This window comes from Brachyistius frenatus, unplaced genomic scaffold, assembly GCF_029030835.1.
Source record: "Brachyistius frenatus isolate BFR_SWC_R1_liver_20210118 unplaced genomic scaffold, ASM2903083v1 Contig_40, whole genome shotgun sequence".
NCBI classification, from domain to species: Eukaryota; Metazoa; Chordata; class Actinopteri; family Embiotocidae; genus Brachyistius; species Brachyistius frenatus.
Genome location: NW_027210639.1, coordinates 571258 through 859615, shown reverse-complemented (window position 1 = coordinate 859615; position 288358 = coordinate 571258). Strand labels below are relative to the sequence as shown.

Below are 288358 nucleotides of genomic sequence, written 5' to 3'. Positions count from 1 at the left end.
ATCAAGTCTCAAGTATTGCTCTATAACATTGAGTGTCAATGATACAACAATTAGCATTCAAATATATTTATCTCAGATTCAGCATTGTGCTCCCATAACATTGTCTGACGCACAATGGACAAAATAATTATAATTAATTCAGAGGAGACAGAGATATGATTTATTTTAGTCCACAGAGACTTTTAATTTTCAAAACCTGTTGCTTACCCAGAATGCAACTTCCAACAACATTGTTCAAGGACGGTGGAAAAATCCAAGGATCTAATTAGACTAATAATGGCAAATGAAAAAATGTTAAACAATAAAAGGAAGGCAGTCAAAGAAGCAGCAGAGATTTTATTCACTCAATACATATTTTTTTCCTCTCATAAGCTTACTGTACCATGAATATAATGTGTGTCACTGCCCATACAGCGATGCTACATTGTTGCCAGTGCTGTATAAGAGGATCACTTGAATAAATATTTCGCACCTTGCCCTACGTCCATTTGTTCCTATTGTTTCTGTTGAAGAGAGGCGATGGCGTCCCGAAGCTTGCTGGTGTATTTAGACCCTCCCCCTTAAGTAAGAGACCCTCTGCGGCTGTGAGTGTGACTCCACACCGAGTGGCACTTCATCACGGACTGGGAGGATGTAGACGCCGGCTTGGAAATGGGCTGCAGTGAAAGTAGCCTCGAGGTGCTACGCTCCAACAGGCGTGAGCAGCCAACAATAGAGGTCTGGTTCAGGGCTTCGATAATAACACTCCTGAAACACTTGAATGTCGGACCAAACTTTCTGGTGCCCTAGTTGCATTGTGGGGAATGTAGGCACAAGGTTTAACAAAAATGCATGCAATAAAATTGAAATATGGCTCTGCTCTGCTCTGATCTACTTTGAATCTAAATTTTAAAACAAAATCAAATATTATCCATTGTGATTGTGACAATGTGGGACAAATGCAATGCTAAATTGATACCAGTCTTGGATTTCTTGTGTCTGTTTCTTTATCATTTTTCTGTCTATGGCTTTTAGATACATTCATTACACTTACTTTGTGGTGCTAAAAAACCCTGGAAAGGTTTTCCTGGATTACCACACCAACTAATAGTTGGATTTCCCCCATAATTGGTGGAGATACATCTTAATGTTTGTCATGGCCTACTGATCTTATCTCATGTGACACCATGAAACCAAAGTTTCCACATTTCAGAAAATGAATATCAACTATTTACTGACAAACTTTGACACTTCAGGAGCCAACGTGATTATAACCAGTGTCAAATCTAATGGGCTCTATTGGCAGAAATAGAACACAGTAATAACAATTAGTTTTTTATTTAAACAACATAACACACGAGGGTGTGCCTTAATGTAATTATTGGCACCACAGTGACGCATCTGTGTAATAAAGAGAGTAATATTGCAATTATACAAGTTACTAACTAAATAAAATATGTAACCAAAAAGTATTTATATTGTGGGGCAATTTGCTCTCAAAATAAAAAACCTTTTGTTCATGCGATTACTGTTTCAATGGCAGTACATGGGGAATGGCTACGAACTGGAAAACTATCAGTCACTGCAGTGTAATGTTTACTACTCCAGGAAGTTAGCAACGACCCTAGCAACAGAGAGGATTTCTAGTCTGTTTTATTGCTTCTAGAGATGGTTTCTCAAACGGAATAAATACAGCACATAGAAACACTAAACTGCTCAGCTAGCTCAGTCTGGTAGTAACTAAGATATCTGATGAAAAAAGATATCGATGAACTCATGTATCATTAAGATTTTAGCATCATGTCATGTGAACATTGGCTCTAGATAGGGCCTATTTTTCTTGAGTTTAGTGGCCTCTAGGTTCTCTTACAGTCTCTGAGAGGGAGGGAGAGGGAAGCGGTTTCAGTCAGTTGCAATCTGCACAATTAGACGTGACTAAATCCTTAACACTGCTCCTTTAAACAAACATCAGTATATTGTAGGTTCTACAGTCCACAATATATTCAACTGGACCTATAAGTATGTCCCATCTCATTTGGACATGCTGAATAACATTGTGATAAAGTAAACCTGCACTGATCAGTCATCTGAGGTCACGTGAGGTCACGCTGCTCTTTTTCAGACGTGCCTCTAAAACTTCACCAGATGATGAGTTGGAGTATTTTTCTCTTGGTGTTAAAAGATCAGTCCCGTAGGCGTGGATCCACTATTGACTGCTCTGTGATCTATTTATGAGTCTGGGCTTTAAATCAGAGGTGGCTTTTATTTCTTTGTTATTGTGATTGAGTGCTTTATCACCCTTCTCGGCGTGTATTTGTACAGCATATATAAACTCGCGTGATTGTTGGTGCAGGCCTGCTTCTTTGTTGGCTCTGCTCTGTTTCAAACCATTTTCTGACAGCCTCTCAGTGCTCTGCCTGCCACAACAAGATAATCCCGCAGTCTCCCATAAGATGACGGCATCTGTCATCTATAATAATCGAGGGGAGCTGGCCGAGGAACAGTCAACAGGAGGCCGTGCGGATGGGGGGGTGTCAAGCCTCATTCCCAATGCAATAGCCAATTAAAGGGGGTATTATCTCCTTATGTGAAGAGGCTTTTAGCCCCCCTGACCGCCCTCCGGCAGGGGACTTGGAGGGGCTACAGGACTGGGGAGCAGCAACAGACAGCGCTGCGTGACACCGCCAGGACAGGAAGTGGAAGTAAAGGCATTATTTCTCCTTCATCGGGCACAACATGATAGCTCTTGAAGCGAGCCAAAGCTTAGGCCCGGAGGACAGAGATCCTCGGTGTGGCCTCATTGCCTCACAGTATTTTAAATTCACATCAACACTTCATAGCTTCGAGTGCAATGGAATTTCTTCACCCCTTATCTGATTGATTTTGCACATAGTGGACTGAAATGAATCAGTGCAGAGTGTGGGCATCTGTGTGTGTGTATGCAGCTCTACCTTGCACTCCTGGATGTTTTATCATTGCTAGTGTATCTCTCTCATTTCTGTGGCCTTTCCATCAGTTACTGTAGAGTTTGTTTGCAGAAAATGCTTCAGAGATCAAATGTTGCTTTATGTCAATCATAATATAAAGACACAGGCTTTCCAAAGCCCCTAAAGTCTATTTTCTGAGGTTTTTTACGAACACACTACATGTCAAAGGTACAATGGCACTGGCGGTTTAAATATGCTGTCTGAGCAGACCCATCATCTATTCACTTAAAAGCATTTAACTGTAAGTGTAAAAATAAACTGCAGTTATTCAACTGCAAAGTACAAGGTCGGGTTTTACTCATTTGTACTAGCAACTGTGTGTCAGTGCAGGATGTCACGCTTGTGAAACAGTTAATGACAAAACTAAACCAATTAGAGGAAACTATTAGCTTCTAACAACAATAATTTACCAGTGATGTATTTTAGAATGCTCAAACACTTATTTAAAATTCCGGATGAAAAAAATATTCAGTTGACTGCATGATAAAGAGGATTGTTGAAGTTGCGTGTCTGTTCTACGTAGCCAGCTGGCTCCCGTTGTCATCCTGTTGTGAAGAGAAGCTCAACTTGGGAATTTAAATGAGTACTATTGAGGATGTGCATCTGCCCCAAACACTGTGACGCTGTAATGCACGGTCCACACAGAAAGTGTTTCCGCAGCATTTCTGAGGCTGTCTGACAGAACATCGGACTTCTGTGTGAAACAGTACAACTGTCTATATCACTAACATAAAGGCTCACATGTCCCACGGACAGCCACAACCCACAACATACTTTTAAGCTTCAAGTCTATTTTTCTCTGTTTTACACATGTATTTTAGGGGTTGTATATTTTGCTCTGATCACTTCCATAACGTGGGTGACCTACGGCCAACACTGTACCTGAACACCTCTTGATATACTTTCAGTGTAGACACAGTTTAAGTCTCACTGTAAGGCACTAGTAGTAGATGCACTAGTATTGATTCCTAGTCACATGATGTTGTGGATGACCATTGTTGTAATGTGAGTGGCATGCAGGCAGTGATTTAAAAAACAAACAAAAATAAAGCACACAATATGATGCACTTGCCCTCTGCATACACATCAACATGGAGTCAAGTAAATTACATATTGAGAATGGAGGAAGTAGACTCTGTGTCACATGCTCTCCTTGTATCTCTCACTGTATTTGTTCTTTACAATGTTCTGGTGTGAAAATATCCCCATGATTAAGCACTGTTTTTTGACTTTTTTTTTTATCAATAAAGTCTACAGGGATTGTACAAGTGTAATGCAAATAATGGCAAATATTGTTGTTTGACAATGATGATGGTGTCGTCTTACTGTTACAATGAATAAATAGAGAACCAGTGATGAGGTGTGCTTATATTGGCTTCCTGTTAGATGAACAGGATGGAGCAAAACCTGGGTGGTAAGTTTTGTATTGTAAGTATTTCCTTTGATATTGGAGGGTTTTGATGGAAACAGCTCTCTGATATTCTTTGGAAAATAGAAATGATGGAAGGAAAAATATTCATTTGGACCAACGCATGAGAATGGAATGACTGTACATAAATTCATTAAGTTACTACATCACAAAACATTCAGTAACAACTGTTTCTCAAAGAAGGCAAATTCATTTTATCTTCTGTTCTGACCCGGCTCATTATCACTTCAATTGAAGGGTGTGTGCATACGACTCACACATCTCCATCATCACCCGAACACGACACCTGTCACCAACATGAAGGAATCTATTTGGAGATCATTTTATCTGAATTTCAGGAGCAGGACCACGGCTCAATCATTCCCCCACTTCCGGTCAAACGCCTATAAATATCTACCCACTCTAAGCCTCTGCCTGTTCTCGTTTTCCGTATTTGGGGCCACAGAAGGCCACTCAGAAAAAATAATAATAAAAAATATATATATATAAATCTTACCTCGCCTTAAACATGGATCTGCTGTTCCTCAGCCCATCTAACGATGATGCTCTTTTTGCCGATGCAGAGACCACCCATACATTCCAGGGCAACCCTCGATTCGCTGCCCTCTCCAAAAACACCAGGGATACCCACGAGACGCCGCCAACCGCCACCGGGAGCGCCAAGGAAGCTCAACGCAGCCAAACCCACCGATTTCCATCAAACCAATCAACCGCCCCCACCCACCAGAATCTCTCCATTCAATCCTATTATACGAAGATTCAGATCCACTGCCGTCCTCCAACAATCCACATCTCTGTAACAGAGGGAGACCAGCCACCCCCAGATGTAGACAACGCAAACAAAAATGCAAACGCAAACGCAAACGCAAATGCAAGTCCCCTCTCTCCTACTCCGCTCGTTCCAGAGCCAGCACTTGGGAACGTGTCTCCGACGACTCCGGCGCCCCAGCACGCCATGCTCAAAGCTGCCCCCTCCTTCCGTTTTCCCCGCTCCAGCAACTACACCCAGCATGCACCAGAAACCACATTTTTAAGCCAGCCAGTCTTCTCATTCCAACTTCCCCCTGTTCCCACCAGTGGCCAGCCCTTAGCAGTCCCAGACCCACAATCCACCGCAAGAGTGATCACACCTCTGGTCCTACCCTCCAACCACACACCCTGCACTTCTCCTTGGCGTCCCAACATACTGGCCCAAAAACCTTCTCCTGTCTCCACGAACCTCCGCCAACAGATCATCTCTGGTAAATACATTGGCTTGGCAGAACTCATTCTCCCTCCCCTCCACCAACACGCTACACCTCGGGCGATCGGCAGCCACGAGGGCCTCTTCATCATGCGTACCTCAGCACCAGCTCGCTCCAAAGAGCTCACCCCGCTCGAGTTTGCATACACTTTCTCCCTGTATAGAGATGTTCCCTGTGCCCCGTTCCCAGCTAGGAGGACAGAGTTAGACAATTACCTGTCCATAATCCTTGACCTGGCTCTCCGCTTCGGTGGATGAGGTGGTAAAACATGGTACTACATTCACTTCGCTTCAGAAGCCGCAGCCTGTCTCCTCCAGTTCAACCAGGCCACTGACTGGGGTACCCTCAACCAGGAACTCTCCTGCCATATCTTTGCCACCCGTCCAGCTCTCCCCTGCAATTTATGCGGCGCTCCTTCCCATCCCGCTACCGCTTACACCATCCCATCCAACCACAACCCCAAAGCCAACATTCAGCCAACACTCGCCCGCCAACCAACGGCCCTTCCAAATACCTAATTCCCAAATTTGCAGCGCCTAGCGTCAGCATGCCCCCGCCCCAGGGTTAAATAGGAAAGGCCGACCACTAATGCTTCAAAGGGGTAAAACAATATGCAACAATTTTAACGACTCCAGATGCAGTATGTCCCAGTGCAGGTACCTTCATACCTGCTCTTTCTGCGGCAGTGGCCATTGCCACCCAGCGTGCCACCATAATCCGACAAAACCATGACTATGCATGTCTGCATCAACCCCCATAAACGTCCAAGCGTTAAAATAAGCTTTTAAAAATCATCCAGATCCACGCTTCGTCAGTTTCCTCATTGCGGGTCTCTTAGAAGGCTTTCACCCAGGGACCTTCTCACTTCCATCAGTCTCCTTCCAGTGTAAAAACTCCAGTCTGCCCTGAGGGACCCCGACACAGTTGACTCCTTGCTAGCCACAGAGATAAAAGAGGGATTCATGATCGGCCCATTCCCACAACCACCATTCCCAGATTCCCGAATCAGCCCAATGGGCATAGCAACTAGGAAATACTAAAAAAAAGCTTAATTATTGACGTCAGTCCCCCATAGCGACCAAATCCCAAGCATAAATAGCTTAATCACCAGCGAAAGTTTCTCCCTAAAATATTCCACCATTAACAATGCCATTTCCCTCACCAAACTTGCCGGCAGAGGCGCCTGGCTTTCTAAAGCCGACATAATAAGCGCCTTCAAAATCCTCCCCATTCATCCAGATTTCCGGTTCCTCTTTGGCGTCCACTGGAAAAACGCCTACTACTTTGCCGTGAGACTCACTTTCGGCTGCAAGAGCACCACTAAATTATTCAACTCACTATCAGAAGCCTTGTGTTCGATCCTCATCAACAACCACAAAATTCCTCATCTGGTCCACCTTCTTAACAACTTCCTAGTCATAACTCCTCCTTCATCACCTCCAGCCCATGGTCTTTTAACCATGAAATTAGTCTTTGCTCAGCTTGGCATCCCTCTCTCCAAAGAGAAAACAGAAGGTCCTTCAAACATCTTGGAGTTTCTCGGGATTACTCTTGACATTATCCAATTCCAAGCTTCCTTGCCCTTGGAGGAACTCCACCGCATCATTATCCTCCTACAAAACGTTCTCCTTACTCCCTCTTGCACCAAATGGCAACTGCTCTCCCTCTTGGGTCACCTGAACTTCGCCCTGCGAATTATTCCCCAAAGGCTTCCCCAAACCGCTAAACTCTCACCTTGGCTCAATCTCCCTCAACCATTCCTCACTGCTCCAAATAACCAATCAAGGTTTGCGCTCGGCATCTGAGGCGTGTTCCTAGCTAGTGAAATTAATGTTTATGACCATTGTGATGAAATGCCATTGGGTCAGTTATTTTACGAAAAGTGAACAACTTTTGGAGACAGCTTTAACTAAGACAACATAACCTGTCATAAATATGTCATCAAAAGTGGTCGATGAACCTCCATCAGGATGTCGTGCAGCCATGTGTCTCAGCTTCGCTATTCCTGCAGATTATGGAAACTTTCTGTAAGACACTTGGATTATTTGTATCATCATTTGCTTACAATAATTGAGTGCTGTCAACTGTGTCATACACAGATTCTTCAATCAGTCCACGAGACAGGCTTCATCGGTAAAGGACTCTTTTCTGCTCACAACGTCCTCATCCCTGGCTGTTTCATTTCCCACCACCCTCCCCACCCCCCCTCTATCCCAACCACCACCCGCACCTTTTTCCCCGACATATTGAACTTTTTCCACTCTGGGTTTTCTTATTCGTGAGGCCACTGCTCAACCTCAATCCCTTTTGGCTTTCTCTATTCTAAAACCTTCACTGCAGACCTTCCTCTGTCCTCACACAGGTCAACTCAAAAGCCGTTACAGCACGGCTCCTCTTATCACACATCACACACATACACACACGCATCACTCTGGCTTCCAGCTTCTCCCGACCATTTCCTTCAGTTTTCAATTTTCTTTTACCTCCGTTCGTTTGTATTCCCTGTGACCCTCCCAATCTGCCTGTGTGTCCGGGGCAGTCTGCTCTCCACGTGTAAATGCTGCTTCCAACAACCCATCATTGTGTGCTTTTGTCTGTGTGTGTGTGGGGGTGTCGTGGGCATAGATAGCACTGAGATGGGTTTCTGGACCTCCCCACTATCTCTGCAAAACAGGCACAGGCAGACCTTCAAGTTCTAAAAAAATCTTCTCCCTGCATCACCTTGTAGTCTGCAACGTACAAAAAGAGAACCACACAAGCTTTTAGTTGATTTGACGGTAATTTCTAATTAAAAATAGCAGCCTGAAAGTCAGATGAATGTGTGAGGCATTAATGGCCTTGTGACTAATTCCACAGGAGGGTTCACTGTGCCGGGGCTCCACACTGCCAATATACTCATGAATTATGTAACAGCATTACTACAATTTGAAAACAAATGTTCTTCTGAAGGAATTTGCAGCTCTTTAAAAGTAAGGGGTTTTGGTCTTATTCATCACTCTGTCATTACATTTCTCTCTGCCCTGAAGTTGTTTTCACACAAATCAGTCTAAATCAAAAGTGCAAGGCTGTAAAAGATTAAATCAGAAGTGCTCCATCCCCTATGATCAAGGTGCAATAAAATCATCAAACCTCCCTACATCCCACCATCCTTTGAGACACAAACACCGTATTCGGTACCACCATAATGTTACTCCTCTAAGATGAATGAGGCATTCTAGAGAAGCTACTTTAGAGGCTTTCCCTGAGGAAATGCCCGAGGAGTAGTGTACTAGAAAGAGTATAACCCTGCAGGCACACTAAACATGCATGTGCCTCTCAGAGCAGCGCTGCTATTCTCAGCAGTGTGTGTTCTCTTGGTCAGCTGGGCGAACCACAGGAGGGACCACTTTTAGATCAAGTTCTGCAGCCCAACTTCAACGAAATCAAACATTGACAAATGTGATGACCTCCATGAGACACATCCAGTTGCTCTCTGCTGTTATTAACTGTATTTGTCCACACAGCAAATTTATGGAGTGGAATATCCTGGACTTAAATACAAAAAGAAACTCTGAAAGCATCTTATTCTCGAAATTAAACTCCAGCTTGTGTTCAGTGATAGTCTTGGGTGGAGTAATATTCTGGTGTTTATTCGCTGGGTGTTGAGGAGCATGATTCAACACTCCTTCTGTTTTTTTACTGTGCAGCTTTGTTGCTGTATTAACATTTCCCATCATGCCTTAGTTGTGTCTTCATAAATTTGAAGAATAAAGCAACCAAATGAAATATAAGTGATAGGCAGAAATTATAGTTACTTTTTTTTAAAACATGATGTTTTGGAACATTTAAATAAAGACATAATGATACGTAAAATGGGGTATTATTCATAACAATAAATGAACCGTTGAAGATATATGTTTATAGATTTGTAAAAAATATGTAGTTATTTTGTAGTCATTTCTATCTGAAACCTTTAAAGATTCATGAAATGTTAACTGCATAAGTATAAAATCATCCATGCAATTGTTGACTGAAAATGCTGTAAAAGAGTTCACATTAAAACAATTTAAGGTAGAAGTAAAATGTTACTCCTCATGGGATTCATGTTTTAACTCCCAAAAAGTTCAGAATAACTCCTGAAAAGTCTTAAAAGATCAACTCCTAGAAAAGAGTTACTTTTACTCTGCTTCAGAGTGTATTCGATGGTCTCACATGTACAAGCAAATAGAGTTGATTTATTCCAAAAAACTGATTTCCTAAAATTTTTACAAAGGGCTTAAATCTGCACTGATTATTATTTTAAACCATGTTCGTGTGATTGCTCAAGAATGGCAATGCTTGTCTAACAATCTGTTGAACCACCACTTTGGGCCAGACTAGCAACCACTATTCAATGAAATGTTAGACGTTGAGATAGATATGGATGTTGGTGATTGTCTGACTTTTCGTTCATCAGGTTAAGGTGTTCACATAGCCACTAATGTATTATCTTTACATCAGTTTAATGGATTGGTACAGAATTTAGTTCAGGCATTCATAGAAATCTATGAACTTTGGTGATCTCCTAACTTTACACCTAAGTTAACCTTGAGTTTAAGATAAAAAAAACAAAAAAACAAAAACAAACAAAAAACAACTAAATAACTGTTGGTTGGATTGACAGGACATTTGTTTCAGACTTTTATTGTCCTCTGAAGATGAACCAAAATAACTTTGGTCCTCTGATATTTCATCTCATGACACTAACAAGTAAAAATACATTTTTCTCAAACTTGAATTTAGTTCAATATTATTATGACGACATATATGCCAAACTAAAGAAATCCTCAACCTCAGCTATTCACATATTTCAGTCTGGCCATGTACTCAACATCTCCAGCTGAACAGAAAATATCTGAATTAATGTTGAGATCCATTTTCATCTACATGTACACATTCTGATCTCTGCATTGTATGTCTAATCTTACTCGTTCCACAGAAATGTGTCAGTTCAGACATGAAGATGGATGAATGGAGGAGTAAAATCTGCTGGACATAATAATTACACTTTTAGGAAATATTCTGTCTGCTTCTTTATAGGGAATTTATATTATTCATCATTAATAGAGGACAACAAGAACAACCCTAGGTTTATTTTCAGCACTGTAGCCATGCTGACAAAGAGTCACAGTTCTGTTGAGCCTTCTATTCCTTCAACTCTCAGCAGTAATGACTTCATTAACTTCTTTACCAATAAAATTCTCACTATCAGGGAGAGAATTGGGCCGACTCTTCCTGCCACCATCACTGATGTGATGTTAAGCACAGCAGCCCTGAAAGCAACTGTAGGACCAGATGTATACTTGGAAAATGTGTCTCCTGTTGAGCTCTCTGAGTTAACTATAATTATTTCTTCATCTGCATCCTCTAGCTGTCTGTCAGATCCCGTCCCAAATAAATTTGTTAAGGAAGTCTTTCCTTTAATTAATACTTCCATATTAGATCAGATCAACCTATCTATTGTAACCGGCTATGTACCGCAGGCTTTTAAAGTGGCTGTAATTAAACCTTTACTTAAAAAGCCGACTCTTGATCAGCTGTTTTAGGAAACTACAGACCAATTTCCAACCTGACGTTTATTTCTAAAATCCTTGAAAAAGTTGTTGCAAATCAACTTTTTGATCATTTACAAAAGAATGATCTGTTTGAAGATTTTCAGTCAGGCTTTAGAGTTCATCATAGCACAGAAACAGCACTGGTGAAAGTTACTAACAACCTTTTATTAACCTCAGATAATGGACTCGTCTCTGTACTTGTTCTTCTGGACCTCAGTGCTGCTTTTGATACGATTGATCATACGATCTTATTACAGAGATTAGAAGACGTTATGATGATTAAAGGAACTGCATTAGACTGGTTCAAATCCTACTTATCAGATAGATTCCAGTTTGTCCATGTCAACAATGAGTCTTCCAGACAAACAAGAGTTAGTTATGGAGTTCCACAAGGCTCAGTGTTAGGCCCAATACTTTTTACTTTGTACAAGCTTCCATTAAGAGATGTCATCAGGAAGCACTGCATAAACTTCCATTGTTATGCAGATGACACTCAGCTATATCTTAAAACCAGATGAAACTAATCAGTTAGTAAAACTTGAAGCCCGTCTAAAAGACATAAAGGCCTGGATGACCAAAAACGTCCTGCTTCTAAATTCAGACAAAACGGAAGTTATTGTACTTGGTCCTAAACACCTCAGAAACTCTTTCTGTAATCACTTAGTTACTCAAGATGACGTTGTCTTCGCCTCCAGCAAAACTGTGAGGAACCTTGGAGTCATCTTTGATGAGGATTTGTCCTTTTGCCACCATATAAAGCAAATCTCCAGAACTGCCTTCTTTCATCTATGTAATATTAATAAAATCAGGAAAATCCTTCCTCAGCGTGACACAGAAAAACTCATTCATTACTTCTAGGTTAGATTATTGTAATTCCTTGTTGTTAGGATGTACAAATTACTCATTAAAAACATTGCAGCTGATCCAAAATGCTGCAGCAAGAGTACTGATGGGATTTAGCAAGAGAGATCATATTTCTCCAGTTTTAGCTTCTCTTCACTGGCTTCCTGTGGAATCAATAATATAATTTAAAATTCTCTTGATGACTTACAAAGCTCTACATGACCAGGCTCCATTATATCTTAGAGATCTTATAGAACCATATAATCCTAGCAGAGCACTTTGCTCTCAGTACGCTGGTCTACTTGTGGTTCCCAGAGTTTAAAGAAGTAGAATGGGAGGCAGAGCCTTCAGTTTTCAGGCTCCTCTCCTGTGGAACCAACCAGCTCCCAGTTTGTGTTTGAGGGGCAGAAACCCTCTCTAGCTTTAAGATTAGACTCAAAACATTCCTTCTTGATAAAGCCTATAGTTAGGGCTGGCTCAGGTAGACCTGAACCAACCCTTAGTTATGCTGTTATAGGCCGACGCTGCTGGAGGACCTTGTTACATGCTGAGCTTCTTTTCTTTCCTCCTACTCTTTGAACTGACTCATACCTCACCATGTTTTTCTGTCCCATAGCTTTTTCTTACTGTCTGTTGTCTCCATTCAGTTCCCTCGCTCGCGTAGTTTCTCTTCTTTCTTTTGCAGATGTCCCGTCATGGAGCTGCATGTCTCTGCCCTGCACTTGTTGTCTCCACCAACAGTTCTTCTTTTCTATCTCTATGCTGTCCTTTTCTCTCTCTGCTCTCCTCTCACTCCAACCGGTCGAGGCAGATGGCCACCCACCTCTGAGTCTGGTTCTGTCAGAGGTTTCTTCCTGTTAAGAGGGAGTTTTTCCTTCCCTTTGTTGGAGGTTTTTCTCCCTTAACCCTTGTGTTGTCCTCGGGGTCACAGAGACCCAGGTCCACAGGTAACAGCGGCGAGATCAACGTGAACACGAGTGTTGTCCTCGGGGTCTCTGTGACCCGGGCACTTGTTTTTCTTTGCGAAGTGATTTTTACTCCATATTTTCATAGCACCACAGGCACCAAACTATTTTTTTTTTTTTTGCAAATGTGCACAAAATTGACCAGAAACTGATCAAAGTGATTCAACATATGTTTCAATATATTTCAGTAAATAATTTAATACATTAAGTATCAAAGTCAGGATACATACTTTCAGACATTCAAAACGTGAAAAACCCCATGGAAGGAAATAAATGAATAAATAAATACATACAATAAATATTTCAATAAATACGATAATGTTTTGCTAAATAAAGACATCCTGTAAGGTCACTTGTCCTTCCTGTGAGCTTGTAGTGACACGATAAGCCTGAGAGTCCCAGCGGGGGCAGCAGGCCTCACGCGGAGCCTCCGGTCCTCACAGGGCAAACGCATCAAAGAAAGTCTTCCCCGGCCCTGTCCTCCAGCATCTTGTCCTCTGTCGCTGTCCTCAGTCGGTCCCCCCGGGGTCCTCAGGTTGAACACAGCTCCCATGTACACAGCAGAGGGTTAGGCGTCTCGTTGTTCACAGTTTTTTACAAAAATAACCTAACCGTGCGATTGCCAGCTTTCCTCTCACTACCTGCTAGAGAAAACAAAAAATAAAACAATTAATAAATTAGAAAATTAATACATTAAAAAATTTAATAATTAAAGAATATTACAAAATAAAAAAAAATAAAAACATTACACAACCAAATGTCTTCTCTCCTCTCCAAAGGTTGTTGTCCGTTCCGTCAGTACATGCCCAGCAAGCCTGCGAAATACGGGATCAAGTCTTGGGTGACTTGCGATGCGAGATCCAGCTACGCTTGGAAGATGCAAGTCCACACCGGGAAGCCTAGCAGCGGCGGCTCGGAGAAGAACCAAGGGATGCGAGTCGTGCTCGAGGTGACGGAGGGTCTCGGCGGTCGCAACGTGACCCGCGACAACTTCTTCACTTCTTATGAACTTGGACGAGAGCTCCTGAAGAGGAACGTCACCATGGTCGGCACGGTGCACGAGAACAAACCCGAGCTTCCGCCTGCGCTGCTTACACCGAAGGACAGACGGGTGTTCTCGTCAAAGTTCGCATTCACGCCCATGACCACTCTGGTGTCCTACTTCCCAAAGAAAAACAAGAACGTGATACTCATGAGCACGCACCACACAGAGGCCGCTGTCAGCGATCGCGACGACAGGAAGCCTGCCATCATCCTAGACTGCAACTGCCACAAAGGAGGTGTGGACAACCTGGACAAGGTGATAGGGATGTACAGTTGCAGACGGATGACCGCTCGCTGGCCCCTGGTCGTATTCCACAACATCATCGACGTGTCCTCCTACAACACGTTTGTGATATGGAGAGAGCTTAACCCTACCTGGATGCCTGGTAAAAAGAACAAGAGGAGGGTGTTCCTGGAGCAGCTGGGCAAGGCGCTCGTAACCCTGTTCATTGAAAGAAAGGAACGTCTCCCTCGCACGGAAGCCGCCGCGTCGCTCGTGAAAGCCGTTCAGAGGTCCAGGTCTTGCGATGAGCCCGAGGATCAGCCCGCCCTAGCGTCGGCCCCAAACAGCGCGCCGGCTCTCGGGGCGAGTAAGAGGAAGAGGTGTCAGATCTGCCCACCGAAGAAGGACAGTAAAACTCACAGTGTGCTACGCGTGTAAGAAATACATCTGCAAGGACTGCACGCTCGCCTGCGTGTGCACATTGAGGCCGTAGATGGCGCGGGACAGTTTGACCTGAAGACTCTGCGTGTACACACGATATGAGATAATACTGGACGGTTTGACCCAGAGGACACTGGGTGTGTAGACAATACGGTATGTTACATCTTATGTAGCTGATGCTTTTTATTCAAAGCGACTTTTACAACACACCCACGGTACACCATCATCGGGAACAATTTTAGGGTTCAGTGTCTTGCTCAAGGACACTTGGGCATGTGGACAGGAGGAGCTGGGATTGAACCACCAACCTTCTGATTAATGTGCAAACCACTCTACCGACTGAGCTACAGCCTCCCAGTGTACACACTGTCCATACTGGTTATATTGTATGTGTGTAGCAGTACTTGTAATCTGTGTAATGACAATAAAGTGAAATGTGAATCTGAATCTGAATCTGAATGTCAATATGAGATCACGCTGCGCGGTTTGACCCGAGGGCGCTGGGTGTACAGACAATATGAGATGGCGATGGACAGTTTGACCCGAGGGCGCTGGGTGTCAAGGAACTGTGAGGACAACACAAGGGTTAAAGAGGAGTTTTTTCCCTCCTAGCTTATGTGGGAATTATTGAATTGTTGGGTTTCTCTGTATAATATTGTAACGTCTTGCTGTAAGGACTTTAATGTGTTAAGTGCCATGAAATAACCTGTGTTGTGATTTGGCGCTATATAAATAAAGTTGAATTGAATTGAATTGAATTCTTTACAACAAATTGCAGCATGCTGTACTAACATCCGATCAGAGCTGTAGTGTTTGATGGTGTGCTGACGGTGGGGTGGGTCGCAGCTGGCACTGTTTCTCTCCGTCTCCTCCATCCTACTGGACTGAATTACTGCTATATTCAGCAGACTTGTGTTTTCCAATGGTTTTACAAAAAAAAATCCGTGTCAGTTTCCATCAGGAATTGCTGCTTATCTCATTGTAGAATTCTGTCACAACATCCACTTGTAATCTGACCCTGCTTCTGGGCAGCTGCTTCGTCTGAAGATTTAACCTGCATTTGCTTTCACGCTGGCAGATTTCTACAAAGAGATTTGTGGTTTTGATTTTTACATCTCTATGTTTGTCCATGTGCTGAGTGTCTTCCCCCTGTGGGGCTGTGAACAGATGAAATGACTTAGCTCAAAGCGAGAGAGCATGACTGTGGTTGGCTGAAAAATGAGCTCAGTGATGTAGTGTAAAATGAAAACTAGGTAAACTATAAACATCCAGATCTTAATCATCAGAAATGTAAACAAACAGAAACACAATGAGAGCTTTGGCAGCAGTATTTTTTGGGGGTAAACTTTCCTTAGTACCACCAAGACTAAATGGTTTTCATTTTGAAAACTTTGAGGATACTTTTTTTTCTAAAATTATCACTATGCAGGGAAAATAATAACCTGAAATAAATAAGTATTGCATCAAGTTTTGTTATGAGGCGTGTTGATAAACAGACCCAAATGCAGACACACAGCAAAGTCTCTTTGGAACCAGGTATTTATTTCTCCCAGGCAGTGAGAGCAAACAGGAAAACACACCAAAAGTCTGAGTCAAATAGAGAGGAAGAAAACTCCTTCTCCTCCTCTGATCTCCTCTCCAGCAGAGAGGAGAAACTTCATCCACAACGTGGACGGCTGTGATCGCCAACACGAACCAGTCTCTGAAGTCCAAATGCGCATGTATGCGCTCCTCCAATCCGAGCCGGAAGTTGGCTCCTCCGCAGCGGGGGTGTGGCTTCACTGGAGGAATCCCGAGGTCCTTCTCAGCAAGCGACAGGCTGATGTAACTGGGTGGACGTAGCTTCGCTGGGGAATCCTGAGGCTTCTCCACAGCGAGCGGCTGACTAACGTGGCTTGGTGGGAATCCCGAGGTTCTCCACCAGCGCAGCCGATTGGCAGGATTGACTGTGTGACACCCGAAGATCTACACAGGATGGCCAAACCTTCGACAGCTGATCTCTGAGAAACGAGCTGGAAGGCTTCCTCGTACAGATGATATCCGAGGCTTGACACTGGACGGCAAGTCAGGGTCGACTGTGTGACGCTCGAAGCTCGACACAGGATTGCCAAGATTGCAACAGATGATCTCCGTGGAACGATCTGGAATCTTCTTCGTTCAGGTGAATGCCTGAGGCTCGACGCTGAACAGCAGGACACAGGAAACAGACGGGAGTCAGAACCGGAGTTTCTCAAGAACAGCGACAGAACAGACTTATGGGACGTGATGTCGGGTAGGTGGACGGATGGACTGACAGTGAGTTGACGGGAGACCGGGGTATTTAATCCAGCTGGAGGTGATCGGTGGAATAAGCTACAGCTGGATCTCTGGAGATGGGTGTGTGAGTGACGGAGCTTGGAGGAGGGTACTGCAGGAGAGACGAAAACAAACAGAAGCACATGGCAGACAATAACAAACAGACAGGGGAATGACAGCAGACATGAGGGGAGGTGATCGGGGGTAAAACAGAGGAAAACACACTAGGGTCAGACAGGAATCCTAACAAGTTTAAGATCTCTTTCATTTTATTGTCAGGCGTACTCAATCTCTTTTGCAACTGCATTATGTATTATTTTATTACAGAATAAATTATTGACAAAACATTTTATAGAGCACTTTTTAAAGTACTTCAAGGCTCCTTACACAAAAGAACAAATGAAATAAACTAAGTAATAGAGAACACACTAAAGCAAGACAAACAATAAAAGTCATTAGAGTTTGAAAGCAGTTCTGAATAGAAGAGTTGGGATAGCTTGGTAATGGATGTGTTTTAGGGGTGATCTGGGGGGGGGGGGGGTCATGGTCCTGTGCTGTTGGTGATGTAGGAAAGGGCCTCATTATGGAGGGCTTTGAGAGTGATGAGAATGAGTTTGAGTTGTGAATGAGAGAGCTGGTGAGCAGCAGAGTAGCAAATGCATTGCAGTTTGGACACTTTGAAAGATGAACACAAAGTGACACATCACGCTAATCACCACCACCTGCAGGTTGACACACCAGTTCCTGATCTCACTAATCACCTCCTGACAGCATATCTACCCCGGTCAAGCACTCCAACAGCGTCAGTCCGTACAGTTTACTCACCCTGGTACTCCGTTAACTCTGTCCGTAAGTTTCCATTCTTACGATCCCCGGTTCTGACCTCGGACTCATCAGGAAATCATTACAAACACTTCACCACTTTAAAACAACATTAACATACCTGAAAACGGGGAGAAATAATCACAAGAGTGATATTTCCTCAATGAACACATTTACTGGAATGAGGAGAACACCGTGAATTCCCCGGGTTTGCAGGTGAAGACAAGAGCAATCGATCTCCGGATAGCTGATCAGGCTACTTGGCAGATGATTGGTCAAAGCAAAGATGAACGAATTTTGAACACAAAAATAGATGGAATAAACAATGAATAAATCACTCAGTGTTCCAACCTATTTATGAATATGAATTGACTATTTTTCAAATGATAATAGATCATCAATATTTGCACTTGTCACATCTGAGCCAACATAATGAATGAATTATCAGGCAGACAGGCATAATGAATGAATTATCAGGCAGACATCAACCCCAAAATTCACCGACACCAACAATGTGGCGATAACGTCCAAGACGCTTACATTAGAAGCTCCACTGCTGCGATGCTAGTAGTTCTGGCAGGAGTCCGAGGTGTAAGTGATGGCTAGAAATAATATTTATTTTTAATAAAACACCCATTTATGGGATGCTCTATAACGATATATTAATCCAATAAAGGCTATGACTCAAGTCAAAACCATAACTGCACAACGTGGAAAAGTGGTCTCACTCAAGTATTGCATATGAAGAGGACACCATTATAGATCACTGCATGCATTAATGTTGTATGACATCGCCAACCTGGACTGGAGTGGTTCGCCTTACCGTAGCTTCTGTCTACAATGATTGATATATAGGCTCTTCAAAGTACGCATTATGTAACAAAGAAGTGCACATTTGTTTTAAAGTATTTTTATTTTTCAACACTGTCACAAAAGGATGCTAAGTGAGTTTAATTACTATTTACTACAGAGCTGTTAAATGGCCTTGAACACTGGTTAACTGGAGGAGGCCTTCAAGCTTCACCTGATTATAATAAAACAGATGAATTGTGTTCATAACTGTCATTAAGATGCAAGTCTGATCTCCATGTTTCTCTTTGATGATGTGAAAAGCTGGATGTCACAAAATTGTCTACAACTCAACTCAAGCAAATCAGAGAGTCTTGTAATTGGTCCACCACACTTCACCAAACAAATCCACCCATCTGCTGACCCGCTTGTAGAATACATTACACCTGTTGCAAAAAATCTTGGGGTTTGGTTTGATAGCAATTTGAGTTTTGAACACCATACCACAAAGCTTGTGTAGTCCTGTTTTTATCACCTTCGAAATATCGTAAAAATCCTTCATATCTTAACATTTCATGATGCTGAGACCATTATACATGCCTTCATCTCCTCACACCTAGACTACTGCAACAGCCTCTTCACATGCCTCAATCAAAAATCCATCAGTCAACTTCAAACTGTACAGAACTTTTACCTAAAACCAGGAAAAGGGGCCACATCACGCCTGTTTCAGCCTCCTTGCAGTGACTCCCTTATGTTTTAGAATTGATTTTAAGATTTTACTGTTGACTTTTAAGACACTTCACAGCCTCTCTCCATCCTATTCAGCTCACCTGATTGTTCCATAAAACCCTGCCCGTAGTCTGACATCCTCAGACAAAAAACTTGTGTCTGTTCCGGAGACACGTTTTAAAACTAAAGGTGACAAAGCATTTTCAGTCAGAGCCTCCAAGTTATGGATCGAGCTGCCTGAGGAAATAAGGTCAGCAGAGTCAATGACATCTTTTAAATCTCTTCTTAAAACATACTTTTATAGGAGAGATTTTGCTGATTTTAGTTGATTTCAGTGATCAATTCTTATTTCTTTTATACCCTGTTTTAATTTGCTTTTATGGTTGTTTTATATGATAAATGTGTTGTTAAGACTTGTTAGGATTCACTTGTTGTTTTGTTTTAATGGCTTATTTTATGTAAAGCACTTTGTAACTGAAGTTTAGAAATGTGCTAAACAAATAAAGTTTATTATTATTATTATTATTATTATAATGTACAGATTGTTTTATTACACAATGGACACAGTGAGGGTGTACTAATGAATTAGATTCAAACAACAAAGTGCAATTTGAACAGAAACAAGTCCAGGTTCCTCAGAAGTCTTAATTTGAAAATTATTTATGCCGGTCACCCCGCCCCCTTCCTCTACGTAGCCAAGATGGTGACCGTTTTGTGTGGAAAATGTCCAGAGTGTCACATTTCTTTTTTGGGGCATTTTGAGTGCACCATCCTGGTACTTGTAGTTCACTGCACGTTTCTGTACTTGACAGTGTAAACACACTGATGCACTCAGACTAGTGGGTGTTAGTGCACAAGTACGCCGCTTGGAACACTAAATGGGGCCTGCGGGTTTCCTTTCTGGGAGGCTGAACGTTTTCTAACTATTGCTTTTGTGATTGATTCAGACAGAAATCACTGAAATTCTTCTGTTTAGCTTGTATACCAGTGTAAGCAGTGATGCTGTCCCAATGCTAGAACATCATAAGACAAAACAAAGAAATTGGTAAATATTGTACAGTGGTGCAGTGGTTTGATTCCCGGGCCTGGGCCTTTCTGCATGGGTTCTCTCCGGGCACCGTCCAAAAACATGCATCTTAGGTTAATTGGTAATTCTACTAATTGCCCTTAGGTGTGAATGAGAGCGTGAATGGTCTTTGTTTCCGTCTGTGTCTGTGTGTTGGCCCTGTGATAGACTGGTGATCTGTCCAGGTGTACCCTGCCTTCACCAGTGAGCTGGGATAAGCTTCAGCCCCACCATGACCCTGTTCACGATAAAGTGGGTATACTGTAGATGATGGATGGATGGATAGGTTTGACTTACTACTTCGTTTTAATATGATTTCTCTTTTTGTTCATTGCTCTAAAGATAACTGTTTGCTGATTTTAAGAGATGGAAAAAAAATGAATGGAAGAAATAAATGTCCTGTAAACATTTTGTCGCTTTTCGGTATTCCTGTCTGTTAATAAGATTGTGCTGCCTCCCCTGTCCATCACAAAGGAGAACAGAACGAGAGTGAGAAGCAGAGAGGAAGTGAGTCAAGCTGCCACTAATGGGCCATTAGCTTAAATAATTTCCATTTAATACTTGATTAATCAAGCTCACAGCATCCCATGTTGTGTTTTGGGGGAGGGTTGCACACAGTGTTTCTAAATTGAGCGGAGGGGAGTGCAAGAAATGAGCTGGGGACTTTTTTTTGTCTTCCTCGGATAATAGATTCAAGCCATTACAATCCATTGCCTATTGATTTAATGTTGGCTGACATTAGTGCAGACTGCATCAAGCCAAAAGGTATCAAGCCTGATCCCTGTCTGCTGTGTACAAATGACACATGCAAGATGATCTCATCACTTGCTGAAAATAATGTTCCGATCTGACAAAATCCAGCGTCAGTTATTAGTTATTAGAAACGGGAATGTTAGCCTAACTCATCTGTGTACATTGGCTCGGCACTTTGAATCTCCAAATTCATCTGATTTGTATTTGAGAACTTTTCATCTAAATTTACGTTACGTACTAACAGATGAATAATCCCTGTCCATATACAGGCAGGCTGTTGACACCATGGTCCTCTGGTTCCATGAACATCAGTAAGATTAAAGAGCTCTGCTGTGGCGGGTGCTCGGCACCCGGATGCCAACAACCCTCTCAGGCTGGAGGGGGTTTGGTGGAACAGGTCGAGATGTTAAAATATATAGGCAGGGAGATCAACCACCAAATGTCCTATACACAACGTGTGGACATTGTCTATAAAATGGTCCAACACCCAGTTTCTCCTAAAAATGCTGAAAGGTTTTAATGCCAGACAGGAAATTTAAGCTGCAGTTTACCATCAAGTCAGTCTTCATATTCAGCATTACATCCTGGTCAATTTCCTCACAGTGGAAAGTAAGAAAAACTCATGAGAATAATCGAACATGTAACCAAAATCACCGGCACTACTCAGACCCAACTGAACTGAAGGGTCACTCAGTAAAAAGGAATAAAATATAAAAATAATCCTCTGTTGGCTAATCCTTAAATAAAAGACAGTTGTATGAGCTGTGTGTTCAACAACAGTCAACTATTAAACTTGAATCAACCCTATCAGCCTCATTCTTCAAAAATATCTTCTGTATCATTTTATGCAAGCCAGCTGTAGATGAAGTGATAATCCAACGTGCAGGCGATATATATATATATATAGATAAATCTATATATCTAAATTTATATCTATATTTCTAGTTATATCTATATCTATATGTATCTATCTATATACACACAGATATATAATAAACTCAAATACATCTTGTATTCATTTTCACCATCTCATCACTAATCTAATCTGCTTTAATATACTGCTGTAATATCCTTGAAAGAAAATGTCTCAATCATTGATCAGAGGTGATAATTACAGAATGAATAATCGTCTCCTCTGTAAACCTTATACACCCATTTGATAGTTTGGGTATGTTCTGCTCCATGTTGAGCTAATCACCAGCTCTGTCTCTGTCAGGGAGGACTGACTGTTCAGGTAGACCGTCACAATGACAGACGGGCCTCCAGGCCTCCACACCTCCTACATGTCATTTCACATTATAGAAACATTAATAAAGTTTAGAATTTCCATTAATAATGTTTTCCATCTTCCTTTAAGGCTCTTCATGATAGACAACTTGTTACAATATCATCGCATATGTAGGGATGCGCACACAAACCAGTCAGTGCCTCCTTTCAGATGCAGTCCTTAGTCATCCATCCATTACCAATAAGTTGAGCATGACAACCATTCACATTTCACATTCACACCTACAGTCAATTTAAAATCACCAATTAACCTCGCACACATGTCTCTGGACTGGAGGACCACACCTCTTCCAGGCGCTGGGAGAATGTGAAAACTAGACTAAAATGCCTCTAATGTTTATTGATTAAAACTATTTTGAATGAAATGACTACAAAAAGCCAATGTTTATTTTTGTAAATTTTCATTATATTACTGGTGTGATAAAGACTCTTGTATTCCCTCCAATATCAGTAATTTGTTGTTTTTATTGGTCCCAGTCTCCTTCCTTTAACTGTTGTGTATTAACGGTCTTGTATTACCAGCTTATTTAGTGCTACTTAATGTGTGTCATCAGACTGCAATAATTTAAATCATAATTTGTAAATGATATTGATGCAGACCTAATTTAGGTTGTAAGAGCTATACAAAGAGTTTGTTAAGCAAAAAGAAAGAAGAATGGGGAACAATGACCTCCAGTCAGCGGCCACACAAAGGCCAACATGCACCAAAAAACATCTAACACATCACATGCTCAAGAGAACACACTTCATCATGCAGACACATTGAAAGCACACACACACACACACACACACACACACACACACACACACACACACACACACACACACACACACACACACACACACACACACACACAGATGCAGACACTTTCACAAAAAGGCGCTCACTCTCCATTAAAACACTAACCTGCCTCCATAATTAAAGAGGCTGGTTGGTACAATTGTCTGAGGTGCTGTGGGAGTGTGGGATGAGATAATGCAGAATTGGAAGTGACAGTAACATTTTCTGCAGAGCATTCAAACACACTGCAGCTCATTAAAAATACATGTTGTTGTGTACCAACAGTGTTGGCTTCACAAAGCTCCTCATCAGGCCATTTCTTGGAGACCATGGGACATCACACAGACACACTCCAGAGTAGCACTCGTTTAATTTAATAGGCTCTCCGAGGTGTGCCCATACACACACACACACACACACACACACACACACACACACACACACACACACACACACACACACACACACACACACACACACACACACACAGTACAGAAAGTACCGGAAACAAAGACAGTGTTAAACTGGGACACATTGAACAGGATGAATTACAACTATACAGTGTATGCTTGAATGAGGTAATACATGTTTCGTTAATTTGGTCGATTTTCATTGGCTATTTCGTGAGCACATAAACTTAAAATCACAACATTAGTCATCTCAGGGCAGGTGCCGGAACCAGCAATTTAACAATTTCAGCAACAGCGGGAAAGAAAAAGTCCCTTTTAACAGGAAGAAAACTCTGGCAAACCAGGCTCAGGGTTGATGGCCAGCTGCCTCGAACGGATGGGGAGAGGGGAGGTTGGAGATGACTTAAGGAAACATCTGTTGAGGCTCCCAGGAAAACCAGAAAGATCAGGTGGTGATGTGGAGGAGGAGGAGGAGGAGGAGTGCGCATCAGGAGGTCTGAAAGGCAGAATGACAGAATTACGATAATATTATAAGAACAGGGATAAGAAATTAATTGGCTCAAAAGCGCGCGCAGACGGATTTTTGGGTAAGATCATGAATTTGTGATTTCACAGCATAGGAAAGCAGATGTGACGAAGAAATTGAGCATTAGGAAACTCGCACACACAGAGGAATAAAGATTAAACGTAAGGGAAAAGATCTTCCTTTTTTAATTTAGGCATAAGTTTCATTATATATTTGTGAACCATTTTTAAGATGAGGTTTTGACCAGGAACCAATTGTTTTAGGGCAGAGTGCAATAGACAAGGTATGGAGGTGGGAAAGTACTGAGACCAACACATTGCTGTTATGTCTTTACATATTAAATGCAAGCTGTTCTTTTAGCTAATTGTGCTTCCGTGCATCCTCGGCCCTTTGTCCTCCACCGGTATGTTGGTCGAGGTGCACCATTGTTCCAATCACTTAAATACTTCTTGGAGTCGATGAGGTGAAGAAACAAGACTTTCGGAGGAGTTTGGCGAGAGAAAACAATGGTGCTTTCATGTGAAAATTCCGCATTGGAAATCTGGGAAACCTTTACTGGTTGACTGTTGGGACTACAAAAAGGAGCTGCTGCAGTGGAAACAACATTGACCCAATAAGTGTCCTTCGATGACTTGTATACAAAAATTGAAATCTAATAGTTTTAATAAATTGGGCAGATATTTGTAATATCAGGGATAACACCACTAATGGTAGCTGCAAGATTCATAGTTTTTCATTACTTACATTATAATGTGATCTAAGACATAATTCAATTATAAAACAAAACATGATGTCTGGTCTTTCTTTCTTTCTTTCTTTCTTTCTTTCTTTCTTTCTTTCTTTCTTTCTTTCTTTCTTTCTTTCTTTCTTTCTTTCTTTCGTTCTTTCGTTCTTTCTTTCTTTCTCCAAATCGGATTGCATTAGTTTTTTTGTATTATACTTTGAAAGTGCATAGTACTCATTTAGATATAATAACAGGCCCATTATTATCCCATTGCAGCCACAGAGAAAGTTAATGTTACACATGTACTGGCTATATAATTTCTAGCCATGGCCCAAAAAGGACAGATTTACTACACTTGCAACCTCACCATATAGATTTTATGGACAGCATTTTATAGCTGTTTTCATTGCTGCCTCCTGTCTGTTGTGTTCTTTCAGTCATAAAGATTTCATTTGGGTGTTATTTCCTCTGAGTCACAGTCTATGACGCTGGCAATGGATCTATAATTTGTATTTGTAAGGCAAACAGAACACATTCAATTATTTATGGGACATCCCAAACTCTGTATTGATAATAATTTACATAACTAATCAAGTTACGATAGGAAGCTACACAAGTAACTCAAGACAAATAGATTTTCACAAAGATTTCCATATACTTTATTGCAGGTTTGTAAAGGATTTTCGATATTATCACTGCAGCCATATTCCTATAAAGAGTGGAGGTAAACGGTACACACTTGGAAGAGTGTAATCTCATATTAAATATGATACAGAACTCTAGTGGAATCAAATCATCTTTTACAATGAATCTAATATAACATATATTAATTTCAACATAATTGAACTTTAATATTAATGATGAATTGAATGAATGTATCGCTGAGATTTTACTTATTAAGTTTTTAAGAAACAAAAGCATTGAATGTAGTCAGAAATATGAAGAAGCCTTCACTTGAAGCTAACTTTGTATTGTAGATTATCATATCTGTGCAGAGGGCAGTATTAATTCTGAACCTCACTCAGCTGTGTGCCTTTATAAATGATCTCCGATCCATTCAAATACAAGTGGGTTTCAGTCGTGTTCTACACATCTAGGATAATTCAAGCAAACAAAATGCACCTGACGACAATTTGAAGTGCTGCAGCAAAATGGATCAATAATTTGTTAATGGAAGACTTCAGTTTTTTAATATTTATAAAATTGTAAAAAAAAAACAATAATCTAGAAACATTGTTTTCACTATGTTATTGTGTATTATTGAGTCTAAATTGATGGAAAAACATTGTTTCTGTAAACTTGCAATCAAATCTACAATATAATAAAGTGTGCAGAAAGTGAGGAGGCCCGAATACTTTCTGTATTGAGTGTATGAGCAAACTTCCCAGTATACATTGTTTTAAGGTGAACTCTGTATGTTGCAGGGTTGTAAGAATTGACAGGACTCAAATGCAGACTTAGCCGGGTAAAAGCACAGACTTCATTGAAGATGAAGTACAAAATATACAAGCGGTGCAGCACAGCTATAAAAAAAAAAAAGGGGTGAGGAAGGATTAAAAACTGGAAAGGAAAAAACAACAAGAATATCTTGGAACAAAAGGAAATAAACAGCTGGAATTCAATAAACTGGCACGGAAGGGTTGAAACACACAGGTTGTAATCCAAAGGATGTTGTCCACTAACACGTAGTACTCTTACGTGTTAGTACACTTGAATTGAATTTGAACAGCGTAATGTCATTTCATAATTTCTGTCTGCACTTTCCTGGAATAACCGTAGCATGTAAATGCATCATCTGAATGCTAATATTTTAACCCAAAATTAACATGTTTTTGTTCCCTCTGTTTAACACATACACACATACTAATGGCTTCTATCAAACAGCAGTATGGCGGTACTTGAAAACACTTTTGGGTGATGCACAGAAAATATTTTCACTACGTAGCCAAGATGGCAACCGTTGATTGTGGATACTGTCCAGAGTTTCACACTCGGACAGTTTTGACTGCACCATGTGGGTTCCTGTTGTGCACTGAATGTTTCCATACTTGACAGTGTGGACGCACTTATGCACTCAAAATAGTGAGTATTTGTACAAAAGTATTACATTTGGAACATAGCAGTAGAGTATATAGACATAAGGGAGGGCAGACAATTGGACGTGACTGCAAAAGACAGCAGAAACTCACATTGAGCTAGAAAGAAATGGGTGCTCATAAATTAGGTAAATAACATAAATACAATATTTCTTTGCTGAACCGAAACTGCGGGGCTAGAACTATAAAGTATGTCTGTCACTGAGTGACTGAGAGATCATAGTTAAACTGCAGTTCAGCTGAATGCTGAAAATATTAAAATAAAAAGCCCTACAGTTTTTGACAAGGTCAACCTTTATAACTTTTTCTAATGTAACCAAAATGTCAAATTGAAACAAGTTTCACTTAACAGTGCATTGCTATGGCTAATTCACAGTCCTCAGTGGGACTCGTTTTCATTGGAGCTACTCTCTATTAAAGTCGGAGGTTCTTCATGGGGACTGAAGCAAACAGACATAGAGCCATAGTCAATGTAATTAAAGTGAGCTCCTGTAGGAAGGAGAAACTTTAGGGATTGAGGCTTTTGTCAAGCCAATGTCCTCTCACATTTTATATTCCTTCTATTTGATCAATCACTTGCTACTTGCTGGATTGTGTAACATTGGTATCCACAGCTGTGTTGATAGTTTTGCAATACACGGTCTCCCCATTTTGCCTGTGTTAGTTGTCATGTGCATGCCTTTGCAGAATTCTGGGGTACACATAATATGAATAACTGCAATATTTAGGCTGCTTGGAATGTTTTTCCAGTGTGTGATTGGTGGTGTGTCTGGACTGTTCAATATCTGGCTATCAAGTCTTATTTTTTAAAGTTTGGTTGCTTTACATGTGCATTTCAACCTGTGGCACTTCTGAACACTTTAAGCCTTTGTTTGACAGCATGCTTTTATTTATTTTTTTACCCTTATATAAGTCAAAAACACAAAAGTGATGAATAATATTTGAGGTGATCCATCAGCACTTTAAACATTGGAGGAAAAATACCAGTTAATAGGTGACCGTGTAGTTATTTAAAAGTGGCCAAGCGGGTGAGAAAATAAAGGATTTGAAACAGTTGACCAGCAAATGGTGATGTGCTGATGCCATCATAGTTGATGATGAAGATTGGCCCTAAAATTCCACATTAGTTACTACTACAACTACTACTACTAATATTGGTTGGTGCTCCAGTCCTCACTGTGTGCAGTGAGTCATCCTCTAAACTCCAAACACTTGTTTACAACTTCTTCACTCAGTAGTTTGTTTATGCTTTTTTTGTATCATTGTTCTTCAAGTAAAGAATTCATGCATCATCCATGCACACATTCATCATTAATGATCATGGTTGTGAAAATTATTAATATAAAGTCTGTGACTTACAGCTCCAGAAGACAGTGGATTGCCAATTACCTATCTGTTGTGTCTGCCCAACTGAAACAATCTGAATTATAGTGTCACTCCTCATAAACCCAAACCCAATTATAGTGATTATTATCAAACTATTGGAGTGAGGACCACTGTCTGCTGTCTTCATCCCTCCCCTGAACCGGAATCTAAAGGTGTGAACAGCCCACGGTGCAGAAGAGCACCCCAGTTTGCAGCACACTACAGTACAGTGTGACCTAAATGTGTGTTTGTGTGCCTGACTTCTGTGCAATCGGCTGTGCGTGCTTGTGAATGTTTCCGAGTGCACACGGTGGATTGGGGGAAGGAGGGATGTGTCTTTTCTCCTCTGTTAGGTGCTCACAGCGAAACACAATTCAGATGGGTACAGCGTTCCTGAATGAGCAGGACCTATCCAGCCACAGAGAGGAAGCAGAGTAGCACACAGAGGTCACAGCAGGATAAGTCAGTTGCATCAAGGGGCAGCAAGGGAACTAGTTTTCTCCTCCATTTGACAATTAAAACTAATTTTATTTGCGTGTATGTAGTGCCAAATCACAACATAATACATCTCAGGGGACTTAAAGAAGGAATCCATCAAATCCCACATGAGCGACAGCTGCAAGGAAAAAACTCCCTTTCACAAGAAGAAAAACCTCCTACAGCATGAAGGAAAAAAACAAAACCTTTTAATAGCAAGAAAACTGACATCGCGAAGGAACGTCTCCCTTTTAACAAGAAGAAACAGTAAGCGGTCATCTGCCTCGACCGGTGGGGAAACGGGAGGTTGGAGATGACTGATGGGAACTTTGGTGGAGGTTAACAGGAACAGTTAATGGTCAGGTGGTGATGGCGAGGAGGAGGGTTGCACATCAGTAAGTCTTAGGGGCAGAATAACAGAATCATGTTGATATTTAAAGAACAAGGATGAGAAACTGGTTGAACAGAGAGATCATTAGACAAATATGGTGATGGCAAGATTATGAATGAGTGATTTGACAGCGTGGAGAATAAAATGGCACAGCAGGATTCATTCACAGATGTGGAATTAAACCAGGATGCGAGTTTACAGGTTGTCCAAATTGAAATTACATAAAAACCTCATTTAAACTTTTACAATTAGGTAAATTAGCTTATTTTATGACTGTTTCAAAATGAGAACAAAAATTAATTTGATCTGTTGTTTAATAATGATGATTGCATAAATAATTGTTTTCTTATGTTGGACAATGTCATATGGTGCAAGACAATCAATTTAATATTTACAATCATCAACAGCCTATGAATCAGAAAAGTCCATTTAAAAAAAATGATTGATAATTCTCAGTGCAGACTGTTACATTTAATGTTTATACCATCATATCAACATTGGCATCAAGATATCCATCCTCAAGAGTCTCGTCTGACCAGCAGCCTTGTATGGCTGCAAGACATGGACCCTTAACATATCTATTGAAAAGAGGTTGACAGTATTTGAGATGTGGACATACAGACAAATTCTTAAGATATCACACACTGAAATGAAATTCAGGAATTTTTTTTCCCTTGAAAGATTGGAACCAAACTAATACTTCCAAAAAAAGAGGAGAGAGGAAGCAACAAGTCTGACTGTCAACAGACTGCAGTGGAAGAAAGTGGTTGCCGAGGCTCTGGCAAAGTTTGGCACATCAGGACTACTATCATCTATTGTACACAGTGCAATGTAGAGTGGCAACAAACAAAAATTAGTCAGCATGGTAATCACTGATCATAATCATGTGTTCAAGATTAATGCATTGTATTTATTGCACAAATCGTGTACACTCCACTGGTTTGTGGTTGAGCGTGGGTAAACAAATGATTGTGGGGCTTTTCCAAGTAGTTCTGATTCTGATCAAACTAAACACTTCATCAGTTTGGTCACAGCAGCTGAAGGCCAAAAAAATTGGTGGGAGGGAATTAAATAAAATCTTCTGGCTTCCTAGTTGTAAATTTGTCCTGGAAAACTATATAACTGAGATTCCCTCATCAGTCCCAACTTCTGTGGGACGCTAATTGGACACACATCATCTGATGAGAGCTCTGAATCGCTCTCATTTCCATGCTCCTTTTTCTGCCTCTAAATGAGGATTCATAAATGGCACAAAGATTAATTCCTCCTTCTCAGAGGCCTCAGTTAGATCTTCATTTGTAGACCTGTTGTCATTAAATTCCTCTAATTTCAAGGAAAGTGCTGCTCCACACTAACCTGCCATATTACTGCCAAACAGACACACTTCAGTATCATTCTGTCTATGTTTGGACATTGTAACAGTGAGACAACACAGTTGGAAATAACAAATTGCTCGCAATGCTCATCATTATTATGGGCGGCACGGTGGTGCAGTGGTTAGCACTGTCACCTCACAGCAAAAAAGGTTCCGGGTTCGAATCCGGTCCTGGGCCTTTCTGTGCGGAGTTTGCATGTTCTCCCTGTGCTTGTGTGGGTTCTCTCCGGGTTCTCCGGCTTCCTCCCATCATCCAAAAACATGCACGTCAGGTTGCTAGGCGCCGCGCTAGTGGCAGCGTGTTGCAGCATCTCCCCCCTGAGAACCCCCCTGCTGTAGTGAAGAAATTTCCCCTCGGGGATTAATAAAGTGTATAAAATCAAAAAAAAATCAAATCCAGCACACTGCTGCTACAAAATCCTTTTATAACTTCTATAACACTAGTTGCCCACTTCCACATCAAACCACTAGAAGAACAATGCTTTCCTCATTTGACAATTTGACACCAGCACGTTGTTAAAGTCGAATAGTATGAAGAATTGAGCCGAGTACTTCAATTAAAAAGGAACTGACAGGTCTAATTATTGGTGGAAAAGGAACAAGCCTCAAATGCAAACTGGTCACACTCTCTGATTCTATTTCAGAGCCTGGAGTCCCACTCTTTCCCTCTAGCTGCTGTGTTTAGATTGTCCAGTGGACAATCTGAATAGTCTTTATGTGTGCTCTAATTACAGGAGTAGGTTCATGTGTGCAAGTGTGGGGCAGCTGCTGCTAATCATCCCAGATCACCTCCACTTTGAATACTGGGCTTCAACTCCACCACGCTGCCAGACTGCAGACTGAACTACTCAGTTAGTCATGTTCCAGTCATCATTTGTGTCTTTTACCACTTCCTGTCCTCAGCCTGCAGTTCTCTCTAGCCTGACTCCTTCCCCACGCCCTATTCCTTTTCCATCCCTGGAGCATCCCCGAGCTCTGAAGAGGCAGTAGCAGATATGGGCAATGCCGAGCAGGCGGCCGGTAAGAAAGCTGGTCTTCTCTGAGAGCCGACGCAGAATATCCAGGTGAGTCGACTGGTGGTCTCCGCAGACCGATGCAGTACTTTCAAGCGAGTCGACTGTGTAGTCCCCATGGACCTACACAGGACTTTTTGAGACAGGTGACAACTGGTGGTTTCCGTGGAACGAAGCAGGTCTTTTCCGTAGGTTCTGACTGGTGGTCTCCGGGGCCTGACCCAGCTCTTCTGAGGAGAGTCAACAGAGTGATCTCCATGGAACTCCTCAGGACTTCAACTGTAGATTTACTCTGGTGCTCTTCGTGAATCTACTCTGACAATAAGTGAGTGAACGACGAGGTTCAGGTCAGGCTGGCACGCTGGTAGGTGAACAGCTGAGCTGACAGAATGGACAGACAAAGGCGGAGTGCAGGACCGAGGTGGATATAGTGCCAGGCGGTGATTGTGAATGTGCCAGCTGGCCAGAGGAGTGGTAGTGAGAGGTGACTGGAGGTGGACAGTGGAAGAATCCAAACCCTCCAGACACAGACCAAAACGCAAAGCACATGACAGACAAAAACAAACACGGGGAATGACAGGAAAACACGAGGAAAGGCAATCGGGGAAAACAGGGAGGAAAAAAACACACCGGAAAAAGCAGGAACCCAGACACAATTCTTCTGGGACAACTTCCATTGCAGAGATGAGCCAAAACTGGATCCTCTTGGTAAGTCTCTATGTTCACAGACAAATGAAGGTTTCCAAGAAAAGTACACTACTAACTGTGAAACATGGAGGAGACTCTGCTTTGGGGCAGCTGTGGTGTGTCTGGACAAAGCGGCAGCCACCAGTAACGTCACACATTGGTTTGTGAGCGGCCGTTATGAAACCTCGTGTTTGGAATTTGACCCGCGCCATCTTTGGAGCCGGTAGTGACCATATGTGGGTGAGCGAGGGGGGAACTAGTGGTGGATCTGAATCGATCAGACTGGAAACCCAACGATGCTATGTCCCGGCCACCAATAGCTGTAACCTGACTGCACCGCAGGCTTGTCAATCAAACAGACACGCCCCCAAAACCCTGCTTTTTGAGGCCTATTTTATGACGGGATTATTTTCAGATGGACGGCCAGAATATTTAGCGAATGAAATGAAGAAAACCTCTGGAGAAATTTGATAGACTGAGCAATTTATGAGAGAATTTGAATAGGAGTCTATGGAGCCTGAGACTTTTTTGAGCCAACCTCTAGTGGCACCCGGTTGTATTACAGCTTAAGACACTTCTGCATTGGCCTCATTTTTCAGAACAGGAAGCTACGTCCACTTTTATTTACAGTCTATGGTCTGGACATGGTGCATTACTGCCACCTTCTGGCAGCAGTAACACATTAGTACCCGGTGGTGGTAAAAATGTATACGATGTATAAATGTTTTTAATTGTCAACGAGTTTTCGAAAACTATGACCTAAAACATACAGAACTGCACATTGTTGCTAACACGCCTCTGTCAAGAATAACTTGCCATCAGCAAAAGCTAACTTAGCTGCTCCAACAACTACTGCTAAAACATGGTTAATGGAAATAAACGGCTAATTTCCGTAATCTACCTGTGACCATCTGCCTCTACTTACATGTAATAATATAATCTATGCCTGCTCACTTGCAGACACACCACCAGAGCAGCACATTGATAACACATCTCCATCATCATTATAGCAAAACACTACAATCCCCTTGTGGCAGATGTCTGTAATGACAGGAAACTTTTATCTTAAACAATGCCCTATGTCTTGCACAGGAGAATGGAGAACAATAATTATATATATCTAAAGAATGCCATGAGGCAAAAGTATCAAAGAAAAACAAAACATAAAACAAAAAAAACATGTGTAGGAGTAGGTGACTCATTCATGAATTCACTATCCTGTTTCTTTCTGTCTCTGTGTAGATTCAAGATTAAAACAGTGTATCAACATCATTTTATGCATCCGCCCCCTTTAGTAGGAAGACACTGACCCTCGTGATACTTAGTGCCTCAAACACCTTCGTAATGTTGCGTCAATGCAACATTGTCTGCATTTTTTCTGAAAGAATGAGCCTCTAGTCAGCAGTTTAAGAAACTCAATTTATGTGGCTGCTGCAACCAATGAAGCAAACAAAAAAAAAAAGAAAGAAAAGGAGTCAATTATATTGATTCAGTGTCCATGCTTTAGTATCAAAGAAGAAAATGATTATTCAGACAACCTGGAAAGACAATATCAACATACTCCACTCGGAAAATATCAACATAATCCCCAACGTTGGTTTACATCTTGTAATATTATTTTGGCCTGAGGTCCAACATGACAGTTTAGGTCATAACGCCATGTTATGGGTTTATGGGTCATGCTTGGTTTGCCACAATTGACATGTCTTTTAATGAGTAGGGCTTGAGGAATCATCTTTAAAAAAGAAATTAATTTGGAATCACTGGAAGTCCACAGAAACGTCCAAGCACAATAAAGTCTTTCGTGTCTGAGGTGTGGAAATTTAGAGTGCCACACCTCATTTTTCTAATCTTATATGTGAAAGTTTTGTATCTTTGCACTCGGTATGTTTTAGAGGTGGATTGTTTTGGTACGCTATGTGGGAGCATTACAGGTTTACCATGACAGAAATAAACAGTGGCTAAAATGATGACTTTGTGCAAGCGCTGTGCAATACGTGTTGCTTATGCAAGCAGCAATAATTCCAATATTATGAACCATTTAAGAAGACATCAACCCCGTGTGTCCCGTCACCATTGCAGGAGGAGAGAGTGGGGATGAAGTCTGATGAACGTCTTTCTCCCTGCAGGATTGACAAAGACTCTCCATGCAGATTCACTCAGCGCACAATCCAGAAGTAAAGCATTGGTGATGTTTACAGCAAAACATGCAAAACATGCGACATAAAATGTTCAAAGAATTGTCCAACACAGTTTTTTTTTAAACTACAGGCACACAAACCTCGAGTGCTACTGAAAGCCACCTAACTGTGACTGCCCACTACATCACTGATGTTTCAACATTTAACGACAGACTCACATTTGAAATGTCATCACTATTTTGAAGGAATGACTATAAGGAAAAAAACAAGATACAATCTTTTTGGACATGTGCTAATTGTGTCTAAGTTTAAAGTGTCAAATATATGTGACATCTGAAAGTCACAAATGAGATCAGATTCACTCACACTACAGTGGTTTGAGCTATTTGTTCTGGGTATTCACCACACAGCAGATGATTCACAGGGTAAATTCAGTGTTGATGGAATAGTGCCTGCTTCCAAATTATATCGAAATAGAGGTACAGCAGAAGAGAACTAATCCGTTTACGATCTTCTTTGCGGGTGTGTGTCTATCTTCAACAATTAATGTGAACATACTCGAGGAAATCCCGCTGTCATTCATTCGGGACTTGTCATTACTCTACGACCCTGTAGTGGGTGCTGTGGACCATGCTACAGCATATAGGTGATCTGCTGTGGATAAAATGACAGGGAGAGCCAAATGTGATGGTTTTCATTCCTTTTTTTTTTACCTTTAGGAATCCATAAATTTCACCATTGATAATGATACGATTGTATTAACAAACGTGTTTCCCATCTTAACACGTTCGTGAAAATCGTCTTTTATAGAAACAAAAAAGAATACATATTTACTCAGTAATAAATGCACTGTGTTGTAGTGTGTTTTTTTTTTAGTTGTGTTTCTCCTATTGGAAAAGGTTAAGTTATCTGTAAGAAATGCATTGAGGTTTGTTATTGCAATGGACCAAACCCTCATAATGTCTCTGCACTGCTAATCAATAGAATGCCAGTCTAACTAAAGCGCCATCCGAATCCTGTGTGCTGCTAGCAGTGATGCCCTTGATAAGCAGCTCTCTTCTTGCAAGCACTTCTGTATTTACGCACAGACTTGACATGCAGCATTATACAAAGAAGCCTCCTGCGTCTGTGTTGCGCTACAACGAACAAAAGCCATTAATTGGAGTCAAAGTTCCCTCCAAGATTAAACCGCCTAACGGAGAACACTGCGTCTCCTGCATCCATGCTCCTCGTGGACTCGCCATTATAAAACATTTATTTGCAGAGATACCGTACAAGTGCAAGTGTATGAAAATAATTACAGGGACCAAGCAGTAGCAGTGAAGAAGTGCAGCCCCTCACAGAGGACTTTTCCCATTAATTGACTTTAATGCGGCATAATGTGGTGTTTTCCTCTCCCATGCTTCATAATGGCTGCCACCTGACTGCTGTACAGTCAATTAAAACATAATATAAATGGACTTAAGCAGTCAGCACTCAGTGATTAGGTTTCCTCAAGACTATTAAATTTGAGCGAGAAAGCAGAGAATGGTAATCCATGATAATTTTTTGCTTGCTTTCCTGCTGTCAAATTAATTCTGTTATATTTAATGGCATGCCACTTGTTACGGCGAGTAGCTCACGGATGTTCATAATCATCTAGGTGTCTTGATTGTTCTGTGTATATGCAACCGGGAGGCTATTCCCTCTGTAGTGCAAATGTGAAATGTCTCTGGTTGTGTAGCACCACAACTGATGGGTGTAATAACCCTATGCTCATATGCACATTTCCACACAACCCCCTCTGATGGAGTTTTGTCAGTATTATCTGTTTGGCAGTGATTGAGTGTGGCAGTAAAAAGGCAGTGAGAAAGACACAAGGATGTGGCTTCGCGGAGAGCCGAGGTAATTTCCCTCGCCGCCAACTCAACTCTGTCGTTTATCAGCCACCACTTGCACTGCTGGCAGCTATTGTGCCAACCGCAGTCAATCATGCAGCTTATGAATCCAAGCTGCAGTCGGTCGTCCTGCTTATGAATCCGAACAGCAGTCAATCGCTCAGTGGAGGAATCCATTGACACATCTGGCAGTTCCAGCAAGTCGCATGAATACCTAGCAGCAGGACATCATGGAGGCAGGCAGAGATTAAGTGCAACAAAAACCTCGCAGGAAAAAGATGGCTCAGTTTGACAAAAAAATATTCCCCATAATCAGTGGAGCTTGAAAATCCAAGACAGGGGAATTCACATGTTGGCAAACACTGAAACCAAAATATATCATATCTTTACAATGAGAGGGTCTGTAAATGTTTTGGCCCTGTGATAGACTGGCGACCTGTCCACGGTGTACCCTACCTTCGCCCAAAGTGAGCTGGGATAGGCTCCAGCCCACGCTGTGACCCTGTTCAGGACAAAGCGGGTATAGATGATGGATGGATGGTGTCTGTAATATATCTTTATTCTGCTTATCCTTTATAACTTTACACTTTTCGACTTATTTAAGATGACTCAATTTGACTTCAGTATTGCAGGCAAAAGGCTGAGGAGACTGGACCTGGTGGCCCTGAAAATAGTTAGAAGAGCTCCACTGATTGTAGTTTTGCCTTTTGGAGCTCTGCCAAACTGTCATGAATAATCAGTAACATAACCAGGATATGTGCACAAATAACTTTAGATGAGAGTAATGATCCTTTTGTTTTTAAATCTGTACACAAATCGAGGAGCTCAATAGTTCCCCCTCTTCATATCCACCATATGGCCTATTTCCTTCCCTGCAGTCCTGGAAATGTCTCTGAAGCACCAACCTCTTGTTTATACACTACTTCCTGCTTTCAATTATTAAATGAACACTTTTTCACTTATGTTAAATATCTAAAATAATAATTGATGTCACCTCAATGTGTACTATGTGAGAAGTTAAATGTGAGATATAAATCCTCTTACAAGTGAAAGATAAATTGTTTGAACTACTGAATGACTTTTGAATTACAGAAACATACCTGTCTTCCATGCAATACAGTGCATCTGGAAAGTATTCACAGCGCTTCACTGTTTCCACATTTTGTTGTGTTACAGCCTTATTCCAAAATGGATTACATTCATGTTTTTCCTCAAAATTCTACACACAATACCCCATAACGACAAAGTGAAAAAAGTTTGTTTCACATTTCTGAAAATCTATTAAAAATACAGAACAAATATATAACATGTACATAAGTATTCACAGACTTTGCTCAATATTGTGTTGAAGCACCTTTGGCAACAATTACAGCCTCAAGTCTTTTTGAGTATGATGCTACAAGCTTGGCACCTATTTTTGGGCAGTTTCTCCCATTTTTCTTTGCAGGACCTCTCAAGCTCCATCAGGTTAGCACAGCCATTTTCAGATCTCTCCAGAGATGTTCAATTGGGTTCAAGTCTGGGCTCTGGCTGGGCCACTGAAGGACATTCACAGAGTTGTCCCTCAAGCCATTCCTTTGTTATCTTGGCTGTGTGCTTCGGGTCGTTGTCCTGTTGGAAGATGAACCTTCTCCCCAGTCTGAGGTCCAGAGCGCTCTGGAGAAGGTTTTCATCAAGGATATCTCCGTACATTGCTGCATTCATCTTTCCCTCCATCCTGACTAGTCTCCCAGTTCCTGCCGCTGAAAAACATCCCCACAGCATGATGCTGCCACCACCATGCTTCACTGTTGGGATGGTATTGGCCAGGTGATGAGCGGTGCCTGGTTTCCTCCAGACATGATGCTTGGCATTCATTACATTTCATTTAGCATTCAGGCCAAAGAGTTCAATCTTTGTTTCATCAGACCAGAGAATTTAGTTTCTCATAGTCTGAGAGTCCTTCAGGTGCCTTTTGGTAAACTCCAGGTGGGCTGTCATGAGCCTTTTACTGAGGAGTGGCTTCCGTCTGGCCACTCTACCATACAGGCCTGCTTGGTGGAGTGCTGCAGAGATGGTTGTCCTTCTGGAAGGTTCTCCTCTCTTCACAGAGCAACGCTGGAGCTCTGTCAGAGTGACCATCGGGTTCTTGGTCACCTCCCTGACTAAGGTCCTTCTCCCCCGATCCCTCAGTTTGGCCGGGCGGCCGACTCTAGGAAGAGTCCTGGTGGTTCCAAACTTCTTCCATTTACGGATGATGGAGGCCACTGTGCTCATTGGGACCTTCAATGCTGCAGACATTTTTCTGTACCCTTCCCCAGATCTGAGCCTCGATACAATCCTGTCTCGGAAGTCTACCGACAATTCCTTGGACTTCGTGGCTTAGTTTGTGCTCTGACATGCACCGTCAACTGTGGGATCTAATATATAGACGGTGTGTGCCTTTCCAAATCATGTCCAATCAACTGAATTTACCACAAGTGACCTCCAATCAAGTTGTAGAAACATCCGATGGTCAGTCGAAGCAGGATGCACCCGAGCTCAATTTTGAGTGTCATGGCGAAGGCTGTGAATACTTACTGTATGTACATGTGAATTTTTTCCTTTTTTATTTTTAATAGATTTGCAAAAATTTCAAAAAAAGTTTCTTCACGTTATCATTTTGGGGTATTGTGTGTAGAATTTTGAAGAAAAAAAATGATTTAATCCATTTTGGAATAAGGCTGTAACAGAACAAAATGTGGAAAAAGTGAAGCGCTGTGAATACTTTCTGGATACACTGTACCTCACAATTCATTCCATTCTGTTAATTGCACTCATCTAATTTATTGTTTGGATTATTGCGTGGGACTTTTATTTGTCCGTCTTGCTAAAGGTGTTCACACAATGTTTATCAAACCTGTTGATAAATCCTTTTGTATTTTACAGTTTGCACAGTTTTTTTTACATCCTATGTCAGGTGTAACATTCCCACACTGGGCAGAGCGAGTGCACCAGAGGCTTCTGCTGGCCGATCTGTCTAACTTTGTCTTTCAACTCATTCAAACTAGAATGGGGCTAAAATAATTCAGGCATCAATTATGAATACTAACACACATAATAACTAGAAACAACAAGCCATATTGATACTAGGCCTTTGGACTTGTTTCACAAGGAAAGCAAGGACACATCATTGCTAAATAAGTAAAGTTTACTTGTAAAAGTGAAATCAGCTCTTTTATTCAGTAAAGCCACAGTAGCCCTGCTGTTTTGACTTAAATATATAGCAACATTTTCCACAGTTTGATTAATTAATCAGCCTCCACAGTCTCAGCTGGGAGTGACAAGGATTTTGGGGGCATTAAGACCAGCATATCAGATGCTGAGTTGGAAATGTGGATAATTGAACTCATACTTATTTGCTGTTGCATCACTGATTGAATGTCAAAGTGAACAAAGAACACTTAGCCAATATACTGATATCAGGAGCTGAAATAACGTTGAGGAGTGAGCGTAAGTTAACATACTCTTGGTTCCCGATGCAATTCATTTATTAACAAAAATGATAACGAGCAATGTGCTTGAAACGTCATTGCATCCCGTTGAATCGGGAGCTTCGAGTGTGCATAATTCACTCTTCAATCATTATTTACATTCCTTAAGCTGTCCCTAAGCATTTTGTGTGTAAATGATTCAGCCGGGATCATGTTGAGCCATGAAATTGACACAACCCAGAAAAAAAAAAAGCCAATGCTGTACCAAATTGGAAATATTCTATGATCCACACTTAGACCAACTTTGCATCAGAACAAAAATAGGGCTCTAGATCTGCAGAAATAAAAAAAAAAAAACATACAGATGAAATTGGTGTAGTCTACTGCAAACACTGTTGCAGGAAGCCATCATCTAATGGATAGAGGTGTCTTGTAAAAAGGACACCTACACTACACAAAATGGATGTTACTGGTATCCAATCAGCTGGTGAAGCATTAACGAACCAATAAAAGTTCTCCGCCAGAACTAATGCAATGCTGGGAAAAATAATTTTTAGTCAATTAAATAGTTAATTAATTTAATACACATTTTCCAAAGTGACCTTCTCTATAACAATACAAAAATCACAAACATAAATAAAGTTGAACAAAATGGCAATTCAGTTGGACTTTGTAACGACAAGATAGACATAAACAGACACTTAAATGCAGTAAAGAAACATACTTTGATTTAAATGGGTGGATGGGCAACCTTCCTGTGTGCAGGACACTACCCCTTGTGCCTCTAGGTGCACTGCTGTTGTTGTGTGAGGTTAATGATGTAGAAATTGGGGTGATGAGTTGGAGACTGGTGCGTTCTCTGTCCCGGGGAAACTTGCCTCAACCACCTGTTACTTCTGTGTCAGCCTGCTCTCCCGCAGCCTGCCTGTGGAGGATAACACTGGTCTGGCTGGCTTCCCACTGCAGTGGTTAGAGGTTAAATGGATTCCACCCTGCCGCTTTCTTATCATAACTGTCTGCCATTCTGACAGAACAGACCGCAAATGCAATTCCCGAACCCCAGGGTAGACCAACCAAGGCATCTGTTACACTTAATAACGTGCTGACCTAAATTTAACTCTGCACTCTGCTACTTATGTGGTCCAGGCAGACTGTGGAAGCAGGGAGAGGGGCTTCCTTTTGTTTACACGTGATGTACTCAAGTGCTTGTAAAGTCATCTGTTAGGACATACATTTGAAATAAAGCATGGGTTTATCTACACTTTGTGCAGGAGGGTCACAAAATAGTTCAAAGTAATTAGTAAATACATGCAAGCACATTAATCCTAGAAAGGCAAATAATACATCATAGGCAAATGTTTTATTTGTTATACTAAAGTTTATTAGAGTCACAATACCCCACCTCCTCCCCCCTTACTTAACAGCTGGTTGGTTTTCTATTAAGTGAACCCTCCAAACCCACCTTTCCTGTGTTAACAACTGAAGAAGACTGATAGACTTCAAAGAACATCCCGCTTCAGAAGATTTTTAGTCTCACTTTCAGAATTCAAAATAAATAAAAAGGCAGTGGCATGTGATTATTTCACTTGTTCCTGTGCAGCTTTGCATGTTTCTGGAAATGTGCCACAAACCCAAAACAAAAGAGAACACTGCAGGTCTGTGATATTAGAAAAACAACAACTTTAAAAACAAGACTAATAGAAGACAGTGCTGAGGTCAGCGATATCTCTCAATCCAGACTGAAATATCACATGTAATGGATGGACTTCCATGATTTGTTACATGTATTTATGTTGGCAACAAGTTGTGTTACAGTCCTGTCTGATTTCCCTCTATTGCCACCAGCAGGTACAAAGTATTCACTAATCTTTCTATTAACATTTACAGAATAGATTGGCAAAAGCATTCCTGGATTCCTCAATGCACCATTGAGGAATCCAATAATGTTTTTGCTGCACCAGCTTAATGAACAAAAAGTTATTTCAACAAAGTGACAAATTTCACAATTGGTTTTGAAGAAGTGACAATTTTCTGATTTGATGGCCCCCTCACCAGGAAACAACAAGACTGTTGCTCAAAAATCTCATGACAATACCATTTTTTTGGTCAAAATTTTGGATTTGATTAGGTTTAGACACAAAACTCCTTCATTAGATTTAGCGATGTTAGAACCACTAGGGTCTAAAATAATCAACAGTCAAACTCAGGTTGCAGCCAAAAAAGAACAAGGTTCATTTACAACCAAACAGAATATATTTCTGCCTCAAACAAAATGCTAATGAGCCAGCCAAAATGAACAAAAACAGGTGAGATCATTCAGTCCAAACCACAAAGGGCCGTCGGAACTGGACTCCCCTCTTACCTAAGGGAACCACAAAATTAAACCTCACTGAACAAAAACCATGAAAAAGAAACTGCTGGATCATCAGAAACAACAAAAACAACCATACAGGGACTCCAGATCCCTGCCAAGCAAAATGGCTAGTCCGTCATGCCCCTCCTTTATTGGCTTCACTCCAATCAGCTGATCAGGTACACCTGAGGGAGAGAGACAGACAGACCTGGGTCAGGGCAAGGGGTACAGGTATTGACCAACAGAGGGGGAGAATGTAGCAAACAACAGCTTATTGCTTTAGCTCAAATAAATACTATTATTGTTCGGGAACTTTAATGGTCATGGTTAAAAGCAGGACTACTTGGCTAAGGTTAAAGAAAACCATGATGATTATGCTTAAGGTGTAGCGTGGCAGAACAGTGCCTGGCCTTTTTTTTTTCTCTCCAGGTGAGGAAATACATTCTCGGTTCTCTTGATTCGGTTGAAATTCATTCACATTTTTTTGTGCTTGAGGATACAATATTTTGTAAATCATATCTCATGCAATAGGCCTAATGAAAACAAATACAGTGGTCAAAGTTGCCTTTTTGACATTAATGAAATGTTATTGTTTGAAATCAGACATTGACACTTTTGATAAGTAATCTATAACAATGACAATATTCTCTTACTGACTTTCCTAAATTAAGCTGATGGAAATATCCATCACTTACGTATGTGAACTTGTCACCATAGGAACAGTTGCTACACACCCTTTAAAAACATAATCGTGCTTGCCCTTGTGTGTGTGCACCTGCCCATGTGCTCTCACATCTCTCAGATGTGCCCTGGTACTTCATTAAGTAGCACTACACCTCTGATCACGGCTGACTGTAACAACAGTCACAACACAGAGCAAACAGTGAAAAAAAAGTCTCCTCCAGGCTGGCTGGGTTCACTCTTAGAGACATTTGGAGGGAGCTTGGACTACCGCTGCTGAAAGGAGCTAGTCGAAATTATTTTGATCAGGTTGCTTCCTGGATGTCTTCCAATGGAAGTTCTCTGGGCACATCAATCAGATTGGAGCTCCAGGGTAGAGCCAGAGTACATTAGAGACATCATGTATCTCTTCTGGCCTGGGATCGTCCTGGGATTGCGAAGGAAGAGCAAGAAAACTTTACTGGGCAGAGTGATGTCTGGACTACCGTTCTTAGTCTGATTCCATCGTGACTTAACTCCTGATGGTTGACAGGAAACGGACTGGTGGCGGGATGGCATTGTGCAGATGTAAGCCATATTTATTTTCAAAATTATAATTGATATGTAGGAAGAAAACAATTTCAAATACAGTAAACTTGTACATGCTCGGTTCTTCATGATGCCGGAACTGCAACAGCAGGGCCAGCCTTATAAACACAAATGTCCTGCAAATTCCTGGAACCATTTCAAATTAAAAGCCTGCATTTCCTCAAATTTAAAGCCCTCTGACATTTTCTAAATAGTCCAGGTTTAACCTGGTCCTATTAAATAAAACATGCAACAAGTCTGTTAAATTCAGACATTATAAAATTGGACCACTAATAGTATTTCTGAACAGTGTGAGACAGGGATCATTGCCTTCGTAGTCGGGCTGACCCAGAACTGTTAATGACCTCTCGTACTGCCTAATCAGGGATGAATCTGTATTTAATCCTGTTGGCAAAACCTGAGTCACACTGTGGCTGTTGCCAGATGAGGGCCAGAAACTCTGCCTGACCTTATTTAACACTTTCCGGGAAGAGGGCTTTGTTATTTGGACATAAAAAGATGTTGTTTTGACGGTCTCATGTCAATTTCATGACATTCCCTCCTTTTCCATTGCCAGATAATAAAAACTATTATTCACACCTGAAACTAAAAGCCAAATAAATGTAAACATTGGTCTCTTAAGACATGCAGTGATATTCTGCCACTGCATCGAGTCATCAAAAGGTTTATGTGTTTTGGTGCAAAGTGAAATGCCTTGTTAAAAGTGTTTTGCAGTGTTGCATGGATGATAGACAATAATTCTTCGGTCCATGGTATTACACACATTTTCTGTATATGTTGTTACAAAAACGGTTCCTCTTGGTACAAGTCACAATTAACCGGGAGTCTGATCCTGACATTTACCCTTCATGTGCTCTTTATAGCAAAGAAAAGGAGAAAGTGGAGAGAAACCTGCGGAGGAGAAAGAGCAGGGCAAAGAGCTTCCACTCTCCTGTGTAGATTTACTGATCTGTCATGACTTTATGTGGTTGAAATGGAAAAGAGAATTGGGCTATGTTTACAGCACCATAAACCTTTCTTTTAAACCCAAGGACTTGGCCACCCTGAAACTGTAGAGTAGCACCCATAAAACGGAGGCTAACACCGTCTTTTAAATCTGATGAAACATTTATCGATTCTTTTTAGATCTTGTTTTATTTGCTCCTCTTTTCCCACCTCTGGGTTAATAGAAGTGAATCAGAGGACAGCAGAGATACTGAGCTTGGTGACGGTTTGACTGCTAACAGAATGGAAGACTGAGGAAAAAACAGTGAGAAGAGGGAGCTGCTGCCAGGAAATAAAGTTCAGTTTGATGGCTTTACTTTGGTTAACATCTTTCAGCAATTTCAAATTCAATGCAATTCAAACAGTTAAACAATTCAAACTGTTTTTGATTAAAAAAAATTTGGACGAAACAATGTTGATTCAGTATTATATTTTGATACAGTAAAGATACATGTGATCCTCTAGATTTTTGTCAACCAAATGTTGAATAGCATCTGCCTTCTCTATCCTACTTGGCCTCAAGCCCATGGGTTCACACTGTAAATGTAACTCTTTAAAACAGTTTTATTTCAAATAAAAATGCTCCGTAAGTCCTTAAAACAGCTGGGAAATGTAGTTTTTAGAAAATATCACTGAAACAGTCAGAGATAGTGCTTTTGTTGGGGACTATTTTCAGCAGTGGATGAATACACAATTAGAATGGCAGTGAGTAGTTATTAGACTGGGGGACAGATGCAAACAACTGTGCTGCATCACACCTAAAACTCTGTGTACACACACGAGCAAATATATGCATTAACTTTTTAATGTGTTTAAATTGATAAATCTGTCTGTCAAAGAGGAAAAAAAGGAAGGAAGTTACACATTGTAATTTCACTGGGTTGTATCAGCAAGGTAGTCATTACATCACAGCACTTATATTATCGTTAATTCATTACCTAAACAAAACAGACAGCAGTGATATCACAATCATCATCAGCATCGTTATGAGTAATCTTGTTTTCGATGCTCAAAACGTTTTAAAACTCACAAAAGTAGTTTAAAAAAATGTTAAAATGGCATATGAACATCTAATACTTGTTGTTATGGCAGACAAAGCTCACATATTCCACACCCTTGTTTGTGTGTGTGGCAGGTAAGCATCACACACACACACACACACACACACACACACACACACACACACACACACACACACACACACACACACACACACACACACACACACACACACACACACACACACACACACACAAACACATACTATGCCTGTTGGTAGATACATTGATTGTTGCTTTTAAACTCTTACTGTCATTTGTTGAACTTACAAACTTGATGTCCTTTTTGCCCAGTGGATGAATTCTGCTGTCATTTACAGTTGGACTGTTGAGTAATGCAGGTCTAAATGTTAAGTTATATGTATCCATGTCGATTAGGCTAGTTGCAATATATATCTTTGTCGGCACTGATCAACAGTCAAATTCATGAAAAAAGACACCAACCATGTTCTTTTGAATTGAAGTTGATCAGTTCACTTTATTGGGCTCTGAAATATTAATTAAATCCACGATGACAGTGTGATGTTGGAATTACCTGATACATCCATGACGGTTACACATGACACAGTTTTATCTTAATAACTTTTTATAATTAGGACACATAACTCACTTGTGGAATATGGTGACATTACAGTATCAATCAAATACAGAAAAGTGACGTTTTTACTGTATGACATTCAAAGTTACTTTATAGTGAGGGTCACCATAGGACAGGCTTGTTTCAGGTTTTTAATACATTTTTTTTAAGTTAAGTACAATTATTAAAACACGTACTTAAATTTGCATTTACTTCAAATGCACAGAAATCCGTGGAAACCAATTTTTGATTTGGACTTTAATTATGCTGTTGTTTGGTGTGAATCTTCAAAATTTCACCTAAATTGGATTAATAAATAATAAAATTAAGGCCATTTCAGGTTTAAATTCAGGAATAATTTGTGTGTTTTGATTGAAAAAAAAAACTTAAACAATTTAACAATCAACATTTAAAAATGCATAAATTCATTCAATCTCTTTATTTATCCACTTATCATCCTCTTGAAATGACATTATTAATATACCATCTTTATTTCATCATTATTAAAGGGAAAAGCAAAGGGTTTCTAACAAAGGAATTTTTGATTTTATACTTCGTCCTACCTTCTTACCTCAGTTTGTGTTACAAAGACTCTTATTGCATCTCCCTCTCATTTCCCTCCCATCCCATTGATTTTGCATGCACTGCACGCTGCATTTTTCCTTCTCTCATTCTGTCTGAATAACAGAAGAGACCAAATAGAGCTGTCTGGGGAGGTTTGTTATGAGAAAGAAAGAGGCAGGAACGGGCTGTTAATTTCAAGAATTTCAGAATGAGTTTTACCGCTTCAGACAATTTATATCTCCCGGTCGTCTTCCTCTCATTCTCACTTTATCGTTACATCTTCACAGACATATATTTCATGATGTAGACACTAATAGCAGAGCTGTGGCTGGAGCTCCTGTAGTGAGCTGGTGGGCCACTTTTGCTTTTTTCTAATAGACTGCTTGATTCAATTTAAAAAGTTGGCCCATGTTATGAATGATTGTTCCACTTGAGTTTAATATTGTCTATTTGGAATATTGAATTAAATAAATAAAAGGACAACTACAAATCATTCCCTTAAAATATGTGATTATTTGTCTGCTCTTCACTGATGTGTGTGTGTGTGTGTGTGGGGGGGGGGGTAAAGTGCCCCTTTCCTTCCTTCACCTTTTGTTAAGCCTTTCACTCTTCACTACCACCCAACAATTAATATTCAGTTGCCTCAAAAGAGTGAAGGCCTCTTTCATTAAGTCTGAGTCATGTAATTTAGATTAGTATTCAAGCACGACAGATATGTGGGCACTGCTTGACTTCCTTTTTCGTCGAACCTCACAGAGAGAAAATTAGAAAGCCGCCTCGGTCCATCTGGCCCTTCATCCATCCATCACATGCCGCATCTCACATGCTGCTTATATGATGTTGTCCAACCTTAAGAGAATTATGTGTTCCAATTTATCTACTGCAAAATAATGATTGGTCCATGATTGGTGGGGCAACATTTGTGTAACTTTCTGTGTCAGCAGAAGCTCTTGGAAGCATTTATGAGAGTTTTATGAGACAAAGGTTTCTTTGCTGCTGACATTGAGGGATTAAATCATCCGAGGTTGTCACAGATGATAATCTTGCTGTTGTGCTGATATTGTATCTCCAACTTTGATGCTAAATGCTAATTGCCGTGGTGTTTTTTTCTGGATGGAGAACATTAAGTACTCGTGACACCAAACATATACATCTTATTTGGTCCCATCTTGATGGGGCTGTAAATACAATCAACTGTTGTCAACATAAAAGCTTACATTTCTTATTATTGAGTTAGAATCAGCTCCCAGTTTAAATTACTGAGTCGACAAAATCTGTGTTCAGACTGCAGGCAAATCGGATTTTTTTTCTCAAATCAGATCTTGAGGATTGACTGTCCGTCCTGCTATTTGCAAGTAAACATACCGAATTTGGTGTGTCCAGACACCACCAAATTGTCTGCATTGGTTGCTATGGTAACAATATACGCACATGGAAGTGGCAGCGGACAGTTTATTTCAGCCTCCGTTCTGGAGAGTTGTTATCGTTGCCCTTCACAGCGCCAAAATCTACACTTTCTGTTAGACCTGCCAGCGGTAGCATAGATTCTGTTCCCTCTGTTGCTCTGAAAATGACGTTGTCACCGTGTGTCGCGTTGCGAATGACACCAGGAATCCGATCTGAGCCAGCAGGGCGTCCGGACTGAGACGCATTTGCGCATTTTGCTGTTCAGACTTTCAAAAATCATTCCAGACACAGTCCGGATATGATTTGAGTTGGCAGTCTGAACACAGCCTAAATAGCTTGTGTAACAGCTTGAAAACTGACCATAGATTAACCATCTGAATTATTATCAAAAAAAACCTGAGCATTAGAACTCCTGTGATTGGGTTTTTTGCAGAACGGTTATATCAGACTACTTTTTTTTAAGCTTGGTGAGTAATTGCTTCTGGAAATTGTGTGGACATCCCATCTGTACGGTGGAGTAAATCTGAGGAGCGGCACATTTGCATGCTTGCTGACACTCACATACTCAATTTGAATTTTTGTTATTATTACTTCCAGGTCTGGTTCTTTAGTCAATTATTTGTAGGTTATCTAATGTCATATTTTACTGTGCTAATAAGTTTTAACAACTACATGGCGTATCAACGCACTGCATGTACAACTACCTCTGTTGCAATGTTTTAATGGGGGTCTTCTGGTTTTGCTCGTCTCTCATGCATGCACGAGAACACTCCTGCACCTGAATGATGAGACTGACATGACACATAATCCAGCTGACAGTTTCAAATCATGCCGCTGATCGGTAGGAAGGGATACTACCCAGAGTATTTGTGGTTTGTGCCTTAGGGACTGTTGTATGTGTTGAAATGCTGAAAAGCTCTAGACAGTGTGTCACCTGGTGAACAATGTAAACTAATGTTGTGGTCTCTGGCTTTGCTTCAAGGGGGGGAAACAGTGCTGATAGTGATACAGAGTGAAAGCACTAGTGGCCAAAACCTTTTCTATTAAGGTTTTATTGAAGCCAGATTGTTTGGTCTTTCGTGGAAGTGTATCACAGTTTGGATCTTTCTGCCTTCCACTTATTCCTGTAAGGCCCTTTTCATTGCCCCATCAGTGTCCTACAAGCCACGCCTACCTCACATGCTCCCAGTTCTGATAGCTTCATTCTATTTAGGTCCTAGAAATGCATGCACAACACTAAGGCAAGAAAAAAGGAAAGAATATTTTAAAAAGTCATTTCACTTTTGTATATGACATGACATTGTATACAAATTCAGGTGAGAATGTACGCTGTAAAAGGTAACCAGTTTAATTCAATTCAATTCAATTCAATTCAATTCAATTCAATTCAATTCAATTCAATTCAATTCAATTCAATTCAATTTTATTTATTTATACTTCAGTATTGCTGGAGGCCAAGACAACGTCATCGTGAGTAACTAAGTGATTACAGAAATAGTTTCTGAGGTGTTTAGGACCAAGTACAAGAACTTCCGTTTTGTCTGAATTTAGAAGCAGGAAGTTTTTGGTCATTCAGGCCTTTATGTCTTTTAGATAGGCTTCAAGTTTTACTAACTGATTAGTTTCATCTGGTTTTATAGAAAGATATAGCTGAGTGTCATCTGCATAACAATGGGAGTTTATGCAGTGCTTCCTGATGACATCTCCTAATGGAAGCATGTACAAAGTAAAAAGTATTGGGCCTAACACTGAGCCTTGTGGAACTCCATAACTAACTCTTGTTTGTCTGGAAGACTCATTGTTGACATGGACAAACTGGAATCTATCTGATAAGTAGGATTTGAACCAGTCTAATGCAGTTCCTTTAATCCTCGTAACGTCCTCTAATCTCTGTAATAAGATCGTATGATCAATCGTATCAAAAGCAGCACTGAGGTCCAGAAGAACAAGTACAGAGACGAGTCCATTATCTGAGGTTAATAAAAGGTTGTTAGTAACTTTCACCAGTGCTGTTTCTGTGCTATGATGAACTCTAAAGCCTGACTGAAAATCTTCAAACAGATCATTCTTTTGTAAATGATCAAAAAGTTGATTTGCAACAACTTTTTCAAGGATTTTAGAAATAAACGTCAGGTTGGAAATTGGTCTGTAGTTTCCTAAAACAGCTGATCAAGAGTCGGCTTTTTAAGTAAAGGTTTAATTACAGCCACTTTAAAAGCCTGCGGTACATAGCCGGTTACAATAGATAGGTTGATCTGATCTAATATGGAAGTATTAATTAAAGGAAAGACTTCCTTAAAAAGTTTAGTTGGGATGGGATCTAACAGACAGCGAGATGATCCAGTTGAATACATAATTCTAGTTAACTCAGAGAGCTCAACAGGAGACACATTTTCCAAGTATACATCTGGTCCCACAGTTGCTTCCAGGGCTGCTGTGCTTAACATCACATCAGTGATGGTGGCAGGAAGGGTCGGCCCGATTCTCTCCCTAATAGTGAGAATTTTATTGGTAAAGAAGTTAATGAAGTCATTACTGCTGAGAGTTGAAGGAATAGAGGGCTCAACAGAACTGTGACTCTTTGTCAGCATGGCTACAGTGCTGAAAAGAAACCTGGGGTTGTTCTTGTTTTCCTCTATTAATGATTAATAATATAAAGTCCTGGCCTCATGAAGAGCTTTCTTATATAATATTAGACTTTCCTTCCAGGCCAGGTGAAATTATTCTAAATTAATGGAACTCCATTTCCTTTCCAGCTTTCTAGTCCCCTGCCTAGCAGAGCGTAATTCTGAGTTGTACCATGGAGACAACTTCCTCTGGTTCATTACTCCAGGGTGTGGTAACCACGGTGAGTGGGTTTATTTACATTCCGAGAAAAGCCTATAGAATCTAATAATGAGCTAAAAGTAGAACTGAGGCTGTCGTTGTCCACGTCAACATGAATGTTAAAGTCACCCACTATCATCACTTTATCTGAACTCAGCACTAAATCTGACAAAAAGTCAGAGAATTCAGTTAGAAACTCTGAATAAGGACCAGGCGGGCGATAAACAACAACAAATAGAATCATTTTCTGTGCTTTCCAGTTTGGGTGCGAGAGAAGAAGAGTCAGACTCTCAAATGATTTATAACTACGTTTCTGTTTCGGATTAATTGATAAACCTGAGTGGAAGATTGCTGCCACTCCTCCTCCTCGGCCTGAATCTCTAGGAATATGATAATTAATATGACTGGGAGGAGTTGCTTCATTAAATAGTAAATCAATCTGATGATCAGTTATCGAGTCATTTACTAACAGAGATTTAGACGAGAGAGATCTGATATTTAATAGTCTGCTTTTAATTGTCAGATTTTTTTGATCCATTAACTTGGTAGGATCAATGTTTATTACATTTTTATTGATACATATTTTCTTGAGTTTTTTAAATATAGGTGGTCTGGGTACAGACACAACCTCTATAGGATGTTGAATGTTTTGGGTGAGTGACAGCTCTAAAGCAGCTGCAGAGGAGCGTGTAAGACTGCAACTCTGCATCCTGGCCTCAACCCTGGATGTCAGGTTTTAGGGCTGTTAAGAGACATGGCCATATTTCTTGAAAGAAGAGCTGCACCATCCAAAGTAGGATGGATGCCGTCTCTCCGGATCAGACCAGGTTTTCCCCAGAAAGTATGCCAATTGTCAATGAAGCCCATATTGTTAGCGGGACACCACCAGAGTGGTATTTGTAAACACTACCATGAAGTTAGTCGTGTAATACAGTATGACGATAGAGTGGCTATTCAAAATCTAAAATGCAGAACTATGGCCATATAAAATCTGCATACAAATATGTAAATATGCTTACAGTATTGCTTCATTCATAGCTGTGACTGAACTATTATATAATAACAGTTCTGAGTGATAATACAGTGTGTTTGTTTGTAATTACCTTCATTAGTAGGTTTGCTGGCAGGTATTTTTCACTGTAATCAGTATGCAAATGTGACAGCAATTCAAAATTAAGTAATATGATTTGTTCCAGAAAGGTTGATTGGGACATTAATTACTGTCTGTTGAACTAAATAAAGCAGTCTAAATTGGGATGTAATTATGAACAGTTCCATAATAAACCGTTTTAATGACACTGGATATATTTTGCCAAGAGCTTATTAATGTACAACATGATCATACCAGGAAAATGTTAGAGAAGTCCTGTTTGCGCCACACAATCTTAAAATAACTGTTTCAATGGAGACAACTACGTAAATTTTGACAATAGCTAAACCATTACCGTGAAGTTAAATAACCAATGTTTTACTAGTTGTTATTTGTACATGAGAAGTTGATTTATTTTAATGAATTTAGATAGATAGATCGATAGATAGATAGATAGATAATAGATAGATAGATAGATAGATAGACAGATAGATAGATAGATAGATAGATAGATAGATAGATAGATAGATAGATAGATAGATAGATAGATAGATAGATAGATAGATAGATAGATAGATGTACTTTATTAATCCCTCAGAGGGAAATTCAGTGTCAGTGGTGGAAGAGCCCTTTGATGTTGAGGGCTCTGTGTCCATACAGCTCACCAGGAGGGACAGACGGGGGAGGGAGGGAGGCAGCGGAGGTGTTTGGGAGGTGTGGTGTGTGGAGGAGACAGATGAGGGTGGTGAACTAAACCTGTTGAAGAAACAGTTTAGCTCATTGGCCCTCTCCAGGTTCCCCCTGGTTGTTCCTCTCCAGGTCCCCCCTGGTTGTTCCTCTCCAGGTTCCCCCTGGTTGTTCCTCTCCAGGTTCCCCCTGGTTGTTCCTCTCCAGGTTCCCCCTGGTTGTCTCTCTCTCCCTTTGAACCCAGTAATCTCCTTCATACCGGTCCACACCTCCCTCACGGTCCACACCTCCCTCACGTTGTTCTGCTGGAGTTTGGCCTCCAGCTTCCTCCTGTAGGAGTCCTTGCACTCTCTCAGCTTCTCCTTCAGGTCGTGCTGAACTTTCCTGAGCTCCTCCCTGTCCCCAGACCTGAAGGCTGCTTTCTTCTTAAGAAGCACTTTCAGGTCACTGGTGATCCACGGCTTGTTGTTGGGGAAGCAGCGTACAGTCCGAAATGGTACGGTGGTGTGTTCACAGAACTTACATTTTGTTTTTGTAATTCCCAGTGGTAGAAAGTAACAAAGTACTTTTACACTGTAAAATACTATTTAGTGTTGAAGTACTTGTACTTTACTTAAGTATTTTCATTTTATGCTACTTTATACTTGTACTACCCCACATTTTGTACCTTTACATATTTTGTACACATTACTTTCAGATTGAGGTTATTCATATAAAATATAATCAAATAAATGATGTATTGATGATGGTGATGAAATGATCTATTATCAATCAACATACCCAGACGTATATAGGTAAGGTAGATAGAGGCCATCTGTCACGGAGCAGACAGAGACTGGACTCAATATGCACGACTCAGACACAGGAGATCAGATCAAGAGACTCTTTGAGTCTCAGGCAGCGGTACAAAAAGGAGTTCCAAAATCAGTATCAGGTGATTAGTCTAAAAAAATACAAAAACTAAGCAATCGGTCTAACCAGGTGTGACACACACAAAAGGTATGGTTACGTTTTATTTTGTTTAAGTTGTTTAAGTGTGAATTTGTTTTATATTGATTGTTTCTATAACATTTGAAATGAACTGATTAAGAGCAGTGCTCTAATATGAGCTTATTTGAAAGTCTGCCCTAAGCTATGGTCAGTAGGCGGCAGTGCAGCGCTGTGTTTTCGCCTCGTGACTGGACGGTGTGTGTTCTCCTGCTTCGTCTCCTCATCGCTTGAGACGACATTGAACAAGAAAGCCACGCATCAGCATGTCTGATCATTTTATCCTGTTTTCTCAGGTTAGTGATGTGTGAAAATCCACAAAGCACCTTACAGATAACTTCAAGCCGAGTGTTTCCACATTACCTTGGTTAAAATGATTTTGTGTTGTGGTTTTGTCGTATTAGCAGCTACGAGCGGTTGTGTCTTGCCCGAGTGCTAGCTGCTTGCTCAAACATCATAACAGAGTATTCCTGTGTGTTCGAGAGCGGTTTCCTGACTCCTGTACATTGTTTTATTATAAAGAAGCAAATCGTTTCAATATGTTTAAAGGATGCATTTCATTTTAAGTCTGCTACGTTTGTGCTAAGCAAAATATGAGTTATGTGTTCTTTAGTCTATGTTAGCCCTGTCGGTAAAAGTATATATGTTCGCCATTTTGTATAATTTGCCGCCAACTGTATTAGTCATTCTCTCAGTAGATATCTGTTCATTTTGCAGTCTGTAAACAGCTAGTGTGGGTTGAATACCAATCTATCACATCAAGTAGGGTGATTTAAGTACATTACTACCACGCACAGGAATGGATGAAATAGCATAGTGTGAATCTGTATAGTTTTATTTCGGTAACCTTTGATTTAATTCAGTCTGGAGACATGTCCCACATATGTTTGATATAGGTATTTAGAGAGTGATTTTGCAGTTTGAGTTGTTGTTTACATTTGGAATTTGTTGATGTTGTTAAATAAATACATAGCTCAAGAGGACATTGAATAAGAAAGCCACACGTCTGCCTGTCTGATCATTTTATCCTGTTTTCTCAGCTACACAAATCTGTTCTCAGCCTCTCCCTGAAGGAGAGACCTGTAACACAGGCAAAGGTACATGAGGGTGTTGGCAAGAGGCAGAATCCAGGGAACAAAAGCACAAGTCATACACAATGAACTCAGTGGGAACAAAGACCGCTGGCACAAAGAGCTGTGAAACTACAACAACTGGCAAGCAGGAGGAGAAAAGACACAGGTTATATACACAAGAGGGCGGGAAGACAATTGGACACCGGTGGAAACAATCATGGCGGGGAAGAAAATCACTGACGTGGGAAAACATGAGGATCTGGTTCCCATTTTTCAAAACGGGGGACCGGAGAGTGTTTTCAATTATCGGGGTATCACACTACTCAGCCGTCTGGGGAAAGCTTATGCCAGGGTGCTTGAAAGAAGGCTCCAACCGATTGTCAAATCTCAGGTTCAGGAGGAGCATTGCAGATGCCATCCTGGTCGTGGAGCAGTGGACCTACTCTTTACCCTTGCAAGAGTACTGGAGGGGTCCTGGACGTTTGCCCATCCAGTCTATATGTGCTTTGTGGGCCTGTAGAAGGCCTTCAACCATGTACTTCAGGGGGTCTCGGGATCGCTTTCCTGTGGTCTGCAGATGATGTGGTCCTGTTGGCCACATCAAACAATGACCGCCAGCGTGCACTAGGGTGGTTTGATGGTTTTATGGTTGCAGTCGAGTGTGAAGCAGTGGGGATAAGAGTCAGTACCTCCAAATCTGAGGCCACGGTGCTCTACCGGTAACTGGTGGATTGCTCCCTGCAGGTAGGGACAGAGGGCCTGCCCCAAATGAAGGAGTTTAAGTATCTCAGAGTTGTTTACGAGTTAGGCTGGGATGGAGCGGGAGATTGACAGGTGGATTAGGGTGGCAGCAGCAGTAAAACAGGCGCTGCACCGGACAGTTGGTGAGGGGGAGCTGAGTCAAAAGATAAATATTTCAATTTACCGGTCGATCTATCCTCTGACCCTCACCTATGGTCACGAGCTCTGGGTAGTGACCGACAGAACGAGATCGCGGTTACCGTGGCTGACATGAATTTCCTCTGCATGGAGGCCAGGCTCAAGATAGAGATAGAGATAAGGTAAGGAGCTCAGACATCAGGAAGGAGCTCGGAGTAGAGCCGCAATTCTTTGCGTCGAAAGGAGTCAGCTGAGATGCCTCCAATGTGCCTTCCATTGGAGGTTTACTGAACACGATCAACTGGCAGGAGACTTCGGGGCAGACCCAGAATACGCTGGAGGGTATATATCTCAGCTGGCTTGGGAATGCCTTTGGATCCCTCAGGATGCCTTTCTTGGTCAAAACTAAGGACTGCAGAAAGACACAACTAAAAACAATTTTCCAGCACAACTTGAGCTCAGTGGTTGGAGTAGGCCAGTTCACTATCAGTTCAGCCATACATGCAATTACTTCCAGTCAAGTCCGACATGCCAGTAACCACATCAGTTTCCCGACAACACCCAAAATCCACCTGAAAACTAAACAAGAAGCATTGTTAAAGTGTGGATTCCCTGGGGTATTTGGTGCAATCAACTGCACCCATGTGCACCCATGTGTAGTTGCACGGACCAGCTAACGTGCCTCTCACTTATGTGAATTGAAAAGGAGTCCATTAATATCCAGGTGAATTCTCATGCAAACTGCCTTGTGACGTGTATGCCAACTATCCAGCATCTACACATGATTCATTCCTCTTAGCCAGTTTTGTCATTGCTACAGTATTTCAAAGGGATGTCCCCTTGAATGGGTGGCTGGTAGGTGTCAATGGTTATCCTGCTAGCTGCTCATCTGGCTCCCTCGGGATAGTGAGTATAGTCCTACACCATAACAAATTAATGCTGTTATGTTATGTTATGTTTTGTTTGGTTTGGTTTGTCAACCCCATACTCAAAAAGTGAGTTTTTATTCAAATTTCTAATGGCCCCCTTTTCCCTCTCCTTTTCCTTCCTTCTCCGATTCTCACCCTAAGGGACCACCGAGGACATGTCGGGCCTTGCTCAGCAGGGAAATAGAGGTGGTTGCTGCTAGGTGGGAGAGACAGACATTTCACAGCTGCTAGCCTCCTGTGGCTGGTGTCAACGGAGACCAGCACAGGTGGATATGACGCAGGCAGGAGTTGAGCAGATTTGATTGGCCATGATTGGAGTCTGCTGTGACACACCTTCTAATGATCTATTCCTCCTACATTGCCACTGGGGCTCCCACTGCCAGATTTGCATCTGTGCTTGTGTCCATCAAAATACCAAACAAGTTGGCCACCTCTATTTTTCCCTCGGTGCATCTGCGCCTGTGATGTGCCAAGGTGGATGAAAATAGGGCCCCCAGTATTTTGTGCTTATCTCTATGGTTTTCTTTTCTCTCTGCTCCACTGCCACCCACCTCTGAGCCTGGTTGTTTTTGAGGCTGATTCTTATTAAAAGGGAGTTCTTCCTTCCTGCTGTCACTCGTGGGAATTGTTAAAATGTTGGGTTCCTCTCTATGTTGTAAAATTCTGATGTGAACACCTGAGTACGTTGAGATGACTTGTGTTGTGATTTCGTGCAATGTAAATAAAAGTGAACTGAATTAAGTCTGGTCAAAGCACCAAAGGTCTGATTATACAAGACTCATTAGGAACCTGGTACATATTCAGAGGGCAGTTAGTGGGGATCCACTCCAAATTTTGTCCACTGGGATCCCTTAACAGGTTTATCCCATCTTGTTGGAACTTTAGATCCTGGTCAAATTTTCTTATTTGAAAATTATCAAAATAAACATCGAAAGAATCATTACAGTGGAGGTGGGCAAGACAAAGGAGATCTAAGTGAATGGCAGGAGGGATTGTTTGCCTTTATATGAGAGACAATCAAATTAATGACTAATCAAGGGTAGAAGAGTAGAATATGTATACACAATTCAAATTATAAACAAATCACTGCACAAAACAAAACCCTAACCCTAAGAGTTTTCAGAGGAAAGCAGGGAAATCAGAGCATATCCACTCCTGATTTGTCCCAAAATGGAATATGAAAAATGATTTATGTCTGGCATTTATTATGCTACAGGAGGTAATTTGTTAGATAGCAAATGCAAAGACATCCCCTTTGTAATTGAATCACGCAAAAATAATGAATATCCTATTTTGTTTAGTCTGGCTGGGTGTCTTTGCTCTACATCCTTTTGTTTGCTCCTACAAATTAATTATGCCATACATAATGCAAGTGCCTTTGATTAAACCCGAGTGATCATTTTACAATACATTTAACTCAACAACTTTTTGCGTTGTAAAACTGCAGAGAAAACATACCAGCTCAAATTCTAGCTGAACTGATGTTGGGTTCAGTTTTGTTTTTTCTCCTTTTTGATTCCTGATGAATAAGATTAGTATCCATAGAAATCCTCATGGTAGTCCCGTGTAAACTGGTCCCACCTGAGTCTCTGACATGACAGTACACGGAACAGAATGAGTTGTGTTCAATCAACCATTAATACAGGTCATCTTAGTCAAATGTAATGTAACTGTTACTGCAATTTGGGGGTGCCACCAATGTAACCTCACATGGTGGCTCCCCCACTTTACATCATTGCACAACAAAGAGGTATTTTAAAAACTCCACATTAAACTCCTACAATGATAATAGGAAGAATAGTAAATATTTGAGCATGGAGGTTCCTTCTCGACCTTGGGAACACATATCTATGATCAAATATTCTTATCTCTGAGTTCTTTGCGAGGCTTTTCCCAGCTCTTTCTAATTGTACAGCCTCCTTCAGCAAACCTGAGCAAGTTTTTGATGAATAAGATCATTAGATAGAGTCAGCATATCTTTGAACAAAAAAAGCTAAAAAAAAAATGAAGGCATAGGTGATAATAATTTATCCCAGAGCAGGGGGTTTAGTCGCAATGAAATTGGACTTTAAAAGAGAATAGCTTCAAGAGTGGTATCAGAGGAAAATCAGCCATTTACAGTTATGGAACAGACTGTCAGTTTCTCTCACTGGCCGTGAAAATGTGGAGGTTTTTTTTTGCGCTGTCACCCAAATGGAAGGGTTCATCGGACATGTGGTTATTACATTTTGGGCTAACCTTAATCATAGCTGCAAGAACTCGAAGGTCGTTGCTCTTAAGACGTGGGTCATGACCCAAGAGCATGTTGAGGGGTCATGTTCAGTGTGTTGCAAATGTGTGTGTGAAAAAAAAAAAAATACGTTGAGGGGGTAAAAAAGGAAAACTCTTATTTAGAATTTTACAGAACCTTTACTGCTGGGCTTTTCTTTTGGAAGAAATGATGGACCATGTTTGCAGTAGCCATATGGTGCCATGACACAATGCTTACTGACCAAAACTATTATCATCACATCCGTAATTAGCTTTCATTTGGTTTGGGATTTGAAACGTCTTTCTTTATATTTATTTTAAAAAAACATGTCTTTTTTATTGAATTCAAAGTTTTTTGACAGTTCTTTAAGTCCTTGTGTACTATTATATTAGATTTTGTGAAATAATTTGAGTGGCTAAAATTATTTTTGGTTAGCCAACAAATGACTGAAGGCTTGATTCCACCATTATAGACCACTCGCATTCCAGCTCCAACCCGGTCACTGGAGCCAACTGTGACCATTCGAGACAATGTTTGTGATTCTGTACTTTGACTTTCAGCATCAGGTTGAGCCATTTTCTATGGTGGCCCCTCTTTTTTGATTACCTGCCTGCCTTTTATTGGAAACTGCCTCTGCTTCGTCCCTGTGACCAACTTCTGTCCTGCTTTGAACTTTGTGTGAGCTTTGAGTAAAGGCTTTGAACTTTCATCCTGAGTTGTGCGTTTGGGTCCAGTCTGTGATTGCTCTACATTACATAACTTCTGACTGGGTCCTATCATGGCATGTCCTGCCCTGATTCATCACACACCAACATGTGACTTTTTTCTGTAAGAAAACAAAACACACCATCCATGACTGCCATTGGTTTTGTCATCATGGAGAACAAATTGCAGGCCCTGCTGACCTTGCTGTCTATGCTAGCAGCTGTTGTGCGGTTCAGTTTAGAAATGTATAATGTTACTAATGCCACAATTCACAGAAGGCAAGTTTTTCTTTTTCCATTTTAAATTTATTCTGGAGTGACATGCAACAGTTTTTTTTTTTAACATGTCTAGCAACGCTATTAGCCCTACAATGGCGCTCCAGTGAGGCATTGTGTTTGGTGACCCATCAGATTTGGTTGCTGCCCTGACATTCTTAGCCCAACCTTTCCCATCTCACTCCTCAGGCCTAAACCTAGCAACTTAACTAACACTGCAGGTCAAAGAATCTGCTTTTATCTGAAACGGATGGGATTATTGTTTTAAACAATTTTATCTTACTTGGTCTTTATACAGCAGTCCTTAAAAAAAAAAAATACAAAGTTGCATTATTATTATTCCATTTTTATGTCATGACTTTATTTCAAAGTCTCGGGAATGTGATAATCACCGACCACTGAGAGGGGTCTTTTTGAACATTTGTTTCATCGCTGTACGTTGCTGAACTGCATGAACAGCCATTAGCTCACTTTTTGAAAAATATCACGACAAACAAGGTCAGAGTTGAATCTGATCAAACTGTGACTCTTTGAGTGGCAAGGCAAAACAATCAGAGTCAGACAATGCCCCAGGCAGTGCTTCTATGGTGCAAAGCATCTTTGCTCAGCTAAACACAACACGATGACACACAGCAATTGTGCCACTAACCTTGTAGAGAAAAACCCACAGTGTGGAATTATGCTCCAGGGCTGCTGTGTTCATTACAGACCAAAATTAAATAACGTGTTACATGGGTTGAACAAAATACTGATTATAATTATTATTTGTTACTACTGCCCATTTCCCACAGGAAAGTCATGGGACCAATATAACCAAACCAAACGAGTTCTATCAAGAATCTGGAATCTGCCAAGGAAGGTCTTGACAATTTCCCTATTCATGAATAATACATTTAATTTGCAAATGTTACACTTTGGCCAATGTGTGGAACTGAAAAACAAACAAAAAACAAGAACATAATGTCTTAATCACAAATATTCAACTGCTGAGGAGCATAAATGTGCTTAAAAATGTATGACAATCCTCCCATTAGATATTTTATAGAACTGGAAGTTTTTTCAGCCAGGCAGTAAAAGCACTCAGCTACATCTTCTGAGGACAATAGATATATACCAGAAGTGAGATTTTCAAATATTTCTCATGTATGTCAGTGCTGCTCACATGGAAATCTCAGTCTGATTGTGGTGCTAAAGGAAATGTATCACTATAATATTCCTCTGGGGATTATGAAGAACAATTAAAGGATTTAAAATACTCTCTTTTATAACGTATACCTTTCTTAGACCAAACTGTTGACTTAAAAACAGTAGAAGAGGCCAATATCAGCCCTTCACATACAATTTTGTGCTGGCCAATTGCCAATGTAACCCAAATTAAAAAAATTATTACATTATTTCTAAATCTTTAAAGACTATTTGAATGTTCTCTTGTGGATGGAAACATGTTACATCAGCACATTCAGCCACCACATGAGAGCTTTACATATAGTTGTCGCTCTGTAACCAATTTACCAGAATTGGATTAGACAGAGAAAACTCCGCTGTGGATAGCCGAGAGATGCTATCAACATTCAACTGCTGTAAAACATCACAATGTGAGCTCTTCTGTGATTACTTTAACGCTATCAAAGCCCAGCTCCTTTTGAGCACAGTCTTAATTAGTACGACTTTAATTAAGGCCTGATTCATCCAGCAGCAAGTGACTGCTGAGTGCAGGGATGTCCACCGTACATTTAAAGCTGAGGATACCACAGTGAGAGAACCACACGGAGGATGTGCTCGCCGCCAGTTGGGAACGATTACATCCACTGTTGATTGACGGTGTGTGCAGCAGCTTTAGCTGTCTTTTGGTCAGATTACTGATCCTTACACATGAGTCAGGATTGGTTGTCAGAATCCCAGAAAGGCCTGTGATGATGATCATGTATCTCACGAGGGAGAAAAAAAATCTCATTAAAATGACACAAGGATTATTAAAGTGTTTTCAACATATACTGTGATACCAGATGTCATTTATCTGTAGCCTGTCTCCCTCCTCATCAACAGTCAGGATGAAGAAACACTGAGCTCTATAGCTGCACGGATAGAGATAAGACCAGCTTCTTTACTGATGTGTGTTGATGGTGTAAGCACTGATCATTTTTGCATCTGACTCTGGTTGATTCAATATATTTTGTATCACCTACGTGCAATAATTACCTTGTTTTTGTGACATTTCAGTGTATAGGTCAAGGTGTATTAATTGTTTTGTGTATATAGCATGCTAGTGTTTGTACATTAATACATTGTTGTTGTTGTTTTTTTTAAACATTTTTCTAAAAAAGAAAAAAGCTGTTCTAAATTGCAGTGGTTCTGTCCTGGGTTAGGCTTAAGAAGAAATACCTAAAGAGGAACGTAGGCTGACTTTACTAAATACAAGGCTTTAACCTCTCATGATCCACTGGGTTCTGAGTTTGGATTGTATTTTCACTGCTTTGGGATTTTTCCTCTGTTCTTCTGTCTGTGCACATGGTCAGGTAAGATACAAAGCAGTTTATTTAGCGGTTGAAGAAACGTGTGATTAGTGTTTTTGTTTGGCGTTGTTTGGGAGGATGGCGTCCTCTGAGACGTCAATCCGGCAGGGAATCCAGTTAGTTCCACCGGATAGCAGCGTTTCAGCAGAGGAGGTCCTGCTGGCTATCGGAGAACAGGTGGGACATGACAAACTTTCCTTTGCATCTAGCATAAATAAAGCTGTGGTTGTGTTCGTGACGAGGCTCATGTCCACAACCTGATAGAGAATGGCATATTTATCAGGGACAGTTTTGTGCAGGTATCTCCGCTCTCAGCTCCCTCCATGTCCGGTGTTCCGCCGTTTATACCGAACGAGCTGTTAGTAAATGAGCTGTGCAGATTTGGAAAGTTTGCAAGTTTTCATGTTCCTGGATTCACCTACACAAACATTAGAGGTGCCATTCATGGTTAAACACGGGGATAGCTCCTACACTACGCTAGCTCGGGACAGCTAAGGCAGCTACAGGTTCTGCAGGTGGAGGATCACACCATAGCCTTAGAGGAAGGACGGAGTGTAGAGGCTGTGTCCAACAGCCGGGTGTCTTGCGAAGGAGAGGACATGGAGTATGAGAGTGAATCAGATACTGCATGTAATTATGAAACGTGCATTAAAAGCACTGATCGGTATTCATTAGAGGAAATAAACACATTTTTGGATGTAACTTACAAAAGATCTGCAAAAGTGAGTGAATATTTCAGTGACATTGAGAAGTTCATACGATCTGTTGGGGTGGTGCAGAGACCTTTTAGATGAATGAAAGCACTTCCGTCTTAAAAAACACATCACAGGCCTGAGGAAAGTAAAAAAAAAAAAGGTAAAAGTGTTAAAAAAACAACAACTAAGTAAACAGTTTAACATGATCATGTGTCACATGGGACTTTCCATTTTCCACTGCTTATTTCTGGTCTTGTTTTGCCTCCTTCTATCCTCTGACCTTTCCATGCAGAGCTTCAATCTAGGATCTTTGAACATCAATGGTGGGAGGGACAGGCATACAAGAGCACTAATACTGGAAGTTGCAAATCAAAAAAGGTTGGACATCATCCTTTTGCAAGAAACTCACACCATTCCATCGGCTGAAGCAGACGGGGGTTTATAGTGGGAGGGCTCATACACCCTGAGCCACCGCACCAATCTTAGTGCTGGAGTAGCCGTGCTGTTTATAACAGGAGCCGATGGTGAGGGCAGAGATAGAGAGCTCGGTTTACTGTTTCGTGAACATATATGCACCAAATCAGGGGCCAGAAAGAGCACGTTTCTTTACTGCGCTGCAAAACAAACTGCAGAACTGCCATCAGGAGCAATTGATCATTGGAGGGGATTTCAACTGCAGTCTAGACTTCACCATGGACAGAACAAATGAGGAACTGCACCCACAGTCATCTCAGAGTCTCCACAACATCATCACGCACATAGATCTGTTGGATACATGGAGAGTAAAACACCCACAAACCAGGCAGTACACATGAGTTAGGGTCAGCAATAACAGGATAAGTGCAGCCAGGCTGGACAGAATTTAATACTCTCCCTGCTGCCCAAGAAGGGCAACCTGGCCCTTCTTAAAAACTGGAGACCACTGGCCCTGCTTTGCACTGACTATAAGGTGCTTTCCAGAGCCTTATCCAGCAGACTAAGGAGGACTTTCAGAAAAAGAACTGGGAGGGAGTTCAGGAGAAGGTGTGTGTGCTCGGTTGTCTAAATGGAAATAGTTTCTGCCCCAGTTGTCGTATAGGGGAAGAGTTCTGGTTGCTAATAACTTGGTTGCCTCGACTCTGTGGCACAGACTCATCACTCTGACGCCACTAGGAGGCCTCATAGCGGAGATACAGAGGTCTGCCGTGGACTTCTTCTGGTCTGGCCAGCACTGGGTTCGTGCAGCAGCTCTCTATCTGCCTGTGGAGGGGGAGGGAGGGTCTCATCGATATCCAGTCCAGGATCACCTCTTTCAGACTTCGGACTGCCCAGAAGCTGCTCTATGGCTGTGGCCCCGGCTGGATGGACATTGCTGGACTGCTGCTGAGGAGAGCTGGGCGGTTGGGCTATGACAAGCAGCTCTTTCTCCTCCAACCTGAGGAAGTGGACTTCGCTGGGCTGACACCATTCTACGGCTCTGTTCTGCAGGCGTGGCGGGTTTTTAACACCTCATGTGAAGCTGATGAGACTCCGGGCATGTGGCTGTTGGAGGAACCTTTGCTTTTCAGCCGCTTCATAAGAACTGAAACGCTGCAGTCTGCCAGCCTGCGAACGAGTCTCAGAGAAGCCGGCTGCACTAAACTGGAACATTTGGTGAAGATGTCATCAACAGCATCATCCATGGTCACCTTTAGACAGAACGCCAGCATCACGTCTGTCAGGCTGACCAACAGAATAGTGGAGGAGGTCTGTGCCGCCCTGCCACAACACCTGAAAGTGGTTGCAGGAAACTATACTCTGTCTGACCAATGGGATGAAGAGAGTGAGTACACCCCCCGCCCCCATTCTGTTCATTGCCCCAGCTGTGGGAGACTGGCAGGAGGGAGGAAACAAGCTGCTGATGTTCACAACCCCTCACCTGCACAATTTTCAGGAAGCAGGGAAAAAAAGCTATTTATGAAATCTGCGTAAAGGTTGTGAACTTGCGCTCTCTGGCGGGGTTGAAGGAGTCGAAGTGGATTGAGTTCTTTGGCCCAGATGTTTCCCTGAAAGGCAGCTGGAGGCGCCTGTACACCCTGGAACACTTGTTTGTTCAGTGTCCTCGGCTCTCAGCTCTATTTGAACTTTTAAAAAGATGCTTTCAGGGTCTTGGAGAGGACTGTTCTTTCATTTTATTTATCTTCAGTCCAAAGTATGGCGCAAAAAAGAAGGCTGTCCACACACTGGTGAACTTTCTATCCGGTTCTACCAAGCTGGCCATCTGGTTGACGCGGAAGAATCGGACTCGGGGTGCTGGTAGTGAGGTTCCGGTTAGGGTTCTGGTGGGACTGTTGAAGGCCCGACTCAGGGCGGAGCACACCTACTATCAGACTCTGGACAATATACAGGCATTCAAGGACAGATAGACTATTGGGAGCATTTTATGCTCAGTGGTTGCTGGTGGAGAGCTGGTGGTGAACTTAGGAACATAGTGATCAGTAACTGATTGTTTCTTTTTGTTCTTTGGTGGTTTATTTTGGTTATTTTAGTTTGGTTGATTTAGTTGAAGGTTTTTATTTTACTTTTTAATTTATATAGTTTTTAAGTGATGTTTTTATTGTTGTCTGTTTTCCCTGCAAAAGTGAAATAAAGGGACTTTAAAACCTCAAACTCCTCTCCTCTCCTTTCCTCTCCTTTCCTGTCCTCTCCTTCATACATTTGAATGTCTCCATTGTATCTGGTTAACTTTATGCTTTTCTATCCCATAGCTTTGTGCTTTGTTCTGCAGGTATCCCCAGTTCTGGAGCTGCATGTTTCTGATCTGGGGTGACTGTCACCTTGTTATGTTAAGTGCCCTAAAATGACTTTTGTTGTGATTTGGAACTACAAAAATAAAATAAAATACATTTAAAAATGGAATAATAATATGCATCCATCCATTATCTATACATGCTTTATCCTGAGCAGGGTCATGGGGGGGCTGGAGCCTATCCCAGCTCACTTTGGGGTGAAGGTGGGGTACACCCTGGACAGATTGCCAGTCTAGTCACCTATAGACAGGTGGCAACAACATGAACTCTCATTCACACCTCAGGGCAATTTATAGACTCACCAATTAACCTGAGGTGCATGTTTTTGCATGGTGGTGGTGGTGGTGGTGGGGGGGGGGGGCACAGGTACAGGGAGAGCATGCAGGCTCCACACAGGGGGGCCCAGGCCCAGATTTGAACCCTGAACCTTTTTGCTGTGAGGCAACAATGCTAACCACTGCACCATGGTGCCCCCACAATAATAATATTAATAATGATTAATAAAGTTACCACTGTTGTGCCACTTGTGTAAATGTGCATAGCTCCCTTGCTTTGGCTAGGCTCATAAGGATCCCACTGCTGTATGAAATTGCAAGTATTAAATAAATTACATCCATTCATGGTGGTGGGTCTCACTAATCAAACCTGTTATATGTGTTGTGATTTTCAAAAGGTCTGTGTGCACCTCCTTTATCTAAAGACATGCAAACTGCAAATTTTGCAAACAAATATTTGTCTGAAAATTGGTAAAAGATTTTGGCCTATGTGCAAAAAAAAGTTTAACATAATTTTTTTCATAAAGGCGGGCTTTGAGGTTTAATCTTATTTGCCGTGAGTTTAGTTTGTGCAGCGTGGGAGCACGAGACAGTGACAGAAGTATGTGTCTTACTCATATATGACACGGATATATTACAGAAATAGACAAACATGTAATTATACAAACCGTAGGTTTTTCTGTACAGCATAAGTACCATGTCTGTTCCCAATTGTTTTGCCATTGTTTGTCTTAAATAAAACAGAACAAAAACCAAACTAAAATGGAAAGGGATTTTGTAAGATAAATATTCTGTGGTAATTCATAATTATATAATTTCCATTCAAAAATTGGTCAAATTTTAAACTATTCATTACACTCACAAAATATTAGTTTTCAGCATATTCACTAAATGACAAACCTGATGGAGACTAAATACTCCTAATTAGCAGTTACAATTAGCATCCTGAGCCCATTTTGGTTACCAAGAGAGTGTTTTTGATTTGTAAAATGAAGCACATGAAAAGCTCTTTGGGACTTAGCTGATGTGTCATATTGGACTTTGGTACGCAAAAGAAAATTGGTAATCACAATTAACGATGATTAAATGATTCCAACTAAAGCAACGTGAGTCAGCCCAAGTAATCCGGTAAAGGTCGTTGCATCATTGCGCTCTTATGTTTCATAAAAAAAATAAGATTTCTATCACACAACAACTTTTTCTTTCCTTTTCTCAAGATCATTTACAATGTAATCAGGCTCACCTGATTCACATGTTTGACAAAAGTTACTCAATGAAAAATGCAGTCGTTCTAAATGCTCACCTTTTTATCACATCTCTCACACGCTAACATTTAGTTTCATTTTGTGCATTTTAGTGAAGTGTAGCAAATGGCACATTAACACACGACACATTACGGTTTGACACATGACTACACTTGTGTATGTGTTTTAAGTGAAGCGTAGACTTACGTTCAGTGCCTTGCAACAAATGCGTGCTTGCCTACAGACCAACACACCTGACCTACAACACATATCAGAAAAGATAACATTATAAAAGAAAAGCAGTTCGAAAGCATCTTCCCTTAAAACACTATTATGAGCAGGGATTCCTAAACTGTGGTCATCTCCACCTGCTGATACGTAAGAGCTTTGCTAAAAGCAGAGCTGTTGTATTCTACATGTTACGAAGGATACATCGTGTCCCCACAAAGAAAACTCCCAGAATGTCCTATTTAAGAATGCACAACGATATGTAAAAATATTGTTTTATGACAGAACTGATTTTGGTTTGAGTCACCAGTGAGTCTGAGTCTTTTTCTCATGTTCGCACACTATCTAAACTAATTTCACGACAAATAACAGGAAGCCTCCATTAAAGGAAAAAAAGTTATATGCAGTTTTTATATGATGTTAATCAGGATTTTTATTTTCTGAACACACGCTGCAAAGTTTGAATGTCAGGCTACAGAATGGGTCCATAGACATCACAAAGAGTGCAAAAGTTTGTTTGTCTTTAGTTGAAGGAGATACACACACACACACACACACACACACACACACACACACACACACACACACACACACACACACACACACACACACACACACACACACACACACACACTTCAAAATCCCAAAACCCCTTTAATGTAAGTTGAGTTGGCCTCACTCACATTGTTCCACAATTCCACATCAATTACAACCTGAAATGTCTGTTAAAATACAACTTTATTGTGATAAAGACAGATTATTTAACAGGTCAGATTAACATTTACCAGTATTGAATGTAATCTGGGTTTTGAGAAAACATTAACGGATTATCGAATTTTGTTTGTTGAGTCTTTCCTCTGAGTTAATAAATACTGTATTTGCATCTTCACGCACCAGCAGTGTGTCTCCAAAGCAAGAGAGTTGTCAGTATTTATGCAGGTGCTACAATAGTGGCAACTTCATTAATTACTTACGAATTATCCATGACAAAGGATCGATCAGGATCTAATGGCAAATGACAATGTGTCGTCTACTTCAGACAAATGAGCTGTCCCACAGTCATAATTCATAGGCTACAATTAAATTATTGTTATATAAAGCGTCCATCCTCAGGTTGATGCAGCATATTAAACTCAATTTTTAGTTTTATTTTACCGTGACTAACAGTGTGATGCATTTACAAAAGTCAATGATATGGTTTTCACAATTTTAGGTGACTTTATGGAAAAAACGTTTTTCCCCTTGAAATACACTGCAGACTTTTTTTCTGCTTGGCTATTTAAAGAGTAATTTTATCCAAATTTAAATTAGTATTAACAAATTCCTATGTATCCATTTGGTTTGCTTAATACGTACTTTTTTTGTTGTTGAAACAGTAGCCTTATATTGTTGTTATTTGGCCTGTCTGTGGGTATTGCATGGTTAAATCAGTGTGTGTTATTAATGGAAACTGTTGGTATTTGCCTTTTGGTATTTAGTGGTGCATGGTCTGAAAAGTTTGGGAACTTCTGCAATAAAGAAGCAGTGCTAACACAACTTAAAATAATAGACCACGAGGTCCTAATCACCTATTTATAGTAGTTAAAGCAAGTACAATATAAAACTTCAACATATTTGAGTATATCTCGTAAGTGTCACAATTGTGGGATATGTTAACACAATGCATCCATTAATGCTAGGTTACACAATAATAGCTAAGAAGACAATATCAGCTTATACTGATATACTGTGCATTGATTACACAGTATGCTGGACTATTAAATTTATATAAAATGTACCAAACTGAAAAACTCATGTACTATGTAACTTAACTTGACCTGAATATTTAAACTCTGTCCTCGTGTGCGGTTGAATGAAGCCCTCATCAGCAGTCTGACAGCCCGGTACTAATGTTGAATTGGTTTACTGTGAGCTTTAGGTCACATTAATTGACCCCACACCAAGTCTCTCACACAAAGCAGTGACTTCTGGCTTCATTAGTTCTCCCTTTGAAGCACAAAGAGGTCATTTTTCCTGACCTCAAGAGAATTGGCTGCTTGATTCATACAAATTGATGTTTGGCTCGCTGTCTGTTTCCCAGCCCTCACTAGCTCACGGCACTTTGATCATTTTTCAAAGAAATAAGGCTGCACAGAGACATGAGCCAAAGCTCTTACACAGCCTCTCGGATCCAGTAAAGGGAGGAATACTCAGATGAGGCAGCGGCAGTTTAAGGCTCGCGACTCTACCTATTCACTGCGGCAGTGTTACACTGATCAGAGAGCAGATGCTAACTACACAGCTGGGAGCTCCACTCCAGCAGAACCACTTGGATGTTTCCTGACTTAGCCAGAAACCCACACAGTGATACAGTGATAAATGTACTACAGCAGTCTGTCGGTGTGATGGATGGTGTGTATTATGGCTGTGGAGATGTACTTTATGATTTAAAACATGTAATGACTTAATGAATGGTTAATGACATACTGAAGTGTGGGAGAAAGATTTGGAACAGATCCTATGTAAATTAGAAGCAGTGATTAATATTTATTTTAATAATTTGACAAAACAATAACAAATGGTGTTTCGGCATGTTTGCTTTTATTACATAGTTTATTGTGAAGAGGCAGATGGGAAACAGAGTATGACAAGCATGTACCAGTCCGAGGTCTCGATCATACTTTGAATGTTGTGGTTATATGTAAGCATTCAGCGGCAGCTCCAAGATTTGACAAGCTTCAAGTAAAATCATCACCTCGTGGTCGAATGCCTCCACTGGCCACTCAATCGCAGTCAAGACTCATATGATACATGAATGAAACCTTACATGGCCAGTAAAGCAGGTGCTGACACAATGTTTTAGCATCACAGTCCAATTCGTTGAGTTCTTTTGAATAATTTCCTTTCTTCAGATTGAACTTCCCGAGACTTCTGGTTCCAAAGCAGTGTCACGTGTGGCTCATGAATGGGTTTATATAAGCTGTTCATGTGTGTCTTTAGTCTATTGGGTCGTTTGCTTTTTTTTTACCCAGCACACTTCCTGCATCTCACCTTAGAAGCTGAATGACACATTTTGCACTGAAGTCTGCAAGTTATGGACTGTTGTTGTGACTGTTGTTTTTTTGTGGTTGTTTTTTGGAGAGTTGTTCAGCTGTCCTAACTGTGAATACATTATTTTTGTAATGTTTGTTTTTTATTTTTTATTTTATGACACAATATTTTTTTCTGACATTTTTTTTATCTGCCATTCACAAAATCCCCATACAGAAGAAATTAAATAGAAGAAGACAATACAAATCGACCTACCTACCAACCAACCAACCATGTCACCTTTCTACCTTTCTTCATCATTCAATTCAACATAAAAAATGAATGAAGGAATTGTCATGAGACCAAAATCAGACCATTTATGTAATTTGTTTTGCTTGTTGTTTTGCTTTTTGACTCTGACAACAGAGAAGGACAACAAAGGCTTTTTTTTTCTGTTTGTATCTTCATTTTTTGTTTAAAACAGAACAAATAAGTGCCTGAACATTTACAGAATATTTACTTTGATCCAAATGATTTTCAATATTTATAGGCACAGAGAAAATGGAGAATGAGCCTGCTTCCTCATTTTTGGATTTAAAAAAAATGGGCCATTTTCTTGTTTTTTCAATTTTGGGGGTTTAGAGAGGAAAACAGATTATACTTTAGTACATGGACTAAAAACCCAGTATTGCGCACTTTATGCTTCCGAAGAGCAAAACTGTAATCTTTTTTTTTCCCATTGGACTGTTGGCTGTAATTGTTGACAGTTTTGCAAGATTTGCAAGACATGGCTGAAAGAAAATGTAAAACTAGAATTAATGAGTAGTGGTTATATTCCTTCACTAATTTGTGAAGTTTCGGTTTACATCTATGTGTGAATGAATTTAATAAAAGGTATTCGGTATATTTTTTTAGATGTATAATTAAAATTAATTAGACTTTTTAAAGCTTAGTTGTTCTGCTGTATGTCTACTATACAAAAAAAAAATAAAAAAAAATGTATTATTGTATAAAAAGTGTCCAGGAAACTATATATATATATAAAAAAATTCTTAATAAAGAAAACATGCTGTCTACTAAAACTAGAGTAATGTGAAAATCAAGAGATCTGGCACAGCCTGACATAGTTCCAGGGGCACAAGAAGTCCACAGACTGTTGGATGTGGCATCTGTAAAGCAGCCTAGAGACAGTAGCCAGCTGCCTTCGGTTATGTTGATGACTCCACAACCAATCCAGGAATCATCAGCACTGGAAGACTCAAACACAGCACAGCACACAAAACCCTAGTAGAGGCCCCTGGGGCCGTCACAGCCACAAATGATTGTTAATGTTAATGCTTCCTACGTATATATCATATTATATATTTGTTTGTAATTTGTCAGATTTCGTTTTTGTAGTTATGGCCACACATGTGTTTTGTGAGGTCACAGTGACTTTGATATTTGACCACGACTGGGGATGTATGGCTGTCGGACTGATGAACCTGGAAATATTTTCTCTCCGTCCACAGCAGTCATCAGTGCAGTGGCAAGAAAACTGCTTGGATTTAAGTGAAAAGTGACCAGCTGAGGAAATTCTCCTGCAGCTGAGGCAACACTTAGATCTAGTCAAGGGTGCAAAGGGTTTCATTGACATGCGGTATAAGTTGAAGTTTGATGTTATAATGATGAAAAAGAAATACATCGCTAAAGAATCAGAACAAAGTGTGTGTTCCTTCCAATAACCGGGACCCCTAAGATTTATTTGGTTATCAAATCTGACTGTCAGTAGAGGTCTCGGATTATTCCATAGTCAAAGATTATATTTTAAGGTTCATTAAAACATCAAACTGTCTGAGAAGTGGATTCTGTTATTTCAACACTTTTCTTTCATGGTTATTGACTTTCAAATCTAATAATAGTAGAAACCTTCCATCTTGTTTCAATAAAATACATTTTTCTCAAGAGCTGCTGTAACGTCACTGATATTCGTAAGGCTTACTTCCACTCTGCTGACAGTTAGCAGGACCGTCGCCAATCACAGAGTCCAGTCTCCTTCAGCATTCTGCTGGAAATCACTTCAACTTCTCTTTTGCAATGGAAATGAGGCCAGGGAAGAACTTAAAGTCACCTAGCTCTCTCAATAAATGCATTCAGGGGGAAAATAGGAGCTATCATAAAATCAGTGTTTGCTTTATCCCATCAGGGCTTTTAAAAGAGTGTGAAAATGTTGATGACAAATCCTGTTTCTTTGTGTGGAGGTAAGAAAGGCTTGCTCTTTGCAACCACACTTCTGCAGTTAGCGAGGGCAAAGAGCTGGGGAGGGGCAGCGCGGGAAGAGGTGCTCACCAAAGGATTTACAGTTCAGAAAAGACAGGCTGCTTCAAAAGCAAAGCAGTGCCATTGTCAGAGAGTAATTTCATTTCATGAATAAGCGCTTGACTGCTTACAGTGACAGCCTAGTCTTCATATTGTCTGCCCTAGCTGGCATTGCTCCCCTCCACCAGCCAATGACACAATGCTATTCGTGCCTCCAAAACGCAAAAAACAGGAGGACGGGGTTTATGTGCAAAAACTCAAATCTGTGCCATCCTAGCGGATGTTCAAAATAAATGTGAAAAGGAGAGGACTGTGTGAAGTCGACTTCCCCTCCACTCAGAGGGAACCAATTTGACATTTGCTCAGGATGTGAGTAAATTTGTGGAGGTTAAATTGCTCTGGTGAATATCATCACTGACAGGTAACAAATGGCATCCAGCAGAAGAAAGTACATGAGCCAGGTTCTGCTACAGCTCAAATCACATGCAGATAAGAAGAAAACTAATCACAGTGCTTTACAAAAAGTTTCATATACTGCCAGCATATGGCTTAATTGTTGCCATTCTTTTTATTTACTGCATACAATAGATGCATACTGCAAAGATCGTGTTTATGTCAGTGGTAATCTACCCCAGAGAATCATTGAGGCCCACGTATCTGTAATGCAGTCAGGGAAAATACCTACATTTTCTACAAGTGTTCCCTTTTATGCTACTTTGCACTCCTATTCTTCTATTGTGGACACATATACCTACAGGACTATTATATTCATTCAACAGTTACCAGTTACTGTGCAAGTCAAGAGTTTACATACAAAAATAACGGCCTTATTTATCCAATAAACTGATTTATCCTTCAGCCCAGAACATAAGTAAATTGTCCAGCCAATGAAAAAGGAATTTGTGATAATGTCATTGCACAGAATGTATTTATATTAACAATTAATTGGCATGGATGTGTCGATAACTGTCTGCAAAAGCTTCAATTAATCCAAAAGGCTGCAGCAAGAGAACCGATTGGATTGAGCAAGAGTGATCACATATCGGCCCAAAAGCTTCTCTTCAATGGCTTCCTGTAAAATCAAGAATAGGACTTTAACATATAAATTCTATAACGACCAAGCTCCGTCATATCCAAAAGACCTTAAAGTACCCAATTATCAAAATAGAGCACTAAGCTCTTACAGTGCCGGCTTACTTGTGTTGATTTCCCAAAAGTAGAATGGGAGGCATTGCCTTTAACTTGTAGGCTCCTCTCCTGTGGAACCAGCTCCCAGTTTGGGTTGGAGAGGCAGGCATCCTCTCCACTTTTAAGATTGAGATTAAAACCAATAGTTAAGGCTGTCTCTGGTGAGCCTGAGCCATCCCTTGGTTATGCTAATGGTGGACCAATATTGGGTGTCTGTGGCTCAGATGGTGGAGCGGGTTGCCCACTAATCGTAAGGTTGGTGGTTCTACTCTGCCTCCTCCTGTCGACATGCTGAAGTGTTCTTGGGCAGGACGCAGAACCTCAAGTTACTCACAGTGATGTACGAGCACTTTGCAGCTCTGTCACCATTTGTACATGAATGTGTGTATGAAAGGCAAATTGCAAAGAGTTTTGAGAGTGCTAAGGTAATAAGGTGCTTTATAAGTGCAGACTATTTACCATATATTGTGATGCACTGAACATGTCTCCTTGACTCTCTCACTTTCCATGCTTTCATACCATTCCTTCCTCATGTTGCCACATATTTTGTGAAGTACGCTCTGCATAATAATGCTGCCAAGACTGTGCTGCCACAAATGTGTTTTGTGAGGTCACAGTACCTTTGACCACTAAATTCTAATCAGTTCATCCTTGAGTCCAAGTGAAATGTCAGTGCCAAATTTTAAGAAACTCCCTCCTAAAATTATTTAGGACTGTGGAAAAATATTAGCAGTTAACATGAGGTAATCTGTGGTTACTGAGTAACTGATTAAACCATTTTGGCCACACCATAATTGTCTTCAATCGACTCTTGGCAACTCCAAAAAACTGTCACCACCAAGAAACGCAGCTGTGCATACTGAGCTCTACAGCCACTACTTTGCCTTTGTATACATGATTAGCATTGCCACTGTGTGTTGATGCCCGACCGAACAGTTATTACTTCCAGACCTTTCCATGCAGTCGCCAAGTGGCAAAGCATTTTGATTAAAACCGACATGTTAATGTGGGATGGGCTCGGGTGAGGGCTGAGCATCTGGTTAAGGGCCCCATTTAACCAGGAGTGACAGTTCCCAGTTTTAAAGATGTGGGAGGACTGATGCATTATGCATGAGTGACCTGTGCTCCAAGAGTCATGCTACTACACTGTGCACAGTGCAGCGCTATTACATCTCTACATCACACTGCTACTGACATACAACACATTTCCCCCTTCTCCCTCTGCTGTGCCTCAGGGATGCTGATATACGGAGTTACACTGATATACACATCTTTGCTTTTAAATCAGCAACATTAGAAAAAAAAAATCTAGTGAGGCTCAATATGTACTCATTATTTAGCAATATCAATCCAAAACATTTACCAAGGCTGTAATTAACCTCGAAAATGTATCCATATAAAACCCATAAAAGATCATCTTTATTCATGGAAAGGCATGTAAAATTAATCCAGTGGGAGTCAGTAAATATGTTTTTATTTAAACTAATGACATAAAAAGACACAGAGAACTCATAAAACCCTGCAGGGGTAGGCCATGTAAATGTCAGTGGAATCACCACTGTGTGTTAGCTTCTAGTTTAGTGAATATCAAATTCACGTTTAATAAACAAACAAAATAAACTCACTGCTGACTTTATTTCAGTTTATTAAACCATCTTAATAGGCCCTATTTTTGTGCAACAGCAGGTGTGCAAGTAGGTGTGGCCAACTTGTTTGATATTTTGGGGAACACAAGCACAGGTGCAACTCTGGCACAAGGCAGTTGTGAGGTCGGAGGAATAGATCGTTAGAAGGTGTGCCTCAAGCGACGTCAGTCACGGCAAATCAAATCAGCTTCTCTGATTCTCATTAAAAAACTGCAACATATTATCAGTTTGTAATAACTGAAGAGAGAGCAAACCGGCACCATCTTTGTGCAGGATTAAACTGACATACTTGTGCAGTAGGTTCAGGCTCTTAATCATTGAATTTATGGTCCAACAAGTCAGCTGATGATGTTAAATGTGCTTCGGAAGAGGTAATTGGTATAATAAATATTTCTTTCACTGGTATTATGAGAATCAGTTTTTTAATCAATTCAATGATACAAAACAAAAACCTGCGACTTAAAGACGCCAAACACTTGCATGAATTAAAAGTAAAAGTGAAGAAAAAACACTCATCCAACATAGTTAAATCGACTGCAAGAAATATTTTTTCCTTTTATTAGTACTCCCAGGACTTCCAGGGGTGGAAGGGGTGGAGTACCTCATTTGAGGCGCAGCTGACCAAAGTTGGTCGTTTTAACCCATTTTATTGTATCTTAATTCACTGACCCCGCTGGTTTTAATAGCTCTTTTATATGCGAGTTCCTCAATCATTAGTTTGGACAGAATTGTCATGGCTGATGATTTTAACATTTACGTTAATGATGCCTCTTGCAGCTTTGGAGCAGATTTTTTTTAGCGTCACTAAGTCTTTTAATTTTATTTTACATGTGTCCACTCCCACACACATCACACATAAGGGGCCACACATTAGACCTTGTTTTTACGCTGGGCTTAAATATTGACTCCATTTGCTCTGAGGAGGTGCACTTTACTGATCACAAATGTGTCTTGTTCAACATGTCTTTTAACTTTTACTCAAACAATGACTGCAATAGTTTTCTCTCTTTCTTTGTGGACAAAATAAGAGATGTCAGGGTTGGTATCATCCCCTCGTCCACTCCTTCCAACCCAGCCGCCAACTTTAGAATGTTTTGCTCTTATTTCCTTGCAAGACCTCATCGACCTGCCGGGCACAATAAAACCGTCTTCAAGCCCGGTACACATCTTACCAAATTCCCTCCTTAAAGATGTAATGGGCTCTGTTAGCCCCTGCCTAGTTCCTATTATAAACAGGTACCTGCAATCTGTCTGTGTCTCAGCTTACTTTAAGCATGCAATCGTCCAGCCACTTCTGAAAAAAACTAACCTCGATCCATCCTAATTACAGGCCTATATCCAATCAGCTCACTGTCGCTTTGACTGAACACCACATCTTTGAAAAATTACAGTCGGGGTTCCGTCAGAAACACTCCACCGAAACAGCTCTTCTGAGTCTCCAATAACATAATGATGTCTGCCGATCGGGGTAATTTGCTCCATTCTGGTGCTATTGGACAATTTGACACTGTTTAGCACAATATCTTAATTGAGAGGCTCAGGCAGTGGGTGGTACTGCCCTGGACTGGTTCTCCTCCTATTTGTTGGTTAGAGGTTTTGTGTGTCGCTGGGTCCCTACACGTCTAAAATAAGTGCTCTTCCCTGTGTTTGCCTCAGGGCTTTGCCCTGGGTCCCATTATATTTGCACTGTATATGCTCCCTATAGGCCAAGTTGTGAAGCAGTTCAAAGGAATCTCCTATCACTGTTACGGTAATGACATGCAACTTTAAACGTCTTTTAAACCTGACGAGACTTGACGTATTGCACAAATGTCGAACTGCCATCAAGGACTGGACAGCTGACAACTTCCTACAGCTTAATGTAGACAAGACTGAGGTCTTGATCGTACCTTCAGACGGTGTAGCCACAAAGGTTGCACAGCGCTTTGGATCCCTTTCCTCATCCATTCAGTCCAACCTTAGAAACCTTGGTGTTAGTTTTGGCCAATTCACGTTTTTTTCAGCAGCATGTCAAATCAGTCACTTGTACATGCATCTTTCACCTTAGAAACATTGCCAAACAAAAATCTGTTGTTTCAAAACTGGAACTGGAAATTATCATTCACGTCTTCATATCATCCCAACTTTTTATTGTGACTCCTTTCTCACATGCCTCAGCAACTCATCTCTGGACCATCTACGGCTGGTCCAAAGTGCTGCTGCGAGGCTCTTAACCAGGTCTAGCAAAATGACTCACATAACCCCCATTTTATCCTCCCTTCACTGGTTGCCCATCAGGTTTAGGATTCAGTTCAAAATCCTTGTTCTTACCTATAGGGTCAGGCCCTGGAGTATATAACTGACCTGCTCCATCATTATACAACCTGGAGGTCACTCAGGTCTTCTGATCAGGGCTTGCTGGCTGTCCCACGCACCTGTTAAAAACAAAAGGTGATCGCACCTTTGAAATGGAGGGTCAGACTCTGTGGATCGCTCTTCCCCTTGATTTACGTTTGGCAGTGTCTGTTGACGATTTCAGTGGCCTGTTGTTCTGTAGTGTGATTATTAGTTGCTTTTATATGTTGTTGCATTCTTCTGTTATTTCTACCGTGAAGCACTTTGTGACTTCGCCAGTGAAAGGTGATATATTAAAAGAACTTGACTTACTTACTTAACAATTAATAACTTACTTTTAATAACGTAATTGTATTTTTCTTCACTGATGTAAAGCTTGACTCTGATTCATCTACAGTGATTTTGATTTGTCTACAACAGGGGCCTCCAACCTTTATCCTCTGAGAGCTCTTTTGATCTACTGCGTAGATTGTGATATAATGGTTGGAGACCGCTGGTCTACAATAACCCAAGACCTGATTTTGACTATTTCCACAATAACTTGAAGTTTGACATGATAGTTATTTGATACACCTTTTTGTCTGTGTTGATTTAAGGCTTGACTGGGGTTTAACTGCAAAACAGCAACTGACTTGCACAACTTGACCTGTTCTGGTTTATAATGGTCAGGATTGACTTGGGTTTGTGTTCAATAACTTATGAGTTGATCCTTGTTTCAAATATCATGAGTATTCACTTGGATTGTTCTCTAATGTCTGGAGACATGAATTCAATTATTCTCTAATGCAATTATTGATTCAGATTTGTTACTAATGACCTGCCACTTTATGCATCACTAGTCTCCATTGTCTTAATTGCCTACTTGTGTCCATTGACTAAAGAGGTACATTCTGTAATAACTTGCAACCTGATGTTATGACCACCAAGGCCTAACATAACCAACAGTCAAAATAAGGTTGCAGCCAAACAATAACAGAGGTTTATTTACAAGTAAACATAATGTTATACATTTCTGCCACAAAGACACAAAATACTGATGAGGCGGCCAAAATGAACAAAAACAAGGGAAATCATTCAGTCCAAACCGCATAGGGTCGTCGGAACTGGTGTCTCCGCTCTAACCTAAGGGAACCACAAAACTAAACCTCACAGAACAAAAAATGTGAAAAAGAAACTGCTGAATCATCAGAAACAACAGAGACAACTACACTGGGACTCCAGATCCCTGCCAAGCAAAATGTCTTCTTCTTCTACTGCTGCAGGATGGGAGAGAGGATGGGAGAGCGGGAGGGAGAGCAGAGCGGGAGGGAGCGAGTCAGTTCACGCCCCTCCTTTATTGGCTCCACTCCAGTCGGCTGATCAGGTACACCTGAGGGAGAGAGACAGACAACATGAGTCAGGGCAAGGACCAGCCAGGTACAGGTCTTGACCAGCAGAGGGGGAGAATGTAACACTCATCTATAATGATTTGAATTTATATTTGGGCTTGTGTTTAATGACGACACCTGTCCAGACATACTTGTCTCTAAGTCAACTCAAGATCTGACTTGCATTAGATTCTGAAGACTCAAGACTTAACTTGTAGTGAAAACACCCCGACAGCTGCTTCGCAAACTAACTGACTTGTTGGGACCTATTTTCATGAACTCACTGCATTCAAATGCACCCTGGCCAGTTCACTGCTGTGAGCCAAGTACACGTCCGTATTTCCATGGCTTTTGAATACCTGTGGTGCACATGGAAGTGGTAGGAACAGAAAGACTACATTATCATATATTACAGGTTGGTTTGTCTGAAGTTTTGACAATCGTGGCCAATCACATGCGCGCTCTTCATCCCTCTAAAACACCGGGCTCCCCTCATCATGATGCACTGACAGTTTTGGAAACTTTTTCTGAGAAAACTTTTTTGTTTGAGATGTGCATTCAAACTATGAATACAGCTGCTCAAAAGTAAGATAAAGAGAGGATGATATCATTTTTAAGTAGAACTCATTTGAAATTGTTTTTATGCACATTAGCACACAACTGTATCTTCACAATGATTCATTGAATACCACTGTAGTGACATACAATAGATGTAGAAGACAAAAGCAATTCCAGATTTCTCATCTTGTATTCTCTGAAATTTGATTAAATTTAAGTTTCATTCAAACTAGATTTGAATGTGTTTAAGTTACTGACAATTTGGTAAAGATCTTGCCTGCGTAATTTTGACATTGCAACATAGAGGTGACCCTGGAAATGATCCAGGGTAATTTTCTGTATCTACAATTACACCAATGTGCTTTAAATGCACAATGCAGTAACGCAACTTGTGTGGCCAAACTGGTTTGAAAAGTGTTAAATAAAGTGTTATACTATAACTGTTTCCCCTATCATTATCTTGGGAAAAGAACAAAATACAACTGTACTCACACAACTGCAGTTACATCCAGTTACTACTATTTCTTTACTTAGTTCCTGTGCTCAGTATGAGAGTTGCGCACCCCTTTCTCTGTCACTACAAGTCACGCTATTTTGTGTGTTTCTCTGCACAAATGTTGTGGTCCAGCTGAAAATATGTATGTTATTTACCTAATTTATGAGCACCCCTTTCTTTCCACCTCAATGTGAGATTATCTGCTGTGTTTTGCGGGTACATTGCAGGTTGCACGAGGTAAAGTCCTCTGATTTCTGTGTGTCAGTCACCATGTTAGTCCATCAGCGGTGCGGAGCAGACACAGGTGGAGGAGGACGAGCTTGAGATTGTACGCTCGTTAATCAATCGTGTTAACAGCATCATTCTCGAACAGTTTTAGAAAATAAAAATGCTGAAATGGAACACCAAATATACTTGGTTGGCTGACAATGTACCTGGGTGGCCTGCACAAGTAAGTATTTGTGTGGGAAACACTACATATTGTTCAAACTTCCATTAGCTACTCAGAATTGGGTTGTGTTCTACTGATAGATCACCATCTACAGGTTGGAGACACCTGGTCTACTGTATTTCCTACCAGTGTGACTCATTGAGCGCAAAAAAGGAGCAAGGAGGAAGTAATATCAGGAAGTAATATCAGTGCCTTGCTGGAAAACTCTAGTTTACTGATTCAGCACTGCATTTTACGGCCTCCAATGGCACAAAAGTAGAGATCTTTATCTGCTGTCATTTAAATATTCTACTGAAAAGAGAGTCATTTCCATTTCTGGCCATTATGTTCTTTTGTTATTTATGTGCAAATCTGCAATGGATTTTTAGCGTTGGGAGATGTTTCCATTCAAACACTGATCTTCAAGCTTTAAACCATTTAGAATCCAGTAAAATGCATTATCTACCACATTTATAATATCTGTTTATATTAGTCACACAATCCACCTTAAATACATATGCATATCTACACGACAGTGATGCTGGGGAAGACGTATTGTATCGGGCATTGGGATATTAAGTCTGTCAACGTTTCAGTGCCATTTGTGTTTGTGTGCTTCTTTGCTGTTTGTTGGCAGGATTACAAAAAAACCACCAACCGAATTTAGATGAAACTTGGTGGAGTGCAGCATGGGCAGGAAGAGGCTGTTACATGTTTGAGCAGATCTCAGTGACGGGACAGATCTATGATTTTATTTTACTTTCATTAACATTGTGAGATCGCCTACTGAATGCCATACACCTTAAAATCACAAATTTGGCAATAAAGCTCAGTTATGGCAAAACAGGCAATTCTTCATATCACAATTCACATACATAGGTACTAACACTCCTCTGGGATATAGAGGCACTTAATCAAACTTAATAGAGCAAGCAGTTGTGTTGGAGCACTCTGGGACATTGGTTTCAGAAAAGTACAACCTGTATAACGGCTGAGATGTGAGACTTCAGCTAGGAACAGGTGTATTTGGACATCATTTTAATAATTTTAGAAATATATCCAGACAAATATATTGGTTACAGTTGCGGATCTGCATATCATTGGGAAGCGGACTGTTAGCCTTGGCAGAGATCTGCCCTCTATGAGTTCCCTCTTTTATTTGAACTTCCAGTGACTATAGTCTCGTGGTTTATAGGGATCAGACAACAGACTTAATGAACCCTCTCTGACATAAAATTGTGTCTGGTAGACTTGCCTTACTTGTGTCACTTTACATCAAAACCAACTTTTTTTCCCCCCCATATGATCTTACTTTATGGACCTGGTATACATTGAGATTTGACTCATCATTTCAGGGTCAGACGCTGCTGACAGAGAGCATTTGCTGACGTCATGATTTGAATTTTACGTGGAGGGGAAGGATAAAATGGCCCTGCTAACCAACCGTCCTTCACCAATTAAGTGTGACATGGGTTTTTGTTCCTGGTGTGGCTCTCCAAGACGGCAATTCAAAACTAATCAAGTGCAATGCCTTATCATTCTTCACATTGTCCTCCTGCTGTTCCTTAACAACCTCTCATTTCCAACAATGGTCTTATTTAGCAACCGAGGAGATTCTACCCAGCAGCACTTTGCATCCTGGGAGAAGCCGGAGCATCAATGGACAGAGTGACAACATGACAGAGTGGCGAGGCTCCAAAATGTGTCTATTGCCAGTTAGATAATGGGTTATTTTGGGCGTCGAGATCAATCTTCTACATCATTAAGTTGTGTGATGGGGATTTTTGCAGAGTGGCTAGCAGGGGGAGTCACTGAAGCTGAAATGAGGAATGTGACGAGAGCCCAGGCTGTGACATTCCAGTAGAGTGCAAAATGTGACTGCTGTCACACACCTATAGCACTATTCTCATCAGAGGCAGACATAGCTTTTTGTGGGTACGCTGGAACACCTCTGTTACACACTGTATGCTGTAATTCTGTGAGACTATGTTTTTATCTCTTTGAAGAGAGGGGGAGGAGAGATGTTAATGACTCCCTGTGGCTTTAATTAGAGTTTAAGAGGTTCCATTTCACATCTCTAAGGTCTCCCATTGCTGTTTAATGTGATTTCATAATGCAGTACTGTACATAGATAATGCGGCAAAAAGGAAAAACAAATAAAGATAGAAGCAATCACACCAGGGTATGGCAAATGTGGGTTTTTGTTAAACAGCACAAAAGCCTTATACTTTATGTGGATGGCAGTTCTTTATCAAAGGTGGACCCAAATATTTATAGATATAATCTGTTTATAAAATGTAATAATTGTTTATTACAACCAATTAATAAACCGTGCATAAAAAAAACCAGTCACGTTTATCAGGCAAGTTTATCTTATTCTCAAGTAAGATGTACAGTGAAACAAAAATGAAGTATTTTTGCAAATAATATTACAGTCAGAAGTGTAACACAGACTTTTTATTTAAAAAAAAAAAAAAGACTAGTAAACAAATATAGAGTGACAGGCAAGTCATTGGTTGGGGTTAGTTGGTCTTTAATGGATCTGTATAACTGAGACCTTATAAGAGATAACTGATTGTAAGCCTTAATAGTATAGCATAAACAGATGTTTGGTGCTATTACTTTTGGATTTTGTTAATGGACTTAATGAATTGATAAGGTAAGGCAAACTATTCAAACCCAAGGTGTTTACAAAGTTATATTGATAAAGACAATATTAGTAGCAAAAGCACACATGACAAGATTAACAACAACACAAAAATACCCGGTGTTAATTAACATTTGGTGATTTATGGGCAAGTAAAATAATGTTAAAGTTGATTCAGTGAGAAACTGGTAGCCAGTGTAAAAATCCAAGGACTGGAGTTACGTTTTTACATTTTTTTTCTGTCGTCTTAACATGCCCCGATTAGCCGAGAGCATGTCAAGATTACATAACCGAAGTTCGAGGACAGACCCTTGCAGAACATTCCACGTTGTTGGGAGACACCTTGATGTGTAGCTACCAATTGATACAAAATGGTCTTTGTCAGGAAGGTAGGACTTGAACCAACTCAGTGCCACACCACAGAGACCAAACCAGTGATCAAGTCTGTCTATTATTATCAAATGCAGGGTAGGGGGAATCAAGTTCAGTAGCACAAGGACTTTTCCAGAAACTATGCTGAGATGGATGTCATTTATGACCTTGATAAGGGCAGTCTCAGTGTGCTGGTGGGACCATAGACTGTATCTAACGCTTGCTCCTCTGCAGCTCCTCCAAATGTCGTCACTTCTAGCGCCAACGATGGACCTCCTCTTTTTCCCGCTCCAACTACTTAAAAAAAAGTTATAGTTAGGGAGCACTGATTCGATAAGAGCTACTCATCTTCGAAAAGGGTTACCTTCATTTCATCACGTTTCAGTTAAAAATACAATGCAGAGTTTATGATCTGTAATAAAATCCTTAATTTCAAAGGATTTGCCTGCCAAGGATCTTACATTCAGCAAACCCAAAGTGTATCGTATGAAGGGTGGGACCAGGTTTAATTGTAGTCTGTGAACAAGGAACGGCAATTAAGTTGGATAATTGTGTAGCGTCGAGATGAGTACACCCCATTGTGTCTATTTCTAATCAGAACGGGAATTGTACCTGGATTTGAGCTGCAGTGACGAGAAACGGCACTCGTGGCTTGTGTAATCAAATTAGCTTGAAAGGCATGCAGCTCCCGCTTGTGGAGTCAGAGAGATGATGACAATCACTGCAGAAGCGCAAGGTTGATTCAACATTCCAAGACAAAAGCCATGAACTTGTGTGATTGGGGTGGAATTCATCTCGTTTAGGAAGTTCAGGGAGGTTCCAAAGAAAAAGTAATCTTTGAGCCGTGTGTGCTGTTGCCTGATTCAGCTGAACCTGGGGGCAGTAGTGGGCTGGAAATTACAACTTGTATATTAGTTTTCCCCGGATTACTAATGCAGCTGGTAAAAGTTGAGTTTTTATGATTGCCTACGTTTAATGTCGAGCACACACTACAGTAGCAGACACAGAACGTTTTACATGAAGGAGGTGAAGATCAGAGGTTTTGATATCCGGGAGGCAAGCAGCTGGATAGCAGATTGTTAGGCACATGGATGTTTACAAGGCACGGACACCAGACCATAAGAACAGGTGGAGCGCTACCATTTTCTCGCTTGGCTATTCGGGGCAGGTGCCACGTCACCTGGGCAAGGTTTGGCTAGAAACCAGGAGGGTTGAGTGGGGAGCTGCCTGCCAGCAACTTCCCAGACAGCAAAGGACATACAGTACCTGGCCAGCGCCCGCCATAATATTCATGACAGAGGAGGCCGGACCTGTCTGGATGGTGGTGGGCAACCTATCTCTGGTGTGTTTTTGTGGTGAGCCGAGACCATTCATCTCCTCCAAGAACTGAAATTCGATACTCAATTCAAGAGCTTCTGGAGATGACAACAAGGACTTACTTTATTTTTTTTGCCCTTTGTAACCTTGACCCAGGACTGAAAAGTGTAAAGTGTAGAGCACGATAATGATTTCAGTTTTGCTCCAAGAATTTCCACTCGACATCCTTCAAGGCTTGGAAAGTGGTGGACACAATTGATCCGCCTCCAGTGGTCATTTATCCAGGCCACAGCAGAGTACAACGGAAAGAGCAGTACCGGCTGGGAGATCGGCGTTTCTGTTTCTGCCCAATGTTAAGGATCCCAGTGCATAGAGGTGTTTAGCCTGTGCTGCATCGACAAATGAAAGGACAAGAGCAAGTTAATATTTGCCTTTAAGCTCTTTACTCAGCTGCCTGATGCCATCGTGACATTGTAAGCATGCTGGCAGGCAAAGAACACACCCAGCCATAAAAATAAAGGTCCAGGTGTCCTCGGTGGTTTGCTAGCAATAGCAGCAAAGCTAAAAACAATCTTGGCAAACATATAGTTCCTAGATTCAAATGTTCACAATCCAGGTGTCAGGAAAACAAATGGGTTGCTATTAAGACAGCGCTGTTTAGTAAAAGGCTAATAAAACCAGATAAAAAGGTCAAAAAGCCACCAAAACAAGTAGTATATCTGTGTGTTGCTCTCCTGGTTACCTGGCATGATGGCCAGATTTAGACACCTTGAAACTCACAAATCTAAAAATGAAGCAAGAATGTTCACGTGCTGAAGCAGATCTGTATTAGAATAAACAAACACACACAAAATATACTACCGTATGTACATTGTAAATTCCTGAGGTATATATGTGTTATAATACATACAATACATATACTATATTATACCTACTATGGTGTATGTACATTGTTTATACAGCTCGATATCATTGCCTTCTGAACACTTGATTAACAGCAGATTCATTTATTGATTTGAAAGCTTTTGAATTATTGTTTAAATCCACTATAATGAAATAGTGCGGTTGGTCGGAGCACAACAAAGTACCTTTCAGAATACAAATGAACCCATGTTTGATTGACAGCTTTCTCAGCTACCCAAACAAATTGCACGAACCAGAGTTTGCTGAAAACAAACTAACTAGTTTGGGTGTACCTGTAGTGCCTTTTTTTAAAAAGTTTTATTATGCATTTAATACATGCATTACAGTGCAGTCAAATATAGCAGTGGAGCATTTTATTACATCAATGTCCAAGCTCGCGATGGAATAAGAGGCAAACAAACACAAATACTAACAAGCAAATTAATATGAACACCACATAACCACTCATGTATGCATGACCTTGTTGGGACACAAGCGCATTCTTACAATGCTCCCAGATGTGTGTGCTCATTTGCCTTGGCAGCCTCGAGTCAACTACAGTTTGTGAGTTCATAAATCAGTGTTTGTGTCTTTGGATGTGTGACATTTGATGCTCTTTAAGGGGCGATGGGTGGGCTGAGGAGCAGGGGAATGCAGCCTGAGAGGAGTCGAGGAGCTCCGAGAGGCATTTATCCAGATGTCGACAATAAGAGGCATCTTGTCAGCGTAACTCGGATTCCTGTGCCGGCTCTTGCAAACACAACATCCCCGTGAACGTTATGGAAACATTTCACACAGACGATCAATGCCCTCAGCTTTCAGAGGATCATCAATAACAGGCGGCCCCTCTGTGTTCAGATGAGATTTCACATGTCAGGTGTTTGATTAGCCAGGCTGCACTGCTGAGCTGTGTCAGATGCAGCACTGTCAGAGCAGGAGCTCCCCGTTAATGATGCCTGCTCTGCTCTTTGTTACAGCATGATCCCCTCAACATGGAAACCTGAACTGAGCCCCATGCAGGTGGCCTCTGTCAGTGCAGCACAGATGAAAGAAAAGACCATTTCAAATAATTAATATGGTCTATTAGGCTAAGTATTTAGCAACAGGACATTTTTATAGCTCTTTTAATGGTCTTGATATACTCAAGTACAGCACAGACACCATCAAAAACATCAAATCCCAGCCATAATTTATAACTATATTTTATTTTAAATTTGGAGCAGTTTACCAGATGTTTCTGTGATGATTCAAAGGCTTTATTCAGACTGCAGGTAAATCAGATTCATTTCTCAGATCAGACCTTTAGGACAAGACTGTCCACACTATTATTTGCAAGTGAGTGGATCAGAGTTAGAGGTACTTAACATATTTGTTAAAGCTCAGTAGTATAGCTTGCTCTCGAATTGCATTTCCCTCACACTGTTGGCTTTGTTGCATCCGTTTACTGGAATGTAGTTTAATGTGCTCAGTTATGCCCAACTTCAAACCGCAGCAGAGGTGTAATCAGCTGAAGTGAAACCACCTGTGTTGATGAGCAGACTTTTTAATTTTTTTTTATTAGATTAAACATAGTTTGGACAAGACTGTACTGTACATTGTTATACTCACGCAGTGTTTTTCAGTCAGTAATTACCTCTCTGGTAGCTTTCATTATTACACACTTTTCCTGTGCTGGATTCAAATTACCTTCATACCCATGAGGTTTTCACAGAAAAACAAGCAGCATATTTTTGTCATTGATAGAAGCCTCCCTATCTACTGAAAGCTCTCCTATAACCATATTAAATCTGGGTTGTTACTGTTATTGTAGCCTCAATATTTTCCCCTGCTGCAGCTCCAAGTGGTTGATCCATGTAGCAGAACTCTGCGACCCATATTATTAAAACACACTCACTATCCCCAACAGTAATTACAGGTACTGGCATAAGTATAAGGACAGAGATCTAAATTGAAATCAGATCACAGGTTGAGCAGATATGTTGGTATTTTTTGGGGCCGGTAAGGACCACCATGTATAGCACCACCACCAAAACTGTGCCTACAAGTTAAGATAGAAGTTGTGGGTGTATTTGACTGGACCAGATAAAGAGTTGGGTCTACCCAGTTTTTATGCACTGGTAACCTGCCTGTAAAACAAAACAAGACCAATGGATTATCTACCTGTCTTTGGGATTCTCTCAGGTCTTCCAGTATCACATAGCTGGCTTACTTTAAACCAAAATAGATCTCCATGGTAACTTGTTTTGCACAAATAACCTGTTTCAGAGCAGGTGAACTTATGGTAAGAGATGAAAACCTCTCAAGAGTCCAACTATTGACCAATTAGATCTCTGGAAATATAAAGTGATCATTCCTACACCACCCTGAGAGGAGCACAGGGGTTTAAAATGAACTGACAAATAATAAAGAGCAACAGATACCTTAATAGATGTGTCAAATAATTTTGCTGTTCCCTGAAGATGTGAATTGTAAATATTCCTTTGTGAGTAGTGAGTCACTGTAGCATCCAGGCAGTCTTCCCGAAACCATCCGATTCTGTGATGATAGTGTTGATTAGGTTGGTCAGTATTAGGCATGAGGAGTGACGGTACAAATATCAGCACAGGTCACAGAATCTGATGGGGGACAGATTTCAGTGTAACACAGCTGTCAGTTTTTTGCAGTTTGGTAGAATTTACATTTTCTCGTCCTGCTGTTAGTTACTAGTTGCTTTGTTTTTAATTGATGATTGTTAAGTTAGATTGCATGTTATCAGCTTGGTCTTAGAAGACCATGGTGGAAAAAAAACAAAAGGACAACCACTGAAAAAAACATATATTGACTGTTTTTGGAATGTTGTTTTTTGGTGCTTTCATATACTGCTCTAAAGTGGGTCTGATTTATCTGCTACATTAAATTATCTCAGGTTAGTCAATAGATAGATGATAAGCTAATTGAGCTTGTCATATCCAGCTGTGATAACAAGTCTGAATTGCATATCGACAGCAAACTAAACATATTAACACTGTCAGTAACGTCATACAGAGATGTACTATAGGAACCTCAACCCTGAACTCACCAGCGGGACCGGACGCCCCGCAGCACATTTTGAATCAGACACAGAGAGGACCCGCTAAAGAGACAGAATGCGGTGAAAAAAACAAACGATTAAGAGATCTAAAAGTCTCCTTGGTCCATTTCCACATGCTCTGCAGACTCCAGCCAAGGTCAGTATTTGTCTCCTATCCAAGATGCCATCGGGCTTCACTAACTGACCATGAAATACAAAAACACCACCATTAGAACATGTCTCAAGCTTTATCCTGTGCCGCAGAACTAATCTGGTGGAAGCTGATGAGAAGTTATTACAGATGAACCTCACTGGGTGTCTGGAGTTCTTCTGTCTTCCTCCATGGTGTTAGCCTATGACCTATTTGTTCACATTTTAGCAAATCGGTATCATGCTGTTCTGACGAGCAGCCAACCCTCTGTGCTCTGTGCAGCTAACAACCACCGATTTCTTTTGACACACAAGAAAAAGTCTGTTTATGAGACAATATCTGATGTCCGTAAGTTATAACCCTGCAAAAAACGACGTTTTTGACGGAGCCAATATATTATGTGACCATGTCTAAAGGATTTATTTATATTCTTTCACATTAGTAATACATCAATTTGTTAACCTTGTCAAACACAGACACACAGACACACATCCTGTTAGTTGAAATCAAAAATCAATGATAGAACTCCTGTGAAACTACAAGGTAGATGAAAGGAATCCCAAATGAAGAACACACAAACAGGGCAATTTCTGTCCCTTAGCGCTTCGCAAGTATGACATGAAACTCGAACACTCTGTCTTTGATGTTAGAAGTAACAGTAATATCTTTGTTTGGAACAAATTCCATTTCCTTTATAAGTCTGACCCCGGCACTTGGTAGCAGGGAGCATCGGCGTAATGATGTAGCCTCGTGTGGAGGAGCATGATGGAAGAAAACACCTGGACAGCCCATTAATGCTGACCGCTGAACCACAGAGACCTTTAATGTGCTGTCGCCGACTATCTGCACAACTTTGTCTTGCCAGCAGTTTCTCTGAAAAGATATAGCTCTGATTTGTAAGCAGATCGATATGCTATGATATGGCTGAATTACGGGGTAATCCATCATATGTTTGTACATGTAGACAGATCTCTTGCAGCTGTGATCCCAACTGTGCTTCAGTTGTATTTTGCCTCCACAATCAGTCCTGTAATGCTGTGTTAGTGTGCCATTAAGTTTCTGTAGATGGCACCATGTATACTCACTTACTTTACATTTCGCACTGAAGCATTGTCCTCCTAAAAATGTCTTCTAAATGTTATACCGTTCTTGCAGTTCTGTGTGAACTGTTCTGGTAACTTTTTAATTGTCCAAGTAAGGATCCATGATGCACTGATTTATTTCTTGGAGATTTGTGGCCTTTATTGTCGGTGTATTTTAAATGTGTTTCAAGTGTGTTTTTAGCCCTGCAAACCAGAACAAAACAAGTTGTTCAGCCGCAGAAATATTACCAACTACTGCCAGGCTTTTGCAACTGGATAATGTTCATAAAGTGTCTGAAGGTAGAAATCACTCTTGTCTCACTGACAGAATACAAATTGATATCAATCTTGTGCAAGAAAAAAACTGATGTAGTTATAAGATGAACATATTTTACCTTTTGACATGACAAAGTGTGAAGAATCAGCTTTGTTCTCATCATCTTCCAGCAACTACATTAGTCCATAAACATTACAAAGGGCAGAAAAAAACTCCCAATTCATCTGGGTTTAGTTGATGGGGAAGTGTATACTCTGACTGGTGATGTACATGAAAGGTGGTTTGTAATTTTAGAGAGGTCTAAGGTCACTCCATGACTTTTAATTTTTAATTTTAGTTTCTTCAAAGTAGTCACCTTATCTTTTGATAACAGTTTTGCACATTCTTCATTATTTCAATGAGGTCATCACCGGGAGCTTTCCCAACAGTCTTGAAGGAGATTCCACATACAGTGCATCTGGAAAGTATTGACAGCGCTTCACTTTTTCCACATTTTATGTTACAACCTTATTCCAAAATGGATTAAAAAAAAATTTTTCCTCAGAATTCTACACACAATACCCCATAATGATAATGTGAAAAAAGGTTTTTAGAATTTTTTGCAAATCTATTAAAAATAAAAAATGAAAAAATCACATGTACATAAGTATTCACAGCCTTTGCCATGACACTCAAAATTGAGCTCATCCTGTTTCCACTGATCCTCCTTGAAATGTTTCTACAACTTGATTGGAGTCCACCTGGTAAATTCAGTTGATTGGACATGATTTGGAAAGACACACACCGTCTATATAAGGTCCCACAGTTGACAGTGCATGTCAGAACACAAGCCAAGCCGTGAAGGCCAAAGAATTGTCTGTAGACCTCCGAGACAGGATTGTATCGAGGCACAGATCTGGGGAAGGGTACAGAAAAATGTCTGCAGCATTGAAGGTCCCAATGAGCACAGTGGCCTCCATCATCCGTAAATGGAAGAAGTTTGGAACCACCAGGACTCTTCCTAGAGTTGGCCGCCCGGCCAAACTGAGCGATCGGGGGAGAAGGGCCTTAGTCAGGGAGGTGACCAAGAACCCGATGGTCACTCTGACAGAGCACCAACGTTGCTCTGTGAAGAGAGGAGAACCTTCCAGAAGGACAACCATCTCTGCAGCACTCCACCAAGCAGGCCTGTATGGTAGAGTGGCCAGACGGAAGCCACTCCTCAGTAAAAGGCACATGACAGCCCACCTGGAGTTTACCAAAAGGCACCTGAAGGACTCTTAGACCAGGAGAAACAAAATTCTCTGGTCTGATGAAACAAAGATTGAACTCTTTGGCCTGAATGCCAAGCGTCATGTTTGGAGGAAACCAGGCACCGCTCATCACCTGGCCAATACCATCCTACAGTGAAGCATGGTGGTGGCAGCATCATGCTGTGGGGATGTTTTTCAGCGGCAGGAACTGGGAGACTAGTCAGGATGGAGGGAAAGATGAATGCAGCAATGTACGGAGACATCCTTGATGAAAACCTGCTGCAGAGCGCGCTGGACCTCAGACTGGGGCGAAGGTTCATCTTCCAACAGGACAACGACCCGAAACACACAGCCAAGATAACAAAGGAATGGCTTTGAGGACAACTCTGTGAATGTCCTTCAGTGGCCCAGCCAGAGCCCAGACTTGAACCCGATTGAACATCTCTGGAGAGATCTGAAAATGGCTGTGCACCGACGCTCCCCATCCAACCTGATGGAGCTTGAGAGGTCCTGCAAAGAAGGATGGGAGAAATTGCCCAAAAATAGGTGCCAAGCTTGTAGCATCATACTCAAAAAGACTTGAGGCTGTAATTGCTGCCAAATGTGCCTCAACAAAATACTGAGCAAAGGCTGTGAATACTTATGTACGTGTTATATTTTTGTTCTTTATTTTGAATAGATTTGCAAAACTTTTAAACACATTTTTTTCACTTTGTCATTATGGGGTATTGTGGAAAAAGGTATGGGGTATTTGAGGAAGAAATTAGGTATGGCATGGGTTATTTGAGGACAAAAATTAATTTAATCCAGTTTGGAATAAGGCTGTAACATAACAAAATGTGGGAAAAAAATGAAGCGCTGTGAATACTTTCCAGATGTACTGTATTCTGTGGATGTGTTGTATGTGTTGATTGCTTTTCTTTCACTGTGATAGTGGAGGCCACGGCATTTGACGCCTCCCTCTGCTGATTGGTCAAACAGCCCTTCGAGGTATGTTTGGGCTCACCGTCCTGCTGAAACAACTAATGATTGTCCCACTAAACTCTGGCTAGATGGGATGTTGTGATGCTGCAGGATGTTGGAGAACGATCCGGCTGTGGCTTTTCATGATGTTAGATATCACATTGTTGGTTAATCGTACAAACCCGTCTTCTGCATGTTGTTCCATGTTGTCATCAGCAGGAACTGGACTCAAACACACAACTCAGACACAGTTCAGTTCAATGATCTTTACTGATATAATCAGAAAAAGTCACAGCAGAGGTTTCAGAAGGGCAATTCACAATCAGTGTCACAGTTCATTCCAATAAGTCCAAAATCAGAGATCAATCCACACGGCAGAGGTACAGATGAGGGGCAGGCAAATACAGATCCAGAAACAAACAGGCACAGGTCATACACACGGAAAACACACTGACATGGAAACGCTGAGATGAAGAGCTGAACTACGACAAACTCGCAAAGATGAGAGGAGGGAGACAGGTTATATACACTTGAGGGCGGGAAGACATTTGGACGCAGCTGGAAACAATCGGCGCAGAGCAGACAGTCGCGGGAAGTCACAGAAGCGGGAAAGACAGGGGTCAGGAAGTAAAAGGGATCTGAAACGAGACAAGAAGTGAGTAACAAAATAAAACAGGAACTAGCAAAATAAGAGAAAAATAACTTGAACGACAGGATGAGATGAGACGTGTTGGGTGTTCAGTGAGATGAGCCGCAGCTAGACCTTATTGGCATCTGAAACCACACCCACCTCACAGAAAGCCTCCTGGTCTGCAGGCTGCGGCTGGACCTTACTGGGATGTTGTGGTCGTCCTGCCTGATTACATGTTGCCTTGAGCTCTGAATACCTCTCCTACATTGACAACAGCAAAGCTCAAACGCACCTCCTTCTTTATGCTGCACGGGGGGAACCACACACCATCCTTTCACTTTCTTTGCATCTCACCGAGATACGGCAGAACCACACATTTTACCCTTGGACCAAAGTCCAGATTTCCACTGATCTTTTGACCATTCCTTGTGTTTTTTTTAGTCAAAGAAGTTTGTTTGATTTCATCGGTCTTTCTCATTCATGTTTATTTTTTTTATTTGATTTGTAGCCCAGTTCCCCCCTAAAAGCGGGAGAGGAAGTCGGCCACGGTCATCTGTGCCCCTGGCCTGTGGACCACCTTGAAATTAAACGGCTGTAAAGCCAGATACCGAGTGATCCGGGTGTTGGTATCTTTCATGAGAGCCACTGGAGCGGAGTGTGGTCCGAACAGATGGTGGATGGGAGTCCCAGGAGGTAGTAACGCAAGGAGTGGACTGCCCACCGGATGGCCAGGCACTCCTTCTCCACCATACTGTACCTGGCCTCCCTCTCTGATAGCTTCCGGTTGACGTACAGAACAGGGCGGTCAACCCCCACACCTGCTGGGACAAAACGGCCCCCAGCCCTCTGTTCAATGCATCAGTCTGCAGGGTAAAGGGAAGAGAGAAGTTAGGTGTGTGGAGGAGTGGTTCCCCATAGAGAGCCTGTTTCACCCTCTCAAACGCCCACTGGCACTGCTCCGTCCACTGAACTGGATCTGAAGCACCTTTCCAGGTCAGGTCGGTCAAGGGACTGGTCGGATCCGCAATGTTTGGGATGAACTGTCTGTAATAACCCGCCAGCCCCAAGAACCGCCTCACCTCTTTTTTTGTCTTGGGTCGCGGGCAGCCTGTGATAGCAGCAGTCTTGTCCACCTGAGGGCGCACCTGCCCGCCGCCCAAGTGGTACCCCATATACCGTACCTCCCTCCGCCCAACTGCACACTTCCCTGGGTTGGCGGTGAGCCCAGCCTGCCTCAGGGACGGTGCCCACATGCTACACATGCTCCGCCAGGTGGTGCTGTGGATGATAACATCATCCAGGTAGGCGGTAGCATATGCAGCATGCGGACTCAGCACCCGGTCCATGAGGCGTTGGAAAGTGGCTGGGGCACCAAACAACCCAAAGGGAAGTGAGGTGAATTGGTATAAGGAAGCAATACAAGTACCTTTGCTCCCGGTGTGAATTGCCTCAGCCTGTTCCCTTGATTGTACAGCCATTGTTGATGGAGCAAATTCTCATGTGACATCTGACCCAGTGTGTGGAGTTTTGTTCGCAGGTCTCGGACGTATTGAGCCATAGGGTTATAGTGAGCCGCCTGGAAAATAATTTCCCGGCAGCTTTTCTGCACCAACAACTGGGTGTTCTCCTGTCCCGTTACCAGTCTAGACTCACTCTATACAGCCTGTCCCTAATCACTGAAAAGTGCGGATATGACTGCGCTGTGTCAGGGCGATGACCAACTGACCATCAATTCTTATCACTTGGTCAAAGGCAAAGTGTAGAGTATCATTACGAGACTGCTCAAGTGGAAAATCCTCCATGGAGTGTAATTTGGGAACCGGTGGAGTCTCCCCGGGAGGCTCCACCGGTTCACCCTCCCCGTCCGCAGTGTTGGACAACCTCGTGTCACCGCTGAGCACAGCTCACATATTGCATGAGCCTGTCTGCCGTGAACACACCCCCGCACACTGCTCCATTGACTTATGGAACCTGGTCCAATCTGTTCCCAAGATTAGGGGGTGCGTAAGGTGGGAGCTAACCGCAACCTTCACACTATGCTTTTTCCCCATGTATCTAATTTCCACTCACACTATGGGATACTCATGAACATCCTCATGCACACATCTAATCTTCACCCACAATGCCTCCACCAATGCCCCGGGCCGAACCAGACTCTGGTGAATCATAGACTGTGCACAGCCAGATTCCACCATTGCCTGATGTACACCCCCTGGATCCTTACTGGAACGCGGTATGTCGCCCCTGGACCGGGGGAGGGTGTTGGAGGACCGGCAGCCCGGATCATCCAGGAGTGGACACTCCTTCCGGCAGTGCCCTGACGTCTGAGGGGCCCCCTGTAGGTTGGGAAGGGTGCCTGCAGCTGCTGGGACTGGAGGGAGAGGGTGAGGCCGCGCAGATGGTAGCGGCCGAGCTGCCATTGTGACCTTCTCCGAGGGACTGGAGCCAGCGGGCGCCCGCTGTCTTCCTGACCGCTCGAGTGGACAGCGAGGTGGTCCTCCGCCAAAATGATGGCGGTCGCCAGTGACGTGGGACGGTGGCAGCGTACCCACGTTGATGTTTTGACCGGCAGCCCCCCCACAAACTGTTCCATCACCACCTTTTCCAGTAAGGTCTGCTCTCCCGCCAAGCTCCCCAGCTGCAACCACCTGGCCGCAGCGTCCCTTCGCCACTGGGCATGGGTGAAGGACCAGTCCTCGGGCTCCAGCCTGGCCTCGCAGAACCGCCGTTGATGCTCCTCGGGCGAAAGGCCCTGCCGGTCCAGGATGGCTTTCCTCACGTCGGCGTAGCTGTTTCTGGCTGCCGGTGGAAGCCCCGTTTGTGCCTCCCCTGTCAGTGGTGGCAAGAGCCGGACCGCCTGCTCCGCCCGCTGGCCAGCCACACACCTCCGCCACTGCCTCGAACATGCCGAGGAATGACTGCGCATTGTCTGCTGCCGACATCTTTTGTAGGTGCACCCCCGCCAAAGTCGAAGAGGGCAGCGGTGGCGGAGCTGCAGCCGACCGTTCGAGCGCCTCCGCTTGCCTCTCTGCCTGGGCCTGAAGCGCCGCTAGGAACCCATTGTTGGCCTCGGCATGGTCCTGTTGCATGGCCGCGATCTCCCCCAGCATCAGGACGATGACCGCCAAGTCCCCTTGCTGTCCGTCTGTCATCATGCCGGGCCCCACATTGGGCGCCAGCGTGACAGACATGTTGCCGTTACCTTGTGTTCTTCCGGTACGAACGCACAACAACTAGCCCAGTACAGCTGGTAAACGTGTTCATTCAACATAAATCATATTTTCGTTCGCCTGTGCTCTCCTGCAGGGCATTCGAGCGTACGCCACACGTCCTGTCCGCAGCCAGCCTGCCGTTCTGTGTCCTCAGGAGTGCGAGCCATCTGGTGACCTGCTAGGGCTTTTATCTGGAGAGACAAATCAGTGATTCCCTGCAGCTGTGCCAATTAAGCCTCTCCCAGGCACCATTCCCTGAACCACTCCCCAAATCAGTCCCTCCTGCAGCTGAGCCAAACCACGCCCCACTACCACAGGTGTCTTTTACGCACAAAAGTAAACTGTCACCTGTTGTGTCTGGGGCATTCTAAAAGCCCAGAATGAAGTTCTGAACTTACACGTTGTCATCGACAAACTGTATATTGCAGAGCTGTTTATATTGTGACATCTTGGGGTCCAACAGTATTTAAGCCAAAATATGGGCTTTGGGATACTTTGGCTCCTATTTGTCTGTGATTTTATTTCGAATTTTGATATAGGCAGTTATTTAAGTAAGGATAGTGCACACCTCTTCAAACGTCAGCGGCCATTCCAATTAGCAGCCGCCCTCAGTGGGTGTCCTTCACACCCCGGGAATCGTCTGCATCTCAAAAAGAGCTGCAGCATCTTTTTCGTGGGTTGTCTGTTCTTTTTGCGATGGCCTCAGATAGCAGCGCATTAATTGGAGTTGTTTCCAGTGCAGCCAATTTTTGAGTCACATCTAAATGAGACTTCACGTGGTTCCTCATCTTGGAAAAGCCTTTATTTATCAAAGAGGAACTGTATGTTTCGGACACAAATTTGCTCTTGATAGCTCACTCGCACACATGTATAGCTAGTTTGTGTCTTTATTGTGCAAACAAAAAACTAAAATAAGTTTTAGTCAAATTTTCAGAGAAGATTTTTCGCATTGCAATCAAAAGTCGAGTTTCGAAGTAAAAATGTACGAACTAAGAATAAAATCATTTGGATTGTAAACAAATTCTCCGTTACAGTTTCAGATTTTTGCTTGTCACAAAAGGTTTTTGTTGCAAATCAGACCTGTGTGTTTGCAATTCAAAAAACTTTTGTTTGAAAAGAAAAACACCTTTGGTTGTGAGTGTTGGATGTAGTGGGCGGGACCTACGCTCATGGAGGAGACAAGAGTTTCTATTGGTGGGTTTGACTGAGATCCACTGTAGGGCTGGACACACACATTTCTCCCTCTCCAAAGGAGAGGGCTGTGTGTTGTGCTCCATGGTGGTCAGTTCAATTGATGCTGCTCTTTTCTATTGAAATGTTTTAAAATGTGGCAGCTCATCAACATTAACATTAGTCTTTGGACGTTCAGCAGGTCCTGAGTTTATTTTGGAAAATATGTTCCATCAGAATAAGTTGATTTCACAAAGTCCCTATATATATTCAATATCCTAAGTTTAACTGCAGGTTTGTGTGTATGTTATTCATCAATGCATCATTTTATTACACAAAAGAAACTAAGTGAACATATAGTGGGTCAGGTTGATTTAGAAGCAGCTGGAACTTCAGGACTTCAGCTGAACAAAGGAGTGAGTTGTTGTGTCCCTACTCTTCTCTTGTTGAGAAGACATCATTTTGCCCAATATCAGGCCAAAAATGAAAGATCATGCCCGACAACATACGACTTTGAAAAATGTTCTTGATCTGATATATCGTTAAGTTGACAAGTGTTTTAAAAGCTTTCCCATTCATTATCTTCACTTTGTAAGGTGTGTCAAAGAGTGTAGCCTCCCCTCTGGGATGCTGTTGATTCAGCTTATGTTTGTAGAGATTTACATCAGCATTAACAGCTACAGATTCCACAAATAAAAAGTTGGAATATTATTTTACTATGCTGTAATATGTATATGGTTTTATTCTCCTCTACACTCCTATTTTGCAGTTAAACATCATTGTGTTGTTTTGATGACAGAAGTGGAGCGTCTGTTTGTCCATATGAGGATATACGAGGAAGTCACTGTGCTCTCAGATACAGTAATATGTTTCAGCTGTGCGGCCCATTAAGAAGCCTTTAATTTCTCGCTGCAGAGCTCAGTCTGATCCACGGAGCCCCGAGGAGCTATAAAATGTTGATTTATCTCTCTCTCCTACAGCTCTGCACACTGAGCCTGGAGAGGAGCTAATGATGTACTACCACAGCTATTTAAACCACTGTTTGAACACTGGTTTAAATATGGAAAGTGAAGTAAGAAATTAGCAGCAGTTTTTCCACTGTGATTCCAGCCTGCCATCTTCACCCCAGACTTCCTGACTTGTACTTTCTTCAGTCGGCTTTTTAAAAGAGCAGGGAGGAATGGAACTTAAAAAGAGAGAAGTTTGGCTTACAGGGAGCATTTAACTAATTAGAAATAATGACTTCATCTGCAAAACATATGCAAATCTGGTTTTACAAGCACTTTTTAATGTTTATCAGTTTAAAAAAAGTGAAATAGTTTTAACTTCATTTAAAACTACGCTGACAAATGGGAATAACATTTTCCTATTAAAGTGAAACATTATCTTTCTAATACAATTTGCAATTATTTATCTTCATCCCGACATTTATATAACGTTTTGTTTTTGCCTTTGAGATTGGAATTGTAGGCTGCTGACACCACAGTATAAAGAGGTGTGAGGAGACATTGCTGTCATTGGAGTTGGTTGCTTTGAGTTTCAAAATGTCAAATATTAGTCACAGATCAAAACATGGTTGGTGAAAAATTGACCAGGGGTTGTACAAGGTAGGTTGAGGGAATAATATTCTACTACCGTCATTATGTATCATCAGTCCCCAAATTCCTTTTAACCATGCAATTATATACAGGATACAGCACGTATGATTGCCAGTGAGTTTTAGGGGTGTTTGCAGCAAGGATAGATTATGAAACAAGTGGTCACTGAGCACATCCAAAGCCCCCTGTCCTTCCCTCATAGAAGCCAGTAACCTAAACTGAAATATACAACTACAAGAAATGCAGATTTGGTTTTCATCTCATCCTCGTCTTTTTAAATCTCTTGATTGACTTTCCAGCCAGAAATGTTAACAGTCGCTTCAAACAAAGGCTCCCAAACAAGCATGACCCACTGCCCAACCCCTAATGTGGAAGAAAGCACCAACCTCGGTCATAGAGCTAGCAGGCTACAAAACAGAAGAAAACCTGTGGTTGGCCCGGTTGTGTGTCACTCAGACGCAAAACAGCCTTTTCATGGGAGAGCTCCAGAGAGAGGCTTTGGGTAGAAGATGTGAAACCATATTGAGATGGTTTTAGGTTTGTAAAACAACAAAACAATCTTCTAATGGATATTAAGACTGCAAATAAAACAGAAAATGTGTGAAATATGAGACCTTTGAATGTTGAGCCATTCAGTCTTCATCACATAGTTGAATCCCTTTAACTGTTATTGATATTAAGCCATAGCTCTTGATATATCAAGCATTAATTCACAAATTATACTAGCATAAATCAGTATTTAGTGAAGCATGGAATATATCTAGTTTTAGGTAAAGTGATGCCATATTGTTTCCTTAATTCTCATATAAAATCTGCATGACAGGAACATCTGATATTTTATATACACCCATAGGCACAAAGGCCAAACTTTACCTTCCTTCAGCCTTCAGAAAAAACCTAACTGGTCCTGCATGCAGGCATGATTAAAATTCATGAGTTTCAAAACAAGGAGAGGTAATGAGCTCAGTTGTTTTTCGCTGCTTTAAAATGGTGCTTCACTCAGAATCCTGATCATGAAAGAAAAGCAACTCTCCAGATTTACTCGTCCATTCCACTCAACCGATACGACACCAAGCCTAATGAAAAAGCAAAAACACAAAAAACAGTGCATTTCCTGACAGACCATTCATACAATGTGTATTTTTTTCTATTTCAATCAGGAAAGACTCTCAATCTGAGATAATATGTAGTGATGAATCACAGGGCTCTGAACACTGTAAGGTCCTTACAACAGAACTCTACAACATTATGAAGAAAAACCCAACAAAAGCAAAGCATAGATCAGAAACATTCAGCTCCAGAGCAGAGACACATGAAGAAGAAACACCAGCTGCAGGAGATGGAACACATGAAGTTAGTGAGATGCAATAGTGGCATATTAATCCACGGACCGGGGATGAGAGGGTGCTGAAGATCTGGATATGATGAGGAGTGGATTCGGATTAGCTCGACCTCAGCATTGAGTATGAAGACTGGAGGTGAATAGGATGGAGGTGGGTTGCAGCAGATTCCACGGACACAACGGCTGATGCAGAAAGGATATTTCCTTTGCCGTTCTTGTGTCATACCAGAAGTGAGTCCAAAGGTCATTGCAGCTGACAAACAATAAAGCAGAAGAGGCTTGGCCTGCTCCTCGAGCGATTTCGTCCTACTCAGATCGTGAAGCTGACTCAGGAGCAGGCTTAGGATTGGTCGAGCAAGGAACAGGAACTGGAGAGGTGGAGAAAAACAGACTGGGGTTCTCTGATGGGTTGACACAGTTAATGAAAGGGAACAAGCCTAACTTATTAGAGGCAAACAGACCACAACCATGGTAGTGATATTTTTACATGAAAATGTAAGACATTTTAAATATCATAAACATAACATTGTAAATATGATGATGAGAAGCTCTGATGAGATGACAATTACACTTTCGACTGAATGACTGTTGAATCGAATCAGTTTGAGCCAGTTTACTGAACATAGGAGGAAAGTGAAAGGACAAGAAGGGACTTATACATATTTTGGTTTTTGCTGGGCCATGCACCAAATCCTAGGTAACATTTTTTTTTTTTTTTAATTTGAGCTGAAATCCTTTATGGCTGCATGCTTTTGGAAGTGTACCTTGTCTCAATATACAAAACGAAGACAAAATAAGCTGTATCACAATGAATTATAGCTGAAGGCTTTCAACTGACCATCACTATAGTACGGGAGTTGAAATAATTTGTTATAAAAAAAAAAAAAAGTAAAGCCACCTCTTTCTACAGCAAAGGGCTTCTCTTTTACCAACATCATAGTCCAGTAATGAGAAAGACCTGCAGCCTGTTGTAACAACACATCACCACAAATAAACCTTTGTTAACATTCCAGTCAGTGACTAGAGGTGATAGCGGCTCTACCTGGCTTTGAAATTCCCCTCAGCCTACAGTCCCCTTGTTCACGCTGTATTTACAGAGGCAGCAGGCCATCAGACAGTAAACCGCTGTGAGCAATCAAGACCAGGTTAGGTTTGTCCAACAAGCTGCACAGAATTAAATCTAGATACAGAGCCCCAAGGTAAGGAAAAGGCTGACTTTGATTGCTTCTTCAAATATTTGAAAAATGTTTTTGAACCGCTATAGCCCTCTTATTATTGCTGCATATTCAGTAAATGGGAAAATGCAGGGGAATATAACCTTTTAAAGATACCTTCCTCTGGCCTTTCTCTACAAAAAGAAACACAAAAAATAAAATTAATTTGCAATTTTTATGTTACTCTGTGCCTGAGACAAAAGGAGAACTCCAAGCTTTTTTTTATGTCTTTGTTTCTTCTCTTTGTCTATTAAAAACTCTATTAAAAATGAAAAGCAACAGTGATTCAGTGTGGTTTGAGAAAAATATTACTGATTGAAGTGTGTTGGCACTTTCAAAGCCTGATAATTCCAAAACATGAAAAGAGGGAGCGAGCGAGAGAGAGAGATCAGCAATGATGGACAAATGTGAGAGAAAAGCAAACGTTTTCGGCACCAGTGGTGAATAGTAAAAGATGACTTGACCCTACAGCACAGTGTGACATCATGCTTATCTGCAGACAGCCCTTGGATCCAACACAGAGCCCGGAGAAACTATCAAATCAAATTAAGCCTATTACTTTCTCAAGAAGACATTCTGCTAAGAATGTAAGGAGATGAAGACGAGAGGAAAACTGTCTGTCTGACTGATGCTCCGAGCCATCAGAAACCTATAACATAAGTCCCATGTTTCTTACTTTGGTGACTGATGGTATACGTGTGAGCATTTACTGTGTGTATGATGGATGATTGCGTAACCACCATCTCTGGTTCGGGTTTCCATTTTATTATCCCCCGTCTGGAGGCACATTTTCAAAAATTTGAGGACCATCAAACCATAAAATATGGGCTCATAGGTCTATTGTGGAAACAGCTTATGATGAGCTATTATGATGATTGACTGTAACAGTGTCCTCTATTGGCTGCAGTAATTATGACTGTAGGAAAAGATGAGGTCTGGTGATGCTATAGAGGTGCATAGTCTGCATAAGATGGAGGTCGGGGTGGATGGATGGGTCCAATGTTTGACTTTTAACATGGGGACTCACCGTTAATTCCCTATCATCCCTAACCACTCTGTCTTTTAAGCCCGACCCATTCACATCCTTGACTGCATATTCATAATTGTAACCTTTACAATGTACTTATTTTAATGGAAACCACAATCTTTCCCTAAACCAAGTTGTTTTTGTGCTGAAACCTGATAAAACCATTATCATTGCATTGTCACATTATGAAGGGTTTAGTTTAATCTCTTTCTCCTGCCTGTATGCTCCAATGAGTCGAATCAGATGGGCGGGACAAACAGTCATTCAGGTTGGAGGACTTGTTCTAACGCGAAGTTCTGCTCAATAGGTGATGTTAAAGTTCAGGAGCTCTCAGCAGGAAGCAGCAGTATTTAAGTACACTGAAAAAAATGATACTTTGGACCAACTTAAAAGAAGTTGCTGTAATTTTTTTACAGCTAAATTTATTACTTTTTCTCAAATTGCATTTTTTATTTGATTTAAACCTAAAATATTAATTTAATATGAATACAAAATATTTATTTTACCCGAGATAAAAATGTACTTTTATACAAAGTAAAAAGATTATTTTGTATCAAGACCGTACACCATTTTTAGCTTTGTTACAACTTGATTTTTTTTTTCATTTTGGAAAAACCTAGTATTTAATATTCCATCTAAGTAAAGTTTTGTACTTTAGTATAAACTAGTTAAAATGCTGTAATTTTTTACACCAAAATGTATCAGCTTTTCTCAAGTTAAATGTCTAATTCAATAGAAACTATAAGTTACAATTATACCTTCATTAATACATTTTCTTTAGTCACAAGCAAATACATCACTTAATGTACTTTGTACAAGTGATGATACAATGTAGTCCAGTAATGTAGTACAATTATATGTAGTACAATTATATGTTTTGTTTTTTACAAATACAATTTCACAACAAACAGTATTTTCTGTGATATGAAAGTAGAATTTTCACTTAAGATAAAACTGAAAACATTTAGTCACTGTCAATGTTTGATCTTGTTTACATAATACAAATACAGACAGGAAAATTCTCTTCAAAAGACCTTCAGGTTTATTGTGATGGCTTTTAAAAAAAATGCATCACCTTTGATCAAGTACTCAAAATAAATATATAAACTAAAACATACATAGATAAAACCTTCCATTTGAAGCCCGTAAAGCTAGCAGTATGTGTTCCACACATTAATAATTAACAACAAAAATAAAAAATAAAGTAAATTCTGGTCTTTTTATCTGCATTAAGTTTCTGCAACAACATCCACATAAATGCTAAGATGTAACAAATGTTTATCTCTCAAACATGTAACATGCAATGTAAAAGCCACAACTGTAAAATGGTGTTTCCAAAACTGTTAAAACTTTTCAATATGGTATTTAAACCTTTTGCAACTATTCTGTTATGTTAACCACAAAACTGATAACATGTAAAACTGGTATGTAAATCCCTATTATGAAATATGTAATATAGCCATTAAGTGTATGAACATTATTAAAACTTGGCTGTCCTTACATAAAAGTTACGACACGAAATGTCACATTATATTGAACCATTATAAACGTGAGATCAATGGATCAAAACAAGAACTGGAAAAATACAGTTCAATTGCTGTGGGACAATCTATGAGCAAAGGTTAGTCTTTTGTGAACAATTCAGTTCAACAAGAAATAGTACCACTACTGGTACAACTGAGCTGCAGGTCATTGTCAATTAAGCATTATTCACAGTGCTAATATAATACCTAAATATTGGTACCACAGACAGATTTCTGTTCAGAAAAAAAATCTAAACATAAGCCAATTTAGAGGTGACATCTGTTTCCATCTTTCATATACATTTAACAACTGCCTGTTCCATTAACCAGTAAGATATTTGAATCCAAGTTATAAAAACAGAACAAAGAACATGCTGTATCCAAATGTCTTTTGTGGGTTATTCTAATGTTCAGAGCTTGACACTCAGACTGTACACTCTGCGTGTCATCTTTTTGGGTTCTATCTCCATAAATATTTTCTGCAGTGCATCAAAAGTGTACTTTAGCTCACTTGGATAGCTCAAGTTTAGAGCATAGGTGAGACCAAATAACATGGCACATGCATGTGCAACCGATGGCAACTGATTAAGGACTTCCACACCTTCAATAACGATGACCCCGAACAAACAAGCTTTACCATACGACCACAATTTTTTCCTTCAGTGACATTACAAATTTAACTACCAAACAAAATTCACTTTGCACTTGTGAAATTGAGGCAACTACAGCCTTGCAGTTTGCATGAGCAAGCAATGCTAATAGCGTGCTTTAGCTAGCATTTGAATGGACATGAGCAAACCACAAAGATAGTCTGCAAAGTATTTCTCCATGCTGCCACTAACCATACATGTTAACAGAAAACACACATTTATCTTTAAAAAAAAAAAAAAAAAAAAAAAATCGACCTCTTACCTTTTTTTAAAGGAGTTTTTTTTAGTCCTGCAGAAGGTGCTCAGCTTCCTGAAGCCTGGTAATGGCAGCCGGTAAAACTTGAGAAGGATGATTTGGTGACGTCATGTGGTCACGTGACATGAAAACCTCCAGTTTAAAGTAAAAATACCCTTTAGGTAAAAGTATTGCTGTTCATTTACTCTAGGGGGCGTATGCTTTAGTTTTAGGCAAACTGAAAAACCCTGGTGTAAACCGAAAATCACAATTTTCACTTGGACTAAGGTACAAATTCACTTTAAGTCATGACACCGACGTTTGACTTTTTTCAGTGTACTGCACTGAAGAGTGTTTCAACATCCGGGTGACATTTTATTTTAGAATACCCAACGTGTGTTTGGCTGCATTGTTCTGCGTTTGTCTGTGTTGTTGGCACAGTGCTGTGTTGAGTAAAACATTTTCCAACGATGAAAACTTTTTCCATGTAATCACATGATTACCCCTTGTTGCGCCACTATATTTTCTGTTATGACAAACAACAACAAAAAAGTTTTCTAAATTAGGTACATTCACTCTCACTTCCTCCTTTTTCCTTTATCTTCTAATTCAGTAGGCCAGGCAGGGAAGAGAAAAAGGGCTGCAACTTCAACATATTTGAAATGTCCTGACAGATGCTCCAGGCTCTGTGAAATGTATCAGTGGTGTGAGAACTTGCCTGGAGCTGCCCTCACACGTTAATATAAAAGTGAATATATACTGTACAGTATATCTGTATGGTGTCACTTTTTACATTGTAGTCTGTATGATAACTGAACTCTACTCAGCACACTCGCCTACAAAAACAGTGCATACCTTCTCAGTGACATTCAGATTTGTTTGAATCTTATCGGCTGTTACAGGTTAATGTTGTTGGATTCTACAGTGAACAGGTTCCTGTAGTGAAAAAAGTGGTTAACTGTAAAACAATATCAGAGTAAATGAGAGGAAATGGACAAAAGATGTATTTCTGCAGGGAGACAGTGGATAAAAAAGGAATCCAGCAGTGCAGATGTGTCAATGAACACTAATTCATTACCGAGTTGCTACTGACGGTTCCCCGTCAGCATTGTAACGATGCTCCGAGGCTACCTGGATTCAGGTGGAATGATTTGGTTAAATCTGAGCCAACAGTCAATAGTTTATTAGAAGCTTTAAACAGAAGTGAGAGAGGCCTTTGGAGTCTGATACAGGATGCTGCCATGCAAGAATAAAATAAGCAATGTGAAAACGAGACTAGAAACAGTAACAAAAGTATGGTGACATGAAAGTAAACATTCATGCACGTAGTGGTTCTTGGTACAGATGCTGTATGGTTTCCTTCTTTGAGGCAAATGTGTAATTTTTAGCTCTGTCGATAAATCATGTTCATTTATGATCTGTGAATAAAAACAATAAGTTTATATATTATATTTGATGTCAGATTTGTGCAATTGTATGTCCAACACCCTCAATATAAATCATTGTATTATTCAATTTACTACATTAGGATGATAATTTATGATGTATTTATTTATTATGTATGTAAAGCAGTGTTCGGTTTTTTTCAGCAGCAGTCATCCTCAGAATTTTGGACTTGAAAAGGCTATGTAATATCTAGATGGAATAAAGTTGTATTGTTGTTTTTATGTCATCAAATTTACAAACAAAAAGACACACCTGTGTTTTGTTTCTTGAGCTGTCAGCAGAGAAAAAAGGAACATAGTTCAGCTATATGTAATACATTGTTATGAGATGTGTGTCTGAGGACCCAGTAGCAGATGCACAGTAGACGTGTATTGACGATAAAATCTGTTGTATTGTAACAACGAGTTGTGATGTGATGTCGTGTGTGAACCTCCGACTCAGTCCAAAGTTCAGCGTGTGTCTGAATAAGGTTCAGAGTCCTTCGGCATAGCCGAGACGGATCGACACCTCCTGGTGTGACCTGGTAGCGTGGGGAGGGTGGATCAGGCTGAGAGAGGAAGTCTGTGCTGCCGGTGAAGCATCCCCGAGCGCTGAAGGTGGGCAGCACACATCAGGACGGTGCTTCGCCGGCGGCCGGTGAGTCAGCAGGTTTCCCTGACGCAGGATTTCCGAGAGAGTCATCAGCTGGACTGCGTGGACTGACGCTGGACAACAGGTGAGTCAACGATGTGGTTTCCATGGACCTACTCAGGACATTCAGAGGCTGAACAAGACCGGTGATCTCCGTTGAGCAATGCAGGTCTTCTCCGTAGATTCTGACTGATGGCGTCCGTGGACCAACGCAGAGCGTCCGTGCTGAGTCGACTGGGTGATCTACGTGGAACTACTCAGGACTTCAACTGTTGCTTTTCCATGGATCGACACAGGCAGCAGGTAAGTGAGCAACGAGGTTCAGGTCAAACAGACAGGTTGGCACGCTGGTAGGTGACAGACGAGCTGACGGAACGGACGGACGAAGGCGGACTGCAGGACCGAGGTTGGTACACTGCCAGGCGGTGATTCGTGGAATTGGACGCATCTGTGCCAGCTGATCAGAGGAGTGGTAGTGGGAGGTGACTGGAGGCGGACAGTGGAAGAATCCAAACCCTCCAGACACAGAACACATGACAGACAAAAACAAACAGGGGGAATGACAGAAAACACATGAGGAAAAGCGACCGGGGAAAACAGGGAAAACATAAACAGGGGCAGAAATAAATATATTGTAGTTTTGTAAATATGAACCTGAAAAAAAGGAATTGTAGCTGTTTTCTTGTTTGTTTGTATATCATTGTGTTGTGAGAAAAAACAAGTGTTTTGCAATCTCGTCTTTTGACACTCAAGTGATGAAATCAAACAGTTAAAAAAAACACCTGATGGTTAGAACTTTAATGTTTTAGAAATAAATAAAAAATTCCCTGATCTCAATACATTTAGCATCAATCAAGTTTAAAAACTACTTTAATGCTACACTGTATGTCTAGTCCTAGTAAAATCATGAACTAAAATTTAAAATTCATAAATATTTAAACATTCATTTAGATACATGTAGAAATAATAGATATTTTGAAATTTTATATAAAACACAAACAAAGCCACTATATTCTTCTTGCCGTCAAACGTAGACTTTTATTTTGGAAGATATATTTAGTCAAACAATATTTACCAATATCAATAAATGCCTCAATGTAATAGTGATTCAAGTAAACTACAAGCTGATAAATAAGAAGCTCATTTCAGTAAAAATACAGAGAAGAAAGGGAGCATACACAATAAAGCAGTGAAGACGGTAAAGCTCGAGCTGCCGTGAAGCTTCTCCTCCACCTTCATCTGGTTTTCTGATAAAACACCACAGGTAGGAGCTGAAGGTTTGCGATACAGAGCAGTGACCCTTCACATTCAAGACAGGAAACACCGAGCTGGTGCCTCTGATGTCATCACAAAATTCACATCTGAGACTTTGATCCTAACATTCAAGTAACTACAAAACACTTATGACAGAAAAATGAAAAATGAGCACAATGATGATTAAATGAGATGCTCAGATGTGTGTGTGTGTGTGTGTGTGTGTGTGTGTGTGTGTGTGTGTGTGTGTGTGTGTGTGTGTGTGTGTGTGTGTGTGTGTGTGTGTGTGTGAGAGAGAGAGAGGGAGAGGGGGGGGGTCATCCCTAGTCTGAGGCTCATGTAAACAGAGCCAGAGTTGATGGAGTTGAGATGTTGTTGCGGGGAAGCTCCCTCCAACTGAAAAGCAGCTGCTCGGGTCAGGGATCAGACTGGGCAGAAGCAGCGCAGTGACGCTGTAATGACAGCAGCTACCTGTAAAACACAAACAGAGCAGACAACGGACATCAATCACCCAGCAGACACCACCGCTGTCAGCCTCCCCATCACAGTACTTGGGCTTGTTATTCCCTTTCATTTGTGAATTATTAATTGGTAAGAAACCAATTTGTTCTTTTATTCTAAAAGTGTCACAGGTTGTGGGAAGTAATTTATGATTTGTGGTCAATGGATGAGTTTTAATTAAGTCCAGGCCAGAGTTCACAGAGCTGAAGATGGAAGTGGTTCATTAATCACCAACGAGCAGACTAGCCTGCAACACGAAAGGCCAAAGCGCATCACTTTTATCTGAATTACAGTTAATAGTTGTCCAACAGGAAACATGTAAGTGAATTAAGCCCTGCAAGTACAGAGAGAATTCTGAGCATCATGTCAGTGTTTGATTGTCAGGTATGGGTTTAATCTGTTAGACACTGATTCTAATTTAGAATCAATTCTGGAAAAAAATCAATGCTTTAATTAATGTCATGGCATCAACAGAGATAACAAACTATGACTAATGTCTACTCTAAAATGAAGGGTTTGGTTGGCCCTGGTTTATTGAGCCTTCTTACAATCAAGGAGTGAATAAAAAAATAGCAATATTTCTGAAGTTTTTGGTAAGTTTTTAGGTTGATGTTTTTGTTAGTAAGTGGATTTTACTCATGATTCAGTTATTCAACAAAGGGAAGTAATTGAGTTTGGCCAATGTCTTCCAAATTAACCAATAAACAAGGCTACAGTGAACTATCGCAATGGACCATGACATCAGGGTTGGTGGGGGTTCGGGGATCAGCTACACCGCCGGCCCCTCACACTCACTCTTCTAGTTTACCAGTTAGGCGGTTTGCTGGTAGCCTGCATAGCACAACTAAACGTGTGTGAAAGCCTTTGCTCTTCAACACATCAGCTATCAAAACCAGCGTCTGTGTTTCTGCTTAACCATACCGCTGTTGTGGAGGACCAGGCACATGAAGCCCGAGCTGCTGTTGTTTTCACAGACACTTGGATGTACGAGTTGCTCAGTGGGTTATAACACAGACTGCCAGCTCAACCTGGAATGCCTTCCAGTTGGGGGTCCCTAGTGCACCCTGAGCTTGCCATCAAAGGTGTTCATGTAGGTCAGGCTCCATCTGAGGATGCTGATCAGCCTGTGGTCCTCAAACATGAGGGCCATCAGGGCCAACTTGCTGATTAAGTCAGCTGATGTGAAAGCCGCTGGCTGGTATGAGCAGCACCTGCTCTGAGGAGTTGCTCAAAGTCAACCAGCTGCAGGAAGTGGATGCTTGGCTCAACTGCCCCAGGTCATCTAGTTTTCAGATTTATCATTACAGACGGGGTGGACAGGGGCTATTATGTTCTAGCCAAGAAACTGCTGAGTTATGACAAATGGCAGAGAGCAGACAAATGTGTTGGCTCTCTAGCAGTCACGAGGAAAATGAAGCAAATGTTCTGCTGCTTCTGCTTTTATACAGAAATGTGCTACGTGATTGACATGGTTTGTAAGTCTGTAGTGTATTTGATATATTTACAGTATGAATCTTCATATAACTGAAATGTATCCTGTATTAGGAAATACAGGTGATTCAAGAAGACAATATATTACGTTTTGTTACAGGTTATTGAAGGTAAGTACAGTATCCTTATTATCATTATTACGATTTTATTATTTAAATACAACAAATAAAACCACAATAGGAGATAATGGTAAACGCAAACACATACAGTGTAGTACAGGGGTGAAATTAACTGCTTATCAATTCAACTTTTCATTTGTTATTTATTTTTTTCAAAACCATGTCCGTCCACTCAATCCACAATATATACTATACGTTCATTGGAATTGTATTTCCATTCTAAACAGTGAAATATACTTCTTTTTTTTGCAGGACTTCTCTAATCCAACTAAAAATCCAATTGAAATCTTCTTGATGCTGCAGCAGCTTGACGGCCTCTTTAAGAGAAAGAGTCACTTCAGGTTTAGATTCCCCAGTCCAATTAAACCCCACAAACCACAGATCAAATAACAAAAATCAAAAGAATAGCAACACAAACCTCAGCAATTAAACATGCAACAACCAAAGGAAACACAACAATGGAGCAAGGAGCAAACACACACAAACACACAATAATTTAATTAAAATTCCACACCATGAGGCTACCCAATTACCGAGTGGTTGGAGCACACACCACAGGGGCCCAAAGGCTGTCAGGAGTGAGTCTCTGGCTCAATTCCCAGCTAGACAGACCTTTACTGCATGTCATTCACCCGCCTTTCCCCTCATCTCCTGTCTGTCTTTTAGTAGACATACCTGTGACTTACAGACCTTTATCGTTTGAATAGCCAGAGCCACTGAGTGTGTGTGTGTGTGTGTGTGTGTGTGTGTGTGTGTGTGTGTGTGTGTGTGTGTGTGTGTGTGTGTGTGTGTGTGTGTGTGTGTGTGTGTGTGTGTGTGTTGGCCATGAAGTGAAAAAATAGCTTCATTTAGATAGCATGATGCTGAATCAAAAAAACAAAACATGCCTACATCTTCACCAGGGGCCAAACCAGAGCAATGGGTTCAATGAAATTACATTTTCTTTACATTTTGAAACATCACAACAAGTATCTAATCGGAATACTTTGCTTATCATAAAAAAAACTCTCAAATCTAGCTCTTCATTGCATGTTTTGATAATGTATTTAATTTATGTTTACAAGTGCTTCACAGCCATTGATCCCGATTGCCAACTCGCTTATTGCAGTTCACTTTCTCAATGACGTGAATGTGCAAACTAAATATTGTGTGGCCATATTCACAAACATATAGTTGCCATTTGAGAAGTGAAATCCTGTTTGCTGATGGTGCTCGGTGGATTAATAAAGTGGTCATTGCCCCATTGTCTTATGCATCTGTTTTATACACATTTCCTTAAAATTCCAAAAAATCATGTCATGTCTAACTCAGAGCTCACAACTTGAATGGGGATTAAAGGGGTTAAAAAGTGAATGGCTCTTTGCAATTTGAAGTGGTAGCGTGGAGTGAACAGTCACTTAGATTATCACAGTGGAGCAATGCCTGACAATCTGATTACCTACAGGCTTTTCCACAATGGAAAACACACCCGTAAGTTAACTTGTAGCTGCTGCCAGAGGTTTGGTTTCTGCTTCCAAGACCTCCAAAGACTTCAGAGACACGTCCCTCTCTGCAGGTCCCTCAAGTTCTAGGAACTGAACAGGTGATTGAATGTTCAAGCTGCTGTCACCCAGGAATCATTAAACATGTGTTATCACAACACCACAGCGATATTGGCGATGATTGTTTTAGCTTTTTCTAATGAGGAACTGTTGAGAGATCTGCTCACTACCAGGCTCCTCTCCTGTAGAACCAGCTCCCATTTTGGGTTCAGGAGGCAGACACAGACTCTTCTCTTAAGATTGTAGGCTTATAACTTTCCTGTTTGATGAAACTTACAGTAAAAAAAAAAATGATTCAGGATCACAGTCATGTTGTTTTAGGCTTTCATTTTTTTGTCAGTGTTATTTGGTAAGGTGTTGTGGGACCATGAGGCATGGTGAATTTACCCGTTAGTGTAATTGAACTGAACTAACCTGAACTGAATTTAATTGAATTGAGACCTCTTTTTGGACACATGCATAAAAATTAAACCATCTGTTTTCAATGATTCCATTTCTTTCACGTCAACTGAGACCAACATTGGACTATTAGAAAAAAAGGAAAGACACCTTTGGAGTGAGAGGAAATTACTTAATGTGATGCAGGAAAGGTGAACATGAGGAGGGGAGAAAGCAGCGAGAGAGAATAAAGAGAGCTGTAGGGAGAGGAAGAGTGATGAGAGGAATATGAAGTTTGACAGGAAAATGAACACGACTACACTGCAGAGCCCGTCCATGAAAAAGCCTGAGGTGTCCGTCAGACTGGTGATTGTGTGCCCATCTGCACAATGTTCCAATCCTGACCAACTGGAAGGACGCCAGTTTGGGAGGAGATAATGTGGGTAGAGATGACTTGTATCAAAGCACATCTGTGTGTGTGTTTGTGTGTGTGTGTGTGTGTGTGTGTGTGTGTGTGTGTGTGTGTGTGTGTGTGTGTGTGTGTGTGTGTGTGTGTGTGTGTGTGTGTGTGTGTGTGTGTGTGTGTGTGTGTGTGCGGAGGCGGGTGGAGGGGGGGGGGTCTATAAAGACCGAGAGAAAACAAATGTGAAGATAGTCCTTTATAGAGATCAGAAGCCATTGGATTATGGTGTCTGCCTCGCTCAAACAGTGAGAGGGCACTGCCAGTCATGGCCACATCAAAGCTCTGTCTGGTCTGCCTGCCACCACAAAGAGCACCCCCCTCTGCTTCCGGAAGAGACACACACACACACACTTGTATGATGATTACATTCATTCCTCAAACTTCTCCAATACTTGTTCTTTGTCTTAACCTTAACCTTTAACCTTGAAGGAAAATTCAGGTTTATAAAACGATTATGTTCATGGTTTTCCACATGATTTATATTAGTAATTGCCGAGGCACGTCTACAATAAAAAAATAATCATGAGAAGAACACCAACCACCAAACCCATTCTTGCATGTTCCTGTACCAACACAAACATGGACAGATATTATCAGCTTGCATTGTTTAATATGAATGGTGATTTGACCTGAAAAAGGCCAAATAATTAGCTGTGGGAATTTAGAGTCTGCAGAAGGAACTGGAGTCCACTTTGTAAAACTCAAGCTAACTTTGGGTAACAGTGTTTAATTAGATCTTCCTTTGCAACAAACACAACGTCACTGGTTGTCAAAGTCAGTCGTAAATATCAAATTTGTTTAAAAAAATCTTTGAGAGTGGCTGACTGTGCCTGAGAGACTTATCATATAGACATACTTGTTCGGGCCGCCCAGGTATATCGACGGCTGCCCAAGTACAACCTCATTTCCAAAAAAGTTAGGACGCTGTGTAAAATGCAAATAAAATACAAAATGCATTAATTTGCAAACCTCATAAATCCATTTTCATTTGCAAATAGGCCAAAGACAACGTATCTGATGTTGAAAGTGAGAAATTTTATTGTTTTATGAAAAATATATGCTTTTTTTTTTTATTTGATGCCAGCAACACATCTCACAAAAGTTGGGACTGGGGCATGTTTACCACTGTTTTGCAGCACCTCTTATTTTCACAACACTGTAAACATTTGGGAACTGAGAAGACCAGTTTTGGGAGTTCTCGAAGTGAAATGTTGTCCTATTTTTTCCTAATATAGGATTTCAGCTGCTCAACAGTTCAGGGTCTCCTTTGTCATATTTTAATTTCATGATGTTCTACTGCGAAGCCATGCTTTTGTAATGCATGCAGAATGCAGTTTGGCATTGTTTTGCTAAAATATACAAGATCACAGTCTTCCTATATTGGATTTCGCCATTGCCCCCTGTGTACAGAGATTTCTCCAGATTCTCTGAATCTTTAAGCGATATTATGGACCATAGATCATGAAATCCCCAACTTCTTTGCAAATGAGAAACAATACTTTTAGGTTGTTGCCCTATTTTACACACAATATTTCACAAAATGATGAACCTCTCCCCATCTTCACTGCTGAAAGACTCTGCCTCTCTGAAATGTTCTTTTTATATCCAATAATATTACTGATCTGTTGCCGATTAACCGAATTAGTTGTGAGATGTTCCACCAGGTGTTTTTTTATTTAGAATTATACAACTTTTCCAGTCATTTGTTACCGCTGTCCCAATATTTTTGGAGACGTGTTGCTGGCATCAAATTCAAAATAAGCTTACAGAATTATAAGCGTGCAACTCACTCGCTGGTATGATACAAGATGTGTGTGTGTGTGTTGAGTATCAATATGTTATTGTTCACATAAAAGAAGCTTATTCAGCTAGTTTGGGTGGAGCTCAGCTAAGTGAATAAATATTACTCAACATGAGTAGCTGTCGGACACTTTTATTTCGTCAAAGTAGCTCTCAGAGGAAAAAGGGAGTCTTTGATGTAAATGCCATTCCTGAGTCCCGTGCAAACACTCACCATCAATCCATGAAATGGGTCACCCTTCGTAAGGAGGTGGTCTGGGTGAATGCATAGAATTTGCATCTCCTGCAACATTTAAGCTTTTCCTAAATTGCTCAATGTGATCAATATTTCCTCTTCATTTGGAGGTGCAAATTTATTCTATTTGACCATTAGCGTTATCTCCTCCCCTAAACTGCCATATAAGTTCTGTTGTTTGTGGATACACTGATCAGAAGAAAGATAATCTAACTGTAGTAACAGGAAGCATTTGGAGGCCTGTCATCAGAGCAGAGCATTCTGACACAAATAAAGGAAGAGATTTTTTCTCGATGTAACTACTAAACTGTAGCCCATAAGTTGCCGCGATATATTTGAACCTTTCACAGACTGTTGTGTGATAGCAGATTGTAGGTGAGGAGATGGAACGGATTGAGGAAAATGGGGTGCAGGACCGGGAGTTGATATACAGCCAGGCGGTGATTAGTGGAATCAGGTGCAGCTGTGCCAGCCGAACGGTTCTGGAGGCGGGCAGTGGAAGAATCCACACCCTCCACACACAGAGCACATGGAAGACCAAAACAAACAGGGGAATGAAAGGGAAAAACACAGGGTCAGACAGGGATCCTGGCACAAACTTATCGAGCCATGATGCAGACAATGAGGTGTACGAAACGATTATATTGCATTAACTTTATTTTTGTCATTTATTGATTCCTGTAACATTTCATTTATCTAAATCTTTACGATTATGATTCTTAATTTAATGACGGGTCTGAACGACTAATACAATTTGTAAGTATGTGAGAGAAAAGTTTCATTCATTACACAACTTAAATGAAGTACTAAAGAACAAATCTGTCTGAGTGGTTCTTGTACGAGGCTCATTGTTTCCATTGTTACAAAATAACATTTCCTACAAAAATATGTTTGCTGATTTAAATCAACCGTATTGGAACATAACTTTTACAAGACAGGGCTGGCTGCAAAAATAGACCACAAAACTACAAAATCCCCAACCTAGTTTATAGCTGCTCACATTAAGGAACACTAAAAAGTGGAGTCACGTCATGCTATTAAAGGTCTCAATCTAGTCCAGATCAATACAAGCTCATTGGGTGGATTGGCTCTGTCCTGACCATATTCCACAGCACAGTGTCCAGGTGTATGACACTAATAGCACATATCAATCACAGCCAAAACTAGCTCCATGTCACCACCATTGATTGTCAGCAGCAGGATGAATGGCATCTCTGGAAGGTTGTGGAGACCGAGCCAAGTTGGTCTGTGGGTTGTAGGAGGGAAACATCCAGAGGTCCTGAAAGCTTATTGATGAGTGTGTGTCCTCGATCAATAGCATATTGAAAAAACTAATACAGGAGGGGCCGCGCAGACACACTATAGTTAATGTTTTATTATTTATTTTGTACTTTATTATTAACAACTAAATAAAAATGTCTCTTTAATCACAGAAATTTGAAGAATGTTGTGTTGTGATTGCATTGATTTATTTCACGTCCTTTTAACCCCAAATTGTATCTGAGGGTTCACACGCTTATGTAATGTAGCAACTGACCACCATGGGGCGGAAAGTTTCCAAAAGAAAGTGATAGAAACACTATTACTATGACCTACTTATAGACTGTATATAAAAATGGATGTAGTCTTTGGGTATGAAAAGAGAAGCCAACGTGTCACTACTTTTACGTGCAATACCACTGATGGCCACTAGTGGCTAACAAAACTCTTGTTCCATTCAAAATATGTCCTCTTCTCTCGTGAAATATTAAGTCAGTGCATTTTTTTCCTTCAGACAATATGGTGTCATTAGTTAAATTCATTCCTTATGTTCTTTAAAGTTTATAAACCAACGCATGACGTCGTGGTTAGGAATGGGAATTTCAAGCAAAACTCCTATTAGAAATTCACTCTGCACTATTTGATTTTTCTTTGTATATTCACCCTCCTTTTTCAAGCTGCTTTTGGAATCACTGAACCAACTAGTGACATGTTTTTTTTATTTGCAATGGCTAATGGGCTTTCTGCTCCAAAACAATCCCCCTCCTGCTTCACTTTTTAGTCTACTACCAAGATGGAACTCAAAAACACAGAAACATATTATTGGAGTGATTTCAGGAGCACTCAATGCTCCGAGCTTTTAAAACCAACTGATTTTTTTCAGTTCTCCCTGGAAAGATGTAAAATGAGATTTCCTGTCATGTCACTGGCAGTACTTATTTTTTTCACTTCAAGATGCATATCAGCAGTTACAGATTGAAGGACTAAACTGTAATCAAAGGCTGTATCATTTTCACCGCCCACTAGCCACATGCCCCATCACAGCCATGTCTTTCTGCGGTTTACTGTGTCTTCTTGTTTTTGTATTTATGATACTTGATCTCATTTTGCATTCTTTTTTCTTTGTTTGTTTTGTCATCCACCCGCTGTGATGTCTCGAGGAGGAGCGTCAATAATAATAATAAAAAAAAAAGGTATTTACATGAACTAAGTCAAGCCTGTAGCATGATTATTTTTACTTTTTTGTTTTACATAGAACAAAGAAACAAGACTGAAACAAAATGACAAATATGGCTGGAAGTAATACTAAACTAATACTAAAAGCTTTCACTTTTTCCTACTTGGCCAATTGGCATGCACATTGTTCATATAAGGTCAGATTTAACATAAAGTGATCTTTCTACTACAGTTTATAAATGTTCACTGTGATGCTGGAGGAAATTCACAGAATGTCCAGAAAAACACGGAAATCTCAAACTTGAAGAAATCCTCCAGGTTAAAAAAAACAACGTTGGTTGTTAGTCTTTCCCCTCTGAATATGACCCGCAGGAGTGTCTCCTGAATTAGTGCTGCTACTGGCAGCGGGTGACATGCCTGAATGCAATGAGTGAGGGATCAGTGCTCTGAAATTGAACTGCCGTGGATGCATAAGTATTAGTGCTTTCCTGGATAAAACACGTCTTTTGAAGCTTAGCAATGTAGCAAACACATCTGTGTACCGAAGTTCATGGACCAGAGCTCTTCCACATCCTACTGAGGCACATTTGTGGCAGCAGGCCATCCGTGACATACAGCTCCCTTTTGAAACAAGCAAATGCCACACACGTGAATCACCTGCATTCCTGTTCTGCTCTCATGTTTGCTCTCCTCTGTAGTACCTCAGCTCGGGGACACCTAAAAGGGCACAGTGCCATGTACCAGTTTTATTTTCCGCTTTTTTCTATTTGGCTATAATTGCATTGATATATTACCCTTCTATTTTCTTAGGCACAACGGCAACTTGATGAGACACAATACAATATTTTCATTGTCATATTTAAAATAAAAAAATAAACAAACCTTGAAGTGAATGTTACTAAATAGGTCATGGTTAAAAGAAACAAGTTTTGGTTTGAAACGGGAAATGAACATCGGTTTCTAGTGTTAGAGTCCAATTTATTTGTCGACCCATTCATTCACCCTGACTCCCTCCCTATGCAGATTTTATGGCTCTCTAACTACAGCACCAGTCTGCTACTTTCCAGACAAAAATATCTTGTTAAATATTAGCTGCCATGAAATATGTGACACCCATGGTCCGCAGAGAATCAATCTTAGTGACGCAGGTCATTTCTGACTTTTCATCTGGTGCCACTGGTGATTCAGAGTTTTCCCGTATCCAGTCAAATATCTCGGAGTTTATAAAACAGACTGGGACAGATTGGGTTTTATACCAAAATTCCTGGTTTGTAGACAATAAATCAGGACTCTTCCTTCTAATTAGGATGCCACAATGGTTTTACATGTCTTCCAATTATGAGTGTAATGCTTCAACAGTTACTAAATGGATTGACATAAAATATGGAACAGACACTCAGGATAATTTCAAATTGTTCTGTTGATCAACAATTCGTCTAGTGCCATCATCAGGTACAAAATTATATTCTTTATCATTTGAATAATTTCTTGTCATTAGCTATCGACCACAGCTGAGAGCTGCTACCAGGGCATGACCTCAATGCCCATGTCCTAAAATAATCTTCATTTCAGTTGTGCCAATTTGGTGGCTCAGTAACAACATCATTATCCATTATCGTAGTGAGTCTGGTATTTTCCTCATGTGGTGCTGACTGTTGCTAACAGCTATGACTCACTATGTCATCTTATTTTTCACCAAGTCAATCAGTGTATGAACTGTAAAAGCTGTGTTCAAGCTGTTTCAAACACTTGAACATCACTATATCACTGAGCGGCCCCATTCCCATGGTTGATCTCATGATCCAGCATTAAGCTCCCTACCAGTGGATGACACTCATTTCACCTGTTAAGGTAATCAGTCAGCTTTGGGTAATCTCAGATCGTGTGGAAAGCTGTTTGCAGTGCATCCTGGGAGCTGAGCAAACACACGAGCAGTGGAGTGTTTGCTTGTGTTTTGCAGCTGAGGGAAGGGTGGCATTTTGATTTGATTGGGGATTAAAGGTCATGAGGAAGTATTTAAAGGCTCCTGCTCAACTTTTGGCTAATCATTTCTCCACAGCTGTGAGTTGGAGGAGTCAGCAGCGCCCTAGATCACCGTTGTCACAGTGTGTTGTCTCCCACTTTGCGGTGACAGAGCCTTACCCACCCAGCCAGTAATCCCCTTCAGCAAAGTTTGGAGTAAGCTGACGGCATGAAAAAAAGATAAATAAGGATTTTCATTTTTTACCCTGTAATGAAAAATTGCATAGCACTCTCTCTCCTTGCTGCATTTATCTGGAATACAGTTTCAGATATCCCTCTGCTGTAATTTACCACAATGCATGAAAAAAGTTTCCACTTTAGTTTTTTAAAGAGTCCAAACAATTGAAACTTCCTCAAAAAATAATGATTTTTTCCTCTAACCGTAACATCTGCAAAGCTTCCAGACTATTTCACCAATGCCAGGCTGAGTACCACATCTGTAAACACAAGAAACTTCTTCCCACTTAGAAAGATTGAGGACGTCAGTGACAAATGTCTTGCATTAACTTTGTTGTTTATTTTTCCCCCTGGAAGATGTGAAATAACCCTATTAAATCAAGTAGTCACTTGGCCATTAATCTCAATGCAGCTGACTAGTCCCTCAAAGCTAATGGGGTTTAGAATTTGCATGAGGCGAGTTTACCCACAAAGCTTCGCCTAAGAGGATTGCTGTTCAGACAGAGAGCTTATTGTCACACTTGTTCATAGACATGGATTAACGATACTAGGCCCAGAGAACTTCACTAACTGTGGCAGCAGCTCACAAGTTCCCCTTCACTGGCTCAGATCTCTGCTTTAAGAGGGACAGAGATTGAGACAGTCTGCAGCAGGGATGGCAAAATACCTTCTATTTGTTTAATTTATACAAATACTGTCTTGTGCCGGTTTTTGAAGCATCCGCCAAAAACGTGTCCTCAAGCAACATGCTTTTTTAAGATAGAAAGGTAAAGAAATACCCAAATATAATCATTGTTTTTTTGCATCCTTGTTTCAAACAATTCCTGCAAAACTTACACTCCTGTTTCCTGACTATCAATTTCTTTTTCAATATTTACTTTTTTTTCATATCATTGGAATGTCGCAGCACTCCTGAATTCCAGCTCTGTGTTGTCAACTTAGCTTTTTACATCATTTGAATAAGCCTCTTTCAGTGCAAGCGTGTCTGCTGTGTTTCATAGTGACTAAAGCAGCTTTGGAGGCTAAATATAACATGTATCCACTGCATTAATTCTTTCATTTTTATCAGCCGGAAAAAGGTGCTCGAAATGTGGCTTATATGTGTTTAAAATTCAGTAGGAAACAGCAAAAGGAAAAAAAAAAATACACAAGTGGAGTTCTGTCACAGTTTGATCAACACAGACTCAGACTGAATCTCCACGACAGCACAAATACTTTAGTGTCACTTTGAAGAAGTCTATCTTGTCAACCACTGCCTACTTTGTGTTACCTCTCCACAGTATGACTAGCAGCCGAAGCACAGACTCTTATGGACTTTTATGAGACAGCATCACAATCTTTATGGTTTATTCCGTTAAAGTCATGGTAAACAAAGTCTAAATAAACACTTTGGAGGGTAATTGGACACATATTATATTGTTATCTATGAAACCATCCTGTCTATTTATTACAGTCCCTTTTTTGGTTTTAATTAGGAGCCACTACAAGTTGGAGGTGACGGCTTTTGAGGACCGGCAGCTGAGCAGGTTGAGCAATGTCTTAACTGCAGCCTTCTGATTCCCAGCAGAGATTCAGCTTCACCCTCATTACAAACCGGAAATCTTAAGCAGCACTTCTGGGAAGGCTTTTTGAACGACACAATTGTCAGTGTGTTCAGTCTAAAACTCAAACACTTTGGTATTGTGGGCTATAATATAAATAATCAAGCCTCTTGTTGCCACTATCTGTGCTCCAGAGTTTAGAATAATGTATTACCATCAAATTAATTGCAATTTCTTTGTTCCTTTGCTGTAAGCCAAAGGCCGATGTAGACAGTAATTTTATATGATTGGTATTCCAACGCTTGTGTTCCTCCAAACTACTACCATAAGTCCCATAAAATATGTAGCCTTATGAATTTTTATTTAATAATACTTTTTAATATTACTTCTTGTTCTCCCTGTTAAACTTCTGCAGCATGTTACAAAGTGTAATGGGAATTGACTTACCAAGTAAATTATGAATTACAACATCAGACCCATCTGAGGCAATATGGAACTGTAACCATCCTCCAAATAATGCATACATTTGCAATATTTTATTGTATTTTCTATATTCTTTTCCATCATGTACTATTTCATTATCTTAATGTGCATCCTTCTTCTGCAACAGTTCAAGGGCACCCAGTTGTAGAATTAGCACCAACTGTTTGTCTTGATGAACCAATTTCTACTGGGTGGAATTTGCCGTTAATTTAATTTTCTTTTTGCACACATATTTTGGTGTTAAGTCTGCGCATAGAACCCTCTGATTTCTGTCAATAGTGGATGCTTATGCTGTTGGAGGTCAAACTCTGACCTGAAGAACAGCCTTTTCATTGTCATGGATCTCGGAGATTAATGGGTTTTCCAGTCAGAAAAACAACATGGTGTTTGCATGCAAATCATGGTCACAAATGGCCACAACATAATCCCAGTTTGCTTTAAGTGTTTAATATAGCAAAAAAAAAAACAATCTTGCAATTTTTCTGTTGTGGTCTGTTCAAAGAATGGATAACAATATTTAACTCCTTTATTCAATCACTGACACTTCTAAAAAAAATATTAAAAAAATAATGAAATGTGCAGTCAGTAGTCTTTGCTTTGCTTTTTGTTATCCACTGCGTTCGCAGCATCAGCCCTCGATCGCTGCAAAGCTTTCCATTTTAGAAAAAGATTTGGAATCAGACATGTTTGATTCAATCCCACAGTTTGGCATTTACAAGCTCCACAATGCTTCTTTCAAGCGATGCATCTGTCAGGGGAGACATCTTTTGAAAAGTCTAGAGATTAAAGGGTCACTTCCACTAAATCAGAGAAAAACAGAATATGTCCTTTACCCCCCCCTCCCTCACCAACGTATAGTTATGCAATAATTTTGTTTTTTATATTGGTCAAAGCAATTATAAATGATATTTGAAAAACCACACGCGATATTGTTTGCCAGCCACTATAAAATATAAAACAGGAAGGAGGGTGAGAAACAAAAACACATCTGAAGAAACGTGACAGCAGCCCCTGGGGGTTGCAGAATACAAGTAAGAAGAACAGAGTAAGATCAGCAGGCCTGAAAACAAAGTGACAAATGGCAGCTGAATGCTTGAAAAGAATTTTTCTTGGTTCAATAATAACATGATAAGAGCGAAGCTGCCGTTGGGTTCCTGAACACACCCTGAGGAGGTGTCTGCTTTTCTCATCAGATAACCTAACGGAGCTCTGGCTCTTCCTCTGCAACGGTTACAGTGTTGATGGGAAAGGTTGATGTTGGGATTCCATTCTGTAATCTGTTACAATCATTTAAAATCATAACATTCGGAGGGTGACCTGCCACAAAGTAAACTAATTTCACAGCTAGTTTGTGTTCTCAATAAATACTAAGTGTAATATTGTCAGCACAGAGTAAAGTGCTTGCTGGCTCTTTCTCTGGATGCAGGGAGATGCAGGGAGAGAAGACGCTCTATGTGGGTTCATGAGATTTTGTGTGCCAGGAATCATCTCCACAGGTACCATTGTTTTGTTCCAGAGCTCAAGTTGGACGGATCCCGGTTCGAGGAGTAGGTTTGTATGAGCAGGACACAATTTGACTTGTTGCTCTATAAAATTGGACCTTTCATTTCAAAGAAGAACACAAATTACCGGGAGGTTATCAACTCAGAGGAGCATGTCGCCGTTTGTCTGATGTAAGTGCAGAGGTGAAAAAGATATGACGTTGGGTCTTTGTGGCATTGGTCCTGCCCCTCCTTCACTGTGATTGGACGGCTGGGTAAAAAGAGCTTCACACAAAGGTGAAAATTATTCAAGCGCTGGGCAAAAAAAACAACACAAGCAGGTAAAAATGTTTTAGTGGATACGGACCCTAATGATGTACATTTCAATGTTAGATGTACATTTATGAAGTGCCTAGAGTTGGCTTAAGGTAAATGGTTCACATACAACGTGCTCAATTCTCCAGACCGGGTTCCACGTACAGAATCCCGTCTGTGATTTAGGCAACAAGACACGTTGGTTAATGTTAAGGCAAGATAGTTGTTTTAATTAAATATAGAGCAAATAAAAATGCGGCGTTTCAAGTCACCGATTTGACTGCAATCTTTTCGCAAGATCAGATATTTGGGTAGAAAAAAAAAACAGAAAATGTTTTCAATCACAATATTTCCTTCAAAATGTATTTTCTAATGCAATTTTGTTGTGTGTGTATGTATATATATATAAAATGTCATTTCTAGGAGACCGATTTCCTCTCCTGGCATTACTGGTTTTATATTTGACACAATATTACCACCAACAGTAATCACATATTTTCTGATGGATTATTTGCTGAATTTGTAACTTTATTAACAGAGAAGAGTTACAGACTAGCAGCCATTAGAATGCATTTAGAGCACTGTGAAGATATTGTGGATCATAATCACTAACTGTCTTACTTAGTGTTAGCAGGTATTTTAGTTTGTATAGTTTTGTCATGTAATCAGTTGAGCCGTATGTATAAAAAGGGATTTGACAACAGAAAAAATAGCAATCCTTCCACATCCCTTGAAGACATTTTCCCTTTCTGTCCCATCTAAGTATTGTTTCCATGTCTTACACTACAAGAAGTGTTTAGTTTCTGATAGAATAGTGCGTACTGCATCATTGATATCAACATAATTAAATGCACCAGCATCCTGTAGTTATTACCACCATAGGAGCAGCAAAAGGTATAGTTTCCCTTGAAAGATTGTGTTCATATTTTAAGGCGCAAATCAGTCTTACCATTAAAACGCCTCTATGGTTCATTTTATTTTGATTAATGACAGCAATTTCCAGACCTCTGAATCACTGGCTGGTTATTTTAGTGTGAATATACTCTGTGTGTAATATAGTTTCACTTCCCCTTTGCCCCAGTTGTGTCTATATTAGCCAGAGTTGGAACTGCAAGGATCCACAATGGAAGAAACAGCAGGAAATGTCCACCTTGCATTAAGTTAGCAAATGTAAATGGTTTATCAATGTAATCCTTCAAGGTTTTTTTCTTCTGATGTGTCTTATAAAGAGCACTGAACCTGGCTTCCAGCAGCCAAACATACATAATGCGCAATGCATAATGAGTGTAGTTTAAGCTTGTGGCAGTGACAGGTATACAGAGAAATCTCACTCCCCAAACAACTCTGTAAATAAAATGTAAGGGGCAGTGCCAGTAACATAATACGTATAGAAATAAGTGTCAGGGTGCAGTTATTACATTATTTAGAGTGCCATTAAGAGTCAGGCTATTGATTTGAGAGCAGAAGCGACTCCCCAGTTATTTCCGTCATCGTCACTCTCATTAAACTGATGTATGGCACTTGCTATTCTCCTTTCTGTCTCTTCTGCTGCTGTTCTTCATCACTCGTTCACTCACACTTTTCATGCTTCTCCTGCTGCTTGTCTGTTCATTTAACTGTGCTTGGATAGTTGGTGAACATCTTCCACAATGCTAGTATATGTTCAAATCTACTATTGGCCAGTTTATTGTGAACATGTTGAAAAAGTAACATCCATTATTGAGAGCATGGATTTATTGACTCAGAAACACACATAACCTTTGTCAAATGACGAGAGCCTCCATGGTTTTATCACATTTTGTTGGCGTGTGAGGGATATGAGGTGGGTCTTTATAAAACACTGCAGGTTTTCCCTGGTCCTCCCTGTCCCCATGCTGTCCAGTCACCAATGTTACCCACTTGCATCCCTGACACATACATATAGATTCAAAAAACTATGCACAAAGAAATGGGACATAACAATTATTGTGGCCATATTGTTATTTTGTTTGTTTGTTTACTGTGCATGCAACAAGGGGGTGTACCGATTTAAAGATGTTCTGCTTTAAATATCTTCTAAACGAGAAAGTTATGAACAAAATGTTTTAATTTTACTGCAGACATGTCGATGTTTTTCACATGTGTTGATTGCATATCAGAATAAAGCATTCGGTTTCAGGCACTACTCTTTAGCATAGTGTTGCTTCCTGGTTCTTTGTATTTTTGCATCCTTTAACTTTTTTATTTACCCCTAATTTATTTGACTATTGATTGGTTGGACCTTGAAATGCTCTTCCTCACTCAGCTCCTTTGGATTCTGTTGGTAATTAAGCTTTTTAAGACTAAATTAAATTGGCCTTGTATGTATTACTTTGATGTAAAGTATTTTTTTAAAAGCCTGTTGGGAGAAAAAAAAACATTTTAGCTTGATTTAGCTTTAACTTGACAACACCTGCTCCTCAAGAATACAAAAGGTGTTTTTTATTCTTTATATTCCTCATCATTCATATGTGTCTGCTACTTGTTGACTAATATTGACTTTTATTGGCTGGCTCTAAATAAAGAAAAATTGTCACGCACATTATGATTAATTTCCTCTTGACTCTCAGACAGGGTTTGACCACTGAATATCCTGCATGTCCTTGAGTTCTGGTCGTGTCTGGAAGGTTACCCTGTCCTTGCTGTAAAAGCTTAACTCTTTCCTTAAAATTACATTTTCTTGAAGGCTTTTGTTTGTGAGTAAGCCTGCCTTAATCTTCTGCTTCTGTCTTTTCTGTTCTCTTTTTTTCATTCTCCATTATTTTCTTTAACCGTTTCTTTTCTCCACCTTTGGAAGCACACTGGTGAAACTTCTTTTGGAGTTTAAAACACCTTACTTTGATGATCAATATGGACGCTGACAGACAGCCTGGGAAAATGATTGTGTACTCAGGGTGTACTCAGCTACGAAGAGGTCAGTCCCCCATTGAGACACACTCGGGTAACAGATATCATGATGATCAGTCATCTTAATGACGGATAAGAGAGACTAATTTGAATTGAAAGTATGCTTGTAGAATGGCTAATCACAACTATAATACATATATAATACTAGATTTATACAAATGCAGCATACTTAATACACTGGGGGCCTGATTTACTAAGATCTCAGATAACGGGTACTAAATTGTGTGTCCCTTCCAAAAGTTTGCACATTCTTGCCGGTGATTTACTAAAAGTAATTGCGTCATTGAAATCAGGTGCAAATTGCTGTATTTAAATGAGGGGTTTGTGTGTTAAAGTGATTCCAGCAATGGAAAACAGAGTGAGCGCAAAAGGAAAAGGAAATCTGTTCCCATTGAAATGAAGAAATATAAATATAACAAGAACAAAACGCTATATAGGAGATTATGAGCGAGGAAGTCAATGACGTGGGAAAACAAAAAGATGAAAAAAAGGCTTACTAATAAAACGTTGGCACATAAAACAGGAAATGCTTCTATCAAACACCGATCAGCAGGTCCAGATCTTTCTGTGATGAGCAGCTGACGTTTCATTCAGTGTCTCACGAGTGCTTGTCAACCTTATGAAGCTACCTGTGAATTCTGCTGGACACATTCAGGACCTGTGACATCACACCTGAATAACGGAACTGGGTGGGATATCCAAGCAGAGATACGCTGGAGCGACCCAGAGACAGGAAAATGCTGAGTCGTCAGAAGTCGTAAAGAAACCTTTACTAAATCAGGCCCTGTGTGTTTTGAAAGACTTCATTTGTGCTGACTACAATTTAAAAAAAATATATGTTTTGAAGACTCTCGGGCTATCTGTAATTATACAAGATTAAAAAAAACTGTGGAGAGAGGCAAACTTATTTTCTTGGCTTCCAAATAAAATGTTATATGGAACTTTGCAGAGAGTACAACTCCAAAGATAACGCTCTTTCTGCTTACATGCTAACCATATTGTTGTCAAGCTTGGTGCACTTTGCTGTGACTACAACTTCAGACAACTTTTGAACCATTGAAAGAAAGATTTTCTGGATTAGGACACAATACAAATAACCTCAACCATAAAAGCAAACATATCCCATCCAATAGGTAAACTTGGTTGCACTTAAGCTGTCTCTCTCACCAAGCAGAAGGTTTACATTTATACTTCAGATTAAGTTGCTGAATGCACATTCAATCCGTTTTTCATTGACATTAATAATATTGTTGTGACTTAATGATCCAATATTCTGCTTTTCTGATTATATCCCTAATATTGTGTTGATGATTATATGTAGGTGTGTCCTATGGAGACTGCCATACTATTCAAACAGAAGGAGGTTAAATAAAAGTTATATTATTGTGTTTCACCCTCTTACTGATAACACAAATATATGTTGTTAATTCAATTAAATGCCTTTTTTTAAAGAGTGGCTAAAACGTCCTGTTTCTCTAATAATAAGCTACAGTTAATGAGAACAAACAGAAGACACTATTAGCATAGAGTAGAGCAGTTAGAGTGGAGACCAAAAACAAAGCTAGAATGTGAATTTTGGGCCTAGATTCATCGCTGGTGAATCATTTGTTGGTGAAAGGAAGGTTAAAACGAGTGACGTTTTTTTGTAGGTGAGGAAGAAATTCCCTTTGCGTTGGATGAGCCAGTTAAGAGTCGAGGGAGATGGTACACAAGTGAATTAAGTAATGTTGAGCAGGTTGGGCAGCTTAGGAGAGATGTTGCTGAACCAATAGAGAAGTTGGGACTCCTGGGAAAAGCTTAATTTGTGGTGTCTACAGTTTGGGCTGTTTCCAAGGGTGATGTGGCCATTGACAGTATATGGTTGTTCAATTTCTAAGATAGAAAGGCTGGAGAGACTGATTAGTTTATACATTATGAAGAGGTTGGGGGTTGCCCAATGCCTCGGTAGCATAGCATTGTATGGAAGGGGTAACCACCAATTACCATTGTCTAGCCTAACGGACACATTTAAGTGTGCCAAGGTAAGAGTAGAGTGCAGTTGGCAGGAAGCAAAAAAGAGGCAGTGAGGAAGTTGGCACCAGCACTCAGGACAGGAAGAAAGTGAAATGCAAGGCAGACAGCTCAGGAGGCACAGGCAGCAGTAAGACAGGCAGAGGTGGTGGGTAGGCAGCAAGGAAGAGGAGGCTTAGGTCTGAGGACAGGAGGTCCAATGTGGAGTCAGGCTGGCAGAAAGGAGGAAGCCAGTGAGTGATCAGGTGCGTAGTGAGGAGGATGCAGAGAGATGCAGCTGCTCAGGGTCGGCAGGGACAATGGGTGAACTGGGAGAGTGCAAAGAAGACTCAGTTGGAAGGACCTGTGGTCCATGGAGTCGAGTCGGAGAGGCTTTCTGATGGGAGCAACGTCTGACCTGCTTCCATCACCTCAGAACCTCAAGCAGTGGGGAGGTGAGGATGGAACCTGTCCGTCATGTTCAGCGGTAGGAACGATAAAACTCAGTCTGTGAGGTTGGGCTGGTTGGTTTGGTGCAGGGTAGTTACACATGGAGGCACAACCAGGTACTGAGGTGTGTGGCTGCAGCCATCGAGAAGAGAAGAGTGGAAGGAAGACCGGGCAAGGAGAGCAGGGGAGGAAAGGGTCCATATAGGCAAGCTGTTAGCGTGTTAAATAAATGATGGGACTGGGACATGCAGGTACATCTGGGTGGAAAGCTTGTGATTCCACAAGAAATAAGTTGTACCAGCCAGAGGTCAGATATTGTATTGTGGTCGGGTTGTCAGTGAATGGTTTATTTCATTGAGCTGACAGTGTAATTGGAAGATAATATTGGTGGAGCGCAAGAGTGCGTCCAGTAAAGATAGGTTGTCGAGGGTTCATTGCATGTTCAACAACGGCACGATTGTGGGAGCTTTAAATCTGTGGACGGAACCTGCAGCAGGCAGCGAGGGAGATGAAGCAGCTGAACAAGGCAGTCTTTGGATTTGGTGGAAAAGGAAGGAAAACGGTTGTCATATATAGCAAGTACAAACTTTTGGCTTTGAGCAAAGATAATGTTGCCAAAGCATGTAGGTACAAATCATACTAGTTTAGACAGGAAGGGTGTGAGTATTGAGCGGAGTAGTTGCAGGACACCAGGACCGCTGTTGAACCTTCCCGAGGTGTCGTCGGCCGAACTCAATGAAACATCGGCGAGGGGAGGTTGATAACACCCTCATGGTTGAAATGCACTTATTGTAAGTCGCTTTGGATAAAAGCGTCAGCTAAATGAAATGTAATGTAATGTAATGTAACACTTGATAGCATTAGTGAGATACTGCACACTCTCACCGTGCTACTAAGCCTTTCTACTGGGTAGTGTCCCACTTTGGTATCTGAGTATATAGTGCATATTGTTACCATAGCAGCCTATAATTTAGTGAGGCATTTGGTGGGGGAAGAGGGGTCGTCATATTGAGTCATTTGACCCTTGCCGTTATATTCCGCATTAATTTGGCACTTTATGCGGACTTTAAAACATGACCTGAGATGAACATTCGCACATATTGCATCGCATCTGCCACTGAATGAAACTTGCCAGCAACGGTTGAAATAAAGACAATATCTAAGAGAAATAATTGTGTCTGTTGGTAAAACTGCTACTAAGACGTGAATATTTTCAAGTAGACACATGTAACACAGTCGGCACCGCGGGAGACCCGGCCCATCCCTCGCACGACCTCTTCGGCCTCCTGCCTTCTCGGAGGAGGTGCCGCGGCCTCCGTGCACGCTCCTCCAGACTGAGGAGCAGCTTCGCCCATGAGGCTGTCGGGATGCTGGGCTCTCTCCCACCACTTGCCTCATGGACTCTGCACTTTTGCACTGTGGACCCATATTTGCGAGCATGATGAGCTAAGAATGTTCCTGAGCTTTCTAGCTTCAGTGTTTGGATACCGTACAGTCATTTCTGCCAGAGGAAGTGTTAGTGATTGACAAGGTGCCAAATGAATTTGCAACATTTTCTGGTCAATTTATTCATTTGAAAAATGTCTTAAGCAAATAGAAAATAACAGTGGACTGAAAATTTGCAAAACATTTATTTTCAAGCTTCTTCTTCACAGTTGCATCGATGTTAACAAATCTTCATGAGACAGTTTTTTTCGGCAATCTTTGCACAGCAGTGTAGATCATGATGTGAGTTGTGATTTCCTGTGTGGGTAGATTACTAACATGATCTGCATCTCAGTACAACACCATAGTTGTAGTTCCCTCGATGGCTTAATGCCACTATGTGTAGAATATTGAAATATTTTTCAGGTGCCATCCAGTGGTCGTAAAAAGCATCTGTATCTGTCAGAACGTCATAAAAGATAAATCTACTGCCTCACTTTTAATCTGGAATTTATCGTTTTTTTGACCATTTTAACAATGATGACATTAATAATCTCACAGACACTATAATGCTTTTTGCCCAATACCTATCAAGAAAGTTACAGGACTTCCATAAACCCAAGAATAGGTAACAATGAAGTTTCGTGACATAACTTTTACTTTCAGTAGTTTTGATTTGCAAATATTGACAGACCCTTGTTTTCAGTGTCTGTCTCGCACTCTCACAAACTCACATCAAATTAATGTTATGAAAAACCTCAACACATATCGTATGGATTTTTTTCTGCATACAGGACAGTCTTGTAAAGTTCTGTTATAAGGACCTTTTTTTGTGAAGTGCCCTGATTTGTTTTTTTGTGGATTTGGTAACAGTACCAATATTAGTCAATAAAAAGTAATCTCAGTCTTTGTCCACACAACCTCTCCAAAGTCACAAAACACCTCTGATGTGTGCGAAGTTTTGCCTCACTCAGTTTGCTGTACTATTTCGCATCTATTACAAACTGAATTGTCGGTAAAAGCAACTTTACTGAGGATGAAGACAGAGGCTGAAACAACTCCGATTGAGTCTTGACAAAATGTAAATAGGAGCTGAAGTCTGGTGCTTCCAGCTGTTTGAAGGAGTCTTTCCTCTGAGTGTCTCACAAACCTGCAGCTTCAAACAGCAGCAGAATCCATATGAGCATCTCTCAAGCGAGAGCGCAGCATGCTTTTATGCAGGAGGCACATCAGAGGTAACTTCAATAATTACTTAAACATCCCTGGCATTTGGGACAGGATTGATCTGGATTGGGAATGACAATGTGTACTTTTTTGGCTCATGTCAAGTTTTTATTTTTATTTATAAGTGTTTACAACGGGTTCACAATGGGTTTTATATATACTGTATATATATATATATTGTAATAAACAAGCCAAATTATCAAAATGCATTTCTGACAACACTCGTTTCCGTTTCCAGGGCTTCTCCTACCTTCAAACTTCACTATAATTTATCATCATACACATATCTACAAGTTTTATGTGTTTGTCTGACACAGCTGCTCTGTGCAGGCAGGATAGTAGAATTCCAAAGGAATAAGAAAGCTAACTCAGCAGTTGTCAAAATTCCCGGGTTACACGGTGCTCCACCTAAAAAAAACTACAATACATCTGCAAATTTAAGCAGAGTTCAACCAACTCGTCTTCTTTTTATATCTGCAAGTGCAAAAGTTGGAATCTATAAAAACAAACTTGACGGGACAATGTGAAAGTCATCATTATACGTATAACGGGGCCTCATACACATTTAATTTCGTATCCCATGTACTATAGATCCACTTTATCATAAACCTTGAAACCAGCAGTGTATTTTGCGCTAGTGAGCCAGAACTAGCTTATTTCGTAAGCACCTTCCAATTATAAAATAACTATAAACTAACTCAAATTTAAAATCGAATTCTGTTCAGTGTTTCATCAGTGCTGTCTCGGCATCACATTCCCTATTTATGGGTCGGGTTGTCCAGGTTTATATAGCCTGCATGACACAACGTAGGGCAATGTGTCAAAGCCGCACTTTTAGTTGTCCATCCTCGGAATATTGTAGACCGAGGCAAGCCCAACATTATTAACATCCACCATCACATAACTTGGTAGCCGTTGTAAGTGCAGTCATATTCTCTTAGTACTGCGATTGTCTTGTCTCCTTACTAATTTTACCTCACGTCTTACTTTGAACACATGACATTTTCCATGGAGGTCAAGGAAAATGTATTTAGAATGGACATCGGACCACATTTTATTTGACTAATTGACTAATTGTTTGTTTCAGTACGATAGCATGTTTAATCTTCTCATCTTTCTCCCTTTAAGTGTATGTCTCATGACTTTTAAAATTATTGGAACCTGTCATTTTATCTTTAAGAACTACTTCAACACCACCATGACCTATTGTCGGTCTCCATTTTTTTATTTTGTTTTGTTTAGCTTTATAGAGGGTGATGCCTCGTGACTGATTCAATTGACAGAGGCTGTATTATCCTGTTATGTTTTCAACTGCTTTGTAAATAATTTGAGGAGAAGGAGTCTATACTATATCATTCATTAATGTATGTGGGTGTGCCAAGTTTCATAAAAGAGGGCAAGTTTGTTTACGATTATACTTCTGGTGCTAAAACCTCTTAAAGGACCATAATACATTTGGACAGTCATTACAGTGGAAGTGACTTGTTTCGCCAGATAGGCAAGCAAGTGTTCATTTGGATCCTTACAATAAAAAGTTGTTAACTTTGCCAAGCTTATGACTGCTCTGCTGTGGCGATAAACCCAGTCGCTTGGGCTTAAATCAAATGGTGAGCTATAATATTAATTCCCTGCAGTGGGAACAAGGATTCTTCTTCACTCACGCTCATACACACAGACTGGTAGTAATCCTGTCTCATCTTCTAAAACAACGATTTTGGTGTTTTTCCATGAACACAAAGAGCTACTAATCTGAGATCTGAGTAAACAAAGCAAAACAAAGATTTCTGCCTGAAATGCAGGCGTGTGCCAGAGAGAAATCAGAGATGCATGTATTATAAACCTTAATAACCTGCTGAGGTATTTCCACAATAGTGTATAATGTATATAACTATAACAAGTTAGAGCAAAACTGCAACAGGAAAGACAGGAAAACAACTGTGGTCTAAAAACAGAGAGCCAAAAACAATAATAGTGTTAACCCTCGTGTTGTCCTTCGGTCAAAATGACCCACAGCTGTGTTCAACCAAGTTCTATTTTATTTCTGTATTTTTATATTTTTTGGGATCATTGGTCATCATTCTTTAAAGAAACCCTCACAGCCTCCTTGTCACCAATGATCCCAAAAAATATGAAAATGAAATAGAACTTGGTTGAACACCGCTGCGGGTCATTTTGACCCAAGGACAACACGAGGGTTAACATAATGTTAAGTCCAATGTTTCATTGATCCATCCATCCACCCCAACCTCCTCCCTGTTGAACACGTGGCTCTATTAGCTACATCACCTACACGATTCCTCCTGTGCTCGCATCATCATGACTGTCACCACTTGAGGGCGTTGTCACAATGAACAGTACAGGAAACACATACCAAGCAGCTATTACATGTGAGGAAGGACATAATCCAATATCTGCTGGACCAGCTCGTATCTCTGAAGACTCTACATTTGTGTAAATGTATTTTGTATGAAAGTAAATTAAAGTAATGGTATCGCTTTTTTTCAGTCTCTGTTGTCAGTAAACGGAATGCTTGTTGACAAGCAGTCATTATCAAGCTGCTGAGCTTGTAGATTGAATCATTATTTTATGATCACGTCATAACCAGAAAAAATAAAGAAAATACGTGTTAATTATAGCAGCTGTTCTGTGAGATGGGCTAAGTTCATCATTTTTGGAAGTGACAAAAACTTGCAATATTCCACAAAGCATCTGCTTACCACAGCGAAATGAGCTGCTGCGCTTATGCTTGTAAAAAAATAAAAAAAGATCAGCGAAATAACTGAGAAACAGATGCACCACTTTTTCTTGTGGAAATTGAAACCATGAGAGAACCGTGACGGGACCGGAGCACAGGTGCAGCTTGCTTACATTTCCTGTGTACAGTTTACCAAAATTCAGCATGAATCTCTTTGTGTTTTTGTTTCCTATTTTAACAGGAAACGTACTAAAAAAAAGAAGTAGTTTCTTAGTTGTTTTGCATCATAACTCTGTTGAAATTTAACTTCAAAATAATTTGGAAAAAACAACAACAACCCACATGTCTGCAGTCATTAGTTTGTCCGGGCTGTGGCTCTGCTTTGTGACAGCGCAGGTGAACATCAACAAAGCATTGAACATATGTCTCCAGTGAAACAGACTCCACAATGGCCTGTTTCCTTTTTTTTTTTTTTTTTTTTTTTTAGCTCCGAGACAGTTTTGCTGTAACTGCTAGTGTCTAGCCTTTATAGTCGACCCCCAGCTGCTGAACCTCCACATGGGCCAGTCGCCACAGGAGCATTGATCCAACCTGCTGTTTTATGAATAGAACACTTTGTTCCACTGGATTTCCATTTTCCTCCCCCCCAAGGAAAATATGTGACAATCAATACTTTATGCAAGCAAAGGTATCTAGTATTGAACGTCAAGTAAGAGAGAAACAATGTTAGTCAAGAGAGCCCTCCAGCAGTGAGTAATATGAGGCTATGATTAGTAAGGCGCTGCTTTAGGTTCATATGGAGACATTGTTCAACATGCAGGAATGTAAACTTCCCAAACTTAAAATGAATTACAAGTGTGAACAAATTCCCTCTTATGAAAAAAATATGTATCACTTTATTTCACAATATTTTATCACTTGTGTATTTGTTGGACAGGCATAAAAATTAAAAAAAAATCCAACAGTAAGTCGGCATTCTCTGTTAAAGCTTCACAACCCCGTGACAATTAGTGAAGGGAATAAATACTGTTTATTTCAGCGATATAACATTCGACGGTGTGCTTTAACATCCCTATTGTGACGACGGTCATTCGATCAGGACCGAGGTGATGGGCAGAGGTCTGTAAGCATCACTGAAGTGCCAATAATGAAGTTAAAGCACACCCTCGGGTGTAATATTTTGATTGTACAACAAATGACCAACTAAATAAAATATGTAAGCAAAATGTGTTAATTTTATGGCAATTTGCTCCCAAAATATAAAACTCTTTGTTAGTATGATTACCGTTGCCATGACTAAGAACTGGAAAACAATCAGTTGCATCAGTAGAGTCTTAATTAATGTACGCACTGTTTACTACTCCAGGAAATAGGCCGACCCTTAGCAACGACCCCAGTAACAGAGAGGATTTCTAGTCTGTTTTGTTGCTTTCTGGAGATGGTTTCTCAAACTTCATAAATACAACACAGAAACACTAAACTGCAGCTAGCTCAGTCTGGTTGTAACTAAGATATCTGATGAAAAATGATATCGGTGGTCTTGTGTGTTTTTAGGATTTTAGCACCGTGTCATGTGTTAAAACCAAACCGGTCAAGCTAGCCGCCGCTAGGATTTTAAGTGCGTGACTATCCGTGGTGTTACCGTACGGGTGCTCGGAGCAGCAAAAAAGGACCAAAAGGGACCTGACTTCACCAAATGGGTCACATTTAATATAACAAATAAAAACAACTGCATAATATTGGATGTTATATGAAACTCAATTCCAGTTTGCCATCGAGAAGGTGAAGTGATGTTTCTAGTGATGATCAGGGTGTGACGTCATGATGATTTGAACACGTTCCATCAGATTCTTTGGTCGGAACTACTTGTATAGTTAAAGTTAATTTCGCCATTTTCCATCACATTAGCTGCCTCGTTCTATGATTGGATTCAGTCACAATCATTTTGAAAGAATTAAAGCATATACAGCATGCATTACTAGTGTTCCACACTGGAAGTTGCAGTGCCGGTGTTTCAGATTCCTGTTTCTGCACCTTTACAACTTCAGAGGTTTGGAAAGTGCCTGAAGGCTCCACTCAGGTGGTGCTGAAGGAATCAGATTCCTTCTGGTTTTCTAGTTTACTCTAATTTGACTCAATATTTTCCCACCGATCCAAACAGTTTGTTTTGTCTTTCTCCTCTCTGAGTGTGCCGCCACTCTCATTACAAACGCTGATTAAATCCTACATTTGCCAGCAGTGAAAGCACCTTTTAACCAGCCAAAAACAGAGAAAGGCACTGCACAGTTGACACCTCAATTAAATTATTACAGGGAAAACAGCCCGTCTTGCTGCGCTTGATAAAATCTGGTGTTGACCAAACAGATGAAAACATATTCAACAAATATTATTCATTTTGAATAGGAGGACATACAGTCACAAAACACAAGTGTGTAGGATGATTTTTTTTTTTTTTTGCCAAATATATTTGAAATAAGTTTTATTTACATTATAGGCGGACTGTCCAGGCTTTTCGTTTTCATATTTCATCTGAGTAGATTTTGCTATGTTATTCTCAACGGGCACATTTGCACATGTTTGAAGTTCAAATCATCCCTTATTTTAACTTTTGAGCCAATAAACTATAAGCTTGAATATGAAAAACTATTATGCGATTGTAATGAATTAATGATAATATGTGACACCACAGAGTACTCATGAAGTTCTATAAATATCTCCTGTTTTGTAAATTCAACCAGTTGAATTGTATAATCAACAGTCTTAACTGAAACTTCTCAAACTTTTTGATCCAATAGTTACAAGGTAAATTAAATGATCAAAGAAGAATCTGTCTGTTCGGGCCGCTATGCAACCACATTACCTGCATGTAGTTACACCGCTGTCGCTCAGAACTTCCCTCCCTGTTTACTGTCTTCTGTGGCTAACTTGCAAATTTCAGGCAACTGTATGCATGTCTATTTTGTGGTTTGTTTCCATGATGTCAGACTAATGTATGTGTTTTATTTACTGTGCTAGCTTTTTTTTATATATATATATATATCTGGGCTTCTGCTTTGCATGTTTCAGTTGATGTCTCACATTACAGCACAATGTGATCCTGTTAGGTCCATATTTCTGTTAACATCTCTCATTTTATTGTTTTGTATGTCATGTATTATTATTATGTATTAGGTTCTATTTATTTAATAGTACCTACAAATAAAGTCTTGATACAATTTTTACTAAATTGTATATTATTCTTCTCTATATTATTGTATTGCATCTTTATAATTTTGTAATTTGAATCTTGTATTATTTTTAGGGTGACTTTTTAACTACTGACCTGAATAGCCTCTTGGGTAACTCTAGTGCATTTACAGAAATGTTTTTTTTATTATTATTTTTTGCACTGTCCCTGTTGAATAAACCAACAGATAAATAAAATAAATGTTAGTTTTTACCACTTGCATCTTATAAAAAGCAAAAACACAAATTTTGTATATAGATGGTACCAAAAAAACATGGATCGACAGTATGACATCATAGCTACCATCTTTTTCAGTTAGTGGATGAACAGCATATAAATGTGCTAAAATAATTCTGATGTACAATTTAATTTAATCTTTGTGTGAACAATCTCGTCAAATCATAAGTTTTGCTGACTTTCCCATGCATAACAAACTAGGCCAATGTTTTGGCTGTATAACTTCCTCACTTGCTCCCATCATAATTAATATGGCCGCTATAGGGACACTGTCACGGTGAAACATACATGAAACTATGGGTTATGATAAGCGGACATTTATTAGAGGATTGTCTTCAATATTTGCTGGAGCAGCTATCATCTCTGAAGCTTGTAAATTTGTGCAAATTCACTTGGTATAAATGTATATAAATATTAACATCTCAATCTCATCTTTGATGTATGATTTCAACTGGGAGGTCTGACTCATTAAACACGCAAGGTCACACTCCATCAAAAATATCTTCTGAGTATCAATTTGCGTTGGAAGCTGCTACAGTAAAGGTTATTGACAGTGAATTTCTACAGTTCCAACAACTTTCCAAATATCCAGCATATATCACCTGCCCACTGTCTGTTTTACCTAATTTATTATGTAATTTATTTTTTACATGTCTAATTTATAAATATGGTTAAATAAACTATGTCATGCCAAGTGTAAATTTGGACTGCCAAAGATACACTATATTAAAGAATCGTGCATGAGCAAAAGCACAAAAAGGGGCTTTTTAATACCATATAACTTACGTACAAATTGACATGGCTATTTAAAAGTGCAAACCGATGCTTTGACAGTGACAAAAGGGATACAGGCTCATGTTAATCCTTAACTTAATACATGACAGTGAAGGTTATATCTGGATCTGAAGTGGAGATACATTGATGCAGTGAGCTGATGGATGCAACTGAAACTCATTGCCAATGTTTGGCCCACAGTTTTACAGCATTTTCATAAAGCCAGAGAGCAAGCAGAAAACTGAGCTGGACTTGACCAACACATTAAATTATATTCATCTTTGAGAGATTCTATGTTCATCGCCTTTTAAAGCTCGTTTGATCATTTCAAGATTCTGGCAAACAAAACAGCAGTAATCTCTCTTTTAAAACACTGATGAGCATCTGTCAAGAATGAAGGAACGCACTCAATTTTCTGTGATTTCTATTAAAATGTAGAGAAAAAAACCCTGAAATGTTATCAAATTAAATATGTCACTGTGTGATCAAAACACTCCAAATACAGCACATATTATAGTAAATGAAAGTTATTCCTTTATGCACTGTCTGCCAAACACATCCTGTATTGTTAAATGGTATTAACACTCTCTGATGAGGTTGATTCTATGAGGGCAACAAGGCACAAAGGATTATGGGATGGTTTGGATTATAGGGGAATCATCAGTTTCCCACTGTTGTCTTTACACAGCCCTTTTGCACACTGCAAATATGATTTCCACATTGGTAGCGAGTTAAGGCATTTAGGGACTGTGTCTATAGGGTGAAAGGTTCCCACCCAAACTGGTGAAACGCATAACTCAACACTCATTTTGGGAGAAAGGAAACATGGCTGAACTGGCCTCTGTGGGTTAAATGGTATACATTTCTTGAACCTCTAATCATGTTGTGTGGCGACATCATCTGTGCTGCTCAGGGTGTAAAATAAGCATGCTGTCACACTTAGTTTGCAGGACAAGCAGGATGATTAGACTGGGTGTATAAACTCTTTAAATTTCCTCCCAAAGCTCCTGCATTGTTCTTGAATTATAACCTTAATGCTAGTGAATTGAAGTTGCCGTTCTGTGGCCCAATGACTGGTTTATGATTGGTTTCTTCTTCATGTGGTACATTTGTGCAGTTTGTGCAGCGTGACAGCAATCGTGCTTGGAGGAGGAAAGCTTGTTGTTCATTCTTAGAACTGCAGAGCTGCGGCATCAAAGTTTAAAGTTTGGAACGTAATTTCAGAAAGCTGAGACATACAAAGACTGCACGGCCCATACTGTGCTCAACACAGCCGCTGTATTTACTCTTTACTCTATACTGTACCACATTTAATGTCCACCATTTTATCTGAGCGTCTGAATTCCGAGTGTGTAAATGTATCCATTACACAGAGAACTGAACATTTTGAATACCAACAAAGTGTCCAACGGCAAGGACCGAAATTAGATGTGTCACACTTATCGTTATGTGACAGCTGTCAGTGATGACGACAAATAATGACCATTTCTAAGCATCTCAAATCTGAATTCACTGCTCACTATTAGGTCAGCTGTTTATTATATTGGAAGAGGTGAATGAACAAGGACATGAATTTGGACACAGAGACAACAAACAAGGTGAACATTAGCTTGTGTCCGCATAGAAGATGTAGAGATCATAGTTGAGCATCAGGTCATGCACATTACCTGTCATGTGAGGACACAATTGATTGTGTCCGTGTACCAAACAGTAACGCACATTCAACAGACACACTGTCACTCATGATCCATTGTGCCAGTTCATTTTTTTGCTCTTTTTTTCCAAAATAAATTGATTAATTGAAAACCTTAATGATTAAATAATGAAGAACTACTTAAAGCCACCACACAATCTGATTTCCATCCCTGTCCACTTCAACTAACCCAGACAGGAAGTACTCAGTTGCCATAATCATGTTTACAATTTGCTCAACACCTGTGATGTTTTCTTGCCATTGAATGGCCCAATATGTCAGAAAATAAGTGTGTATGTGCATGTGCTGTTTAGAATGTAGTTTAAAAAGTGAGGGCATGCTGGGAAATGTCACCACCCTCCCCCTCTATGCGTGGTAACACGGGTGGATGATATTCCTCGACTGAAATAAAAAGCAAACAGAATCTCTATACGTCAGCAATCCGGTATATTTGTTTGTCCCAGCAGCAGTATTATTAAAAACACACCAATATGGACTGGACAATGTCAAAAGTCTCAGATGAGGGTTGTGTTATGTTGTGGATTGTTGATCTTACCGCAGCAGCCAGTCTCATTTTCTTGCTGAAACAGCTATGATGATGATGAGGATGGCGAGGATGATAGCTCCAGCCACCAGGAGGTAGCACTTCCTCTTCCTCAGCTGCCTCTGTTGGTAAAAAGCGGTGAAGAAATTCCATTAGTGGGTGGAGTGAAAGCATTATTCACTTCCCTATTGGACGGTGCACATTGTCTGCTGTCTCCTATGAAAGGAACACTGCATTTGGAGAAAATTATGATGCTAAAACTGGTATTTCTGGTTTGTCATTAACAAGTCATATTTGTCTGTCGTGCCAGTCTCTCTTTTTGTGCTTTTTGCAAGACAGTACTGATTTAATTTTGTATGAGCGAAAATATTCCGCTATACCTTGTCATCATCATTTTTGAATACATGAAAGCTCTTGCCGTAGTCCATTAGCAGCACTGTAAATGCCAAGCTTCAGTTTCATAACCACACAGCCACAAAACCTCAATACCACCTTTTGTGTTGTTTTTTTCAACTAATTCAATTCAACTCCATATCACACAATTTCATGCACCCACAATATGCAGGAACAAAAATGGGGGCGGGGGGGGGGGGGGGCAGGCATCTTGAAAACAAAACATGATAGAACAAGGAATTCAGCCACATGAGGTAAACATGTAAATAAACAACCAATCCACGTCACGTTACACACTGATAATGGGATTTTTAAAAAAAACAAAAAAACAAAAAACGGTCTTGGTTTGGTCTGCACTTCCCTCCATCGAAGTGTTGTGAGTTATCACTGTGATGTGTGACAGCATCCTTAAAGGGCTAAATCTCCCAAATAAAATATTTTTCTTGTGAACTTATTCAGTCCATGTAGAGCTATCCGTTAGGCAGCTTGTTTAGTACCTGTGTCATTGTTGAACTTTAAAGTTATAATTAAGAAAAACAAAACATGACTATTGACTTTTGCATGGTTATCACTATATTCTATCTGTGTACGCTCTTCAATTACCATCTTTTCAAAGGGCATATTAGAGTATTTTCAAAAGCACACCACAAATGTGAGAATATGTGAAAGATGGGTTTCAGCATTAAGATGCTATTAGTGAGACTGAGAAGAGTAAACTACGTACAAGCAGAGAGTGGTTCTATATATCTATATATATATATATATATAGATATATAGATATATATATAGATATATATACACTGTATATATACATACATACATATATATATATATATATATATATATATATATATATATACACACAGTGGGTACGGAAAGTATTCAGACCCCTTTAAATTTTTCACTCTTTGTTTCATTGCAGCCATTTGCTAAAATCAAAAAAGTTCATTTTATTTCTCATTAATGTACACTCAGCACCCCATCTTGACAGAAAAAAACAGAAATGTAGAAATTTGTGCAAATTTATTAAAAAAAGAAAAACTGAAATATCACATTGTCATAAGTATTCACTGTATATATATATATATAGTTTTTTTTTTTTTACGTTTTACAATGTATGTGCAAATTTATATGTAAATATACATTTTTACCTTTTAATTTTTAAATTGACACTGTATTGGTATTACAACATTTTGTAATTATCACCAACATACAGTACATGGCAATGTATCAAAAAAATGTAGCTTTTATTTTTATAAAATATGTCAAAAACTACTTGATCTCAAATTATGAACTCATGCAATTTAATAGATAATTACATTCATTTTTATTTTTATTTAATTTTAACCACTTGAGCTCTTGACTGACTTTCTTTTAATTTCATTTTTAATATTACCTTGTGTATAATTTAGATTTTCAATGCACTAAACATTCATTCCACACAACACATGAACGTTATTCATTCAAGTCAATTACTTGCCATGTCTGAAAAAAAAAAATGCGTTGACTGTGTTAAGCCAGAATATTAAAAGAAATAGAGTGAAGAGCAGGGCTGAGGAAATATTTATATATTTTTCTTTGCTCCATGTCTCCTCAGGCAGGGACGATGTGTTGGAGCACAGAATCTATGTTGTTTTGAAATGCTTTTTCTCAAATTTTTTTCCAGCTTGTTTTCTGCTACAAAGGCAGCGCGAGCAGTGGCGTTAGACCAGAGCCGAGGCTGGAGTCTTTAAATCCTGACGCGCTTCAAAGCACGGAGAGAGCAATTCATCTTCTTATCTGAGACTCAAAACAGGCTTTCTTGTGGAAGAGAGGGAAAGAGGGAGAGGGAAGAGGGAAGAGGGAGAGAAAAAATGCTGTCGAGTAATTTTCCGTTTAAACGTTCCACTCCACAACAATTTGCATAAGCAGCCCTGCGTCTGTGATAAGAAGATTGGTAATTTTCAAAGGCTCTGTGGGGATTGAGAATTAAAAGCCTTTCTCCGCTATCTCCCCTCTTGCAGCTGGCCACCACAGATTCCCCAGCTTCTCTCCCGCATTTCCTCCTAAACTACGCCTTATAAACTTTCTCTGCCATCCTCTGCTTCTCTCTGACAGTGCAGATTCACTCCTTTCACTATACCCTCCCTCGCTCTTCCATACATTATTTCCCGTCTTTTTCTTCTTCCTCCGCTCACTCATCCCAGTGCTGCTGTTATTTGGGGAGAACAAGGAAATAAATAAGGTAGAGGGGGTAACAGAAAAGGGCTTAGTATAACAAAGGAAGTGTTGCAGTATTTTTCAACCAGTATTTTCCAGATTGCAGGGCAGGCTGAGAGGTAGGACAGGGAGCCTCAGAGGGAGACAGAGGAGGGATGCTCTTATCACTAGTGACTTAATCTGCCAGAGAACGTGTCCTCGGTGCCAACACTTCAGGACCAATGGGTGGTGCCAGCCCTCTGGAAAAAAAGACAGTGTCTCCCTCACACCTGTTTTATTCTAATGTTGAATATAAGAGTTACAGATTATAGTTAATCTCGCATACAATTATACGGCTTTATAAAGACTGATATCCACGCTGATATTTAAAAAAAAAAACATATTTTAAAAGCTACAGTTTGAATCTTACATCATGTTGATGTAACAAGTCCTCCAACACTTATGACCAGATGGATCGTTCGCTCTTAGCCTGAAATACGACCCACAGAGATATGTAAAAAATGACTTGAACCCCAAAGTTATGCAACCTTTGTTGGCAAGGCAACAATAAGTGCAGTGTTAAAAAAAACTGTCCTGACTAACTGTTGAAAAGCAAAATCAGCCTCTTGCACCAACCCTTCTTCTCTGAACAAAGAAAAAACAACATGATATAGACGTAATTTGAACTGCATAACTTCTCCGTGACACCTTATTGTTGTTATTTGTACAGATGTTAGAGGTCAGTCAACTTTATAGTGGAACCAGGTTGTAATAACCTGCTCACACAAAAATACCTGTGGGGTTGTTTTTGGAGGAGGGCCAGACTCTGTTGATGGAAAAAAAAAGTATATTTTACTGAGATTTTTACTCTTGTCAGTGTAGAAAATCCTCTTAAGAAAAATCATCCTCAGTAGTATTAAGTTTGTTTCTTACTGTGACCCGAACTCTTCCCTAAAATCCAGCATTGAGTGCATTTTTGAAATATTTTCTGCAGATTTTCAAATCTCGGGAATAAAAATTAAGCAGGAACAACTGAAGTTAGAAAAAAAAAAGTTTTTTACATTTGATATAAGTACAATGACATAAGTTTTTAAAAAAAAATACAAAAATGTAATTTCTTCATAATTTTGAAATACTTTTCTTTTGTTCAACTGTCATCTCATTGCACCCTCATTCTTCAATGGTATAATGTACGCCACTGAAGAATTAGCACCACCGACTGTGTGCTTCATTGTATCCAACTATGCAAATTCAGAACAGTAGTGTAAGGAAATGCATATTAGTTCACAATTGATTTCGCATTTTTGGAAGGAATGTCAATAATGATTGTGAGTGTCTGGTCAGAAGGTTATTCCCACAGACCAGTGAATGGTGACGTAGACTAATTCAACTGAACATTATATGCATTTTAGAAGACAATTCAGTACCCAATATTTAATACGGAGTGGGAGCAGACTAAGGAGGCTTTCTTTCCCTACTGAGGGGTTCTCAGACCAGCTCAGTGACATAAAATGCATCAGTTTGTCCCGAGTCTGCTCCAAAGTCACCTTTCAGTTGGGTGGGAGATGTCACACACTTTCAGATCAGATGTACGCATCACCTCAAATGGCTCCTTTTGTAAGAAATTGGAGCACTTCTCTGTATACTTAAGACGGAGCTGCTAGCTCTAATCGTACTACAATAGCTGAGGGCAGGAGACACAGATTGGGCTCCCACTGATGACAGCCCAAAATAAAGGGAGAACATAACTACAGTTGCTACGTCAATTTCCTTTTCCCCCACTTAGCAGGAGCTCCCCTCCATTCCATGGGGAACAATTCATCTTTTTCTGACAGAGAACACTAGCCTTAGACTTGGAGGTGCTAACATTCGTCCTGACCATTTCACACTTGGCTGCGAACTGAAGTAAATGCACAGTCGAGGTCACATGCTGACAAAGCCTGCAGAACCAAATCGTTGGCGAAAAGGAGAGACGCGAGCCTGAGGTCACCACATTGGGTGCTCCGGTTTTGTGATGCACCTCAAAAATTCTGTCCATTAAAATCTCAAATAGAAAAGACGACAAAAATCAGCCACTGAAAAATGGATGAGACACCTTACAACCAAAGCACCCTCCACACAGGGACCTCCGAAGATACCTCTGAGTCCACAAAGGTGAAGGTAAGGCACAAATCCAGGGTTTACTCAGCCACCCCGGACAAGGTGCCTCTGTGGAGCTTTTTACGACACCAGTGACCTAACCCCTACTTTTTTCTCTTGGGCTTTTTTCTCTCTCAGCATCAACCCCAGTCTGCTCACCTGCAGCCACTCTGCCAATCAGCTGGTCCAGTAGATACTATACATACACCCTGCTCAGCACGACTTACTTGCCAGACTGTCATGTTCTTCTTTGTGCTGCTGTTTTCCAGCGTTCTGCTACTTGTTAGTTTCTTCCCTGTTAGTGCTCGTGTTTTTTGTTGTTGTTCTAAGTTCACTTTTGATATTACATCTGGCCTTCTTATCATTCATGTGGAGCCTCCTTCCTTGTGGCACTGGACCTCAGTAATTGTGTGACGTCACAAACAAGCAGCAACCAGCTGTGACGTCACCCATTGGTTTGTGAACGGCCATTATGAAGCCTTGAGTTCGGAATTTGGCCGCCGTCATCTTGCTAGATCGGAGCAGTTTCATTGCCAGTAGTGACCATATTTGGGTGAGCCGGGGATCTGACTTGATCTGATTGGAAACCCAGCGATATTACGTTCCGTCCACCGATAGCTGTAACATGACTGTACCACAGGCCTGTCAATCAAAAAGAAACAACCCCAAAAACACATATTTTTGAAGTTTATTTTCTAACTAATGATGGATTATTTTCAGATGGACTGCCAGAAAACTAATAAGAAGGAGTGACTTTAGCTAAAAACATCTAGATATTACTATATACTTTATTGACTGACAAATTTCTGAGAGAAGTTGAATGGGAGCCAATGGACTGGGAGGCTTTTTGGAGCCAACCTCTAGTGGCACTCGGTGGTATTGCAGCTTAAGGCACTTCTGCATCGACCTAATTTTTCAGAGCCGGAAGCTACAAAGACTTTTATGTACAGTCTGTGGTCACAATCACACTTTCATGTCATATGTCTGTCCTCGGCATGGCCCACCGTCCAACCGTTAAGCTGATAATACTACCGTACAAATCAGCTAATCGAATGCAACACTTTTACATGGAAGACAAACTTGCTTGGTCTCTGGGAGAAAAACGACTTACCTTGTGTGACATGAGAAATAGCCTCATAATACAACAACAATGCAATGCAATAATGGCTGTAATATTATTCTCTATTTATCACATCTGGTCATGAAAATTGGAAGTCCATAAAATAAATAATCACCGTCCAACCGTTAATGCAGAAGAAAACATCAAGCTTTCATTCCATCGTGAAGCTAGCGGGTTACAAGACTGAGGAAAACCTGTGGTTTATCATGTCTGAGAGTCAGCCAATCAGAAGAGAGAGTACTTGATATAAAAGTACATTAAACTTAGACACAAAATGGCCTGTTCTTCTTAATGCTGCAGAAAGAAGCTCAAGGGAGATGTCAAACTATATAGAGATATGTTCATGGTACTTAAAAACACAAACATATATTTTTATGGATATCAAGACAAAATGCATGAAGAAATGTAAAATAGTGTGCTCTCCATGATCAAGGAATCCCACTTGCCCATATGAAGGTCAACAGTGGTGGCAAAGAGGACGAAGGAGAGATTAGTGAGAGAGAAGAGGACGTAGAGAGGAGAAGAACATGAATGACATCATTCACCAATATTTCTTTACACACCTAAAACCATAAATCATTTGAAAAACACCAATGTCCCCCAAGGGAGAATGCAGAAAAACTGCATTACAATCATTAAAGCTGATAATACTACCGTACAAATCAGCTATCGAATGCAACACTTTTACATGGAAGACAAACTTGCTTGGTCTCTGGGAGAAAAACGACTTACCTTGTGTGACATGAGAAATAGCCTCATAATACAACAACAATGCAATGCAATAATGGCTGTAATATTATTCTCTCTTTATCACATCTGGTCGTGAAAATTGGAAGTCCATAAAATAAATAATGTTTATAGCGGGACTGCCTCACTTGTAATCGGCTTATATGTAATTTACATAAAACTCAGAGTCCCCTGCAGTCACCCTGATTATGATATTTAAGAGGAGCAGCAAATAAACACAGACTTCACGGCCAATCCTGGCATCCTGGGAGGAAGCCCTGTGACAACCACTGTCAACAATGGAACAAAAACACTGAACAGCATCAGCATATTTGGCCTTTTGCTGATTGTTTTTTGTTACAAAAAAACTAAAATAAGTCTTGTTTTCTACCTCTGACATGCTGGATGCTCCTCTGACCTCAGCATAAGTACATAAGTACAGAAAACTGGAAACTTGTCACTGAATAATCATGGCAGAACACGTGACTTTCTATTATCAAGTTGCCAGAAGCGATGATTCGACAGTGGCCATCTCCAGATATGTTTTTAGAGAAGTTTAAAGGGACCTGTGCATGTTTGAACCGTTTACACGCATACATTGGGTCTCTAGTGACTCTGGATTTCAACATGTCTAATTCATTCATTTCTTTCTATGAAATTCTTCCTTTTCAATCCTCAAACTATTTGTTAATGATAATGATGAAAAAACATATTTTTTTAATCTTTAAACTACGATCGCTTGAGACTCAAGATATGTAAGAGTATAACTTGATACAAATGCTGGTTGGTCATGTTTCTTTCCTGTGTGTATTCATGATATGCTGCTATCTCACAGTTACTTAAGAATAAAAACAGTGAAAAGAAGTCGGTTCTTATTAGCTTACTGTGACAGTATGATGCTACAGCACATGTGTGCCAGTATTTTATTTGATATTAGAAGATTTTGATGACAACAACCCTGCAGATGAAGATGGTGAGAAATCAGAATCAGATCAGTTTAAAGCAGAACTGGTGAAAATAACGAAACCTGCTCAGGCGACGTGGGCTCTGACTGGAAGAACAATCCAGATTCCATCTCAGGATTGGTGCTAAGAGAAGTTAGGACTGACGAGATAGTCTCTTATCGGTACATCTACTTCCCCCATCTTGCTGAGGTTTTTGTGGCCATTATACTGTTAGAATATTCATAGTTATAGGCAAGTGGCATCCCAATTCGTAACGTTTCGAGAAAGTTCCGATTGGTCAATCTGTTCTCCAAACGGTGGAAACCGACCACAGCACTGGACCTGTTCAAAAGGTTTATATCTGTTTGGCGTTTCAGATGTCTGGAACCAGCCGACACACAAGTGCAATCATCGAGTGCAAACAATGTGAACAACCAAACAAAAAGATTGGATGTTGGCAAGCAATTTGAGGTTTTATGTTAAAGCAGACCCTCAAGTTGCCAACTAAATGAAACGTGTAATCTAAATGTATTCATATTGTGGGGCAATTCGCTGTTAAAATATTAAACTGTTTGTGAGTGCGATCTCCGGTTCCATGGCGATATATAGTGTGTGACTAAGAACTGAAAAACAATCTATGCAATGTTTACTACTTCAGGAAGTAGTCTGACCCTTAGCAACCACCTAGCAACAGAGATCATTTCTAGTCCGTTTTGTTGCTTCCTAGAGATGGTTTCTCAAACTGAATAAATACAGCACATACAAACACTAAACTGCTCAGCTAGCTCAGTCTTATTGTAACTAACATATCTGGTGAAAAAAAGATATCGATGGACTCATGTATTTTGAAGATTTTAGCACCGTATCGTGTTAAAACCAAACCGGTCCAGGTAGCCGGCACTAGGATTTTAAGTGCGCGACAATCCATGGTGTTACGGTACGGGTGCTCGGAGCAACACAAAAGGACCAAAATAGACCTGATCTCATCAAATGGGTCACATTTAATAGACCTATAATAAGTAAAAACAACTTTGTATTACATATTATATGAAATTCAATTCTAATTATATATTTCCATTGAGAGGGCGGAGTGATATTTCTAGTGATGAGCAGGGTGTGATGTTATGATGATTTGAGCACGTTCCAAATGTCCAGTTGACCAATCAGATCTTATTTATTATTGATCATTTCTCTGCAAAATATCAGCATGAGCTTTCGACTCCTAAGAGAACAAAGCTTTCCTCAAATCAAATCCGGTTGTAGTCACACATCACATCCAACTGCCTCAACTGTGACCAGCTGCTTCACTTCTCATTGTTTCAACAGGAAACAAAGTCATTTATAGTGATTTGGCTCATTCATTGACGCTCTTAGAGAATACAATAAAGATGGACAAAACCTTTTTTGATTTACAAAGGAATCTTCATTTGCTGTTATTGAGGGTTAACCGTGAGCAAGGAAGGTGAACTAGTCTCACAGCAAGATGTGATGTGTACAATCATGCTGGATTCAATAAGAGAATCCTTTCTTTATAGAGCCTTTCACATTGTAAAAGGTGTGGGAATCAGGCACCTGCAGTGTGGGCCAACCTGACTTTGCACGGTTGCTCTGACTTTGCTCTGGCTGTTAACCTGGCTGACATTCGCTCACAGATGTGTCAAGAGCAGAGTTAAGATGGAAATTAGTTTTGGGGAGACAAAGCAGGATATGATTATTATTACAGCCTGACTCACACATGCAATAGAAATACCGTAAGAATCCATACCAACATGTGAATACTGATTTACAGCATGTTTACATCTTACAAGACACCAAACATAACCTTTCACATAAAATGGTAATCAATAATTATTTTTTGTCTTCTACTTTGACTGAAATGTTACTGCTGAGCAATCAATTGTTGTTGTCTGTGTTCTTTTCAGTTAGTCCTCAAACTTTGTTAGTCAGACTTGATTTCTTTTATTGTGCTGTGCTCTCCAAAGATTACATGTCAGTCAAACGGCATGACTGCTTCTGTGCTCGCTTTTTTTTTTTTCTCTCACGCTTTCTGATTTGGAAGGTTTTGTTAATCAAGGATCTGTAGGTGGCAGTTCTCAGATATATCACCAGTGCTCACTCAAAATACCATTTTTATTCAACTGCTAATTCCAAAGTCACATTGGTGAGTGAATAAAAGGAGGATCACAGGGGCCCGGTGGAGCACTTTGCTGGATTTTGCAGGGGAAAACATCTTTAACTGAATAGCTCCTCAAACAAGCCTTTTATGGACGACGCCAACTGCTCTCTTCCTGTAGAGCACCTGGTCAGCCAGAGAGCTACTTGATGGACAGACTAAGGAAATCCTTAATCTCCAGGAGTACCGAGGAGGATGAGCCCCGACAACATCTCAGTACAGCACTAAATTTGTGAGTAAACTCCTTCATACATTCTTTGTAACTGTTTGGTCCTTTCAAAGAAGCAAGTTATTAAATTAGCTTACACCAGTAAAACCTAAGAAATATACACATCATCATAAACATCCAGCTGCTCTAGCATGCCAGCTCAATTTGCTTGTGTAGGTGCTCCAAATGGGCCATATGTTGTGCTTTTTTTTCATTTATTTTTTATGGTATCACGTAAATTCATGTGCCGTCAGCTATGCAGGTATGTTTATTGTTAAGTATTTAGTAACAACTAACCCCTACATACAGGGTAAACTCGTTTTTATGATGCAAAATGCTTTAATTTGGTTATATGTGAACTATGGCTATAAGTTTGAACTCACAAATATAATCTTTTTTTTGTACCTGATTGGCTATATTAGCCATGCCGACATGAATGGGTAGCCTCACATATGCAGGTGTTTTTGCAATTTTGGTGATCTCCTGACATCTCCTGCATGTTCATGATTAAAGTTAAGGACAGATTTAAATATAGAGGAACATATTTTACACATTCAAAGTTCCATAGGGATAAAACCAATGACTTTAAAAAAATATATATATTTACAGGAAGTAAAATATATTTTCCTTTTCCTTAATGGCAATTCTTAAAACAATATATTTTTTTTAATTGCGTGTACTGAACACATCAGTTGCTAGTTGGCCTTTTACATTCATCATTTTAATCAAACAAAAATGTGCATTAAGAAGCATCTCAGAATTGTATTCATGTCTTATTTGCAGTCACGTGTTCTCTCTCCTCTTCAACATGCTCAGTCCAGCTGTGGCTGATCGAGGCAGCGCCAGAGGAGTGTCATTGACATCAACCTGGGTAACTTCAAACATAGTTTTTTCCACTGCATATCCTTCAGAATAGCATAAAGAGTCCAGAGGGACAGAGGGAAGAGTGATTGAATAGGAAGCCAGTTTCCTTGAATCTGTCAGCATTGGCCCATCCTCCCAGTCCAGGTACAGTGATCACTCAGAGCCAAAACACTGTAGTTGGGTTTTTCTTTTTCATGATCGTATTCTAAAAATATCAACAATTTAGATGTGTCAGCATGTGGATAGATCCATTCATTCGTCTACCCATTTAATTATGAGCCATCTTCCTTTTCATGTCCACTTTTCCTTCCCCTTCCTGTTCCTTTGTTCCTTCCACAATCACAATAGCTCTATAATATTCTCAATGTAGCCACAGGGAAACTGTGTCACATTGATTTTCTTTTCCTTCTTCCTCTTTTTGTTTTTGACGCTCAGAAGGTATTTAGTTGTTCAGTTGGAGTTCAATTTTCAAATCTGGAAATGAACAGACTTTTTAGTCTAAACAATGAAATCAGTACATACGCCGTAAATCAAATCAATAAGGACTTTAGCTATTGCACAAGTTTTTCCACTTTTAAAAATGGCTTGAGCTTTTGTTCAGTGAATTGCAAGAACATCTGTTTTATTGGTAATTATAAACCATCTTGTGCAGCAATCAACAATGAGAGTTCATCATGGTCCATTGAACACAGATGAGGTGATAAAACATCACAGCAACTAGAGAAAGTTGCAGCAGGGAGAGTAATCTGCCTCCGGATAATGGATTATAGATTCAATTTATTTTCAATGTAAAGTGAGTCGACAAGGCGGGGCACGAGAACAAAATGACATCCGCTCTTAATTGACCATTGGTGGAGATGTGCACTGGTGCATGTAGACCAGCATCAAGGAGTGTTCATGCCTACAGCAGTGCTCAGACTTGCTGTCAGTCTCTTTCTTTCAAGTCCCCCTTCCTCCTCTTTCCTCTTGAATTTGTATGTGATCACAATAGGGCCATTGACTTCACGCTGCAGTCACTTCATATTGGGTAAATATAAGCCACTGATTGGTATATATATATAAAAAAAAGGATATTCATAAATCTTAGGGTAGATTACACGACAAGTATTTCTGACCCATAGATCTGATCGGTCAACTGCACATTTGGAACGTGCTCAAATCAAATCAAATCAAATCAAATCAAATCAAATCAAATCAAATCAAATCAAATCAAATCAAATCAAATCAAATCAAATCAAATCAAATCAAATCAAATCAAATCAAATCAAATAACATCACACCCTGCTCATCACTGGAAATATCACTCCGCCTTCTCAATGCTAATATATAATTGGAATTGAATTTCATATAATATTCAATATAATGTTGCTTTTACTTATTATATTAAATGTGACCTATTTGGTGAAATCGGGTCATTGGTCCTTTTTTGTCCCTTACCGTAACACTACGGATAGTCGCCCACTTATAATCCTAGCGGCGGTTAGTGTGACCGGTTTGGTTTTAACACAACACGGTGCTAAAATATTCTATCAATATCTTTTTTCAGTAGATATCTTAGTTAAAACCAGACCGAGCTAGCTGAGCAGTTTAGTGTTCCTATGTGCTGTATTTATTCAGTTTGAGAAACCATCCCTAGAAAGCAATAGAACAACTAGAAATCCTCCCTGTTGCTAGGTGGTTGCTAAGGGTCGGACTACTTCCTGCAGTAGTAAACATTGCATAAGATACATAAGAGTATTTTCCAATTATTAGTCATTAGCCATTATTGCGATGGAAACGGAGATCACAGTCACAACAAGTTGTATATTTTGAGAGCGAATTGCCCCACAATATGAATACATTTTGATTACATATTTCATTTAGTTGGTAACTCTTTGTATAATCGTAATATTACTCTCGATGATTTGCTTATGGATGCTTACTTCAGTAATGCTTACGGACCTCGGCACAAGCAAGGTCCTGACCACATCGCTATCAAGTTCTTTATTGTTTTGTTTGGACATAACAAGACCAAAGAATGAGTTTCCATGTGTAGTCCATCCATCAAAACAATAAATACAAAATGTATTGTGGGTTCATCATGTTAATGTCACTTGGTTTTGTTTGTTTAGTTCACATTTGCTCGCTGTTAATGGGCATCCCCTGTCATGAAAAATAAATGCACTTAGCAAAGGGAGCTTTGTATGCATTGTTCAAGCCTTCAAAACTTTAATTTAAAGTCTTATGGTGATAACAAATGCAAGGCTTTATGTTGCATTTGTAAACACTGTAAATTGTTTGTTTGAAAATGTTAATTGTTTACTCATATATTGCTGTTGAGTTGAAGAATTTCAGGAATTGAAGTATAGTTTGTGTCATGTAATCCCTAAAAGCAAATGACCTCTCAGCTAAAGCCAGGTTTAGACTACACAATGTTTTTTCTGATAAAATGCAGAACTTATAGTTGATTTTGGGAGCACTGGAGTAAGTGGAAGTGTGTGCATTTCATGCAGTGAAGTGTCACTTTGCTATGTAAGCACTGACAACAGAAATGCCAACAGAAATATTAAAGCTGAAAGCAGTGAAAGTTATTGAAATGAAGAAAGCAGTGTCAGATTAAGCTTCCATGATGAAAGCCCACATTACAGTGGAAGTGAAAGTCCCAATAGTAATTGAACTATCAGCTGAAGTGTCAAGCTGACAGTAGCTGATTTTTCAGTTGATGTATATACAGCAATGACAGTAGTTAAAAGTGTTGGTAGAAAAAAAAAAAGGCATTGAAAGCTGCTGCAATGCCACTCAATGTAAAAACAGTAAAAGGCGGACAGACACAGTTTAACTATGTGCAGTGTGAGCAGTTAAAGAGTCACTTGCTATGTCAGCAGTGATGGCAGTTAAAGTCAGTCAATATTCTGATGACCCCCTGTCATGGAGACTCAGAGACAAGACTATTTGTCTTGTGCTGTTCTCCTTCCCTGCATGATGGTGGTGCTGTTCACTTTTTTGTGTGTTTTCCTAAATATGTTGAGTTGCAGGTGGTGGCTGGTAATTGAACCAAAGAATGATGACGCCTACTTTAAAATGATGCCTGCCTGATACCAATTTGCTCTGCCTCTTTTCAGGACTACCAACCTGACCATGTTGTGCGCCAATCTGATGCAAGGCTATTAGATCATTGTTGTGTATATTGTAAATAGCTTCTAAAAAAGCTGGGGCGGCTTTGAAGGTGAAGCCCTTTTCATCGGTATCTGTTTTCTCATTTCTCATTCTCATCTTGGCTAGGTAGGTAGGCAGGTAGGTCGTTTGGTTGGTCAGTCAGTCGGTCATTGGATTAATCGGTCAGTAGGTTGGTCGGCCAGTAGGTAGGTAGGTCAGTTGATCGTTCAGAAGGTAGGTAGGTCGGTCAGTCGGTATGTAGGTCGGTCGGTAGGTCGGTCTGTCTGTCGGTCGGTCGGTCGGTCAGTCAGTAGGTAGGTAGGTCAGTTGGTAGGTAGGTCGGTCGGTCGGTTAGCATCTAGCAAGCTAATAATTATTACCACAGTATGTGCTGTGTGGCTACTACTGCCACACAAAAAAATGTTAGGGAGGATGATAGATAAGAGCTTGACAAATAAATCAAAAAGATTTAGGTCACTCGTTTGGCAATTTGTATGATTTTTTTTTAAATATACTACAGTCTGCGAAAAAGTGTTGATCAGTAGTAAGCACAAACGGGCAATACCAGCAACATGTCCACCCTCCTTTGCCGCCATCATCCTACAGATCGCTAGCTCTGAAATGGCAACTCTTACGTTCAGGCTTTAGTTATGTTATTAAAGCTTGGTTGCCATTGGGTTGATTGTATTGTCTCTCATTTGGTTATTGATTAGGCAGTGTCAAAGAAGCAAGACAGAGCCAGGAATTCTGGTCAGCTAACTGTGTTTGATTCAATGAATAACAGTGACAGCGTACATCAAAGTTTTTGTCAAATTCACTTGGATCCAAAGTTGGTGAGTAGGGGTAAGGGAGAACAACGGTTGTTGTTCCATGCGAGAAACTTGCACGATTACAACGCGGTGTGAGTTCACAGTGTGCATCAAGTGCCATCATGCCACAGTTCTGGTCATTTGCCTCAGAACATCAGTTGAATTTGGTATTGACAGTCTGACCCTGGGGGACGAATTCACGACACACAATCCCATGAATGTCGAAGGTAATCAATGTGGTTGTGTTCCTGACCTGATGTGCCTTTTTGGGTCTTGGACAGTGACGATCTGCCCCTTGGAAACATGAATGTCACTCAGAACGCTTCTCCAGGCACATTGCTTGATTGCCACAGGCTTTCTGAAGCATTTCAAGAGTCTCCATTGCTGATTTACATAGTTTGACCCAGAATGTGACGTGCAGTCTTTGCTCAGGTAAATGGAAAAAAATCACAGATGCACCCGCACCAGTGGTCACAAAACCATGTGCTGATGTTGATCAAGCGACAAGACTTGGAGTACTTACTCATGAGGGTATAGCTTCACCTGCTCCATGCACACCACCCACATCGCTACAGTTATTAACAGTTCTTCTCAGAAATATAGAGGTAGTAATATATGAACTCTGTGTGACAACTATTTCTACGTTTGCCAGTGTTCTCAACAGGCGAGTCATCATGGAACAGCACTGAATATGGGAGTCCATCATTCTGACTTTATTTCTGTCTGTCTATCTTTGCCTTTGTTGTTTTTCTTCCATTCAGCTACTCTGCCTCTGCAAAGACAGCGGTCGTCTGGATTGGTGGAGAGCTAAATTGCTCAGTGTGAGCTTGGTCACGGCTCAGCTCTCCTTGAGATAATGAAATGACAATTAATGGGAAAGCTGTTGCCGTTCGCTCATTTGTTCCCTTTCAAGTAGAGCAGCAGCATGAGGGGACAGGCAGAAAGCTCCGCAGTCATGACACACTCTGGAAAGTGCCCAGCAGTTGTTTCCATATTAAAGCTGCTGATGTGATGTTGAAGATTTAAACCTAGCAAAATTATAGTTGTGCTCCCTGGGCAAAATATTATTCAAAGAAAATATCATTTTGGTAAAAGATTGAAACCGTTTCCAGAAGGATTTGACCTTTTACTGACATTTTAACACAAAACAATCACATATCAATAATATCAAAAATACCATAATGGAAATAAATATATTTTCCAAAGCTGTCAAAAGCTGCAGGTTGAGAGTTTGGCTTAAGCTCTTAAGATATGTAACCCATGTAAAAAAGGTATATCCTTTATTAACCCTGTGACACTTAAGTTAATACATTATTTACCATAGCCAGGGGCCTACACAGCACAGAGCCACACTGAGCTCTGGCCTACTGAGATAGTCCCTGACAGAATGGCAGAGAACACATATGTCCTTAAAAGGAAAGAGCGAAAGCAGACCCTTGGGCATCTCATAAAAGTCTCTCCAATATGTGCTGTGAAGTGGAAATTCTAGCAATCCCAAAAACCACAGAGATTGAAAAAATAAAACAATTTCTATTTAATTTCTGGACGCGGCTGTTGCCTATTAATGTATTTTCCTCTTTAAGTCAATTCACTTGTGGGCAAAAAAATTGCAAATTTATAACCATTATCTTGGTGGAAGTAATATGTCCATTGAATATAAATTATATGTGTGGTTTTGTATTTTTATAAGACTTCAGGCAAGCATTTTATGTTTCCTGTCTCTAAATACAATTAATTTAACTGAAGGCAAAAGCGGGTAAAGTATGACATGAAATTACATCATCTCTGTTATTATGCTAGTGGGGGATGTGATAAAGCTGTGTAATCTAGTTAGCAAAGTCCCTGTTTGCATGGCTGATCAAGCTAAGCTTCTTGTGAGTGCTTTACAATGCAAAAGCTCAGTCAAGTACACACAATTAAAATGGAACAAAGTGAATGCAAAGCCAGGAGCCCACGGCAGCACGGGACGAGTCACTAGTTACCTGGTATTGGTTGGCCTTGGCAAGTTCCTGATTGGCTGAGTCCACATTAGATGATGTAGTCTGGATGTAGTCTTCGATGCTATCTGAGGAAACAGAGCAGATTGGGTCACTTTCAATTCATCAAAACATCGCATTTCCTTTAAGTCTGGACTTGTTAGAGAAAGGTTTAAAGGATGGTCATATTTAAGCAAAAGAGGCCAAAACATCCTGACTTTTAGTCTGGTATGAATCAAATTCTAAAATCTATTCTAGTATAAGTCTATGATAAATAATACAATTCACATAAAACTGATCTTTCTCTGCCTGATAACTCCCCATCCTTTTCAAACTTGTATAGCACTTTGTGCGTTCAAAATTAATGTTATAGAGTTCATATGGAAAATGAACATTCAATTCCATTGTATTTAGATAATTCCATATGTATGAAACTATACACAAACTCACAAAATAATTCACCTTGGCCTCAGAAAACAATAAGAGGTGAAGGTGTTAAAGGTCTGCTGAGACCTTCAGCTCATTTAAATCAGGATTGAAGAGTTTTCTGTTTGCTGCTGCCTTTCATTGAACCCGATTTAAGGATGTTAATTAATTTCTTGCATTTCTGCATTTTACTACTGTATTTTATTTCTTAAACTGCACTTTAACTGTTATCCTATTTTTTTTAGCTTGTTTAAAGTTTTAATGACTGTTTTTAATGTTTTAATCACTGTTCTTAACTGTTTTTAAATGTTCTTTTTATTTTGCTCTATGTTTTGATGCTTTTAGTGGTTTTATGTGAAGCACTTTGAATTGCCTTGTTGTTGAAATGTGCCACACAAATAAACGTGCCTTGCCTAAAGTCAACACAAATCAAATCACAAGGATAACGATATTGTATGTTGACAGTATCACACCGCACATACAGCCCACACCATTTCTTAATGCACACACAAACCACACAGTAGAAGTCTAGCTTGTCAAGCAGCTGACTGGACATAACATTAAGCCCCAGTGACATGTTGCCAACAAATAATGGTGTCCTTGTGGCCCTGTTCATGCCACATCACAAACTCTACAGTGACATCACTTTTCTGAATTTGCAGTCAGATAAAACCTGACAACGGAGCATCAGTAGTGACACATAGACTGAACTCTCTTTTCAGGCTTTCTCCAAAAGTAAACTGTGGCGTCGAATTATGTAGCCTTGTTTGACTAGAATTATATTTAAATACAATTGGAAATCCATTGTATGTCTGTACAAATTGTTGGTCATTCAGGTCATGGTCGACGAAACTGTTTTCTGAAGGCAAATGGAATTGCTCGAGGTTCTTTCTTCACTTTTTTAGCTCTAACTGATGACTGGTGGCTCCTCCCAGGCTTCTAACCTCCTCTGGGGTTGTTAATACCGTGAGAGTCATTGAGAATCCATGTGAGTCATTGATCTACCCAGCCAAGCAAGTCCAGATTCCTTAGGATAACACTTGGATAACTCCAGTGTTTGGTAACCACAACGGTTTACTGATTATTGCATTCTATTCATATTTACATTTTAAACAGTGTCAAAACTTTTTGGGGAGATGGGGTTGTAGTTCTTATCCCTCTTTCAGAAGTTTGACTTGCTTTTAATACTCACTTTAAAGCACTTTGTAAACTTTTTGGAAAAGTTCTATATAAATAAGGACTATTATTAACAATGAAGTGGCTTAGATGTACTTGTTTTTATTCAGTATGCACAGATCTATGAATATGTAAATAGTCATGCCTCTATCTCCACCCACCCTTCTGCAGCTTAACCCTGGATGCTCTGTCATATGGAAAGCCCTACCCTCCATGTTGGTGAGATTGCTTCCTTAAGTTTGTGATGAATGAACCCATGTCTGTCTGAATCCGTGAGACTATCAGACTGTCACTCCAGTTCCAAAAGAGAAAGGGGGAGGAGGGGAGATTAACAGCGAAAAAGTAAAAACAAATGCCTCATATCTGGCAAATTAAATGGTGGTGATTCAAATATATTCAGAAGGTACATATTAATGGTGCTTTTCACATGATTGTCCTTCAGCTGCTTTTAGCAATGACAAGTATCTGCTGAGTCTGGTCGGGTAACACTTGGTATTGGATCAAAACAAATTTTGTGGTATTGCCCACCCCCAAAATAAATTACTGAACTGTGTCATGTGCAATCAGAGGTCATTTTTATGGTATCATATTTTAAGCATATCTCTCAGTAAATTAACAGAGTTCACACTGTCACTATTCAAAAGCTCTTACTTTGAACAATTCCAGTGGTGGCACTTGATATAATGCTGCCAGGAATCAATTGAAGAGGAATATCAGCAAACATGCCAGAGCTATTAACACAAATTTACTAGCTATTTCTCATTATTGGTCAAAGCAGGTGATATGCAGCGCATTTTCATTCAGTTATTCCTTCATTCCCATATTGTACATGAGAAAAACAACACATGTACTCTTGGTAAATCATCCTGCCCATGATGGAAAGAGTGACTCTAGCTCATATTGTTAGCCTGCAAACAGCCTTGGCAGCACATTACATGACCAGCCACCAGCCTGCGTGTTACCAAGAACCACTGGTCCAGCAGTGAACACTGCTGAAATAGCAAGCACTCTTCTTTCTAGGCTGTAGAAACACATAACTTAATGGGATGACACAGAATGTTTTTACTTAAGTAGATGGTTCAAAATATTTGGTATTACCACATAATTACCCACATATATTTGCAGCTGGCTGATAACAGGGAGAGTGCTATTGATTGTTTTAGTGGGATGATGGTAAAAGGCTACAGCCAGTTTACAGATGTGGTTAAAGCCTTGTGTTTAAGCCTGCAATGGCCTCTGATAATTACTGCACCACTTGAGCTTGTAGAAAATTAACTAAACAAGAGGAGGAGGTTGTGTGAATTAATTGTGTTAATTGACTAAATGCACTTCTTTTGGTGATTTAAAGAAGGCAGGGAACACAAAGTACATCTTAAGTAAGGTTTGTGGGCCCTATTTTCACCCACCTAAGCGTGGCCTGGTGGTGAAGTAGGAGGAATAGATGATTAGAAGATGTGTCACAGCCGACTTCAATCATGGCCAATCAAATCAGCTCCTCTCATTCCCAATAAACTGCTGTGGCCCAGCACATTGTTCATTTCTAATGGCTGAAGAAGGTGCGTCATGACTGCACCAGTGCCTCGTTATTGACAAAACCCCTGTTGCGTCGAGCTGCCCATCTCAGCGCAGCTGGGTTCAAGTTAGTCCATACAACTTGCAACTCAGTGCAAGTGCAGAAAAAGCCCTTTCCACTACATGAAAATGCCAATGCACCTAAATCTGCTTCTGGATCTGTGTCTGTGTTGGACCAGTTACAAAAATAGGGATTTAAAAGTGAACTCACTTATTCATAATGTTTTTCTCTGCTTCTCTACTCAGAGAATTTCCACAAATAAGTGACATGATGGTGTAAAGAGGTCACTTGACACTAATTCCATTGTTTTTGAGAAAGTAAATTACATGTACATGACAGCACATGTAATTAACAGCACGCGGTGAGTATCAGGGTTCAAAAGCATTATTTTGAGTCTGTGCAATGCTGGATCACTAACTGGGCAAAGAAGGCAACTGCCACAGGGTCCGAGACCAACAATACCCCAAAAGCCACCCATTGATTGATTGATTGATTGATTGATTGATTGATTGATTGATTGATTGATTGATTGATTGATTGAATGACTGAATGGATGAATGAATAAATGGATGAATGGATGGATGAATGAATGAATGATTGAGTAATTGGTAATTTAATTGATTGCAATTGCACCCGAACCTGACCCACTTAATTAGAGTATCAACAACGATAAAATTGGATGTAATGCTATGAATTTTTTTGCAACATTTGTGTGTTCCAGAGGATGAACCCTAATAACATTAGTGATCCTCTAACAGTACCAAGAGGTTGACATTTGTGGTTCAGAGTGAACTATGAGGTTTTCATTCATTCAAACCCCAAATAGAAAAAAATCCTTGTCGTGATCTGATGGGATTTCTAGAGCCACCCCCAAAGACAAAGTCAAACATTTTAACTTGAGAAATAGCAAACATGAAACGTGGTCCCAACATGTTCAACCCCAGAATAATCACTGGGAAAAACAAAAAGAATGTACTCTTTTGATGTGTACAAATGAATACATGTTAACAGCTCTTTTGTGTGGTGTGCCAGGGTGTGTGTCTGCCTGCTGAAGCAACCTTGTTGATTGTGTATCAGCAACTCACGGGCTTTAATATAGTATGTCCTCAGCCGGCATGAATAGGCCATAAAAGCACTAATCCTTTCTTCTCCAGCCTATTCATTTATTTGTATTAACTGCTGCTTTTTCTACAAACGCCTCCACAGCACAATCACATATTATTCATATCCGCTACTACACCAAGAAAGCCTTGTTCAAAAAAGGCCAAAGGCAATTTCAGTGCATCTCTTTTTAATGTGGAGGTCCATTATTACCTGGCTCTGTAATGATCATATTGGACCTCTGCTGTGGTATAATGCCAGTGAACTCTGCAGTCTTCCACTGACTCCTCTTCTATATCTCTGTTCGCCCATTTAGGTGGAAGCACACAGTGTTCCTCTACCTTGCATGTCCAAAACACCATATCAACAGTCTTTCTCATGCAAATGACAAAATGGCTGAACAACTCTGAGCAGTTCATCTGAGATGATTGTGATGAACAAGCACAAGATGTAGCAGAATTCACAAATAGAAAAAAAGAACCAAATGTGATGGAAGGAAGTTTTTCACTCCACGTCTGACTGAGGGAGTGACGTGAGGAGTGTGTTGAAGTGAAAGAAACAGATACACTAGCGGCAGAGTGACATCATGGATTCGTGTGTGGCTCGAGGCAGAACATACTTGAAAGTCTGAGAGCGGTATGCAATTTAGTTTGCATTTGCTCTTCAAAAAGACAAGCCTGCGCACTGTTTTATGTTCCATCAAAAGAAGAAGAAAAAAAAAAAGAGACACATACCACTCTTCATATTTTGTTGTCAGCACACAGGCCTTAAGACCTTCTTACTGTTGTGCCACATATTAGTATAAAACAGGTCCAGTTGGTGTGAAGACTTCCAGTGGTCTTGGAATAAATGATTTACCGTAAAATATGAAGATTTAATACAGGCTATGAAATAACGACAGGAAAGTCAAAACTTTCAAAACAGAAAAATGCTACATTATGTGCATCATCACGCTCTAAATGCTAGCCATCCTAATTGCCAGTCAGACTACTGCATTGGAGAAAAAGGATAAGAAATGAAAAAGAGAACAGGTATTCCATTCATATAGAATTGGGGTAAGCCTGTCTGAGTCAGCCTGATTCTAAAGGGTATTTAAAGGGCATTTACATTAGCCTGATTGAAGGCAGCAGACAAAAGCTCACTGTAACAAAAAGGAAGCAATTTGCGCAAGTTAGTTCTTCTCATTCCATTCAGGAAGCCGCCTCACACACAACGCTTCCGCACCATAAAGCTGGACGGGGCATATAGCTGTGCCATTGATGTACAGTATTTATGTAAGCCTTTTCTTTTGTTGCTATACCTGCTTTATGTTTTGCCACCTAAATGTTGCCCTCGAGTCTTTAATTGCTGACACACACACAGAAGTCTGTGAGGTATCTTGTGAGGTATTTGCAGAACAACCAAACAATACAGAGTATATGTATGACAAGGACAATATATTAACGTAAAAACAAAAACAAAAATCACTTTAGTTATATTAACAATACTATTCATGAACCTTGTGTGATCAACATGGGGGACATGGGTTTACTGTCATGACATTAACAATTTGATTCCTGACCTAGAAATAGTGAGGACACAAAACATTTGTATTCTTTGGAACTTCTAGTGTTTTTTAATTGTTTCTAATTCCTCAAACTTTTTTTATTTTTTATTTCAACGTTGACCTAAAAACATTTTTTTTTTTTTTATGATGTCTCAAAGTTGGATCTCATTGTATCTGTGAGCTGTTTTTTTTTTTTAAAGATTTACATCATTATCAGTAGGAGCCAAAAGGCTTAGAGTGGCAGGCTACAGTACAAATCAATATTATTGATCATGTAATTTTATGGCATTTGTTGACAATAGAAACAACACCAGCCTCATCCTTTAAAAGAATAATTGCAAACTCCGAAGGCTGAAAGGTTAAACAAGCCTCCAAGTTATTTATTTAAATAAGTAATTTATTACTTAAATAAGTAATTTATAATATAATTATATAACATATAATATATATTATAACATAATATATATTATATATAATACATACAGTGTATATATAATATAATATAATATAATATAATATAATATAATATAATATAATATAATATAATTTATATAAGTTATTTATTTGGCTACGTAAGCCAGAAATCTAACTGTAAATGAACTGATTCTCATTCAGGCGCAGCTTCAAATGTTTTGCACACAGACCCCAGCTAAAGACAATTACTTCAATTTGGAAAGTCATCTCCTTTATCAGACCTTTCACTTGTACTCAACATGTATCTACAACCCCATCATTCCAATTATTTTTCAGGTATGTCTTTTGGTGGGCTGTTTGTTTGACATTAAGTAAACGTCGATTCTCCGGTGAATGATCATGATAGAGCCAGACTTCGCTGATGGCACATTTGTGACCCAGCAGCAAAGCTTCTATATCTGTCTTACATCTGTTTGCTAAGTTTCATTCTTTCTGCCAAGTCTCCAACACTGCAGGGACCGGAGAGCTGTTTAGAGATATCAGGGTGTCTAAATGGATTTTCTCAAACAGGCTACTATTTGTGTAAACCCACAGCATTTTGTTTTTCATCAGAGAAGCTGTCAACGTGGCAGCGAGATGGAGGTTAAAAAGTTTATTTTTGCCCAGCAGAATTTTCATGCTCACGGTATTAATCAAGCGCATCATATTAAAACATGCTCACGAAGGTTACGTTTGCTAATTGAGTCAGGGACAGAAATGTAAACAGTGTTCAACACACCACAGACACACACACTTACCTATCGTGTCTCCTTGTTCATGGACCATACTGGCCAGATCCTTCATGATTTGGGTGATGTCCAGCATGTCTCTCTGCACAGGAAGCACAGTAAATGCTTACATTAAACCACTTTTCATATCAGTCACTAGAAAAGAACAAGTTTAGAGGAAACACAAAGTCATGTTGATGGTCTTCCCATCAGCTTTTAAAGATTTTGTCAATGACTATAAATTATACCATGTTTGTTTGACTTACATTTCATCATTTTAATTTCCTGCGGTTGAAAACATTTGCAAAGTGTTTCATCACTTGTCCAAATACAGAATACAACTCTTCCCCAAGTGCTGCAACAGAAGTGTGACTGATATGTAATTAAGCTAATTACTTAAGAGAACTCCACTGATTTAGCATTGTACACTCATAACATTGGCAGCTTCACGATGAACACTTTAGAAAAAAAAGAGCAGAACTGATGCAGCAGAAGCAGAGATATATATATATTTTTTTATTCCACACATTCTTCTTCGTTGTCAAATCGTGGAGCCAACGTTTCCCATAATGCAACACAACTGGAAACAGTTCAGTTTCAAGATTCAGGTGTGTCATGCTATGAACAGCTAATTTAGCCTTGAGCTGCTAGTCTGGTAGGCTCCCCTCTTTTAACTCCACTCACACCAAATTTCCAGACTGACGTCCGGAAGTTCAAATTTACACAAATAATTGAACAATGCAACTACTGGTAATTTCACTAAGAAAACTGTGGTAAAAATATATATATATTTCTTGACAACCTGTTGTTCATTATGAAAATGAAATTCAAACAAATATATATTATAAAAAAAAAACATTTCTAAAAAAATGTTCACACAATTCTCGTCAATGGAGAAAAACTAACTGAAAATATTTAAAATGGATGAATCGCAAAAAGTCTTTATTGGAATAAGTTTCATTCACTGCCCAAAATATCTCCTTTTCAGAAGTAGATTAATGTTGTACTGCCATAAATATGAAACACCTGACATTGAACAATATTATTGTCTGTCAGTTCTTACCTGATGTTCTCATCATATCTTATCTTTGATTCACCTGGTTTTGAGTCATCAGAGTAAAAATAGCAGTAAACTGTGTCTCTTTACGGAAAACAAAAGACAGAATATTCAATGAAAAAAACAACAACAAATAAACAGAAATCCTTTGTCATTGGATATTCTGGTTTTGTCCATAAAATGACAGCAAATATCACATTTCCCAATGTGACAGTGACCAGCAGACGGAAACCTATTGATATATTAAGAAAATCAGAAAATATAAAAATTTAGAGGCAGCTGGACTTTTGCTATTTTTTTTGTCTTGCTGATATTATTTGCATCAAATACTTTTCCCTCCAAAAGGTCAAGAAAATCTTAATGTTTGATGCTTTTCACAAGACCTCACATGTTCTACTATGTAAGGACCTTTAGAGAAAATGCAATTCTAAATCAGCTGCCTTGTCCATTTTAATTGACAAATTGAGTGGATTTGTGTTTAATCCGAAATGTTTTGTACTTGGCTTGACTAAAAGTAAAAAAGAAAACAGTTCAAAGTTTTTGTTCAATTATTCCTGTGTCAGGACACAGAGCAAACGAGTGCAGCTATGGTTGACCGCAGCTAATTTTCCACAGTTTCCAAGCTTTGAATCTGTGTCTCAAATGTTTTCAGCTCAAAGCAATATGAGAGCTTATAAAACCTCTGTCTATCTCCTGCTCACAGGTTCCCCCCTTTCCTCCATTATGGCGCCGTGCAATCACAGCTGCGTTTGTGTAGCCTAACCCACCGGGCCATCCATCACAGGTGGTGCAGACTGCTGTGGAAACTGGCAGCCATCTTGTTACTTGGCAAAAAACAATTGAATGGAGCCAAAATGGCCCCTGGCAAACCTCGTGATGCTAAAGACTCTTTTTTTTGCATTTATCTTAAGGCAACCCTGTCTATCATGCTGTAATAGAAGAACAAATTTATTTTACCTGGCAAAGCACTGGGCAATCAGGGCTCATTTCATCATAATGACGGAGCAGTGTGTAACCAATTTAGCAAACAGTGTATGAATGAGAATAAGCAGAAAGGGAGACACACACACACACACACACACACACACACACACACACACACACACACACACACACACACACACACACACACACACACACACACACACACACACACACACACACACACACACAGGGAGAAGGTAGGGATGTGATGGGTTGGGACCCCTGCCGGAGGGCTGAGTGGGTGGCCAGGCTTCAAGCCAACATGATGCCCTTTTCCATATTTCATGGGTTTAAATTCTGCTCATGGCCAATCTAGCAGCCTCTAGATACTGGCAGTGGCCTGGGAAGCAGGCCTGGAGATTTTTCTATTATGTTTCCAACAACAGGTTTACCACAGGAGGGTTTCTTATCACCCGTGGCAAAATATATCAGCACTGCTTGGAGACAGTTTCTGCTTCAGTTCCTGTGTGGACCTGAAGGTGCAGGAAAGAAGGCAAAGTCTGCAGTTGCTTTCACACCTGTAGTTTGATTCACATGGTTTGGACTAAAGAAAAAGTATTATACATTATTTGCATTAATGGTCAGTCCCTTTGGTCTTGGTACACATCCTCTTTTCAAGTAGGTTTTGAATATGTGACAGCTGTTTTTATACCAAACAAAAATGAGTAATCAATGTGGACACTGCTTTTTACTGTATTCATAAGTTTTAACTCACAGTGAAGTACCAAAATTGTAGCTTGATGGACACCTAATTTACATGGATTGTGTTTCCTGTTGTTATAAAGAAGGTTATGTATTTTGATTTGTGTGTACACTATATGTTAAAACAGAATCCTCTGAGGCAGGCCTTCTCTGGACAGTTTGGTGGACAGTCAATGACACCCCTTAGAAGGATGATATTTCCATTAGAATATTTTACAGTAAAACTTAACTTTATTTTAAATTTAATTGAATTTAATTTATTTATTAAACTTTTGTTCTGTTCATATTGACTTTATGATTTAACATGCTGATTATTTACATCCCTGTGTGATTCTACATTACCTAGGTTTTAACTGTAGTTTGAGTTATCACAAGGACAGAGGACACACAACAGATGAGCAGTGAGCACATATTATGTAGTTAGAGAGGTGTGGGGCAAAGATTTCCGTGCTTCTTGAAGAGACAGATGCATTTACATCTTTTCAACATCTACAATGTGTATCAAACTTCCCAGTTTGTTGAAGCAATAATACTTTAATCCATATTGAATGTTTTTTGGATACATACAAAGATTTCTTTAGATCAGATAGCTGTCTGATACAACAACAACAACGCAAAGTAACGTGTGTACATTTAAACTGACAGCAAGTCATGTTCAACTCCTGTCCCACAGTATGTACTCTACTTACTTTTTTCTAATGCTATGAAAGAACATCATGTAAAAAAAAGTTGTTCATGTCCCGAAGGATAAAGGCCCAACACACCTGCCATCGTCATTGCGGGGTTTTTTTTAAACTCACTGGACTACTTAATAAACGGCAACCCATTCAGACATTCCTCTCTTTGGTTGCTAAAAAAGGATTCAGCAAGTGTGTTGCATTGAAGATGATGTCACGCTAGTTCCCTGCTGTTATAATATTGATGCCACATTGAGGGGGGTACTATATATCCAGAAAAGCTCAAAAGTGAGTAGAATAGAGTAAATACAGGCAGTGGAAAAGGGGATAATCCAAAACTGACCATTAGACCCACTTCACAATGTGATTGGTCACCTGTGTGACGGTGAGAGAGGAGCCAGGGTTTGAACTTTTGTGTCAGTAGCTCTTTTTCATTCATCACATGACTATTTCTGTCGCTTTTTAAGCGAACAGCTGAGTTCAACACTATGAATGACTTGCAGGAGCCTAAACACCGTGTGCTGTCATCTCTGTACTTAAACGATGTCATGTCACTCCTCTGTAACATGGCAGGCTTTTTACTTCAACCCCTTTTGTCGAAAAAGTTGGGACGCTGTGCAAAATGTGAATAAAAACAAAATGCAATGATTTACAAATCCTGTAAACCCATATTTAATTGCAAATACACAAAAGTCAACACATGAAATGTTGAAACTGATACATTTTATTGTTTTATGAAAAATGTATGCTCATTTTGAATTTGATGCCAGCAACACGTCTCAACAATGTTGGGACACGGGCATGTTTAATACTGTGTTGCATCACTTCTTCTTTTTACAGCACTCTGTACATGTTTGGGAACTGAGGAGACCATTTAATGAAGTTTTGGAAGTGAACTGTTGTCCCATTCTTGCCTGATATAGGATTTTTACATGCTCAACAGTTTGGGCTTTACTTTGTCGTATTTTTCATCTCATGATGCACCAATTTTTTTAAATGTGCGACAGGTCTGGACTGCAGGTGGCCAGTTTAGCACCTGGACTCTTCTACAAGAGAGCCATGCTGTTGTAATACTTGCAGAATGTGGGTTGGCATTATTTTTGCTGAAATAATCAAAGCCTTCCCTGAAAGAGACGTTGTCTGGATGGCAGCGTATGTTGCTCCAAAACATGAAATGTCCTTTTCATACTCAATAATTTGTATTGATCTGTTGCCAATTAACCTAATTGGTTTTGAGATGTTCCACTAGGTGATATTTTTAGCTTTACACAACTTTTCCTGTCTTTTGTTGCCCCTGTCCCAACTTTTTTGAGATGTGTTGCTGCCATCAAATTCTAAATTTCTCCATTCCAACGTTTGATATGTTGTCTTTGGTCTAATTTCAATTAAATATAGGTTTACATGATTTGTAAATCATTGCATTCTGTTTTTATTTACATTTTGCACAGCGTCTCAACTTTTCTGGAAACGGCTTTGTCCTTAGCCTCAGTGTGGCTGTTTGAAACGCCTACAAACACTTTTTATTTCTGATGTGGTCAACCTCTGAGATAACAAAGATAAATCAATCTTTTATGGTAGGAAAGAAAACCCTCCTGTCCCACTATTCCTGACTACACAGACAAATCACTGTGTGGGAGTTTCTGAACATCACTTATATTGGTTGCCTTACATCGTAAACATGAGTAGTAGGGAGGGGAACCATTTAAGCTGAGTTGGAGACAAAATGACTTACCTGATGAACAACTATGAAAGTACATAGTAGCCATCATGTCACAAAATTAATGTCACACTGCTATCACTGACCCTAACAGTCAAAGTTAAAAAATAGTTGTTTGTGTCGGCTCTTCTGCTTTATCAACAAAGAAAATAATTGCATGCATGAATGTTCCCAGTTCATAATAACAGCAGGCATTCCCACTGCATAAATCATCGGTGGGCTCAGATTGGGAAATACAAAGGGGACCTGATACCTTCAATTATGCCCCCCAACCTATCCCAGCCAAGAACAATGATGCATGTTTGGTAAAAAGGTTACATGCCCAATTAAGATTAATATTTTAGAAGCAACATCTGTTAAAAGGATTTTTGTTTTCAGCTCTCTTAACAATTATCATTTTAAAAACATACTTAACCCTAGAGGTAGAGGTTTAAGTTCGACAAATTGCTATGCTAATGGTAATGACAACCTGTCTTTGCCTCTGTTATCTGCTTTTGCAGCTTTGGATTCAGCCCTTGAATGAAGAACCCTCTGTAAATGCATTTGCATTGTCTTCAGTTTTCTGCCTTTTCTTGGCATTCTATAATCAGTCTGATCTCAGTCTCTACGAGTGCAAGTTAATGCAAGATAAATGACTTTGAGGGAAAAAAAATAGTACTACCACTGATTATCTTAGTAATTTTCACTATATCACCAGGTTGATTTACCATTTTTATCAAATGTTTACTATCTAGCCAGCTACTATCCATTTAGCATTCTGCTTAGCATGTTATTGAACTTTCAACAGGCTTTCGTATCAAACCAATGAAGAAAATACAGCTGAAACACATTAGTAAAGCATTCTTAATGGTATAATGTAATAAATGATCCATACACCTGTTTGAATTGCAAATAAAGCTTTACGAGAACAAATGTTGAATCTACACTGACCAAACAACCACAGAATGCTTTTAAGAGTGATTATTTTCCTCACAGTCAGTCCACATAAAAGATACATTGATTTCTACCACAATGACCAGTTAACTCCATCATAGGAGCATCTTATAGGGCACAGTATCTCATGTTCTTTACTGGAAGGACTCTTCACTGTGTGTTTTGTACAGAGAGGGTGCTCATAATGGCATCATGTTTTCTCAAATGTGGAGGCACTAAAATCCCAGTAACACTGCTGGGTGGTGTAACAATTCGGGGCCAGTGGCCAACCTGCATTAACCGAACTAACCCATTCATCATAAGATGCACACCGGCCCTAAAAGTATTTTTCCCCACATCCAACCCTTTAAAAAGGAGTGGCTGTAAAACGTCAACTTTGTTTTTGTGTTACCAACCAGCAGAATGACTATTCTTCAATATCATTTGATCTCATTGGTCCAATGGAATTCAGAAAGTCTGGAAGAGCTCTATGATTATTATATTTTGGCCCGTTCATATTTGTGGGGAGCTAACGGGGTTCACTCGGCTCAGGTTGAAGGAATCTGGGGCACATCATGGAGGAAGCTTGGAAAAACATTCTTACATATACACCACAGAGCAACTTTTATGTGAATGAATGTGCACTGTCTTCTCAGCCAGTATCTCCATAATACATCCATGGGGGGCACCCTAGAGGGCAATAATCCTGTTGTTGTTGTTTTTTTTCTTTTTCCTATTGAAAAGTAATCAAATTCTGTACTTCAAGTATGTTTGACTTGGGTACACCCTAAATTGCATGTTTCTTCACTTGTGGGGGTCATACTAACTTCCAATGAAAGGGCACCTATGAGGGCACTTCACTCCAGGCTGTCGCATATAATGGTGCTCTATAGGGCACTTCATCCTAATTTACTGAGAACAAAGACAGCCATACAAAACTTTGGCATGTTTCGTCTTTGTGTGGGCACCTTGGAGAGTGTTTCCAAACCCCCCTGCCAGCCTGCTACTGGCATGAAAGGACATTATGTTTGAGGAATTCTTCCTGAATCAGCAGCAGCTCCAAGAGCAGCTTTTTGCAGTTTACCTTGACACCACCTCACGCTGAAGCACACATGCAGAAACTGAACTTCCTTCATAGGGATCAATAAAGTGTCACTGAACTTTTGTTGCATGCCACAAATCCCCATATAATGGTAGCCAAACAATCCAACTCATCCTCACCTCTGAGGGTCCTCTGACGCCTCCTGTCAATTCTGCTGCTGTTATAACAACAGCGTGACTGATGGAAAGAATATATACTTCATCAGACGAAAGCCACTGAGGGTCTGTATATTTTCATGAAACTAAATGTCCGACTGCGATTCAGACACATGTTCGATCTGACACTGGGGCCACAACAGAGCGAGCAAAAACACTATTAAACCTGAGACCAGGGTAAAAAAAAAAAAAAAAAGTCACAACAACAATCCTATCTGAAGGACACCTCGGTAACTCGCACTGCAGGCCTCACATTTCTCCAGTTATAAGGATGTGTCTGATACTGGCTGATATGAACACTTGTGGAAGCAACCCAGTATCATTTCAAAGCGTAAAATAGACACGCCCGGTCCACTACAGCAAAACGTGAAATACTGCAGCCACACTTTGGCCTGTCTAGGCTTGACAGTTACATGTTTTGAAAGCATGAAACGTGCACGCACGTAAATGTCACGTGACGTGGGATCAGGTGCCAAGGACATTTTTTGGCAGTGTTGGTCAATGAGACAATGAGGTTGCAATCCAGGAGGTGAGAATGTTTTTATTGAGTTGTTTTTTTGTTTCCTAACCACAACTACATGTTTTAGTTATACATTTAATTTTCCTGTAAATCATATGGCTCCACGCAGGCAATATGTTTCATTTGCATCCACCACAGGAAAACGTGTAACTGTCACGCCCCGAGAGGCCAACGCGTGGCTATTTCAAGTTTTGCTGTAGTGGATCAGCGTGTCTATTTCACAGTTTGCCGTGATACTGGGTTGGTGAAAGAAAGAGGGGTTGTCAACTTACGTGGGTCGCAAAGTCACTTTGAATGTGTCGCACATTCGTAAGAAAACAAAAGTCAAAAGTTTAAAATCTAAATTTTTGAAGGACACGTCTTTCCCATGACATAGTGTGTGTTCAATGGCCGTCTGCTGCTAACGTGTCGCCATATCAGCTCTCATTTAAACATCTGTAAAAATGGCGCATCGCTAAAACGACACAGAATACATGAAATATGGATTTTCTTACATTGAGGGCAAAAGAGAGGGATCAGGACCTCAGTGTGTTGTGTGCAGCAAAATGCTGGCGGCAAGAGACATGCAGCAAAAAATTGAATGCCATTTAGAAACAAAACACTTCACTTACAAAGACAAACCCGTCGAGTACTTTCAAAGACAACTCCAGGAGCTGCTATGTAAAATAAATTTGAGAGGCGACAAAAATGTCAAAATTTGGGTCGTGAAAAAGGAAACATGAGAGTCCTGAGGCGAGACCAGATCAAAACCACTGCGATAGAGGATTAGAAAAAAGGGAAAAAGGGACTCCTCTTTCCTGTTACTTTTATGCTTTTGTTACCGAGAGATTGTTCAAGTCATCCTCAGCAGATTCAAAGAACATCTCTTGTTTGATTAATCTATTCCGCTTCCATCTTTAAAACCACACTTTATTAGAAGTAAATAAATTTCTAGGCACAGTTTGATATTTTTCAAGGTATCATGAAAATGAACGTGATTTACAATCCAATAAACTGTATGACAGCAAGCAGCAGGGATTGAAGAAAGTGCTGCATACAGAGCTGGATTCTCCCAGCAAGCTATATGCAGTTTATAGACACCAGCAGCACACACGCTAACGCAGTATTTCCTTCAGTCTTACACTGCAAAGCAGCGTTGAGACAAACGGGCGAGTGTGGAGGTCTCCTCTTGTGCCTGCAGAGGGAAGTGTGGCACAGCAGAGCGCTCCCGTCAGCCTTTTTAAGGTGAGCCAGCTCCAGTAATAAGAGTCGATTAAGCATGCAAGTCGGCCAGGAGGAGGGAGAGCACTGATAGACAGCGAGACCCCTGAAGAAGTGTCTGGGAGATTTAAGGCGTTTTCACACCTTGTTCGCTCGGAGAAGTTACTTGGAACTCTGAAGTACTCTGTCCCACATAGTTTGCTTTTTTTTGGACGAATGCGAGCGCAGCAATCAGAGCAAGGCCTTCGATGAGGGAGAAGTCTCTCACTACGTCCCCAAACCAAAATGACACCTCCTCTGGACTCTGAACGTGATCTGACTGTGATCGAAATACACCAAGCTCTGTCTTTTCATGTCACTACACGGGATTTAAATCAGGACTTCTCAACCGTCTACGACTGCAACTGAAATTTTTAGCTCCAGCAATTACATAATTCATGTTTTTCTTTTCTTTTCTGTAAGTGTGAATTACAAGAGCTAATATTGCCAATATGTTTTGTGTGTTGTGATTTACATTGCAGCATGATGAGATGAATCAAACGTTTATAGAAGTCAGTAATGTGACAGTCTGACCATCAGATTTTTGTTTTTGTCTTCAGTCAGTATGATAGTTATTTCAAACAAACGATTGTGTGTTTGCAGGTAATAACTCTTATTACTTCTCTTTGCAGCCAAATAATAGTTACTATTACTTAATTACAACTGATTACCGAATCCCAATACTGCAAAAACCTTCTCAGTGTGATTGTAATTAAGCAGTATTACACAAGAGGGCTGCTTTAACATCGTTATTGGCACGACAGTGATACGGTCCGTAAACATTATTATATACTCTCCAGGGTAACATTGTGATTGAACAACAAGTTATCAACTAAATCAAATATGTGATTGAAATGTACTGATATTGTGGGGCAATTCGCTCCCAAAATATGAAACTTTTTGTAAGTGCAATTACTGTTTCCATGGCAACACATGGGGTGTGACTAAGAACTGGAAACGAATCAGTCGCGTCAGTAGACTCTTACGTAACTTATGCAATGTTTACTACTCCAGGAAGTAGGCCGACCCTTAGCAACGACATAGTAACAGAGAGCATTTCTAAGTCCGTTTTATTGCTTTCTACAGATGGTTTCTCAAACGGAATAAATACGGCACATAGAAACTCTAAACTGCTTCTAGCTCAGTCTGGTAGTAACTAAGATATCTGATGAAAAAAAGTATCGACTCATGTATCTTTAAAATTTTCGCACCGTATCGTGTTAAAACCAAACCGGTCCAGCTAGCCGCCACTAGGGTTTTAAGTGCCCGACTATCCGTGGTGTCACGGTACGGGTGCTCGGAGAGACAAAAAAGGACCAAAAGAGACCTGATTTCACCAAATGGGTCACATTTAATATAACAAGTAAAAACAACGTTATATTGCATATTATATGAATTATATATATTGCCCTCGAGGAGGCGGAGTGATATCTCTAGTGATGATCAGGGTGTGATGTCACAATGATTTGAGTGCGTTCCAAATGTCCAGTTGACCAATCAGATCTCTGGGTCGAAACTACTTGTTGTATAATATCTTCTTACCACCATAATAAATTCTTATTACCGAGTTGGGATGTAAAGTGCTACCATGACATCGTTTCTGCTCCACACTGCTGTGGTGAAACAGATTATTGGAGCAGAAGTGTTTCATGTCACGCTTGCACCGTCCAAACAAATGACACCAGTGGTGAGTGTGTGGTTCCTTTTTTGGAGGGTGAGTTGCTGTGTATCAGGTGTACTCTGATTTCGGGAGCATATCAACGGACTCCGTCATGTCAATTGTAATTTGGCAGCATTTGGTGATGTATCCACTCTCTACAGGCACATTAGTCATTGTACACTGTCCGCGCTTGTCATTTCAAGTTCTCTCTGTTCCCGCTGCATACTGGCAAATTCATAGCCCGCAAGGGAGGAAACAATTTTCTTTACTATGTGCCGTGCAGCTCAGTGCAACGCTGCGCTAACAATCAACCCTGAATATAGATCAGTCTGCAGCCTCACATGAACTCACGCTGAACAAAGCCACATTTTACATGTAAAATTCCAGACATCTTTTCAGCTGAAATCACAGGGAGACAGCAACAGAAGAGCGTTCCAACAAAACGAAATGAGATGCTGTAAATGAATGGGAATGTGCAACACTTATATTCATATGGTTACTGAGGAGAAATCCTCCCAACACGGGGAGGTGATGAGTTAAAACAAAAAGCTTGTTCTCCTAAACAACAGCTAACGAGTGCTTCGCGCTGGGAGAGATGGACCTCTTCATTGCTTCCACCCCCATCACATATGGAGCAGCCATGTGGGCCCGGGAGGTGCCCAGTTTCATGATGCTTCTTATTTCTTGGGTTTCCATGCTCTCTGTGTTATGAAACCTCTCCAGTGTGTTAAATAAAGAATAATACAAAAAATGTGCGTGGTGTTTCCATGCTTCAGAGAGTTGGCTTTTCTATTTAATTGAAAATGGAACATTAAACTATCACTTGACTAAACTTTTCACGTTAAAATGAAAGTACGCAAACACAATTGAAAATCAATTAACCTGCTTTGTTCAGTAATGTTCTGAGCAAAATTTCATGTTACAAATGTTGTCTTCTCTGAGTGAGTTTGAACTCCATGACTCTGTTAAGCGCTCCTTCGGAACTGCATAATACCACAAACGCACCGACCATAAAATGTGTGTGTGTGTGTGTGTGTGTGTGTGTGTGTGTGTGTGTGTGTGTGTGTGTGTGTGTGTGTGTGTGTGTGTGTGTGTGTGTGTGTGTGTGTGTGTGTAGGCCATCCAATCAGGTGCCGTAAAGGGTCACACTAACTTGTTAATGCCAATAACTCACTGTAATCATGGGCGGATGATAACAAAAACAAAGTTGTGTAAAGATGATAAAAACTGGCCCAGACAAAGGACAAATACGTTTATCTGCTTTCCTCTGTGATGCTCAGTCATCCCTCCTCCCAGCGCCCCACCCTGCTCCTCGTTTTTGATAAGTGTGCTTAATGCTGATATGAAATTCTGCCCACATCTCCCACCCGAGCCCAAAGGCATCGGGCAACAGGACACGGTGTCACTGCAGCAGCAGAAAAACCGTTAAGCAGATTTACTCGCACGCTTGCTGGTGAGAAAAGGGGGAAGGAGAGAGAAAAAAATATAAAAAAAATAAAACGATGACATTTTTCCAACACCGACTGTATGAGAGACATCTCTTTTTTTGCCCTTACTGAATAAATGGTTTATAAATGTAAAATCATGTTTCCTCTCCGGCGGTAGCTCGAGGACCAAACATCCCTGTATAATGTGATGCCAGCAGGTCAGCGAGGAGACCGAGCTGCAAATATCAAAGACAGGGGTGACAATCTGCTGAGCCTCCTCTTCTGTGATTTCCAAACTACAAGAAGGGAGGCGACACACGACATTCGCTCCTGTTACTGTTGGTGAACAGCTTTTGCACTTTTGCTCTTTGCTATGATAGTAGAGAGTCTGCAAGTCTGTCCAACAGCTCACTAACATTTTGGCCCAGACTAACATACTGTATCATAGCAGTTGGTCACATTTCCGTGGTAACTGTTGGCATGTGTTGTCCCCAGAGGATGATTTGTTGTAACTGAAGCCAAAATTCATGTTGACTTAACAATGAATTGTTACAATTTTGCCGATCACTTTTCCCACCGGCGGCATCATCAGGTATGAATTTGTCCAATTGTATTATGACCTCAACTACTTACATTCCCAGCAGGTGCAACGGTGCTTCGTGTTTCGTGCCAAGTTGCAAATGTTGCATTCAAATATGCAAAACTAAGATGTCGAACACGGCAAATGTTAAAGTTGTTATCTTAATGTTATCTCATGCGAACATCTGCAGATTATTCACTTAGTCACTTTGGCACAACAGCTCTAAATTAGCTGTGAGTCGCACACAGTTAAAGGAGGTGTGTATTGGCAAGGTTTCCATTCCAACACAGCACAAAATCTGGTTAAAATTCCAGAAAATCCACGAAAGAAATGTGAAGTAATGTCAATTTCCATCTACTACTGTCCTGTGGATATTATGAATTGGTTTGTTGAGATACAGTAATAGATACAGTTTTCTATCATGTATTGAGACGTCCTCCAACCAAACTATCCAACCTTGCAGTACAGTATCCGCTTGTGGTAACTACAGCATAGGTCATCATTTGTATGGTTATGTTTAAGTACTTCATCACTGTTAGAGAAAGATGGAGGTCTGCTTTAATACAAAAAAGTGACTTGAAACAAAATATACATTTAATCAAAACCTGCATCTTTTCCTGAACTTAACATGACTGCTTTTGTCTCCTAAATCACCATCTGTTGTCTGATGTGAGCCGAGGTCTCTGTCGGCTGGCGTCCTCCCCAACTACCTCCAACGCGGTTCATCTAGTCAGTCATTCATGAACATTGCCTCTGAATGCGATTACAGAAGACCTCGAACAAAATTTGGAACACAATTTCAGAATTTCTGGGAGACTCAGCAGAAGCACAATTTTGAAATGTGCATAAAACACACCTTACGAGTCAGTCTAAAATGTGTACTCTCTCTTTAAGCATTAAACTCTGCAGTTGTGGTGGAAAAAGAGAAAAGATGTTTTCATTATTTACTTATTTTCTCACTAAATTACTGTTAAAATTTTGCTCAAAATCAATTTCAATCCTCATGCAAAATAAAGACAATAATGTTTGAATTAAAAACTGTAGGTATGAGTTATGTTTTATTTGAACTTCTTTGGTTTTCAATGAAATTCAGCAGTCACAACTTGTTTGTGTAATATTTTAACTGTTTTACTGTTTACATGAATGCGCCTTTCGCTGTGTATTAGAAATGCATTCATTAACTTTGATTTGGCAGTAATAACAAAGAGTATGACAAAATGTACAATGTGCACTGTGTCGTTTATAAATACAAACTTAAATCCTTAATTAGTAGATAATCAAGTCTAAGTGGAATTTCAGCATTTGGATTTCACAGAAGACTTACTGTACATTCTCATTATCTTGAACCAGCAGTATGTGATCTGCCATCATGCTATTAGCATAAGTGTGTACAGAGTGTCAAATCAATACACTTGGGATTGCCAGGGTTAATAACACATGTTTTTGCTAATAAAGCTTCTTCTTTATGATCTTTTCTATTTCTATTGTCTCCTGGAATGATTTATCTGGTGGTGTTTCTTCACTCAAGGATAAACAGAGTGGATAGATTGCCCTGATGATGCATCAGTAGGACACACCTGCTTTATTGTGGCCATTTATTCCTCACTTTCAACTAAGCTAGGTGTGGAAGTCAGATTGCCCTTGAAAGCTGTCCTCGGTTATGCTCTGAGCCTTTTTTTTTTTTTTTAATGTATTCATGTTTGATGAAATGATCTCCTGTGCCAAAGCATATGAAGTCCAGCTGGGAGGTGACAGTCTGAGAAGACAGATTTAAATGGGCAGAAAATGCTGTAGAGGCTGGATACTAATATTCTAACTCTTATCAGAACTTGTGGAATAATATGGACACTCAAGGACAATATGTCCAGAAAATTGAATGTATCAGTCCCAGACCGAGCTCAAAGTTGTTCAGTGCCGTGTCTTTGAACATTATTTAACTAAAATAAGCTAGTAGGAGGTTAGCCACATAAAATGATTTTGTTAATTGAGAGCGTTTCGATAAAAAGACTGATTTAAGGATAATGGATGAATTTACCTTGGATAACACTGGACACATTTTAAAATTATGGTTAAGACAGAAGTAACAAATCACAGTGCTGGTCATATGAATGTACATATGACTGGCTGGTATTGTTATTACTGCTGCAATGAAAACCATGTATCTCCAGATTAAGGGACTTTTTTTTTTTTTATAACAGGATGGAGGATTCGGCATCCTTTTGCCATCTTAGAAGATGTGCATACCTTTTAGGCTAAATAATCTACAAACCCATCCGAATATGAGGGAACATTTCACAATGTCCAAAGTTGATCTGTCATAATAGTAGATTAGTCCTGCTTAAATAATTTAAAAAAAAATGTGTATATTATTTTTCATAATAATGTTGAATGATAAAAAGTTTTTGTGTTTGTTATGAAACAACCTTGTTTAATTATTGGTGTTTAGGTTGGAGCCACAGTAATGTTTGTCATAATGGACACCCCTCCTTTATTTTTATCATGTATTATTTTATTCTATTTTTATTGTGTTGGATTATTATTTTATCTATTCACACCCTGATGTATGTTCACTTGTAATAGCAACTCATATTCTAGTAGGTGAATTAGTGGTTACAGTGAGGGAGGTTCACACAGGCACTTAGGGCAGCTTCAAGGTGCTTTTGAGCAAGGCACGGGGGGCGTGTCCATTTAGCAGACAGACAGCCACGTTGAGCTGATGTGCTTTGTGTTTCTGTATTTCCAGTAAAGGAATGTTCAAAACGTATGCACGCCTGGAAGTCCCCTTTGTGTGTCCAAGTGTGCAAAATTTAGGTGACATATCCCCCTAAAAATGTCCTGATATTGGTCTAATGTTTGGGTTTTTGCAGACCTTGGTCAACTCCACAGGTGGGTGGAGTAGCATAAATACATATGCAAGTAGAAGTAAAGTTAGTTTGTAAAAAAAAAAATATTAAAACAAAATAAATAAAAAAACACGAGCACTCAGGTCAAAGTGAAAAAACATCATCAAATGTCATCAAAACATCTTGAGTTTGTGTACAAAATGACTGTATTAAATTAACCAGTACGCTACTCTATTCCATTCATTCTCATCCCAGGACATCAAATATTGTCATTTTGCCAAAGAACACTGCAGTCACATAGATACACACAAGATGCCTTGTGCAGTGTAGGCACTAAAATACATAGTTAGATATAGAACAAAATAAATAAATCATGGTTTGAGGTTAAAATAAGCACATTACTTACATAAGTAAAATTACATAAGTTAAAATATGTTATGTACCTACTTATTGATATTACAGTAAGTCCACATTGACCTTTGCTTTCTAATGGATTTCAACATTGGTCTCATGGCTGAAAGTGATATGATCCATCCATCCCTGACCTCCACCTTTGATGGACTGATGATGTCTGTATTAGTAATCTGTGACGTCAGCAGCTTTGAGACTATTGCAGTATTTTTGGAGCTGAACTTCTTTTATTTGATATGACATCGTCTCAACCACTAAGGTCCCTCTAAATATATTTACAAAACATTTATTTAGAACTTTATTTGTGTCAGTTTCTGATAAAATATCATATCATCATCTCCGGGTACATCAGGACAATATTCCCAGTCTGTGTCAATCAATTGTGATCACAAAATTCCCCCAATACATAATGTACATAGCATACTTCAGTACATAATTACAAGATTTGCTTGTTACATCCTAAAATTATATTATATTATATTATATTATATTATATTATATTATATTATATTATATTATATTATATGTGTGTCTGTGTGTCTGTAGTAAGATTAAAGACGTGCCCAACATGTGTTCCTGATATTGGGGATATATTTGTTAAAACATCTCTCAACACAATAACAATGTGACTGTGACATTTTAAAAGAACATGTTTAATATTAAATGAGTCATCTCTGCCAATTAAGACTTCATGAAGTGATGTTTGATCGTTTACATTAACAGAACCGTCAGGAGTCGAGACCTTATCACCCATTTCCACGCTGAATAGAAGCAGTACATATTTTTCCGGCTGTCTCCTTTTCTGTCTCTTCTTCAGGCTACGTAAATTATGATAGTTATCAAGTTGCAAAAAGACCCATTATGTGTTTTTATTGTTGCAGAAGGTAGGTATTAGTAGTTTTAAAGAATGACATACCATAGTGTTAAGCTTATTAAGAGTAACACAACAGACACACTTGTTCTGGGGTTAGTTGACACTGAACTGACAAACTGCAACAACTGGCCAGAGTAGTAGTTTGCTAATATTAGCTGCTAACACGGTTTGAAAGTGAAACTAAATACGGAGTCTCTGAAATCTGCAGACCAGAGGCCTCATTAATAAACAATGCGTAGAATACATATTCAAAGTCTCTGTGTGCACAAAAGCTGTAAATGGCATACAGCAAAAACTTGTCTGATTAAAAAAAAACATGAACTCACACAGACACTCAATGTTCCCTTTGTAAAGTACAGTTCACGTGGAAAAGTTATCTCGTAGCTGAACCTCATATGGTGCTTTCTACACGGCCAATTCAACCATATTTGGTCATTGCAATGCACCATATGCAGGTTATTGTGTATAAATGAGCCCACTGATCAGTCTGGCCTTGTGGTGAATTGTGGCAACGATGGAGACAAAGACCAGGAAAAGGATTGTTTTTCTGAAACAGAAATCAAAGTGCTTGTGGGTGACCCGGAGGACAGAAAACACATATTTTTTTTGGAGGCCACCACATTGGAGTCACAAACCCCCCCCAAAAAAATGCAGTGAGTTGCAACATGTTGCGGCCGCAGTGATTTCATTGAACGGGACAGTACACCAAAAAAAAGTGGTCAGATTCAAAGGTCAATACAAAAACAAGACTTGCATTCCACTGTCAGAGCGTGTCTGTTACTGGTGGGGGTACCAGGTGGGCTGTCACTGCTGGAAACCCCAGTGACCTCTATAGACAGGGAAACAGGTGTGTGTGGCAGCCAATGGGGTGTCTGCAGTGCACCACAGCACAGTCATGTTGCACCTCATACAAAAACTGTGTGAAAATTCATACTGGGTGATGTATGCACAACCAGTGATGATAATCTCATCGGTTAGCCTCGTTAACATGGCTGAGTAAAAAAAAGGGACTCGGTACATTCAGTCCTAATATTTTGGAAAGGCAAACCAGATTATCCTGAATCCTGCCACCTGCCACATCCCAACATCAACCTGCATTTCAACAGCTGCAGCTCGCTCCATGATTGACCATGAAAGTCAGTCCAGCTCTCTGCACTGCGCTCTGGGGATGGGGAACGTGACGAGGAGACGGTGTTGATGAAATATTGAGCAGAATCTGACTTCAGAATTTTGTTGGCTTTTATCGGAAGGTGTTTATGGAATAGTTATGGCTCACGAGCACAAATAACACTCCTGGTTTGGATGTTTACAACAAAGTGGCTTTTTATAACATCATATGAAGTGAAATTAAATGTTTGAGAGGCCCTACTATGCTTATGTATAAAAATATAATAACTGTTACGTTTAATTCCCACAATCTGATTTCAAATCACCATTTGCGTCGCCACTTTCCCGTCTCCAACATGTTCCTACGCCTGAGTCCGATTTGATAGATCCTGACTTTTGAGTGGGGAGAGGCACCTGCCTTATATATGTTATAAATGAGGCCACAGGCCCATAACATAATGTAAATTAGCACAAAACAATTACTCAAGAGAGGCTAAAAACTATGTTTAAATAAAACTATTCCATCAAGTAGAATTGAATTCACTTGTGCACAAATTATGAGGTAATTGTGACTTGCTACTACACATCTGTAGGGCCCTCTTTCACTTCAATAACAAGCATGAAACTTGATCTATATATGTGATTGGTGCTGACAGAACTTTATGTGTCCTTATTCTGCGAAAACCCAAATGTAGGATTTAGTTCTGACAGGAAGTTAGAACTCTGTGAAGTCATGTTAACTTCATCAAATGTAAAAGTCCTCTGAATGTGATGACTTATCATGTTTCTGCACATGTGGGTTTAATAGGGTCAGAAAACCAAAACAGTGAAGTCTGTGGGATCCCAAATTATTTAAATTAAACACAAGAGGGACGGTGCAGCATTTAGCTGTGGCCACCTTTTTGGTAGTTTGGAGAAAACACAAGTGCATCTGTGGGACACGATGGCACAGTGTTAAAGTAGGAGGAATATTCATGGTCAATCCACTCAGCTCCTCTCATTCCTCTTAAAACCACCGTGGTGCAGCTTATTGCAAGTTTTGTAATGGCTGAAGAAGGAGCAGGCCAGCACCGTCATCCAAACTTTACGCAGGAGGAAACTGGCATACGAGGTTCTGGCTCGTAATCACAAAATTGTCGGCCTCCACGGGCCAATGATTGTAAATCGGCTCGGGAACAGGTAACTAATATTATAAATGCCTCTTACCCTGGAATTATGAAACAGCACAGTGTAGGAAGCTGTTCGATGATATAAGAAAAAGGGTCAAACAAAAACTCGCATCTTATAGATGTCAAACACGGGCAATGATTTAATGTCAAAGTGAACAAAGAAGACTCATCCAATAAAGTGAAATAAGGTAGAACCATGATGAGCAGATTTAAATTTCACACACTTAAAGCTCCCAGTGCAATTAATTTATCAACAACACTGATAAAGAGCCATGTGCTCCAAACGTCACTGATGTTGTGACGTTAATAAATGAACTGCATCGGGAACTTTGAGTGTGAATGATTTATTTTCCAATCATGATATAAATGGCCGGCGCTGCCATGCGTAAACTGCTTTCACTTTTTGTGTGTAAATGATGCAGTATCACACGGCTGGGTGCCTGAATGAATACCAGCTCACAGTGTATATTCTGTTCACCTTTAAAACTTGTGGTTATCTCTAAGATTAAATATGCCCTTTTTATAGGTTTGAACTTCAGCATTTGTTGCTCTGACATCAGTTCTAGGTCCAGCTTTGCCATCTATTTAAAAAAAAAAAAAAAAGAAGAAGAAGGTGCCAAGACTAGTCTTGAGACACTTGTGAGGGTGGAAAGGTTAACTTAGAGCAGTTGGTAAGTTTAAGCAGAGCTCACACATTCATCCAGTCTCTGAGGAAGGCAAAATTAACCTGAGAACCAAATCAAACCTTTCCAGAAAGAGAGGGGCTGATAACGATGACAAACGCCGGGCTCCTCTGGTCCCCTGGGAGGAGAGCAGTGGAGAAAAATGTGGCATGTTGGGATTCACAGCTAACACTGATGATTTAGTGGGATGAAAGGATGTGAGGGGAGCCTGTTTGGATGGAGAGAACAGAGGCGAGGAGGGTGGTATGGAGGGGAAAAAGCACATTGTCAGATACTATCACTCCCCAAAGGAACAACGTCAAGCCTCTCAGCACCTGCCTGAGCGCCGGCGATGACATTTATCCGTGCTGCTATGACTAAAGCACAGGCCAGACGACCCTGTCTGAACACCAATCATCTGCCTGGCCCATCTCCGCTGCAGTGCTGAAATGAAGCTGTCATTTGTGCTGCGGCTCTTTCACTGCATGTCACTCTCAGGAGAAAGATTGATGCGCTTCCTTTTTTCAGTTGTATTCAGAACTCAGCCCTTGCAGTGGGATTAGCTGATTTGAAACGTTGATGAAGTTCAGACAGCTCCAACTGAGCACGGCGATACATCTTCATTATGCTGCAAAGTGCTTCTAAAACATCGTTTTTCTACAAACTGCTGGACTGCAAGCTGTGGTCCGACGCTGGACTGCCACCAAAAGGCTTGTCATTTTGAAAGCAGGCTGCGTCAGGCTTCTATCTCCTTTCATTCAACCATATGCTTCTGATACGGCTCATGAAGTTTTACAATATGTCTTCCAAAGGTTCCTCAGCAGATTTTGCACAAGCAGAGTGGCATGTTTAATAAACCTCAGACAACAGGGAGTGTTGTCGAGACAGTAAACATCACAACTGATGCCCACAAGAAAGGGAACTGAAGGCCTCCCGAAATGTCAAAATGTTAACAATATATTATTGTGTGGCTCGATGATCAAGATAAAAGATTACTGACAGCACAACCTCAAGTCAGTTCTTTAAGCAGAAAACAGCCTCACATGACATCCAGAAACTCACATCTTGCTACTTTATTACACCCGTGATCATCCAATAAATCAATACTTATTTTTCAAGCCTCATCTTCTCAAAATGTTGCTTCCAAATTCCTGATTTGTTTTCCCATTTAAAGTAAAATATAAGTTATGCCTGAGTTGTGTTCCTTTACACATTTTTTTTCAAGTGTAGGAAGAGCAACATGGAGCACACCAGAACAAAACGCCGGCACTATTTTTCTCCAACTGAGGAAATAAAATGTTCAGTTCTCGTTATCCGGTTGAAATTAATTTCCATTTTTCAATTGGTTGAAGATCCAATCATCTTTAAAGCATATGTCAAACAAGAGAGCCAATAAAAACAAAATGTAATGGTCATAGTTGTCATATTAAAGGTATATGGATTGATTAATGATGTCAACTCAAAGCCTCATTTTGATCCACTACTACTACTACTACTAGTTCTGCATTACGCCTTAACGCAACACTTCCTGTATGCATTTCAAATTAAAACCCTTCTCGCATTTCAGTAGACAGAAACCCTTCATTTCTTAACAAGGCTTTTATTCTGGGGCCTCAACAATTAGAATGTACAATCTGCAATCTACAAATCTACATAGCTGGTTGGTTGAAACAGACAAGGTTGGAGAAGCCAAGTGTTTCCAGACCCAAATTCACTGCATGATTATATGGGTCCGGCTACGCTCCATAGGGATTCATTACCAGCCGTTGCATCATAATGGGTGTACACCTCGGCTTAACTTTAAAAAAGTATTGGAGGAGTCTTTAACCAATCAGCATTGACCACCATATGTGCTGAAACTGACCAAAACTGTACCATCGCTGCACCTACACTTATACAAAACCACTTGACGATAATAATGACTTAAAAAAATGGAGGAGGCAAGCAACTCTAAGGTCAATGTCATCGTCCAGGCTAAGAAACAAAAAAACATCATAAACGTACATAGAATTATCAAATATCATATAGCTCCCCTTGGCTTTACATGGCTTTAGAGTGAGTTTCAGCTGCTGCTACAACTTTACTGATTTGGTCAGGTCTCACCGCTGACAGGAAGTATTTTTCAGCCACAGCAGACAGCTCTCAGATGCCACAACACACAACCACAAACCAGACAGACACTTTGAGAGTAGCTGGTTGACACAGTGGAGCATTTAGCAGCAAATGAGTCTGGTATTTCCCTCAGGAAATGGGGGAAACCAAAGAGAGCCTAAAGGAAACTGGAAACTGTTTGCTCTTTAAATCCACCATTTTAACTTAAAAGGTGAATTTGTCATCTGACAATGTTGAGTTCACAGCTTGTTTCCACTGCCAATGAATTTCCAAAATATAGGTATTGCAAATTTAAATCATCCTATTTCAAATATCTACTACGAATATTCTCCTAAAGTGATACTGTAATTAGAAGTTTACTTCCTCAGTAAAAAAGTATTTAAAATACAACTCAGTCTGGTCGATCTCATCAGAGAGGCTCCATCCATCTTAAATCTAATCTATGTCACATCAGAGATATTTTAGAAATGATTCTGCCGTGTTTAGCAAAAATGATGTGTACTTTCATGATGGCTTCAAAAGTTAAGTCGAGAGAGATTATGATTCCATACACACATTACCCAGGTAAAGGAACAAACAAGTCTATAAAAGCACCGTAGTAATTGGGTAGCATTCAATATCCTGCAGGAGCATAGGGGTACTGTGACAAAATACTAATAAGCTTTTGGAGATGGGAGAAGACAGAGCCTATCTGAATTTCTAGTTACCAACTTGGCATGCATTGGCCTCCTGGGAGGCAATATTGGAAGAAAACAAATACCCAGTTTCTTTTTCTTTATATTTTTTTGTGTCGTTTTTTTTATTCTGCTCAGTTTCTATCTCAGATACCTCGTTGTCCTAAACGTAAATGGCTGTAGAAACCTTTACGTCAGAAACATGAACATGGAAATAGAAGTTCAAATCTGGCACAGGGTGAAATGACTGAGTGGCCCTGAGAGAATAACTACTTGTTATCACGAGGTTGCTGGTATGGGTTTTGTAGGCTGGATGGTAAAATATGGGTTGAGAGAGTGAACCATGAGCGGCTAGTTTTTGGCCTCTGGGACAATGTCTGGAACATGATATCTGCAGAAGGACAACAGGAGAAAATAGTGCTTTTGTTCAGGAGTATTTCCCATGATGGTGTTTATGATCATTCCAATTATTATAGTAGTTCCAACCCAGCGATCTGATTGGTCAACTGTACATTTGGAATGTGCTCAAATGGTCATAACATCAGACCCTGCTCATCACCAGAAATATCACTCAGCCTTCTCAATGGCAATATGTAATTAAAATAGAATTTCATATAATATGCAATATAATGTTGTTTTTACTTGTTATATTAAATGTAACCTATTTGGTGAAGTCGGGAATATCAAGAAATAGCAATATCCTGATCATAGTATTTTCCCCTGGTTTCAAGGAGACCACAGGGACATTAAGTCTACACTTAATTTAGTGAGGCAAAATATATGTACATTTTACAGGATATGAGCTTTGCTTTAAAAAAAAAAAAAAAAAAAAAAAAACATGTTTCCTAAAATAGTGTATCGATGGCATGTACGTGACGGGTTAGGGTTTTTAACATGGACACCAAAAAGAAAGCCAAGATGTTCTGTGACTGCCAGTCAATGGCTACCAACAGTCCAATTGGGGTTGTTCTAGTCAGTGATGGTACTGGGTGCCTGTGTAACTTCTGTGTTTCATGGACTCAGCTGATAAATTACAATAAACATAAAGCTAAAATGCTCTGATATCCGTGTTCTTACTTCGATCTGAAGCAGGGCCTCCTCCCTCTGACGAAGCACTTCCACGTCCTCCTCACTGATCTCAGACAGGAAAGTCTGAGCTTCTCCCTCTGAGCCTGCTGCTTCTCCAAACAGTGGACCCCCCTCCATCTGCTCAGTGGACGGGGTAGTAGTACTCTGGAAGAACAGACACACACACACACACACACACACACACACACACACACACACACACACACACACACACACACACACACACACACACACACACACACACACACACACACACACACACACACACACACACACACACACACACACACACACATATTACAAGGTGCATTCAAATAGAGACTTCCTGTTGCGCAAAAACTGCTACGTCATAAATTACGCTGTTTGATAAGTATCAGCATGTGTTTGCATTTGTGTGACCACTGGTACGTTTGCATTTATGATTTCACCATGGACCTGAAACTTGAGCGGAAAGCACACATTCAATTATGAATACAATTTTTGCCGAACAAGTGCAACATACTGGGGACCAAATCCAGAGAGCAGCACGATAGTCGCGCCCCATGAAACTTGTGCTTTGGATGTGCTGTTAGCTGGTGCATTGTGATGTCGGGGAGCTCAGGTGTCATGGCGCCGCAGTTTAGATCTTTTGCGCTGACTGTTTTCCCTCTGACGCCATCACAGTAAAGCTCGGTATTGACATTCTGGCCCTAAAGGCTGAAGTTAAGGTGCACAACCCCGCGAACAAAACCCACCTGGTTGTGTTCCGACCTGATGCGCCTTTCTCAGTCTTGCCTCGGGACGTTGTGCCCCTCATCCTAAACGTTTAATCCATTGTTGCTACATTAACATTTTTGGTTATCTGATATTATTTGGTACTGAAGAGTTAAATAATCACAAAAATTCAGATACCAGCAACATTAGTTTCTGCACTGTTTTCCTGTGGACAGTGATGCTTTGCAGTGATTAGCATTGTTGCCTCAGAGCGGGAAAGTTCTTGGTTCTCGGTCGTGGCCTCGTTGTTTTGACGTCACATGACCTTCTGCTTGCACGGGTTTCCTCCCACAACCCAGACATTTAGCCGGTTAGGCTAACCAGCAGCTCTAAATGGCTCTCAGTTGTTAATGTGACTGTGACTGGTCATGTGTCAACAACCATCATAGCAGCTGCAATACAAATATTTGTGATACAAATATGAAAAGTAGTATTAATAGTGGCAGTAGCAATACAGTTTTAAAACCAGGCTTCCATCACTTCTAGCTATCTTTTTTTACTACCTTCCTTTTAGCTAAAGTTAATGATTTCAACCATTTATTAGTTACTTTTAGGTAAATATTATTTTGATATAAATACTGCTTTCTCAATCAGCACATTTACAGCTGGCTTGATGCAGACTTTGTTAATCTAATTGTAATTTTAGTGTTTTTTTTTTCTTGTTTTTAATTTTTTGAAATTAGTTGGAGAAGTGTTTCCCCATACCCCCTGGAAACTGCAAAAGTACGCCCCCGATGCATTTTGGATATCGCAGGTTTAAGATAAAGGATTTGGATATTTTTACAATCAAGAGTTGACAAATACTTTATTGTCAAAGTTAGACATAGCGGCTGATAATATGACAGAAAGAGTGAACCTTTCCCATGGTATTTCACTGCTGAGCCACTCTTTAAATCAATGATGGTCAAATGCAACAGTGTTTGTTTTGGTAATTATAGAACTGACCATTTAATGAGGAAAATGTGTCTGCTTATTGATATTTTAACAGCTTGTAGAAGCTGGCTGAGACTGACGATACAGTCTCTAAATACACACACTTTGTTACATGAGCAAACAAAAGCAGAGGAAGAGACATAGTCCGAGAGAGGCCTGGTTGATTTATATTTGCAATGCTAATGTGTTCCACCTTTGTGTGGCTGAGTGCACACCTAATTCACAGTTGAGGGGCCAGAGTGGGTCGGAGCGCAGGGACCAACCCGGGTTGAGTCACAGCGCTCTGTCTACTGAAAACCAAGTGACTCACCGCTCCTCGGCAAACTGTGCAGCAGCATGCTCACTCCTCCACACACATACCACTCTGGAATTTATTAGTACATCACAGAGATGGAAAAAGATTCTCAAGACAATCACTCCGACAGCTCATCGCATAAGTTCACGCGCTGCTATAAACACGCACAGAGTTTCAAAGTTTCCTGTTGTCGATTCCAGTCGCCCCTGATGACAGGAATTTAAAGATGTGTGTGGGAAACAGTCAATAACATTTGCCCTGGTCTGAAAAATGCTTTTCTAAATTCATATGTATGACATTCCATCCGTCAGGACACCTCTCATCATCTGCTATCATCCCTACTGGCTTCCTCTTCATCTACAGACTCTGTTCTATTGTTAGAGCTTACATAAAATGTAGCTCGACCAATTAGTTCGTCCACAATGTACCCACTGATTAGTGAACTTGCTGCTATGCCTTGAGTGTAGTCAGTTATATAACATACCATCCAGCATTCCGCCCCCAAAGCCCTTCACCTCTTACGCTTGCAGTATAAAAGACCTTGATTATATGTCTTCAGAGAGGGATAAAAGAGGAACACACATGACTGTGCCCTCTATAAAACAGATGGATTTTTAGAGGTTCTTTGTGGGAACAATGGTTCTTCACAGAACAGCTAATTCTCCTCATTCTGGTCCTTAACCAGTTCAAGCTGCAAATGATTCTCAGTTCAGTTCAACAGATAGGTGGTGTTGAAGATGATGCCCTTCACTCACTCTGCTGAAGTACTCTTGAGTTAGACACAGAGGTGCTGTGAAAATCAGATCTCAGTGACTTTGACCATGGTGAGACTGTTGGGACCACTCGGGCTGATTTGAGCATTTCTGGTTGGAGCTGACAGACTGTCACAGCTGTTTAGTAGACGTAGCAGACCTCTCCACATTAGCCAGCTGCCACTGATCCTCACATCTCCAAAAGATGCCAGCACAGATTTTGAAAATTGACATTATTTAGAGAAACAGGCCACATATTTGAAATCTAAGAGGTCATCTTCTTTTTGTGTATTTGTTTATTTGGATGTGAAGGGCATTTATCAAGAGAACACAAACAGGTCTCCTGAGGGAAGGATTTTGTTCCCTATGGACATGACATGGATATATCCATAGGGAACAAAATCAGTCTCAGCATCTGACTCTCAGCAAAATAAAGAATAAACATGTAAGTCTATCTTAACATGCAGGGGTGTTTACCAGTTGTTTTGGGACTTTGCTTGTGTTGTATCTTAGCTCCTTTTTTTTAAATTTAATTTCTCTGTTTGTCTTTGTTCACAGTTTGCAGCATATTTCTTGAGATTAATTTACTTGCCCGTTTTTCCTTTTGCCAACTTTAACTTGCAAGTAGATTTGAGGGCGGTAAATAAGTCAAATTAACACACACTAAGTTGTTTCATATACATGAATTTCAGCAATTAGCCTATACAAATAAATGCATAATAACCATTAGATATTTATGTAAGATTATTGATGTTGTTTATATTCTCTGAAATTTATAATAACACCGCTATTCCACAATAATATTTATATTCAATGTTTGATAATAGTGAACCAACAACAGGCTGATAAACAAAACTGAAAGTAATTCCATACATGCTGTTCGTCGCATGCACGGAGCTACAGAACATGCACCTCGATGCTGTATTTTATGACTTCTGCAATCACTTCATTTTCAAAGAATTATCAATGAGTTTCATTTTATATTATCAATTTTTTTTCGTAATCAGGAATAAGGAATCATTTAAATTCACTCTGTTATGAGAAGTGACTTTCATTAGTTAAACATGATTACTGATCACCAGCTGCCATGTCTTAGCTCTCTCGGGGCCACGCAGGGAAAATAAACCCATGCCGGTAACCAAATTAGAATCAGATAAAATAAATTTTAGCAGGGCACAGAAATTGAATCTGATGAACGGAGTCCACTGTAATATAACAGTGTAAAAGACTAGACAGAGCTTCAAGGGAGCTCTTGTGAGGATGCCATTGAACATAGAACTGCCATCTCCTCATCCACCTCTTTTATGAATGACAGTGAAACAAAAGGATGATTTTTACCCTGCATGTCACCTCACCTTATTTTTGTCTGTCTGTGCTGGAGGGAGCAGGGCCCTTGAGCGTTCTGCAATTTTCTGAAAGAAGAGCAAATGAAGAGGCAGGGTCAAGAAGAGTCTTTTTTTTTTTCTTACCATAGACATCAGATATTTTTCATTATTTTCCGGTATGTGCAACAAGGCGCACTTCAGATATGTGTGAATTTCGGTCAGTGGAGTAGTGGGGCAATAAATAGTTTATTAATTCATTGACCATAGCAGTGATTTCCTGATATCAAATGAGTATATTCCGTACCTTCTGCAGATCACCATAGCGTTGCACAGACTCGGAGAGTTCAGTCTTTAGCCTGGTGAGGCGCAGACGGTCTTGCTGTGCAACAAAACAAGATTAGCTTTAATTAGCTCAAATGTTGTTTAATCTACTGTTTATTCTTCAAAATGACAGTCAATGAGGGAGGAACGGGAGCATAAAATACCCGTGAAGAGCCACTGATTATATCAGAGAGCTGTTTGATGAGTTGGCTTGTGCCGGTGATGACTTTGTTGGTTTGTTGCTGAGTGAAGTGTCTGGGGAAAAAACAAAATTGGAGGACAGACAGAAGGAGAGAGAAAGTCATAATGAATTATGAGAAAACATCAAATGAAATGGGACTTGCCAATACTGTATGCCAATATTAGTATCTTACAAAAGCTGCCAGGGGCTAACATTTTCAAGCAGTATTTCAATTGTGTTTCATATATTATACATAAAAGTAACGTCAAGACTGACAAGTCAAGTCAGTTTTATTTATACATGTGATATCATAACGTTTCCTCAAGAGGCTTTACAGTCTGTACAGCATACGACACCCTCTGTCCACCATATGGAAGAAAAGAAATTCACCCAAATCCCCCTTAAAGTTGGTGGAAAAGTAAAGATAAACATATACCTTTACAAAATGTTGCTGAAAAAAATAATTTGGCCTAAATACACGTGTCATTTAGACCTCGATGGATCCTCTGTCTGTTGGTCAATAGAGGGCAATCATGTGGCACCCCACCAGTTACAAACCTTAATTTAGATTCCTCAGGATTGATAAATTAATATTAAAAAATGAAAATGAAGAAATAAAGACGCTTTTGTTGTGGGAGTTTCATATTGAAATTAAACTTTGTATTATATTAAATAAAGGGTACTATTAATGAATAATAAAAGAGGGACTTTGAGACCTTCCTGTTTATATCTAGCTGTAGTATGTCTGCCTCGTAGGAAAAACGTATTTATTATAACATTATCTGCTGCCAGTTTAACTGATTCAGTCGAGCAGACATAAAAAATGTGACAAAAAGGATCATTAAAAACAAAACAGCTGGACCCATACCTAGTGGATTTGGGTCTGTACCACCAGGTTAGTTCTGCGAAGCACGTTCAACATATCAAGGGTATAGTGTCATTTCCTGGCTTTACTCAGTCTAATACATATAATTGTGCTCAAATTGAGTTAAAATTTAAGATACTGTACGTCGCTGACTGCAAATCTTGCTTTATAGCACAGGCCACGGTCCTGTATATCTGCAGTAAATTAGTCGTGCTGAAAACAGCTATTTATGTGGCAAGTTTAGTTAGTTGTGTATATTTTCCATGCCTACTGAACACTGTGATTTTACTTTGTTATCAAATGTTATTGTAGGTATGCTGGAGAAATCAGAGACCAGTGTTAATCACTGTTGACTTCTAGAAACAATAAACAGATGAAAAAGAGAAGGCTGATACACCAGCAACATTTTTAAATAGAAAACTTGCCACATAAAAACCACATAGTTGTAAACAAGCAGATACTTCTGAGAGTATTCATATTTCTACTGTGACATTTTGAAACCACCAGGGAAGCAGGTACAGTTTTAGCATCTTATTTAAATGTTAAACTGAATTTACAGGCAGAAAGAAGGAACAGCCAGGAATCAAAAAGATAAGTGTGCGTACCGATAGACCTTTTCCACTGCAGACAGTCTGACTTGACACAGTAAGGAAACACAGGTGGAATTCATGATGGCTCAAATTCATTAGCATGCACAAAAGCAGGACCTCATCTAAGTGGAATGCAGCCGTCATTAATAATCCTGTCACTGTGCTTTCCCTACTGTGACAAGTCAGAATGTGAGCAAAAGGGGGAGCAATAAATACACTGGGGCTGATTGGGGAAGGTAGATGGCAGGTGAGGTGGGTGTGGGAGTCATTTGACTGCTGAGGTGTAACCAGAGGCAGAGGTGAAAAACAAAACAGGACATGGTTGGGGTTAGAAAAAAGGACATGGTTGGGGTTAGGGAACAGAACAGGACATGGTTGGGATTAGGGAGCAGGACATGGTTGGGGTTAGGGAACAGAACATGGTTGGGGTTAGGGAACAGAACATGGTTGGGGTTAGGGAACAGAACATGGTTGGGGTTAGGGAACAGAACATGGTTGGGATTTGGGAACAGAACATAGTTGGGGTTAGAGAACAGAACACGGTTGGGGTTAGAGAACAGAACACGGTTGGGATTAGGGAACAGAACACGGTTGGGGTTAGGGAACAGAACACGGTTGGGGTTAGGGAACAGGACACGGTTGGGGTTAGGGAACAGGACACGTTTGGGGTTAGGGAACAGGACACGGTTGGGGTTAGGGAACAGGACACGGTTGGGGTTAAGGAATAGGACACGGTTGGGGTTAGGGAACAGAACACGGTTGGGGTTAGGGAAGAGGACGTGGTTGGGGTTAGGGAATAGAACATGGTTGGGATTAGGGAACAGAACATGGTTGGGATTAGAACCAAAGTTCACCTTTGATCTATGTTGGTTGATTTTTTTTTTTTTTTTGGTTGAGTTGAGCAAAGTTTTGGTGAGTTCAAACCGTTATTTCAGTTATTAGCAGTGATTTATTTGTTATTTCAGCTAAATGTGCAGCCAAATTCACCAGCAACAAAACTACGACAGGTCAAATGAGCTATGTATTGTATATTTTGCGGGTTTCTTTGTGTAAGGCGAATTGATAGCCTTCAGCCATCAACAAGTTAACTACAGTAGATGCTCCTTCTACCAACTTGAACTAAAAGTAGTGAGTTTACAAGCCGAGCAGGTTTTGACAGCAGGTCTTCTGGGAATATTAGGAAATCACGAACTGAAGCAATTGAAGCAAGTTGACGAAAAGCTGTTTTCCCAAAAAGGCTAATTACAAACCTAACAAAAAAGAAAAGTGAATCCCTACAACTAACCTCCTGGGTCCGAGCCGGTCTTCTCTCTGTTATGTATGGTTGAGATTACTTTGACCAGCAGAGTGACTGAGTATTAACAGCAGTCTGATAGAGGTGAACAGTGTAACAGCCAAATCCTCTCCGTTATTTCACGATTTTCCTGGCGAGCCCCATCTGGGTGAAAGGTTGAAGGTGCAGCTATATTCATAACTCTGCAGCACATCCGCTGGAAAGCCGGGTTAAGACAGTTATTAAATATCTATGCTGTAAGGTCATCCCGGCCTTACACCGCCCAACTCCCATCTTCCAGACTTGACACTATAACGGGCTGCCCCACAGAGATAGGCAGCTACACAAACACACCCCTGCTGCCGCTACTCAAATATTGATCTACATGAAGCTGGTGGCAGAGGGGAGGGCGGACGGGCCGCAGTGGATTGGGCCTTGAAGGACCATGTCACTATGATTCTGTGTCTGTTGTGAGAGAAAAGCCAAAGTGTCATGGTGTAAAATGAAAAAAAAAACGAAAAAAAACCCTGAAAAGCATCTACCATCATAAGTGTGCACAGCAGGGTTATAGTGACTTGATGAGTCAGGGAAGTGCAGAGGGTAGATGTTAAGTTTGCAGCGAGAAATAAAAGTTTTACTGTTAGGAAATAATTAAATTGGACTGCGGCCAATGTCTTCCCCTGACCAAAGTCATAACAGAAATAGTGTCTTCTATATGAAGAAGTTTTACACTTATGTAATCAGGATTTAAGGCTTTAAGTAGCCAGAATGCTGTCTTATACCGATGCAATTAGGACGTAGTAAATCTGTATATGCTCAGATAGTATGATAATATAAATTGATTATTAAATATGCTAAACCTAGTGCATTGTGTATAATATAAAATTAATAAAAGTGCAAATTGTCTTGCATGGCTCACTCGGGGTTCGAACTATACATGCTGTAGTGTTGATTTACCCATATGATCAGCCATATGCTTTATGATCAATAATGCATTCTGCTCATACGCACAGCAGTCTCAGTCAGAATATGAGCACACAGACACAAACACACACTGACGCAAACACACACAACAGAAAGATTAACAAGTGCTAAACCTTAGCCTGATGTGTCATCATTTAGCTGTAAAGCAGCAACAGACATGTGAAGGATTATTTTGATATCACAACCAGCGAATGCCCCATCATGTTACCCACCAAAATGACACAGCAGAGTACAAAGTGTTTGGCTGGCACTTTGCATTCGGGATCTGGAACAATTACAAATAAATTCAGTCTGAATGTAGAATGGAGATGCCAGCGTAAAGCATATGCAGAATTTCGTTTTTGAAACGCCTTTAATGCAACAAACAATCAACAAGTTGATATTCAAGTGGCTTGATGCAGCACTTTCATAAATTGCAACACATGTAAAAGAGGCAGAGATACCATAATATTTGGATCAGGACATCTACATTTCCCAAAATGCAACTAGCATTTATTGCAGTATTTCTTATTATCACCTCGCTGCCAGCTAAATGTCCTACATCTTCATTCTTTCCCAAATCGTGTGATGTCCAAACTCCCAGTCTGAAATGTGGCCTTTAACAGAGGACATTACACAACTGTTTTTAAACTAAGTAATAATTTTCTTGTAATTTGACTAAAGCGTGTAAAATTGGTAACTTTAACTCTTTTATTCATGCTACCTGTAAGGGTCATGGGACGGCAAACTTCCGTTGAGCGTGTTTAATGCTAATTTGTGAATGTTATAATGTTAATATGCTAAAATAATATAGTTAAACTAGTTAAACATTAAACCGATTACGATCAGCCTATTCTTGTAACTGTGAGCATGTTAGTATGTGGATGTTAAAAAATGGAGGTCAATCTGGGAAGATGCTCCATTTTAAAGCTACCGAAAGAGTCTCGTTAGCCCTCGTACTTGGATCAACTATTTGTTTATATTAAGTGTTTCTGATCAAATTGAAAGTGTGTATTTAAGGCCTAATATGCATGTATATTAAGGGCTGCTATGAGCTCGCTCCATAAATCCGCTCACTCCAATCGACTCCTGTTGAAAAAGCATCAACTTCTCTCATTAAATAATTGTTTTTTTGTCATTATGGTATGATTAGCTGATTGACACACGTGGGATGCACTCATGTTTCTAGTCCAGGTAGGTCGGCACCGTGTCCATAGGTTCTCGGTCAGGTCTAGACAGATCCACCCCTCATCCAAAAATCACTTCATGGCTCCAAAAAGCAAAAATGGTGATGCGCCGAATGTCGAAGCTTTAGAACGACCGTTCACAAACCAATGTGTGATGTCACCGAGCGGCACCCACCAGTGAGTTCACCCGTTAGTCTGTGAACAGCCGTTATGAAGCCACCAGTTCAGAGCAGTTTGGAGCAGGAAGTGACTATATTTGGACGAGCTGGGGAGGAGCGAGCAGTGGATCTCACTGTAAGCTCTGAAAGGGCTGTCAATCAAACAGACATGCCCCGAAGAACTGGTCTTATTTTTTAATTAATGACGGATTGTTTTCAGATGGAGCACCAGAAAACTGGCAGAAGGAGTGACTTTAACTATCAACACGGAAATAACTATTGGAGTCATTTTACTGACTGAGAATTTGATAAGATGAGCTTAATGGGAGTCTATGGAGCCAGATGGTTTTTGGAGTCAACCTCTAGTGGCACCTGGTGGTATTGCAGCTTAAGGCACTTCTGACATGGCCTCATTTTTCAGACCCGGAAGCTACGAACACTTTTATACACAGGTCATGGATGTCATGGAGGGTTTCCACTTAGTGGCAGCTCTGCATTACTGCAATGACGAGATCCTCTGCGGCCCAAAAAGCATTTTCCCTCTTGACATTATGATAGACACGAAGCCTTCAACTACAAACAAAGTCAGGTTTTACTCTTCCTGTTACAAACTTTAAATCAATGCAGGTTTCATATTAGTAAAACCTCCCCAAAAAAATAGAAAAATATATTTTATTTCCATGTCATCACTGGGACAACGGAGGAAATATTATTGTAGGCTGCACAATGTGGTCGCAAAATGGTGAGCAGTTTATATTCAAGTGAGCAGGTGACATCATTGAGTCCAGTATCTAGTTCTCCTTAATGCATAGTCTCTATCTGTGTTGTTTCTTGGCACACCAACACCACCAAGTGTTGAACAGTCAAATGGTGACTCACCATTGTGCTCATGCATGTGCTTCTTCGTGGGCATGCACGATTCAAACAAAACTGGACATGCCGGGCCTTTATCAAGAAATCTGGACACTGTGTTCCAAGATGCACATTAGATCAAGATCAACATGAATTCAAGTTGCTCACTGGGCGAACACGCAAAAACATATTTCAGGCTCGATCAGGCGTCTGTGTTTTTGAGCCCATGGACCATGAACATTAGTCATTTTCTGACTGAGCTTACTTCCTGCCCACATACTGTATATCAATGGCACAAAAATAGTGACTGATACTGCTCTTTAACATTTTGTTAATTTCTATTCTGGTAATACAGTCATGGTTTTATTGCCCAAATATGTTCATATTTTACAGCTATCTCTGTTATCATAAATGTGTATTATCATTGCTTTACCGTCAAGTTGGAAAATTCTAAGTGTCAAAAGGTAAATATCTCTTTACTGATCAGCTCTTTAGCGTGTGACTCAATCTACAGCTGCACATTAATTCTTGCGACAGGTAGCAGCAGAAGTAAGCACATGGGATCCCTTTAAACTTGCACCCATCAGCTAAAAATACTGTCTGAGCTGTGCTCCGGTGCTGATGATCTGTGATGATAACCCATGAGTCAGTGGAAGCCCCGCCCACCACTGACACGCTGTTACTAAACAATCAGAGCTCGCCCACTTCTGAGGACCCCGCGGAGAACCTCTGCTGTATCGCTGCACAGTGATACATCTGCTAGTCACTATCTACCCCCACAACAAGCTCGAGAGCCAGGTAGCCAGAAACAGCATGCAAAAGATTGGAAGTGCACACACTGTGAATTTCCGTCGGTCACCTCTGCCGTGTGTTTCGGTGTTTGGTATTCCTATGAGGTGGTGAAGGAGAAGTGAGGAGTCTGGGAGCAGCTGGTTGCAGGGGGAAGTGTGAGAGATGGAAGAGGCGGGGAGTGGGGGAGACATGGTGGAGGAGGTGCGGGATGCTGTTCTCTGACTGCAGTCATAGTTTAAGGGCTTTACAGGACAGAGCGACCCATGCACAGGCTTCTGATGAGGATTAAACCCACTGGAGTTGCTGACCTCTCACTGGCTCAGATGACAACATAAAACATTTTCAAAACTCAGCTCCGACCAAAGTCAAAAATATCCACACGCACACTGTATGACATCACATTGCCTACAATGACTTGTGGTGAAAGCATCACATCAGCACACTCAGCATCAAAGTGCACACTTAGTTATGCTAACTACTGGGAGTTTGATGCAGTATTGATATTTTATCTCTCTGCCTTCACTGCGTAGACTGTTCTTAACTTCTTCGATATTTGGAAGGGTTAAATATGCTTTAAATGTTTTGCTGCTTTCGCACGGTTCTGTCTCTTTTATGAGTATAATGCATTATATATAACACTTAGAATTGTCCACATGCAATGTAAACATACAAATAAAACTGGCATGGAATGGGTTAGCTTGTCTGTAGGCTGAAGGAGGGAGTTAGCACTAAGTTAAACTAGAGAAGAACTGGTTTGTATGTGGCACTGTCTGACCTTGTCACAAGACAAACGTGCTTTCCAAAGACAGTTAGGGCCAACAAAGTTATATACAACATAATGTCTAATCATGTTGGAAATTAAACGTTTTAAAGTCATTCCAAGAAGGTTGGATTGTACACATGAAAATGCCATAAATAGTTGAGTAAAAAATAAAATCCAGGGAAGTTTTTTCTGCACTTCCATTGGGCAGGTAAACTGGAACCTTTATTTTCCTTCCCACAAAATCAAGAACATAATTCAAAATTATGCAGCTAACTTCCAAAGCTCTTTTAAGAGCCAAGCGCCATCTTTTTTCAAAGATTTTGAGGTGGAGGCAGATGGCCGCCCACTTCTGAGCCCGGTTCTGTTGGCGGCTTTTCTCCCTGTTAAAAGAGAGTTGTTGTTTTTTCATTCCAGCTGTCTGTGGGAATGGTTGAATTGTTGGGTTCTTACAATTCCACAATTCCACGTGTGTGTGTATTTATTCATTGCTAGTATTTTTTTCTAAAATAATTATTTTTATCTATCTTATTTTATGTATACGTATTTGTAATTTTTGTTCATATTATGTGGACCTTTTTTGTATTTCTATGCTGCTGTGATGACTAAATTTCTCCACAGTGGGATTAATAAAGTCTAAGTCTAGTCAAGTCTATATAATGTTCCAAGGTTCTTTAGTGAGGGCGTTGCTGTGTAAAGTGCCTTGAGATAACTTCTGTTGCGATAAATACAATTTAAATGAACTGAATAAAAAAAAATTAAAAAAAAATGCATTTGGGGAATTAGGGGATAGTGTTCTGATAATGCTAAAAATATGATTTTTTTTTTTGGGAGCAACAACAACAAAATTCCTGCTAAAAACATGACTAGTACCTTGCATACATTTTTCATATCGTTTTTAACTTCGATGGGAACACTGCTGATGCGTTTTTCGCTTTGGACATGTGGGCTGGCAAACTACATCACATAACAGTAGAACAGTATAACACTAGCAGGTTCTCGGTACCTGCCACTGTGGCCCCTTGGCCCTTGACAACAGGGTGAAGCACTGGATAGAGAAAGGATCCGTGGCAAACAGAGCACTCTCTGACATAATGCTGAATGCACGCTGGCTAGATGAAGTTCAGAATTATTGGGGTATATTACTGCAGTAAGTCAAAAGCATGCTCTTTTAATTTGAAGGCATGATTCCTTGTTTTCACAATCAAATATTGTACTATTCTCTCTCAGGAGTCTCACCTCTGACTCAAACAGTCCCTGCTCCCTCGAGGATTTGCTCAGCTATCTTTCAAAACTGTTCATCTGCACTCAGATACACTGTTGCAAGCACAGATTTCCTGTTCCAGTTTAACCCCTCCTTACACTCCGACTGCCTCCGTGTGCTGGCAAAATTTCCGCTTTTGAATCTCACCTCAAGCTCTCTGATTTTTCTGTGTACCAGGCCAAGCCGTGTATTTCCGTCCATCTAAGTGTCAGAATGACGCCCTCGGCTTAAACATCAGAGAGGGCAAGAAAAACAACTCCCCGCAAACTAGTACAGGAAAGAAAAAAGTGAGTAAATCTTGACAAGTCTCTGAGGCTCAGTTCCATTCCACGCCTTCCATCCTCTCACTGCACACTCTATCACACCGTTTGCCGGTGCATATGGTGAGTCCACCACATTGAACACCATTCCAAACCATTCTGCAAAATGAAGCAGAAAGTAGATTTTTGACAACATATGTAGACGACAATAACATTCAGTCATTTTTGTTGCAGAGTTTTATACCCCCCTCAAAAACACAACTTGGTTGTGATGTCACAGGGGAGAGCACCCAAGCTTGGTTCAGGTTGACATAAGAAATATGGATCCCTGCAGTTGTTTTAACGCTGAAGAGGTTGAAAATACATGTTAAAATATATATATATATATAACTATGAGCCAGTTAGGTGACAAAGGAACCAGAAACAGACAAGGAATAGGAGAAACAATAGCTATCAGCAAGAAATGAATTAGTGGTGTGTCAGTCATATGCTCATTGTACTTTTTACAGTACACACAGGGGTGACAGAGATAGTAGTTGGAAGTTAGCAAACATTAGAAAAGATGACCATGTACTGTTTGTATGTATATTGAGCTCAGTATCTAACATAACTAAACATGTTCTGACATAACTCCGGGTCCAGGAGGATGGATGGCCTTAGTATCTAACATAACTAAACATGTTCTGACATAACTCCAGGTCCAGGAGGATGGATGGCCTTAGTAGGTCAATAAATAGAATCAAATGGCTTTCATGAAAATGTTTTAAGACAGAGTCTACAGAGTAATCTTTTTTATTTGCAGTTATTTGCAATCAGTGCAAATAACTATAAACACATATGTTTTGCCAGAGTCCGACCATGAAGGTGTCACTTTGCTGTAACCACAGTACCGAGATCAGGCCTAGTCAGCAAGCGGCCCACAAGCTGAATACAGACCTTTTGAATATTTCTATGTCCCACAAGAGGCTACCTGCAAGTCAGGCTGGCTCTCCACTTTCAAACATTACCCACTAGGCATTACGCGTCCTCATCAAGACGAGCCCCACGGCTAAAATTGAAGTGCGTTTACTGCAAGTGAACATCAAGGGTCTGACATCAGGCGAACATACTGCTGCCACAAGAGACCCACTTAGCTACTTATTGATGGATTCGACTTCAACAGCTTCATAGGTCACAACAAACATGGCAACGCTTGCTATACCAAACAGAATAAATGCAGGAGCCCTCCAGCAATATCCTGCCAACTCCGCCATTGAATGGTGCACCATAGAAGATCTGCAACATCTACAAACCATCACCTGCTGAGTTGGATGTATCCTCCCTCCATCCCCACCATCCCTTGAACTCCTTTGTTTGTGTGATTTTCATGACAGAAACACCAACACTGACAGAAATAGCTCCATGGCCAGCAACTGGGCTGAAAGTAAAAACCTTCCTCTGCTTGTCGATCCCAGAATTTTATACTCTGGAAAACATGACACTTGGTCATGCCCACACCTGTCCTTCATTTCAGACAACATCAGCAGACGCTGCAACATAATGCTACAACATTAATTCCCTCGAAAGACTGTGAAAACTGTATAATGACTACATGAGTGCCACTGAAATCGACCAACAGAATGTTGTGGCGACAAAGTGCTGGACCTTCTTGGCCAGAAGAGAATAGATAGATTTGACGAAGTCAATAACATCAACTTCACACATTCCAGTAGCAACACCTGGAATACGACCATCCGGCTGACAGGGCGAAGTTGCGCAGCTAAACTATGCGCCAAAGCAATCGCCTAAGCACGAGCCAATAATGGCAGATGGAAAGGCCGCTCACCTGAAGCAAAAGCTTTCACCAGAGAAGTCACCGCAGAAATCAGGGAACTTGAAGATTTGCCCTGAGGTGAAGCTCGTAAAATGTATCACGCTGCTTATACAGGATTGTTCTTTTGTACTGTAGATCTCTAACGGCCAATGCAGTAAGAAAGAGAAGACTAAAGAACGGGCTCCGCCAAGGCTCTGTTCTTGCCCCAATGCTTTTCAACATCTTCACCACCGATATACCTGCTGGGGAGTGTTCACAATACACCTATGCTATCGACTCAGCTATTGAATTTGCTGATCTTTCAACGTGATGGAGAACGCCCTTGAGAAGGACCTCTCATTGCTGAGCCAGTACTTCCACAAATGACACCTAAAGCTGAGCCTGCCCAAGACAGTATGCTTTGTATTCCATATTGCAAACCGATTAGCCGACACCACGCTGAACATCAAACTCTATGGCACCAATCCCAAGTACCTTGATGTCATACTTGACCAAAACCTCACTTTTAATTCAAAATTCAAATCACGACATGGAGTCAGCGGTCTTATTGAATTGGATGACGGTACCACATCCTAATGCCATGAAATTTAGGCCTAAATCAGCTTGCCTTGACAAAACTCCTGCTCAACCGCTTGCTCCTCTGACAGTGTTTCACCTCCAGACCCATGCACGTGCAGGTCACGGTGGTATAGCCGTAAGCTATTGCCCAGGCAACTCCCAGACCTTTTATACATGTCAGACATCCTCATCATGAACAACTGAGTGTGTTTAAGTCCACAAAAACATGAAAGGGGCACCAAGTCTGATACCAAGGATGAGTTTGCCTGCAACTCCGGACATGACATCTAGATAAGGCCTGTTTGTTCACACAGCAGCAGCTTACAGCCATACCAACCTGAACACGCCAGATCCCGGAAGCCAAACACGCTCGGGCCTGCTTAGTACTTGGACGGGAGACCGCCTGGGAATACCAGGCACTGTAAGCTTTTAACCTCCCTCTCTTTAAAAACAGCAGATGGCGGAGCTGCGTCTGTTTGTGTGGGGAGACCTATATGGGATTGGGTCTTTCTATGTACGTTACGTCTCTGATCCTTCCTGTGAGACAGCGCGTGCAGATTTTCAATCCATATTTTGCATGTAAGTCAATTAATTGTTAATATTTAATTACAGGGTGATTGTAAGTGGTAAAATACAGCGTGAGACCAACACAAGTAGAAAGTAGTCGAGAAACTCGTGAAACGATTTTGTGAGTGCATTTTGGTCATCCACAAGCTTTCAGACAGACCGAGTCCTCCTAACCTTAGACTCTGCAGTAAAATACAATCATAAACGAAAAGGGCCTTAATGACACCCGAGTGTTCAATTAGAACCACTACCTCTTCATGTTAATACACGTAATATTTACATCACAGTAATGGGTGGAAACCTTAATTCAGGTCATGTTTTTACATTTTTATGAAAATGTATTTGAAGTCTTAATCAAAATTGGAATGGAACCTTCTGAAATACACTTCATGATCAAGACACAAAAACATGCGCCCAGAAAGTATTGCGTCTATGCATCTGCGCTCAAAAGGCCACTACCTCGGGATTTGGAAGTCATTTTAAATGACGTTGTTCCAAGTTTTCCTGAATGAACCCTGAACAAAAGCCTGATTCAATTCCATCTTCATCAACTGACTGTGAATACAAACTTTCAAAGATTCAGTGCTCATCCTCAAAGAGTGAGTGGCTGGCTTGAGAAAGGGCATTCACATCTGACACCAGAGAACACACGGTTGGAAATTGACGCTCTGTACTTTACTGGGACTAAGATTTAGCTGAGCTCTGAAACATGGATCAACAGGCTTTTAAGGCTCACTTCATCCAACCGTATTGTTACCACAAAATGAACTGCTCTTGTTACCACTGCTTTCCAAATCTTCCTCAGGCTCTGAGAATACACTGTCCTTTCTGCTGAAAAACACTGTGAACATAACTGTGTTTGTTTACAAGAAAACTCCACTGGGTGTCTTTCACAGCATTCCGTCTTCATGAAATGTTCCAACGTGCCTGACATGCTGACATGCTGACAACATGAGCCTACAGTGACAGTTCACAAACACACTTGACATTTTATATTTACATTTACAGGTGTTTTTCAGGTGCTTATGGAAAGAGATTTCCAGTGAGTACAACAGGAAAGTACGGTTGGAGACGAAAAACTACACTCGTATGAATGCAAACACAGAGCTGCAGTTCTGAAATCCATTTGACATTTAAATATGCATCTCAAACAGAGCACACACCTACTGTTCCGCATGTTCAGTTTGAGAGTTGAGCATTAACGTGGGTTTGAGAGGTAGAGTGATGCCTGCTTGTTGTGTAAGAGTGGAGGAGGGTGAGGTGGAGAGGTGCATCCACAGTCTGAGTCTGAAAAGATGGTGTGGCATTTCTACCTGTTTCCTGCAAATTATGTAATGAATGTTTATTTTAGTGATTGCCTCTACAACTGTGGTGATTTCACAGTACAGTAATTACTAGCTGTATGACTCTGACGCCTCTAGTGCCATAGTGGAAGAATGTTATAAACGGCCAATAATGTTGCTCTGTTTCTGGACTTAATGAAGTCTCCAGTTTAAGCTCGTCCAAATCAGTTCACAAGGTGTGTGGATGTTGATGTGGGAGTGTCAGCAGGACAACATGACTCGGGACTACCTTTTTGACACATCGCCTTCTGTCACAGACAATGTAACAGCTCATTGATCGAGGTTTGGTAAGATTTAGGCACAAAAATTACTCCAGCTAGGAAAGGATCCTGGTTTTGATTTAACATTTAACATCCTGGTGGATACAGCCTGTTTTTGGTACCAAGAAAAAAAAGTGTCAATTAGACCAGTTAAATCGATAATAAATGAAAAATAACATTAAAAAACAGTAAGACAGATGTGTTTGCAATGTGTGCAGAATGTAAAATGTTAATCTAAAGAATAACCAAACATGGCCCTGTGTCCTCTGGTGTGTTACAGGCAGAACACCCGTTAATGCCTAATGTGCTAACAAAGACAATGACACTCAGAGGGTGCCGGCTATTAATCCACTTAAACTTTTTGCCGTGTGCATTTCCACGATTACGGGGCGGGTCAAATTCTATTAACCGTGAGATTTGAGTCTCTTTGCCCAAAGACAGACATGCAGATGGCCGGTTACCATTCCAACCACGCACACAAATGAGACTTGCTTTTATTTCACAAAAGAAGTGTTGCTTCTTGCACAGAAACGCGTGTGTGACTGTCGGCTGTGTGTGACACTAGTGCAGCATATGCATGTCTTCTTCGGGGTAAATAGCTGGAGCTGTGTTCTTCCACTTGCTACTGCAGTCCATGAGGAAGGCGCAGAGGATATAGTCACACTAATGCAGAGGTTCACCACCTTTTCAGACCACGTATCACTAAGATCCACTTCCCACTGCAGATTGATTAAACTATGCAACAATGGTGTTTTAAAGTCAAGGAATACATTTAAGTACAGCATTCGCTACAATCACTTAAATTAAGCAGTGGGAGGTGCAAGGAGAGCTTATTTAGACGTCCAGCTAACTGTAGCATTATGCTGTATTGGATGTGTCGTGACATCACCCTACATGGCTAAGCACAGAAACATTTAAATGATGATCATGATCATTTTTACATCATCCCAATGTGATATGATGATGAATGTCCTAACTGTTTTCTGTAATGAAATAAAGTCAACAATAATGTTTTGAGCTTGTGCAAGTTGAAGTGCAATTGGTAGGCCTTTCAGCAGCGCTGCTGTATACCACCAGGTGGAGCCACCAGGGGTTCATGTAACAGAGTTTTGGAGTCACTGCCCTAATGCATTTGTCAAAATGTCTGTTCCAGTTGGCTAATTTCTGTGTCTGGAAAGAAAACAGTTCAAATGATTGACGTAAAAGTCATGTTCTTTGGAAAGCTTCGAGGGTCTTGTGCTTTTTGCCCTGATATAAGCTGTTTTGTGTGACTCCTCACTTCAACAAATCTTTACAAGGTGGAAAGTGCAAAGATAGCATGACATTGTGTCACCGAGGGAAATACACCAAGTTGAACTAAACTAGTCAGGCACTACTCCTTCAAGTATGAGTATCAAGTAACAGTACAGATCTGTCGTTAACAAAACGCTCTAAAGCCTGCAGAAAAAAGGTTGTGAATGCCGATGACTTAAATGATTTAACAAGATCTCCAAATTATTGGAAGTAAACAATTTACAGAACTATGGTCGTGACAGGTTATTTTGAAATACAATGAAGGCAGGCAAGGTGATAATATATTAATGCAAATCAGAGTTTAATCCTCTGAATCTGAGTACAGTACAATTTATAAACACAACACAGGTCTATTTAAGTGTTAACCAAAGGGAACTGGTTTTTTTTTTTTTAAGTTTCTTCAATATGTTTCAAGAAATATCCTGAGAACTAAAGAGGCCTCTCAGACAAAATGTTTTCAAGAAACTCAAAAAGTCCAGTAGCCTTTGAATAACACTGACATTGATCATGACCTGACAGATCTACAGCCATTTCAAAGTGACCAATCAAAGGGGCAGAGACATCGGACATCTATTGCTACGCCTCCAAAGTTACCTTGGAGTGTGCGGTTGGTTCACTGTCAGTCAAACAGTCTTTATCCCTATCCCTAACCCCAATTTTAACTGTCCCACCTCACTGAACTCGAGGACTGGAGGTATCGAGTAGGGGTCAATCTCTGGACCTGGACATTTTAGCTCTTCAGTGAACAGTAACTGTAAAAACGTTGTCACAGAAGCACAGGGCTGTGGTGACTGTGAGTTTGACCCTTTCTATGCACTTACAACTGCTCAACACTGCATCGGAGCGAGATGAGGTCCGGCTCCATCCATTGGCTCTACAGAAAGCAGCCTCTCCCTTTGAATGTATAGCAAAGACCAGGCCTTTTGGAATAATGTGCTCTGGGGAGAAACATCAATGATAGTTGTCGGCCGCAGAAACAGTAAACGTATTGGGAGAAGACAAAAGACAGCTGTTCAGGCAAAGAACTTTTTTACCAACTGTAAAGTCTGGTGGTGGAAATAGGCTGGAGGTTTTGTCCCTGCCTCAGAGACCTGGCAGCTTGCACTCATTGATTCAACGATGAACTGTGCATCATATCAAACAGTGCTTAAAGATAATATTTTCAAAAATGTGGATTTTTTTTTTTTTTAGCAGGGGAAAAATCGGAAGCACACGATCAAGAAATGTCAGGTTGTGAAATAGCATGTGTTTAATTATTTGTTTGTGAAGTTGTTTAAATGTCCCATATTCTTCTGAATCCAAACAGAATCCATGACCTTGGTGAAGGTTAGCAGATTTATAAATCAGTAATCCATTTAATAGGATTGTTTTTGTCTTTGTTTTTTTTAATGCCTGTACGAAAACAATTCTCGTGTACTTATTCCTCCTCTCCATATTGGCCATTATGATAATTATTTATGTCTGTTTAATATCTCAGAGTTGAGCCATTTTTTTCTGTTCTTGTCCTCCAGATTACATTGACTTAATCCTTCCTCATCTGCACTTTATAAAACATATAATACATGTTGTGTCTGTGTATATCAAGGGCATTCTTATGAAAACAAGCAATGGACAAAAACATTTTCCCCAGTGATTATTTCCAGAGAGATCCTGAAATAACCCAGCTGTGGTGAAAATGTGCATAAAGACATACTTCACAAAGCTGCGAGAGCCACATGTATATGTGAAGCCCATTTCTCAGAGGACTATTATCACAACAAGAGAGCTGTGGTTAGCAAAAAACATATGTGGAGCACGTTGCGGTAACAACAGGTCATGAATGGGTAATGGCAAATAAATAGTGTGAATTTTGTTCAAGTTCACGGAATTATGTACCGCTACATAACAAATCCCAATCAACATAGCTCTTGGTTTACTGTTTTTAACATGAGTAATGCTATGGTTCTTGCAACAAAACAAAACTACTTGCTGGTAACTCTGCGCCACAGTTTGGTGAGCAATTAAAAGAAGGAAATCTAACTGACAAATACAGACTCAGTTTAGCTGATGTTGGACTGCTTCTTTTACAAAGAACGAGGGCTTTGTATTTTGTTCCCCTTTTTTTACAAAGGAGTTACAAAGCTTCAGAGCCAGTACGGAGAGTATCAACACCTATTCTCATCCACATTGGTACATCAGTATTGTTATAACCCTTTCCACGATGGACGTTACTGTACTAGTAATATGCGGTGAACTTTTTGTCTGAGTAGGCAGTGACCTATCAGTGTGACATAAATCTACATTCAATTAACCCAGCAGCCCATTATGCATCGATAAATAAAACACATCTACCTTTATCTATCTCTACACATATCAGTTTGGCTATAAATCAACAAAAACGCTGAGGGCCTTTTGCAAACTCAGCCAAATGTTGAGCCAATGCGAATTAAAGCTAATCAATGGACACATCGCACTTACAATGTGTTCACACATTGAAGACTTACACAACGCAATAAATGCCTTTGTGCCAGAACATGGTGAGAGAGAGAGAGATAGTTTGGTCTCAGCACATATAATAAAGGTATGGAGACGGTGCACTCGGATCAAGGAAAAAGGGACAACGTTTTTTGGTTTTAGATATTCTGTCAATCTTGAACTGGAACCCCATGTTGTATGTCCTTTTCAGAGACACGATTCGTCTTCACAGCCAGGTAGACATCGCTACATGTAACAAGTCAACCGGTTAGCTTGCTGATCTTCATGATGCGGCAGGTGGTTGGAAACACACATACGGTGCGGTCGGTAGTAGGAGGGAGGGGACGTCACATGGCATGAAAAAGCCTGTAAAAGGCTGCAGTGCTGAGGCAAGGCCGGTCTGTGCCTCATCTCTGATCATGAACACTATGACAACCAGCTATCCATGAACACGTCCGTACATATGTTGGCTTTGGCAGAAAACTTGCAGCAAGAGTCACAGAAAGCTGCCTCAGCATTCAGGAACTATAGTTATTAGGAGCAAGCTGTGGCAAAAGCTTTTAAAACAACTTCTCTGACAAGCTTAACTGGAGCCTGTGTTATTCTGAGACAAATTATGAACGATAAGAATGTAAAAACAAGACATAAATAAAATGTGGTAGAATTGCAGATGAAAGGTTCAATTTAATCAGTATCACTAACTGATTGTTATAAGGCTTCTTGCAGTGGAATTACTACACTTATGTATTATTATTTTTTGTGCATGTTAACATTTTTGGATACTATTCTTTATTAAGTGGAAAAAATTATTGCATTAGATGACATAATATCAGAAGCTGAAACTTCTTGAGTAAATTAATCTCTGTCTCCACTTCCAAACAATAAATAGGAAAGCATTTTTTTCTAATTGAGACTGCCTATCAAGCTGTAATCTAACAGAGGATAAATACTATGATTACTAGTAAAACAATATGGTTGTGGTGTAGTCAGTAAACAAGAATGAACTATATTTGATTTTGGGGAATGGCGAATAAGACTATCTTCCGTCAAAATTGCCATTAATATATACGATTCAGTTTCAGTTTTCTTACAGCATTAACTTGGCTGACGAAAGAGAATTTGGGCATCTATTTTAAAACAGTCTCAGACCGAAGGGTTTAAGACACATTTAACTCAAACCCATCCTTTAGTGGGTTTAACTTTCACAATTTCATTGGATTTAATTTTTCTTTTATAGCACGATATCACAATACAAGTTATCTCAAGGCACTTGACATAGCAAAGTTTACAACAGAGCCTTACAACATTGTAGAGAAGATCCCCACAATTAAACACACTTTAGGCTTGAATATGAATGACACTCTCTTAATTTAACCATCAGTACAAAAGGTGAGCAGTAATTGCTTCAAGTTGAGGGTCAAAGTTCACTCTTTACTTTGGACATATTTGGTCTTCACATGATGTCGTTTCAGCCCTTAAAATATTTGAATAAAACTCCAACCACAACTGGGTAAACTCAATCTGCAGATGAGGATCATGGGATAACATGAACGGCTCCAGAAACATATTCACTTCTATAGAATTGTGGAACTGTAAAAACAAAAACACCCACTATTTGTGTACCAGTTTTCTGTAAAACTGACCACTTTCATGCTAACCTTTATACAGATTTTTATCAAAGTGCATTTCAGTCAATATATGTTCAAGAGGAAAAAAACAGCTCAATAGGAATTCACAAAGAAAATGACAGTCCGGTCAATAGACCTTCATCAAGACAGCTCGAGGTTGGCTCTTTCAATCTGCATGGTGCTTTCTTTTTGTCACTGTCTTTTTGGTCAAGAGACCTGAAATATAAAATGAATGCCTTTGTATTGCTAAAATAAGTTTCCTTTAAGTGTTTGTCTTTTGTTGGTTTAGTAGAATATAAAAATGGCTAAATAAATACATAGAATAAAGTACTAAAACAAATCACGTCAGTGCAGGATCATTCCGGATATTTATGGTTATGTTTTTACAGTTCTTAAGAAAAATGCTAAAATGAGGCTTCGCATGGATTTGTCCCTTGAATTTTACTCTTGTCAGGGCATAAAACTCCTGGAATCAGCATGCACCATGTAAGAAAAATGAAACTCTTAACCTAAACCCTGGATAATGTTATTAATGATGTAATTTTGAATGTGCTCAAAGTGTGCCATAAGAATCAGTATATATTTAAGTTTTTCACAGGCGACAAGAGAGAACTGTTGGAACCACAAAATCTACTGATCAAAACAAAAACAAAAACTCTGGTTTAATGAGCTCTAAAAGTCACCATTAAATTCTTGACAAACCAGGAAGCCCACTGAATAGTCTTTCAAAACACTGAGAGCTGCTGAATAACACAAAGCATCATATTGGATGTAATCTGCCTCAGTTGGAGGCACTGGATGTTTTGTTTGAAACCAGCATCAATATTGCAGACGGAAAATGTGAAGTTAAAAATAAAAGCAGCCGAGCATTCTCAGTAAGTTTCCAAGGCAATCATAAAAAATGTTCGATAGAATTGATGACATGCCAGCAAACACAGTGGGATGTAATGCATTTTAAACAGATGCAATCATCTTAGATTGGACACTTTGTCATCTATGTTGAATCTGGTAATTGCTGGCAGCTCAACTAAAAAAGAACAATCAATATGTAAGAGGGTGATGAAACAAAGAGAAAATAAGCACCTTTCTCGAAAGCAGAGATGAATGTAAGCCTTCCAGAGCTGACAAGGGAAGAGGTTTGGTCTCAACTTTGGGACACAGAAACATATACCTGCCTCACCTGAAGCCCTGGAGGTCCAGCTGTTTACCGGCCCTACGGTATCTTTACCTGATCTCTGAGTTTACCGTGTTAATAGAATGAGGCACTGATGAATAACATACATAAAAACATATGGTTAAACTCATCCCCTCATGTTTTAGGGCGATGTAAAATATTTACTGAATAGCATCTTATAAACCCAACTTGTATTTTTTTTTTTTAATGAACCAAATATATTGATTCTCAAAGGTTATATTTGCTAAACATCACTTTACTTTAATGCGGACATCTCCCGATAATGCCAAACTATAATTAATAATTAGGACCTCACCTAAAATGGTGTTTGTGTGTGTGCTGATGTTTGTGTGTGCATGTGTGTATGTGTGTGTGTGTGCGTTTTGTGTGTGTGTGTGTGTGTGTGTGTGTGTGTGTGTGTGTGTGTGTGTGTGTGTGTGTGTGTGTGTGTGTGTGTGTGTGTGTGTGTGTGTGTGTGTGTGTGCTACTCACAGACTCTGCCGTAGCTCTGCTGAATCTCTAGATGTTCCCAGTGACTGAAGATTCTTCTCTAATGTGACAACTGGAAGGATTAAAAACATGCTATGTGACCCAAAAATAGTCGATTCTGGACTCACAAACACCATCATGCTCTTGAGTCCTAAAGATAACTTTTGATGGGTTGTGTAACCCTATAATTAAAGTCTTAATTAGGAGTTAAATCTTTATTCAAAATGACCCACAAAATCAAATGTCAGTTTGAGCTACCCTTATTCCACTTTCACATCTCATAACACTGATTTCAATCCAAAACTCGAGCACTAATCCTAAATTAATTGAATAATAATTTAAAATCAAGTACATTTTTTGAATTTAGATTAGCACTATGAACCAACTTTATTCCTGATATTAATTTTATACTAACACTAATCTGCAAACTAAAAGGAAGCTTTAATCCTAATATTGCTTTAAAATCACGGGAACCTAACCTGTTCCTCTGAAATAGGTCTGTAGCTCAAATAGCTCACCAACCAGGCTAATCCCACCTGTTACTGCCCTGTTCAATTGCCACCGGCTGTCAGGAAGGACTGAAATTGAAGCCCAATTTAACCATAAACCCAAACCCTAACCCAATAAATCAAAACCTCTTCTGATATCAGATTTAATCTCAACCAGAGTCTCCATCCTAAAGTAATCTAGATCTTAATTTGATCAACGTCATACTTCACATTTTATATGGAAATCCAAACCCTAACTTCAAAACTGTTTTGCCCTATGCATGCCCACATCCTGATCTTTGAAGTCATTAGAAGAGATACAGAAGCACACACACGCGCACACACGTGCACACACGTGCACACACGCACACACACACACACACACACACACACACACACACACACACACACACACACACACACACACACACACACACACACACACACACACACACACACACACACACACACACCTAGTTTTGATAATGAATGGTCCTTTTACCGTTGGCGTTGATCTGGAAGATGTTGGAGGAGGTCTCCTGAAAAACATCGTGCAGTTCTGACGGGCTGACCTGCGTGGCTTTAGAAAAAAAACATGATATGAGTAAACACTTCTCAGCCCAGTGGAGCGTTACTCTATGGCATAAGGAGAGCTGACCACACACCAGCAGCATGTTGGGATGACAGTGATAAAACAAAAATCACAACAATATCCAGGTTTGGACATTTCCATAAGTGTCCATCTGCCCAGTTTGTTGTGTTTTTCCCTCCCTTGTCTCACTGCCAGTCAACTGAAAGCAAACACATTCAGACTGTGGTTGCATGATTTTTGTTCTGTCTTTTTCACAGCAGATTTACACCATTTTAACCTGCTGTAGCTACACTTTGTCTAATATATAATATTATCAAATATCTAAAAATTATCAAAACATTGACAATGTATCAAAACATATATTTATTCTATAAAATTAGATTAGATAATTAGATTTGACTTTATTAATCCCACAGTGGGCAAATTTGATCGTCACGGCAGCAAAGAAAAGGAAAAAGTGCACACCATATGAAAAAAAAAAAATCAAATACGTATAAGATATAAGAAATAAAATAGGTAAAAAAAAATATTATTTTAGAATAAATGCACACACAGACTATATACACAAAAAAATAAAAATAAAATAAATACAGTTTGGGATGAATGGAAAAAAAAATGTCTGGTGCTATGAAATGAAATGAGATGAACAGTGCAACGATATTACAGGGTGGTGATGAACAGTTTGACAGCCGTCGGAAGAAACGACCTCGAGTAGCGCTCTTTAAACACTGAGGGGTGCAGCAGTCTGCCACTGAAGGAGCTACTTAAAGCTCCTATTGGATAGATAAAATAGATAAAATATCATAGTGCGATGTGAGATGGGTCATTCCCAGTTATAAACCAACAGAGAATTCTCACCCACACTTCCCCTCAGCCAAATGGAGTCTAAAGTCTTATCTACGTCCTTGTTTTGGTTTTCTGGCCCAATGGCAGAAACCCAAAGCTGATTGTACTGTCCCAAAGTGGCCAAAACCTCTTTGGGGTTGTTTCATCACTGGATTAATCTCGTAGGCGGTGCTGTGACAAATATGTTCTGTTAAATTTCAACTGACCCTCAGTGGAATGTCAGTTTCATAATTTCCTGAGGTACTCAGAAACCAACCAGAGCTGAAAGAATCCGTTTATTATCCAATTAATAGAAAATCGATCGGCAACGACTTTGACAAAAAAATTAATTATTAAAGGAAATAGCAGTCAATAAGTCAGTATTGATAATGACAATAAATATTGGTTGCAGTTTTAGTTCTTCAATTTTGGATTAACATAATTACATCTTTTTTTTCCCAGCCATTATTGCTGCCTCTGATCTATTACTGGGTCATGCGAAATACAAGTAAGCAATTCATGTATTATTTTCAGCACAGCCTATTTGAATATGTATGCTGTAGTGATTATAATGATTAAAAAAGACCACACAAGGTTAATGAAGTTTCAATTTTGTTGTATAATGTCCCTTTAAACCTATTTTAACCTTCAGTTATACAGCTACATGCAGATATGTGCTCAAATATGACAGCAATATTCCAAGGAACTGCATTAATTAAAAATAATTTGCAAAATTATATGAAAAGAATAAAGGCTTAACATCTGGATCTGTAATATCTGAGGAAGTTATGACTGCAGATTTGCAGATACAACAAATTGATTATTCCATTGTTGCAATGTGACCACCACCACAGCCACAGTGATGCCTGAAGATACAATACCACCGCTGGCCACTAGATGCTCTCTATTTACATCTTTAAAATCTTGATTATGTTCTTACTACTTATATTACTTCTTATTTACCTTGTATTGGCCACTGAAAAAAAAGGCCATCTACTGTACATGTTCATCATTTCCACACCAGCTCCCAACTTTTTGCCTTAATTTGTATGAAAGAGTTCTATGACAGTGATGAAGCTGAACAGTAAAACCATATCAAAGCTGAAAAACCCTCCCTTCACAAATCCATGTAGTGTATAGAAGTGACACTACATCCTTGTTCCTCTACACCCTGTGGTTATCTCTCCCTGCCTCCACCCAAGACTGTCAAATTTCAAAGCTTCCTTAAATCACAGTAATCCATTAGGGTTTAATCATATATTTAATATTTATTTTATTTAAGTGATAAGTAGTCCTTGGTTCAGTGCTTTTCCACTGCAACTCCCAATTTTACTTTGTCGATCAAAGAACCGTGGTCAGTGTCAGGCGTCTGTGCTTTTACATATTTTTTTAAAAGAACATTGTATGATGTTTTTTTCTGGGGCAAAGATGAGAAAAACTAAGTCCTCAATAACTGATTAATACAAAAAACGATTTAAGATGCCAGGGCTTTAGCATACGAGGCCCCACCTGCCTCTAAAGCCTAAGCAATGCCGATTAACCACTCGCTGACTAGTTTACTAATTACTAAACAAAGCTCAGTTTACAAGGAGGCACACAAAAATATCTTTATACATCACCTCTCAACAACTATTTGATAATAAATCATACATTTTCCCCAGAGGAAGAACAGTATTTATTTTGCCCAGAACCTTGCAGCTATGACCAAATGCCTGCAAAGCTTATGGCATCCGTACCAGCCTCAGTTGTACTCTTGTGTTTAATTAATACATGTTTAACATAGATAGTGACCATGGTGAAAATTGTTTTTGGAGACGTTTCTTAATAGTAATGCTGACTGACATTCGCATTGAACTCAAGTACAGCCTCAGAGCTGCTGATTTGGGTGTAGTCTGACTGAATCTGAACTGATGGTGAATACCATCCATTCATCCATATAAAACTATAAAAACATTATTTTTGCCCCAACAAATTAATTATTACCAAGATGGGTTAGATATACACAAAAAATGCCCAGCAAATGCTTTGCAAGTCCTTTGATATAGTGGTCACAAGTTGGCGTAGAAGCTGTATTTATATCTCAGGTGACAGATGCCAAGATTTACATTTACAATCTCACAGAATTCTGAATTTTATTGACATAAGTTTTGGTACATGAGGTTTTGGTAGTTGCAGCATGTTGTTTAAGCAGCACGGTGTTCTTTTAGTTTTCAGTGCAACTCAACACCTGAGGATGGATGGCACTGTTTGATTTGACCTGATGACTATTGCCGCCAATGCAATATACCTAAATCTGTTTCTTCGCATAAAAATAACTCAATAAATCATGGGTTGTTGAATACATCAAGCTGGAATGACAAATAGTGTTTTGAGTAATAAGTGATGGGACTTATTACTTGTATAAATTAATAATAGTAAATTGAGATTTACAGTAATTATGTTGAAATAAATGGCTTTAAGTGAGAAGAAGAAAGCGATTGGACATCAAAGGCTGTGGGAATGTCGTCCAGCTGATATGATGATGATGTAGTGGACGGGGAGAACGGCATGGCATCGAGCCACAGGCTGGCAGTAGGAGTGGTGAATCTGCTGTATAAGTTATGTGGGCTGAGACATTTTCCTCGTTCAAAGGCACGTCATTGCAAATGACAGGGAGGGTTAATGGCCTGAAGCCATTACAGCAGGCTGAGATCAACGTCACAGCCCATACGAGCTTCCAGCACAAGCCATCTCATGCAGCCTTTTGTCAAACGCTGCAGCCAGAAATGAGAGCATTTGGCTTTTTTTTCCCGACATGGTCAAAAGTGCGGGTGTAGGTGTTAAAATGAAACCAAATAAAAAGTTCCAGCATGTGGGAAGGGCGGTTGGAGGGACGGTCAGATATTGGTTTTAAATAAAGAAGGATGGCCAGATGAAGGTGAAGTCAGAGACAAAGCAGAGATAAAGATATTCATGGTGCGAGCTGGAGCAGGAACTGTGAGACCTCCACTGTACATCACAAGTCATTAACTCTACTCACTGAGCTATACTGACAAATCGTCCAGGTAATAACATGATTGCATGCAGTCACTCGAACAACGTTACAAGACGGTGATACATTTGGAAATGGGTAATTTTTCAACTGGAAGACCTTTAGTGCATTTTTAATGTTATCTCAGCACACACACATCTTTAACACACACACACACACACACACACACACACACACACACACACACACACACACACACACACACACACACACACACACACACACACACACACACACACACACACACACACACACTTTGTCCACCTTTCATTTACCATGATGGATGGCTCTTCAGCGTTCATGCTGCAGTAGAGGTGGCCTGCCTTAACACTGGATGGGCTCACAGGATGGGTGTATGAGTAAGGTGTGTGTCTGTATACGGGTTAATGGAGGAGTCCATAATTCTATGCTGCACACATTGATGAAAATATAGATATATCCAACACACCACAATACTACAGCACGTACATTGTATACAGTCTATATTAAAGTTATACTGGATGAGTGTTATTTGCTATCTTGGATGTAAACTATCCTTCTCCCTTCTTGAATGACCACATTCTCTGAAATGCTGATGACATTCGGTGCAAATTTCTTGGGATAGTGTAGCGCCCCTAGTGCCCACCAAGTGGCAGTGCAAGAGGTGCTAACGTCAAGTCAGGTTCGATAGCAGCATGCCTGAATAACTCAATGACAGAGTTACTATGAAGCTGAACAGTTGACAAATGTATTTGCTTTACAGCAAAAATGAACATATATACAGCGCTAACTTATGTATTGAAAAATAAAATACAAATAGAGCTCTTTCAAAAGTACAAATAAAATAGTGCAAAAATAATATTGTCCTGAAAGTTGAAATCCTCAACCAGTGCTCCTTTAAATTAAGGCATAGGTAATCCAAAAGTAAAGTTTAGTCCTTGTGCTCGTGTGTAAATCGATCCAAAAGTTGAGATTGTGATCCGTGTGCGTAATGAATGTATCACTACTAGGACTGTTTCTTCTGTGTTCTAGCCAGGTAGGTTTTATAGTGTGTGTTGGTTCCTATCTGGCGTTTATATGAACAACTCAGATGTCCTCTATGGACAGGTCCTACGGCCGGCCACACCGCGACCCCGACTGTCCACAGTCTCGCTGGGCTCGGCTCTTCCACACTCTGTCTGTATCTTAAAACCAATCTACACAAACAGTGCAGACTAATAAATGATTATGTTCATGTCCTGTTTCTAACATGAGACCTCATTCACGTCTTTTTCTTATCTTTAACACCTCATAATATATAACCAACTACTAAGGATATATTTACACTATAATGAGTTGAATTACCATGTCGTCCAATAACTGGCATAACTTTTAGACATCCTTTTATCACATTACATTTGAACATGAGCTGAAATATTACCAATTTAACATACGTATTTAACAAACAAAATCGATTCAACTACAGTGCAACTGTACTGCAAATCCTTACAGTGGGTTAATCACACTAGAACCGACCGGTTTTAGTATCGGCAGAATGAGTGAAATGCATCTTTAAAGTCGCATCGTAACCTGCTCCACTGACCAGCTGCGAGCCGCTAGCGTCAGCTGACTGCCACTTCTAATAATCCTTTTTTAGAAAGTTCAATGATGCAACATGCACCAATTAGACAAAATTCTCACAACACCGATTGTTTTTTTATGAAATGTATCTGAACTCTTAACAGTGTGTGCGATGCTTTCTCTCTCTGGCTTCACAGTGGCTAACAAGTATGTGCGCTCCAACTCACCACAGTTTCAAACACTTCTAACTCAGCAGAAATCGTCTCTCTCCTGTTCACAGCCGAGGCTCTGAACAAAGAGCAGCTTATTAGCACCGGTATGTGAAAAACATTTTGTGGCGTTTCATACCAAGACGTGTCCATTCGTTGGCGGTTTGTTGACAGAGGAGTCCAGCAAGATGGCGCCGCGCTAGCGGCAGCCTGTTGCAGCAGCTCCCCTCCCCTTGTTATTAGTATTATTAGTATTTTAAGCCTTTGTCCTCTCTTCGGAGTTTTTTTCTTTTTTTTTTTCTTTCTCTATTTATATTTTTTATTTTATTGCTTTTCTATTATATTATTCTATTCTATTATTATTTTATTCTATTGTTTCTATTATTGCTCCTGTATGTATGCTGCTGTGGCGAAAACATTTCCCCTCGGGGATTAATAAAGTATATACCCCATACCTAACTGGAAACAGGAAGTGTCTACCTGTTCGCGGCCCGTTTCAACCGGAAATGACACAACTACACCTCTAAATGACATGCAGGGTTTTAGTAGCCCTATATTTCACGTGGGTTATAATAGGAATATGTTTTCTCACTGAGAAAGAACTGCATGGGCTAAACTGACAAGAAATAGTTGGCATATTAGTAAAATGGTTAAATAGCAGTGTGGAAAGTAAGTTGGTGAAGTAGAAGTTGGGTTGGTGAATGAACATTTACCGTATCTTCAAATGAAACATAAGTTTAATTTGTGCACATGCAAAAGAAACGTCAAACTAAACCCTCTAGTTTGAGTGGGTTAATTACAGATGTACATGTACAGTCACTCTATCATCATCCTGGCGCTGGCCTGCACTGTGTTGTCTACAGAAAATCTTGTAATTCTGTCCTCCAGACCAGATAGTCAATTAGATACGGCCAGTTGGAAGTATCAAGACATCTGAACCATAAGTGTAAAGATATAAGCAAGGAGGGACATTACAGGGTGGTTCATGGAAGAGTCCATGTGAGGCCCGACATCATCATGACTCTAAACCGACTAAGACCACTGGGCCTCATTCACCAACCGTTCTTAAGAAGAAATTAAATTCATTCTTAAACCCCATTTACGCAGACTTGATGAAGATTCTGGTATTCACCAATGTTTTCTTAGTTGGGATTTTTTTCTTAGGTAAGAACAAAATCTATGCACACTCAAGAGCACACTTACGCACCTCTGAGTGCTGAAATGTTTGTGCCAAATAATGATTTTTTTTTTTTGTGTGTGTTTTCTTCAATTCTACACTTGTATAATATTATAGTCTTTAATCTACAATGGTATTTTTTATTTATTTATAACGTTAATAATTATTTGCGTTACTTTACAAAGCATCATGGTTTTGAATAATCACTACACTAACACCCTGACAGCCGGAAAACAACTTTGCCTTCCAGGTTTGACAGCAATGAATTGCGTGTTAGTAAATTAAAATTAATCGGACTTTGATCAGTGTGATTCTTTATATATTATAATTATTCTGAAGAAGGAAACAAATCACTAAAACAGGACTTTTTCTTCGGATATTTCTTAAGAACAAATTTAAGAAAAATCTTAAGAAGATATTGGTGAATGAGGCCCATTGTTCTCCAGGTACAGTTCCACTTCGGTTGTTTTTTCTTCCTGTACATATGTGGAGGGGTAGATAATTATCTAGCACAGGACCCAGGCAGGAAGGGATGACAGAGGCTGTAAAGGGAGACAGAAAGCTCACCTGGGCCTTTTTCCTGCACACCTGAGCTCAAGCTGAGGCCCGCCTTCGTTTGGTGATTTTGTCTCCAGGCACCTGCATGCTTCCAACTGAGGGGACAGGGCTTTGTTTCAGACCTGGAAGTTATTTTACCAGACTTTTCCAACAGAAGGCAGCTACTGTTCTTTTTCCTCAATTTGTTAGGTTTTAGTTTGTCTTAATACAAAATAGTTTGGTCTGTTTTTCTGTTTCATTTCCTTCCAGTGTGGCTGTAGTCAGGCTGTCAGGGAGAACAAATGGTGGCAGTTTGAGTGCATGTTTTGTTTGAGTTTCTTTAGCTGCAGCATATCGTAGTGCTGTGAAATAGTTTGGTTCAGTTCCAATTAGTTTGTTTGCAGTGGTGTTTCATTTTTGCTTGCCTACTTTGCAGTTGCCTAATTTCCCCTTGTTTTGTTGTTGTACACCTTACTCTCCACCAGCCTCCCTCACAATGCAGTTTGGACCCACATTCTTTAGTCCTTCAGTTGTTAATTTATGGTTGATTTTTGTATTAAACATAATTTATTTCAACCCTTCATTATCTCCTGTGTTAAGGCCTCTTTTGTAACATAGTTATTTTACTATCCAGTCAACTTGAGATGTTATATTTTTTATAATTACATCTTTGGCTGTATCAGTCTCAAGTTCCAGTTTATTCTGAGTCCTGTGCATTATCACTTGGTCACACATATTGGACACCAGCCAGCAGCTACGAACAGGTTACATTGACCCACTATGTCGGGATGTTGCTCAGTAATGAGGCCACCAATGGAGTAATGGAGGGAAGGGTAGCTGAAGAGGGAGTCATCTAGTTAACCACCACCTGTGCAGTCTGTCTTTGACAACAGTGTACTGAAGAAAGTTGTCCTCATGATCCATCTCTTCATAAACTAGTAGCCTAGTGGCTGGCTCTTAAAGGATACTCTGCTGATTTTACACAAGAAAGTGTGTTCCCTTGTGATTGAAGCAAAGAAGGAAGTGAGGTTACAAAGTTTGGGTCAGGGGGAGGTCAGAGATGGTTGGGTGGTTCAAACGGAGGACTGTCTCCCAGCAGACATGTAAATGTTCATTCCTTTACCCAACACTATGCATTTTTAAACAGAAACACCTTGCAAGAAACACGTTTTTTTTTCCAGTTTTTTTTTTTATCCGTGCAAAATCTTGATGTAGTCCTTTGGTAAACAAGGACAAATACCAATCTTCTGTTTAGTAATGGTTGCAAATCCTCACAAAATATCCCTCAAGGTGGACTTGCCACATATTTATAGGGTGTCTCAATTATAAAATGAAATCAATTCATTGCAAAGACACACATACCACTCTTCATAGCTCTGTTTCAGTGTCACAATACATTTTGTTTGTTCAAGCCTACTCTTGTCTTCTTTATAGGAAAAAAGGGGAATAATGCACACATTTCAAACTCCTGAAACGCTTAGCTGAACTGAGGTGAGACTGCCTGGACACTACAATGACACTCTATCACTTCATAATGAACAAAGTGGTATGACAGGACAAGACTTAAATCTTACATATTGCATCCCAGAGCAGAGCTATTCTGTTTTGGGTACGTTTTATCTATTTGAAAACCGGGTGAAAACAGAGTGCCCAGTTTGTGCCACACAAACCTTTTTTTTTTATATATATATATATATATATATATATCATTTTCACATTCAAGCCGACAACACATAATCTACACTTGTGATTTCACGCTCACTTCCCAAACTTGGAGGCTGTGTTCCCTGGAAGGTTGAGTAATCCATAGAGGGTTGTTTCACAATCAGTGTTTTATAAATTGGATCATTTCAGCAGCTTTTTATCTTTTAACACTCAAAACTTTTCTCTCACATTAACATGTCGACGCTTTAGCATGCTCATATCAGCATGCCACTTCAAAGCTGTACTGATATGCTCTGCCTTCACAAAATCATTCTTGACAAATTCAGTCTCTCTGTGGTTTGAGAAGTGTGTCTGATACAGTCATAACTTTGATTTTGTGTTATATTATATCCCAACAGAAGCATTTTGGAAATGCTTATGAGGGGTGTAAGAAATTAAACTTACATGCTAATTTGGTAAAAAAGACTACATCATCTCTTGTTGCCAAACTTTAAGCTAGATTCTAATGCCAAATTGCAACAATGTTCTCAATGATAATGCTAAAATACTGATGTTTAATGGTAATGTAGCTTGTTAAAAATGATAACATTTGCCGGTTATCACTAAATAGTGGGAATATTATAGGGATATCATCAGTTTTCCAGGTTTTTGCTCAAAACTATAAAAGCCTCCTCGTGCAACGCCCTCCAACTTAAATGACAAAACATTGAATTGATTTTCCATTCGCTCTGTTTCTCTGTGAGCAGACTGTTCCTTCTAAAATTGTGACAGATGCCTGCAGACATTTTTTTAAAGTTTGGTTACGGTTTGAGAACAAAACAACTTGGAAAAGATCATGGCGTGAGTTTAGGAGAGATTGTGGTTTTGTTTAAAAAATGCTATCTGTTTGGTAGTGGGAAACAGTGTGATGTTCTGTCGACCCATGCATCCCCTCCAACCTCCTCACTATGTGGAACTTATTGTGCTATAATAAACATTATACAACAAGTAGTTCTGACCCAGAGATCTGTTTGGTCAACTGGACGCTTGGAACGTGCTCAAATCATCATGACATCACACCCTGCTCATCAATAAAATTGTAACCATCCATCCATCCATCCATTATCTATACCCGCTTTATCCTGAACAGGGTCATGAGGGGGGGGGGGGGGGGTGGAGCCTATCCCAGCTCACTTTGGGCGAAGGTAGGGTACACCTGGACAGGTCGCCAGTCCATCACAGGGCCAACACATAGAGACAGACAGAAACAAAGACCGTTCACACTCTCATTCACACCTAAGAGCAATTTGTAGAACCACCAATTAACCTGAGATGCATGTTTTTGGACGGTGGGAGGAAGCCGGAGTACCTCGAGAGAATCCGAGAATTTCATATAATATCTAATATAAAGTTATTTTTACTTGTTATAGGTCTATTAAATGTGACCCATTTGGTGAAGTCGGGTTTCTTTTGGTCCTTTTTTGTCGCTCCGAGCACCCGTACCGCGACACCACGGAGAGTCATGCACCTAAAATCCGAGCGACGGCTATCTTGACCGGTTTGGTTTTAACACGATACGGTGTGAAAATCTTAAAAATACACGAGTCCATCATAGTTTTTTTTTTTTAGCAGATATCTTAGTTACAACCAGACTGAGCTAGCAGCAGTTTAGTGTTTCTGTGTTGTATTTATGAAGTTTGAGAAACCATCTCTAGAAAGCAATAAAATGGACTAGATTCCTCTCTGTTGCTAGGTGATTGCTAAGGGCCCGACTACTTCCTGGAGTGGTAAACATTGCAAACATCACATAAGAGTCGACTGACGTAACTGATTGTTTTCCAGTTCTTAGTCATACTCAATGTATTTCTGTGGAAACGGTGATCACACAAACAAAAACTTGTATGTTTTAAGAGTGAATTACGCCACAATATGAGCACATTTTCATTACATATTTCGTCTAGTCGGTAACTCGTTTTATAACCGCAATATTACACTCGAGGGTCTGCTTTAGCTTCAGCGAGACGGTAAGCAAAGCCGTCGTGCCAATAATGACGTTAAAGCACACCCTCTTGTGTGATATTGCTTCGTCAACTAACTTCCTCCTTTACTTTCAGCTTACTATAGCTGCAAGAAGGCTTTGTCACAAGAACTTGGACAAATGTTGTAATGGGATTCTGGCTGGAGCAACTGATAATGTCAGTTTTCTTGGGAGGACAGTCTCGCTGGTGGGGCTACATGGAAAATTAGGGGATCATCAAAGCGATTACTGTCTTTTGCTCGGGAACTACAAATCTGTAGCAAATTGTGTGCTCATCCGTCCAGTACAAGATGGTTGAAAACATAGACTTGTGCATGATACAGGAGGAAACGTCAGGGTATCTTCAAAGTAATTAGGTTGATCGAAAATCCTAGCGACGGCTAGCTTGACCGGTTTGTTTTTAACACATGACACGGTGCTAAAATCTTAACGACACGACACGAGTCCATCGATATTTTTTTTTAGCAGATATCTTTGTTACAACCAGACTGCAATTTCTTACAGCCTCTTTGAGGTCCATGATGTCTGTACAAAATTCTGTACAGTGGCAATCCACCAATGGTGATCTTTTGACCTTTGTCCATCTGAATAAATGTGGGGGAAAGGCCTACTGGTATTGCCACCTCCAGCCACTTGCCTCGATAGAATTGCATTGGATTTGTGTAAACACCTAGCATGGCTCCAGGCTGTTTGCCTTTTTCAATCAAACAATCCATCCATCCATTGGCTTTACCTGTCTTATCCTGTGCAGGATCACGAGGGGCTGCAGCCAATGTAAATCTGTAATACTTAAATAAGTAATAATCAACCTAATGGCTTAATATAAATACAGTACTGATGCAATATTTGGTGGTTACAGGTAATACATCATTTCCAAAATTTCCCAAAAAGAAAAAGAAAATCACGCGATAATATCACCTTTTTGTTAGATTTCATCTAAATCCTGAATTCACATGGGAACACACTGTCATTATGCTTGTTTTGCTTGATATGCCCTTGATAGGGTCAAAATTACAGCAAGTGTCTGTAAAGGAGTCAGGAAACAGGGAAAGCTGTCGGAGAGATTCTTTCTTTGCATATTTCCATTTGTCAATGATAAACGCCAGGGAACTGATTATAGATGATAGGCAGTTAGGCAGTCTGGTTGATTTTCTTTTCTTTCTTATTTTTTTGAAGATCTGAATAATCAATACAAAGTGTCCTGATTTCTCCTAGTCTAGAGAGTGAGGACTGAGCTGGCTGGGGATGAATTACCATCGTGCCCTCAGAGTAGCTTGTCGATAGCAGAAATGTGCTATCTGCAACATGTTCAATTATACTCTCAAATCAGAGAGGAACTTAATCTGGAGCTCCTATCTCATTACGCCCGAGGTCAGTGGCTGTCTCTCCTCACTGCGGAAGGACAGATTTTTGCTCTTCACTAAAGTCTGTAATTTAGCTACCGAGCAGATGATTGGGAGACTGAGAACCTGGCCTGCTCCCAACAGCTGGCACCGCAGGTGGAGCTGACAACATTTGATTATTGTTCGTTGAAGGATTTTGACCAATATACTGTACATACCCAATCTGTAACATAAATCAATCCCAGTGGTTGCCAGACTAAATAAAACTCCAGTCGAGTAGTTTGGCAACAAATTATACCCCTTGTATTTAAAGTTAGCGTTAGTTAGTTGTTGGTTTACTTAACAACTGGTTGTTAACTTCAACTTTTACGTTCTTCTCTGTAATGCTGAAAGGTTCTGTTGTAAAGGCTATGTTAAGTGTCCTTCAATGACCTGTGTTGTGAGCTGGCGCTACACGTAAATTAAATCAAATGGAATTGAACTCTAAACAAAACAAAGAGATCTCTGGCATAGCTGAAAACTCAACTAGAGGTCTAAAAGATTGTCATTGATCGCACAAATGTTTTCGGAAGTAGAGTTTTCCCCCCAGACGCCATCTGATGTATGAACATCTGGCGAACAACAGATGATCAGTTTACACCAAGTTTAAATTGTAAAAAAAAAAAAAAAGAAACTTTTTTTCTTTCTTGGTGTTAGATAACAGTTTCAGACTGGCCATCACCATTTACCGTTGAGTATTTCACTTTTTTCTTCTTTTTTTTTAGGTGTTTGCCTGAAAATTTTCACTTATTGGACAAGTGTGAAATCTTAATTGTTTGTTTATTTGTCAACTTCAAAAATTCCTTCGTAGACATTCTGGAAAAATGTCAACAGACTGTGTGACTATTTTACGGACCACTACCATAAATTATATAATGACATGAACAATACATAGGTACATTGTGAATCCTAAATCTTTTTTTTTTCTTTTATGGGAATCATTATTGCATTTAGGAAATGCATTCAAAGTTCATCTTTTCAGTGCCAGTACTGTTCTCAAGAAAAACCTGATAGATCAACACATTCTCATTTCCAGTGCGTCAAATGATGTCGTTCAGAAGTGGTCAAATAATGAGATTTTATCAAAACAGTTTGCGTCACATATGGACACACAAGGTGCCATACACCTTACATTTAGGCACCAAAAACAACCTGATTATAGTTGGGAAGAGATCACTGTTACTTTAACAAAATCCACAAAACCGATCTGATGCTGATTTAAATGAGAATTCATGTCAAATGGAGGTTGGGCCATGAACAGTGATCACAGATCACCAGCATAGAATTCCAATAGGCTCCTCTGGTATAATTAAAACTGCAGACAGTATAAACTGATCCCTGGGTCTTATAACATCCTATATAATTAGAATCAGATCTAACAGGAAGCGATTGTTTCTATGACTTTCTGTATAAACTGAAGACCGCTGGAAACTGTCAGACTTGACTGCAGCTTTTTGCTGTGGCCCCCTGCTGCTGCTGCCGTCTCTCATCCTCTTTCCAGGCAAACCGCATTTCATCTCAAATGAGCCGACTATTTTTCTTCCCGCTCAGAATTTGTTACATCAGCTGTCTGACAACATTCCTTCCTCAGTTATGAACCAGATCTTGGCCACAACCTCTGTCTACGAGCGCATCATTTAGCGACTATCGACTCTAAAACTGTTCCTTTCTCTGCTGATGTCACCTGTCATTTCAGTGTTAGATCAATGAAACCCTCCTCCACTCAGTGCACCTCTAGTTTCCCCCAGACTTAGAGTCCATCCACTGAGCTGGTCACTCGACTAAATGTTGTGCACATCATGTCAAATAAATAATTGAATTGCTCTGTATGCCTTTGTCTTATGTGTGTCTCTCCAGACTGAACTACAATATGAGATGTGCTCAAAGCTAAATTTGAAGTAATGTTCCTTCAAATTTGTCTTTAAAGATGTAAACTGAAAAACCTGTGATGTTATCTCCGTAAGGATGTCAGCCTAAAACTTCTTTCACAAAACATGGCGTTATAAGTTCATCAGAGGAGTTCAGGGAAAGTACATTCTGACACATTTCAATCAATCAGTTCATTGAGAAAACAACTACCAGATTAATCCATGTTGAAAAAGCTCATTATCGGTTGCAGCTGAGTCCAAAACAGTTTAAAAAATAAATTAAAAAAAAAAAAAATCAACCAACTGCAGCAGTGAAATCCTACTTTCATGCATTTGATTTATTTTAATAGGGAGAGGAAGATATCATTCAAATATGTCCAATTTAACACCAAAGCCCTGTTAAAACAACAATTATCATAATAATTGTTGAAATATCATTTGCCGTGATATACTGTGATATTTTCGGAGACTCATACCGTTGCAACCATAATTCTGAGTCAACACAAAGTATTGCAAGAGAACACAAGACATATAGCGAGAGAATGCAAAAAGTGGTGTTCAGAGCCTCTGAAGAAATGGACAAGTGACAGAATGTTATAAAACACAGACACAGGAAACACTGTAATACACATGTAATAATGTATATTAACTGACCCAGTTCACAATAAACGTAAAACTACTTCAACGAGTTCAAGACCATAGAAGACAAGGAGTTTTTTTTCTCATATTTAGCGCCCCATCAGATTTGATAAAGCTGTTTTAACAAGGCTGTCACACTGTTGATCTGCTTTAACTGTATTTTGAACAGAAATGTTGAGATAAATATACATCCACAACCTCCATTCAGTCATTCTAGAAACTTTTGCAGAAACTTCATCATGGACATCAGGGTTATTTTTAGCAAGCTGAATGAATCAAGGGTGAGCAAACTACAGAAATTCATAAAAGATTCACCTTGACTTCATTGGGAGGAGGCGCACATACTCCACAACGCCCCAAAATACACACACAGACGTACTGCAGTGAAGCATCACGCCCACATGCAGCCGTCTGGATGCGTTCTGCTCTGTTTGGTGTGATATCATGTCCCTCCCAGGCAGGACGTGCAGAAAATGCAGACCAACATTAAATCATTATCATGAAAAGCTTTGTTCTAGTTCGACTGAACACCATGCTGCTCAGACGCTGCAATTTGAATGAATTTCTTTTTTTCTTTGATGGAAACTTTCTTGTAATTTTCACTCACTCCTCTGCTCAGCGGGAGATTGACCATTTGCAGACACAGTGAGAAAAGGTTTGCAGAAACAAGAAGCCGGCGGAGTGGTCAAGCCTAAACATTCACAAAGGGCATCTGTTACATAGTGATCCTTCATCCTTACTGTAGAGACCTACAAATTACAAACTGTTCAGTGTATAATTTCAGCTGTGTAAGACATATGGAGTCATTATGAGATCGTATTCTTATTAGAGAAGAAAATACCTTTGCAGAACATAAAAATACATTTGTTGGAATAAATTCTTTGAATTTGGTGAAAGCAGAAAGTGGGACTTTCACATACATTTCATGTGTTGCCAAATTTGGATTTATACTGGGCTCATTGATTTTGGTATTTACTAATTCTCATTAAGGAATAATAACTGAACATTAATTTCTATGGTGCTGACAGCTCTGAGTTTGATCAGCAGGCAGAACGTTCAGAGAAACAAGAAGACCAAATCTGAAAACCCCATCCAAACCCATCAAAGTAGCAAATTATGACCCGAGACCTAATCTGTACCCGTAACTTTGTGCTATTGATTTGTTTATTCCAATTAAAATTGCACATTTGTATGAATATTCAATATGCAACATGAACAAATTTTCTGTCAAGATGAACAATCGTTTTTAAAGTCTTGACATCCTCATGGCCTTTAAACACACAATGAAACAGACAAAAATCTTACAATCTAAAATAATGTCAGACAAAAGGCCACAGAGTCATAAAGATACAGTAGATTTATTCTTCAGACGTGATCTGAACATTTATTTATTTATTTTATACACTTTATTAATCCCCGAGGGGAAATTTCTTCACTACAGCAGGGGGGCTCTCAGGGGGGAGATGCTGCAGCAGGCTGCCACTAGCGCGGCGCCAGGTAACCTGACCTGAGGTGCATGTTTTTGGATGATGCCGGAGAACCCGGAGAGAACCCACGCAAGCACAGGGAGAACATGCAAACTCCGCACAGAAAGGCCCAGGACCGGATTCGAACCCGGAACCTTTTTTGCTGTGAGGTGACAGTGCTAACCACTGCACCACCGTGCCGCCTATTTCCTAGTTTGAAAATGTTTTTGGATGATTTAATATCTTTATAAAGTACACTCACAATTGAGTTGAGTGACATAACTTGATAATACAAATGTGCAACATAATCTTTCTAAGAAGCAGGATTTCTTTGTAACCAAGCCAATCTCGTCCAGATTTCTTTGTAATCTCGTCATGATAATTAATTGCAAACTGGTGGCTACCAAAATGGAAATAAGCTTTTGGAAACTTCACAATACAGTGATACAGATATAAACCCTACTTGCAAAAGTGTTCAAGCTGAGTAACAAACAGAAATTATTCAGAGATGTCTCAGGCTAAGAGAGGGAATTACTACATTACTGCTACCACCCACAGTCCACTTATTTTAGCGATCATTTCAGAGACTGTAATTTGTGGTGCTGTTGAACTGTACTCAGTTATTCTAAGAAATGTTTCTAATATTTTGCAAATTCAACGCATTCAAATGGAAGGGATAAAAAAAATTATGCGGCAGTATGCCAAACGCAGGCTCAAAAAGGGTCACTGCTGTCATCTTGTAGCATCTGTATCTGCAAAGTGAAGCCAAAGTGCTCATATGACAATGCAAGGCCAGAAGGTTGGATTTGGGATCAATGGAGTGTCAGATGGTCCATTAATCTGAGCGTGGTTGTCTCACACATGGTCTATTTTGGCCACTTACTGCCCATCAGCAGCGCATGGAGCTGAAGGATCAAGCGCTCACCACAGCCCTGTCACACCTGGTCTAACTGCTTGATTCATTCAAGCTTAATAAGGAGGGCTTTGTCTCCAGGGAGTTCATCAAAGGTAACTAATAATGTGGACACATCCATGGGTCAGGTCCAACCCACGGCACCTCTGCTGCTGCTGCTGTTGCTGCAGAGAGCCAGGTGGGATTCCTTAAATTGTGATAATAGATGTAAAAGGGATGCGATGCTGCTGTCAAACGGGGGCCGAGGATTATATTCTGTCATCTGATCTTTACATGTCTCACGAGGAAGTAAACCTTTTATATTTGTCCAAACACATTGTCAAGTCAAACGGATGTGCTTCCTCTCTTTGTCAAGTGCCAAGTGAAAAGCGGCCTCAAAATACTATCACAGTACTTCAGAGTATTTCTGCAACGACAACATTTTTCATAATGAAACAAAATATGGAAAAATAATCTATTATTAATTTTAAGAACATACTATTGCAACAATATACGGGTTATCATTTTGCATGTCACCTTAAACATAACAGTTTGCATTCAGATATTCAGCAAAAACTGGACAAATATCATTTCTCAGTTCTGAAGTTTGGAAACAACAACAGTAACTCAGAGGAGATTAAGATTTTGTTTAAATATAGTCGAGTTTCGCTTCTTGTTGCTGTGTGTAAGTTGCACATGTAATGTATAGAATACAGTTACACCGTGTATGACAGTTTGAAGTCATTACGTCAACAAGTTGAATATTCCCATTAATAGATATGACTTTACGTTGATACAACAAGAACTTTTAAATCATACATATATATTTGGTTAATAATAGAGTATGGCACACCCCCAAAGGATATTTTAGAGTTTTGGACTTTTGGTCAGACAAAACTATACATTTGGCTCTGCAAAGTTTCAATCCACATTCTTCATAGTTACAGTTCTAGTTCGTTCCCTCTTTTCCGTTACCCTCATTGTTTGCCCAGCTGCAAAGCAACTGCCAGTAGCTTAACAGTCAAGATTAAAATCAAAAGCATATATTGGGCAAAACAATCTTACCATCTGATCCCGTTGTCACTTTCCTGCCCAGCACCCATGCTGTGTAATTAGCAAATGTACTGAGCACCTCTGGGTGTTTTGCTGTGGTCAGGTGCATTTTTGGCGCATTATCATTATGAGCAAGATAACAATTTAAATGCCCTAAAGTTTAGTGAGCATGATATTTACTAGGTTCTTTATCTTTGTTCAGCATGTTAGCCCTGGCTAATTAGTGCTAAGCACCAAGTATGCTGGTAAAACTGAAATTTGTGTTAAACATATAAGGGGATTTAGATGAGCAAACTTTTTATTAATTTCACACAATGCAATTTTACTCATTAAAGGTAGTTTCTCAAGATACTTAATCCTACAAAACTTGAACTGGTCTTCAAACACTTGGAAGGTACCTTTAACACTAATGACCAGCAGAAACTGTGGTTGCCAACTACAACTGACTGAATGGCCCTTACCTCATACCAAAATCCTAATTTTAACTCAATTAAAACAATGATTCTTGGTTTCAAGTGATGATACACAAATAAAAAACATAATTGGGACATTACATGCCATGTCTGGCATCACATCTTCCTGATTCCTACACACTGAACCTATCCTTGAAAAAAACGGGTGCGCACAAAGGGACAGTGAATAAAGGCAGACGTGTTTATAACTGATAAAAACGGTTACATGCAACCTGACCTGAACCCAGCAGGACCTTTACAACACTTTGTAATACCTACTGGGGTGTAGGAACAACAACAAAAAAAGGGGTGTGGATGCTCGACATTAACCTGGTGGGCCTGTGGTCAGTGAAACGAGCTTCTGGAAGTCCCCAAATATTTGTGGAGGGTTATTATGTTGTACCTTTATTTTGGGTAACTGGGCATCTCTGGTGTTAAACCTGTGTTAGGCACACAGCCCTACCCTAAGGCTCTGCTTTGAAGATAAATGCTACTACAATTCACAGTTGAGTTTTAAAAAGGTAGTAACTTCAAACTGCAACTGGAGGATTTAAGCAACAGGGTGCAAAAAATGGAAAGAACAAAATTAGGTACTGAAAAACTACTGTCAAGAACTTACAAGTTTACTTAAAATGCTAAAAACACATGATAATACTCTCATACTGTGACAGCAAATGTAAGATGCCACGTGAAAAGTACAATCTGCCATTTCAAGCTTTTATTTTCAATGCAGCATTTATCAAAAACAACATATGGCATGTCAATATGTGTTGATATGAAAACCAAGTTGTCCTGTCCTCCTGAATGAGACACTCGGCTGTGCTGACAACGACAGGGCGCCTCTCAGAGAGCAGGTTGGAGGGTTGAGAGCTTTTGCTGGGAGAGGGAGGGGAGAGATTAGCCTAAACGACAGCTCTATTAGAGACTTAACCTGGGCTTTGATCATTTCCTGAGCTCCCCTTCAGATCAGCCCGAGCAACAGACGGCAAATCTGACAGGCTCCTGCTCTACACCCTCAGCCCCACCCTCGCCCTCTCACTTCACTCCCTTCACATCACCACCGCCACTACTCATATCTCTCAAAATGTACCCAGGCTTCACTGTGATCAAAGACCCCCTTTTCTGGTGACTGAGACTTCCATCTGTCTGCCCACAATGGAGAGGACTGGGAGAGAGAGGCTGACTGTCAGACTGAATGAAAGGCACACATATGAGTACAGTATTCTGGAGTCCACTGACAAAAAGCATATGTGATGTTTGTTTTTTATTCTGACACATCATCCCTTCCTCCTTCACTGTGTGACTGAATTGCAGCGTAATGACTTGTGCCAGCTACTCCCATAGGGTGTCAAACGTGATTGGTCTAAGCATGTATTTGCCATAAGTGCACGGTGCTCATACACCAGTGAGGACATATTCAAGTTGGCACTGACTAAAGAATAAAGTTCCACACGGACATCACTGGTTTACATTACACTCAGACAGAAACAATGAAAACCAACGCATTAATTAAGTTTTATATTGTTAACAGCCACCATAAGTATGTTTGAGTAAGCAGGGAAAGGAAATAAAATATATACGGTGTAATATCTTATCATTTGTAATGAAATGTTTTGTATTAAATTAAATTTCTATTAAAAAGGAAGTATCTCCACTGGTGGTTTCAGACTTCTGTTCGTTTTAAACAAGGCAACAAACAGCGTAAGCTTTCAGACTGCTGCCTCACGGTGGTGCAAGAAGAGAAGTGAGCGGATCAGCAGGGTTCATGGAATTTATCTTCAGATGACCATGAATGTCTGTGAATTTCGCTGAAACCCTTCCAGAAGTTAACGAGCAGTTTTAATGTCAATTAAAATTATTGTGTGGCTAACTGACTGCCAATGCTACCCATAAGGCCATGCACCTACAAACGACAGGGGGAGGTGGATGGACAAAAATCTTGCAACCATGCTGTGTCAGCTAACAACTCCTGTTGTGTGACAGCCAGTGTAAAGTGGATGCCGTGCTGTTTAACAGTGAATGTTATTGTCAGTGAAGAGCTGGCCTTTTAATGACATTTAGACATTGATGATGTGACTTAGAACTATCATCATCATAATGACATACACTGGATGTTTGAATGAGATGAGATAAATATTTGCTATCACATTTTCAACATTTACCCTTAAACTCATTGCATACTGTCAGACATATCAGTCCAATCTCGATATAAGTTGACACCAGCCAGGATACGTGAACACTATTCTATTCCAATCCAGGCTTTATATGCAATGTATGTAAATTGATTGTAGGAAATGTAGTTAATTGACTCTAAAAGGGATAAATTATATATTTTCAAGACCAGCAGACACCCTGATCTGGTGATTTGGCATTTATGGATCATTTCAAGTGATGCCGTCATGAGTATTAGAATCCAAAAATCCATAAAATCTTTTTGTCCTGTTGACAAACATGAAACATTAGTTCATTGTCCTCCTCATCTTCAGATCCATCTCTAATGAATCTCGCTCCATCTGTCCATATTTCAATCTCAAAAATAAACACGCACACGCGCGCGCACGCGCACACACACACACACACACACACACACACACACACACACACACACACACACACACACACACACACACACACACACACACACACACACACACACACACACACACACACACACACACACTTTGGCTGGGAACACGTTTTGCCTCAGGGGTTCTGTCTTGCTCCCACCCCATTACAAGGCTAATGAAAGCACAGAGAGGATCAAATCCAATGAAGCTGCTTTTCACACTGCTTAACCCTCATGAAGACCTGTGACCTCTGCACAAGAGCACACACACGCACGCACACATACGGTATGCATAGAGATAACAATGCACTGTTTAAATACACGCTATATGTAAAGTTTATACACCTGTACTGTATAAAAAGTCATAGTAATTTATACACCACTTAATTAGGCCATATTTTTCCATGTAATCATTGTATTTGTATCTTTTTACTCATGTACATGTAGTGTTGATTGCTTGAATTATTCATTTCTTTATGAATAACAAATGTGTTGTGATGACTGAACACCTGACTCTGATTACATGCTTTATAAGTAGCAACGTGGGTGACAACTCAAATTCATGCAAACTTTCATAAAACCACAGTGTCGACATGCAACTGATATTAATAACACATGCCTGACAGCAAGTGCTGCTCTTTGTCACTACTGAGAGGTTAACTCTTTGCACAACTTTCTGCAAAAGTTCAATATGAAAGACTTTTACTCTGTAATTTACATTTCTATTCTATCATATATTTGCTGTTCCCTGTTGTCCATCTTTATTTACACATTTATGCATTTTCCACTCAGCACTTCTCTCCATCACAAAGATCCAAAATGGTCAGAAAATAATAATGTATACAGAGATTGCCCAACATACAGTAGAGCCTGTAGCAGCTATAAAGAGATGACTTTTTTTTTTTTTTTTTTTTAATTTTCTTCTGGTCAATAGTTGTCAGAAGCTAAACTAAAATCAAAATTGAATGAATATTGGACTTAAATTCAGCATTTTACCTGCGATGCAATCCAAAATGGAGGTTCAAGATTTTTCATATATCCTGGAAATGTATTGTTGTTCTCATGTTCACCATATCACCTTTACACGGTGATATTACTATATATCAAGCTTGTGTTTACTCCCCAAGTCTTCTGATTAATTTTTTTACAAGCTGGTGCTTCAATTCATTGTTGAATTTGCATGATTTTAGTGAAAGCTTTTCAATACTTATAGTTATCATCTGTTAGTTTCCTTCCTTGTACACGTCCTTCTTTTTGTCCTTGTAAAATGCTTCAAGCTCCAGTAGAGTCGACAACATTTAGTTGTTTTTTTCTTTGGTTCTCAACAAAAGAAAAATGGTTCACTTAATGTTGGCAAGGTGACAAGAGGATGGTAACTTTAACCAACTGGCTGTTTGTTTGAGGTAGTATCAAAATGCTTTCATTTGTTTATACAGGTGTCACATCTTTGTTGTATATATGAGAGCAAATAAGCCTTTTTCCTAGTCCTGTCAATCACCTGCGGTTGTAATAGGTCACAAAAAAAAAGGTAATGGGAATTAAGAAAAAAACAAATTCCATCTGTCATGTGCAAAACGCAGTGTCAACACAAGCATGTGACTACCAGTTTGGTTCTAAAACAATATTTTGTTGCCATACATGCATAGTCAAAACCATTTTTGGCACCTGTGTGAGACTGTTTGTGGTACAGAGGTGCTTTCAGCTAAATGTTACCGTCTGCATACTAATATGCCTACAACGACAATACTTATTGATGCGAAGCAAGTATGTTATCTTAGTTCAGCATGTTGGATGCTGTTTCACCCTAAATGTGTGAATCAAAATTCGAGGTAATTCTTCCACTACTTAATTGCTTTTCAAAAGGGTGGCGAGCATTGGAAGCAGCAGCTTGGTGTTCCTTGAAAAGCTCTTTTTTTGTATGCTCGTGTCACTTTTTAACCCCTTGTTTTGGATTGTATAAGTTGAGTTACTGGGCCTACATCTTCCTCCTAAGAATCTGTGGCACGTGCAATTTTTAGAATTTGACTGCAAACAGAGAAGGATATGAAGATCGTGGGGCTATAAGCTAAGCTAAAGGCTGCGCTGCACAAACTACCACTCCCTACCATCCTTCTCGCAAATTACGATGCCCCTCCGAAAAGATGGAATGTAACATGGCTGTGAGGCCCAAACAATTGTGGCATCCTGTGATTCTCGACCCTTCCTTAAACCCTGGGAAGTCTTTGTTGTTGTCAATTAAACTTATTTGCTGCTGGATTGTATGCTGCTAACTGTTTTAGTGTTTCATTTTTCATTTGGCAGTGGTGCAACACCACAGCCAGAACATTAGCACCATCGCAAGATAAACTATTGAATCAAAAGACTATAGCTTTCTAAAACTGAAGTGAAGTCCATATGATTTAGTATTGATCATATTATGATTAAAACATGATAGACTCAACATTAAACATTAGTTAGACCCAAACAGCAACAGATTTGGGAAAAACTAAAATGACCTCTCAAAGCACCACAGCTGAAAACCATCGTATCTATAAATATGTAATAATGCAATGTTAAGCCCTGAGTGGCTGACATGGAAACTACTGGTAGTATTTTGTTCAGATTTCGTGACTAATCCAAATCAGTGGCCTGCAGTTCATATGCACTTTACATAGAGGGGGACCGGCAATGTTGTCCTCGATGATGTAAAATACTACATGTCAAACCTTTTAAAGGGCAGCATGAAGCAGCATTTTCATGAACAACATCATATTTTGTACTTACCCACTGGCTGGTAGCCCTGCCGTGTAGGACCTCCAAATGGGTTACGACTGCCAAAGGAGCCTCCGTCAATGGAGCCATACGACATTCTGCCTGATGGTTGGTGGCGTGTCAGCCAGAGGTTCCTGGGGAGGAAACAATAACCAGATTCAAAACAAGAGAACACAATTTATTCAGTCTAAAAGTGAATGCACTCACAGTACTGACAGAAACTAAGGAAAGTAAACACCTAAACCCGGTGCAGATGGCATGAACCAAAGGAGGGCTGGTAATGGAAGTTTCACCAGAGTGACTTTCTTGTGTCCCACATGAACCAATGCTGTGATTATGATTAAGCATGGTGTGTTTCTTACTGAGCAAGTAACCTGTTTATTCCCCATCAAGTCCAAACTAAAACAGAAGTTACACATATGAAATAACCAAAACTGCTCAAACTTAAAACAGAAAATAAATAATGTGTTCATATCAGATCATATCGCAAATTGATAATTGGGTTTTCCACTGCCTTTAAACTATTGTCTAATGTGGGAATAACTATAAAATAGGGAATAACTAAAATAAGGTTTTGCAAACAAGAGATATGTAAAATCAACCAGTGAGACTGTAACTCCCTTAAAATAGTCATAACTTTGTATTTTTTAACAGCATTTGACATATATTTCAGTAGACTTCAGAACAGTCTAGGGATGTTTAAGATAGCAGCTATTGGCTATTGTCAGGACTAAATGAAATGTATTTTATGCAACATGTCCAATGATGCATTTATCCAGTTATTCTCAATATAATAGATACTACTTAAATCACGAAAAATTAAGTGGTCATTCGCAGTTCCATAATAATTAACAGCCAACTATTCAGATTCACTGAGCTTTTGAGGCTTTTTAACTCATTGTTTCTGCTTTCCTGCACATGTATTGTATAGTTCAGTTTAAGAAAAAAAAAATATATATATATATCTTCCACCTTCACTCTTTCCCCAAAGTTTGGTCAGAATCAAAGTGAAACTCACACGTTCTAATCACAAGCATATCTGCGTGTTTGTTGGATACTATCTATGCATAATATAGTATAATTTGCAAATTATAATTGACATCTGTTCACCAGAATAAAATTAACAAATAAAATAATACCTTTGTTTGGTTTGGAAATCATACCAGGTTACACAGTATACTACAACAAACCTGTAAATCCCTTCGGTGCGACTTTATGTTGTCAGTTTGAATGAAGGTGAGTGAACTTGCAGGTAAATGACCAAAGTGATTCGCATTTTCTGCAAACCAACTGCGAGCAAATGAGTTGCAGCTATTGAGGTGAGGACTGCTGAATGATGGTACTTAGCATTTCAGAGTTAGTTGATGTGACTGAATAAGATCCTTTACGTCACCAGTCCGGCATGTGGGCCAGATGAGGTAACTGCAAATTACCAGTAGGCCTAAATGCTAGATGCTTACAAAAAGAAGACATTTTGGAAGTGGCAAAGTTTGTCTGTGAAGTTGTTTGTTTTTCTGTTTGGCTCATCTACATCCTCCCTGATTAAAATTTCTTCCACCTCTATTCTCAATATGGTAGCAGCAGGAGTCTGTCTTTGTGGGCAGAGTGAGTCAGATCCGCTCGCTCCTCCTCAGCTCGCCAAAAAATTATAATATCACCCCTGGCTCCAAAAAAACAAGATGGCAAAGGCTAAGACGCCGGCTTCAAAATGGCAGTTAACAATACAATGGGGGATGTCAAAGTAGGTTGCCGCTTGTTTACAACACACAGTTCCCCACAATGTTGAAAGATAATATTTTTGTATTATTTTACTTTACGTAAAAAATGTTCACATGCCTCTTTGAGGTGAGGGCTTACAGGGAAGTGAAAGGTAAGTAAAGAGTGTGCTGTTGTGCTCCACCACTAATATATATACATCTGTAAGCATATTTAATAATTATATATCAATCTGAAGTCAACAAAAACATTATAGTGAAGTTAAACTCATAATGTGTTTGTAATGCCATTACAAACAATTATAAGAAACACAATGTTTTTATCAGCATTCTTAATCAATCTATAAACTTGTAACAAGTTTCTTATAAGTGCGTATAAATGTCTCATAATTTGGGGTGAGGTGTGTGTGTGTGTGTGTGTGTGTGTGTGTGTGTGTGTGTGTGTGTGTGTGTGTGTGTGTGTGTGTGTGTGTGTGTGTGTGTGTGTGTGTGTGTGTGTGTGTGTGTGTGTGTGTGTGCGTTATGGATACTATTATGAACACATACATATATATATATATCTTAAGAACACGTAATATTAGTGTTAAGGACTTTTAAGGGCCTTATCATCTATTAAATATCACTTATTGCACACACCTTAATATAAATCTTTACCCAGAATACTAATCTGAATGTTGAAGAAAATGTCTCATCATATCATGGACATGTGTTTCACTTGCGGCCAGGGACACGCAGATAAAAATCCAATCAGCAAATCTCCCTCAGTGCTTTGAACACGTCGACCAAAGATCAGAATGTGATATCGGTCAAGTGGCCAAAGCTCTTCCCTGACCGTGAAAAACAAGCATTCATACAAGGATGTGATCACACTCCAGAGTCACTGCAGCGAAGCCAGTGAGTCCGGCCGAAAGGACTGACATTATGGGTGCGAAGTGGGACAGAGATTCAGCGTCCACAAGACGGATTCACTGGGCCACGAGGAGGTTTAATACAATTAATTTTCATTGAGAAGGAAGATGTATTACTTTTGGCAGTCCATAAACAATCGTCACTACTTGATTTCAAGCCCAATGAGTGCGCCTCACATCCCCTCTGAAGTGTGGACACGCACCGCCTCTCTCTGCATGCGAGATGCACATTCAAGTCGGCACACATTTGAATAAACCTCACCCTTCCACCACCGTGCAGAATTAGAAACCCCATCGCCTACTTGTTCACCTAGTTCCTCAAACAAGTGAAAATTGAGGTCATTAAAGTGGTGATGAAAAAGAAAAAACAAAAAAGAAAAGAAAAAAAGGTACCATTACTCATGGACATGATGGCATCATCCCTGATGATGTCATCAGAGCTTGCCCTGTCTCCTGAATCCCACCCCTCTGCTGCAGCTCCGTCACTAGGGTTGTAACTGAGGCCACAAACAGCTTATGTCCTCAATGTAATACCTAATATTTCTATACAGGCATATTTGAACTTGGAATGAATTTTTCATAAAGTGACAATGAATTAGTACAAATATCAATTTCCCTCTCCAAATAAAAATGATTTAACATTTTCTGTTCAAGTGCTTGAGGGTCTATTATTAAACATAGGAGTACCCCAGTATCCTGACATGTCTGTGTAGCTTTGCCCCAGCTTAGTTTAGGAGCTGCCAAACATAACGGGCCGCACCTAAATAGTACTGCAGAAAATAACATGAAACAGCACAATTATGTGACTTTAAGTGGTCAAACCAATAAAAAATGGTCTCTGAGGAAAATAGGGACATCATCCTGTAATGAAAGCGAGACGACATGTAATCTGTAAAATGTACACTCATTTTAGTTTCCTGTTAATCTTGTGTTTTTTTATTTTGCTGAAAGTGTGTGCACAACAGTCACTGCTCCATCAACAAACTGTGGAGTTGAGCTGATAAAAACATTGTATGAGGAATATACTGACAGCAGCTAATTATGAAGACAGACAGACATTTAATGCAGCATTAATAACACATTGCATGAAATACCACACTGTAAATTGTAATATTTATGTATGTATGTCTTAAACCTGTTTGATCGTATTCATTCTCAGTTTTGCAATTTTGAGCAGCAACAATATTATTGATTATATGATTTAAGTTGTATATCTGCTATATTATTTCGAAGCAAGTTACACAATAAAATATGGATAAGCTTTTATCCATTTTGTTTTTGTAATTGGTTATTTTTTTTGATAGCATTATTTCAAGTATTTGACTTTTATCTTTAATATATTGCCTTATTGTGCTTTCTTATAATCAGCTGGTCTTTCATTTGAAAAGCAACCTGGCTTGCACCGTATTAAATGTGCAATACAAGTCAGATCAAAGGCAGATTGGATTCGTATATGCACATGTAATCTCCTGATGAGTGCTTCTACTGGAAACAATGTATTTGTTTTTGTTTTTTTAAGTAAATTTATGGCTTTGCAAGCAATTTCACAGCAAACCTAAATTCCTGTTGGTGAAAGACTTTTCTATTGCATCAACTGCTCTTTTTAAACGGAGACAGACTTCGCTCGTAGAGAAAAAATAAGCCCTCGCAAAGGTGAGCGAAGCAGAGGGGAGGTAGAGTGATGCGCACTCCTGTGTGACACTGCAGGACACAGACGGATGGTAAATACAGGCCTGGCAGGTCAGAGTGACTGGATCCACAGCTAACTCCCCCCCCCCACTGATTTTCATTCAGTCCCCCACTCCTTTCTCAGCTGTCATTATCAGCAACACAAGGCTTAGCTTAGTCTGAGCAGGCAACTGAGCAGAAATAAGCCTACGCCCTGGACACAAATGTTGCATTTATCACAAACAATCGAGGGCCAACCTGAGACAGGACTGTGCTGGAGCGTGTATGTGTGTGTGTGTGTGTGTGTGTGTGTGTGTGTGTGTGTGTGTGTGTGTGTGTGTGTGTGTGTGTGTGTGTGTGTGTGTGTGTGTGTGTGTGTGTGTGTGTGTGTGTGTGTGTGTGTGTGGGAGGATTCAGCTGATGGCTCTGAAGGTTGACATCGTTATTTGTGGATGGAAGTGACCAATACTATTTTCATAATTCAATACTGTTGTATTCAACCATTCAAATGTTTTGTCTTGATCCTGTGGAAAAGCCCCTTTTACACCAAAGCTTAAGTGAATGTGAAAGTCACATTCTTCAATTATTTGCTTAACCTGCTTGTATTATTGTATTTTGTTTTTATTTTTTGGTTTATACAGAGTGTTGTTGTTGTTTTTTCCCCACAAACTAGAAATATTGATGAAGGCAGCTGGATGGAAACACACCTGGAGAAAACAAGGTGACATTGAGAAAAGCATCTTGTGTGCTGCCAATAAGTCTTCGGGAGGTCATTTCGCATCGCATCGCTCGAGTGACTTCTGAGGGTTGACATCGTTCGGAGATGCACTGTGGTGTACGAATGAGGAAGGGAAGCTCATACAAGTCGACCCAATGCTCTCGCCATGACCAATTTAATTAGTCAAGCCCCTTGTGCCAAAGTCACCAAGCTGCGTAGCCTAGGTTGCAAACATTATCAATGATTTAACCAGGATGGCATGTCATTTCAGAACAGGCTGCATCCGCTCCAGCACATTCAGCTCTGTCTGCATCCTGCATTATGAAATGGAGGGGATGTGTAGCTGTCTATCACGGGCCGAGATCTGGTGATGGCAAGTCGCCAGCCTGTCACACTCTGTTGTCTCAAGTTTTTTTTTTTGTTTTGCCAAAAGTAGCTGTTTTCAGAGAAAAAGCTCTTAAAAAAAAAAAAAAAAAAAAAAAAAAAAAAGGCTGTACACATCAAGCAGACAAAGTTAGAGACGAGTTGGTGAACATAATGGAACATGGACCCAGGAAGCGGAACAACATTCAAGACTTACTACTAGTAAGTTGCATTAAAAAAAAAAAAAAACAGCAGCTCAAAAGGTAGAAAAGGGGAGGAACCGAGAAAGGATTTGACTGTACAACGTGACAGTCTGGCAAACACCAACGTGAAAGACTAAGATTTGATGTACTGAACTATTATCCATATTGGATAATCCTGACCACCCTCTCCACCACCTGCTGCAGGGACAGCGGAGCACTTTCTCCAAAAGACTCCTCCAGCTCTGCTGTCACAAGGACAGATACAAGAGATCATTCCTGCCCACTGCAATAATACTGTACAATAACTCACCTCTGGCAAAATCCATCACACAACAATAACACTGTTGTCTGTTTTTCTTGTTTGTTTAAATATAAAAAATACAAAAAACTTTGCATTATTGTTTAGTTAGTTTTAATTTAATTTAATTATTCTATTTTATTTTATTCTACTTTATTGTATATACTGTGCATTTTTATATTTTATATTTTTACTGTGATTTTACTGCTTTCCTGTATCTATAAATGCTGCTGTAGCGAAAAAAAATTCCCCCTTGGGGATTAATAAAGTAACTACCTACCTACCTACCTACCTACCTGACGAGGCTGATTGCCAAATGGTTGCAAGTGAGGCAGATTGGGTACCTGGGAGCAGGTGAGGTGGGTGTGGCTGTCTGGAGACACATAAACACTGGGGACAAACAAAACAACAGAAAAGGCAGAAGGGCCAAAACCATAACAATGCTTTGTGCACGCTTTATATGAATGCTGACAATTTTCCAAAGCATACAACATTAATATGGCTAACTGACGACATGCTGAACCCCGTCTACTGCAGCTAATACACTGATTATGGATAATACCTCACTCTACTCCACTTAAAAAAAAAAGAAAAATAAATCTATCCCATTTAAATGCATCAACACATTTTTAGCTGACATACTACAACACATGAATGTGTAAGGTGATAAATGTAGGTTCAAGTGGAATTTTGTAGTGGGGTTGTGATAACACTTGAAATTCTTGACACACATTTACCTAAGTAATGGTCAATTAAATTATATATTTTATTTATTAATAAACATACAGTTTGTCCTATTTCAATGACGGACCACTTATTATTTCTTTGCTCTGAACAGTAAAGAGAAAACTGCAAAATAGATCTAGATAAGAAATATTCTGAATATGAGGGTTGATCAATAAGTTCTGAGACTACTGCATGTCACGGTGCTGCGCTCCGTGCACGGAACGGTAGAACGATATAACCCCGTAATGAGTTTTGGTACAAATGTATTTGCTTGATCATCATCAGTTCCTGACTTCCAAATGTTTTTGTGAGCAGTTGGTCGGATGCGTCTCCGATTTCTCCGTGGAAATGACCAGAGGGCTCACAGAGCTTCAGAGCTAACAGTGCTTCAGGAGGGCTGAGACAATGAAGCAGTGAGTCTGGAGAGGTGTTCTTAGTGACGGGCAGAACGTCGCCGTCCAAAACTTAAAAAAAGGTCATCAGGTCAGGAGTTCAACCAGGTGGGTTTTCTTTGACATGGCTGTGTGCCGTGAATTCATCCCAGGAGGGTCGGAGGGAAACCATAGAGATCTGCTGTGACCTTCTGAGGCGTCTGAGGAAAAACGTTGAGTTGAACTGTGGCGATGTCACTTTGGGTTCTCCAACATGACAACACGCATGTTCACAGCGCAATGAAAATGTACGAGTTTCTCCCACAACAACACAATCGTAGCTCCTCACCGCTCCGACTCACCGGATTTGGCTCACTGCGACTTCTTCCTGTTCCCCAGACATTTTTCACAAACTTTGATGTTTGCTCTCTGCTGAAGTTTCTGGTGCATAAAACATCACAGATGCAGCCGGTCCACTGCTCACCAAAACGTGTGGAACTCAGGTACTGGTGATGATCAAGCGATGGAATTTGTACCAGTTATCAATCATTAGGGTTATATATTTTTCCTGCTCCGTGCATGCGCATGAGCGGTAGTCTCAGAACGTATTGATCTACCTTCATATAGTGAAGGTACGATGTTCACCTTAAACATTGAAAACAGTAGTTAGTAGTAGTTCACATGGAGCGTTTGATCATATGTAGATAACCAACCCAAAACTAACATGCATACATTCGTTTTCAAAACTAAGAGACCCAAATTGAAGGGGACCTGACTACGGCTAGACCTGACTCAAATAGACCTGATCCAAAATGTTTGTGATGGAATTTGTGCCGCTGGTTTACTCAACAGAAAGAAGCCTCATGAGACCTCCTTAATGACTCAAACAGCAAGATGTATTGACAGACTCAGTCAGCGAGAGACAGAGTGGCAAGTATAAAGGTGCAAGTATAAAGGTGCCTTGCCAGTCAGTGTCTGAGGTTTCTTCTCTCTGATCCCTAATATTATTCAGTCTTTGAGTTTGCATATGTCCTGATAAGAAGAAGCCAGTCTTTGGAACCTGGTATAATCTGGAAAAGACAGGCTATCTCCGTCTATAGCCGTGACAGAACTTACATAACAGTTCAGGAGGTCCTCGTGACCCTACGAGGAAGGGGGACCTGAGGAGACACAGAGCTCTGATTGCATTAGACGGTGAGACCTAACCGATGATTGAAAATTCCTTCACATGGTCGACCTGAACAGACCCGACCGCAGAAACACAAACCCCAGCACCAGCATGATGCGCTATCAATTAATGTCATCGATTAACAAGGAGCCATGGTGCAGCATTACAGTAGGAATAAGAAAAAAAAAAGAGTAGTCATAGAAACCTAAATGACTTGTTCATATGGTACAAAATCCTGTGAAGACCTTTTGTCACGTGATCTTCATTAACAGATAGAAACTGGATCTAATCTCAGTTCTTCTGTTGGACGTTTTAGGTGTTTTAAGGTAAACGTAGGTAGTGTAGGTAGTGTGACACATGCATGACATTCAGTACTCATCATGTAATTACATGACTGGGGTTAGTTTCCTGGAGAACACTGGCAGTTATTTTTTTGGACTTATTCTGTGCTTTCAATACAATACGGCCATCACTGCTCAGGGAACAGCTGAAGGAAGCTGGAGTAGACCGCTTGCATAGTAAACTGACTGCATTTATTTTTTATTTTTTTATTTAACCTTTATTTAACCAGGAGAGTCCCATTGAGATTGAAAATATATTTTTCAAGGGAGAACTGGCCAAGGCAGGCATTGACTACTTCACAAACATAAAGGAGACTGTGATTGACCTCTGCAGGAAAGTATGCCCAAACTACATCGGTGAACATCCAGGGATTGAAAATTCAAATTGTAGATGCATACAAATTCTTGCGTGTTCCCCTCAGCAATAAACTGGACTGGTAGGACAGCACAGATGTCCTGCTCAAAAAGGGTCAGAGTCGACTCCATCTGCTGAGGAGACTGAGGTCCTTTGGGGTATGCGGGACCCTGCTAAGTACTGTCCACGACACTGTGGTGGCATCTGTTATCTTCTATGCAGAGGTCTGCTGGGACTGCACGGTTCATACAGTAAATCCTCCTTATCACTAATGTGCAATATCCTGTAAAATATACTCCACACTTTGTATCTCCTTTGTATCTTATCTTATCTTATCATATAGCTAAAGTTATAAAAGAAACATGTCAGTCAACTAAACAGTACATTCTTCTACTGCACAGATGTAGGCGGTCAGGGTGGATGGAGTTCTTACAAAGCACAAAACCTTTACACCAGAGACTGGGATTTAACATGTCTAAGTTGATGTCACAATTTTGAGGTTTTGGCATTGATTTATTCACACCTTCATTCAGTCTGGTTGTTGTGTTCCTATAACTCACTCTTGCTTTTTTAGACCAGCCACTACCACCTGCCCTGCTCTCCTGCTCGCCTTCTCACCTGTTAAAGCTGCTAATCAGCTCCGTGAGTATTTATACCCTCATTCACCAGATTTTCTTAGTTTCATGCCTAAACTATACAGCTTTCTGTTTCTGTCCTCGGTCATGACTTGCTTGTGTTTTTTTTTTTTTTTAACCTTGCCTACAATCTCTTGGGTCCTCTGCACAGAACAGTCTTTAGGATTCTTATTAACCTTGACCTCTAAATATTATTTTGTCTTTTAACTTCCTGTCTGCTCCAGAGGTGGGATGTATTGTGTTGTCGATTTGACTTCTCTTGCCCGTGAACAGGCCTGTGATTGTGGGGGCTTACAGTCATCCACAGCTGTTTGCATGGAAGCCAATCAGATCAGTTCTCACTGTGACCAGATCAGCTCACTGAGTGGTGTTGGCATTTGTGTTGTTCTCATGACATCAAAAGTTGTTTGAATGTATAATTAGTGGTTGTGAAAAGGTATGTGCTGACAAAAGAAGGTGAAACATCTTTTGATTTAGAGATTGTTTTTAAAGAATGTAAATTCTGATGCTAATAAATTCATTATGTTCTGCTTTTAATAACTTGTGTCTGAGAAACTGTTTGCCAAAACATTGCATTTCAATGGTTCTTCGTCGCCTCCTCTCATTGAAAAATACAGAATTCATGAATAGGCAAAATTTTGTCAAAAGTATATTTGCTGGTTAAAATAAACATCCAATATACCGTACCTCATTTTCAGTGCCCCACATCCCACTGGTGTATGTTGATGTTTGCACTGGTTCCAGAAAATCAAAACTGCTCAGTTTTACACCTTAAAACTCAGATTTAGATGTTACGAATCTAAAACATCAAAGATGATCACAAACAACTAAAACACCTTTTCCAGTGGAAAGGCACAATTAAACAAGTAAACTAGTGTTAGCTCTGAACTTTTCCATATTTAGCCACGAGCTGCATCTAACCTTTATTTGTCTCGAGTGCCTGGAAATTTTGCAACTCGACATACGGTATAACTGGCAAGAGTTACACACATTCATGCCTTATCATTGGCATGACCAGTTTGTGTTGCTGCACAAGCTGCAACCATTTTCCAACCGTATTTGCCCTTAAATGTCTTTTAATATGATGTTAAAGTGTGGCAGTTATAGCATCTGTACCCTTTGAGCCGCAGAATTGAACCTGTTTAACCTTCAGTCGGAGTGAACATTTGCGCTAAATTTGAAGAAATTCCCTCAAAGTGTTCCTGAGATATTATATTCACAAGAATGGAATAGATGGACAGGCCAAAAGTAGATCGTAGTGACCTTGATCTTTAATCTGCAATCACAAAATTTGAAGAAAGTCCCTCGAGGTTTTCTGGAGATATTGCAGTTAATAAATGGGAAAGACGTGAGGTCACAAAGACCTTAAACTTGGATTACCAAAATCAAATCCATTCATTGTTAAGGTATAGATAACTGTTGTGCTAAATGTAAAGTCATCTTCTTTAGGGCTTCCTGAAATATTGCTTTAACTAGTATGGGTCAATATGAGGTGACAGTGGCCTTCACCTCTGAGCCTCAAAATATTATCATTTCATTGCTGAGTGAATTTTTTTTTGCCAAATGCTAAGAAATTCCCCGAAGACAATCTTGAGATGTGAGTTTTCAGTAATCTTGATCTTTGAACTATGATTACCAAAAGCAATTCCATTCATCCTTGAGTCCATATGACCGATTGTTTCAAATTTCGAGGTCCCTCAAAGCGTTCCTAAGATATCTCTTTCAAGAATGGGAAAAATGTGAGGTCACAATGACCTTAAACCTTGGCGATTGAACACTAAACTCGAATCACCCCATTATTGAAGCGAAGTGACCTTTTGTGCCATATTAGAATAATTTCTCTCCATACATTCTTGACATATCATGTTTATGAGAATAAATCTATCAGTTCATCATTCCATTAAGATCTGTTGCTTTCTACATCACCCTGTAGACAGCAGCCTGCCTGTGATTTACTAAACATAGTGGTGTGACTGAAATCAGCTTGATGAAAGATTCATAAGGTTTTTTTTATATATATATTACTGGGTTGGTACCCAGCTATATCTAAATTAACTGATCCCAATGGGTTCTTGGGAGGCATGAAATTAATATCAACATGCAGACCACCAGCTGGATCCTTTAATGAAGACAAGGTGAAGCTCACTTCTGGTTCTTAGTAGGGGGAACACTGAGAAAGTGGACGCTGAACGGTCAGTATATAATGGTTAATGAAAGGCATTGGTAGACCCATATATCAGCTTATTCCCACATCCCCGTAGTGTGTGTGTAATATAGGCCAATATTAAAATTTCTAGGCACACCACAAGCTCCAAAGTACAAAAGTTCATGTTTGCTTATTCAAAAGGTTGTGACCACACAATGGAATTACATTTAAAAACAAGTGTGATTAAAGCTCTATTTCACATTACTGTCAGTGTGATGGGATCAGTGAGACATGAAGACCACATGAACACTGCAGTGTTGTTTCTTCAAGACAAGTCTGACCCTAATCAACCAAGCCTATTTTGTCCATTATGCTCATTCAGACATCAAAACATTCTGATTGCCAACTCAGATTGAAGCTCCCTGTCTAATTATCTCTCACACATTAGGTGGCTCAGGTCAACGGATGTACAGTATAACTGTGTTAGATATGATTCATTCACCAACCCAGAAATGTCTGTTGGAATTATTCCATATTCCACAGTACTCAGTAATGTTTCTCATTTAACCATAATGATTATGATTGGCCTCAGGCAGGTTGAGCGGGGGATATGGAATATTATATGTATAATGTATGATATGTATGCCGTGTTCTGCTCTGAAACTGAAGTGTACAATAACAATATATATATATATATATATATGGAAATAAAGGAGTCACAGGAAGCCAGGTGCTGAAAAGGGGGTGATGGGAAACAAGATTGTTATGTGGAGGACGCCTTTGCAATGCTCTGTGAGCATTATTTATATATTTATATATATATATAAATATGTATACATACATATACATACACAACCCAAAGCGATGCTCTTGGGTTCTCCAACATGACAAATCGCCTGCTCACGGAGCATTGAAAAGGCGTCCTCCACATAACAATCGTTGTTTCCCACCAGCCCCTTTTCAGCATCTGGCTTCCTGTGACTCCTTTCTGTTACCCAAAAAATAGACAAAAATTTGATATGCTGTCTCTGCTCAATTTTCAGGCCCATGTTCAAATTGCAAATGTGTATACACCATGTGTTGACGCATAGACGCGTGTAGCTCTGGTGCTGATTTTGATCAAGCGACAAAACTTGGAGTACTAATTCACAAAAGTTATTTCCTTCCCGTGCTCCATGCATATCATGATACTGTGCTCCGTTTGCGTGAAACAGGAGCACTCTCTGACCTTTTTGATTTTCCCTTATGTAATTTTGATGAACAGAAATTCGTTTTTAGGAGTTTAATCAACATGAGAGGAGGGACTTTACCTAATTTAAGCCATTCATTTGCAATTTCTGTCAGTTTCTCCTCCTTTCAATTCTCATTCTACTTTTTTCAGTGCAAAATCTGAAATACGGGAACTATACCACAAAGCATGCATCTGCTCCACATACAGTACACACCAGCCTCTTACACACACACCAGTGTCCTATCGCTATGTCAGATTAGGCTATGAAATAGCCTTAATGCAGCTCTCCATATCGATGATTGCAAAGCCCTCTAGAAACAAACTACAGCCACCTTGTAATTTGAGATTAAAGGGAAAGGACGTTTTGCAGATACCATGTAGAGAACCAAGTCATTGCTGTTTGATTTTAAGATTTTTGATGTGCATAATTGGAGATAGAGCTATTCAACCACATTATGACAAGATCAAAGGGAAGAATACAAATCAAAAGTCTTTCTGTTTTGAGGCTCAACCCTCGACAGTAACCTCTTCAGAAGAGAAAGAAAGATGAACTGAAAATCAGTGTCTCCAGTGCGAAAGTGGCTCTGCTTCATCCCCTCTTTTTATTGTCACCTCTCCAGCTGACACAGCCAAACTTAAGGATTGCTCATGTGTGTTCACTAAAGCCTCCTCCCTCATCCCCAGTCTGATCTTAGGCCATTCCATCCACACTGCTTCCCTTTGAAAACAACCTTCAAGCTGAGGAGGAGTCGAGAGAAAACAAAAAACGCCTCTGGGCAGTGAAATTGCCTTGTCACACAAAAAGGAGTCATTATTGAGATAAATCACCTCATTCTATTCCACAACTAAACTCTGCCTCAGCTTACCTTCCAGTGGCACCTGTCATCCAGGCTGAGTCATCACATGTACTGCACTCTGCATCCTGAGACTGTGTCTGCCAGAAGGATTCAACACTGCCTCTGGTTGTTTTGGTTTGACAATGTGATTTACACAAAAAGTATTTCATTGAACACATAAATCCCAAAGCTAAAACATGTTCTGTTTAAAACAAGACAGCAAAATATGCTGCATGAATCACTTTAATAATGTTATTTAAACTGAGGTTTCCCAAGATGCTCGCTAAAACTTTAAATATGTGCCAATTCAGATTTATGTAAAGTGCACATAAATGCCCCATTCTTGCACTGATTATTGTGGCCCCCCTCGCACCAAGGATGAATTGACATCTTCTCTTTGACAACGTGTACACAGCACCTAAAGAAATTGTATTATTATTTTTGCTAACCAGTCAAGGGGTAGTTTAGCTCTACGATTTGTGATAAAGGGATAGAAAAAGGATTTAACCTGAACTTGTATTTGTAGGTCTGTCCAAACAGCTGATTCCTGATCAACATAAAAAAAGACATATCTTTGCACTGTCCCAACTAATGTTTTGACAGCAACTTCTGGTATCATGAACTGTTTTGTTCATTAGTAGACCTACTTTGGGTTGTTTGATTTTTCATTTACTGAACTTAAATAGTACATTTTGATTGCATAGCTTCCATCCTGCAGAAATGATACCTTTGCAAAAACATTGCATTTAAGCACTTATGTGCAGTGTATTTTGCTATGTCTTTAACCCTTCAACATTTATCAAATGTAAAAACTGAGAAATGTTATTGTTTTATGAAAAATGTATGCTCATTTTGAATTTTAAGTGCCGCAACACGTTTCAAAAAAGTTGGAACAGGGTCAACAAAAGACTGGAAAAGTTGTGTAACAAAAACAAAATACCTGGTGGAACATCTCAAATAATTAGGTTAACTGGTAACAGATCAGTAACATGATTGCATAAAAAAGAGCATCCCACAGAGGCAGAGTCTATCAGCAGTGAAAATGGGGAGGGGTTCACAACTCTGTGAAAGACTGTGTGGGCAAATCGTGCAACAATCAAGAATGATGTTCCTCAACACAAAATTGCAAAGAAGTTGGGGATTTCATGACCTGCAGTACATAAAATCATTTAAAGATTCAGAGAATCTTGAAAAATCTCTGAGCAAGGGAAAGGCCAAATAACAATACTGGATGGCTGTAAACTTTGGGCCCTCAGGTGGCACTGCATTAGAAGCCATGATTATGTTGTGGAAATCACTGCATGGGCTCAGAAACATACCGAAAACCACTGTCCGTGAACACAGTTTGTCGTTGCATCCACAAGTGCAGGTTCAAACTCTACTATGCAAAGGTATGAATGAAATCAGATATAATATAATGATCCATAAACACCGCCTCCTTCTCTGGAACTGAGCTCATTTAAGATGAACTGAGGCGAAGTGGAAAACTGTCCTGGGATCTGACAAATCAATAGAAATTTGGGAAGGCACCATTAGTGCTGAATGATACATACAGGTTTTGGAGCAACATATGTTACTTATTTTAGCAAAACAATGCCAAACCACATTCTGCACCTATTAAAACAGCATGGCTCCGTAGTAGAAGATTCTAGGTGCTAAACTGGCCTGCCTGCAGTCCAGACCTGTCACCCATTGAAATCATTGATGCCCATCATTAAAGGACAAATACGACCAAGGAAACCTCGAACAGTTGAGCAGTTGAAATCCTTTGGCAGTCAAGAATGGGAAAACATTTCACTTTTAAAACTCAGCAACTGGTCTTTTCAGTTCCTGCATGTTTACAGAGTGTTGTTAAAATAAGTGATAAACATTCCCCTGTCCCAACTTTGTTGAAATGTGTTTCAGGCAACAAATTTAAAATTAGCATATATTTTTCCTAAAATAATAACATTTCTCAGTTTTAACATTTGCTATGTTGTCTATTTTCAATTAAATATGGGTGTATGATGATTTAAAATGGTAAATGGTCTGTACTTGTATAGTGCTTTATCACCTTACGGTCTCAAAGTGCTTTTACATGGTTTTCCATTTGCCCATTCACACACTAATGAGACTGAGCTGCCATGCAATCAGCAACCAGGAGTACATTCACACACTGATGGTATGCCATCGGGAGCAACTTAGGGTTCAGTGTCTTGCTCAAGGACACTTAGGCATGTGGACAGGGGGAGCTGGGGATTGAACCACCAACCTTCTGATTAGTGTGCAACCCACTCTACTGTCTGAGCCACAGACTCCCCAAACCATCACATTCTGTTTTTATTTCTATTTTACACAGGGTCCCAATTTTTTTTAGAAAACAGGGTTGTACCGGTTTAAAAAAACATAATCACATCCAGACAGTAATCAATAGTGTAAAAAGGATCAGTTTGGAAAGTCCGGTGCTGCTCCGTCTTAATTTGTTACATGAAGTAAAACCTCCTTCCCTGCTGTCCAATGTTAAATTCTGCTCTGTTAACATAAATTACCAGCTTTGAGAAGCGGAAAAATGCAGCTTGGTAGGCTCAAAACATTCAGGGCAGCCATTGGAACCTACAAGGCAGGGGCCAGCAGGGACCCAGTGGGGATCTGCCACAGATCTGTTTGGGCCCTGTCATACACCAGCCAGCAATTTTAGGTGACTGCATCTGTAATTATTATATGATTTCTTGACTCATGGCCAAATATGTATTTAATGAGATGAGAGGAACATTGAACTTTGACCACCAAATTCTTATCAGTTCATTGTTGAATTTAAATAAATGTTTGTGCCACATTTAAATACATTCCCTCAAAGCATTCCTGAGATATCACATTCACGAGAAAGAGCTAGATAGGTGGATGGACAACGCAAAAACATAATGTAGAGCCGCAAAAAAGCAGCAAAGTCATAAACATTTCAAAGGACTTATTTAGTTCTTACTGTATGTTTGTATGCAAGGCTTTAATCTTGTGTATGTTCGTTAACATCTTTCGAGTCATTGGAGTTACATGTGCGTGGTTGATCCATCCAGCCCTCATGTGAGTCTGAATGGGTGTTAAGCTTCCTCGTGAGGGATCTTGGGACCGCATTAGAGTGGCTTCTAGGTGATGTGGTAGAACACATTCTCTGTTCAGTGATGATCGTCGCAGCTTTGTCACCAGCCTGAGCATTCCTTGCCGCATTGATCTGCTTAAACTGCTTCACTATGCTTATGCCTGGATGTCTTGTGTTTGGGGCACACAAGCTTCTGCCTTAGTGTTACTGGGCTTGCAATGCACAGGGATGCTGAGTTTTCCAGATACTCCCACAACATATGGAATAATCGTGTTGTGTTTCTTGTCTTTTTCCCCTGTGTCTGTTCTGGAGCTTATTTGGGTTTGGTGAAGCCCCAGCTTTGGTAATCACACATTTTATGTGCTTTCCTGATGTGCTTTCTTGTTTGTTTTTTTCTCTCTTTTCCTTTCACTCTGTCCTAGAGGGCACTGTCTGAATCAATCAGATTGAATGCAATCAGATTTTAAACACAATGTCAAAAAAAATGATATTGTTAAGTAATTTTCATCATGGATTAAAACCCATTTAGTCATGTATTTATCTATCCCATGTTATGGTGGAGCGGTTGTGCCAAAAATAACACCACTGAGAGCGAAGATGAGCCTACGTCAATTTTGAAGCTTTGGTAGCTAAATCAGTTTTTGCCATCAAAATAGACATATGCACCTCCGGCCTCTCGGCAGTCTTATTTTTGTCCCATTTCCTGCACCATACTGTGTGAGCTATTTTGTTTCACGATGGTAGTTCAGTTAAATTGTATTTATATAGCACCAAATCATAACAAAAGTCATTTCTGCGCAGTCATTTCTGACGCTGGACCTTGATACCACTTTCCCATTCACTTGAGTTAATCTTTATATACAGTCTGTAGTAAAGCCATATTCAACCATATTGCAAATCAGTCTCTTTATGCAAGAGCCACGCATAAATTTATGCAGCCCAGTATTTCAAGAATTTCATCAATAATAGACGATGTGTAAAACCAGTGTTAGCACTCAGTGTCACTACAGGAAGTAGTGTCCTTTATGTAAGTAGACAACGAATGTGGAGTTTTAGGGGGTTTAATGGTTGTGTAGTTCATTGTGTCCTGTTATAGACTTAAGATTAATGTTCATAACCACAATCCTTGTCTAACATGAACCAAGTGGTTTAGCTGCTAACGCTAATCAAACCGTAACCATATTTTAATTGCGACAACTGCAGTCTTAAGCATGCCATTCAGTTACCATGAGCATGAGGTATTGTAGCAAGTGAAAATCTTAAGGAACACTGGCACTGGACAGAATCCTGGATTTTGCAGAATCATTTAATAAATAGTGTTATTTGTACAGTTGTTGACATGAGCTATTAAGTTGTCAAGCTTCCACGCCAAGAATCACCTAATTCAAGTGAACGGTGCAAATTCATTTTGGGGTCATTTCTGGTTTGACAAGGCCTCCTTATTGAAATAGTAATTAACAAATAAATAAGAAAGAAATTTAACCATATCAAAATGGTGAGGTCATCCAACAGGGTCAGAACTGTGTTTACCATTTTTAGCACTCATTACTGTAAACTGGATCATCTGCAGTGCACTCTATCATGAGTATGACTGAATATCACTACAATCTCAGTTTTCAGTGCAATACTTGGATAAACATGTAAAGTTAAAAAAGGTAAAGGTAAAATAAAAAAAAGATAAAATGAAAAGAAGATAAAGTTAAGCCACCAGTTTCATGGCGTTAGCACACGTGGACTGCTACCAAAAACACATGACGAGACAGTTCTGTTTTCAGGCACAGGTACATACAATGGTTTGATCTCAAAAGCTCTTGAAATTCTCAAATGGTCAGTTGCATTTTGTAGCAAACAAAACAGTTCAGTCTGAGGCACTTATCCCATGAAACTCCATTTATAGCAAATGACTATGACGTACAACTAGCCTCGCAGGTCTTTGAGTAATGGACATGGATATCTAGCAGGTTGCCCTTTAAATGCGTCAGAAGTTGCCTGAGATCATCAGGTTTTTAAGCTTTCTTCAGTAACAAAGTAATCCGGTGATGTCTGTAAATGGGCACGTTTCACTAAATGACGGGGAACTTGCTGTCCACCAACAGTCATGCATGACTTTTCATTTTGAATTGAACCTTAAAAAGCCTCTTGGTGTCACCGACCAATACTCAAAGACACCCAGCAGCATGAGAAAGGAAATTAGAAATCTTCATGGAAACGTCATCCAACTTGGAGGAGTATCAAGTTTGAAAAAAATGCATCAAACTTGTTTTGATACTGTCATAATAAAGAAGCCCATACTTGTTTTCTACTCCCCTAAACTATGCAAAAGGACTTGGACAAAAAGAGGAAAAGCGGATTGTCACACACAATGTATCCCTGGTTGTCTACAATACAAATTTGACAGGCTGCTTGAGTAAGAAAGCCAATGAATGGAAATACATAATTCCAGAAATTCGCTATTTTCTTTGAGCCAGTATAATGGCGTGAAAGACAAAAGAGTGGCCTGTCCTACTGTACAAAGGCAGAGTGCAGTAACCACAGAAGCAGTGAAGTGGAGAAAAAAGGGTTTAAAGTTTTCAGCCTGCATGGCAAGAGTTTGTAATGCTTTCATTGCAGTCTTTTTAGCTCGATTATTTTACCCCTAAAAAATGTACACTGCATTTTGCCTTTGGATAATTTGCTGCAGTATCTACAAAAAAATGGTGTTCTCTCAGCTTTGTGATCCGTGTTAACATAGTTTGTTAACAAAAATTAAAGTGCTCCAGTACTATTAGTATTAATATTTAAGTTATACAATTTTTATGTGTTGAAACAGCAGCTGACATCTAAAGAAGAATACTGCTTCCTGACTCTACAAAACTACTTAGTGTGAATATATTTTTTTATTAAAGCATTGCAAAGTCCATGTCTATGAAAGAAACATTTTACAGTTCAACAGCTTAAAATGTGTAAACATGTATGCATAATGCAACAGAACGATGTACAAATAAACCATATGTTGATTTATTCATTCATAGCAACCCTAGATGTGGACCATTGTCAAACCAGGGCCATGTTTGGTGTAAAACAAAGCTTAAACATAATAAAGTCCAGTTTGGTCTATTTTCAATTCAAATCCCTTTACCATTATTTTTTAGTTAAAATTATAAAATAAAAAAAGACAGTCCCTTATGAAAATTACCACCTTGCAATAATTAACACAAATTCACATAATGTCCACAATATGTGTAGGAACTTTCAATTTTGAAAAATAGTAAGTCATTCCAAGCAAAAAAGTAAGATTTACAGATGTGTACAACAATTTGGGTGCAATTGGTTTGTACTCACAAATGTGTGTTCCAATCCACAAACAAATACCAAGCCCTTTACCCAATCTTTAAGGCTGAACCCAGCCACCCTCCAGAGGAAACATTTCAGCGGCTTATATTAATGATCTCATTCTTTCAGTCACCTCATCATAGGTGAGGGCCAAGAACAAAGATCGACTGGTAAATGGAAATCTCCCTTCTCACTAAAACGATCCGGTACAACACCAGCTTCACTGCTGAACTGCTCCAATTTACCTTTCAATCTCCTGCTCCATTATACTCTCACTCAAGAACAAGATCCGGAGATACTTAAAGTCCCTCACTTGGAGAAGGAACTCCGTGCCAACCCAAAGGGGGAAATTCACCTTTCTTCTGGCAGAGAACCATCGCCTCAGACTGGGAGGTGTTCGCTCTCATCCCGGCTGCTTCACACTCCAAACTGCCCCAACGCACGCTGAAGGTCATCGAGACAACCCTGCTGCAAGAGCTTGTTCTCCTCAATCAGAAGACATTTACAATCAATGGACTCTAAACAGCAGCTTATAAATGGAAAGATGCGGTTTAAATATGCCACTTCCAGATTGTGGACTTGTTCTTCTACTTGGAAGACAGCCAGTCCAGGAAAAAAAGCAGACGCAAGTGTCAGTTGAAATCCATTTTGCCGAGTAGATATCAGAACAAACTCAGGCTCTGTTTTGTGGAGTTGCTCAGAAAAATAAAAATCTTATCAAGTTTTTAAAGATTATCTATGATAAAACTGTTCTGAGTTTTTATCAATTTTGTTTTGTACAGCTCTGACAACATATAATATTGCAAAATATTGACATCTATTTACTGGCAACTCTAGTACTCTAGATTACATTTAATTGTTGTTTTTTTTCTGTACCATTTCTGAAATGTATATACAAGAAACAAAAAGCAGAGGGTATCCTGTAATTGGCTTCAAAGTAGTTGGAACAATTTTCATTGACAACATTTTACTAGATATTTACTGTCAACTTGATGGGTTTCATTTTTGACAGGGTACGTGTTTATTTGCATACAGAGCAGGAAAGTGAAATCTGAACACAAGCCGTCAACTGTGACGCAGGTGGAGACACAGTCTGATGGCAGGTTCGAACTCATGTACTTGAGCTGTCCAGTTGGGATCAGATCACCCAAGACACATGTTGTGACAGGTGTGAACAGGACCTATGACTTCAGTAGCAGTTTCTTTACCTGTGTAGTTAAAGGTGTTTATAGCTTTCTAGCTGTGTAGTCAGCTGTAGGGCATAATTTGTAAATCAGGAGGTCCTCGAACAAAAAAGTCACAGGATGCATACAAAAAAAAAATCCGCATTACCTCAAGCATACTGGACAACACTGAGGTACTTGCTGTGACAACTAAACAAAACTATGTATCTTTGTATTTATCAATGCATCCATCCATCCATCCATCCATCCATCCATCCATCCATCGTTCGTTCGTTGCCTGTCACTTCACTTCCCTTTTTTTTCCTTCTGTCTGTGGATCACAACATTCGGGGAAATTGGAATTGGGGCCCAAAGTTCTATTTGCAATCATGAAAAGCCAGCAGCCCAAGAAACTGACGTACAGTGCATCCGGAACGTTTTCACAGTGCTTCACTTTTTCCACATTTTGTTCTGTTACAAGCCTTATCCCAAAATGGATTAAATTCATTTTTTTCCCTCACAATTCTACACACAATAACCCATAATGATAACATGAAAAAACTTGTTGGGGATTTTTTTGCAAATCTATTGAAAATAAAAATGAAAAAAATCACGTACATAAGTATTGGTAAATGGTCTGTACTTGTATAACGCTTTATCACCTTTTGGTCTCAAAGTGATTTAACATGTTTTTTCCATTCACACTAATGAGACAGATCACCATGCAGGGTGCTGACATCAGGAGCACATTCACACACCGATGGTTCACCATCGGGAGCAACTTAGGGTTCAGTGTCTTGCTCAAGGACACTTGGGCATGCGGACAGGAGGAGCGAACCACCAACCTTCCGATTAGTGTGTAACCCACTCTACCGTCTGAGCCACAGCCCCCCACTGTATTCACAGCCTTTGCCATGACACTCAAAATTGAGCTGAGGTGCATCCTGTTTCCACTGACCATCCTTGAGATGTTTCTACAATTTGATTGGAATCCACCTAAAAAAAAATGATTTGGAAAGGCACACATCTGTCTATATAAGGTCCCACAGTTGACAGTGCATGTCAGAGCAGAAACTAAGCCATGAAGTCCAAGGAATTGTCTGTAGACCTCCGAGACAGGATTGTATCGAGGCACAGATCTGGGGAAGGGTACAGAAAGATTTCTGCAGCAGTGAAGGTCCCAATGAGCACAATGGCCTCCATCATCCGTAAATGGAAGAAGTTTAGAACCACCGGGACTCTTCCTAGAGTCGGCCGCCCGGCCAAACTGAGGGATCGGGAGAGAAGGGCCTTAGTCAGGGAGGTGACCAAGAACCCGATGGTCACTCTGACAGAGCTCCAACGTTGCTCTGTGAAGAGAGGAGAACCTTCCAGAAGGACAACCATCTCTGCAGCACTCCACCAAGCAGGCCTGTATGGTAGAGTGGCCAGACGGAAGCCACTCCTCAGTAAAAGACACATGACAGCCCACCTGGAGTTTACCAAAAGGCACCTGAAGGACTCTCAGACCAGGAGAAACTAAATTCTCTGGTCTGATGAAACAAAGATTGAACTCTTTGGCCTGAATGCCAAGCGTCATGTCTGGAGGAAACCAGGCACCGCTCATCACCTGGCCAATACCATCTCTACGGTGAAGCATGGTGGTGGCAGCATCATGCTGTGGGGATGTTTTTCAGCGGCAGGAACTGGGAGACTAGTCAGGATGGAGGGAAAGATGAATGCAGCAATGTACGGAGACATCCTTGATGAAAACCTTCTCCAGAGCGCTCTGGACCTCAGACTGGGGTGAAGGTTCATCTTCCAACAGGACAACGACCCGAAGCACACAGCCAAGATAACAAAGGAATGGCTTCGGGACAACTCTGTGAATGTCCTTCAGTGGCCCAGGCAGGAGCCCAGACTTGAACCCGACTGAACATCTCTGGAGAGATCTGAAAATGGTTGTGCACAGACGCTCCCCATCCAACCTGATGGAGCTTGAGAGGTCCTGCAAAGAAGAATGGGAGAAACTGCCCAAGAACAGGTGTGCCAATCTTGTAGCATCATACTCAAAAAGACTTGAGGCTGTAATTGCTGCCAAAGGTGCTTCAACAAAGTATTGAGCAAAGGCTGTGAATACTTGTTATATTTCCGTTCTTTATTTTGAATAGATTTGCAAAAAATGTAAACAAACGTTTTTTACTTTTGGGGTATTGTATGTAGAATTTTGAGGGAAAAAAATGAATTTAATCCATTTTAGAATAAGGCTGTAACATAACAAAATGTGAAAAAACGTTCTGCATGCACTGTAAATGACGTGTTCTGTGTGTCTTTTAATCGATCTCCTCTACTCTGTTTCGGTATTATCACAGCACGGCACCCACACACAACAAACAGCTCCGTGGCTGCTATGCAACAACAGCTAGTCACGTGTATATTTTCCAATCGTTTTGTTGTCTTTGCTATTTTTCTACAGATACACAATGCTTAAACTGAGGGAACAAAAAATATAAGCATCTGACGTGAAAATCAAGCTCAGATTAGACTTTACATGCACATACAGCATGATGTGCTACATGTGAAGGGAGGTTTGTGTCATTGTGAGAGCACTTCAAACTAAATAAAATTTGTAAGCATAAATATGTGAACTAAAAATAAAATAATTAGGATTGAAAAGAAATTATCCGAGCCTCTTTATTTTGTTACAATAAGCTTCAAATCAGGCCTCTTTGGGTGCGAGTGTAAAACGTTTGGTTGTGAGTTTAATTGGATGTAACGGCCGGACCAAGGCTGATGGAGGAGACAAGTTTCTGTTGGTGGGTTTGATTTGGAGCAACGAAAGAAGGCGGTCTGGTTTGATGAAACGTGTGGACGACCGGGTATTTGTACATCGTTTTCCTGGAAGAGAGGGCAGCAGGAAGCACCGTGTGAAAAAGGCACGCCAGCAGAAGGATTCACTGCAGCAGAAACATGTTGCTGGTGCCAGCATTTTCTTTTGTTTGTGACCCCCCAGAGTGTGGCCATCAAACAACACGTGCTTTCCATCCCCTACCCCACCCATAAGGTCTTCAATTTCTGTATAAGAAAATGTCCTTTTCCTCATCCTCCCATTCAATGTTGCCATGATTCACCACAGAGAACCATTGATCTACGTATGCTGCAACTCATACATCAGCATTCATGAGGGACTTTACATTGATCATTTATAGTCGAATGTGGGCGGTTAGAAGGCGGTTTATGAGGCCGATATGCGTGTGATCCTATGCACTGTTTATAAATGATGCCCCTGGTGATGTACTACAGCACTTTCTCTTACTCTTCAATAACGTGTGGATTTGCAGGGATAATGTAAAAACACCAAGATGTGTTATCTGTGTTTGTTCTCTGCTACAGCTGCGGCCTTAGTAAGGCACAGACTGGCAGCAGTACGGCTCAATACATAACACCGTGTGAAGAGAGGCACATCGCACTTCTCCGAATATGGATTTCAGCCCGGGTATTAGTAAATGATCATCACAATTAAATACCTATGAACAACTAGAATTTAACTATTCTAGTTGGTCATAGGTATTTCATTCTTTTATTCTGACACATTTAGTATCTCTGGAATGTGAACTTGGCAGCAACTCCAACATGTCGGCAGAATGAAACATAGTGAGTGTCTTTACATGTTGAATTAAGAGACAATAGTGCAATGCTTGGAACACTTAGGGATGGAGGGAGTTGCTAGCGTGCTGGGTGAGGCCGGGGTCTTCGTCGCTACTACCCATCACGCCCGAGCCTTCTCCGCTCTCTAATTGGAACAACCTCTTTAATTGGGTTTGGAAACCATGGACACGGCCGCTCTGTCTGGGAGCTAACAAGCTGAAAGAGACACCTTCAACAGAGGAGCTAATGTCGAGCGAGGCAGCCTTGCAGCTTTGCAGTGACTGAGATGTCTCAGAGGCGAGCAAGAAAGGAAGCGACAGAAGTTGTGTCAATGCCCAAAAAAAGTCCCCATACATCCCTTTGCTGTAGGTGGTCAATAAGACGGGTTTAAAAAAGGGCAGGTTCACAATGGCTTCCGTTAAAGCGAGGACTTTTAGACTTCAACTTGTACTGTGGCCAGGTGGATGGACAGTAGTTAATCAATTCCATTTACCTGCTGTTTAATGTTAATACGAGTACAGCATTAAAAATCGATGTAGATTAAAATATACTGATCTACCTCAATACTGGACCCTGTAGGTTTTACAAATTAAACAACTTGGCTAAAAGACAGTATTTCCTAGACCGATAGGAAACATTAACTTCCAGATCAAGATTTTTTTTTTTTTTTTTTTTATCTTTCTGTAAATTGTTTTGCAGCAATGTGCAAAGGTGTTTATGTCTTTGTCTCAGGCTGGTGAAGTGCACACCCTATCTCACAGCATGCTGATTGCCATACGACTAAACCCTGCACCAGGAAGCACCCATAAAACCTGCATCAACTGGGAAATAATGGATAATACAAATCTCAAATTACTGTTTACTCTTTCACTCTTAAAAAATAATAATAATAATAATAAAAAAAAAATCACTGAAAAACTGTGTAGAGCACATTTCCTCTCTTTTTCAAACAGAGAGAATTGGTGATGAAAAAAGACAATGTTGAATTTGTTTGACAATCTAATGATTGCAGCAGGCTCTTGAGAGACAAACTTAGTCAGAAGACAAAGTGAGAAGAGTCAAAGATGGAAGAAAAATCACGTGAAAGAATTCAGAAAATCCTATTTTTATCAGCTAATGTTTTTTTAGTGTATGAAGGGAGAATGTCTGAATCTCTCACGCAGTAACTGGAGAGGTAATACAATATAAATGACCTCAGGAAAGCATGAGAGTAGAGCAGATGCCATCTGCATAGCATGACAATGCGCATCTCTGACACTGATCATGTCAAACATGATCAGACTCATGCACTATGAATGGAGTTTGAGTAAAAAGAAGTCGCTTAGCATAGAGGATGTACCAAAAAAGAAAGAGAAAATTAGAATGAAATGTGGTTATACATGTTCTCTTGCAAGGAGGGACATTAAAGCAGTCATGGAGTTTGACTTTCAGTGACAGACCCACACAACTAGCACATGAACACAAAGTGGTCCTGGCAGGGTTCTCTTAATACCCTCGTTACACCAAACAGGACTATCAGTGGCATGGAGTCGCAGCAAGCAAGGCAAGCGGTGCTTGACTAGTTAAAGCTAAAAACCCACATCAATTAGAACAATACTGAAGTGGAAGCGATATCTCTCCATACATCTCAGAACACTGATGTTGTCAGTAGACTATAGCCTCTGGAGGGTTTTCTACCAGCCATATTATTTAACATTTCTGTCATTTTTGTGGTTGTGGGTATGGCTGTGTGTCTTTGTCAAAGGCTGGGACTCAAATAGAGGGAGGAGCAACATTCGTTGGACATTTGCACGTGTGCATTATTGATCCTCCTGGGACCTATGAAGTGTGGCTATCGCTAGCAACAGATGAGTTTGTTTGTCAGGTTTCCCTTGACTTAGCTTCCATTGTTCTGAGACCAGTTATGTACATTGAGAGCATTGTTATACACGTGCAAATAAGTGTGTAAACAGTCATCAGTCATTTCCTCGCCAGCATTAAGAGGTAGCAGTAGAAAGTAAAATAGCCCTCGGCCCTCAGTGGTACTGCAGTTTAGGGCACTTTGGCTTCACTTTAATGACCCAGAAGCTATGTCCATTTGTTTGATAAAATCTATAGCTAGCACCAGTGGTCGATATCAGGAAGGATCTAAAGCCAAACATTCTCCACGGAAGTATGCAAACTCAAATGCTACGAGTGACTCCTTCTATTTTCTTTCACTCCCACTCAAAACAATCATACTGGCCCGTTCCAAGAAACTCAAGTCAAACTTTGCCAACTCTTCGTTAAAACCGTATCAATTCAAAGGTCGCACATATCACTTCTGCCTTTTCTTATTCCTTTAGTGCAGTGAGCACAGCAGTGCTTGTTTACTACTATGGCAATGGAAATACTCTGATTAGCTTTGAGGACTGAAATTAATCACCTACAGCCATGTGTAGGAGCCTCCAGGAATGGCGCCAAGCTGTGCAACAATTTTGGCATAGTGTCCAACCAGCGATCCTACAACTTCCACATTCATCACTTGAAGCACACAGGTCCCAAAAAGCATTTCCCCCAAAAACAATTATGGGAATAGGCTTAAAATACCAGAATTTTTTTGAAAGTCGCAAACTGCCCAACTGACAGAATTTGATTAGTTTAACCCTGTAACATTTGGAGCATGGAACTTGTCCTGTTAGCTTTAGGTTATATCGTTACAGCTATAAGCGGCAGTTTGGTGTCTGCAAGGAACCAGCTGTATCTTTATTAGTGAGCAGGTGTCCCGGCACTATATACATAATTTAGCCAAACGAGTATCAATAACACTTTGTGGAAAGTCACAGCATGACAGGAATGCTTTAGTGAAAGGTGACCTTGAGTCAGAGGGCTAAACCGCTATGCTGCTTTCATTTGTTTAAAAGGACCAGAAAGGTTGTCTTCTCTGCACTTATTTGATTGGATTGTCAATGGCAGGATGAGAGTTTTCTGCCGCACGTCGCTGCCTTGCTTGCATATGAATGTGGTGCGGAGCAGGTGATGGTCCTAAGGGGAGACTGTTCATTATTCCACAAACTCCTCTCACTAATCTGTGCTTAAGAACTCTTCTGCTCTCTTTTTCCTTCAGACTCTCTCACTTTTACTCCCAATCTGGTTGTGGCCTTTCTCTAAAGGACAGCCGAGCGTGCAGAGCACTTTATCGGGCTTCCTTTTTATCTGACCTTTGAAAAAAAAGTAGCTATTATTACCTGAAACTTGTGTAACAGGCGCCCACATACCTACAGTAATATCCCAAGTCAGGCTGTTCAACAGCTGATTGTATTTTTAGAATGGTGTCAAAGAAAAGTAGAAAACAAAGACACAACTAGAAGGCATATGATTTTAGTTGAGGCTGAAATATATTAACACAACTCGTATGTCAAAGGGACATATTTTTGGTTCAACAGAAGCACAGAGACATCAAACACAGGATGTATGGCCATGGTACAACACCATATGCTGTGAATGTTTGCTCTTCCCTGTTAAAGGGTATGCTTATAGAGCTGTCATTACCATCCCCAAAAAACTATAAATCTGAAAAATGATTGTTCAAAATGAAACAAAGGCATTTTTACATGTCTATGAAATGCCTGCATTTAGATTATTTCATCAGCAAAGCCAAACCCACTTCATTTACATGGGATCCAAACAATTTCTGACTAACCATTGAGTAAATTAAGCTCAAGCTCCAAAATCCTAGGTTGTTCCACTTCTGTTACTACTTAAAGTCACTCCATTTCAAACTGCATGCCCCACCTCATGATCTGATTTTTCTGTTAAGAAGCCCAGCCTGAGATACAGTAGTCAATGTGAGGCTTAAGTCATCTGAGTTTGTGAAATCAAATGTAAACTTTCCAAAATTACAGTATTCCCAATACAAAAGTCCTTCTCCAATAAAAAATAAACTAATATTATTATTATTTTATTATTATTTGTATTAATTCAACGTTAAAAGTGCTTTGTTGTTTAGCTGCAGTGCAAAGATAACAACATAAAGAGAGAGTGTCCCACTTCAAGGACTGTGGAAGTAACTTGATTAATCTAATTTAGACTTCTGTGGATTGTGACCTCCAATACTTAAATTAGAAGTGAATTATGATTGGGATGTCTCAACAGTCAGCAAGAACAAGAGGATTCCAGCAAGCAAAACATATCTTGGTTGGGCAATGCTTGATATTCCAACAGACGTGGCGTGGCACATGTCAGCAGCATCCAGACGTGACTCAGTGCTCTGCGTAAATCAGATTGTGTAAATCCTCTAGTCTCACCAGCAGGTTAACTTATTTGGCTTTTAGTAAAAGCTCCTGGCAAATATTGGCTTGATTGCCATTAAACTTGGTCCAGATATTTTAATGTTCCCAAAGTATGTAACCTACTGACTGGTGATCCCCTGAATTTTATTCTAGTGGTACGAAGAGGTCAACATTTTCAACATTAAGTAAACGGCCTGGCACATAACTTGGTACATTCAGAGGAATCTCTTGACTTTAGTGCCATCATAAGGTTAACATTTCAGTAATTAAGTACTATGGTTTACGACCAAATACCTGCAAAGCTTACTATGATTTTCCCAGCAGCCTTTACACTGTCTGACTTCCTGCCGGGCTGATCTGCTCTGTTCAGATTTACACAATCTTTGACACCATCACAATCACCACTTCTATGTCACAAGAAATTCAACAGCATACGGGGTGTTTTCTGACATCTGTAGTGCTCTAGAGCTAACAGAAGTTACAGTAACACCACATCAGCTGTGAAATGCCAATAGTTCTCCTCAGGCCTCGTAGACAGGCCTCCCGTGACCCCGTCTGCTAACGCCTTCTCTGTTTGGAGCCTAAGGACTTGGCCCAAGATAAGGAAGAGTGATGATCTTTGGCCGATGAGTGAGCCATGCTGTGGCCACTTCCACTCTAGCAGTCCCATTCTGCACACCAACAAATGCACCACACGGAGTCATCGCTCAAATTCAGGACATTTTCTGGACGTTCCATTGAGACAGTCTGAAGTTCAATGTCTGGGATGTGCTGAGGAACTCTCGGGGGAGGGGGGAAGCCAGTGCCATCCCGGGCCCTGGCATTTTGAAAATCCCGTTATTTCTGTGTGGTTTCCAGGGAGGGGGCGGGGAGTAAACAGCAGATGGCCAACTGGACGTCCGCAATGTGGCCTTCTGGTGCCATCCGCGTGCTACATATGCTTCACCCCGCGGCTATGACTTCCTGGTGATTGCTTTCTCACAGTCCCTCACAGCTGTCACCATGGCTACACAATCCCAATTGTGGGAGACAGACCTCAGCGCGCACAAACACAAATACACCAGCATGAAAACCCTCTTCAAGCCCTAAATCACCACATGCAAGGGATTCCAAAGCCACTGTCGGGTATTCTTTATCAACGTAAAACATTCTGGTAATGCTGGACAGTGGGTAACTGCCGTCACTGCCTCTAAACATTCAGATTTCACAAGTCATGAAGCTGAATTGTTGGAACGAGATGATAAGATGCATCTCGGTCAAACCTCGGGAAAAAAAAACAGACTCTTGAGCAAATGGATTTCACTCTCTGGTTATGACAAGATAATCAGAGGCATTTCCAAACACAAAGCCGAGCAGTCATCTGGTCACGCTTTGGGAAACAATCGGGCTGCTTTGGCTGGCTGATAAGCTCGGGATCACCTGTGGAATACTTAGAAAGCAAACACAATTGATTATATTGCAATCAAATTGATTCTGCAGAGCGTGGCAGATGAGGTACACAGGCAGGTGGCTAAAATGGTGGAAAATACACATAAAAGAGAGCTTTGAAGAGACAAAATCACAATTACAAAGGCGACTATGCAGGCCAGTTGTATTAGGCTGAATATCAATTTGTAATTTGTAAGCTCGAAAATAACATATTTTTTGTTTTGCTTTGAGAACAAATGAACAAAAATAGATGGGCTACTTATTTAAATACATGTTTCCATTCTTTTTTTCTTCATCAATATTCACATCACGGTTTAGCAAGGAGGGTACATTTTTAATTAGTAAATGAAATTGTCGAGTCGTGGTGTGAAATAAAACTTCAGAGTTGTTCAAAAAGAAAATACTGTTGTTCCTCAAATTGGTACTTAAACATGAGTAACTTGATTAAATATACTTCTGATTACCAGAGGGAAATGCTTTCATGACAACCTAATACTGGAAGCTGGCAGTTACATCAGCTAGACACTTGAAATGTGTCACAAATCTGTTTTTTATTTAGTTTAGTTTACTTTAGTTAAAATCTCTATGCGTGTGTTTAAATTTTAATTCGGATTTCTCAGCTGGTTTCTCAAATGTTGTGTAAAGAAGAAACCTGAGGCCTCTACTATGAAGCAGGATTTGCGGTTATCCAGATAATTTCAGGTTTAATTAATTCCAGGTTTTTAGTACTATGAAGGTGGTTCACTTCTTACCTGTGTACATCACCATGGTAACTTATGCAGAGGTAACCTGCTCCGTAGCAGGTTATGTTTGAGGTATCAGATCAAAACGTACAAAAGTGCCGCCTGCTGACCAATCAGTTCTCTTGGAAAATGTCATCACCAATCGTAGAAGATCCCGTGGAGCTCGGTGCACGCATAGTGAGATGGTTTTTAATTAGTTTTCAGAGACCAGCAAACCTCTTCAAGTAAACCTTACAAGAAATATTCATTTTCATTTTTCTACTGCTATCATCAATATAAGTAGTAAACCCTCTTTTTTTTTTTTTAATATGACAGTAAGCCAATTTACAGCTTTAAAATATATTATATTATATTGATTTGTCCGTTTGACACCTCCAGGGCAGCAGATAGAGGGCTAACATTAAAACATTATTTCAATGGGATAGACAGTGTAATTAGAGTCAGATCTTCCCGTGTGCTACTGATAGCTATTATAAGCCTTTCAACTTAGGCTAAACATTCAGTCACTGTTTTTTTTACCACCACACCCCTCCGTCATTTGACTTTCAGTTTAAATTATGGGTTTAACTTACTCGTATTTTTCTAAGATTATATTTTGCTCCTCGTTTGTGGCTACGTGTCCATATTTGTGATTGGTCAAATACTGCAAACACCTCCCCTTTTATGTGAATGGGCTCGTAGCTGCACAGAATAACCCTGGGTTGACATAGCGAGTTTGTTAACCAGCTTTGTGTGACCGTTTAGTGCGATCTCGTTTGTTAGGTTCTGTTAAGCCAGATAACAGAAAGATATCCTGGGTATGTTGAACCTGCTTTGTAGTACAGACCTCTGGTTTCTGTTAGCAAGGTAGAGAAACTGGCTTCTTCAGACATTTCTTGTGGAAAATGCTGATTTCTCTCCCATGTATACGAATAACCAAGTTTCTATTTAGTGCCACAAGTTTACACACGTGTATAATAAAAGACGGAAGACAGAGAAAGTAGCAGCAGAGTGCCAAGTGAAAGATGTATCCTTATGCACAAAATGATGACATCCAAACTATGACTGAAGCTGAAACTACCACAGATGAACATTTAACTTAAAAAAGACACATTCATGCTCTGAAGGAAGCACTGTCTCACGGACCTCCAGTCTAGACAACACCTTCTATCACCAATTCAGTTCAACTAAGCAAGACATGCTTCCAAAATAACTTGGGGGTAGAACACAGCATCTAGTGACCATCTGAGGCATTGAACATTCAAGTACTTTTTTTTTGTATCTGTGCAGATGCATTAAAAAGACATTATAAAACTAGTCTTCATCTGTAATAGCAGCACACGCAGAAGCCATTGGCTGCACTCGCTGCAGCTGGTGAAGTTTGTTGAAGCATTTTATTTTTATTTTGGGCGGCACAAAGTCACTGCTTCAATTCTGTCTTACCGCTCTCATCAACCTTCTTTCCAGGCAGGTGCTTTCAGTGGAAAAAAATGACATTAAAGCCACTGTACACTACCTGACCAGCACCAAACAGCAGACAAAGTTAGAGATGAGCTTGTGAACACCGTGCCATCTTTCTAAAAAGTCAGTCCTTCAGGTAAAGACATGAGAAACAGTTATTGAAATGACATCCCTCAACTGGTTATAAACACAACTCCAAATAAATTGCCATTGCTTCTTTGTGTCTGTTGGATGTATAAACAGGAAATAACTTTGCGAAGGTAGAAAGATCAAATGTGTGACTGTCAGTATGTTAAACATCACAAACTGATTAATGCAGCTTTACAGTAAGACCTTTGGGTTTGAAACAACATTTTCCAAAATGTAATTTTCGCTCTATAACAGTTCTGACAATGAAATTGAAGCAGCAACAGGCGACTTATGGAGTAACACAGATGACAAACCTTTACAAATGGTTTTACATATACTCTGGAGAATAAGATTGTTTCAAAATATTAAAACATGAATAACCGTTTAGGTCGCCTGTCTGCAGTGACTGTCTTGATGGTAAACAAAGTGTAACTAGTATAACTTTTCATGTCCTCATCTTTATATTTTGGTCAGACACATGAGTAATTACACAGAGACAACACAGACACAGCAGCTCATTATCTGCATTCTGTTGTTCTATCACTCCATTCTCTGGGGAGAGTAAACCATGGCATCTCTATGCCCTTGCCAATACTTTGTGGAACAAACAAAGTTGTGAGGCAGAACCAGGAACTAATTTCATTAGTGGCTGCCATTTGTGACTGATTACAGGCTGTTCTCAGTGGCTGGCGAGGGGGTCCACAGTTCTGGGAGGTTAATAACCAGTAACAATCAATTACTTAACCAATCTGATATGATCAATGGGGTTTCCAATCTGGCAGACAACAAGATGAGTAGCAAAATACAATAAAACCTCTAACATGCTGAATGCTCTCCAGCGGCAATGAGCCACAGCTGAATTTTTCCCAAAAGCTCAACTGTTTTGCATCAGCAAAATGGAGAACATGCAAATATACAACTGAAAAGAGAGAAAAGCTGTCTTTGAAAAAATTTAAAATAATTACACAGTCAAGCAAAACTGTCCAATGGAGCTCCAGTAAAACAGAACAGGAAACATGTAAGTCTAATGAGTAAAAAACTAAAGATGAATGAAATGTAATGGGCAAATCAGGATGAAACAAAGAGCAGAGGCATAGTAATGAAAAACTCCCAGCCAGAGGCGGGATCATATGTCTGCATTGTCAAAAAAAGAGAGCAGTGCACCAGCAGCATCTAAATTAGTGCACTATGAGCCATCAGTAGGCCTCCCCTGTATTGCAGTGCATCTCCATCCACATCAGGACTGATTATTCTAATGATGTCTAAACCTCTGTCCAGCCATTATTCACACATCACAGAGTCCGGCCTTGTTATCTAAGACGGCAAGGCCTCTTGTCTCCCTGAATCCACAAATTAAATCTAGAAAAGGCCCCTTTTCATTTCCTCCTTGTCCTTACTAAAGGGTCTCGGTTGCCATCCAGCATTGCTGTCACTTAAGCTATTTGGTGCATTACAATAACTGTCCTCTGAATGGCGGTGAGAAAATGTTTGCATTTCCATTGCATCTTTTGTATCACAACACAGCTTTGCGTGTAAAACCCTGCTTGATGCTTACATTTCTGCTAAGCCCCGCCTTATTACAGTGTTGTATGTAAAACACATGTTGAACAAGTTTGCTATTCTAAAAGTCTGCTACAAGAAAGGCGATGGGATCTTTTAAATCTTCCTTCAGCTCTTAGCAGTAATGACTTCATTAACTTCTTTACCAATAAAATTCTCACTATTAGGGAGAGAATCGGGCCGACCCTTCCTGCCACCGTCATTGATGTGATGTTAAGCACAGCAGCCCTGGAAGCAACTGCAGGACCAGATGTATACTTGGAAAATGTCTCTCCTGTTGAACTCTCTGAGTTAACTAGAATTATTTCTTCATCTGAATCCTCTAGCTGTCTGTCAGATCCCATCCCAAATAAATGTGTTAAGGAAGTCTTTCCTTTAATTAATACTTCCATATTAAATCAGATCAACCTATCTATTGTAACCGGCTATGTACCGCAGGCTTTTAAAGTGGCTGTAATTAAACTTTTACTTAAAAAGCCGACTCTTGATCCAGCTGTTTTAGGAAACTACAGACCAATTTCCAACCTGACGTTTATTTCTAAAATCCTTGAAAAAGTTGTTGCAAATCAACTTTTTGATCATTTACAAAAGAATGATCTGTTTGAAGATTTTCAGTCAGGCTTTAGAGTTCATCATAGCACAGAAACAGCTCTGGTGAAAGTTACTAACGACCTTTTGTTAGCTTCAGATAATGGACTCGTCTCTGTACTTGTTCTTCTGGACCTCAGTGCTGCTTTTGATACGATTGATCATACGATCTTATTACAGAGATTAGAAGGATTACGAGGATTAAAGAAACTGCATTAGACTGGTTCAAATCCTACTTATCAGATAGATTCCAGTTTGTCCATGTCAACAATGAGTCTTCCAGACAAACAAGAGTTAGTTATGGAGTTCCACAAGGCTCAGTGTTAGGTCCAATACTTTTTACTTTGTACAAGCTTCCATTAAGAGATGTCATCAGGAAGCACTGCATAAACTTCCATTGTTATGCAGATGACACTCAGCTATATCTTAAAACCAGATTAAACTAATCAGTTAGTAAAACTTGAAGCCTGCCTAAAAGACATAAAGGCCTGGATGACCAAAAACGTCCTGCTTCTAAATTCAGACAAAACGGAAGTTATTGTACTTGGTCCTAAACACCTCAGAAACTCTTTCTGTAATCACTTAGTTACTCAAGATGACGTTGTCTTCGCCTCCAGCAAAACTGTGAGGAACCTTGGAGTCATCTTTGATGAGGATTTGTCCTTTTGCCACCATATAAAGCAAATCTCCAGAACTGCCTTCTTTCATCTATGTAATATTAATAAAATCAGGAAAATCCTTCCTCAGTGTGACACAGAAAAACATATTAATGCGTTTGTTACTTCTAGACTAGATTATTGTAATTCCTTGTTGTTAGGATGTCCAAATTACTCATTAAAAACCTTGCAGCTGATCCAAAATGCTGCAGCAAGAGTACTGATGGGATTTAGCAAGAGAGATCATATTTCTCCACTTTTATCTTCTCTTCACTGGCTTCCTGTGAAATCAAGAATATAATTTAAAATTCTCTTGATGACTTACAAAGCCCTACATGACCAGGCTCCATCGTATCTTAGAGATCTTATAGAACCATATAATCCTAGCAGAGCACTTTGCTCTCAGTACGCTGGTCTACTTGTGGTTCCCAGAGTTTACAGAAGTAGAATGGGAGGCGGAGCTTCAGTTTTCAGCCTCCTCCCCTGTGGAACCAGCTCCCAGTTTGTGTTCGAGGGGCAGAAACCCTCTCTAGCTTTAAGATTAGACTCAAAACATTCCTTTTTGATAAAGCCTATAGTTAGGGCTGGCTCAGGTAGACCTGAACCAACCCTTAGTTATGCTGTTATAGGCCGACGCTGCTGGAGGACCTCGATACATGCTGAGCTTCTTTTCTTTCCTCCTACTCTTTAACTGACTCATACCTCACCATCTTTTTCTCTCCCATAATGTTTGCTTACTGTCTGTTGTCTCCATTCAGTTCCCTCGCTCGCGTAGTTTCTGTTCTTTCTTTTGCAGATGTCCCGCCATGGAGCTGCATGTCTCAGCCCTGCGTTTGTCATCTCCACCAACAGCTCTTCTCTTCTATCTCTATGCTGTCCTTTTCTCTCTCTGCTCTCCTCTCACCCCAACCGGTCGAGGCAGATGGCCGTCCATCTCTGAGTCTGGTTCTGTCAGAGGTTTCTTCCTGTTCAGAGGGAGTTTTTCTTCCCTCTGTTGGAGGTTTTTCTCACTTAAAGAGGAGTTTTTTCTCTCCTAGCTTATGTGGGAATTGTTGAATTGTTGTGTTTCTCTACATAATATTGTAAAGTTCTGCTGTGAGGACTTTAATGTGTTAAGTGCCATGAAATAACCTGTGTTGTGATTTGGCGCTATATAAATAAAATAGAATTGAATTGAATTGAAATCAAACTTATTTATCTTTTTGCCAACCTTACTTTTGCTGGATGATGACGTGTTGATGATATATTTTGCGTGCAATGTTCTGTAGATATTTTTGCTATAAGTCGTACAAGAAAGCTGAGGCATCTAAAATGGGTTCATGCTACAGAAACATTAACTGAACTCAACAGACTTCACAACAATTCAAGATTCTGGTGTAAAAACAGTATTCAACACACTAAAATTCTGTTGCCACACTCAATCCTTTCTAGGTGTTTCGTTTCTATGTTCCTGTGGGAAATTCTTTACTGTGATTAATGATTCCGATTATCTAGTAACAACTGAACATATTAAGGTTAGGTACGTATTAGATGGTCAAAGTCAGCATCAGGGACCAATGGGAAAGGGATGAATTGTTATGGTCAGATGGCAGGATTGGCGCATCTTTAAAACAGCAAGCCTCATGGGATGCTCCCAGTGAGCCTTGATGAGTATTTTAGAGCAGTGGTCGAACAAAAGGGTGTTGGGGGATGTGCTGGAACAAGACTGATCTACGACGGCTCCAACCAGTAGTTTACAGAACCTTAGGGACCTGCTGCTTACATCGTGGTACCAGGACAAGTCATTTAAAATCTTAATCGTCCTCCGCCTATCTATGTATGAATCACGGTGGCAGCAGTTAAATCAAAGTACCCCAGTCATCCTTCTCTAGCCATGTTCTCCATCTCAGGCATTCTCATACCTTGAGAGATTTAAAAACTTTGAATCTGATTCAGAATCTGATTTTGTACTGTAGCCCCATTGTGTTGTCCAGCTAATACCTCATAGCTTCAGTCATTTACAGGCACTTTTTTTTACCCAAAAAAATTCAGGTGGGAATAAAAAAAACCTTCTACTTTAGTGTGTTCAAACTTGTATAACTCTGTGCCAGTAACACCTATAGTGAGTCCTACTGTTGGGGATAAAACTTAGTGTTTCCTTTCAAAAAAGACCAAACTCATGTTTGTACTACAAATGGTTCAAGAACAGCTTTCATTTTACTTAGGGGGTGCCTTAACGAGACAGTTTATGCAAATTGTTTTGGAAGCATAAGCAAGGAAACCCAGATTATTATTTCACCCAGAATTGTGCCGGTGATGGCATTTCGAGTGATTTGGGTGGTTGTGGCTCAGATAGTAGAGCAGGTTACTGACCGTCCATAAAGTTGGTGGTTCAATATCCTTGTCGAAGTGTCCATGGGCAAGACACTAAACTCCAAGTTGCTCCTGGTGGTAGGGGAGCACCTGGTGTGTGATTGCCATTGGTGTGTGAGTGTGTTTGTGTGTGCATGGGTGACCATTAACTACAAGAGGATTAAACCCACTGCCATTTGCTCAGTCAAGCCTCAAGTCTTATTCTGGACTTGTGGGCAACCAAGAAATGGTCCTGCATCTTTGAACTGTGCAAATATTTGCTTGTTGCCCTGATGGTGGTGCTGGAAAAATAGTTTGTGGATCACAACAACGAGGACTCTAAAATTATCCCACAATGCCAAGCAAAAAGTATTTATTTTCACAGTGTGACGGTGAATGTTTGCTGAAGGATTACCATATATTTGTACAGATACTACAGCAGATGGTAGTTCTGAATGGAAACCATGTGTAAACATTATCCAAAAATGCAATGGAGGTTAAAAATCTCATGCCATGCTGACACAGCTGAATGTCTGGGTGTGTCTTTTGCTGAGATTTCAGTACGACACTTTATATCACACAACCCTGCAAACTGCCACCTCGGTTTACACCATGTGAGCTGTACTCGTCTTGAAATGACAACACAAATCCACCATGGTCAGAGGAAACTCTGAACATCTCTTATAAAAGGCATTTTGTTGAGGGTATGGGGTTATACTGTTAATTTCGGTGTATAAATGCTCATTACTGTGAGCTCTGTTTGTGTGCAACAGCTCTGAACATTTTGACTGCATCTTATATACACAAAATATACAACATGAGAAAGACCAACTTGGAATAGAGATGCATTCACTCCCAAAGTTTGGCCAAAGTGCAATGCTGGAACAATAATGGAATCCTACACTGGGTCCCAACTCCCAAAACTCATCTGTGGCTCAGATGGTAGAGTGAGTTGCACACTAATCGGAAGGTTGGTGGTTTGATCCCCAGCTCCTCCTGTCCACATGCCTAAGTGTCCTTGAGCAAGACACTGAACCCTTAGTTGCTCCTGTTGGTGTACCATCGGTGTGTGAATATGCTCCTGATGGCAGCACCCTGCATGGTGATCTGTCTCATTAATGGGTGAATGAGAAAATCACGTTAAAGCGCTTTGAGACTGAAAGGTGATAAAACGCTATACAAGTACAGACCATTTACCATCTGAGCAAAACTGATCAATCTTAGAAAGTTATACGGAGTTGTGCCCGAATAACCCTGACAATTAGTGTGTGATGAAATAGCAACTACACCAACAAATAGAAGAAATATGAGAGTAGGAAGAGAGCAATCTTCCATCCATATAGGCTAGATGACTAATGAGTCATACAGTCATGCAAGACTTGCCTTTCAACACTTTTCAAAACTATAAAGACTTCAGATTATATTATTAAACCTATTTTAACAATCACATTCTTTTCTAACTTTTGGAAATTATGTAATATAAAAAAATGGTGACTCAGTCGCAGTACAAAACTGTACACCTACACACCCCGATTCATGCAGATAAATTACAGTTTAATAGGTTGTGTTCAGAAAACAAAAAATGATTGAAGGTTCACTGTTCTTTATTTCATAACCTGTCTGTTTAAAAGGGACAGACTCTCTATAATTAACATTTCTTTGATACTGTATCTGGCCATGTCCATATATATGTCAGACAAACTGTTGTTCAAACACTTCTTTAAGTCAGCAAATCTGGACCCTTTATAACGACCAAATTACAGCTCGACTTCCAAGTTTCCCCTTTGAGCCCGGGGGCCTGAAAAAAAGAGTACGCCACTCCCTACACAAAATTAATTTATAAAAACAAACGTGACTGGAAAATCTGCTCAACTGTATGCAAACTCTGACCCATGCGTTTTGGAGACACTGGGAATTAGCGACATAGATGGTGAAGTGGTGAAATAAAGTCAGATTGTAGAAATTAAATGTGATAGGCGACACATAACAATAACTATCACACATTTCATGTTATTTGGGCCGAGATCCAAATTATAATCAACACAAACCAGTAGTTTAATTTGTGCCAGTTCTGCTCAATATTTCACGTCCCACCAACACGTTCCCTCGGAGCTCAGAGCAGAGGGCTGCACTGACTCTCATGGCCACAACAATAAGGTTAGCTTTCATGCTTCTGCAGCACAAAATAATCAAACCAGTCTTGCATCTAAATATGTAATAGCTATGCTGGATCAGTGTGCAAAATGCATTAATTTACTGCTTCTATCTCCATCCACTCCTCCACAGCTCACCTGCTGCTCAAGCTGGTAGCTTAAAGATATGGAAAGCCCCACCCTGCACGTTGACGGGATTGGTTCTTTAGGTATGTGACATATAAAACCCAGTCTGAAGCCGTCAGCCTGTCACTCCAGTTCTAAAACAGAAATCCTTGGCTGTGGCATTGACTGTACATTTTGCTTATGATATGCCTTCCACATTATAAAAAAAACCTTAATCTAACAAGTTTAAAAAGCCAAACTTGAGCTAGTTTCCTCCAGAACTATCTGGTGACCCTGGTTGGTAACCACTAACTTATCTATCTTTCATAAAACCAATGCACAAAACTGAGTGTACCAGACTGAACATGTTTCCAACAGATTTTTGGCAATGCTTTGTCTTTGTCTACATGCTTTGATCTTTTAAAAGGGAAGCCTGGTTTTTAATCCTTGTTAAATTATACAAAACGATACTAAACCTATATTAAAAAACAGCTTCTTAAATGACAAATTCACTGCAACAAAGAGTAGGAAGTAAACAGGAAACAGGAATCATCCAGCCATACCTGCTGCCAATGTAATGACAGATAGCTCTTATATCAAAAGAGGAAGTGAATGTAACACTCACATATCAACCCTTTTCCTTATCAGATCCTTGCATATCTCCAACAATATGACATCCATCCAAAGACACACACACACTCCTCACACTAAACCTCAAGGCACAATATGTTTAGAGAAGATAGATTTAAACAGTGCAACATATGCTCCCTCGTTGTCAAGAGAAAGCAACGGAGAGGCATCTCTGTTGGCCTCCCATCCCCCTCATCTTAGCCTCCCCTCTCCCCCCTCGGCTGCTCCTCCTGCCTTTGTGTGAAGCTGCAGCATCCATCGCTAAAGGCAGACAAACACAGGGTGAAAAGGAGGGATTCCTCCAGCTTTACCTTCACACGTAGGGAGGGATGTGGACTGTGATTCAGCTGAGATCTTGGTGCTCCGCAGCCTCAGCTAACAACATCATATGACCACAAACCACCTGCTCCTCTTGTGTGGTCATATGACCAGATTAAATCCTAGCAAGGAATTCTGGGATTTGCAGTTTAGAGGATGGACAGGAGGTGAAATGTCCCAGTGTGTCTTGCCGAAACCAGAGTAACATAACTACACTAAATATATCAGGACCAATGTAGGATTTTCTGAATTTTAGGAAATCTAAAAATAATGAATGTATGTATAGAAGTAGAGCAATGAGAACAGGCATTGATAGATAGATAGATAGATAGATAGATAGATAGATAGATAGATAGATAGATAGATAGATAGATAGATAGATAGATAGATAGATAGATAGATAGATAGATAGATAGATAGATAGATAGATAGATAGATAGATAGATAGATAGATAGATAGATAGATAGATAGATAGATAGATAGATAGATAGATAGATAGATAGATAGATAGATAGATAGATAGATAGATAGATAGGTGAATTTTGTATCACTGAAAGTTTATTATAATAATATATTACAATATAATAGGACATTAAGTAATATAATATAAAAAATATAATTGTTATATAATATAATATAATCGGTTATTCTGGTTTCCACCATGATGTTACAATGATGAAGACAAAGTAATATTACAATAATGTTGTATTAGTGATAATCACAAATAAAAATCGTATACATTTAAGTTCTGTCAATTTTGTAATGAGGGACATGAATTACCATTCCAATAAATTGACTATTATTAGTTAGCTGCTTCTTAACTGATTTTCTTTATCAAATATGTTCTAATCAGACAAGTTAAAAACTCATGTATGAACATAACTCGCCAGGGCAGATAATACAGCAAACTCAAAAAGCACTAGATTGTGCTGAGCAAATATCACATGACAATAGAGCATAATGTCAGAAACTAAATATTAAACGTGTAGCCTTGTGGTTGTATTGATCATGGCACATGATAAATAATATGTGAACACACCTCCAGTATACACACCCAAACCATGCAAAACAGACCATCTGGCCACTAGCAAAGGACATTGGTCATAGAAATGACTAATTAATTTATGCATTTAAAGCCAGGTCTTTAGATTTCATGTAAAGGTATAATAAAATGCACAAATTTGTATTTCAGCTGAAAAGGTGCTCAAAATTTGAGAAGCTCTAAGAAAGATGCAAGTTTAAAAACAGAAATTTATCTGACGGAAATATTTTTTTTATTTTGATTTCACTTTATTGATCCCTGAGGGGAAATTTCTTCACTACAGCAGGGGGGCTCTCAGGGGGGAGCTGCTGCAGCACAGAAAGGCCCAGGACCGGATTTGAACCCGGAACCTTTTTTGCTGTGAGGTGACAGTGCTAACCACTGGACCACCGTACCTCCCTATAGCTGGAAGAGTGGGAAATTCCTCTATTTAGAATCGCTAACATTACACTGAAATTATTGTTTTTAATCTGCAAATTCATGGCACATAAAATGTACCATATATTTCCCTTTTGCTGTGCTGTTGCAGAATTAAAAGTGAGATAAATATTTCTCAACTTTGTGATTTTGTGTGATTTCAATATTATTTATCTGCCTTCTCCACAGAGATGTTGTATTTCATAATTTATTGTCATTACAGTAAAAGCTGCCCCCATATTGGCCCCTTAGCGTTAGCCGATGAGAAAAGTTTTAGTCGACCAAATTTTTATTCTTCAGTGAGTTTCAGAAAGAAAGAAAACAAAAAAACAAAGCTAAAATCATACCTTGTCAAGGATGTTATAAATAACATACAGAAATATCTCGTTAGGGAAGGTAGCCTTGAGGGCATGTTCAGTGGGTCCTTCTTATGCAAAGTAATCAACTGTCTCTTGTGTAAGAAGTAATGCTACCAACACAAACTGAATTGCATGTGGACAGGCATGATTAAGTTACAGCAATCAGCCATTAAGTGTCGAGATAGGCCCATGTTTTAGTCTAATAGTTTTCCAAATTTTCTGCCTTGTGTTTGCTGCCCCAGGAAATGAAATAAAGGTCTCTAAATGTCTGTGCTTCTTCTCTGCATCACTGCAGAGTTTTTGAGGACCAGCTAAAAGCCAGACTAGACACATAACAGAGTAAATGGACTGGGAAAGCAACGCATTGCACACAATAGGCTTTTACCAGTTGACTAAAGTCATCTTTAGTTAGGAGTAGCCTTAATTACTGTATTATATGTAGTATTGTTTGTATTATATGTTTGCAGGCAGCAGCAGCGGTGTGGTGGTGCAGGCAGTAAGATGCTCGGCTTTAAGCCAGTTTGGCTTAAAGTCTCACCAGTGGGCTCAGCCAAGCTGGAGCTTAAGACTGACAGTAAGCCCAGCTGGGCAGCGGGTCTCAGCCAAGTCTGACTGTTCTCACACTAGATATGTGCCACTCCCTTTCTGCTTCCTGGGGATCTCCATTGTGGCGCTACGCCTGGTTGACAGAAGACATGCAGAGCAACTGAAATGCTTTGACGGTTTCTGCTACAGTCAGGACATTCAACTCCATACCTTCCATGACTGAGCTCTTTAGATTGTGTCTCCTCTGGAATCTGGTACATGAAACTCCACTAGGCTAGCACACAATGAAAGAACATCATATGAAAACCTTTCTAGCTTTGGCTGCTGTAATCCTGAATGAGCAATCGGTGGTGGTTATCACTATTTTTAATCATCATGCAGTGAGGTTACTCTTTAGAAAGCCATAATGGCCTTTTTGACATTGAATTACATGCATTTGGTTTGCACTGTGAACCAAAAGCTACCTTTTTTTACACCAAATTATGTCTTCAAAAGGGATTAAAAACACTTTAAACTTAACCTGACAACTACATTACTGAGTGTCATAATCCCTTTATTAACTATTGATAATCTGCTTATAAATGATTAACAGAGACACTTAAAATTAGATTAAAAGAGTTGAATATGTCATGTCACTTCAGTAAATGGCCAGCGCTTTACAATTTTGGCCTCCAATTCACACACACACTAACACATCTATGGCGAAAGAGATGCAATGCAAGGTGCTCACCTGAACTGGCAACCTTATGATTAGTGGACAACGGTCTCTACCATCTGAGCCGGAGCCACAAGGAGGACACCCTCCCTCCCTCGTAGTCAATGGCTTCAAGAGAGGCAACATAGAAAACACAATAGTATTTGAGAGCTGGAAAAGAGCACGTAGTTGGGACAAAAAGGGTAATAGATATGTATATTGAACCAACACCATACAAAGATGAAATACAAATAATACACATTTAGATACATTTCTTTTAACAATTTAATCCCATAAAGTATATGCCCAAAATAACTTAAGTTACTTCGGTTTAAGTTAGTTTGGATGTATGTTATAGATATTTTGAGAAAATATTCAAGTCAGATCCCTTTTTATATATAAATCCTTTTTACACGAGGGTTTTGTTTTGAAAAAAATGTATGAGCATAAGTGAGATGTAAACAGTCAGGACGTCCCATGTAACTGACTGTTTACATTGCACACACACTGAACAGCTGTAGGCCAAGCAGCAGAATGGACCAGGCGGGTGAGCCGATCCACGGTGGCAAAGACTAGCTGTAGGGACGTGGAATGTCACCTCCCTAGTGGGGGAAAGAGTCGGAGCTGGTGCGGGAGGTGGAGCTAGATATGGTTGGGCTCACCTCCATGAACAGCAGTAGCATGAGGAACGAAGCTCTTGGAGAGGGGCTGGACTTTGTCCTTTTCTGGAGTTGCCCAGAGTGAGAGGCGCTGAGCGGGTGAGGGGATAGTCATGAGCTCCCGGATGAGTGCCGCTGTGTTGGAAGTTTTACCCGGAGAACGAGAGGGTCCCCTCCATGCGCCTGCGGGTTGCTGAGAGGAAGCCTCTAACTGTCATTTGTGCTTATGCACGAAACTGGGGTTCTAAGTATCCTGCCTTCTTGGAGTTAGTGGGAGAGTACTGGAAAGGCCGCAGCCCGCCGATTCCATAGATCTGACTGAAGGGGTTCAACCCTCATATGGGAAACGATGGAGAAACCTGGCGGGGAGGGGGGGGTGTTTTGGAGGAACAGCCTGCCCGATCAGAACCCGAATGGTGTTTCGTTGTTGGACTTATATGCAAAAGAACGAGATCGCGGTTACAAGCGGCTGAAATGCTTTTCCTCATTAACGTGGCCGGGCTCAGCCTCAGCGATAGGGTAAGGAGCTCAGACATCAGGAGGGAGCTCAGAGTAGACCCGCTACTTCTTTGCGTCAAAAGAAATCAACTGAGGTGGCCCGGGCATCTGATCAGGATCCGGAGGTTTTCCAGGCATGGCCAACTACCAGGAAACCTCAGGGCAGACCCAGAACATGCTGAGGAGATTATATATCCCAGCTGGCCTGGGAACACCTAGGGATCCCTCAGCATGAGCTGGAAAATGTCGCCGTGGAGAGGGAATTCTGGGCCAAGTTGCTTGACCTGCTGCCACCGCAACCCGATCCCGGATAAGTGAAAGAAAATGGATGGATGGACTTCAACAGAACAAAAAATCTGTACAAATAAATGTGCACTAACAAATATTAGATATCTTGTCTAAATCTGGATTGGTAGATGATTTGATAAGAAATGTAAAATCGGTTTATTATGTTTTATAGAAACCTGGTTGCAACAGGAAGCATTTTTCAGTCTAAATAAATTCTCAATTGTCACGTTGCTCTATTTATAGGTTGAGGTGAGGGAGTAACAGGAATCTTCCACTCAAGCAATCAATCAACCAGGGACCTAAACTCATCTGAAAGCCTTATTCTTAGCCTTCCAAATCCCAACTGGAAAACACAAAAATATATTTGTTGATGTTTATCGTCCACCTCCCTCTTTGACATTAGTGTTTTTAATGTCATTTTTGTTCTTTTTTTTTCTCCTTCTGTGTGTTTCTTTGTGTTTGTAAAGTGTTTTGGCCCTATACTGTAGGTTGGACAGTAATGTTACACCTCACGTCTGACTAGTATTAAAATTCATTTCATGTTGTGCGGTTGAACCATGGTTTGCTCTGACTTTGAACTTTTAACCATGAAGTGGGACCTCTCCAGGAGCGTTGCATCCACAGAGACATCTGCCTTGCTGACACCAAAATGACTTTCACTGACCGTCCCACTGTCTGATCAGTGTCGTGCATATGGCAAGAAAAAAAATATAGAGACTGTGGCCAGCTGTCCTGTCCAGAGTGAGACATATCTCTAATCAATAATCGAGCAGTTAATGACTTCTTTGGATCTCAGCCAGTCAGTGTTGTCCATGGCTGTGTTGATGGAAGATTATCCTGTCTTTACTCAATCTTTATGTTGTGTGTGTGAAACAAGCTGCTCCGCTGCACCAATAATTATGTTGATGACAGCTTCATTTACAAAGTTTAACAGCCTTACTGAGTAGAGTAAAAAATAATAACCACACATCTTTGAGAGATTCTATGTCATGTATAACATGACCAATATATTTTAGAGTCATGTATACTGCCCTCTTTCTACCTCTTACTCTCTCTTTTTACTGCCAGCTGTCCATGCAGGAGGAGTTTAAAGTCGCCGTTAAAGCTGCTTGAATCAAATTCTTCATATGAAAAAATGGCCAAATAACACTTCTGTGTAACCACAGAATTATCACCCAAACAGCCAATTCCTATCAACTCAATGGTGTATTTTTCATTTAAAGTATTGGTTTGATTTAGAGGACAAAATCCACGGTGTTGATGAACCACTCTTGTAATTTTGATTTCTAGCTCATTTTGATATTTTTCGCAGCAGTTTGGGGAGACCAAAACAAAACTAAAAGGAAAGAGAACACTGGACTCAGAGTTGAAAATAAACTGTTCAGTTGGTTTATGAGGGTTAAGGGCTGTGCAGTTACTTTTTCTTTTCTGCCCTTTAGTCTTTATTTTAGTATGGATTTGTGTTTTCTGATTTATTTTTATTCACCTGTCGAGTCATTTCAGTTCCTGCATGTTTCAAACTCCATAGAATATTTGTACTTGTTTTTTACTTTGCCACCTCAGCCATAGATATATAGATACTTTATTCATCCCCTCAGGGAAATTCAATTATCTAGTAGCCCAGGCATATAAATAAAGTTGTAAAAGGCAGGACAATAAAGAAAGCAATCAATAAAAGTCAAAGTCAGAAGTAATAGTCGGTTAAAAACAAGGCTAAGAACAGAAGGATGACTAAAATCAACTCAACCATGAATAAATGGATGAATAAAAAGTGCTAATGGGACAAAAGTGACGCTGATAATCATTACACAAAGAAAAAAAAACAGTTCTATACATTTAGCTCCTGTTCCCTTCTACTTAATGGGTATGCCTGCATTTAAAACATTTTTTTTTTTTTTTTTTTAAGTGTTATACAATGAAAACGCCTCATAAACATTTTAGCACCATTTCAGAAATAGTCTGTCGTGTTTGGTCAAGTAGGAAGTAGTTTGTTTTCCTCTGTAAAATAATTGACGTCAAATCAGGGAACGACATGACTGTTAAGACCCAATCAGGAAGGGAACGTGAGTGTCTGTGTTAACCTTTCCAAAAATCTAAAACAGTCTCAGAGTTTCAAATAAAAATGGGGCCAGCGTCGTTTACAAAAGAAGTTCAAAAACGCAGAAGTAGTGTGGACACTAGGTATAAATGTAGCAAATGATGAGTTTCAAAATGAAAATGTAACGTTATACTGGGTTCTGTTTTCAGTTTGACCTGACCTGTTCCTTCTCTGACAAACAAAAATGTGATACTTGACGTTGAAATCAGACCAGGGGCAACTCTAAAGAAAATAATGACTCATGCATTACTCACACAAACTGTACAATTATTTATAATGACAAAGAGAACGCTCTGGAATAACATGGCAACAGATGCCAATTGCAAAATACCTGAGCAGAGAGGAGCAGCGGTGGGAAGTGGCAGCATAGACAGGAACAGACAGATATTTAACAAGGACAGATGCTCCAGACATTACCGCCGTTCAACATGGTACAGAATATACAAGGTGCTCCAAGGAGGAGTGTAGGAAAGGTAAGGGAGGCTGTGGCTCAGTCGGTAGAGTCGGTTGCACACTCATTGGAAGGTTGGTGGTTCAATCCCCAGTTTCTCCTGTCCAAATGCCTAAGTGTCCTTGAGCAAGACACTGAACCCTAAATTGCTTCCAATGCTGTATCATCGGTGTGTTGTAAGTCTCTTTGGATAAAAGCGCCAGCTAAATGAAATGTTCTGAAAAAAAATAACTCTGACAAGGAACACAAAGGTAAGATTGACAATTTTTCAAACATAAATTTTGGATTTTACAAAAGATTTTAGGCAAAGGATGAAGACTTAAGTATTTGACAAACGTCCATCTGTTTAACCATCCAACTTGGTTAAAGAGTAGCAGACGGCCGATGTTCTGACGTTTTTAGGGAACGATTCGGACTGTTTCCCACACATTGGATGAGACTTTCCTGACAGACACCTGTTCCTGGCCTCATCCGAGAGCTATGAGTGATTTAAAAGTAACCATAAAATGTTTTCTACTTTATTTGAACATTATGGGGCCTTTGCGTGAAATTTTCAGTTTAATATGGTTTTATTATCCGACAATATTTAGTTTATTTTAGCTTAATGTTTCCTGTATTTATTATCTCATTATGTCTACAGTGATACTTATTTTGTCATTATGTGCTCAAAATATTGAGATTATTGTTGTTTTCTAAAATATTTTGTTTATTATGTCATTATGTTTTAAGATGATATGTAACTGTTTGCCAGTTGCTTCCATACGCCTGCAGTTTTTGTCAAAATCACACATATAACTGAAAAAAATGCTGCATTTACAAGCTTTGTTTTAATAACTCTGTGGAATGATAGTGGAAAGGACATCTTATATTATTGTCATATCTAATTATTGATTGTAAATCAAGGTTTTATAACATGCACACACCAATGTGTGTATAAATACTATATCTATTGAATTAATTTAAATTTTACTTATATAGACATTTGCATTTCTCTCAACATTATAGGGAGAAAACCAACAATTCCCATATGAGCATCACTGGAGAGGAAACAATCCTTTTTAACAAGAAGAAACACCCGACAGATCTAAGACTCACAGGTGGGAGGCCATCGAACTCCACCGGTTGGAGTGAGGGGAGAGCATGGAATGAAAAGAGCAGCATAGAGAGACGGGGGGAAAAAAACACTGGGCATGTTGGTGAGGCCATTAATCACGGATCAGAAACATGCAGATCTGTACTCAAAGATACCAGCAGAAAGGTCAGAGCGAGGACAGAGGAAAAAACACAAACCCCGGGAGAGAGAAGAAACAGTTACAGTGAACCCTCGTTTTTCGCGGGGGTTACGTTCCAAATAGAAACCGTGATAGGTGAAATCCGTGAAGTAGTAACCTTTATTTTTTTTTACAATTATTATACAATGAAATACTCCATAATACATTGAAACCAAAGAACAAAACCTTTTTACAGGCCCAAGCATTTGTTTAACAAATAAAAGTACTGTATAAATGTTTGGTTTTTTTTACAAATAACTACTGTACTGTAAAATAATAATTTTAATCATCAATACGAACTGAAGGCTTCAAATTGCTGAGATCGGCACCGCCCCACTGCGACCCGAGTCATTGGATTAGAACGGGAGGAAATGAAAAATGATTATGAAAACAAATACAAAGTACAGTAG

At 40.0% G+C, this 288358-nt stretch overlaps 1 protein-coding gene across 1 annotated transcript; it reads right to left on the bottom strand.

Annotated features, from left to right (window-relative positions):
* Positions 1–108202: 108202 nt before the first annotated feature.
* Positions 108203–279704, bottom strand: tsnare1 (T-SNARE Domain Containing 1). The gene is made up of 12 exons (XM_069702094.1): positions 279618–279704; positions 238446–238567; positions 214275–214352; positions 213288–213357; positions 192725–192815; positions 192544–192618; positions 192270–192326; positions 188170–188325; positions 164539–164611; positions 157512–157594; positions 140853–140962; positions 108203–109146 (listed from the first exon to the last, which is right to left on the bottom strand). Exons 2-11 carry the CDS (start codon positions 238528–238530, stop codon positions 140867–140869), a joined length of 864 nt encoding a protein of 287 aa, XP_069558195.1. The 5' UTR covers positions 238531–238567; positions 279618–279704; the 3' UTR covers positions 108203–109146; positions 140853–140866.
* Positions 279705–288358: the final 8654 nt, after the last annotated feature.

Coding starts and splice junctions, on each gene's coding strand:
- tsnare1 (XM_069702094.1), bottom strand. CDS start 238,530: ATGTCGTATGGCTCCATTGACGGAGGCTCCTTTGGCAGTCGTAACCCA. Junction 192,619..192,724: donor TAATCAGTGGCTCTTCACGG/GTATTTTATGCT, acceptor TTTGTTGCACAG/CAAGACCGTCTGCGCCTCAC. Junction 157,595..164,538: donor TGAACAAGGAGACACGATAG/GTAAGTGTGTGT, acceptor CTGTTTCCTCAG/ATAGCATCGAAGACTACATC.